Source organism: Papio anubis, chromosome 6, assembly GCF_008728515.1.
Source record: "Papio anubis isolate 15944 chromosome 6, Panubis1.0, whole genome shotgun sequence".
Taxonomy (NCBI): domain Eukaryota; kingdom Metazoa; phylum Chordata; class Mammalia; order Primates; family Cercopithecidae; genus Papio; species Papio anubis.
In genome coordinates this window covers 131,436,417-131,698,434 of record NC_044981.1, presented here as the reverse complement: position 1 = coordinate 131,698,434, position 262,018 = coordinate 131,436,417, and the positions used below count along the sequence as shown (strand labels likewise).

The following is a 262,018-nucleotide window of genomic DNA, read 5'->3' as shown; positions in this document are numbered from 1 at the left end:
GTTTTTCCTGCACTCACTCTCCTGCTGCCTTGTGAAGAAGGTACCTGCTTCCCCTTCTGCCATGATCGTAAATTTCCTGAAGTTTCCCCAGCCATGGGGAACTGTGAGTCAATGAGACTTCTTTCCTTCATAAATTACCCAGTCTCAGGTATTATTTTTATAGCTGTGTGAGAACGGACTAATACAGAGTCTAAAAATCAAGATGTGAGTTCTGACTTGAGATGGTGTCTGCCATCTAAAGGATGCTTGGTGAGTTTTAGTAACTTTTGGTCTTGTTCTCTGTGAACCTGGATGATTTACTGACTGTCTCTGAGCTTCATCTATGACATGTGAGAAGAAAAATACTTTCTGAGTTGATATGGATATCAAACCATGTTTCAGAAAATGCTCACTAACCTATGACACATTATATAATTTCAAATTATTGTGACAAAATAAGAATCCAAAAATATAAGAAAAGTGTCTGCAAATGACAATACAAATTAAAAGGTCGGTCAATTAACTTTGGCCCCTGTCCTCTCCATGCCCACTACTAGATTTAAGAGAGAGAGGGTCCTTACTCTTGACTCGATAAACACAGAGCTTGGGGTCTATGCTGGAGGCCAGCCTCTTTCATTCAGGTCAATATGTCACTTCAGCAGGAACCAGGAACCCCCAGTTAATTCCAAATGAGGATTCTGATTGAGCTGGAAAGTGCACTGGAGCTTTTTAAAACAGTTGCCCAAAGATTTTATTTTTCTAAAAATGTGCTTCATTAGAAGTAATGATTTATCATGTCAATCATATATTACAAATTACTTTGCCCAATGATATAAGAAAAACACATAGCTTTTTCTAAGCAAGCTTATTTGATCAGAGGTTAAGAGAACTGCCCAGCTCTGCCTGTTTTATACTAGAAGGTAAAGACCTAGGGGGAAAGCCCACTTAAATAGGTATTAATTATTGCAAATCTCTGAAAAAAAAAGCACTTGGTTTTAACCATTATTAATACATTTTAGCATATGTTTTTCATAAAGGGGCCATTGTTTTGTTTTAGATGCAATTTAAGACTTTGTTTTATTTCTTTTTATCTTGAGTTTGAGGGCAATATTTTGGCTGGTCTGTAAAGGTTTTTATCCCAACTACTCAATATGCTATGGTAGGGTGAAAGCAGCCACGAACAATATGTAAATGAATGGGCATGGCTGTATTCCAAAGAATCTTTACTTACAAAACAAATGTCCAGTCTGCAGATTCTAGTCTTCTGACTCCCATTCTATACCAATAAGTAAAGATCACAGGAGCCCCTTACATTTACACAGAAGTGTAAGCAGTACACAATAGTCCTGTCTCAGAGCTATGCCAAGTCTCTAGCTCTCAGTCTTAATCTAGCCCTTAGGAACTTTGATAGTCTTGTCATCCTGTAGGGCTTCACACTGGCCCACTACATTAGTGACATAATGATGACTGGAACAAGTGAGAGGAATTTACATTCTTTATGCTTCTTAAGATGTGTGATAGAAGGCAGAAAATATTCTCCCAACAAACCTCAGGGCCTGCCAACTTGGTAAAGTGTCTAGGAATCTAATGGTTTGAGACGTGTCAAGATATCTCACGGAAAAACTAAATTTCTGCAACTTGCATCCCCTATCATTAAGAACAACCCCAAACTCATGCTATATACAGTCTCAAAAAATTACCTGACGACCTTGAGGGTAATAAGTCATATATGATTTGTTGGTGCTCAGCACTATTTCTATTTCCTTTCATACTCTCTGCTTCATGTCAAGGACTGATGAATAAGAACTGTATTTTCATAGTCCCTGCAAACCAAATACAGTTTTGATTCTGCCCATAAGGTGTACTTGTGCTTACAAGGCAGGAGAGAGAATCCATTCCTCTTTCTTCAGTTGTATTGGTGGACATGTGGACTTAAGAAGATGTAACTTTTTTTTTTTTTTTTTGAGGCAGGGTCTCATTCCACCACCCAGACTGGAGTGCAGTGGGACGACCATAGCTCACTGTGGCCTCGACCTCCTAACCTCAAGTGATCCTACCACCTCAAGCCTCTCAAATTGCTGGGATTACAGATGTTAGCCACTGCACCCTGCTCGAAGTTGTGAATTTTTGCAGCAACTTCTGTATTCCCCTGTATCGTTCACACCAGGACTTCAGGGCAATGATGACTATTGATTTCGGTCTCTTATATCTTCCTGACTTCTGCACAAAAGCAAGAGGTTTCAGATTCTTTGAACTTCAGTGAATGTGAAAGCTGGTGGCAACTACACCGACTTTCATTCCTTATGCTCTTGCAAAAATTTGTAAGTACAGTACGTATATCTAATTTTCTGTAAATTAAAGACCTTTATCTTTAAATATTTAAATTGACTTCCATTTTTCTGGTTGAGACTTGACTGCTTGCAAGAATGAGAAAATTCAGTTTTGCATTTTCTATAATATTTAATATTTCTTGATGAAATGCAACAGGATAAATGGCTAGATTTTTTTAATACCATATTCTAATCATTTTATTTGTCATAAAGCCCTTCATGACATCATTATATTTATTATAATGGCACAGATCATTCCTGTTTGTGTCTAAACCTCAAGCAAACTAGTCCTCCTAAAGGATTAGTACAGGGTATTAGCACTCACTACCATCTGGCTGTCTGTTACAAAGATATAAACAAGATATTAGTTGAGATAAACAATTCTTGTTGTTTTAATATCATACACAATTTGATTCTATGTCCTGGGGCCACTTGGGCATCATCTTTCAGTAAATAACCTCATGAGTTTAGATAATAGTAAAATGTTGTAAAATAATTAGAAAGTGATATATTTTGAATATTTATTACATTTTAAAAATTAACAGCTTATTGAGATACAATTCACATACCATACAAATCATCCATTTAAAGTATACAATTCAACAGTTTTTAGAATATTTATAGAGTTTTGTAGCCATCACCACAACCTAATTTTAGAACATTTTCATCATTCCAAAGATACAACCCTGTAACTCTTAGCAGTCACACCCCTCTCCCAGCCCTAGGCAAATACCTCTCTACTTTCTGTACCTATGGATTTGCTATACTGGACATTTCTAATTTCCCCACACCCTTGCCAGCATTTTTTATTGTCTGTCTTTTAAAATTATAGCCAACCTAGTGCTTGTGAAGTGGTATCTCATTATGGCTTTGATTTGCAGTTCCCCAAAAGCTAACGATGCTGAGCATCTTTTCTGGTGCTTATTGGCCATTTGTATATCTTCTTGGTGAAATGCCTATTCAAATCCTTTATCTCCTTTTGTTTGGATTTGTTTGTTTGTTTTGAGACTGAGTCTCACTCTGTCATCCATGCTAGAGTGCAGTGGTATGATCTTGACTCACTGCAACCTCTTCCACTCAGGTTCAAGTGATTCTTCTGCCTCAGCCCCCTGAGCACCTGGGACTACAAGTGCACACCATCAAGCTGAGCTAATTTTTGTATTTTTAGTAGAGGCAGGGTTTCACCATGCAGGGTGGTCTCGAACTTCTGATGTCAGGTTATCTGCCTGCCTCAGCCTCCCAAAATGTAGGGAATATAGGCATGAACCACTGTACCCAAAATCCTTTATCTGTTTTGTAATTGAATTTTGTGTTAATATTGAATTATAGGAGCTTTTAATATACATCCTGGATACACGTTTCTATCAGATATAAGAGGGGACTTCAAAAAGTTCGTGGAAAAATGGAATTAAAAGACAAAAATTATAAATGTAAACTTTATTTCTCAACATCAGCTCCATCAAAGTCAAGACACTTTTGGAAGCCAAAATACCAGCCACTTATTTAGTCCATCTCTAAATAATTGAGATTCCTGGGAATTTAACTATGTCAATGTAGTCTTTTTTACATTATTAACTGAAGAAAAATGGATGCCTTTTAAAGGTTGTTTTTTATTTTGCTCTGTTTAGTTATAGAGACAGAGTCTTACTCTGTTACCTAGGCTGGACTGCAGTGGTACAACCTTAGCTCTCTGTAATCTCAACCTGCTGGGCTCAAACAATCCTCTTACCTCAGCCTCCAGAGTAGCTGGGACTATAGGTGTATGCCACAATGCCTAGCTAATTTTAATTTGTTTTGTTTTTGTTCTTTGTTTTTTGTTTTTTGGAGATGGAGTCTTACTCCATTGCTTAGACTGGAGTGCAGTGGTGCGATCTGGGCCCACTGCAACCTCCACCTCCTGGGTTCAAGCAATTCTCCTGCCTCAGCCTCCAGAGTAGCTGGGATTACAGCTGCCCAATACCAGGTCCTGCTAATTTTTTTTTTTTTTTTTTTTTTGTATTTTTAGTAGAGATGGGGTTTCAGCATGTTGACCAGGCTGGTCTTGCACTCCTGACCTCAAGTGATCCACCCATCTCGGCCTCCTAAAGTGCTGGGATTATAGGTGTGAGCCACTGCATTCAGCCAACAGTTTTATTTGTGAAGTTTAGACTGGATAACAACAACATAAAGACATGTAACTAATAAAAGCCAACAGGAGATTGTCCAGGTGTGGTGGCTCACTCCTGTAATCCCAGCACTTTGGGAGGCTGAGATGGGCAGATCACTTGAGGTCACCGGTTTGAGACCAGCCTGGACAATATGGTGAAACCCCACCTCTTACAAAAAACAAACAAACAAACAAACAAATAGCCAGGCATGGTGGCAGGCACCCGTAATCCCAGCTACTCAGGAGGCTGAGGCAAGAGAATCGCTTGAACCTCGGAGGCAGAGATTGCAGTGAGCTGAGATCATGCCACTGCACTCCAGCCTGGGTGACAGAGGGAGGCTCCATCTCAAAAAAAAAAAAAAAATTGTTTTTGTAGCTATGGGTTCTCGCCATGTTGCCCAAGTTGGTCTCAAGCTCCTGGCCTCAAACAATGCTTCCACTTGGGCTTCCAAAGCACTGGGATTATACGCATGAGCCACTGTGCCCTCAACTTTAATTTTTCAATCAGGAGTGTGTAAGCTGAACCAATTGAGATGCCTATGGTATTGATATTGTTTCTGCTGTTATTTGTCAATCCTTTTCAGTTGGGGCAAGAGCAAGATTAATTTTTTTCCTTGAAAATGGATGTGATGGCCTCCCACTGTAGGCTTTTTCTTTAATATTGTCTCATCCCTTCTTAAACCAAGTTATCCATTTGTAAACCACTGATTTATTTGAGAAATTGTTCTCGTTAACCTTTTGTAAATCATTAATGATTTCACCATTCTCTCACCAAAACTTCACAATAAATTTGATGTTTATTCTTGCTTTAATTTTAGCAGAAGTCATATTGCTCTGATAGAAATTCTTTTCAAACTGATGTCTTAGCCTTCTTACTGTCCCAGTGTAGATTCTCTTCAGATATTTTATAACAAGTTAGTATGACTTTATTTTGGTGCAAAAACAACTTGAAATTTGTGCATAATTTTTTCATAATATGCATTTTCCATGAACTTTTTGAACCTTTGTATGATTTGCAAATATTTTCTTCCATTATGTCGGCTGTACTTTCACTTTCTTGATAGTGTCCTTTGAAGGATGAAACTTTTAAATTTTGATTTATGTATTTATTTTTGTTTTAGTTATATTTTTTTGAGATGAAGTTTCGCTTTTGTTGCCCAGGCTGGAGTGCAACGGCGCAATCTTGGCTAACTACAATCTCCACCTCCTGGGTTCAAGCGATTCTCCTGCCTCAGCCTCCTGAGTAGCTGGGATTACAGGCATGCACCACCATGCCCGGATAATTTTTTGTATTTTTAGTAGAGACAGGGTTTCTCCATGTTGGTCAGGCTGGTCTTGAACTCAAGACCTCAAGTAATCTGCCCGCCTTGGCCTCCCAAAGTGCTAGGATTACAGGCATGAGCCACCATGCCCGGTCTATTTATTTTTTCTTTTGTGGTTTGCACTTTTGATGTCATGATTTTAAAAATCATTGCCTAATCCAAAGCAGAGAGATTGACTCCTATATTTTCTTCCAAGAGCTTTATAGTTACCATTGTTTTAAATATAATTTATTTAATCATGTCTCCATAATTTTAATTTGTAATAATAGCTGGACTTAATAACCAGCACTCAAGATTCCTGAAAGTTTAAAAGTTGACTCTTGCAATCTGGTATAAGCCAGCTCTAGCACACCACTGAAGGTGGATGGTGCTGGGTGGGCCTGGTAGAAAGACAGACTAAACCTCTGACACTGGGACTGATAGGGATGAGAAAGAAGCTGCTAGTCACTCACCCATGAAGGCAGAGTTGTCCAGTGGAATCTAACCCCAATCTGAAAACTGATCTTCCTAAAAGAAACTAAAAAACTAATCTAAGGCTAATCCCATGTGGAATCTTAGGTGTGTTTCCAGAAACTGTAGTTAAGACACACCAATTTGAATGGGATTCCTGAGGACTAACTCAGAAGACACATTGAGGTGTTGAGGTAGTGGTGGTGGCAGCATTAGATTAATACGCTGTAGAAGTCCCCAAGAATTTAGGTAACAGGGAACTAGATTCTAGCCTCAGAGAAAGAGCACTGGTAGGAAATTAATGTGGTAGTGTGCCCAAGTCATTAGATTGAGCTTAGAGCAAGGTCTTGTACTGTCACTGGAGAGATCGCCAGTTTTTGCAGAGTATGAAAGCAAAGCCACATGATACTAACTATTCTGAACTAGACCCACATACTGATGAGGAACATTGAAACTTCAAGGAGACACCAAGAATACCAGATGACAGAGTCAGCAGGAATGAAAGATTGAAGGATATCTAGTTCTGATGGAATAGCATTTGAGATACTCTGAATGACCCCACTCCCAATACCTTCTCTCCTACTGGCCCCCTGAAAAAACTTCGAAGTACTGAATACACTGTATAAATAATACCTTAAATGCTTTTATATAGGCGGCAAAAATGTAAGGAATCTATGGAAACAACAACAAAGAAAAAAAGAAAAGAAAAGACTCCCAAAAGGTAAATGATTTCTGAGGCACGTTTTCACCCTGAGGGTCAACCTAAGGGACCTTGAATTTACATTTTGGAAAATGGTGTGCAGAGAATAACAGATCGGCCTATGGTGAGGAATCTAATAGGTGATCCCTGCATAGAGCTAAGTTTCTAATGGCAACACTCTCAGTATACAAGTGAGCAAGAAATAAGTCTATCTAAAGAAGAAGACATTGAAAACTTGCCTCTCTCAACCTTTGCCCTGGGAGAACAGGAAAAAAAAGTCCTCTGAGAATTCATAAACTCTACCAACCGCTTATGTGGGTCTAAACCCAGATTCAAGCTGGTGATGCATAGCGTTGCAAAATTTAGTAAATAAAAATAGAGCATTCCTAGTTAAATTTCAGATAAACAATGAATAATTTTTGGTATAAGTATGTACCAAATATTGCACAAAAAATTACTTCTTATTTATTTGAAATGTAAACGTAACTGGGAGTCCTGTATTCTATTTGGCAACCCTACCAATGTAGTATGAAACAACAAGTAAGGAATTTAAGTTGTTCCAGGTTAATAGTGCCCCCTGGTGACACAAATAAAACGATATTCTTTTTGGAGGAATGCAACTTCAAACCAGGCTTCAAAGAATTTCCTCAGATAAAGGTCCAATACAAGCTCACACACAAAAAAATCACAAAACATATAAGAAATAAGGGTAATGTAAGTATGAACCACAAAGAAAGCCAGAAAGATTATTATAATAAAATATGCAAATATTGCAGATATTCGAATGATCAAATATAGACTAGAAAATAATGTGGTTAGTATGTTTAAAAAAGTAAGAAACCTGAAAACATGAACAATAGACTAGAAAAAAATTCAAGTAGATTTGAAAAAGAACCAAATGGATGGCCTAGGAATGAAAAATATAATACTTGAAGTTCAAAACTCAAAAGCTGGAGAAATAGCATATTAGACAAAGCTGAAGAAAGGATTAGTGAACTGGAAGAAACATTTAATGGACTTGTTTAAAATTATGCTCAGAGAAGCAAAGAGATGGAAAATAGAGTAGTCTCTCTTTATCTGAAGGGAATATGTTCTAAGACCCCCCAGTGGAAGCCTGAAACTGCAAATAGTACTAAATCTTACATATATAAGACTGTTTTTTCCTATACATATGTACCTATGGTAAAGTTTAATTTATAAATTGGGCACAGTAAGAGATTAACACAAATAACTAAAAGTAAAACAGAACAAGTATAACAATATACTGTAATAAAAATTATGTGAATGTGGTCTTTCCCTCTCTTTCAAAATATCTCCTTTTTTTTTTTTTTTTTTTGAGACAGAATCTCACTCTGTTGCCCAGACTGGAGTACAGGGGTGCAATCTTGGCTCACTGCAACTTCTGCCTCTAGGGTTCAAGTGATTCTCATGCCTCAGCCTCCCAAGTAGCTGGGATTATAAGCATGTGCCACAATACCTGGCTAATTTTTGTGTTTTTAGTAGAGAAAAGATTTCACTATGTTGGCCAGGCTGCTCTCGAACTCCTGACCTCAAGTGATGCGTCTGCCTCAACTCCCAAAGTGCTGGGATTACAGGTGTGAGCCATCACACCTGGCCTCTTTCAAAATATTAAGATATTTTGTACTGTTCTGTGAGTAACTGAACATGGAAAGTGAAACTACGGAGAAGGGGGAACTACTGTATAGAAAGTCTAAAGGGAATTGAGGACAAAGTCAGACTTCCTAACATAATTAGAGTTCTAGAAGAAGGAAAGAAAAAGATGGGGAAATAGACAATAACAAAATAGAAAATGAATGCTTTTTCTAAATTTTTGAGAGATACCAATTTTCAGAATCAGGAAGCCCAATGTTTTCAAGCAGGATAAGTAAAATAAATTCATGCTTAGATCGCTAAAACTATAAAGCTCCAAAGATAAAGAGATGATTTTTAAGAATTGTCAGAGAGAAGAGATATTATAATAGCATATAGTTCAGGGCAGTAATCAAAGCTAGAATTTTTGAAGGTCCTTGTGTTATCTGGGGAGCGGGTAAAGCTATTAACTTTAGATTTTCTTAAGTATCCCTCTTAATTATTTAGGATAACTCCTTTAAAACAATCAACATAGAGAATATCACTTCCAAATTAGAAGAGGAGAAAAAATGGAATGGAGAGGTTGCAGAAGGACTCAATCAATCCAAAATAAGTCAAATAAGTTGGAGAGGGGTCGACAAACAAGAGCCCAGTAATTGTGGAGAGTATACCAGAGGCCAGGGTGAAGGGATATAAAGTGCTAAGCCCTCCAGACAGTGGAATGAAGCCAATGATGCATTTCTTCCTTTTGTCAGATTACATCAAAGTCTTGGGGACAAATACTTTGAGATTCAACCCTGTGATCTATGAAAGTCACATTTCCACAGAGAAAATGAGGCAAATGTTGATTAAGAAAAAAAGAGTAGGCTGGGCATGGTGGCTTATACCTGTAATCCCAGCACTTTGGGAGGCCGAGACAGGCAGATCACCTGAGATCAGGAGTTCGAGACCAGCCTGGGCAACATGGCAAAACCCTGTCTCTACTAAAAATATAAAAAATTAGCTAGGTATGGTGGCACACACCTGTAGTCCCAGCTACTCTGGAGGCAGAGACACAGGAATCCCTTGAACCCAGGAGGCAGAGGTTGCAGTGAGCCGAAATTGTGCCAATGCACTCCAGCTTGGGCAACAGAGTGAGACTCTGTCTCAAAAAAAAAAAAAAAAAAAAAAAAGGTATAGTTTCTTGAAGGCTTTGGTCAGGAAATTGCTAGAAAATCAATTAATTTTTTTTAACTATCTGGAAATTTCCTGCATTTGCCACTTCACTTTTTTAGCATAGATGGAATGAGGCCTCGGTGTGTGAGCATGGATCAGTCAGTTCATCACGTATTTTGGAAAAAAAATAAAATCTGTCCTATGTGCTAAGCAAAGTGTTAGACTCCCTTAAAGTGCTAACTATCTAGTAAGAGAATCATTTATAATGAAAGCTAAAATATTTTAACCACCTCAAAAGAGGTAAAAATAAAGCAGAGGAAGTTTTCAGAGTAGAAAGTATCCTTATTTGGTTGGAAAGATCAGATGAAGGGGACATATGAGATGGTCATAAAGTGAAGGATTGAAACTTTCCCTTCAGGTGATAGAGAGGGCGTCTTAGGTGAAGTATCATAAACTAGAATATAGTTGTTGGACACCGTTTTCAAAGATAGTTAGGGAACAACAAATTATTAATTTGATCCATTTGAAAGATGTTAGAGAATAATTAACAACAACAACAAAAAAGTGTATAGAAATGAATTGTGGCAGGCCTCAGATCCACAGCTGAAGAGCTCATACTTAATTTTATAGGAAACTGTAATAGTATGGGAGGCCTGCCTCTAAAGCTTTTCACAGATAGCAATCTGGCTTTCAAAGTCATAACCTTAACCACTTCACCATGCTGCCCCTTGAAGAAATGAAGCCTATTTAAAAGACACAGTGAGTTTTTGGCAATTTATTAGGCATTTGATAAATATTTGACCAATAGAAAAATGTCAGTATTGCTGATGATTTAGGAAAGACCAAGTAAATAATAAACCCAGTGTAGTAAGGGCTTTGGGGAAGCAGATGCTTTTTATGCTGCCTATTATTCTTTTTTAAAAAAAAAACAAAAAAACAAAAAAAAAACCATAAAAGTTTCAGGGCACTGATGGGGTCTACCTGGTAAGTGGAGGGCCTGAGGAAGCCTGTGGCTTCAATCATGTACGGTAACTGGGTGGCTGAGCACCAATCTGGGTTGTGTGGAAATAGGGGAGAGGTATGCTGGGCCACATCCCAGCCTAACACGTGTAAGATTCCTTTTAGGAACTAACCTCATTAGCTATAAGGGTCATGAAGAGGCAGCAAAGCCTGGTGCGAAGAACTCAGCCTTCACTCGTTCACATACACCATCACACTTTTATTCAAATAAGTTTATGGCTTTTTTACTTTTTTTTTTTTTTTTTGAGACAGTGTCTTACTCTGTCACCAGGCTGGAGAGCAGTGGCATGATCTCAGCTCACTGCAACCTCCATCTCCCAGGTTCAACGATTCTCCTGCCTCAGCCTCCTGAGTAGCTGGGATTACAAGCATGTGCCACCATACCAGGTGAATTTTTGTATTTTTAATACAGACAGGGTTTCACCATGTTGACCAGGATGGTCTCCATCTCTTGACCTCGTGATCCGCCCACCTTGGCCTCCCAAAGTGCTGGGATTACAGGCGTGAGCCACCGTGCCTGGCCAGCTTTTTTGCTTTTAAAAGTTAAATCCATTCTAATCACCCAAGTAATGCATGGATTCATTCTCGTTTTGAGAAATTAGATTGTTATAAAGATAGTCTCATTCAACTACCAACCACTCCCCATTCCAACCCTTCCCCTCTTAATGGCTGTTTTGTTTGTTGTACTTGCATTTAGACTCCGTTTTAATACTTTTACATACATATATGAACTCATTGGAAATATTGTGTGTTTAATGCAAATGATATATTGAATTGTTTAGCAATTTGTTTTCTTTGCTTAATGAGGTTTTTGAGATCTGTGCATGTTAGTTACTGTAGATCAATCCATCCTCTGTAATTGCTGTATAGATTGTCATCACATGACTACCGTATTTTACTTAGGCAAAAAAAAAAAAAAAAAAAACAAAAACAAACAACCCCCCCCCAAAACCCCATAAAATGGAACATTCCTTCTAATTTGATAAATTTACGTTTGGTATATGTATCAAGAAAATGATACAAATGAAAGGGAAAAAATCCAAGAATATTTGTGAGTGGATTCTACTGCAAATGATCAAGATTTGGGGACTGGTTAAACAAATGATTGCATATTAATACAATAAAGCATTATAATATAATACAAATTATTCTATATATAAAATACCTATTTGAGATAGATATTTGAAAGATACTAATTATAAGTGACACAGCAGTATTATATATTGTTTATATATATAAATTATATCTATAAAATTTACTGTTACTCTGAAGTGATAAAGAATCGAAAATCGAGGACCTGAACGATTTCTTTTCTTCCCTCTTTCTTTCCTCTTTTTCTTTCTTTTCTTCTTCTTTCTTCTTCTTCTTTGAAAACGAAGTCCTCACCTGTCACTTCATTGAGTGGTTCGACCTGAATTCACCGCAGTCCTCCATCTCCCCATTCAGGTGATTCTTCCACCCCAGCCCTCTTAGCTGACTACAGGCGCACACCCACCACTTCTGGCTGACTCTTTTGCACTTTTTGTAGGGATTGGATTTGTCATGTTGCCCAGGTTGGTCTCGAACTCCTGAGCTCAAGGGATCCACTTGCCTTGGCCCCACAAAGTGCTAGGATTACAGGCATGAGTCACCATGCCTGCCTGGTAGCTAATACTTTATAGTAAAGGGATTTTTGCAGTTTGGTTGACTATAATTATTTTGTCTTTCACTATATTACTAGATCAATAGACAATGAAGATACTTGCCATTTGAAACCACACAATATTTAGGCAAGGAGCTTTTAGGTGGACTGTGTATTCAAATAGATGACCATCTGTAAGGAAATATGTTACTGTATAAGGGAGAATACACTCTAATTTCCTCCCACTCTGATTCTATTTCTCTCTAGTACTCTTAAATTTTTTCTATTTTTTCCACTTCTTAAATCTTCTAATTCTTACAATATTCAAAGAAAACCTCATAGTATAATTGTCAATTATACTCTAATTGGAATGCAAATAAGATTAGCATTGCCAGTGTAAGCCTGTGTGATGCCTGTTTTAAATATCAATTGCACAACTAAAAAACGAGGAATACTTATGCCAAATAAGCAATGAGATGACTAAATTGAATAAGATGTAAAATCTGCTAGGCCGGATATTAATATCCTATTACTATAATCTATGTTAATATCTTCCTGAAAAAACAATTATAACACACATTTAGAAGGAACAATGAGAAGTTTGAACATAAACTGCATCAATACTTTCTGGCACATTAGGAGGATAATGAAACCAACAAATAGTAATATACAGCCCTGATGACCCAGAAAGTGAAATTTGATACAGCTCTTAACATTTTCCTTTTAGTATTCAGAAAATCTTCCTAGGGAATAACAACAACAAATCATCAATGGAGAATGGTCTATGTATAATGTATAATGATGGTTTATATGATGTATATGATACCAAAAATAGCCAGCAAAACACAGTTTCGAGCTAAGAAATCTTGTGAAATAAACTATCAAAGAAGAAACTAATCCCTAGCACTAATCAAATTCAGGAAGCCTAATTAGAACTGTTAAGCCTAATCTGCCAATCTGGCATTTGCTCAAAATGTAGTCAGGAGTACTAACTACTTCAGTGTATAAAAATAGAGATTATCTCAAAATCCACAATATAAGACATCATTATCTTCTGAGTAAATAATACAGACTAGTATATACCTCATAATAAGTAAATGATCCCGTTTATTTTAACTGAAGAAAAAGAATCAATGTTCTTGATGTAAATGTCCTCAACAGTGTTTATTTCTTATTCTTGGCCAGAAAAGAAGAAATGTATTAAGTATGTAATAATTCAGGCAGCTGATGAAATGTACAAAAAAATTCAGATTCTTATCACAAAGATAGTGAAAGTCTTCCATCTGCAGCCCTCTAATTTTCTAACTTTATATACCCTCTCTCGGTGACTTCATCCACATCCATAGTTTTAATGATCACTTGTACACCTATAACTTCCAAGTGGCCAAGAATCCTTCCTCAATGTCTTCCTCTCCTCCCAGCAAATGACTTTACTTACTTCCATCAACCAAATTGACATCTTTAGAAAGTAGCTCCCTTAATCATGACCCGCCCACATACTTACCAGGACCCATCTTTCCTTAACTTGCTTCCGTCCTGTGTGAGATCAGTGCCTTCATTTGGACCGACTCTATACCTCTCACCCACATTATTCAGGTGTTTTTTTTTTTGAGACAGAATCTTGCTTCATCACCCAGGCTGGTGTATAGTGGTGCGATCTCAGCTCACTGCAACCTCCACTTCCTGAGTTCAAGCAATTCTCCTGCCTCAGCCTCCCAAGCAGCTGGGACTACAGGTGCATGCTACCATGATGACTGATGGGGTTTTTAGTAGAGATGGGGTTTCACCATGTTGGTCAGGCTGGTCTCAAACTCCCGACCTCAAGTGATCCACCTGCCTCAGCCTCCCAAAGTGCTGGGATTATAGGTGTGAGCCACTGAGCCCAGCCAGTTTTTTTTCCTTTACTGTCTCTCTCTTTACTGGTTCCTTTTGGGCATTTAAATAGAATTTAGCTCAATGTCACTCCTACCCCTGAAGATCCAGTTAAAGGGACTCAAATTCTGATGGCATGTGAAAGTCTAGCCCCTCCCTAAGATTTCTGCAAATTCTTAGGGGTTTATAATCACAGGATTCTTTCAGCCTCTAGGCATGGCCGTCCTTGTGTGCTCTGTGTTCCTCAGTCATCTCCTTGGTTTCCAGAACAAAATCATTCACAACTAAGAGTGGTGAACTTAATTATTGACTTTATTGAAGGTGTCTGAGATCCAGGGAAGGATCCCACTCTCCAGCACACACTGTCCGCGATCTTGCTCACTCAGCTCTCACTCCTCTCTCCATTCACCCACTTTTCATCCTTTTTTTTCTAGGCTTGTCTGGGAAGACCCAATTCACTGTGCTTCTAATGTGCTGGTGTCAGCCAACTCTTTCTCTTTCTCCACATTATCAATTGCTGAGTTTCACTAACTATTGTCTTGCAAATTCTTAACTCTATCACTTTTATTTTATTTCTAGGCCAACACTGTTGTTTAGATTTCTGTTCCTTATACTTGGATTATTGTAGTATTGCAGTGAATTAACTGGACTTGGGGCTTTGATTCTCGATCCCCTCCAATAAATCCTGCACAGACCTGAAAGATGTGTCTTTCCAGAGTTATCCTTCATCATGTCAGTTGCAAGGTCAGAGTTCTTTAACAAATCCCAATTCTGATGTAATAAAGTCCCATTTGCTTAGCCTGGCATTTAAGACTTTCTATAATCTGGTCCCAAACTAATTTTCCAGCCTTGTCTCTCAGTCCTCTGTCACTCGAACCAGCCAAACTGGTAGACCCACTCTCTTTAGCATCTACCTGCACAGTCCTGTCTTCACAACCCTGGAATATGTTGTGTCCTTAATCCACTCATTTTCAAATCTGGTCTTAAATATTACCTCCCCTTCCTGGCTCTCTATCTGAGAGATTTCCTGGGATATGGGGCTTTCAGTGCTAAAACTGAACAGTCCTGGGCAAACCGGGACAGTTGGTCACTCTACCTGTGATATATGTGGCTAAAGTCCTGTGGGAGAAAAGGGAGGCAGTGCTTTCTTGTGGTTGCCTGTTGTGGAAATTCACAATGTTTGTGGCAGAATTGGCTACAGAAAACTCCAGTGAGGGAAAAGGAAGGTGAATGAGAACACTTGTTCTACCTAATAATAGGCCCAGGCTGAGCCCTTCAAATAAACTTGCTCCTTTCTTACCTCCTTCCCTCCTTCTCTCCCTCCCTCCTTCCCTCCTTCCCTCTTTCCCTCCCTCCTTCCCTCTCTCCCTCCTTCCCTCCCTCTCTCCCTCCTTCCCTCCTTCCCTCTCTTTTTTTCTCTTTCTTTCTTTTCTTTTTCTTTTTCTTTTTCTTTTCTTTTCTTTTCTTTTTCTTTCAAATTAAGAAGAGCAAGGATGAATAAAAAGGTGCATTCCAAGTAAAGGAGTTTTTAATAAGGATCTAAGTGGGTGGGAAACGTACAGATCTTAGGAGTGAGAGGAAAATCTACACAGGTAAACAACATTTTCCTTTCACTGTTACTTTGGAATTAATCAGAATCAGAGCTGGTCACTATTAGGAAAAATAAATGAACACCAAAAGTTAAGGCCAAACTTTCTGGAGGATTTTCACACCAAGTTGAGATTCAACATGAGTTATAAAGGTTTGGTACAACAACAGCAGATTAAGCAGTCAGGGAATTGTGTTAGAGATTTATAACATGCACATGTTATATTGTTTGAGAACATTAAGATCTGTTATAGAAGAAAAATGAAATGAATGAACTAAGATGTGTTACACAGAGATAAGTGGTTAGTAAGTAAAGTATGTATGTATGTGTTAAATGTAGATGCATGTTAAAAGGGACGGAATGACCAAGAAATGCCTAATAATCATGAGTCATTGCATATATAGGAGGACCCTGTGGCCAGATGTACTTGTCCTTGCATCTTTCCAATAGAGCAAGTGGCTTAGGCTGCCTTCAATATATGGAACCCTTTGTTCAAACCTCAATTCTGGTCCTTGTAACCGCACCACGAGCAGGGAAGGCTAATGAAGCAGCAGAGGGAGACAAAATGCATGAATATGGAGTTCCTCAGGATTCAGGTAGTGCGGCCCATTCATGCCATGAGCATCCAATCCTAAGTATATTAATGTACACTGCTTGTTTCCCCCACTTCTCACTATGTGTTTTAAGTTGATTTAATAAACTGTTGATGTGAACAGTTTAATTTAGTCTTGAAGTTTTCATTTCCATGATCTCTGTGATAGCCTGTCTGGCAGTAAACTTGGAGGCTATGTGGCATTAGGATTAATTTCCTATATGACATGATTTTAGAAAAATGTTCTGTCCGCCATAAGGTGTCCTCTCTTCAACTAGCATTGTGTTATTAAATAAGTAGTCACTTTAATAAATAAGTTGTATTTCTGAACAAATTTGAAGCTTTAGATCATTTATAATAATTTATCTTGGTCAACACATTTATGGCTTATTTTTGGTTGCTCAGATTATTTACATGTGACAATACTCTAATTGAATGTGCTGGCTGTCTTTTCTTTCTTGCTTACTTTTTTCTTTTTATTGGAAATAGGCAGGGTACCAAGAATTACTAATTACAATATTCCTGCATTTCATGGGTAATGCTTGAGGAATGAATTAGTGATGCAAATGCTGAGTCAATATCCACAACTGTAACAAGTTTATGATGCTAGAAGTAAATGTCCACAGGTACTATTAGATTTATGAGCAGGCAAAACAACAGCCACAAGGCCTTCAAGCCTCCAAAATCTCCATCCTTGGCTTCCATTAGAGTTGGCTCTTTAAGATTAGGTTCAATCTCTAGAAAGTTCATTAAATAACTAACTCAATAAACATTTATGTAGAAACTCTTGTATACTACACTCTGGAAGAAGACTATAAAATCTCTGCCCTCATGCGAGAAGTGGGGGAAAGAAGCAGCATATATTAATATACTCAGAAATAAACGGTCGTGGCGTGAATGGGCCGCACTACCTGAATCCTAGGGAACTCCATATTTATGCGTCTTGTCTCCCTCTGTTGCTCCATTAGCCTTTCCTGCTCATGGTGTGGTTACAAGGACCAGAAATGAGGTTTGAACAAAGATAAATCAGAGCAATTTAATGGCTAAGTGGCTGCCTATATATGTATATCAGGTGTGCAGAGTGTTTTCCTGCCATTACTGTTGCCAAAATAATTCATTGGGACTTAGTACATGAGCATAGTTTAGTTTGTGAGAATGACTGATCAAGAATATGACCTCAGAAAAAGAGACAGGGAAGGTAGATTTGTGTGGAGAACAGACCTGGAAGTTCTTCTGTTTTGTTTTGTTTTGTTTTGTTTTTTGTTTTTTGAGACAGAGTCTAGCTCCATCTCCGAAGCTGGAGTGCAGTGGCACAATCTCAGCTCACTGTAACTTCTGCCTCCTGGATTCAAGCGATTTTCCTGCCTTAGCCTCCTGAGTAGCTGGGATTACAGGCATATGCTACCATGACCGGTTAATATTTTGTATTTTTAGTAGAGATATTGGCCAGGCTTGTCTCTAACTCCTGACCTCAAGTGATCTGCCCACCTTGGCCTCCCAAAGTGCTGGCATTACAGGCGTAAGCCACTGCATCTGCTCCCAGACCTTGAAGTTGATCATAGATTGTATGTCATGATGGCACTTGGACATTTGGTTTCTTTAGAGAAAAAATAAAGTTCCTATCTCATGAGATACAACCAAATAAGTTCCAGATTCATTAAGCAATTAAATATTAAAGAAATAAAGAAGTAGAAACCACTATAAACAATCTGTAGAGGAAAGGAAACATTTAAATGAAAGGGAATGAAAGGAAAACATTTAAATCATTAAAGCAAAGAAATAAAACAACTAAGGAAAATTAATACATAAGACTGTATAACAATTTTCAAATTCTGCACATTATAAACTTCTATATATGAATTAAAATACAGATAACAAATTAGGGGAAATGTTTTCAGTATATGTGACAAAATACTTAAAGTAATAGATTTTCATTCTACCAGAAAGACATGCACACATATATATTCATTGCAGCACTATTCACAATAGCAAAGACATAGAATCACCCTAAATGTCCGTTAACAGTAGACTGCATAAAGAAAATATAGTACATACACACCATGGAATACTATGCAATCATAAAAATGAATGAAATCATGTCCTGTGCAGGAATACGGATGGAGCTGGAGGCCATTATCCTTAGCAAACTAACACAGGGACAGAAAACCAAATACTGCATGTTCTCACTTATAAGTGGGAGCTAAATAATGAGGACAAGTGGACACAAAGAAGGGAACAACTGCAACAGACACTAGGGTATTAATTTGTTTTATGACAGCAAAAAAGAACCAGGTTGCCCAATGCTTTAGCGAAGGTTCAGCCTCTTCAGCAGCATGATTCATGAGGGCATGGATCCTCTGGTCCACACTTCCCTCTCCCTCGGTATGTTCTGCCCATTCATCCCTGACTATTAGTACACAGCCCTTTTCTCCCCAGAGGACAATATACACTGGCACACTGCCAAAACAACTGGGTTGAAGGGTTTAGTTTTAAGCTACCACACTGTTCCTGTACCACAACTCCACCACTGAGATTTTGAAAAGCCTGAGCCAATTATTTTCTAGAATGTCACACATTCTGGATTGGTCTGATTCTTTCCTCATCATGTTATTTTACTTGTTCCTCTAGCTCCTGTATTTCTGGAAATCTGAAAATTATATTTAAAGCCTTAGCAGCTTCAGGTGAAACATCTATGGCAAGACTACCTTGCCGTGATGCTACAGCTTTCACAGGAGCTTTCACAGGTTGTCTACTGACCACGATAAAGGTGGTGACAACCAGGTTTATTTACATGGAGTAAAAATACGTTCTCGCCTGAGCAATTACCAGGTATTTTGTGGGGGGTAGTTTTTTGGCAACTTATAAATATCTCGGTCCACATTAACCTTTCATGTAATGGTTTTAGAATATATTGATGATCTTCGCATCAATCAGTTATCAGTTGTGGTGGCAAAATGGTAATTTTACAATTATTTTGTTTCCTATATTTATTATTAAATATTCTTCTGTGCAAAGCAGCTTTCCCATACTACTACTTCTAAAAAGTCATGGTAAATGTTTCTTTCCCTTTAATTTTTAGAGTAAGGAGACTAAGAAATTGTGTACTTGTCACCTCTAATGGTGGCCTACTAGTTTTTCTTCCTCATTTTTTGAATATCATTATGGGTGTATAGATTTTGTACTCAAGTATGTTATTATAATCAGTTGTTATCCTTCTACGATGTCAGATTATCTCCCATTTGCTCAAAGAAAGATGTTTCCAGCTCGTTCTTGTGTTTTTGATAGTCCCCATTTGTCTTTGCTTTTTGGCACAAGAAGATGTCCAAGGTTCACCTTGTACTTCTCTTTCTCCCTGTTATTTCTAAAAGTTCTGTGAAAAATTCCTTTTTCAGACTTGGGTAATTCAAATGTTCCTCCACATGGGAGGTGTTGGTAAGACTCTATATTCATAATACTGGTGGTGAAACATATGTGGCATTTGGGCTGATACCTCTGCTGAGGTAAGATAATTAACTTCCATGTATCTCTTGGAACACACCGCAGGGGCAGAAAAATCTTTCTCCTGTCCATTTAGTTCAGTAGGTTGGACTGTGTGAATTAAATTGGCAAAAGACAAATTAAGAGGAGAAAAGGATTACTGCACACGCACATAGATGCTTCACAGGAAAGAACTAAAAGCCCAAAGAGACAGTTAGAACTGGGGGCTTCTATATCACTTTAACGATGATAAAGTGTGAAGAGGCTAGACAAAGGAAAAGGGGGCTTAGCCTATTTGTGGTATGGGAAGGTTACTAGAAAATGTATGGGTTTGTTATTCAGGTAAGACTCATTCTCCTCTTTCTGATATGGGTGAGTGGTAAAGCTTTTTTGTTTCTTTGTTTGAGACAGGATCTGGCTCTATTGTTCATGCTGGAGTACAGTGGCATCATCTCAGCTCACTGCAACCTCCACCTCCTGGGCTCAAGCAATTCTCCCACCTCAGCCTCTGGAGTAGCTGGGATTACAGATGTGGGTCACCACGTCTGGTTAATTTTTGTATTTTTGGTAGAGACGGGGTTTTGCTATGTTGCCCAGGGTGGTTTCAAACTCCTGCACTCAAGTGATCCACTAGCCTCGACCTCCCACAGTCTTGGGATTACAGGCATGAGCCACCTGGCCTGGCCCTGTAAAGCTTTAAAAATAAAAATTTATGTCACCTTTACAAAGGGAAATTTATGTCCTGCTTTTCAGCAGAAAGGGGGAGGTCAGAGATGTTCCTGAGTATTTAGTTTCTGAACTCTTTTCAGTTCAAGATTAATCCTTATGCTGAAGTGGCATATTTGGGGTGGCATATCCTCATCCTCTTCACTATGAATGTGGACCACATTTTTGCAGCTTTTATTTCTGCAGTTACTTATGTTTCTTTCTCTGCTATTGCGTCCGGAATTGGTGGGTTCTTGGTCTCGCTGACTTCAAGAATGAAGCTGCAGACCCTCACAGTGAGTGTTAACAGTTCTTAAAGATGGCGGGTCCGGAGTTTGTTCCTTCAGATGTTCAGATGTGTCCAGAGTTTCTTCCTTCTGGTGGGTTTGTGGTCTCGCTGACTTCAGGGTTGAAGCTGCAGACCTTCATGGTGAGTGTTACAGTTCTTAAAGGGGGCGCATCTGCAGTCGTTCATTCCTTCCAGAGGGTTCATGGTCTCGCTGGCTTCAGGAGTGAAGCTGCAGACCTTCACGGTGCGTGTTAACAGTTCTTAAAGATGGCGTGTCCGGAGTTTGTTCCTTCAGATGTTCAGATGTGTCCAGAGTTTCTTCCTTCTGGTGGGTTCTTGGTCTCACCGGCTTCAGGAGTGAAGCTGCAGACCCTCACATGAGGTGAATGTTCCTGCTCATAAAGACCGCAGGAACCCGAGTGAGCAGTAACAAGATTTATTGCAAAGAGCAAAAGAACAAAGGTTCGGCAGAATGTAAGGGGACCTGAGCAGGTTGCTCTGCTGGTTGGGGCATCCGGCTTTTATTCCCTTATCTTGCCCCACCCACATCCTGCTGACATTTTACAGAGTGCTGATTGGTGCGTTTAAAAATCCCTGGGCTAGATACAGAGTGCTGATTGGTGCATTTACAATCCTTTAGCTGGACGCGAAAGTTCTCCAAGTCCTCACTAGATTAGCTAGACACAGAGCACTGATTGGTGCGTTTACAGATCTTGAGCTAGACACAGAGTGCTGATTGGTGCGTTTATAATCCTTTAATTAGACATATGCCTGCATTCCTCAGCCCTTCTGCAGTTGATGGGACTGCACCCCAGAAGCAAGGGTGGCACCCATAGGGGAGTCTTGGGCCGTGTGGTAGGGGCTCAGGCATGACGGGCTGCAGGCCCTGAGCCCTGCCCTGTGGGGAGGTGGCTGAGGCCTGGCGAGAATTAGAGTGTGGCGTGGGGGGACTGGCAATGCTGGGGGACCCTGCACACCTTAGGCAGCTGCTGGCCCGGGTGCTAAGCCCCTCAATGCCCGGGGTCGGCAGCCAGCCGGCTGCTCTGAGTGCGGGATCCTGGAGTCTACCCTGCCCGGAACTCACGCGGGCCCATGAACGCAGCACGCAGCCCTGGTTCCCGCCTGCGCCTGTCCCTCCACACCTCCCCACAAGCAGAGGGAGTTGGCTCAGGCCTTGGCCAGCCCAGAGAGGGGCTCCCACAGTGCAGTGGTGGCCTGAAGGGCTCCTCAAGTGCCGCCAGGGTGGACCCCGAGGCCAAGAAGGTGCCCAGAGCACGAGGGCTGCTAGCACGTTGTCACCTCTCACTATTACATGATCAGCTCCATAAGTAAAAGACCTGTCTTACCTGCACATTCTCAGCACAGAGCCCAGGCATTAAATAAATATTAGGGGAACTGGTTGTACTTTTCTACCAGCCCATAAATGGGCATCAGATTCTCAACGTGTTAAAATTATTTGAAAATCAGAGTAACTAGTTTGCTGACTTCTAGTGTGCAGCCTTTACGCCAGCTGTTGTGGCTGTGTAGGAGTCTTTTCTTCCATCCCTATTCTAGGATGCATTCAACATAAGCGAAGTGTTATTACTCACGAAAAGTGCTAATATGTGGACGGATGCACCTAATGTTTTTGTCCCCTGGTTTCTTTGCACTAAAACCAATATCAATAGCATTCTGTTTCAAGTGAAAGGTTTTTATTTTTTTTAAAACTAAGTAAATTGCTTTTTCTCCCAATTTACTCACAGCAGTACCTTACACTACAAAAACCAGCAACTGGTTTCCTCTTAATGTCTAAACATAACATCATTGTTAAAAATTAGAGACTTTGTCACAATTTGTATTTTTTAAAGGTAAGGTAAATAAAGTATCTTATTATACAGAATTACAAGGTCTCATTCTTGTACATTTCGCTATTCCCAAATATTCTGCAATCAGAACCCTGATTGCAAAACTAAGTACATGGGTTTTCAAAAGACACCGGGCCAGAGAATTCTTTCATCCTAGTCCCAATCTCGCCCCTGAAAGCGTGGGACAGGAAAGGCTGCGCCACGGGATATAAATGAGGGCTTATAAGGCCGTCGGAGGCCGCGGGGCTCGGGAGGCAGGCAGGACCCAGCGTTGCATTGCAGAGTCGAGACGACCTGGGCTGCCGTGACGCCCCAGTCGCCGGCCTTAGTTTCCCCCGCCCTGCCCGAGCGCGGCCGCGCCTCTCGCTCGAATCCGGGTACCGCCGGCGACTCGGGTCGGTCCCTTCCGGTTGGTTCCGGCGTCTGGCCTGACATGCCGGCGCTGCGGCTGCTGCTGCTGCTGCTGCGGGGGCTGCGGCTTGGGAAGCTCCGCGCTTCCGCAGGCCTGGCCTCCGCTGCCCGGGCCCACGCCGCCTGTTGCTGGACCCCGCCCCGGCCCAGCGCACTACCCTCGGGCCCCGGGCCCCGCCCTGGCCTCAACCTCTCCTCCAGCCCCTGTTTGCGGCCCGCCACCACCGCTGCCGCCAGCCCACACGCGCCGCCCGCATGCGCCGCGACCATGGAGCGCGCCGAAGCGGGTGAGACCTGGCTGTCCAGCGGGCCGGGGCGGGGGCGACAGGAGCCGCGGGGGCTTGGACCCGCTCTGCGCTCGACCTCTGGGAGGGCCTGACCCGCGCCGGCCCTGCTCCGAGTCTCCCTCCTTCCAGAAAGGACTCAGGGTAGCACCGAGGAGCCCGGTGCAACCGAGTGTACATCGGTGTTGCCTGTAGCGAACCGTTTTAATCCACGCATTGTGGGTCCGACAGGAGGCGGGGGTATGAGCCCATCCCCGAGTTTCACTTTTCTTTTTCCCTTTCTCATCCTGTGACCCTTTGCACAAACTTAATGCCAATACACATTGCTTTCGACGGTGTCGATGTGGGTAAATGTAAACAAAACCTAGTAAAATCTCGATTGTATCTTATATCACAAATATTAAGCACCTGAACCACCATACTGTCTCATTTAGGATTTTCTGCCAGGTTTGGACATGACCAATTTTAAAACTGGCGCCAAGTCTATACTAGCGCCCGGGATGAAATTCCAGTTTGGGTCAGCGTTTGTTGTGAATTGAACTTTGTGAGTGGAGCATGTTAGGGGTTGGACTTTCAGTAAAAGGGACCGCAAACCAATTAGAGAAAAGGTGCTCCTCTGCAAGATTTTCATAGGATAAACTCATACAAGAGTATAAAAAGCATAAAAACGTTAACGTGTGCTATATAAATAGCAGTTAACTCATGTAAATATGTTTACAATTGTTAAGTGAATGGAGTGATGACAGTGAGTTTTTGCAATTAGGAAACGCATGGGAATGGAAATTGTTAAGGAGAAAAGAGCCATACTCCAGTTCCTTAAGTGCCGTGGCCTTGCAATTCAGGATCCTGTTAGCATATCTGTATATTTTCCATACTCATATAAAGTTTAAGATGTTTGTGGAGGTTACTTCCTCCTTTCATCCATTTTCGGACATTATTAACTTATTTTGTCCATTTCTCCCCAATAATTTGGATTGTACTATTGTTCCCTTTTTATGAGGAGGAAAGGAAAGCCTGGAGGTCAGGTAACTTGTTGATTTCTACGCAGCAGTCAACATTTACTAACGTGTAAGATGTTAATACTATTTTTAGTAGCTAAGCCAGGACTAGAATGGATGCCTTTGGCCCTTTCTAGTTGTTCTTAGGAATAAACTTATTTATTTGTTTTTTTATTTAGAGACAGGGTCTTGCTCTGTTGCTCAGGTTGAAGTGCACTGGCGCGATCATGGCTCACTGCAGCCTGGATCTGCTGGAATCATGCCAACTTCCTGTTTCAGCCTCCCCAAGTAGCGGGGACTGCAAGGTCCGTGCCAACATGCCTGACTAATTTTTGTATTTTTTTTTTTTTTTTTTTTTGTAGAGACGGGATCTTGCCATGTCACCCAGGCTTGAACTCCTGGGCGCAAGCAGTCCTCTCAGAGTGCTAGGATTACAGGTGTGAGGCAACTTGCTCAGCTGGGATAAATTTACTATTTACCTAGTTGAGTGATGAGAGACTTACTTAGCAGAATTGAGTAGTCATTTATTATCCAGGTAGGAAACTTGCATTTTGTGTGACAGTGGGCGACTGTCCATACCCTTTTTACACTCTCTTTTTTTTTTGAGACAGAGCCTTGCTCTGTCGCTCAGGCTGGAGTGCAGTGGCACAATCTCGGCTCACTGCAACCTGCGCCTCCCGGGTTCAAGCAATTCCTCTGCCTCAGCCTCCTGAGTAGCTGGGACTATAGGTGTGTGCCACCACGCCTGGCTAATTTTTTTGTATTTTTAGTAGAGATGGGGTTTCACCGCGTTAGCCATGGTGGTCTGTATCTCCTGACCTCATGATCTGCCTGCCTTGGCCTCCTGAAGTGCTGGGATTACAGGCGTGAGCCACCTTGCCCGGCCCTGTTGGCCTATTTTTGATGAAGTCATTTGCTTCACCTATATTTTAATATTAGCATATATTTAAAGGTATGGTTTTATAATGTACTTAAAATGTATGTATTGTTTTTCTTAGAAAGGTAATATTCAATTTTGAAACGTTTGAATAGCAGAAATGAGAAACATATGAATGTATTCAGCATAGTTGTCAGCATTTACAAGCAGTTTATACTGTTTAGCCTTGGCCACATAGGTGGAAGAAACTTACCTTGAGTCTCAAATGAGACTTTGGACTTTTGAGTTAATGCTGGAATGAGTTGACCTTGGTGGACTATTGGGAAGAGATGATTATATTTTGCAGTGAGATTTAGGTGGCCAGGGGCAGAATGATAATAGTTTTTATGTTTGTCTCCTCCAAATCCCATGTTGAGATGTAATCCGCAATGTTGGAGGTGGGGCTTGGTGGGAGGTGTTTGGGTCATGGGGGCAGATCTCTCATGAATGCCTTGGTGCTCTCTCTGTGGTAATGAGTTCATGTGAGATCTGGTTGCTTAAAAGAGGCTAGCATCTCTGCCTCTCTGTTTTGCTCTTTTTCTTGACATGTGACACGTTGGCTTCCCTTTGCCTTGCACCACGATCTTAAGCTTCTGGAGGCCCCCACTAAAGCAGATGCTGGCACTGTGCTTTGTGTGCAGCCTGCAGAACTAGGATCCAAATAAACCTCTTTTGTTTAGAAATTACCCAGCCTCAGGTATTCCTTTATAGCAATGCGAATGGACTAATACAACAGGGGTGTGGGTGTGTGAACAATAGTAGAGATTAATCAAATTGCAATAAAATTTTATGTTTTCTGGCATGTATGTTAACTATGGCCTATCATCATAGCTATGTTGTAAGCCATATTCTTAATGGAATATGTTTTACAGATATTATATCTCAAAATAGAGTATTACGAGACAGTGAATTAAAGGACTTCTTTAATATCTTGAGTGGTAAATTAATCTTTAGTAAATATCTAGAGTAAAAATTATATTAGTATTCCAGGATCTGTTCAATCTTATTAGTTCAGACAGCATTTGTGTCTGTCAATAAAGGCATGGATTATAATGGCACTGGGGAGACTACCATCTGATAAATGTAGCAATTAACTTTATCAATTTAAACATACACCTTCTTTCTCTTACCTCCACCCAAGGTATAAGATTGTTCTACCCATAGCAAGAAAACAAAACGAAAAAAAGACTAAATAGGAAATATGGCTTTAAAGTTAGTACATGACCATGGGAGAGGAGTTAGGGAAACTGTAAGATCATTTGCTTCTTAATAATTGAATTTTCAGAAAAGCATTACTTAGAACCATGTACTTTAAACTAAATTTCCAGTGTTAAATGTCAAGATGGAGAGAAACAACTTGAAAGTCTTTATTGAAGAAAAAATTATAGGCCAGAACTTGTACAAATAAGAGCATATAAGTGATATTGCTAAAAATAAGAATGAGAATGACTGACAAAACCTTGTTGGTTGTTTTACAAGGTATGTGAAAAAATTGGCCGGGAGCGGTGGCTCAAGCCTGTAATCCCAGCACTTTGGGAGGCCGAGACGGGTGGATCACGAGGTCAGGAGATCGAGACCATCCTGGCTAACACAGTGAAACCCCGTCTCTACTAAAAAATACAAAAAACTAGCCGGGCGTGGTGGCGGGTGCCTGTAGTCCCAGCTACTTGGGAGGCTGAGGCAGGAGAATGGCGTGAACCCGGAAGGCGGAGCTTGCAGTGAGCTGAGATCCGGCCATTGCACTCCAGCCTGGGTGGCAGAGCGAGACTCCGTCTCAAAAAAAAAAAAAAAAAAAAAAAAAAAAAAAGGTATGTGAAAAAATATGTAGTTTTACAGTTAAAATATAGCTATAAAAGATCTTGAGGATTACTGATTGACTCGGTTTTCATCTAATCATACGTTGAATACTGTGTTTTAAAAAATGATTAAAGCTTTATAAGTGTGTACAAAAATATATAATGTGGTATAAATGTTTATAACTATGATATATTTGAACACAAGTGGTACTTTCTTAACAGCTGTTAATTTATATTGAATTCAGTTAGCTGAGTTATTTTCATTTAGGATATAAGTTTAAAAAATAACAAGTTAAATAATCCTTTTTTTCTGTTTGTGAAATGTTAAAGGAGAAATTAATTCCAATGAGTGTGAAAATGAATCAAGAAAAAAGAAAATGTCGGAGGAATTTGAAGCCAATATTATGGATTCTCTGGTAGACATGCCATTTGCTACTGTAGATATTCAGGATGACTGTAGAAGTAAGTACTTTATTAAGTAAACATGTATTTAAAAGCAATGAGTAGTAAATTTAGTTGTATATATGTTATATATTTTTTTCTTTGTAAGTTATTTCACTTTTAGTACTTATGTTTTTGAGTTTTAATTTTGATTTCATTTCATTTATTTATTCTAGTTTTTTGAGACACAGTCTCACTCTGTCATCCAGGCTGGAGTGCAATGGTGTGATCACAGTTCACGGCAGTCTTGACCTCCTAGTCTCAAGCAATCTTCCCACCTCAAACTTCCTGGTGGGAGGTAGCTGGGACCACAGCCATGTGTGCCACCATGACTGGCTACTTTTTTTTTTTTTTGTAGAGATAGGGTCTTGCCATGTTGCCCAGACTGGTCTCAAAGTCCTGGGCTCAAGCCATCCTCCTGCCTTGGCCTCCAAAAGTGCTGGAATTACAGATGTGAATGATTGTGTCTGGCCAAGTTTTGTTTTGTTTTTATTTAATAGTTTTTAAATAGATATTATTATAATCTTATATATTATAGTATATTATATATATTACCCTATATATAATATTATAATATAGATAATATATCTATTGGTATAATAATATATTATTATATTCATGTATAATAATAATCTGTGATAAAATAATCACAGATAATATTGATATGTCTCACAAAATGTTGAGCCAGCTCATTCTTTAGTTTATAAGCTACTTCTGGAAATAATGGGCTAGATAATGCCCTTGATTATTGTGGAGCCACTGTTGATTTCCGCAGTACCCATTTATCTAACACATGTTTACTAGCTGTTTGGTATCCTCTAAGCACTTTGCTAGGCATTGGGAGGGTCCATCAGTGAACGAGATGGGAATTATCACTGCCCCAACGGAGCTCAACAGGCTAATATTGAGAATAGGTCAACTTTTAATTAAATATTCATGTATTGGATTGATTCAGTCCTTGAGAGTTTCATTCACAAACTTTAGAGCAACAGTGCTTACTTGATTGAAATACTGCTGGAATTACATAAATATCCAAATATATGTTTTGGCCAGATGCGGTGGCTCATGCCTATATTTTTAACACTTTGGGAGGCTGAGATGGGAGGATCACTTGAGGCCAGGAGTTTGAGACCAGCTTGGTCAACATAGCGAGACCCCCATCTTTATTTTAGTAAAATAAATAAATTTTTAAAAAATCTGTTTTATGTCATTGTAAAAACAATACTGTCCATGATGTTTGGGTTTACCTCCACTGAAAATGTTAAAGATTTGACTATTGTCCAGGTTACTTGTGGGGAGGAAAATAAGGAAAAGCATCAATATATTCAAATATTTATTGACTACATACTCTGTGCCATTCAGCTGTTTGCAGTCTTACATAAAGCCTTGCCGTGGTTTGATATGCTTTCTTCATGACTAGGGGTCTGTGGCATAAGAAATCATCTGCTTTAGTCTCTTCATTTTGAGAAAAGAAAACTGACTTAGAGCAGTTAAGTAAATTAAATTCACACAGTGGGAAAGAACTAGTTACAGAATCTGGTTTCTGATTTATTAGTCATTTCTTTGATGGACATTTGTAGCCAGGCGTTGTGTTGGACATTGGGAATGTTAAAACACATGACAGTCTTGAACGTCCAAAAGCTCCCAGCTTCTTTGGGGAGCCAGTCTGTTGACAGATATCATCTTGTAAGATGAATGCCGTACAGGCTGCTCTGGAAGTGCGTGGCGTGAGGATGTGTGCAGGGAGGCGTCTAACCTGGGTGTGCGAGGAGAGGGTGTTAAGGAAGCCTTCCTAGGTGTTTGTCGAGAGTAGAGGCTTGGAGGATGCGTATGAACTATCCAGGGCTCTTGAAATTATCTGACCATCAGAATTTTCTACAGAGCGATGTAAAAGCACAGATTCTTCTTTTTCACCCTTTGCCTCCTACCAGGGAATCTTTTTGTTTAAAATTTTTTTTAAACATCTCAGGTGATTCTGATGCTTAGCCAGTCTCAGAAAACACACTACTCTTTATCACACTGTCTTCTGGAGGCAGTGAACCTGACTTGTATTTTGGGGAGGGGTGATACTTAAAACATATTAAGTCTCTGGTATTTTATTAAGCAATCTTTCCCATTCCATAATCCAAGGGGAAAAGGAATTGGGAAGAGGTGTTTCCTATCTTTTCCTTTGCAACTGCCCTGTAGAGAAGAACCATGTTTGTGAGTTTGACAGCTGTTGGGGAAATCTTCACTGAAGAATTTACATACCTGTTAAGTGGAAGATACTCTTAGAAAAAAGTGGGAATAGTGGCCAGGCACGGTGGCTTATGCCTGTAATCCCAGCACTTTGGGAGACCGAGGCAGGCGGATCACAAGGTTAGGAGATTGAGACCATCCTGGCTAACATGGTGAAACCTCGTCTCTACTAAAAATACAAAAAATTAGCCGGGTGTGGTGGCGGGCATCTGTAGTCCTAGCTACTTGGGAGACTGAGGCAGGAGAATGGCATGAACGCAGGAGGCGGAGCTTGCAGTGAGCTGAGATCGAGCCACTGGGCTCCAGTCTGGGCGACAGAGCGAGACTCCATCTCAAAAAAAAAAAAAAAAAGTGAGAATAGCAAGGATTTAATGTTTTCCTCTTAATTTCCTACTTGTTGAGCAAATAAAATGAATATATTTTAAAAATTCAATCACTTCTTTCTGATTTCACTACTTTCTCTAATTTGGATGTAAATAAAGAAGACTTATCATGAATAACCATGCCCTGTGTGCCCACCATGGACCTTACTCACCTGCACTTCTCCCTCTGAGCCTTGTTCCAGTCTCTGAATCACTCCCATTGGAGTGTATAAGTTAGATTTGAACAAGAGATGAGTCTGTTCATTCTTCCAGCTATAGGCACTTCTGATTTATACATATCTTACATATATCTAGTGTATATGAACACATAGCTTCTACTAGCGACAGAAAGCAAGATACTTCCAGAATCCCAGAGAGCAAATAGTATTTCTGTAGCCACCATATTCTTGTGTCTCTACTGGTAAGAAGATTAATAGCCATTGGGACGAGAAAGAAGGAAGGGGCTGGATGTGTTTGTGGCATGCATTTCATTCCTGCTCTGAAAGCAACAGCTGTTTCTTCAGAGGATGTGCATTGGAAGGATGGCCAGTTCTTCATTATGAACAGGGTCTTTTCTCTCTAGGATATGGTGTATTTTTTACCAAAGAAATGATGTTATCTATGTATATTAGGGGCTTAGGCCAGTCCACAAAAGTCTACTTTTAACTAATATATATGCTTTTTGATAATTCAGGCTTTATGAGTTAAAAGTCTTTGTGGATTAGTCTAGACTCCAAACCACCATGTATTATATTACTTTTGTGGGAAGATGGATTTAAAATTCCAGGCTCCAGCTTATACATGGGCAGTGTGGTACAAAGGGAAAAACAGAAAACTTGTGTTTTAAATTTTGGTTACTTCATTGTCTACTTGGACCTTTGACACTTAAAGTGTGGATAAAAATTTCCTCCTGTTTATCTCATAGTGTTGCTTTATGGCTAAAAAGAGATAATGTATGCAAGAAAGAAGTTAAAAATGTAAAATAATGAATAAATGTTATTTATAAAACCTTTGAAACATACCACTTAGTTATCTGGGGACAATTTACTCTCTCATTTTTATGATAGCATTTACTAAAACACTAAGGAACAAATAGTAAAATTCTTTGCAAACCAGAAACTACTAACTAGTTTTTCTTAAGTGTGATTTTTATAGAAATGTACAAAAACTGAGAGTTTTATTGCCAACCCTTAAACCATAAGAAAGATATAATAATAGTGTTTGTGCCCGAAACACAATATAATTAGTTTGTGGCTTGAATGGACTGAATTTGGCTTTCTTGTACATTTGGTAATCAGTCTACTCATTTCCTCCACGGTAGATGGCAACCTCAAAATTCTCAGGCTGCTGGTTGTTGCCTGTGGTTCCTTCAGTTTTCTTTGGCGTGTGGAAATTGCGAGTTAACTGCCAAGAAATTCTTGCTAATAGACACCCTGGCAGAGCAATGAGGAAAGTAGCGCTAACAAAAACATCATGGGAAGGGGAATCCTTGGGAGTAGGAAAACTCCCCCCTGAAATGGTTAGTGTCTCGATTGTCAGCTGCATTGCCTTCAGTGTGAGTGTGGTATCTTGATTAGGCAGCATGTGGTCTGGTTGGGTGAGATGGGTCTTTACGTGTTTCGGTTAGTTTTGTTTTTAAGAACAGACTTTTATTAGGGTTATAGTTTAGAATATTATAACAAAAATTAGAAGATAACATGCATTAGAACTAAATATGAGAATGTAAAAGTATATTAGAAGTAAAATATCCAAAGTGTTTGTACAATGGAAATCTTTTAGAAATGATGGGGAGGCTGGGTGCCATGGCTCACATCTGTAATCCCAGCACTTTGGAAGGCCGAGTTGGTGGATCTCTTGAGGGCAGGAGTTTGAAGCCATCCTGGCCAACATGGTGAAACCCCGTCTCTACTAAAAATACAAAAATTAGCCAGGCATGGTGGCACATACCTGTAATCCCAGCTATTAGGGAGGCCGAGGCAGGAGAATTGCTTGAATCCGGGAGGCAGAGGCTGCAGTGAGCCGAGATTGTGCCACTGCATTCCAGCCTGGGCAACACAGCCAGATTCTGTCTCAAGAAACAAAACAAAAAAGGAAATGATGAGGAGACAGTACAACCTCCATAGGGTGGACATGTTTTAGTAGAAAATCCAGCTTAGTGCGTGGTTGACTTGGATGGGGTCTTTGCCGTTTACACGGGAAATGTTGTGGGTCAGTTGATTATAAACCCAGTAAACCATCCAGAAAAACATTTGGGTTGCTGCTGTTCTGCATCTGAAAGTAGAATGGAGAGTCATTCTGCTGTTGGGAATAGCTTAGTGTGCTTCCCACAGTGTGACTTTGTGGAGAGTTTTAGTTTAATTGATTCTAGTCTCTTAAGGGAATCACAGTTCTTAACTATCAAGCCACATTTATTGAATTTATTTAGGGATGGGATCTCATTATGTTGCCTAGGCTAGTCTCAAACTCCTCGGCTCCAGTGATCCCCCCACCTCAGTCTCTTGAGTAGCTGGGATAATAGGTATGCACCACTATGCCTGGTCTCAAGCCACATTTAAATCAAGTCTTTTGATTTTCTTTTTTTGTGTGTGTCGTGTCTTCCCTAAATGTGGAATTCAGTTCTCCTTATATTAAAATGCTTGTAATTCTTATTTTATGCCACGCAGAATTCTACTCTGTAATTGGAGATTTTGAAGATATGGGAAATCGTAATTTTGCTACTTATTAATCCTAACAAGTTATTATATTTAAAAAATACTTAGATTTTAAACATCTTAAAATATAAATTGAAACTTACCTTCACCTAAAATTTTTTTTGTAGAAAAATGCTATATCAAATAAAGATTGAATCTTTGTACCTGATATAATAGGTGGTTACCCTCAGGGTGGTTACCCTGAGTCAATTAAAAAAAATAAAAGATAAATAGTTTTCTGTGTCCTCTATAATTAATTGGGGAAGCATATACTACATATTCCAAATGTTATTATGAGAGAGCTTAAGGCAAATATCTGCCCCAAACAACATACATTGTTGATATCTTTTCTTTTGTTAAAAAATAAGAAAATGAATAAAAATTGGAACAAGCCCAATCACTAAATTAATTCAACACATATTTATTGAGTGTGTTATGTACTAGGTACTGTTATTGGTGCTGAACTGAGGATGTAGTTAGTTCAGCTAGTGTGTACTTTTTCCAGGCTCAAGTTCATTCATTATCGATGACATTGGCATAATAATGGTAGCTGTCTCACAGGATTGTTGGAAAGATTCAATTCCTCAATACATGTTAAGTCCTTAAAATGTAACTAGCCTCAGTACATTTTCATTAATTTAGTTTCACCAGATTTTTTCTTGCATATGTTTGCTAAATTAAATATTTATTAAAAATTTCCCTTTAAGAGCAATATTTTATCATAATAATATCGAGCACCTCTAGCACATTGCTAAATGCTTATATTTTCTTACATAATCCTCATAGAAACTTTTTTTGTTTTTTTGAGACATAGTCCTTCTCTGTCACCCAGGCTGGAGTGCAGTGGTACGATCGTTCTCAGCTCATTGCAACCTCCGCCTCCTGGGTTCAAGGGGTTCTCCTGCCTCAGCCTCCCGAGTAGCTGGGATTACAGACGCCCGCCACCACACCCGGCAATTTTTTTGTATTTTTAGCAGAGACAGGGTTTCATCATGTTAGTTAGGCTGGTCTCAAACTCCTGGACTCAAGTGATCCACCTGCCTCATCCTCTCAAAGTGCTGGAATTACAAGTGTGAGCCACTGCACCCAGCACATAAAACTTAAAGAGGGAGAAGGTAATATTATTTTTTTTTAGAAAGTTTTAGTAATTTGCCAAAGATTATTGAGATACTAAAGGGGAATAATTCTATTAAATATACGGGTGGGCGTGGTGGCTCATGCCTGTAATCCCAGCACTTTGGGAGGCTGAGGCGGGTGGATCACCTGAGGTCAGGAGTTTGAGACCAGCCTGGCCAACATGGTGAAATCCCATCTCTACCAAAAATACAAAAAATTAGCTGGGTATGGTGACGTGTCCCTGTAATCCTAGCTACTTGGGAGGCTGAGGCAGGAGAATCGCTTGAACCCGGGAGGTGGAGGTTGCAGTGAGCTGAGATTGTGCCATTGCACTCCAGCCTGGGCAACAAGAGTGAAACTCAGTCTCAAAAAAAATATTCTATGAAATATAGAAGATAGTATTCTAAGTCATATAGCTAAGGAATTTTAGGACTGGTTACTTTGAAGATTTTAGCTGCCTAAATAACAAGAAAAAATAAAATATCAAAACAAATCTAATTAATTCTCAACTGTTTAGCTAAGAGTAAGTGTGAAAACAGTGAACCCACAATAACAGATGGATGACTTAATTTTCCTCATCATTCATTTCTTTATAGTTTTTGAGGGAATAAATAGAACTTGAGAAAAAATTAGATAATTTACATAAAATGACATGTGGTGCTTCAGTTAAAAAAACAAATACACATATCAGAGAGTTACAGGCTTTGTCAGCAAGACCAGATTCATTACAACACATTAAAATGGCTACTGAAATCATTATGAAAATTAACAAGTGGAATAAATTAAATTTATAAGATGGGTTTATGAGCTGTACTCCAACTGATGACTTTTTTGCTAACCAATGAAGTTACTCTAAATAATCCAGTTGAAAGGTCCTGGGCGTGTGGCCAAATTTTTCTACATTTTGTTCTATGGCCATTGATTTTTGAAATTCTAATTGGTAAACTAGATGATTACATAAATATTTTGTTCCTTATATTTTCATATGAAACTAAAAGTAAAGAATAATATCCAGTTGTATTTTAGAACCTACATTATGATTTCAAAGTGGTAAATAAAATGGAGTTTAGTAATGAAAAGCACACGGATTTTATACTTTGGCCATATATAAATAAATTTTACAGATAAAATCAGAGATGTTATGCAAACAAGAGAGAAGAGATATTGGGGCCGGGCATGGTGGCTCACACCTGTAATCTCAGCACTTTGGGAGGCTGAGGAGGGCAGATCACTTGAGGTCAGGAGTTCAAGACCAGCCTAGCCAACATGTGAAACCCTGTGTCTACTAAAAATACAAAGGTTAGCCGGGCACGGCGGTGCATGCTTGTAGTTCCAGCTAGTCAGGAGGCCGAAGCATGAGAATCGCTTGAACCTGGGAGGTGGAGGTTGCAATGAGCTGAGATCGCACCACTTGCACTGTAGCCTGGGCAGCAAGGTGAGACTCCATCTCAAAAAAAAGAGAGAGAGAGATTGGGCTCAGTGTGTATCAAGTGTCTGATAAATCAGCAGGGCTCACAGAATTAAGAAAAGTGTATTACAAGGGTCAGTAAAACTGTACTATAGCAATAAATACAGGATTCCTTTTTTCCCCCATCTGTTATTTGGTATTTTAAAACTACACACAGTCTGTGATGCCTAACAAGAAAATTTTAGATTATCCAGTTCAAAGGGAAGTTAAATAGTTATTGGTAAAATTATAGAAAACTAAATAAATTTAGACAAACCATGTCCTACTTAATTTTTACCTGAAAGTATTCTGGGTTGTGGTTTTACACTATGTCATTCTCCTGATACCAGAATGGTTAGAGTTGTTATATGTTATAACCATTACCTTGAGAGATTATGATTTTTTTTCCTTCAAAATGGATTTATAGGATGTTTGAAATGGCAAAAATAAGTTGCTACAGACAAGAAGACAGTTTAGTGTTAAATAGATAAGGTAGAAAACATCATAAAATGCTGGAAGTTCAGTGGTCTTTTAAATATTGTGTTAATTCTGTCCCCCTCTTTAGTATTGTTCATATTGGAGTGTGAGTAAAATACAGAAAAAAATGATTATATGTTTTATCTTCACAGTAAGGAATGTACTATACATGGCCACTCAATAAACAGTGTATGCAAAAAATGGAAATAAAAATTTCATAAAACAATACTTATACTTACTGTGAGCAATATACTATCTATATGACTACATCCCATTCCATTCCATTCCATTCTTTAAAAAGTGCTCTTTATTGGCTGGATGTGGTGGCTCACACCTGTAATCTCAGCACTTTGGGAGGCTGAGAAGGGTGGATTACCTGAGGTCAGGAGTTCGAGACCAGCCTAGCCCATAGGGTGAAAACCTGTCTCTCCTATAGTCCCAGCTACTCGCGAGGCTGAGGCAGGAGAATGGTGTAAACCCGGGAGGCCGAGCTTGCAGTGAGCTGAGATCTGGCCACTGCACTCCAGCCTGGGCGACAGAGCGAGACTCCGTCTCAGAAAAAAAATAGCTGGTCATGGTGGTGGGTGCCTGTAATCCCAGTTACTCGGGAGGCTGAGGCAGGAGAATCGCTTGAACTCAGGAGGCAGAGGTTGCAGTGAACAGAGATTGCTCCATTGTACTCCAGCCTGGGCAATAAGAGCAAAACCCTGCCTCAAAAAAAAAAAAAAGAAAAAAATTAGTGTTCTTTATTATCTTCTAAGTTGATTCGATAACCCACTTGCAATTGATGCTTGCAATTTAGGTTGATGCTTGCAATTTAGGAAAAATAACCTAGACGGTATGTTTCTGATTCTCAGTCTTGAATCTATTATTTAATATCACCATGAATTGTCCTAATTAGTACAAGTGTTAACAGTTAGTACCTTTACCACAAATCACAGAAGGCTAGAACTGGAAGAGACACCTGAGAGAGATTGTCTAAATGTTCCTTCCTGCCCCTATTTTTTTTTTTTTTTTAATGTTGCATTGTAGAAACTTTCAAACATATATTAGAGAAAATAGGACAAGCCTCATGTATTCATTACCTCTTCCTTACTGGATTATTTTGAGGTAGATCCCAGACATATTACTTTATCTGTAAATACTTTAGTATGTTTCTTTAAAAGGTAAAGAATCTTAAAAAAAAATTCAAAATATTCTTACTATACCAAAAAAAATGGTAATTCCTACTGTCATCAAATAACCAATCTCTGATTATGTCATAATTTAAAAAAATCTGGATTATTTGAATTAGTTACCAAAATCTATGCACTATATTTAATTGATACATCTCTTGAGTCTCTTTTCATGTATACATCTCCTTTTTTCCTTTGGGTATGTGTATGCGTGCGTGTATTGTTGAAGAAATCAGGTTGTGTAGAAGTTTTGATATTCTGGTCATTTAACATTTTTCTCTGTCTCTTATACTTCTAGTAAACTGGTAGTTAGATCAAGAGGCTTAATGAAGTTTGTGACATTTGCAAGAATGCTCCAAAGATAGAATTTTTTGTTTCTTTTTGAGAGACAGGGCCTCACCCTGTCATCCACACTGGAGTACAGTGACATGATCATAGCTCACAGTAACCTCGAACTCCTGGGCTCAAGTGATTCTCCCACCTCAAGTAGCTGGGACTACAGGTGCATACCACAATGCCTGGTTAATTTCTAAATTTTTTGTAGAGATGGGGTCTTGCTGTGTTTCCCAGGCTGGTTTTAAATTCCTTGCCTTTAGTGGTCCTCCCACCTAGGCCTCTGAAAGTGCTAAGATTACAGGCATGAGCCACTGTGCCTGGCCAAAGATAAGATTTTGAATTTCCTATAATGTGACATCAGTAGGCAAATAATGTTTGCTTGTCTTGCCTTTTTGTGATGTTAAGATTGATCAGTGGCTTCAGGTCTTATTACTCTAAAGTATCTATTGTTAAAGTTCCCCATCAACCTTCCATCTAATGGATCATCCATTGATAGTCATTGGGTTGATCTGTTACTTTGTTAAGCATTTTGAAATGGTGATATTCTAACTCTATCTTTTTGCATTAATTAGCTTGAAATTTCTATAAAGAACTTTATCTTAACTAGCTATTTAATTTCCTAAATGACTATTTGGTTATAAGGAAAGATGGAATAAATGCTTGACATTTTTCCGTTATCATCAGATATTTAGAATCATGGTTCTCTAGACTCCTCTAAAGGTGACCTGTGAGTTTTTGGCTTTAATTTTTTTAGTATCATTAAGAATGGATGGATTTAAGTATATTTGATGTATTTAATGCCACTGAAGTTTATTCTATTTGGTGCCCACATTGTCCCATCTTTGGCCAATGGGAAGACATTTAAATTGACTTTAGAGATCTTCTCATATGATCCCAGGAGTCTTTTGAATTTCCAGAACTCTCATACATTGTATGCTCCAGACCTGGAATCAGCTCTTTTTCCAAGGATTGGTAATATTTTTAAGTTCTCAGATAAACCCATTAAGTAACTTAATTAAAAGATGCTTGTTGGAAATCTGGTCTTAAGGTCATTGGCCTTTTCACTATCCAGTGCTGCCTCTATAGATTGAAACACACAGTACTAGTCATCTTCTCAACTGTGCTGTTCCCCCTTCTATCTTTTGTAGAGTATTTTTTTCCCAGCGCGGGTGGATAGCTGCCAGATTCACCATCCCAGCATCCTGTGTTGCGTGGGGTTAGCCCTGTGCGGTGATTTGGACAATGAAACACAAGGGACAGACACTAGGAACTTATTTAGAATTGATTTGTAATTTTACCTTAAAAAAGGGGGTCTTGCTTTTGAAATTTATTTATTTTTTAAAATTAATTTATTTTTTTTGAGGCAGAGTCTTGCTCTGTCGCCCAGGCTGGAGTGCTGGGGAGTGCAGTGGCACGATCTGGGCTCACTGCAAGCTCCACCTCCCAGGTTCACGCCATTCTCCTGCCTCAGCCTCCCGAGTAGCTGGGACTACAAGTGCCTGCCACCACGCCCGGCTAAATTTTTGTATTTTTTAGTAGAGACAGGGTTTCACTGTGTTAGCCAGGATGGTCTCGATCTCCTGACCTCGTGATCTGCCCGCCTCAACCTCCCAGAGTGCTGGGATTACAGGCGTCAGCCTCTGCGCCCAGCCTGAAATTTATTTTTCAACATTATATTTAGTTAAAAAAACTGTTTAGGGATGGGTGTGGTTGCTCATGCCTGTAATCCCAGCATGTTAGGAGGCCAAGGTGGGAGGATTGCTTGAGTCCAGTAGTTCAAGACCAGCCTGGGCAACATAGTGAGACCCCCACCTCTATAAAAAATGAAAAATTAATGAGCTGTGGTGGTACATACCTGTAGTCCAAGCTGCTTGGAGAGGCTGAGGTGGGAGGATCACTTGAGCCCCAGAAGTTCAAGGTTACAGTGAGCTATAATTGCATCACTACACTCCAGCCTGGGTGACAGAGTGAGATCCTGTCTCAAAACAAAACAAAAAAACAACAAAAGAAGAACTGTTCAGGACAGCTCTTCATTTTCCATACTCATAGAAGGTGCAAGTGGTCTGGATAAATAAAAACAATGGAGAGTTTATAAATCGTCTGTTTCTTTTTGGAGTTTCCTAAATGTTCTTTAGCAGATACAGATTCATCTTCCTAATTATGTTTAGTTCTGAGTATTATCTAATACTTATAATAGCTAATAATAGTGTTTAGTTTGTACCAGGAAGTGGTCTAAACGTTTTTATGTATTAACTCACTCAATTCTCAAAAAGATCCTATGAAGTAGCTATTATTATTATTCTAAAATTACACAGGGAAGCTGAGTAAAGAGAGTTTGTGTGCTCGTCTAAAATCACACAGTCACACAGCTAGTATGTGGGAGAGCCAGGATTCTAACCCAGGTGCTCTGGTTCCAACTATATTAAAATTGGCTTTCATTTTCAGAGTACTAATTTATTAACAGTAGGTGGTGGTGGGCTAGAAATGTATTTAGAAGTGGATTTAAAATATATGTGTTCTTCATTAGCGTATTTTGTAGCTTCTGTTTAAAATTAGTGTATTCATATTACCACAGTTAGATATAGGACTTTTTTTTCGATGTATAAAATTGCAGGCAACCCAACGATATATTGATTTGATTTACCATATTAAAACTCTTATGTATGAAATAAAACCCAATGGCATTATGAATGAGACAATTCACATAATTCTTGCAACACAGATAAAAATGCTACAAACTAATTTCTTAGTAATAAAATCTATAAAGTTCTGGCAAGCTTATATGTGTAAAAGAAGCTGATAATAATTTATATTTTAAATGTGTATCCTCTAACCATGAAGAGCCATCATTAGCCAGCCACATTAATCATTAGACATATCGTTGAGAGATATAGTGATGAAATAGATGCACAAACACACCAGATAATTTTGCCTTAATTCATAATGATATGGTCAGATATATTGCCCAGGCCACCTTGCTCTTGGTTTACCCCATTTTTAGGTCTTACAAATATATGTTGTGGAAAGAAAACACATCTATTCCTACACATCCTTAGCTTTTTAATTTTAAACATGCTGTACTATTTTTCTTAGAAATTAGCATTAAAATACTCTTTGAGACATTAACTTAAAATTGTTTACTATTAATACCTCAAAGATAAACAGAATAAGAACAATTATTTTTGCTCAGTGGTTTTATGTGTAATATTAACTAGTTGTGCAGAACTTCAGTAGAGAAGCAGTTTGATACAGTAGCAAAGTTTTTCTGCTTTTCTGTTTTATCATGCGTAAAATAAGGAATTTAGTTAAAGCAGAGTTGCATATGCACACAGGCATTGGGCTGTGGGTTGAGCCCAGACTTCTTTTCACAGTCCTTCTTAAGGGGTTGTGTGCAGGTGGTTACTGTGGTCTGTTAGAGTTGATCCCAAAGATAAAACCAACCGAATAGGATTGAATGTAAGGTAAAGTGGTTCTTCCCTTCCTTTTTCAAAATAACACCTCAGAAAATATATTTGAATTTTCACAAAGTCTCTATGAGGTACTCTATTTTGTTTTGTTTTGTTTTTTTTTTGGAGACAGAGTCTCACTCTGTTGTCCAGGCCGGAGTGCAGTGGTATGGTCTTGGATCACTGCAACCTCTGCCTCCTGGGTTCAAGCGATTCTTGTGCCTCACCCTCCTAAGTAGCTGAGACTACAGGCATGTGCTACCATGCCCAGCTAATTTTTGTATTTTTAGAGATGAGGTTTCACCTTATTGGCCACGCTGGTCTCACACTCCTGACCTCAAGTGATCTTCCCACTTCAGCCTCCCAAAGTGCTGGGATAACAGGCATGAGCCACCATGTCCTGCAGAGGAACTCTATTTTGAGCAATGAACTACTATTCAAGAAGACATGGCTTGGAAGCTTAATTAATGGATTGTAGTTTTGCATGTATATGGAAGCCCTGATAGAATCTGTTAAAAAAAAAAAAAGATGATGGCATTTCACACAGATTTAGTAATTATTTCTGGGAGCATGCTTCATAATTAGAATTGTTAGATGTTGTAAATGAATCTTACAAGAATTACTTTAAAAAGTAGTATTGTAAATGCTTCTCAAATTACCTTTTGTTAAGGATCAGTTTTTAAAAAAAGTTTCCTGTTTGCTGCCAATGGATACTTTTGTAAAATACAATAAAAGTGAATTATTAGAAAATGAAATAAAAGAAAAGACCTACAAAGTAGAAATCAAATTTCAGCAGACCAAATTATTCCGCCCCATTGCTATGGAAGTTTCCAAAGCATTCTCTTAATTTTTGCAACAAATAGTTTATAGCGTGACAGTGGCCACAGACCAAAACTTTGTGTGACAGTGGGGTTGTGCCCTAGAAGTTACATATATACCTGTACGGGATGGTTGAAAAGTGATCTTTCTTAGTGTTATGAACATTGTGGTGCCAGGAGCTGTGCTTCAGATCAGAAGTCAGCTCACTAAGGCCCTCAGGCCAAATCTGGTTAACCACCCTGCTTTGAAAATAAAGCAGGAACACAACCTGTACCCACTCATTTATGTTTTGTCTACAGCAGAGTTGAGTAGTTGATGGCAGAGACTATGTCATCTGCAATGCCTAAACTATTTACTGAGGTCCTTTACAGAAATGTTTGCAAACTCCTGCTTTAGATTTGAAAATGACACTTATGAATGATTGCTACTTATGTATTGCTTTTTTTCTGACTGTATTATCTTTGTTTAAATGTATTAGATGTATTGTTTGACTTTTTTCCTCTAGTCACTGATGAACCTCAAATAAATTTGAAGAGAAGTCAAGAAAATGAATGGATCAAGAGTGATCAAGTAAAGAAGAGGAAAAAAAAGCAAAAAGATTATCAACCCAACTATTTCCTATCCATTCCAATCACCAACAAAGAGGTGCTATTTTTAAAAAAAATTATTTTTACTGTGAAATTTTATTCTAAATTTAAAGTATACTAAATGCTTATGAACCCACTTGCTCTCAGCTTCTAAGAGTCTTTGGTGGCAGGACTGTACAGGCAATATTTCTATTTAAGTAATAGAAATATATTTAAACAACAAGTTTGGAAAATATTATTTATTTTTCTGAGACAGGGTCTTGCTCTGGCACCCAGGCTGGAGTGCAGTGGCACAGTCATAGCTCCCTGCAGCCTTGAACTCCTGGACTCAAGCAATCTTTCCACCTCAGCCTCCAAAAATATTTAGACAATCATATTTAAACAGTAATTTTGCAAAACCCACTGGAAAAAGTGTTGCCAGATGGCATGTCAAGGTCATTTGCAAGTGTTTGTTCATTTTATCTGAGGGACCCTTTGGAAGTAGGGAGCAGTGACCAGTTGAGAAAAGAGGATTCTGAGATCTCTGTTGGGAAAGTAAACTGGGGTTTCTTGCTGCTTAATCTTGTTTATGATAGTGATTATTTCAACATAGTTTCTTTAAAAAATTACTCAGTGTTGTAACAACTTAATATTGCACCATTAAACTTGGTAGAAATCTATTAAAATCTGAAAAATTAATATAATAAATAATAGGAAATGGAACCAGCCCGTTAGCTCCTACTGAGAAACCCCTGAAAGAGAAAACTACTGCATCTCATTACAGCTACTGAAGCAGTGAGGTAGGAATTACAATGCCGCAGGAAAGAACACCTCACTTAGAAGACTGACTGTTTGTACCCCTTGGCCCAACTTAAGAGCCAGATTTGAATTTCTGTTTGTGGGTTATAATCTCTTTGACCAGGCACATTTTCAGGTTGCCTTTCCCCTTGTTTGACTAGAATGTCTCTAGGGAATGCTAGCAAATTGTTAAAAATCAAATCAAAATTAAAATGAAAGAAAGAAATATCAAAAGAAAAAATAAATTATGTTGTATCATTCTAGGAAATATCTAGTCTGTGAGACACAGTTTAGCCGGGGAGAAAATATACATAACAAGAGAAGAGTTACCTAGCCATAGAAGATTTTAGATTTGATGTAGTGAAGAATCATATTCTGATTTTACTGACACATATGTGATTCCTTTCGTTGAGGAATACCTCTTAAAAGTCCTAATGAGAGCCAGGTGTGGTGGCTCATGCCTGTAATCCCAGCACTTTGGGAAGCTGAGGTGGGTGGATCTCTCGAGCCCAGGAGTTTGAGACCAGCCTGGTTAACATGGCAAAACCCTGTCTTTGTTAAAAATACAAAAATTAGCCAGGCATTGTGGCTTGCACCTGTGGTCCTAGCTACTTGGGAGGCTGAGGTGGGAGGATTGCTTGAGTCCAGGAGGCAGAGGTTGCAGTGAGCCAAGACTGCGCCACTGCACTCCAGCCTGGGTGACAGAGCTAGACTGTATCTCAAAAGAAAAAAAAAAAAAAATTAAAAGTCCTAGTAAAATAGTCCTTAAAAGTGTTTAGGCAATACAAAGTTAGTGTAATCAGCAATTATGCATTATATTAAAATACTTGCAAGTTGTTTGGTTTGAAAGTTAGGGTTACGTATACCTATGGGGATTAGAAGAGCTCAGGGAGTGACAGGTACTGCTACTTTCATGAGCAGCCAGACAGAAGCCAGGTCCTAAGGACACTGAATGTCAGACAGTTGAAGTGACTTCCCTATGGACATGTGATTTGTGATTGGAAGAGAATCCAGGTTCTGTATTTTGATTTGACAGAGTCTCTCAGTCTAGATGTTCGATGAACACCTCTGGGTGTCACTTTCCCTAGGCCGCTCATTTTCAGCTTCTCCCTTCACCTGTATTCCTTGCTCCTCGGGGAGACTGAGCAGCATCTCTGCATCACCCCCATGTCTTCTGCCCTGTCTCCCCTCCTAGCTGTGTTATGGCTTCTTACCGCTTCCGGAGAAGACTGCTGGGATGATGTGCTGATGGGATAGGGAACATGGGGAAGGGGATTGAATAGAAGGAGGAGAGAAAAATTCTTTCCTTCCACCACTAACTTCTAGGCTTTGCATCACAAAAGTGAAGGGAGAAAGGGGATGAGAGTCCTGTCCGCAGCTTTGAGTTTTCATCCTTTAACCTGCTGTAGCCTTTGTTTCTGCCTCTCTACCCCTGTAAGGTTGTGTAGATGCTGGAAAGACTGCAGGCTTTGGGTCTGACAGACTTGTTAGTACCAACTGAGTCACAGACTCCGCTGCATGTGTAGGTCAGGTTACCAACATTTTTCAAGTTTCAGTTTGTTCAGGTGTAAAGTGAGGTGGGTGATAATACCTCCTTCAGATGACTGTTTTCTAAACCCAAATCTAGCCATGTCACCAGCCTGCTTATATACTTCAGGATTTTCCCATCGATAGGATAAAGACAACCTCTTTTCCATGTTCTCTGAGGTTTTGTCTGTTCTGTCCTCTCCCCTTCAGCCCTTGCTTTTTCTGCCCGAGCTCTTCTAGCCTTCCTTGGGCTTGCCAGGTTCCCTCGGCCCCAGGGAAAGCCTTCTCTGGCTGGGGTTTTCTCCTTGCTCCTCTTGGTTTTGTTAATGCCAGAATCTCAGCTCAAACCTCTCTACCCATGACCACCTTGTCTAGGTCAACTATCCCTTTCCTTGCCCCATTCCTGTCAGCTAAAGGCTTTCACAGCTTTCTGTGTGTCATTTGTCATCCTTGCAACTTGACACTTGTCTTCCTCGCAAGATTTTTAGTGCATGCCCATACCTAGACTGGTGTTTGTTCAAGAGTAGGTGCACACACATACGCGCACTCTCTCGCTCTCGCTCTTTCTCTCTCTGCTGTTGTTTCATTGCAAATGCGTATTTCTGTCATTCCAAGTTATAACCAGAACACTTAAATATAATAAATGCAATGTAATGGTGGTTTCATAATACAGGTTCAACAGCAGTTTACTGGTTTTGGAGGAGGTAGGGTAACTTATAATAGAGGGAAATGCAGGTTTCAAGTGACCTTGAAACCAAATAATTTAATGTTTCCCTTTCAAGAGACTTATTTGTAGTTAACCACTTAGAAAGCTTACATACAAATATGGGGAAGAGATGTAGGAATCAGGCAAGATTAGGAGTTATATTTTATATCTTCTGCATGAGCACATTTTTGTTTGCAAAGTGTTTAATGTTAATTTTCTTTTTAAATTACTTATGAGCTTTTAAAAGTGGGAAGGCTTGGGAAAAAAGTAGCATTTATAACATTGTTTCAATGGAAGACTGTATTCCAAGTTCCAATTAAGTGACCTGCAAACAAGCTTTTGGAAGCTAGCGTATTCACAATGAGTTGCTCTACTTTTGGCCTCTACATGTTGGCATCTAGTTTTAAAGAAAAAAGTATTCAAAATTCCACTGGTCTTTGATTTAAAACACGTTCTTAGAAGTTTGGAATTCTTTATTAGTGGAAAATCTTGATTTCATATTTTAAGCAAATAGAATTGGAAAATGGATTAGGATGGCTGCATAAAAAATCCTAATTGGAAGTATATGAAAGTATGTGTTTCCATTAACTTTCAATTGCATGTTAGTTTAAAAAGAAAAGAAGAAAACATTCCGATGGGGGTATAGTAAATCCTAAATGTCTCTTAAATGACTAGAATTGTTTAATTAATTCTGGCTAGATTTACCCATATATTGGTTTTATATGCCTTCTTTTGAGAGGTAGTAAGAATCAACATTGAAAAAATCAAGGAACAGTCAGAAGCTGATTGAAATTAGGAGTGTATTAATTTTTTGACATGTTTTAAAAATATACTAATGAAAGAAAAAGGTTTTCTTCAGCAGCTTGCTTGCTTTCTTTCTTTCTTTCTTTCTTTCTTTCTTTCTTTCTTTCTTTCTTTCTTTCTTTCTTTCTTTCTTGTTTTTAAAATATACTAATGGAAGAAAAGGGTTTTCTTCAGAGGTTTATCCCTCCCTCTCTCCCTCCCTCCCTCCCTCTTTCCCTCCCTCCCTCCCTTCCTTCCTTCTTTCCTTCCTTCCTTCCTTTTTTCTTTTCTTTCTTTGTTTCTGTTTTTTTTTTTTTTGAATAGAGATGAGGTCTAACTATGTTGCCCAGGCTGGTCTTAATCTCCTGGGCTCAAGTGATCCTTCCTTCTCAGCTTCCCAAAATGTTGGGATTACAGGTGTGAGCCACCATGCCCAGCCTCTTCAGGGATTTTAAAAGGCATTTTTTACATGTAATTCTGTATTTCATAATTTTGCAATGTGAAAATTACTGGTCTTAGGAAAATATGGACGTTGATTAGTGCATTCAGTTCTTTTCTGGAAAATAATAGTAAAAGTGTTTGATGTCATCATGGGTATGTTAGGCACATACCACTGGTAGATACAGAACATTATTTATTTGAGGATGATTTTTTTTACTTTTACTCCAATTATTGCTATATCGTCAGTTTTTCAAGTTCTTTCTATAGTTGTGGACAAGCAGAAAAAATTAAGAAAAATTAGGTAGCAAATTAGTGTGATAATTCTAATAAATTTTAATGAGGCAATAAATTTGGGAACAATATGTGTATCAATAACAGCTTAGGAAAATTCCAAGAACAATATCAAAAGATGAGGTCAAAGACGTTTTCCCCAGACTGTAACTCTTCTCTCTCATGTAGAGGCATGCAGACTTTAAGACTTTGCCTTTGAACTCATATATGATTTGATTAAATTAGAAAGTTTAAAAGATATGAAAACAGATTTTTTAATTGCATCAGTTTTAGGCATATGGAATATGACAGTGGTGATATTTAGCAGATGAATATCAGCTTTTATTCTCTTAACTCGAATTACTCAATGAATGAAATATTTAAGATTTAAGTAAAGTTTTTATTTTTACAAGTTTCTTTCACTGTCTTATTGGAATTTGACTTTATAGTATTAGGTTTTAAAAATGTGCTTTGTGCAGCACTGCCAATGGCTGGGGATTATGGTGAGAGATAAGCTTTAATGACCTTATAGAATTTTAAATAATGGCTGTAAAAATTAGTTTCCTTTGGCCTTTATGTCATTGGTATTTTTAAAACATGACATATAAAGAAGACTCTAAAGTGTTTTTCTTTTACTTTTAAAGAATGTAATTAAGAATAAAATGCATGAAAAATATAGTTATATCAAGGAATACATAAATCTGGAGAATCAAAGCATTGTTAGAAATATATTGCTTGAAGATTAACCTTAAAATTTTCATAAGTTTGAGGCTAATCATGCATAAGCACTATGTGACTTGAGAAAAATAATAGTCTTTAAAGTATTTTACAGTTTTTACTTATAGTTTTATATGCTACTGGATAAATCAAAGATACTAATGGTCTAAAACTATTTTACCATGTGGGACATTTCACCAGAATGTGGAATATATGGACGAATGGAATTTTGAACATTGCCCTAAATTTACATATAATTAATATTTAACTTAGAATGAAGACTAAGTTAGTATGAAAATGCAAATATTCTACCCACTAGGTGCAAGTAGCAATCCCCTATCCAATTATGACAACCAGAAATGTCTCTAGGTATTGCCAAATGTCCTCTGGGAGGCAAAATTGTGCTGGTAGAAAACCACTGATTCGAATAATATTGGCGCTGTTTTGTACTTTATATATTTGGCAAATGGTGAAGAGCTTCCAAAGTACTTTCATATAGCTTTTCTAATATGATCTTTAATGCAACTCTGTAAGTTTGGCAATGCCAGAATTCAACTTTAAAATAATTGTGGAGTCATGTGGACTTACACTAAAGGCTTTTTTTTGAGGGCAAGTGTGTTCTGCTGCATAGTGTCTTAGTCCATTTTGTGCTACCTGAGACTAGATAATTTATAAAGAGCAGTTTATTTCTCACAATTCTGGCGGCTGGGAAATCCAAGATTGAGGAGCCAGCCAGCATCTGGCAAGAGCCTTCTTGCTGCTCTTGTCCCATGGTGAAAGACGAGAGGGTCAGGGAGAGAGTGAGTGAGCAAGTGAGCAGGCTCAAGAGGGAACTGAACTCATCTTTCTCTTAGAAGCCCACTTCCATAGTAACTGCATTAACCCATTCATGAGAACAGTGCCCCCATGACCCAAACACCTCTCGTTAGGCCCCACCCCACACACTGTGAACTGGGGGGTCTAGTTTCCAGCACATGAACTTTGGAGGACACATTCAAACCATAGCACTGGTTAGACTTTCTGAAAATCCCCTTAAATGTCTTCCCTTGATGTTTCAGTTCTTAAGTCCATGACCACATCTCTGCTTCTCCCCTTTCCCCTTCTCATAAATGGACAGACTCCTTGTACATCTCTTGGTCTTTTTCCATATTCCATTGCTTTCTAGCTACCTCTTCTCCTCACCCCTCCTGGATCTTTTCCTCCAGGTGCCTCTCTCATATTTTTCATATGTAGTTTATTCTTTTCCCAGGTTGTTTTTTGCTTTGGCCGGGGGAGGGGGAGTATTTGGCCTTGAGATTTTTAGTCTGTGTTTCAGTTTATTTTAACAGAGATAATACCAATATCTACCTCATGGGACTGCTGGGAGGCTACACTGAGCTAATATATATGTAAAATATTCACCATGATACCTAGAACCTAGCGAGCACACAGTAAAGGTTAGTTGCTGCTGCTGCTGTTTAAATATGGTTTTTTTATTATCATCACTGCACTGTAGTGAGACAGTGGTGTAGAAGAGATAGACGTTGACCTCAAGAAGTTTATAATTTCATTTTGTCTACATAGAGTAAACTGTGACTCTCTAAGATTTTTGTATACCATTATTTTTGGAACGTTTTATTTATTAGGCTATGAATATTCTTTTATTGGGTGTCACACAAATGACATCTTGTGTTGGAAAATGTTAGGTGTTATTGGGTAACTTCTACTAAGAAAACACCATTTCCTCTGTTGGTCTCTTGCAGATTATAAGGAACAGAGAAATGCTGAGGTTATTTTGGGTGATATGGATTTATTGTAAAGTACATGATGCTAAAGAAAAAGTTATTCATGACACTTGTTAAAGATGGTATGGCAGACCGTATTCCAGAGGGGCCATGGTGACCAGTACAGGGATCACTGCAATGGGGTCTGTCATTTGGGGAGAGAAATTGGACTCAACTCCAACAAGGACAAATGGGGATTTATAACCAAGGAGCAGAATGGAGGTCAGTGAATGGAAAATTACTGAGAGAAAGGATGAGGGGTTTCTGGCTAAACAAACCAGATAAGATTATTGCTGAAGGGAGGCCGTGGTGATAAGATAGCTCAGATATGGAGGGTGGTTAGACACCCAGGGTGGGGGATTTCTTTAAACTGACTTAGCAGCATTCTTGCTCAAACCAGAGTCTGCGAGGACAGAGATAGAAGCTCATGGTTAGGCCTAGTCAAGCAGAAGACTCAGAGGGGCCTGACTAGAGTTTTGGTCAAAGGAGAGAGTCTCTGTCAATGGGAAGTGAGATCCAAGGACAGCATCTCATGATTTGCACAATCACATTCCGCAGATAATGGGAACATTGTTCAGGATAAAACAACTACTTTGGTATCAGAACAGTTTGCTATGCTCATGAATCAGTTTTTTCTTATCTCTGCTTTTTTATGGATTCTGCGTTGACTGTCAGCCCCCACTCTTTCCTTTTTTTCTCTCACTAATTCTGCTGCCTCAGGGCTTCTGTCTTCTGTTCCCTTAGGGTTTCTCTGTGCTTTCTTTTCTCTGTTGTTTCTTTTTCTGGGTTTGCTATTTTGTATTCAAACTACTTTCCAATATACTCACATTTAGAACTTGACTAGAATTGTATCTAACTGGAAGTGGAGGAGGGAAGATGCATCATTCCTCTCCCTGTTTCAGAGGAGCAGGTGCTGAGAGAGGAAGGGAGATGATGGACCAGGTCTGTGGGGATTTCTGGATGCAGATTCTGTTCTTCTAACCTGTGCATTTGGACTTCTTTACAACTCTTCATGGTAATGACCCTCCTCACAGGTCTGGAAAAATGACAGTAGTCATTTCTACTGAAATTATTGCTGTCATAAAATATCTTAAAGGCCATGAGGAATGGGTTCACAGACACATTCACTTGGAGACAAATAATTATTGCTTCCAACAGAAATGGAATGTTGTCTGCTGGCTTGACCTTTCTGTGGCAAGAATAAAGCCTTATTCTTAGGAAAGATCATAGTTATTGAGTCATATTGGGTGTTCCAAGGACAAATTTCTGAAAAGATGCAGAGCCATTGAGAGGTTTTTCCAGTCAGATAGCAATCTGATCTTCATAATAAAGGTGTTGAGTTCAGTACTCTTAAGATAGACAATCATCATGCTTTAAATCTTACACATCCTTTTGAGCTGTCCAAGTCAACTATCTGTTTGAGAACAAGCAGACATTTAAGCATTCATTTGGTTGAAGAATCTTAGTGTTGTTCTAATTTTGGTTGTTGCTTATTTTTCTTCTTGATTTTACATTTTACCATAAAGAGATTTTGCTTACCTAATCACTGGAATTTTTTTTATATGTGTGTATGTGTTATTAGATTATAAAAGGAATTAAGATCGTGCAAAATGCAATAATACAACAAGATGAGCGACTGGCCAAAGCAATGGTCAGCGATGGTTCCTTTCATATTACCCTGCTGGTGATGCAATTATTAAATGAAGATGAAGTAAACATGTGAGTAATATATTTTTCTTAAATATAATTTTCCAAATTATTACTTTAATATGAGTAAGCACAGCAGAACCCAAAGAGACATCCTAAATTTAAAGTAGTGGTCTCTATACAATTTATTCCAGTTAATAGTTAATATACAGAGTAAAGTATATAAATATTCTTTTTAATCTAAACTTTTAAACTCTGTTATGGTTATCAAGTGGTAACCCTTGGTTATGTAATCGTTTTGTCCATGCTCATATTATCAGCACTCTGGACTTGACCATTTAGGTTAAAACTTTAGATACATATTCTGGAATCATGGCACAACCACCTCTTATTATCTGCCTCGCTTTGGGCAAATCATGTACTTTCTAAGTAAATGGAGAAAATAATAGTACCAATACATGCAAGAGCTCTTTGCCTAGGGCCTGGCACATAGTAGGCACTCTATTATTAGCTATGAGAGCTGCCATTTTACTAGGCCACTGGACAATTTCAGTTTCACCTTAGTCATTTTAGAGTCACTGTACTCTACCTACCGCCACCACCCCCATGCCAGGGTTCTGCCATAAAGGTTGAAGACAAGTCATTGATTACTGCTTTCCAATCTGAAAGAAACCTTGTTCTTCCCCCAATTTTCTGGGACACTCTTATCTGTACTTAGATTTTCCTTTCCTCTGTTACCTCCTATATAGCTCACTGTGTTAAGTTCAAGCCTAAGATCTATGGAAAACCAAAGCCAGGATGAATTGCAGGTTGCTTTTGTTATCTACTTCAACAGCTATATCTCCTGAGGGAATGAGGAGCAAGGCTTAAATTAGGAAGGGGTTGAGGAAAAGGTAAAATAAAAAAGGATAAGATGAAACAAATTAATAACTCAAAATATCCAACCCATTATGATTATTGTAGTTATGTCTTTTAAAGAGTAGAACCTCATGTCTTTAGAGGTCAATCTTATGATCTGTCCCGAGCCGATGTACCCAAAGTAGCCTTGAGCATCCTGCGAGGACAGAGAGGAGGGGAGATTTTACTTGCCTGACTTTGATCACTTTGCCAATCAGAAGAAAAAAGCAGTTCTCTGGTGCTCTTGAAAGAAGACAATCCAAAGAAGATGCTATGCAAAATGAAAGGGAGAAGGGAGTCATGCTCTGTGTGTGTTAGAATGGTCAGGATTCTCCAGAGAAACAGCACCAATAGGAGAGTATCTATGTAGAGATCTATCTATATCTGTCTGTGCAGACATGTATATCTTTACGTAGAGAGATTTATTTTAAAGAATTATCTCCCATGATTGAGGGAGAAGTCTGGAATCTGCATGGCAGTCCGGAAGGGGAGTTGATGTCTCAAGACCTTAGTCAGTCTGGGGACAGAATTCCTTCTTGGGGGACTCCAGTCTTTTCTATTAAGGCCCTTTAGCTGATTGGATTGGGTCCACACCCATTCTGGAGGGGCAGAGGTATCAACTTTTAAGTGATGGTGAGGTTCAAGGTGTGACCTCACTTTGGGGCAGCTAGAATGGAATTGATGAGGTTTCTGGGAAAACATTGTTTATGTGAATGATTTATTAAAAGTCTCTAATTTTTAACTTTTTATCCTATACTGTATAATATGTTAGACATCTAGATTGTCCATTTCTTGTCCTGTATTGATTCCTAATTTTCAAAGTCTAATATCAAGTTTTAGTTGTTTAATAGTATACCGATCGATGGATTGGATATGGAATGTGCAGATACTTTAAAAAAAATCATTAATTTCTTGAGGTAGATGTCACCTAAACTCCTTTGTGTCCTTATAGTGTAGAAGAAAGGAATAAAAATATATTAGGCCAAGCCCGGCTGCTGATTTGAAAAGATAGGTGTCCTGTCTTAGTTTGAAATACAACCTTTGGGTCTGAACTCCAGTTTGAGAATTTTGTTTCTTATATGCATTTACTTTTTACTTACTTTACCTTAAAGAAGCCTTTTTGTAAGCCCCTCTTGAAAACATATTCTATTTAAAATAATTCGAATATTAGTGATACTCCCAGTAGACACTGATTCCTTCTTACTGTGTGAATCAGTGGCATCTTATTGGCACAAATGTACTGATTTATACTACTAGAGAACTGGAAAAATGGACTGAATTTAGATAATCTATATTTCTTTAAAGAATAACGACATAGAATTCACTGTCTCTGAAAAGTCTTAACCTTTCTCATGGTCTGCTTTAACATATAGTTTCATTTAAAACAAGTATCTTGAATTCCCCCAACTTATAAATGAGCCAGGAGTAGCTGTTCTGTTATCACATGCTTTAATTCATAGCACACAGTGAAGGAAAATACTGACTTAAAAGTATGTGCACTGTTTGGATGAACATAACTACAGTTAGGTAATAGTGAATTTAAACTGGATTTGGAGGTACAATGAGAAATGTACCATACTTATAGCTATATAATGTTTCAGAGAAATGAGACTGAGTATTGAAGTCATAGATGAAAATCAGTTAAAAACTTTACCTGAAGACTAATTTAGAAATATGAAAGATCAAGAAAAATGCTGATTTTTTCAAACACCTGGCTGAACAAATCACTGATCAAAATAATTTAAACGAATGGCAATCCACTGGAAGGGTGTTTTAAAGCCCTGGATGAATGTGCTTAGTTCTTTTTTAAGGAATTGCTGCCCTCTAGTGAGATTTCATTTTTTTCTCAAAGTACCTATACCAAAATCTCTTCAAGATAGAAGTAATTCTAATTTTCCAAATATCAAAAATCTTGTAATGTCCAATTCAGTAATATAGCAGACATTTGTTTTTATTAAGAAAAGTGTGGCTAGACACAGTGGCTCACACCTGTAATCCCAGCAATTTGGGAGGCCAAGGCGGGAGCATCACTTGAGCCCAGGAGTTTGAGACCAGCTTTCGCAGCACAGGGGAACCTCTCTATAAATAATTTAAAAAAAATAGCGAGGCATGTTGGCATACACCTGTGTATTCCAGCTACTCAGGAGGCTGAGGCAGGAGGATCACCTAAGCCCAGGAGGTCAAGGCTTCAGTCAGCTGTGATCCCACCACTGCACTCCAGCCTGGGTGACAGACAGAGAACCTGTCTGAAAAAAAGAAGAGAGAAAGAGACAGAAAGAGAGAGGGAGAAAGAGAGACAGAGAAAAAAATGAAGAAGAAGAACAAGAAAGAAGAAGAGAGAAGAAGAAAAGATATAGCACTTCCAACACAGAGTGGCCGTATAATTGCATAGGCTAAATAGCTAAAGTATATATGGCAAACTTACAGTTACAATTGGGGAATATAATTAAAGTTGTATTTTATTTGAGTCTAAGTATAGCAAATTATCTAATTATAGAGACTGTTGCATTTTAAGAGATAGTGTGTTTTAACTTTTATTAGAGTGCCTCACAAATAGTATGTACTGTAAAAGTGTTAGTACTTTCATCAAGAATCTAGAACTTGACATCTAATGTAAGGTAATGTAATCTAATGTAATCTCTTGTAGGTACTCGGTTTTTTGGGATATATTTTCAGTAATTTTTTGAGTTGTTCATATTTCACTTAGTTAAACATTTTTTGGTAAACTGTAAAATAGTGTCTACTTTCATGTCTTTAATAGCAATTATAATTAGGTAAAGATTTCTTTACTTCTTCCGTAGTTTTTGTTTAAAACTGTCTATCAGTTTTAATCATAAAGTTTAGATTTAGAAGGTATTTTGAGCCTTAAAATAATTAGTACAAATATCAAAATGAATTCATCTTTCTAAAACTGGTACTTTGTTTCTTATTTGGTTTTGTATATTTTATTACATAATGTGTTACTGAAAAATGTATTATTTCTTACTAGTGGTATTGATGCTCTTTTGGAATTGAAACCATTCATAGAAGAACGCCTCCAAGGAAAACATTTGACTTTGCCCTTTCAAGGGATTGGCACTTTTGGAAATCAGGTTGGATTTGTGAAGCTGGCAGAAGGGGATCATATAAACTCACTTTTGGAGATAGCAGGTAAAACAGCAACACACTCATATGAAATCTTGTCTGTTGGAGAAGCAATATTTTTCAATTTTGTAATAGAGACTTGACATTTTTTAATTTTGAAAGATGATGGACTAGACTCAAGTATTTTTTAGGACTGTCCCAATCATAAGTCTGAAGGATTTCAGTGCTTATCATAACATTTGGCATACAGTAGCTGGCACTTGGTAAGTACTGAATCAATGAATAGGAGTCCCTGGTTGCCTATTCAAAGGCTTGTAGGAGTTGTCATTCCCATTCCAGAGAGCCAGTTGGTGAATCAGCAAGGTTTCCATTTATGCCGCTCCCCTCCACCCACTCCCCTGGAGGGACTACTCTCTGAGCAGAAGGCCCATTGGTGTTAGCAGAAGACCTCACATGTGTTGGAGAACATATTGCTTTGTGCAGCACAATTGAAAGTGTCAGGGAATTGGAAGCAGAAAAAATCATAACCTGGTTGAGTGACTTCAGTTTGATCCAGAGATAGTAGGTTCGGTATTAGCCTACATGCTGTGAGAAATTTTTATTTTCACATCATTTCATGTCGTGTCATCTAATTGCAGGTTCAGTAATCCGTAGTTCATAACATGCTTGCATCATTGGTCCATGCTCTGTGTTTTTTTTCTTTCTATCTATTATTCCTTCTACTGTTTTCTTTCTCTGCCCCCTCTTCCCTCTCTTCTTGCCTCCATCCCTCCTTCTCTTTATGTATCTACCCTTCTCTCTCTATCTATCTCTTAAAAAGCAGTGTAATAATAACCTGGGAATCTACCACCCCAAACAGAAGCTAGTACTTTGGTAGTAATCTAACCATATTGTCCTTTCAGTAATGCATCCTTTCGCCTTCCTCCTATTAAGTTCACTATCATCCTGAAGTCAGTGTTTACTTCCTTTTATTTTCCCAAAGTATTTGCATTTTCATTTTAGTTGGTTTTAACTTAATACAAAGGGCATCGTGTTGTATGTGATCTATTGGGACATCCTTTTCGCTTAATATTACATTGCCTCTTTGCTGTTTAATAATTGCCTATTTTAAAGTGTACGTTTGGCAGGGAGTGAGGATCAGGTTTCATTGCTGGTTTTTCTTTTGTGTTCTTAAGATATTTGTGATAAGTATTTTTGCGAATGTCAATGTTTATATAGGGCTGGATTATCATTCAGATTAATTGTTAGAATGACATTTAGTGTAGTGTCAGTTGTGCTGTCTGGTACATGGTTTAAGTTCACTGAGTTCATTATCCATTCAGATGTATCAGAAGTAGAGCTGTTTAGTTATCTTTTTAGTAGAAGATTTTTACATAACAGCATTTCAATTGGGTTGCAAATGTGAAATTCACTATTGTTATTAGTGACACAGCCACATTTGTTTTAGCTAAGGTTTTTATAAATTTATTACCTCTAAATTTCATTTCTTCTACATAATGTTGGGCCCAAGGAATTATACTTTAGTAGGAATAATTCATTCCTTTAGCATGCAGTTAGCCGGTGCCAGCTAGATACTTGGGATAGAAAACTGAAAAAATAAAAAAATTTAAAAAAAAGATCCTTTTTGTCTAAGGAGCTTATAGCCTTGTGCAGAAACAAACAGGCAAGCAATTGCAGTGCAATATAGTAATAATAATAATTTTTGTAATGAGAGGCAGAGGCACAGAGTATAGTGGGCACACAGGAGAAGGGGGCTGGATTGAGGAAGATTTCATAGGAGAAATAGCATTTGAGTTAACATTTGAAGTGTAAATACAGGTTTTCTGGTTGAACAAATGGGAGGAGTGTATTCTGGGTAGAGGGAACAGCATATGCAAATAAATCAAGTTCTATTTAGGGACCTACAAGTAGTTTAGTGTTACTGAAGTATAAATTGCAAATCTATAGATATCATCAAATGAGATTCATATGCTAAAGGGAGCAGTGAAGATAAAATAAGGGCATGAGGAGAGTGGTGAAAGTTTAGAATGGTGACCAAGGGAAATGGAAGGGGAAAGTTTAATAAGCAGCATGTAATGGGTTGCAGAGCAGTGCAGAAGGTGCATTTGGGATGAGTGCAAAAATTTGTAATGGTACTAATTTGTGATCTTCTCAAGTACTATTCTAGGATTTAGCTATGGGAATGGAGGGGGAAACTGAATTAATCCATACTTGAGCACTTGTATGGTAGGTGTGGTAAAAAGACAAAGGAACAAGACTGTCAAGAGAGTGGCAGAATGTTTGATGTGATCATTATTGGACGTACATTAAGAGAAGGCAGTGAAGTCTGGATGGGACTAATATTTGGAAGGAGAATAGAGTAATAGGACTGAAGAAGAGAGTTAATAGAAGTTCAAGAGTGAGAAAGGAAAATCAGGAGGTGTGATCAGAGAGCAGTATATTGGATTTTATGAATTGAGGAGCTTTCTGGTTAATAGAGAGTATGTAGAAACTTCGCTCGTTGACGTCACAAAGAAAAACAAATGATAGCTAGAAGTTTTAAAATCAAGAGAAAGACAGATTATTAGGTTTCATAGGAGAAACTTATAGCTTCAATGAAGTCCCTAGGTACATGATCATTTATAGTATACAAAAAACTATAAATAATTATTTTTTTAAGAGGCACAATTTTTAATAACAAGAACGGTAGAGACATGTAGGAATGAATCAACTAAAGGATATGCAAGACTTCTATGGAGGAAATATTTTGACTATTCCATCTTTACTAGGTATGTTTATCATAATACTTTTCCCTTTTCCTTTTGTAAAGACAGAGTCTTGCTCTGTCACCCAGGCTGGAGTGCAGTGGTGCAATTGTGACTCACTGCAGCCTTGAGCTCCTAGGCTCAAGTGATCCTCCTACCTCAGCTTCTTGGGTAGTTGGGACTACAAGTGTGCGCCACCATGGCCAGCTAATTTTTTTTTTTTAAGAGTTGGGGTCTCGCTATGTTGCCAAGACTGGTCTTGAACTCTTGGCCTCAAGCAGTTGTCCTGCCTCAGCCTTGTAAAGTGTTGGGATTGCAGGCATGAGCCACTGTGCCCAGCCCCTCCTTTCTTTTTCTGTTTGTTACAAGAGCATCTCCTCTCACTGAGAAATACATTTCTAGACTAAGCCAGACCATCAAAAAAATTGCATAGGTACTTAGACAAAATTGTGTAAAACTTTGTAGAACTGATATTACAGAATTGCTTTTACTGTAATTCTTTCGGCATTATTTGATGATTTTATAAGAAAAAGGTTTATGGAAATTCTCTGTGTTTAAGTATTAAAAATGTTGATTATATCTTGTTAAATAACATGAGTTGATTAGAAAAAATTCTTTTTGGCTGGGCGCGGCAGCTCATGCCAGTAATCCCAGCACTTTGGGAGGCTGAGGTGAGCAGATCACGAGGTCAGGGGTGACCAGTACTCGAGATCAGCCTGGTCAATATGGTGAAACCCCGTCTCCACTAAAAATACAAAAAATTAGCAGGGTGTGATGGCACACCCCTGTAGTCCCAGCTACTCAAGAGGCTGAGGCAGGAGAATCACTTGAACCCAGGAGGCAGAGGTTGCAGTGAGCCAAGATCGTGCCCCTGTACTCCAACCAAGGCGACAGAGTGAGACTCCATCTCAAAAAAAAAAAAAAAGAAAAAATTCTTTTTAATTTTAATATAGGGGCTATTTCTTTTGAACATGTTGTTTTTTACCTAATGAATGTTGAACATTTAACTTGTGTCTTTGGGTTAGAATTAGTTACTTGAAAACTTAGAATCTAATTTCTTGTGTATTTCAATTTAGAATATAGGATTTAGAATTTAGAATTTAGAAAACGTTATTCTTTTTGTGCACTTATCTCATACCTGGCTTCATGTTTTCTTTACAGTTTTAGTTTCCCTTTGTCTCATTTTCTTTATTTTAAATTTACTTACTATAGTGTACACTTCTTTGGACTTATCTTAAGTCCTATTTTTAGGGATAGGGTGAAGCAAAACGTGTAAATAAGCATCCAAACAAATAAGCAGTATTTACAAGTCAAGGAGTACTTAAAATCATTAGTTGGCTAACGAGAAGGCAACTCTAATTGTTTTGAGGGCACATCATTTGGGACCAATGCCCACAGTTAATCTTTTCTTCCTGGGCAAATCATTTGGGACTGATGCCCACAATTAAACTTAATCTTTTCTTCCTGGCTGCTCTGGAAAAAATGCTAGACTTAGAGCTTTTCTTTGGTAATATAAACATCTCTGCACTCAAGAAACATTTCTAATTAGTCATCCATCCATTGTTCTTTTAAATAATTCACTGGGTGCTTGCAACGTTGAGAATTCCATCCATTCTTTGCAAATATTCTCACAAAGGCATTTTCCAATATTGATGAAAGATCCATTGTGTGCTGAGGAATGTGAAGTCTCACCAGCTTTAATATGAATATAAGCCCGAAGATATTGGTTTGTTATTACTGCTCCTGTAATTCTTCTCTTGATTCCAGAGGTATTGGGTACTGTTGATTAAAAATATTTATGTGTTTTCAAAAGTTTCAACAAAGCATTATACCAAATAGAAGCTGGAGGGAGAAAAGCATTCTTTCCCCTCATATAATCGCTGTTATACTTGCTTTTAATCTTTTACGTGTGTATTGTACTGTTGTTTTTGATTATAATTTTTATGCACTTTTATGAGAAACCTAAATATTTGAATATACATGGAAAACTTTATTCACTTACTGAAGCAACATGTATTTATTAATTATTGGGGACGTACTGTGTCAGGCATTGAAGTTTAGATATAGCCTCTATTTACATAGTGTTCAGATATTCAGAATGTTCAGCACATGAAATTCTTGTCAATATTTTGCTTCTTTAGATATATTTTTAAAAGAATGCCTCAGGCTGGGGACAGTGGCTTGTGCCTGTAATCCCAGCTACTCAGCAGACTGAGGTAGGAGGATTACGTGAGCTCAGGGGCTGGAGGTTACAGTGAGGTATGATTGTGCCACTACACTCTAGTCTGGGCAACAGAGGGAGACCCCATCTCAAAAAAAGAATGCCTTAGGATTAGTACTACTTCAATGCAACAGTATCAGTAAACTGATTTAATATTTGTTTTTGCATCATATTTTATAAGCTGTTTGGTCAAATGATATATTCCAACTTTCAGAAGAATATATTCCATTGACCAAAGTTTCTTAAAACTTTGTAATAAATTGTATGTATATGCCTACACAGGAATATTAAAATTTTGTTCATTCAAAATAATGGAGACAGAGCTAGTCTGACTTACTGTAAAGCAGGAAAATTTGTAAAGAAAGTAATTCTAGTTGACCTTTGAACAGCGTGGGGATTGGTGCCCAGAACCCTGCGTAGTCAAAATTCCCCATGTAACTTTTGACTCCCCCAGAAGTTTACTACTAATAGTCTACTGTTGACTGAAAGCCTTATTGATAACATAAACAACTGATTAACACATATTTTATATGTTACATGTATTATTAATATATACTATATTCTTGTGATAAATAATTTAGAGAAAAGAAAATGCTATTAAGAGAATCCTAAGAAAGAGAATACATGTTTGCTGTTCATTAAGTGGAAGTGGATGATCATAAAGGTTTTCACCCTCATCATTTTCACATTGAGTGGACTGAGGAAGAGGAGGAGTGAGTCTTGCTGTCTTAGGGGTGGCAGAGGCACAAGAAGTGGAGGTGGAAGCAGGGAGGCAGGATAGGCAGGCACACACGTGTAACTTCTATTGAAAAATATCCATATATACACCAAGCAGACCTAATGGACATCTACAGAACTCTCCACCCCAAATCAACAGAATATACATTCTTCTCAGCACCACATCGCACTTATTCCAAAATTGACCACATAGTTGGAAGTAAAGCACTCCTCAGCAAATGTACAAGAACAGAAATTATAACAAACTGTCTCTCAGACCATAGTGCAATCAAACTAGAACTCAGGATTAAGAAACTCGTTCAAAACCACTCAACTACATGGAAACGGAACAACTTGCTCCTGAATGGCTACTGAGTACATAACGAAATGAAGGCAGAAATAAAGATGTTCTTTGAAAACAGTGAGAACAAAGATACAACATACCAGAATCTTTGGGACACATTTAAAGCACTGTGTAGAGGGAAATTTATAGCACTAAATGCCCACAAGAGAAAGCAGGAAAGATCTAAAATTGACACCCTAACATCATAATTAAAAGAACTAGAGAACAAGAGCAAACACATTCAAAAGCTAGCAGAAGGCAAGAAATAACTAAGATCAGAGCAGAACTGAAGGAGATAGAGGCACAAAAAAACCCTTCAAAAATCAGTGAATCCAGGAACTGGTTTTTTTGAAAAGATCAACAAAATTGATAGACCGCTAGCAAGACTAATAAAGAAGAAAAGAGAGAAGAATCAAATCGATGCAATAAAAAATGATAAAGGGGATATCACCACTGACCCCACAGAAATACAAACTACCATCAGAGAATACTATAAACACCTCTACACAAATAAACTAGAAAACCTAAAAGAAATGGATAAATTCCTGGACACATACAATCTCCCAAGACTAAACCAGGAAGAAGTTGAATCCCTGAATAGGCCAATAACAGGCTCTGAAATTGAGGCAATAATTAATAGCCTACCAACCAAGAAAAGTCCAGGACCAGACAGATTCACAGCCAAATTCTACCAGAGGTACAACGAGGAGCTGATACCATTCCTTCTGAAACTATTCCAATCAATAGAAAAAGAGGGAATCCTCCTTAACTCATTTTATGAGGCCAACATCATCCTGATACCAAAGCCTGGCAGAGACACAACAACAAAAAAAAGAGAATTTTAGACCAGTATCCCTGATGAACATCGATGCAAAAATCCTCAATAAAATACTGGCAAACTGAATCCAGCAGCACATCAAAAAGCTTATCTACCATAATCAAGTGGGCTTCATCCCTGGGATGCAAGGTTGGTTCCATATACGCGAATCAATAAACGTAATCCAGCATATAAATAGAACCAAAGACAAAAACTACATGATTATCTCAATAAATGCAGAAAAAGCCTTTGAAAAAATTCAACAGCCCTTCATGCTAAAAAGTCTCAATAAACTCGGTATTGATGGAACGTATCTCAAAATAAAAAGAGCTATTTATGACAAACCCACAGCCAATATCATACTGAATGGGGAAAAACTGGAAGCATTCCCCTTGAAAACGGGGACAAGACAGGGATGCCCTCTCTCACCACTCCTATTCAACATATTGTTGGAACTTCTGGCCAGGGCAATCAGGCAAGAGAAAGAAATAAAGGGTATTCAATTAGGAAAAGAGAAAGTCAAATTGTGAACTCCCATTCACAACTGCTTCAAAGAGAATAAAATACCTAGGAATCCAACTTACAAGGGATGTGAAGGACCTCTTCAAGGAGAACTACAAACCACTGCTCAATGAAATAAAAGAGGACACAAACAAATGGAAGAACATTCCATGCTCATGGATAGGAAGAATCAATACCATGAAAATGGCCATATTGCCCAAGGTAATTTGTAGATTCAAAGCCATCCCCATTAAGCTACCAATGACTTTCTTCACAGAATTAGAAAAAAAATACTTTAAAGTTCGTATGGAATCAAAAAAGAGCCCAGATAGCCAGGACAATCCTAAGCCAAAAGAACAAAGCTGGAGACATCATGCTACCTGACTTCAAACTATACTACAAGGCTACAGTAATCAAAACAGCATGGTACTGGTACCAAAACAGAGATATAGACCAATGGAACAGAACAGAGACCTCAGAAATAATACCACACATCTACAACCATCTGATCTTTGACAAACCTGACAAAAACAAGAAATAGGGAAAGGATTCCCTATTTAATAAATGGTGCTGGGAAAACTGGCTAGCCATAAGTAGAAAGTTGAAACTGGATCCCTTCCTTACACCTTATACAAAAATTAATTCAAGATGGATTAGAGACTTAAATGTTAGACCTAAAACCATGAAAACCCTAGAAGAAAACCTAGGCAATACCATTCAGGACATAGGCGTGGGCAAGGACTTCATGCCTAAAACACCAAAAGCAATGGCAACAAAAGCTAACATTGACAAATGGGATCTAATTAAACTAAAGAGTTTCTGCACAGCAAAAGAAACTACTGTGAGAGTGAACAGGCAACCTACAGAATGGGAGAAAATTTTTGCAATCTACCCATCTGACAAAAGGCTAATATCCAGAACCTACAAAGAACTCAAACAAATTTACAAGAAAAAAACAACCCCATCAAAAAGTGGGCAAAGAATATGAACAGACACTTCTCAAAAGAAGACATTTATGCAGCCAACAGACACATGAAAAAATGCTCATCGTCACTAGCCATCAGAGAAATGCAAATCAAAATCATAATGAGATACCATCTTACACCAATTAGAATGGTGATCATTAAAAAGTCAGGAAACAACAGGTGCTGGAGAGGATGTGGAGAAATAGGAACACTTTTACACTGTTGGTGGAACTGTAAACTAGTTCAAGCATTGTGGAAGACAGTGTGTCGATTCCTCAAGGATCTCTAACTAGAAATACCATTTGACCCAGCTATCCCATTACTGGGTATATACCCAAAGGATTATAAACATGCTGCTGTAAAGACACATGCACACATATGTTCATTGCGGCACTATTCACAATAGCAAAGACTTGGAACCAACCCAAATGTCTATCAGTGACAGACTGGATTAAGAAAATGTGGCACATATACACCATGGAATACTATGCAGCCATAAAAAAGGATGAGTTCATGTCCTTTGTAGGGACATGGATGCAGTTGGAAACCATCATTCTCAGCAAACTATCGCAAGAACAGAAAACTAAACACTGCATGTTCTCACTCATAGGTGGGAATTGAACAATGAGAACACTTGGACACAGGAAGGGGAACATCACACACTGGGGCCTATTGTGGGGTAGGAGGAGGGGGGAGGGATAGCATTAGGAGATATATCTAATGTAAATGATGAGATAATGGGTGCAGCACACCAACATGGCACATGTATACATATGTAACCTGCATGTTGTGCACATGTACCCTGGAACATAAAGTATAATAATATTAAAAAAAGAAAAATATCCATATATAAGTGGACCTGCTTAGTTCAAACCTGTGTTGTTCAGAGGTTCAGCTGTAGTCCAATTTACCTAATTTTCATTGAGAGAGTTTTTAGATTTACAAGTTAAAAAAATAAATTCTTAAAGTGTTACATAGTTCTTATGAAAAAAGGAACCAATTTCAGACACTACTCTTTGTACTCGTTACTAAATATTGGCAGGATAAAGAGTCATTTAGAATTTGTAATGTGTAAAATTGAAGAAAATTATTGGACATTTTGAACTAGTAGAGTCTAAATTGATGGGCTTTTACCATTAATGGGGGTCAGGATATGCTACTCCATAATATTTTAAGCTAAAGGAATTGGAGAAAACAGCAGAAGTAGGAAAGTCACCCTCTGCCCTGCTGCCCTTCCCTGAAGCAGGTCGTAGGACCCACATTTGAAATATGCTCTCTCTATGCCTGGAGGAGTGGAACATCCTCCTTTCTGAAGACACTGGGTCACAGAGGAGAAGCTGAGTCAATAGGCCTTGCTAAGTTTCCCCCAGTTTATTACCATTAAATCATAGTTTTTAATTCAGTTGTACTTCTCCACAACTATCCACTTCTTCATCAAACATAGCATAAAAATACACAGGTTTACATGTTTATTTGGGTCATTATTTTCTTATAAAAGGTCCTATGTCACATAAAGCTTCTGTTAAATAAATTGGAATGCTTGTTTCTTGTTAATCTGTCTTTTTTATAGAGTTCTCTGTAACAATGAATATAGGATGGGTGAGAAAAAGATATTTCTTTTTTCCTGTACCATTAAAATTATGCTGTTACTCACAGTTATTTTTGGTACCTGCTGGTGAGCTAAAGAGACCAAGCCCTTCTTTGCATCACATGTACTGTGGGCTTACGGTGGTAGCCACTTGAGGGAGCAGGTAAGGTGTGTGGCATCAGAGGCTGTGTCTCAGCTTCCTAGCTTGACCTTGAGTGATCCTGTTTTTTTTTTTTTTTTTTTTTCCAGAATAAAACAGCACCTTCTTTCCTAGAACTACCCAGTAGCTGATAGAATTAAGAAGATACTGAAAATTTTGCATTTATATGGCATGTTCCCACATTTTATAATGAATGATGAAATTGCACTGAAAAGCTTTTTGCATAGAAATGGATATGTGATTTCATCCATTTTTTCAGCCATATGTAATTTTGTTAAGCTTGTTAGATTGAGAGATTGCTAAAAATTTAGCCCGCTAGAATTATAATAGTTCTTGCAAATCTTTCTTTTTTAAATAGAAAAGTGCCCTTGGTTAGCATGATAAAAGATTCTAAGTACATTTATCTCATACAAGAAAAAATGAAAGGTTTTTAGAAAACCTTTCTTTTGAACATTATGCTTTCTTTTATTTTGACTGTCATTTCCCCCAAATGATGGAGAGACTACATTCTGTGTTTTCTGCTCCTTGTGAAGAATCTGTTCAGTTTCTGGTATCTTTAGGCCCTTCTAGGGTGCTCTATTACTACATGAAGTCTTGGACTTCTAACCACCACAGGCTGGTGGGTTTCCCAGCAGCCCACTAACCCTCCCCCTAATGGCTTGGGCTAGGCTCCCTTCAGAAACATCAAAATAACTTAGCCACACTTCACTTAGAAGACCAGCTTGCCTTCTCAACTAGGATGACTGCTTTCACAGTCCTGCACCATTGAGACCTGCACCATTGAACCTTAGTTTCATACCCTGCCTCTATTTGCGTCTGCCTCCAAGCACACTTCCTCCGTCCTTCCTCTCCTTTCTCACCTCTCTCTTACTCCTTTTTATTCTCACCTCTTTTATTAACTTGATTTTCAATCAAACACTTTCTAAATGGATTGACTTTGTTCCAGGCATTATTCTAATTATCTTATTAAATATTAATTTCGTTCTGACAAATCCATGAGGTAGGGGCTGTCTTAGTTCATTTTGTGTTGCTATAACAGAATACTTGAGGCTGGGTAATTTATGAAGGAAAGACATTTATTGAGCTGACAATTTTGCAGGCTGGGAAGTTCAAGAGCGTAGCACTGCACTGGCTGGTTCCTGGTGAGAACCACATGCTGGGTCAAAACATGGCAGAGAAGTGGAAAAGTGAGTGGGTGCGTGCAAAGAGATCACATGGCGACAGAGGAAGCAAGAGAGAATCTAGGAAGCCTAATTCACTTTTATAAGAGCGTACTCTTTAGTAACTAACCCAGTCCCATGAAAGTGAAAACATCCTCCTAATGTAAGGCATTCATCTATTTATGAGAGATCCACCCCTGTGACCCAAACATCTCCCACAAGGCTCCCTGTCCAGCACTACCATGTTGGGAATCAGATTTCAACATGAGTTTTGGTGGGGACAAACCACATCCAAACCATGGGAAGACCATTGTCATCACTCCTGTTTGTCAGGGAAACTGAGGCACAAAGAAGTTAAGTAATTTGTTAGTGAGTAGGGGAACCAGGACTCAAGCCCAAGCAGTCTGATTCCAGATTCTGTGCTCTTAATCACTATGCTAGTCTGTTACATTGTAAATTAGCAACCGGACTCCCTAAACATTTTCCAGGAATACCTCTTCTTGCCTTAGCTGAAACTCAGCTCTTATCTGATTGAAATCACAGCTTCTTCTAGGTGAAGGCTGCTCATTTCACCCAATCCCACATTCCACAGGACCCAGAGATATCATCTACATTCTCTTTGCTCTCTGTTGCTTTGTCCCTGTTCTATCCTCACACAAAGGCCTTTCCTTATTGGTGGTTCATGTTACCTGGTTTTGTTACCTTTTGCCTCTCTTTTTGCTGTCATCTGAATATTTCCTCTCCTATTTTGAGGATTTTGTTTCATAGCTTACATTGCAATGCTTGCGTCCTTCAGTAGCACGAGCACAATCTGTCCAGCCATGCTGGCACAAAGTGAGCTTTGGAGTCAGTCAGAACCATTTGCGTTCCTGTGCAGTCTGTTACCAGCTGAGTGGTTTTAAGCAATTTACTTCACCTCCCAGTCCTTCCGTTTCTTTATTTGTACAATGGGCATAATAGTAACTGTTCTGAAAATAAAGTGAGATAATCTATACGAAGTGTTTAGCACAGTATTGGGCACATAGACAATGTTAAACAGATGGTAGCTGTTATTATTAATGATAAATACTCCATTCCCACTACTGCCATCACAGCTGTTGCTTTTCTTAAAATCCCTTGACTTCTTTGACGTTAGCATCCTACACCCATACACCACTCTGCCACTCATAAGCATATTTCTGAGACCTTAAACTCAGTTATAGCTATCGCCACAGCTTCCCATTCTAGTTGCCATTTACTTCCTTTCCACTACTACTAATGCTCAGCCAGGCTTGGCCTCTTCCAGAACAGGATGGATGTATTCATTCTCACACTAGACAAGGCCTCAAGGTATGTCACTTTCTTGGTGGCTCTTTCAGTTGTCCTATCTCCTTCTGTTTGACCTGGCTGGGAAACACCAATGGCAGATCCAATCCAGTCATTTGCTTTTTTGCCCCAACACCTGGGCAAAATAAAATCCACCGTCCTTGCTGTAGCCCACAGTACCCTCCATGTTCTGGTGTGCTGCCTGTATCTCCTGCCTTATCATGGTCCTCTCTCCCTGCCCACTGTGCTCCAGTTGAACTTTCTTCTTACAGATACTGGACTCAACCAAGTCTTTTCTGCTATAGATCTTCTGAAAATGCCTGAGTGTTCCTTCTGCTTAGACCTCTTCATTCTTAGGATCTCAAATGTCACCACTTCAGAGTCCCTGCCCACTGTGAGTAGAGTATTTTTATAAGTAAGCGCTCTATCACTGTACCCAGTGGGATGCCCTCATAGAGCTCATCACATGTTGTGATTATGTTTTTGTCTATTTGTGTTTTTTTTTTATTGTTGTTTGTTCGTTTGTTTTGAGATGGAGTCTCGCTCTGTCGCCCGGGCTGGAGTGCAGTTGCGCGATCTTGGCTCACCGCAAACTCTGCCTCCTGGGTTCAAGTGATTCTCCTGTCTCAGCCTCCCTAGTAGCTCGGATTACAGGTGCCTGCCACCACACCCAGCTAAGTTTTGTATTTACAGTAGAGATGGGGTTTCACCATGTTGGCCAGGCTGGTCTCAAACTCGTGACCTCAAGTGATCTGCCTGCCTCAGCCCCTCAAAGTGCTGGGATTACAGGCGTGAGCCACTGTGCCTGGCCCATTATTGTCTATTTGATTGACTATCTTTGTGGCTAGATTAGACTCCACGAGGGCCAGGACCATGACTGTTTTGATCACTAGCGTATACCCAGTACCTCTATAATGTGTGACACATAAAATGCGTTAAGGCTCACATAATCCCAGCACTTTGGGGGCCTGAGGAGGGAGGATTGCTTGAGCTCAGTGGTTTAAGACCAGCCTAGGCAACACAGTGAGACTGTTTCTACGAAAGATAGGAAAAAATTACCTGGGCATGGTGGTGCATGCCTTGATTCCAGCTACTTGGGTAGCTGAGATGGAAGGATTGCTTGAGTCTGGGAGGGCGGGGCTGCAGTGAGCTGTGAATATGCCACCATACTCCAGCCTGGGTGACAGAGAAAGACCCTGTCTCAAATAAATAAATAAATACATAAATAAATAAGGTGTTAATAAGTATTTATCAAAAGAATGACAAAATGAAGAAATCACACAGTCATGTAGGTTGGCTCTCCTGCAAATGTATGTCTTCCACACTCAGAGCCTTGGCTCGGCAGGTCCACTGCTTTGGCTCAGTTTTTTCTCATGTCTACTGTTGCTGCTGCAGCACCCTGTTTGGAGCAACTATAACCTTCTACCCCTCTCTCAGCAGATGGCACTGAGGCTGGGATCTGCTCACTTCAAGTCCCAAGTCCCTCTGCTACTGCATTTGGCTTTTAAATTCTCATACAGTTTTAGGAAAAAAGGTGTCCTTATCTAGTTAAGACTAACCCCTTCAGCTGTGTTCTTGGTTGGCTGGTCTCAACCGGGATCTTGTTATACCAGTTACTTCTTCCCTCTCGGTGTTACTGTATTTTCAACCCTTTGTCTTTATCACCTCCTTTCCCCCAACTTTACTTGCTCAATAACACCTTTCCTATCCTTAAACAAATAAAAAACAAAGCTAGAAAACCCTAAGAATTAGCTACAGAAAAATCTCTTGATTTTGAATCTTCTGATAGCTTCTCCATTGTACCTTTCCTACCCAGAAGCTTTAAAAGAGTTGCCTGTATTCTCTGTACCTTTCCTACCCAGAATCTTTAAAATTTAAAAATCTTCATTGTACCTTTCCTACCCAGAATCTTTAAAAAAGTTGCCTGTGTTCTCTGTCTCTAGTTCATTACTGTCCTTTTCTCGAACCTCCCACCGTCAGTAGGCTATGGCTTACTTCACTACATGCCACATCATGGACCCCTGATAGCTTTGTAATCACTGAATCTAACGGATACTCTAGATTTATTCATACAACCGAGCACTCCCTTCTTTAAATTCTTTTGGTTTCTGAGACACCACTTTCTTTTTTCTTTTTTTTTGTGTGTGTTTTTAATACTTCTCTCAATGTATCTTCTCAGCGTTCTTCACTAGCATCTCTCTTTTTTCTTTAAGCATTTATATTTTTAGATTTATGAACCTGACTCTCTGTTTAACTATGTTTCTTTCTTTTTTTGTTTTTTGAAATGGAGTCTCACTCTGTCGCCCAGGCTGGAGTGCAGTGGCACTATCTCGGCTCACTACAACCTCTGCCTCCCAGATTCAAGTGATTCTCCTGACTCAGCCTCCCGAGTAGCTGGGATTACAGGCACATGCCACCACGCCTGGCTAAGTTTTGTATTTTTAGTAGAGACAGGGTTTCACCATGTTGGCCAGGCTGATATCAAACTCCTGACCTCAGGTGATCTGCCCGCCTCGGCCTCCCAAAGTGCTGGGATTACAGGTGTGAGCCACCGCTCCTGGCCCCATGTTTCTCTTTTTGTGTTTACCATCACAGTCAATCTCCCTACTCTTCCACCAGGAACATAAGAAATTTAGGTGTCATCCTAAATGCCAGCATCAGTTATTTTAGATAGTCATACTCATCAAATGCTGTAAATTTTCTCTCTTAAATATCACTCCCATTTGTTCCCTACTTTCTGTTCCTATTGCTGTGCCTCAGTTCCAGCTCTGTTCATCTTTTACCTATGCTACTGCAGTAGTCTCCTGGTCTACAACCTGCCGCTTTGCTTCCAGACTCTTTTTCTAAAGCACAAAACTAAGCATTTTTATGCTCTCTGCTTAAAAGAATTTATTGAGTTACTGTTGGATCTAGGATAAAATCTGTTCTTCTTCCTGTGTCATTTAAGATTCTGAGCTCCTGGATTCTTGCCTGTCTATTTAGCCTTATTGTGCTGTCCACGCTGCACCCATTGTTTAAGGCACGCTGAACTACTTACAGGTGTCCAGAGGCACTGGGCCATGTCATGTCTTCATGCCTTAGCTGACGCTGCTGCCACCCCATGGAATCCTTCACATTCTTCACATGATCAGACAACAACCACTGATTTTTTTTTTTTTTTTTTTTTAGTTAGTTTTGGCCGGACATGGTGGCTCATGCCTGTAATCCTAGCACTTTGGGAGGCCGAGGCGGGTAGATCACTTGAGGTCAGGAGTTTGAAACCAGCCTGGCCAACATAGTGAAACTCCATCTCTACTAAAAATACAGAAGAATTAGCCAGGCATGGTGGTGGGTACCTGTGATCTCACCTACTCAGGAGGCTGAGGCAGGGGAATCGCATGAACCCAAGAGGCAGCAGTTGTAGCGAGCTGAGATGGCACCACTGCACTCCAGCCTGGGTGACAGAGTAATGAGTCCATCTAAAAATATATATATATATTTTTAACTATAGTAAAATACACATAATATGAAATTTACTATCTTAACTTTTTAAAAATATATAGTTCAGTAGTGTTAAGTATATTCATATTATTGGGCAAGCAAGCTACAGAATCTTTTTAATCTTGCAAAATGGAAACTCCGTACCCATGAAGAACAAATCCTCACTCCCTCCTTCCCATGGCTTCTGGCGACCACCATTCTACTTTCTGTCTCTATGAATTTGACGGTGTAGCTGCCTCATAGAAGTGAAACCATGTAGTATTTATCTTTTTGTGACTGGCTGATTTCACTTAACATAATGTCCTTAAGGTTCATACATGTTGTATTGTGTCAGAACTTTCTTCCTTTTTAATGCTTTGTAATATTCCATGGTATATGTACATACCACATTTTGCTTATCTTGTTATCTGTTGATGGGTTTGTTGATGGACTCTTGGCTATTGTGAATAATACAGCTATGAACACGAGTGTATAAATATCTCTTTAAGACCTTGAGTTCAGATCTTTTGGATATGTAATCAGAAGTGGAATTACTAAATCATATGGTAGTTTTATTTTTAATATTTTGAGGAACTGCCATAATGTTTTCTGCAGCAGCTGGACTATTTTACATTCCCACCAGCAGTGTACAAGGGCTCCAACACTTGTTATTTTCTATTTTTTTGATAATGGCCCTTTTTAAAAAAAATTTAACCCAAATTTTGTATTGATCAAAACAGCTTCATTGTTCTTTATAACAAAGAATTGTTATAAACTTGAATTTATGTAACTAATTAAAACTAACCAAAATAACCAATTTTATATTCGCTTTACATATTGGAATTCAACAAAAAACCTTTTAATTTTGGGGGGAAAAAAGCTGTATTTCAAAATGTTTAAAAAAAGCACCATCATGGAACTCTTAGGATGAAATGGCCTTCTTAATGAAGAGAGGCAGGAGATAAACCATCCAGCAGAGGGCTCTGTGTAAAAACATTTATTTTTACTAATGTTTAGAATACAGGAACTAAAGAAAGGAAAAAAAAAAAAGACAACTCCAAAGCGACAGTGAGTGAGGGCCTGCCCGCGGCCAAGGGGGAAGGCTACTCCGGGGTATCCTGGCATGCACTGTCCCTCCACTACTTAATGTCAGTGCCGCTAAGCAGACAACTTGAGGAATCAGGGTGTGAAGACCTTACCAGCTGCTAGCGAGCGTGCAAGGGAAGAAAGGGATGTCTGTGTGGCTTCCCCATGAGCTGAGAGCCAGGATACACAGGGCAGGTGGCAGAGGCTCCCAGTTCAGTTAAGGGCAGGAGGCTGAATGCCCAGGTCCAGGAAGAACAAAAAGGGGATTTTGGAGGTAGGTTTTTTCGTCATGTTAAAAAAACAGGCACATTACCCATCTCCCTGTAGCCCCTGAGCTGCTGGCCTGGCCCCCTGATCCTTCCCCTCTCCCCACAAAACCAAAAGGAATAAGAAGGGAGACAGAAGATGAGACATTCCAAGGGTGGGGAATGCTTCGGTCACTGGAGCCCGCCCCATGAGAGTGAGCCCGGAGAGCACTGGGAAGCACAAGGTAAAGCTGCTGCTCCCCCTGGGGTGGGGTGGACTGGGACAGGGCAGAGCTGGGAGGGTGACTGAGAACATCCTGACTCCAGCAAAGAACCCTATGTAGCAGGAACAGAGGGCTGCAGAGAGCCACTCTGGAGGAAAGAGGTGAGGCTAAGTGGCACAGGGGCATGAGAAGCTCCTTGTGGCCATGGCCTCAGCTGCTTGCTCCCAGCTGCCTCAGGCAAAGGGGCTCTGGCCTGGCTTGCCTCTGGGGGAAGGGAAAACTCTGGAGACCAGAGTGGAGGCAGCAGAGAGAGAAGTGAGCTGCTCTCCCACTCTTTCTAGGAGGACACTGAACCCTGTGATCGCCATAGCCTAGGCCCAAGGCAAGCAGAGTGAATGCATTTCCTGGAGAGCAGAGAGAAACTGGGCCCACAGGTAGGCCTTGGGGCAGGGTGTTGCTCCTTTCTCCTTGAGGGCCTAGGGCCAGAGGTGGCCAGAGCTGCCACCTCAGCTTGCGGCTGCCAAAGGCAGGCTAGAACAACCCCCCATGATTCTCTGGACTTGTGAAGGAGAGGTGGAAGAAGGGAAAGGTGGGTTTGAAAAATGAAGTGGAGGAGAGAAATAGCCTTAGGTATGTCGAGGAGCAGGGGGGTGGCCATCTCAAGAGGAGTTCTGGTTCTGGTAGATGGCAACTTTCTCCTTCAACAGGTCCAGACACAGGTGGCAACTCCCACTTCCTTCGGGGGCTCAGACATGGATGAGGTGAGACAGTGCAGTTGGTAGCCGTGATCGCAGTCAGCACGGAAGCCCAGCTGGTCATCATTCTCAGCGGTGCCACAGGTGTCGCGACATTCGCACTCGATGCACTGCCAGCAGCATGTCTTCACTGCCGCCGTCGTCATGGGGCTGAAATGGAGGCAAGATGGATGCCCTGAGCAGCCACAGTCAAAACAAGACACCAGCTCCTCGAGTTGTCCCATCTTCTTGTTAATCTTTGAGTTCCCCAGACAGAAGTTACAATAGTTGTTGGGCAAGGCCAATCCATCAGGACCCTTTTTGGGTTTCTGTTCCTCAGACCTCTGGGAAACAGGGGTGGGTGGTTGGGAGTCTTCTTTGTCCTCACCCTCCTCCTCAGCCAAGTGAGAGTGGACATAGTGGTAGCTGAGGCCTGGTTGGTTCTTGTAATGTTTTCCACAAATGTCACAGGCATGGGGCTTGTCCCGGTCCTCCAGGTTGGAAGCATCCAGCTCCTTACAGGCACTGCCCACACCTTTACTCTTGAATTACCCCTTTCCTGGACGCTTGGGAGCATCTTCTTCATAGTCCTCATCATCGAAGTCATCTGGTTCTAGGATTCACTTTCGTGCTTGACTGTTGGTCACAGGAAACTCACCCAGGCTGTCATCATCAACTCGGGGACCTGGGGCACCTCGCTTCTCTAGGGGGTCAGTGTGCAACAGAACCTCTAAACTGCTGCCATCCTGAGAGAGCAGCCCCTCCTTCTTCAGGGTCTGGTCTGTGTCTGGCTTGACAGATGGGAAGGAAAGTTGTGGATCTTCAGGGGGGTGGACTTGCTGCTTTTTCTGCCAGCGCTGGGCAGGGTAAGAGTATGGCTGTCAAGAGGCCAATTGTAGAACCCGGTCACTTTTCCATCCAGATGTAACAATTGCTCTGGGCTACTCCAGTCTGTGAGTCCAAGAAAGGCAGGCGCACGCTGCGCTCAGCACAGAGGTGGGCATTGTAATTGTGGCCCTGCTCCATGGCATCTTTGTAGTACTGCTCCCAAGGAGCTTCACTACACTCACCACCACAGTGCCGTTTTCCCTGCTCCTCTCCCTCCAATAATGGCCATTCTAATAGGTATGAGGTGGTATTTCATTTGTGGTTTTGATTTGTAATTCCTTAATGATTAGTGATGTTGAACATCTTTCCCTGTGCTTTTTGCCATTTGTGTTTCTTCTATGGAGAAATCCTGTTCAAGTCTTTTGCCCATTTTTAAACCAAGTTGTTTGTCTTTTTTTTGTTGATTTGAAGGAGTTCTTTATATTCTGAATATTAACCTCTTATCAGATACATGATTTGCAAATATTTCTCCCATTCCATAGGTGGCCTTTTCATTCTATTATATCCTATGATACATGAAAATTTTAAATTTTTATGTAATCTAGTTTATCTATTTTTACTCTTGTTGCCTGTGCTTTGGTGTCACACTCAAGAAATCATTGCCAAATCTCATGTCTCGAACCTTTCCCTCTATGTTTTTCCTTAAGAGTCTTATAATTTTAACTCTTAATGTTTACATCTTTGATCCATTTCGAGTTAATTTTTGTATCGGGTGTAAGGTAAGGGACTAACTTCACTCTTTTGCATGTGGATATCCAGTTTTCCTAGCACCATTTGTTGAAAGACTGCTGATGTAGTTTAGATGTTATCCCTTCCCAAATTTCATGTTGAAATGTAGTCCCCAATGTTGGAGGTGGGGCCTTGTGGAAGGTAATTGGATTATCGTCCTCTTGGTACTGTCCTCATGCTAGTGAGTGAGTTCTTGTGAGATCTGGTCATTTAAAAGTGTGTGGGACCTTCCCCTCTCTGTCTTACTCCTGTTCCCACCACGTGAGATGCCCGGTCACCCTGTGCCTTCTGTCATGGATTGTAGCTTCCTGAGGCCTCTCCAGAAGGAGATGCTGGCATTATGCTTCCTGTACAGCCTGCAGAACTGTGAGCCAATTAAGTCTCTTTTCTTCTAATTACCCAGTCATAGGTATTTTTTTATAGCAATACAGAAATGGCTTAATACAACTGTCTTTTCTCATTGAATGGTCTTGGCACTGTTGTTGAAACCTTTTGACCACTGTCGTAGTCCTTTCCTGCCGTTACAACAAAATACCTGGACTGGGTAATTTATAAACAACAGAAATTCATTCATCACAGTTCTGGAAACTGGAAGTTCAAGATCAGGTCACCAGCAGATTTAGTGTCTGGAGAGGGCTCTCCGCTTCACAGATGACACCTTGTTGCTGCATCCTCACCTAGTGGAAGGGGAGAACGCTATATCCTCACATGGTGGAGGGGAAACAGGGACAAAGATAAAAGTGGTTTAGGACCCCTGAATCTCTTTTAAGGGCAGTAATCCCATTAATGAAGGCAGACCTCTTGTGACCTCATCGGCTCCCAAAGGCCCCACCTCTTAATACCATTACCTTGGGGATTAGGTCTCAACATAAGAATTTTGGAGGGACACAAACATTCAGACTATAGCAACCATATAAATGAGGGTTTATTTTTGAGCTTTCTATTCTGTTTCATTAGTCTATATATTTGTCTTTATGCATATATCACACTGTCTTGATTACTATAGATTTGTAATAACTTTTGAAATCAGAAGTGTAAAATCTCTGCCTTTGATCTTTATCAAGATCGTTTTGCTATTCAGAGATCCTTGAGGTTCAATATGAATTTTAGGATGGATTTTTAAAATTTCTGCAGAAAATACCATTGGGATTTTGATAGGGTTACATTAAATCATTAGATTGCTTTGAGCAGTATTGGCATTTTAACAATATGTAGTCCTTTGTTTCATTAAAACAGGCAGGATGTCTTTTCATTTATTTGTATTTTCTTTAATTTCTTTTAGCAATGTTTTGTAGTTTTCAGAATATGCATCTTTCACCTCCTTGGTTAAGTTTATTCCTAAGTATTTTATAATTTTTGTATTCCTAATTATTTTATAAATTTATTTATAATGTTGATGCAATTGTTTTCTTAATTTCCTTTCATATCATATCACTGACCTTTCATAGAGACTTATTTCAAGTGTCACTTTTAAAATAAAGGACTTTTCTTTTTCTCCAGAGTAGAAATGATCATTTTATTATCTTCTCCTCTAAATTTCTACTGTAGAAACTATAACAACTTAGCGTAATTGTTTAGAAATCTAACTTTCCCAACCAGAATTGAAAGCTCTTCGAAGGAATCTTTCATCTTTCTGTCCTCAACTCCTGCGACGTTATAGAGATTCAATAAATATATTTTAATAGATAAAGCAATGAAAAAAAAGTGTGATGCACACATAAAAGTCTAATTGAAAGAACATTTAACCTTAGGTAGTCTCTCTTCCCTCATTTACATTCGTGTCTAAATCTCTGCATGATAATTAAACCCAGTTCTGGTGTTCTAGAATCCCCTAAGGATGATGCACCAGCACTCTCCCTGGCAGTTCACTTGGATTTGCTGGTGGTTAGGATAAGAAGGTACCTGAGAGACAATTTATTATGGCCTCGTCACTTTTACTGTCAGGGTAAGTGATGTGTCCAGGAGCACAAGCTAAATTATGGGAGAACTGGGTTGGAGTTAGAAGGCTCAGTCTGGTTCTCTTTCTCAACTGCAGTGGAATGAGTAGAATTCCTCTGGCATCAAGATGTATTTTAAAGATGTGTTTTTAAGAATGACACTTAAAAATTCTACTTGTCAGTTTTACACAGTAATCAACTAGAAATCTCTATCTAAGATGAGGACTATAAAATTTTTAAATTGAAGTTGGTTTCAACATTATGTCAGCCTTTTTATTGAAACATGTAGTTCAAGTGACTTGCTAAGACTATCTGAAATGAAACTGTTTAAGCAGTATGTGGATACAGGAATGCTTTAAATGTTAATAGTAATACTATAGAAACAACAAAAACAGCTTTATGGCTTTTATTTCTTTAAAGTTTTAGGTGATGAGAAGTGATTCTAAAGTTTCATTGAGATTTTTCATATTATATGTGACACAGTTTCAGTGTAACTTACAATAGTAGTAGAAAGTATCTTATAATTGGAAAACATGGAAAACACTCATTGCTTGCTATTGTTTAATTACACATTAGGTTTTTTTTGTTGTTGTTGTTGTTGTTGTTGTTGTTGTTTTTTAAGACCGTGTCTCACTCTGTCACCCAGGCTGGAGTACAGTGGTGCCATCACAGCTCACTGCAGCCTTGACCTCCCAGGGCTTAGGTGATCCTCCCATTTCATCCTCCTGGGTAGCTGGGATTACAGGCATGTGCCATCACACCTAGCTGATTTTGTTTGTTTGTTTGTTTGTTTGTTTGTTTGTAGAGACAGGGTTTCACCATGTTGCCCAGGCTGGTCTCAAATTCCTGGGCTCAGGCAATTCTCCCTCCTTGGCCTCCCAGGGTACCGGGATTATAGGCATGAGCCACCTCACCTGGCCACAAATCAAAAATTGAACATGCTATTTTTGTTACATCCACATATTGAAATAATATATAGAGATACTTGACTTATGGTGCAGTTATATCCTAATAAACCTATTGTAACTTGAAAATTAATTGAATACATTTAACCTACCTGAAAATATAGTTTAGTCTAGCCTACCTTAAATGTGCCCACAACACTTAACATTAACCTACAGCTGGGCAAAATCATCTGGCAACACAACACACTGTAGAGTGTTGGTTGTTACCCTTGTGATCATGTGACTGAGTGGGAGCAGCTGGCTGCTGCTTTCCGGCATCGAGAGAGAATATCATACTGCATATTGCTATCCTGGGAAAAGACCAAAAATCAGAATTTCCAAGTAGAGTTTCTACTGAATGCATGTTGCTTTTGTGCAATTGTAAAATCAAAAAATCATAAATTGAAGCTTTGTAGTTTGAGATTATCTGTATAAGTTTAGTAATATATTGAACTTCATTCCTTTAGCATTCTAGACTATTCTTATTAATAAACTTCTTTGTGATTATTCTCAAATTGGAGATCATGTGATCATAAGCATCCTTAACAATATTAGAAAAAGGGAGAAAATAGCAAAAACTTGGAAAGAAGGGGGAAATATTTATCTTGCAAAAAGGGTATATAAGTAGAAACATGATTTTGTTAAAATTGATCTGTTACAGTTTACTTTGAGACAACTTTTAGCAACTTCTTTGCACTTTAAGATTATTATGTAAATTTATTGCTGCTACATATTTTAAAGAGTTCACCTAAAGAAAATCTCCTATATAAAAAAAAGTAAAGCCTAAAAAACAGATAAAGCTGTATTCGTTAGGGTTACAAATGCATTCTTTCTCTATTAAATTATTTATTTCAGTATTCTTTTATATAGCAAAGTGTCCTTGTATGTAAATATATTTTTAAGCAATTGTTCTTCAGACAATTTTCATCTTCAGTTATAAGTTATATTGTTTAGGAAGCACCCTTACCTGACTTTTTGAAGGATATCTGACGTATGTGCTTTGTGATTTTTGGTTTAGTGCTTGAAGGAATGACTGTGGTACTAGGAGGAAATAAGCAATCTTAATTATTCATAAGCTTCTCTTCCAGGACTTCCAACTTCTGTGTAAGTTGTTAATAGACGAAAAATGACATGTAGGTTTCACATTAGTAAAACCTTTTCTCATTCCAAATATGATATTGCTCTAACCATTACCTAATACTCTAAGCAATAGATGATACTACTGTTAGGAATATAAAATCAGTATTAAGAAGTACTTTTCAAAAAGAAGGCATTTTCTTTTTCCCCACTTCTGTGTACCTATAGACTATATTGAAAAAGCACATTAATAAAAATCAAAAGTTCTTCATGAAAAATATTATTTAAAACAGTATTGTGAATAAATATCATAAGAGACTTCAGACCCAGTGAATAATGAGAGCTGTTGGGTCAAAATCTGAGGTAACTGAAATCAGTAAATTGAAAAATGTTGGCTGGGTGCAGTGGCTCATGACTGTAATCCCAGCACTTTGGTTGGGAAGCTAAGGCGGGCAGATCACTTGAGGCCAGGAGTTCGAGATCAGACTGGCCAACATGACAAAATCCCCATATCTTCTAAAAATACAAAAATTAGCCAGACGTGGTGGTGCATGCCTATAATCCCAGCTACTCAGGTGGCTGAGACACGAGTATTGCTTGAACCTAGGAGGTGGTGGAGGTTGCAGTGAACTGAGATTGTACCACTGCAATACAGCCTGGGTGACGGAGCGAGATTCTGTCTTGAAAAAGAAAAAAAAAAGGAAAAAAAGAGAAAAATGTTGTTTTCTTTAGACTCAATTAAGATTGTTATAGCAAATAAGATAATAAATAAACATTAGGTAGTAAAGAACAGTACAAATGCCCACTATTTTAATTTTCTGTTAACAAAAGTCCATTTCTTATATCCATCAAATTTTTTGATAAATTCAAAAATTCAAATTTGACTTTTTGATGTTGATTGGGAAGTCCGTCTTTTTATTGTGCTGAAATCTGTCCCATGAGACTATAACCTCCCAGGAGACAAAAATAACTTAGAGTCTCTTGTATGCAGACTTCAGCAGTACTGTGCTTGGCACTTACAGGGAGTGCTCAGTAAGTAACTGAATAAATGAATTTGTGCTTCCACACCTTTATGCTATTTGTTTTCTGGGTTGATACAAACATGTTGCTAAACTGCTATTGGAAGCTCTTATATGGGATAATTCTTCAAATATTTGAAGACTTGGAAATTATGCTCTAAACAGTCAAATCTTAGGAACATAGTAAATTAGTCCATCATGACATATGTAAAACCGCAAGACATCGCTAATATCTGACTGTTTTTGACCCATAAAAGTGACAGTTTTGTATGATTCAGACTAATATTTCAACATGAGGTTCTTTTAAAACAGTTGTGAATATGCCCAAATAGGGCCAAAGTTGGGTTATGACAGGGTAGTTGAGCAAAGATAGGTTTTTGTAATTTATATGAACTCTAAGTCGATAAGTTAATTACAGTGATAAAGTGGTAATAGGAATACACTCTCACTGTTTCATAACATGCTTATGCTGGACTTGTCTTTCTTTTTTTGGCTACCCAGCATCTAAATTTTTTATACTCATCTCTCGTGTTAGTTACATTCTTTCATAGACTCCCTTGCTGCTAGGGAAGGAAAATATGATCTTGGTCTGACGCAGACTTTGAATCAGAAGCTAGCAACTTGAAGAAGAAAAGGACCATGTAGAATTCATCCTTGGGATAGGTGTGTCATCAGTGATAGCTACTACCAGTCCAAGGCCAGTGGGAGCATTTTTGGCCCTTTGTGTGCTGTCTGTGGTTTGGCACCTGATGCTCACTGGAAGAGGGGGTGTTGGTACTGGACCTGGGCTCCACCAGAACTTTGGGCATCTCCTATCTCCTTGGCTTCATGGCCTTTCAGCCTAGTCCTCTGGTCCTCGTGGTGTTCTTTTTTTTTTTTGAGACTGGGTCTTACTCTGTCACCTGGCTTAGCCTCCCAAGTAGCTGGGACTACAGGTACACCCCACCACACCTGGCTAATTGTTTGTATTTTTGGTAGAGATGGGGTTTCACCATGTTGTCTGGGCTGGTCTTGAACTCCTGAGCTCAGGCAGTTTACCCACCATGGCCTCCCAAAGTGCTGGGAGTATAGGATTGAGCCACCACACTCGGCCCTCCCGGTGTTCTTATATGAATTCTTTTCCTCCTCAACTCAGCCAAAGTTGCCATCTGTTGTTTGCAACTGAGAACCAGTGTTTTCTAGGCATTTTAATGGTCTATTGCTTAACCTTTTTTATTACCATAGAATAGAGACAAAAAGCTATTTGAGGGCAGTGACTACCAGCACAGGGTTTTTAGAATATGCCCCAAATTTATATACCATGATTGAAATGTCACATTTAGCACATTAATTAGTGTTCAGTAAAAAGTAAAATAATAAATTAAAAAAAGAAAGTAACAGTAAAAGTAAAATAACAGTAAGATTTTTCGAAGAAGTGGTGAGATACTGTTTTGAGTTATTCACTGAGTTTCTCTCCTTGTGTTTCTTGTATCCCTTGTTCTCTGCCTGCCCCCTCCTGGGCAGTGAGTGACACTCATGTTTCAGAAGAGTAGGAATACAGCAGCAAAAGTAGAGGAAAGGCGGGGTTTCAAAAACAAAGCATAATGATAGGTTTTTTCCTGTCCTGGTACTAGAAAAGATACTCTGGGTTGGGTGAAGAAGAGTTAGAGGCCAAGCAAGAGTGTGTGTTCTTGCCCAATCTGTCATCCCATGAGTGAAACAACAGAAATCCACATATGTCTGAAAGCAGGAGTGATCTCTGCTCCATCCCTGAGAAGCCTGCACACAGTCAGCAAAGCCAGAATTCCCTATGCTCCCAGAGTATATTGGAGGTGACAGAAGAGAAGATGGTTTCATGTGCCAGGTGGCCCCATGGTGTTCAGACCTGTTTGGACCCTTTCCACCTTGGTCTAGGACACTCAGCTGTTTCTGTGTGCTCAAGAGGAGCAGGAAGGCAGTAAAGAGCCTCAGGCAGCCCCTGTGAGTTCCGGCTTGCTCTGGTGTGGTATGGCAAGCTATAGGATGAAATCTTGTGTATTTGGGAGGGCACCAAAGTTGCAGAGAATCCTTATGTATGGGAATGAGGGGGAATCCAGTTGCAGAAATCAAGCATAGTGCATGTCTTAGGAAATGCCAAATAGTGACGCAAGTGCTGCCCACCTCTCTTCCCCCAATCTAAAACACTGTGACACTCCATTAGCTACCTTCTTCAACAAAGATACAGTCCCAGGGAGCACTAAGAATTTTCAAAAGGTCTAATTTTTTCCTCCAGGAAGAAATAGATATTCTAGTTGAAATATAGATGAGTAGCCAGGTGTGGTGACGTATGCATGCAGTCCCAGCTACTTGGAGGCTGAGGCAGGAGGATCACTTGAGCCCAGGAGTTGGAGACCAGCATTGGCAACACTGTGAGACCCCATCTTAAAAAACAAACAAATAGGCTGGGCGCGGTGGCTCACACCTGTAATCTCAACACTTTGGGAAGCTGAGGCAGATCGTGAGGTCAAGAGATCAAGACCATCCTGACCAACATGGTGAAACTCTGTCTTTACTAAAAATACAAAAATTAGCTGGGCGTGGTGGTGTGTGCCTGTAATCCTAGCTGCTCGGGAGGCTGAGGAAGAAGAATTGCTTCAACCCAGGAGGCGGAGGTTGCAGTGAGCCAAGATCACACCACTGCACTCCAGTCTGGCAACAGAGTGAGACTCTGTCTCAAAAAAACAAAACAAATTATAGATGACTAAATAAAGTTACCTTCACAGATAAGTTTCATTACCCTAAAACCTTTAAAATTGCCAATCATACTTAGAATAAAATCCAAAGATTTTAGCAGGTCCCTGCCTGCTTCTCTAAATGTATTTCCTGTCACTTCCCCATATCCCCACTCTGCCCTAGTCACCCTGTCTTTTATATTGTGTTTCAGATCTACTCAATATTCTTTCACCTTAGAAGTTGTTCTTCTGCTGCAAGTACTCTTCCCCTAGATACACACATGGTTCTCTTCTCAATTTCACTCAGGTGTCTGCTGAAATGCCATATATTCAGGGCTGGATTCCCAGACCACCTTATATAAAATGGGAACCTTATTTCTTCCACATAACTCTCTATGCTCTTACCTGCTTTTGTTTTCTTTATTTCACTTAACAGAACCTGACTTTCATTTATGTATTAGTTTGTGGCACCCAACAAATATGGAACGCACACAGGGCAGGATGTTTGTCTTGCACACTGCTGTATATTCAGCATCTAGAACAGTACCTGGTATATATTAGGCCCTCAATAAATATTTGCTGAATTAATGAACGATTAAACTTGTGTTTGTCGATTGGAATTCATGTACAATGTATGGTTCTTAAAGTAACTCACCACTTTTAGCGTTTGTTTGAAAATGTTTCATAGAAGGGAGAAAGAAGATTTCAGATTCTTTTTTAAAATTTTTGTGGGTACATAGTAGGTGTATATGTTTATGGGGTACATGAAATACTTTGGTACAGGCCTGCAGTGCATAATAATCACATCAAGGTAAACAGAATATCCATCCTCTCAAGCATTTATCCTTTGTGTTAAAAATAATCCCACAGTGTAAACTAGTATAATCACTATGGAGAACAGTATGGAGGTTCCTTAAAGAACTAAAAGTAGAACTACCATTTGATTCAGCAATCCCACTACCAGGTATGGACCCAAAGGAAAATAAGTCATATGAAAAAGACACTTGCACATGCATATTTATAGCAGCACAATTCACAATTGCAAAAATATGGAACCAGCCTAAATGCCTATCAACCAACGAATGGATAAAGAAAATGTGGTATATTGACACCATGGAATACTACTCAGCCATAAAAAGGAACAAAGCAATGGTATTTGCAACAGCCTGGATGGAGCTGAGACTATTATTCTAAGTGAAGTAACTCAGGAATGGAAAATCAAACATTTTATGTTCTCACTTATAAGTGGGAGCCAAGCTATGAGGAAGCAAAGGCGTAAGAATGATATAATGGACTTGGGGGGAGGGGTGCTAGGAGGGTGAGGGATAAAAGACTATCTATTGAGTACAGTGTGCATTGCTCAAGTGATGAGTGCACTAGAATCTAGGAAATCACCACTAAAGAACTTTTCCATGCAACCAAACACCACCTGTTCCCCCAAAACTAGTGAAATAAAAATAAAAAACCAATCCCATTATACCCTTGTAGTTATTTCAAAATGTGTAATTAAATTATTATTGACTATAGTCACCATTTTGTACTATCAAATACTAGGTCTTATTCTTTCTATTTTTTTTAGTGCCCATTAACCATCCCTACTTCTTTCATATCCCCCTACTACCCTTCCTAGATTCTGGTACCCATCTTTCTATGCTCTATCTCCATGAGTTAAATTGTTTTAATTTTTAGCTTCCACAAGTAAGTGAGAACATGTGAAGCTTGTCTTTCTTTGCCTGGCTTATTTCACTGAATATAATGACCTCCAGGACCACCTGTATTGTTGCAAATGACAGGGTCTCATTCTTTTTTATGGCTGAATAGCACCCCAGTATATATATGTACCACATTTTCTTTATCCATTCATCTGTTGATGGACAGACATTTAGGTTCCTTCTAAATGTTGGCTGTTGTGAACAGTGCTGCAACAAACATGGGAGTGCAGATATCTCTTTGATATGGTGATTTCCTTTCTTTTGAGTATATACCCAGCAGTGGGATTGCTGGATTGTATAGTACCTGTATTATTAGTGTTTTGGGGGACCTTCAAACTGTTCTCCATAGTGGTTGTACTAATTTACATTCCCACCAACAGCATACAAGAGTTCCCCTTTCTCCACTTCCTCGCCAGCATTTGTTATTGCCTGTCTTTTGGGTAAAAGCCATTTTAACTGAGGTGAGATGACATTTCATTGTAGTTTTGATATGCATTTCTCTTATGATCAGTGATGTTGAGCACCTTTTCATATGCCTGTGTGCCATTTGTGTGTCTTTTTTTGAGAAATGTCTATTCAGATCTTTGCTGATTTTTAAATTGAATTATTAGATTTTTTTCCTATATAGTTGTTTGAGCTCCTTATAATTCTGGTTATTAATCACTTGTCAGATGGGTAGTTTGCAAATTTTCTCTCCTTCTGTAGGTTGTCTCTTTGTTGATTGTTTCCTTTGCTATGCAGAAGCTTTTTTTTTTTTTTTTTTTTAATTTGGAAATAGTCTCACTGTGTTGCGCAGGCTGGAATGCAGCAGTGTGATCTCAGCTCACTGCAACCTCCGCCTCCCAGGCTCAAGTGATCCTTCTAGGTAGCTGGGACTACAGGTGCTCACCACCATGCCTGGCTAATTTTTATATCTTTTTGTAGAGACAGGGTCTAGCCATGTTGCCTAGGCTGGTCTCAAACTCCTGAGCTCAAGCAGTTTGCCCACCTTGGCCTCCCAAAGTGCTGGGATTACAGATGTGAGCCACCATGCCCAGCCAGAAGCTTTTAAGTTTGATGTGATGTCATTTATTTATTTTTGCTTCTGTTCCCTGTGCTTCTGAGGCATTACTCAAGAAATCTTTGCCCAGACCAATGTCCTGGAGAGTTTCTCCACTGTTTTCTTGTAGTAGTTTCATAGTTTGAGGTCTAGATTTAAGTCTTTAATCCATTTTGATTTGATTTTTGTATATGGTGAGAGACAGGTGTCTAGTTTCATTCTTCTACATGTGGATATCCAGTTTTCCCAGCACCATTTATTGAAGAAGCTGTCTTTTCCCCATTGTTTGCTCTTGGCACCTTTGTTGAAAATTAATTCACTGTAGATGTATGGATTTGTTTCTGGGTTCTCTATTCCGCTCCATTGATCTGTATGTCTGTCTGTATGCCAGTGCCATGCTGTTTGTTACTCTGTAGTATAATTTGAACTTAAGTAATACGATTCCTCCAGTTTTGTTCTCTTCTCTCAGGATAATTTTGGCTGTTCTGGGTCTTTTGTGGTTCCATGTGAATTTTAGGATTGTTTTTTCTATTTCTGTGAAGAATGTTGTTGGAATTTTGATAGGGATTGCATGGAATCTGTAGATTGCTTTGGGTAGTATGGACATTTTAACAACATTGATTCTTCCAATCCATGGACATGGAATATCTTTCCATTTTTTTGGTGCTGTCTTCAATTTATCCAATCAGTGTTTTATAGATTTCATTGTAGAAATTTTTGCTTCTTTGGTTAATTCCTAGGTGTTTAATTTTTTTTTTTTTTTGTGGCTATTGTAAATAGGATTACTTTTTGGATTTCTTTTTCAGATTGTTCACTATTGTCATATAGAAACGCTACTGATTTTTGTATGTTGATTTTGTATCCTGCAACTTTACTGAATTTTTTTCACCAGTTCTAGTAGTTTTTGGTGGAGTCTTTGGGTTTTTAAAAAATGTAAGATCATATCATCTGCAAACAAGGATAATTTGACTTCTTCTTTTTCAATTTGGATGCCCTTTATTTCTTTTGTCTGATTGCTCTAGCTAGGACTTCTATTATGTCGAATAACAGTGGTGAAAGTGGGTATCCTTGTCGTGTTCCAGATGTTAGAGGAAAGGCTTTCAGTTTTTCCTTATTCAGTATGATATTAGATGTGGATCTATTGTATATAGCTTTTATTATGTTGAAGTATGTTCCTTCTATACACAGTTTTTTGAGTTTTTAAATGAAGGGATGTTGAATTTTATCAGATGCTTTTTCAGAATCAATTGAAATGGTCATATGATTTTTGTCCTTCATTCTGTTGATATGATATATCACATTGATTTATTTGCATATATGGAATCATCCTTGCATCCCTGGAATAAATCTCATTTGGTCATGATAAATGATCTTTTAAATGTGTTGTTGAATTCAGTGATTTTTGCATCAATGTTTACCAGACATATTGGCCTGTAGTTTTCTTTATTTGATGTGTCTTTGTCTGGTTTTGATATTAGGGTAATACTGGCCTTGTAGAATGAGTTTGGAAGTATTCCCTCCTCCTCTATTTTTTGGAGTAGTTTGAGTAGGATTGGTATTAGTTCTATAAATGTTCGGTAGAATTCAGCAGTGAAGACATCAGGTCCCAAGCTTTCATTGCTGGGAGATGTTTTATTATGACGTTTATCTCATTTGTTATTGGTCTGTTCAGGTTTTGGATTTCTTCATGGTTCAGTCTTCATAGATTGTATGCGTCTAGGAATTTATTTGTGTCCTCTAGATTTTCCAATTTATTGGCATATAGTTGCTCATAGCAGCCACTAATGATCCTTTGAATTTCTGTGGTATCAGTTGTAATGTCTCATTTATCAGCTCTTATTTTATATATTTGGGTCTTCTATCTTTAGTCTGGATAAAGGTTTGTCAATTTTGCTTATCTTTTCAAAAAAACAGCTTTTCATTTTGTTGATTTTTTTTGTATTTTGTTTCAGTTTCATTTATTTCTGCTCTGATATTTATTATCTCTTCTAGTAATTTTGGGTTGGATTTGCTCTTGCTTTTTAGTTCTTATGTTAGGGTAAAAGATTGTTTTCCTTCAGCATCTTAAATATATCATGATATTCTCTCCTAGTCTATAACGTTTCCCCTGAAAAATCTGCCGCCAGACATATTGGAGCTCCAGTGTATGTTATTTGCTTCTTTTTTCTTGCTGCTTTTAGGATCCTTTCTTTATTCTTGACCTTTGGGCGTTTGATTATTAAATGCCTTTAGGTAGTCTTCTTTGAATTAAATCTGCGTGGTGTTCTGTAACCTTCTTGTACTTGAATATTGACGTCTTTCTCCAGGTTTGGGAAATTCTCTTATATTATCCCTTTGAATAAACTTTCTACCCCTGCCTCTTTCTCTACTTCTTTTTAAGGTCAATAACTCTGAGATTTGTCCCTTTGAGACTGTTTTCTAGGTCTTGTAGGTGGGCTTCATTATTTTATATTCTTTTTTCTTTTGTCTCCTCTGACTGTGTATTTTCAAACAGCCTGTCTTCAAGCTCACTAATTCTTTCTTCTGCCTGTTTGGCGCTGTTATTAAGAGATTCTAATGCATTCTTCAGCATGTCAGTTGCTTTTGTTTTTTTTTTTGAGACAGAGTCTCACTCTGTTGCCCAGGCTGGAGTGCAATGGTGCGATCTCAGCTCACTGCAACCTCTGCCTCCCAGGTTTAAGTGATTTTCCTCCCTCAGCCTCCTGAGTAACTGAGATTACAGACGTGCCACCATGCCCGGCTAATTTTTGCATTTTTAATAGAGACAGGGTTTCACCATGTTGGCCAGGCTGGTCTCGAACTCCTGACCTTAGGTGATCTGCCTGCCTCGGCCTCCCAAAGTGTTGGGATTACAGGCATGAGACATCGTGCTCAGCCTGCATTTTTCAACTCTAGAATTTCTGCTTGATTCTTTTTAATTATTTCAAAGAGTAATTGTTAAATTTATCTGATAAAATTCTGAGTTCTTCCTACGTTCCGGTCTTCTTGTCTTTAGAATTGGCTTAATAGTATTAGCCCTACTTGTTTTTGGATAAAAAGACCACATGAAAATTTATTTACCGTTGATCTTTGAAAAGTATGAATTTTTCACATACATACCAAATGATTCTATCCTCTTCTTTGTGCATTCTAGTTTGATGCTTGTGAAATCATAGCAATGTTATATTGTTAATGTATAGTGCATTTGTTATTGTGCTTATTTTATGTTTTAATTTTTTTATTCAAAAGTAATATATGCTCATTTTAACAATTCAATCCATATATATGTATTATATTTATAAATCTGGTCTCCTGTGCCTCTATTTAATCTCAACCCACATCCCAAGGTATTCTATACTATTTTTCCATGTTAGTGAAAACATATAGATAATCTATTTTCTTTACTTCTCTCTTTTATATTCCAGAGAATCATGTTATACATGTAATAACCATGTAAGTTCTCTCTTTTTGCTTAATGAATCATGGCCACTTCTCCTGTCCATGTGTGTAATTCTAATTAATTCCTTTTATTGTCTTCATGGTGGCCATATGGTAATTTATCAACCGTTTATTTATTGATGAAGGTTGTTTCCAGTTTGTGCGAATTCAGATAATGCTTTAATAAGTGTCTTTTCATAGAATTTCGTATACTGATGCTTTTATTTCTTTGTATTTTCCTAGAATTGGAATTGCTGGCTCAAAATGCTTGTTTAGCCTAAATTTTAATAGTTGCTACTCAGATTACTTTCCATTGTAGTTGTGGCAGTTTTCATTCTGCAACACCATTATTTATTCATTTATTTTCTCTAAAAACTCCTTTTCTTTCCCCCTTGTTCAGGAACTTCAGTTACAGACATATTAGACAACTTGAAGTTGCCCCACAGCTCACTGATATTCTATTCTCTGTTCTTTTTTCTTTATATTTTCTTTTTCTTAGTGTGTTTTATTTTGGGTTCTATTGCATTGTTTTCAAATTTACCAGTATTTTGCTCTGCCGTGTCTCACCTGTTATTTTCATCCAGTTAATTTTTCTCAGACATTGCAGTTTCCATCTCTATATAAATTTGATTTGGATTTGGATTTAATAGTTTCCGTGTCTCTGCTTGTTGGGGTGATCAGACCCAACACCAGGCTGTGGGGGCTACGAAGTCCAGCGGAGTGAAAGGAAAAGACAAGTTAAGAGAGAAAGTAGGACTGGGGGCCAATGCCAGTATGGAGGACGCGAAGGCCCCGAGTTCTAGGAACCCATGCTATTTATTGGTGATCAAACAAAGAAACAGGTGGTGAGGATGTGGGGGTTGAAAGGAAGCGGTGTATCAAGCAAATGAGTTACAGCTGTGATGGTTTAGCATTTTCTTTGAAACATATGACTACTTCAGATAATGGGAGTGCTAGAAGCAAGGAGCCAGCAAGTCTAGACATATTCCAAAGGCCACGAGGGGTTTTAGACCCTGGACCCCGGATATGTTCCAACACTCTTTTACATTATGTCAGACATGCAAGCCCTGCCTCAGCTTCTCTCCCAACACTCAGCTTTTCTCCCAACATCTACTTGACTTTTTGAACATAAGACATACAGTTACAATAACTATTTTGATGTCCTATCTACTAATTCTAACCTCGATGTCAGTTCTGAGTCACTTTTGATTAATTGATTTATCTTTTCAAAAATGAGGGCCATATTGACCAGTTAGTTTGCACACCTGGTAGTTTTTGATTAGATGCCAGGCATTGTGAAGTTTCTCTTGTTGGGTGCTGAATTGTTTTGTATTTCTATAAATATCCTTGGGCATTGTTCTGGTACACAAAATTAAGTTACCTGGAAATCAGTTTTTTGTTTGTTTGTTTGTTTGTTTTGGGTCTTGTTTCTAAGATTTCCTAGGTGGTACTAGAAGAGTACCAGTCCAGAGTTAATTATTCCCCACTACTGAGGCAAGACTGTTCTTTTTACCTGATGTCTCATGAATCTTGGGGTTTTCCAGACTGGCTAATGGAACAGACAGTATTCCTGGGCTCCGTCTGGGTTTCTCCTCCTCATACAAGGCCTTGGATATAAGCTGGGGCAATCAAAGGGCTCACCTTTTCTTGTTAGAGTACTGGACACTCTCCCCTCTAATCCTTTTGAATGTGTTTTTCCCAGCCTCAGGTAGTTTCCTTGCACACATGCACTGATCAGGACTCAGTCAGATATTCTAGGGGAATGCTTTGAAGAGCTCTGGAATTTTCTTGGTACAGGTCTCTCTTCTCAAGTATTCTGTCCCTTTCAGCTCCTTTCCCTCAACCCAGGGAATGGCTGGACTCTATGTGTTTCACCTCCTTACACAAGACCTTGGACATTCAAGGATATAAGCTGGAACAATCAAAGGGCTTGCCTTGTTTGTTTCCCATTGCTCAGGGCAGGTTTCTGCTACTTCATCTTGGAAGCAGAAGTTTTAGATATTAAGGGTTTCAGATAAGCTAGTCCTTTTTTATACTCAGGGAAACCACTGGAATGCTCAGTGAAAATCAGCACCGTGTCAGCCCAACAGTTGTTGTATTTGTTAGATATCCCTTTCAAATTATTGCTTTTGTGTGCTTTACCACAGGTGTGAAATCACTGGACATTTAACTGTCAAATTGTATTTGTTATACATATTGCAGATTTTTTCTTTCTTTTAAAGAAAATATCTGAAACAGGTGTATAAAGTAATCTTCACCGTAAAATAGTGATTGTTTGAACTGGTATTTTTTTTGCAATTAAAGACAACTGTGAAAAGACTGTAGTAGCATTTCTTTGTTTCTCTTTATTTTCTTCAGAGACTGCAAATAGGACATTTCAAGAAAAAGGCATCCTGGCAGGAGACAGCAGAAGTTTTAAGCCTCATTTGACCTTCATGAAGTTGTCAAAATCACCATGGCTCCGTAAGAATGTGAGTGCATGTTCTTATCGCAAGCCTGTTTTACCAGGCCACGCCAGCCATAAGCATGGTCTGGAGCACAAGTGACATTGCCGCGGTCTCACACTACTCTTGCTTCTGGGATTCCCAGTCAGGTTGGTTCCAATTCCCAGGGATGCTGAGGATGTTCCTGGCCTTCCAAGGAGGCTATTTCAGCTTTGCCTTCCTTTGCCATGATGGCTGTTCTTGCATTCTCTGGCCATCATTTATTTCTACCACTGTTGCCTCATCTGCTTCATTCCCTGAAGAGCCTCGAGGTGGTGCCAGAGTTCAGTTTTGCTGCTATCCTTGCTTGTGGTTATTTGCATCCTGTTGCTCTCAAAGCTTCCTCTGCTGGCCTGTGTACGCTGGTGCTGCTCACCGCAACTGGGTAAGCTTTTTTACCCCTCTTCCTGTCGCTCTTCAAGGTTTCCAAAAGACCATCTTTCAGCGGTTGCCTCAATTAAGGCCTTGGAACCAGGTGTATCGGGGACTGGGCATGAGGGTAACTGAGGGACCTCCTTTCCTGGAGGTACTTAAAAGTACTTCTCCCTAAGGATGGTCAACAGTGGCACAATCCAAGTGACAAGTCTTTTGACTTCCCCTGTCTCAGGGTGACTTACTGCCTTTATAGGCCACTCCTTCTTCCCTCAGAAGTCAGAGCAACTTTTGACTTCTGTCTAGGTTCATGAGCATTTCTCCTAAAATCCTAAGGCCACCCTTCATTTTGTTTCCTATTTCAGCCTAGGGGGTTCCTCATGCAAATTCAGACATCTGATGGCCTGCTCTCATATACCAGAGTTTTGGAGATGGGCATGCAGATTAATATCCGCTCCCTGCTCTCCATGACCCTTTGCTGCAGTTAAGACTGATTTGCAGCTCTAGCAATGAAGGCCATTAGTAGTAAGTAGAATTTTTTTTTTTCTAAATTTGTCACATTTTGTATTTAATGTCTCTGTCCTCAGAAAAGTCTTTTGGGTCCTTTAAATCATGGGTTTGGGTGACTCACCATCCTGTAGTTAGGAGTTTTCTACAGACTATTGCTGAAAATCTGAAAAAGATATTTTGCATGTTTTTTTGATTACATTGCCACAAATTTAGTAGTATCCATATTAGGTATCATTCCAGAGTATATGAGGTAAAAATAATTGGTGTAAATGATAGATTTTGAAATCTGGGATGATAACAATTTACAAAACTTGTAGACTGACAGTTTGATTCTTTACTGGTTATCTTTCTTGTTTTGCTTTCAAATGGATTGTCCTCTTCCAAGTGGTTTCAAACTTAATCACAGAATGACAATCAGTGGTGAAGGTAATATCTCCATTTCAAAATGTTTCTTTATCTTTATAATATTAACTTTGAAATGAGAGCACCCAAGGACATTTATTCAAAAAATGCTTAACTATAGATGTCAACATTTCAAACTGCATTTAAATGATTTATTGGCAGTTAATTTCTCAGAATCAATCTTACCCTATAGAAAAGTGATATGAAACTTGGAATGGTTGTGATGTGACTGAGATCACAGTCTTATCAGTTACAGAGCCCTGTCTCTGTACCTGAGAAACCCATCCCATCTCATTCTGTCTCACATTCTTCCCTCCCACTGGCCAGCTCCAGTTCATATAGAGTCATTTCTATGTGTAAGGAGCTCCCTGTTCCAAATCATATTAATTAAGTAAATACATATTGAGTGCCTACTATGTGCCAGACACTGGGTGCTGGGCACAGAATGGTGATCAAAATAGAAACAGTCACTGCTTGCATGGTACATAAAATCTAAGGTTGCATTTTATTTAGATCAGAATGCTTAATATTTAGAAAATAAATTGTGATCTTATCATTTTCAGGAAGTCAAATAATAATTTTTTATTTTAATTTATGGAATGAGTCTATTCCCATCACTATTATAATGGTCAGTGTTCCTGAAAGTTTAAGGAAGTAGATCTTAGATATGGGGATTCTCAAGTCAGCGGGGGTACTTGTTGAAGTTTCAGATTTCCACCCTCTACCCTTAGATTTAGAGATAGACCTAGGACCTAAGCTTTTGATATTCAGTAAATGCCACATATGGTTCTGATACAGATGATCTGCAGAGGAATATACTTGAGACCTGCAGGCTTAAATTAATACCCAACAGTTTCTTGTGCAGCATATCTACTGTAAAGGTTAAAACCAGTGTGAAAAGCTGGCATATATACAAAAGGATTTCATTTATTTACTTTATTATAATTCGTGGTTTGGTATGTAGATTGTTTGAAAATATATGGTTCCTTAGTCTCATTCTTAACGTTTTTACATTTCCAGCTATCTATTTTCCTCTCTCGGCACTAATTTTCTTCTAGATTTTTGTTCTGAATCCATCCATTGATCTAATGATCACAAGCAAGTGACCATTAAATAAAGATGACCGTGGAATGTATTGCTGGCTTTCCATGTTATTTAGATTGATAGTGAAATAAAAGAAGGGAGTGGCAAAATAGTTTTTTTTTTTTTTTTTTTCTCCACTTGCATGTTAGGAGATTGGACTCATTTGACGTATGTTATTTTTTATTTAAAATGTTACTTTAATTATAAAATTATTAGCTGAATATATGCGTACTGTAAACAATTAAAATACATACAGACCTATAGAGTGAAAGGTACAGTTTCTCCCTCATTACCATCCTGCAACCCACTGCCTTCCAACAGAATGTCTCTCTCTCTAGGTAACCACTGCCAGTAGATCCTTCCAGACCTTTTTCTATGCACTGCAAATACATATGGACATACATACACGCGTATAGTTTCTTTAAAACAGAAATAAAACTCTCAATATTATTTTGATTTATCATAATTTAAACATTCTTCCCTTGATGAATAATTAGGTTGATTTCCGTTTCTTTGGTACCACAAACAATGCTGTTATGAACTTCCTTGTTCGCTTTTCTTTGAGTGGATATGCCAGTATTTCAAAGAACCAATTCTTTGAAGTGAAATTCAAAGGGCAAAGGGTATTGGACATTATAAACTTTCAGAAACACCTCAAATTGCCTTGTCAAGCAGTAGTGGCAGTTTATACTCCCAACCATGGTGTATGAGAAGAGCATGTGTTAGGATAAACTTGTGGTAGAAAGACTATCAGAGGTCATATAAAATTGATATGGCCCTTTGAGCTATGAATTATGCAACTGACATTAAAAAAATGTTAAAAATCTCTTTTTATTTAAGATGTCCTACCTGCTGATATTATTCTAAAGAAATAATTTAAAAAGTGAAGTTCTTTATGCATAAAGATGTTTACTGAAATTTTATCAATAATAGGGAAATAATAGAAATAACTCCCACAGCAATAGGGAAAGGTTTAAGTCAATTATGGTAAATCGTATAAATGATATAAGTAGCTATTGAAGTAAATATAAGGATTCTATAACAGCATGCAAAGGTAAATAAAATACTATACTGTTTATGTAGTATATAAAATCTATACTGTAGAATGTATGGTATAATTAAAATTGTATAAAATGGTTTTCTTGGGTTTGCCTTGCCAACACCTTAATGTGTTTCAATGCATTTTAGAGGTAAAAAGTGGCTTCCCACAACTGCTCTCTTAGCCCATGATTTTTCTGGTAGGTAAGTGAATAGAACTGACCTTAATATCACTCAGAATATAGTTAGTCTCCCTTGACATGCTAAGGATTCCCATTTTGGTTTGCTGGGGTTCTGAGGAATGGTGGGACCTTGTGAGTAGAGTGTAATAAGAAGTGGTGATGAGCAAAGTTAGGTGCCCCATGGCAATGCAGGAGTGTGGGGTAGCCACCGGATTCAGGAAACCTGAAGATTTTCCATTGTCATAGGAGTGTTCCTTCAGTTTCTGGTATGCAGGGGTGGTGTATAGTGAGACTGTCTGGAAAAGAGCTAAATGATACCTCCTGTTAAGGTGCTCTGTTTTAAAGACTGATTCCAGGTGGTGTCCTCCTTATATTTCAATTTGACCTGCTAGAGGGTAGTCTGGAAATGATTTTGTGTATGATACTGATGCACTCCTAAAGTACTGGTGCTACTGTTGTCAGGGTAGACGTGATGATTGTTGGTAAAAAGGGGTGTGCTGTGTAGAGGAATGCTCCGGATTATTATAGGAAAATTCTGAGATAATAAGATAACAGGTCCATTCATTATTGTTTATAGGAGGTGTAATGCGATATTCTATAGTGATAACCCAATTGAGATTTTTTTAAATCATCTGTCATTGTCATTTAAAAAATAACCTGAAAAGCTATTATCCATGTCAACTTAAAAAATTAGATTTAAGTCAGAGCTATAATCAGTCTGTTTATGAAGGTAAAACATCTCATTGACATTAAAGATGTGGACAGATGGCTGGTGCAGGGGATGAGTGTTCACCCCCTGGGAGGTCGTACAGATCTAGTGTGAGGATTTCCCAGTGGTGTTAAGTGTTTGGTGCAGAAGTCCCTGGACTTCCGGGGTCCTGTCCTCTGGTAGGCACCTATTGGCAGGTAATTGCATGTAGTAGCAGTAACCAAAAGCCCAGTGGGGATCTAAACATTCAATATATTGTGTTCAAAATTTTGAAAATACAGAAACTCTCTCTCAAATGTCCTGATGTGAAACTTCTTCTGTGACAGCATGGTATTCTGGTTCCCAAGTTAGAGAGCTGAGTTGAGGCTAAGGACAGATTCTGTGAAACATAAGGCTTTTCTTGGCGATTATATATCTTTCTAACACCAGAAGACATTTAGTCAATGTGTCAGCTTTGCATATTTTTAGTTTCATGAAATTGTAGTGGATATGTTGCATAATATCAAAAGAAATCATTATCATTGTATTTTGTAATTTTTTCATTGAATGAAGCCTCAGAAAATCGTATTAAATTACTGTCTCTGAAATAGTAACTAAAGTTCAGGTTATTTGTAGTTTTTTTCAGAATTTAGTTGACATAGCCAGTCTACTAACTTGTTCAGCTTCGTGCTTTTTATAGTGTATCTTTTTGGACTTATTTTTCTTATTGAATGAACTTGAGTTTCAGTGATTTCAATGTTGCAAATCTTGGTTGGTTAGAAATATGTGCTAACACTTGGTGGCAGAAGAAGACAGGTTTCAAATCAAACAAACATCTTAATGCAGATCTCAAAAAATAAATGTGATAGCATCCTCAAAAAATAAATGTGATCTCCTAATGTATAGGTCAGTTGTTTTTAATCACAAATTATTTTCTGGGCTTCTTAGATACCTTCCCTGATTTATAACTCTTTCAAATTACTACTGTAGCTCTTAAACTGACAAAGATATGTGTTATGAACATGACACCTCTTTGCAGCTGTGTTTTTTGTTTTTTGTTTTTTACAGAGTCAGAAAATGAGAGTACTTTAGAATGAAAAAAATGATCTTTGAAAATTGTTAGTGACTTTCACTTAGACTGGTTTGTTTTGAGGGCAGAATTCAATATGCAAAAAGTAAGGGCTGAAGGGTGATCATTGGACCTGATGAAGATGATGTTGAGGGGAGTGGAGAAGAGGATATAGGACAGTTATTGGTAGGAATGGAAACAGAGAGCATATGGATGAAAATTTTGTTCTGATGCTACCATTAAGAGGAGATTCCAGTTCCTGAATTGTTTGGTGATTGAATATACGGAACCAAAATTGTAATGAAAAGTTTCTATATTAGGTTGGCTGAACTCAGCCTTATTCTGCATCCTTCCCTAACTGTGAGCCCTGATGTCATCTTTGTTCACTCAGTACCGTTATTTACTTCTATATCTATCTATCTATCTATCTATCTATCTATCTATCTATCTATCTATCGCTGCATATTTTTTCAGGATTTTAACTGGGCCTGGTATAATTTGACTGCCACTCACTTTTGGGGGTCTGCATGACAGTGAGCTTTTATAAACCATTTTAAAACTCAGGAGCATGAAGACTATTCCTTCTTAAAGGAATCCCTGTAGTAAATTTAAAGGAGCATGAGCTTTCCTGTTTTAGCCCTGTTATTTAGTCCTGGAAGAATCACCTAACCTCTCTCGATCTCTATTGACTTGTACAAGAAGGACTCTTGACACCTGTGCTATCCTGAAATGTCTATAAGATAAACACTTTGACCAAATTGGTTAATTTGGCTTCACACAGATATATATATTTCTAACCTCATATTGGCTTTCTTGTCTGCGTGGAAGGAGAAAGACAGAGAGAAGAAAGGTCTTCAAGTACCGATAGGAAGATAGTGGCAATTTAGATCCGAGTCTTTCCACTTGTCCTCCTAGAAGCCAGATGGAGCAACAAGGACAATGGGAAAAACACTCTACACATCTCTTTTTTTTCTAAAGAACTGGGATCTCACTTGGTTACCCAGGCCTAGAGTTCATGGCATGATCATAGCTCATCACAGCCTCCAAATCCTGGGCTCAAATGATCCTCCTGCCTCAGCCTCCTGAGTAGCTGGGACTACAGGTGTGCACACCATGCCTGGCTAATTAAAAAAAATTTTTTTTTTTTTCTAGAAACGGGGCGTTGCTATGTTGCCCAGGCTGGTCTTGAACTCCTGGCCTTAAACAATCCTCACACCTTGGCCTCCCAAAGTGTTGGGATTACTGGGATTACCGATGTGAGCCACTGCACCCAGCCACATACTACATCTTTAGTGAAACTGAGAGGTAGAGAAATCCTGTCAATACCAAATTATGTGTAAGGGCTGGTGGTAGAGGCCCTCCTGACCTGGGAGACAGACTAGGCAAGCTTTCACAGGGCTCTACATTTTAAAGAATCCTCCTTCATTCTAACAAATAAGAGGCACAGAGAAGCCCGAAGACTACCCTGCCACTTCCTTCCTTCATCCCTCAAAGAGGGCATTTGTAGATGCCCTGGATATTCAGTGAACCTTGATTATTCCAGACAAAACTTTAAAAATATCTTTGGTGCAAGATAAATCAGATTGGTTCTGTAAACTATTTTTGAATCTCCCTGTGTCAAATGGCTTAATTACTCACAGTTTTTAGTTGTTTTTGAGTACTTTTCATATTTCCAAGTGCATTAAACAGCAAATCTCTTTGTTTTAATGGCTTTTTAACACCAAAAATTCAGTGAATTCTCAGGAGATAGAATTGTAATTTCTTCTGAGATACTCTAGATTACATTAGTCAACCCTGTCATCTACTGTGTGTTAAAGAGCACTATTTATAACAAGTGCTTTCACTTGTGTTTCTAATGTCTTTTTCAACTTTATGCTGTTGTATTGTCTTTCTGTACATTGAAAAAAAAACAAGTTTACAATTGTTTAACAGTTGGAAATGATGTTTACAAAGGTAAACCTGCTTAACATTCATTTGGAATCTTTCAGTACTTTATATGTCTTTAAAAATTGAGAAAGAGTAAACAGAATGCTAAATTATTTTATGGGAAATTCTAGAAATTGACTGAAGTCAGGATTACAAATGATTCCTGGTTGCTCTTGATTCTGTTAGAGATTTTGACAACTTTGAAAACCCTAGAAGAAATGACTGGTGAACCTAATGTTAAATCTTCAAAGTGGAATGGAGATTTGAAGCAAGTATCTTCAATAGCATTTTCCGAGGTTTTTCTTTCTGAACATTTCTCAGGGTTTTATGTGAGGCAGGGCGGGATCTGTGATCCAATGAATGTTAGCAATAATGGGTTAAGTAAAGTTAATCTAACTCTTTATGTCAGAACTTCTTAGGTTGTCTGAAATGCAAATGCTTATTGTGAATCTCAAGAGCTTACAACAACAGAGATTCTTTTTTTTTTTTTTTGCCCATGTTCATGGATCCTCTGGCTCTGCTCCACACTGTCTTTACTCAGTACCATGACTGGGCAGCCTCCATCTAGGACTTTTCTGCTCTTCTGGCAGAAGGAAAGAGAGTTGGTGAACATGCTGATTCTTAAAGCTTTTGCTAAGAAGTGACACACGTAATTTCTGATCATATTTTATTGGACAAAGCAAGTCACATGGTCCCTTCTGAGTGTAACATAGCAGGACATATAATTATATAATTTGCTTCCAGGAAGGGACACCACAGGAGGGGCAGAAAATATTTTGAACGGTCATATAGTTCACTCAGTGTTGTTTCCCAACCAAATGCATTTGACCAGCAAGTCCTTTTTCCACAGACTGTTTTGTAGCCCTAGTATTTGGCAGAATAGGTTTAGGAAATGCTGATTTGATAAATCTGGCTTAAGTGATTTTTTTTTTTTTTGTCGTTAAACACATAGATTCTGTGTACACATTTATTTTCTAGCAGTTGCATCTACAGATAAGCTTCTGTTTTTTATTTTATTTTATTTAATTAATTAATTAATTTATTTATTTATTTTTTTGGAGACGAGTCTTGCTCTGACTCCCAGGCTGGAGTGCAGTGGCGCGATCTCGGCTCTGGGGTTTACAACATTCTCCTGGGTTCACAACATTCTCCTGCCTCAGCTTCCCAAGTAGCAGGGACTACAGGAGCCCACCACCATGCCCGGCTAATTTTTTTGTGTTTTTAATAGAGATGGGGTTTCATAGTGTTAGTCAGGATGGTCTGGATCTCCTGACCTCGTGATCTGCCCATCTCGGCCTCCCAAAGTGCTGGGATTACAAGTGTGAGCCAGTGCGCCCAGCCCGATAAACTTCTGATTTAAGTATAATTGAAGAAACAGAGTTTTAGAACTTGTATTAAAAGATGCAGTATCGGAGTATTCAAGTTAATTAAAATTGCATGTGTTTGCCTTAATTATATTAAATATAAAAATTCTATCTCAAAGATTACCATTAGTTATGGGAAAAATGTTTTTCTCAACGAGTCATTTTTAGACATTTTGAAACTGGTAATTAATTTCATTTTCTTAGTCAAGGACAAAGTGGAACATCATGAAAATATAAGAAACTGGGCAAACCCCACAGTGGATTGATTATGAGTAAAGAAAAATAGAATATATGGTCAAGAAAACCTAAGATTTTATTCCAAAATTGTGTTGATGCAGAACTATTTACCTTGTTTAGTAAGTGACAATAGCTAATTACTGACCCACTCAAATGATCACATAAAAGCAAACCAGCTGGAATTATTTGGATGGCAAGAAGATTTTCTGTCACTGGAAAGATTGGCCAACCAGCTCTTATTAAAATAATTAACTGCATAGTGAAAGAAGGTAAAGCTATATTTTTCTTGAGAGACTCAGATATGAGAGGGAATTAAGGTTGCAATCCAAAACCATAACTAGTTTATATCGGAATTATACTTCCATTTCTACAAATGAGCTGGTTTATTTTGACCATCAGAATCTTACTCTCTCAAGGAAAGATACCTTAAAAATAGAATAATACTAGTTCTTCAAATTACTAAACCAATTCAGTTCTCTTTCAGTTGGTTACTCTAGTAAATTAAAAAGGCAAAAAGGTTATTGGCCTGTTTGCCAGGGCCAAGCCTCACTTTATCTTAGTTGAGGACCTAACAACACTTACTCCATGTATCATCTTAGGGACTAGCTACCCTTGACTACAGGAATTCCAGTTTGGTTCCTACAGGAGGTGTTCTGTCTCTAAACCCTACTGATGGCAATATATTTAACTATTGGCCAGGTTTGTGACACCATTTTGGAGATCCATCTTTAAGGCCTTTTAGTGCAGCTGTATCTTTATACTGTCCCAAAGCTGAAGACCAGAGTATGAAACTACCTCTCTTCCTTCCTTGGCTATTGCCTTCCCCACAGCTGGATCTGATTATAATAATTTGATGTGTAACTTTATTTAGAACAGAACATTTCTTTCACAGTATTTTCTGGTTTGGTCTGGCCATTCATTACTTGGGAGAATGTTCCATGTGACTCCCTGTAGTGATCCTGCACCTTTGGCAACAGCCCCTCCCTAATCTCATACATCCCATGTATCGTGACTTGGCCCCCTTGGATCCCACCTTGCTCTTCACCCTCCCTGACCTACCCTGACAATCAGAAAATGGTAAACTGTGTGCTCTTAGACTACCAGCCCAAATATCTCTCAAATTTAATTTACCAGGGAGTGGTCACCTAGGAATAAGCTGAATGGATAGGGAAATCACATCAAACATACTTCTCAACAGGTGGTAACTTCTCCATCACACATATATTCCTATTGGCAGGTACCTAAGATGTACAAAGTATGTGTACAAAGTGGGTATGTGGTGGACATGGAAAGGATAGTGTCGTTTGGCTTGTTTAGCTTTCTGGGGTCTGTGTGTGCAATGGTAGCACCTAGTGGGTATAGCAAAAGGGGAATATGCCAGTATATATAATTTTTTGCATTCTATTATCTTAAGATACCAATTCCTTGTCTTTTTTCAATTTTTTCTTTTCCTACTACACTCACTGCTTTTTAAATTAGTCTTGAAGTGCTTCTCAAAAATTGGAAAATATTCTTTTTAATTTTTGAAATGTCTAAAAGAAAAGGCTGTGTGGAAATTACTGACTGGTCTGATGCCTATTTTAACTGTACTTTTAAAAAGCAAATCTAATGTTTATAGATACAGGTAGACTCTGAGTGCATTAGAAAATTTATGTAATCCCTGTAATTCTATGCAGATGTTCCTCAATTTATGATAGGGTTACATTCTGATAAACCCATCATAAGTTGAACACATTATAAGTTAAAAATGCATTTAATACATTTACCTTATCAAACCTGATAGCCTAGCCTAGCCTACCTAAATGTGCTCAGAACACTTATGTTAGCCTACAATTGGACAAAATCATCTAACACAAAACCCATTTTATAGTAAAGTGTTGCATATCTCATGCAATTTATTGAATATTGCACTGAAAGTGAAAAAACAATGGTTGTATTAGTACTAGAAGTATGGGTTCTACCGGCATGTTGCTTTCACATGTCGTGAAGTTGAAATAAGGTATGTTGAATCATTCTAAGTCAGGGACAATCTGTATTTTAAAGTAAACAAGGAGAAATTTCACAATTAAATGTTTAAGTTTGAAATGTGGGCAAGGTTCCAGTTGAATGTTATATAAAAAATTATTTTACATAGCCATGTGTGTCATACTTAGAAAGTCTTTGTTTACATTTCTTGCTCTATCTGGAGAGAAACATTCATTTTTGGTTTAAGGGCTACACATGATTCTTGGGTTATATGTTTAATGACTGTTTCATATTCAGCTATTGTTATTTTCCTATTAGACTCCCTTATATCTGTTATGATGTCCAGGGAATAGTTCCAAACCAAATAAAGTGGAAGGCTTGTATCATTGAGCACCTTTCTTCCTTGTTCCATTTCCTAATCTATAGGAGTGTCAATGTAGATCACAATGCCACTCTTTCTTTCCCATTTCTTCACCCAGTTCTTGTAATATTCAGTTGTTGGAGCCCTTCCGCTGTTAGACAGGGGCATCTTTCCTAAGTAGTATTCAGGGAATACTTCTGGGTAGTTAGGCAGAGTAAGAGGCTGAGTTAGGTTAAGTAAGGTGTCCTATTGAGAATGATGTTGGGGGTTAGAATGAGGGGGAGAAAAGTGAGAAGGAAGAATGTTGATGGGAAAAGGGTCCAGGAAATTGAGTAGTTCATAAGAAAGTTAGAAAAGTAGAAAGTACTAGGTACATGGAGCAGGAGGATCTGGGAAAATGCTTTAGGTCTTTCTTGTTTAAAGGTACAAGACTACAATTAGTGATGTCTGTGGATGCACTTAAAATATTTTGAGAGTGTGCAGTCTCTTCTACACTGTCTAGGGACAGTATTTAACTCTCATTTGAATGGTGCTTGAGGTACAGTTAGGCCTGAAGTTCTATCTGTTGATAACATGGAGGTGAGTGGTTCCATGCTTTTGACATCTAAGCTGTAAAAGCACAACACCTTCTATCATGATGTAAGTATGTTGCAACACACAGGCCAGTGTTATGGGGCAAGTTAAAGTTAGGATTTTTCTGTGAACTTATTTCTGAATGATTTTCTACCAAACAGCCCCACTCTCCTGCTTCACTGTTGAGGTCCTGAGAAATTTTTATACCAGTGGCTTACTGGCATTAATTACTTAATGTTAGAAAGTATATATTAGAAGGAAAAAGCTATTGCATTGAAACAAGGAAACATAATAGATTAAGTTGTAAGTGTATGTGGGAGATTTTGTTTTATTTTTGATATATAGAAATAAATGGTGAAGTTGGTAAATTCAGGAGAACATGTACCAAAGAGCAAAACATTAGGAAAACAGATGATAGGAAGGAGGAGGAAGCTGTAGCTTGTTTACATTCGAGTGATCACAAGACTGTTCTAAGCCAAGAACACAGCTGGAGTTTGATGAAAGGGAGTTGAATGCTCAGCTGAGACTGAGCATATAGGAATCGTTCTTGGATGCCTCATTTTTTGAGCCCCTTCTTTGTTTCATTATACTGAGAAAAGCCACATGCAAGTATAACAAACAGTTATGTGGCCAAACAGCATATGGTCTCTCCTGCCGGAAATGAGAAGGAGGAGGACTTGAGAAGAAAGAATTGAGGTTGGCTAAGTAGACAAAGAATGAGCTTACATGGAAACAGACTGTGTTGTAAATAAAAGCATTGCAGCGTTCCAGGACTGCGCTGGTTGTACTGAGCCTGCAACCTTGAGAACTTTTTGGGTGCCAATGACCTGTTGTTCTCTCTCTGGTTAACATGGCCTTAGTCAGTATAAATGAACCAAATGTTTGTGGACCAAAGCCATGTTTCTTCCTCTGGTCTGGTTGATGCCAGCACCTCCTGGAATGACACGTTAGGACCAGGAGGCAATACAGCATTTTCTCTTGGTGGCTTTTGTGACGTGACTTCTGTTATTAGGAATCGTGTTATCTTCCCTCTGTGTCTGCTTTCCTAGCCACTTGATGCCACCGAGGAGCATCCAGTGCTTCTTAAAGTCTTAGGACAGGTAAAAGGAGGTGTCAACAGTAGATTTAAAACGTATGACTCTAGCAGCTGTGTTTTTACTTACTACTTACTGAAAGGTGTAATACTGTAAATGTTAGTTAAAATACTAAGTTTCTGCTTTTTCTTTCCATAAAGCCTGAACATTAAACCAGGCTGGAATACTAAAAGGAAGTTTATAAATACAGGAGTGGGGAGATGGCTTGCCTAAAAAAAATCGAATAGATGCTTTAGCATAAAACAAAATTAAGAATTGAGAAGTATTATATATGGACATAAATAGCTGGTCCAGAAAACTCAGACCATCTGTGCCAGTATTTTACCTGATTATTTGGAATATCAACAGTATAAGAAGCATTCTTTTTACAGGCTGGATTATTTAGATAATTTTTTCTATATATAAGTAGCATCTATGAATTCTTTCTTATTAATTTACTATGACCTATACATATCACTTGATTTATTAATATTCATGCACTATATTAAGGGCAGGTATTTTAGAATGCTAGAGATTCCCAAAGTAATTTTGACATTGGTTTTGTAAATATGATCATGTATATGATTATATCTTAAGAATGATTAATATTCTTAGAATTTTAATATTTTAAAGTAAATAATGGAGGGCTTGAAATTATTATTCTGCTCTTCTTTTCAATATATTATATTCTCTATTTATTCTGAATCTATATCTAAGCTCTCTCTCTTACTAGCTGTGTCTTTTGGTAAGTGATCTCATTTCTCTGTGATTTAGTTTTCTTATCTGTGGATAATAGGTGGTTATTAAATGAGTTCAGAAAAGTTCTTAGAACAGTGCCTGTACATAGTAAATGCTTTGTATTTTCTATTACTATAATACAGATGATAGCAGGCATCATTTTTTTTTTCAGATTGGGCCACAATAATTGGGCCACATAAAGTACTGTTGACTTTTCCATTTTTCATCACTCCTTACATTTCCTTCTGTAAACTAACTGACAGGCAGTAGGTGGGGTGTCAGGGCCTCAGCAAGACAGGAAACAGGCACATTCGACCAGGGGACCAAAGCAGAGCCCAGCCACATAGACTGGCCCAGTATGGCCAGAGGAGAAGATGGGAAGGCTGCAAGGCCATTCTCACCCTGGGTACTGGACACGATCTAAAATCACCATGCTATTCCAGAGCCCATTGGTTGGTGCAGTGAAGCTCCTCATCTCTTTCCCTCCCTATCAAGAACAGGCTGGGGTGGAACTGAGCCTCCTCCTGACTCAGAGGAGCTGAAGGAAAGCTGCCGCTGAGGGAAGGCTGCAGCTGGCAAGAAGGTAACCAAGTGTTCTGTATCAGGAGGATGGTGAAAATGAAAATACTGCAAATAACAGCAAAAATTGGAGTTATGCAAAGAGGTGAAGGAATCATGAAGAACTTTAAGATTTGCCAGGGATAAGCCCCATGCCGATATATAATGTTTTCATAACTGTGAATTGCCAGTATGTACATTTTCATTGGGGCAGTGATCACTAAAAGTGATTTCAGTTTCTTAACCAATATAACATTAAACAAATGTAACTTTTTGCCACTTACAAAAATAAGCGTAAGAGATTACGATTCTTCTTTAACCAGCCAGTGCCCAAAGTGGAGTGGAATATCACATTCTTAATTTTGTTGTCAAGTCATTATCACAGGAAATATATATGTCTTTTATAGCTACTCGTATGACAGCAATAAACTATTGGAAAACATAGCAGAGATCCAGGAATGCCAAGCTTATTATCAGTAGGACAAATAATTTCTTTGTCTTATAGGAAGCCTGTTTATATTTTCATCATGGAAGTTGTGATTGTTATAACAAGTGACAATAAGAAGTTATCTTCTATTACACAAAAGTTTCAACCTTCTTAATATTAATTTCCATTATTCTGATGACAAAAAGTTTGTCATAGAAATTAAAGATGAATAAATGTATCTTATTTTTTAGAATCTTAAATGATTTTCACTTTGAAATTAACAAATGTGAATTTCCATATTTTTGTGACCATCTGTCTACTTCCTGTATTAAAAATAGAGTCAGAGGCATAGTAATATAAGTCTGAGCCCTCTTTGGTACGTATTAAATTGTGCACATCATTTAGCTAAATGTAAATGATATGGTGAATGCCTCCTGAGTAAATAATTTCCATTACTTACCAAATTGAGCCATCAGATGATTCTAAAAATATTCATCATGCTTTTGGTGGCATTTTCTCTGGAGTGGACTGTTTGAGTGCCAAGTTACAACCAAGAACGAAATTCCTGTTTCACGGTACATTGTATCAGAGGTTATCAAGTGTCTTTGAACATCTGATAATTTTTCCTAAACTGTGACTGAAACTAGGCTAAAGAAAAGTTAAAACTTCAGTCATTTCTAATGATTAATTAAGATAGTCTTGAAAATGTTTTTCTGTTTGACGTTTCTTGTCACTAATTTATTGTTTCAAAGTCTGGTATTCCATACTTAACATCCTATTTTCTCTTCTAATGTTATGTTGCATAATTGAAATGTCACTTATACTGGGTACAATTATAAATATGAAGCCCTTAAAAATATGCCTTGTCCCTGTTAGGTTCAAGGCAAATATAACCTTCTAAGTACTAGACCATCTCCAATCATATTCAAAATTCCAGGGTTGCAACACCCGTAGCATGATTTGTTAAAGATACCTCACATATTTTTCTTCTACATGTGAAATAATCCAAACTCTTAGCCTTTATAGGTCAAATTTAACAATTTTCATGATACCTTTTGAACCCTCCTAACATTTTATACCTCCATTGATAGTTAAGTAATAGTGCCTTGGGTCTAGCCTATGACGAAGGGTCTGGCCTATGATGAAGGGAAGCAGAAAATAATTTGGGGGGTCCACAGCTTGAAAATAACGCCACCACCCAGCCTTTTTAGCTTTAAAATACAATCTGGGAGGATAATGCTTCTGAAACTATTTTGCCATCCCAGTGGATTCATTCAGAAAACAGGGCCCTTCTTAGTCTTACCCTAAATGATCCACTTTTGAGGTCCCATTTATTTTCTCAGAATCATAGTCTTCCTTTTTTTTTTTTAGTATGAAAGAAAACACCACCTGCTGCAGCTGGATGGTGAAATCAATTCAGATAAATTTTATCAGAAAAGAAATATATTGCCAAACAAAAAATTTCTCCAGAGAATGAAGATCATGTTGAAATTGTAATATATAGCAGACAATGCAGAGGCTTAGCTATTTCTAGGTTGTTTATTACTGAAGATTTCAGGGCATATAATTTCAGTGCCTCTCATGCCTTTTTGAACCATAGCTCTCTCTGTAAATTATGAGTTAAGCAATTAATTCTGTTTCACTTGCTAGTAAAAATTAAGTCCTAAAGACTCATGTTGGAAATCATCTGTGAAAAATTCTTACAAAACAGTTGGCATTTACTTTTTGCTGAAATTAAATTAATAAGCCTAGAAGATGAGAGTCAATCTCATGTTTTATTTCTTTAAAAAAATGACATTTTATAAAATGGAAGTGAAGATTATAGCAATAGTGGCTAGTGAGTGCTGGCATTGGTTTCTTGAAAATTGAAGGTTCTTATTTGTCTGCTGTGTTATTGCCAGTCTTCTCTCCAGTCTAAAGGAATGACTGTCTCCAACCTCCACACCCCCGCCACCCACACACACATACAAGCATTTAGAAGACAAGCATGGTTGGTCATTTTCCATTTACTCAGAATGTTTTTTATTCTTGAAATCTTATCTTAAATGAAATTATTACATAAAGTTCACTAATGATAATGGCTGTGTGTATGTGTGTTTTTATATATAATTTATTATATTTCATTGTTTTAAGCACTTTTATAAATTAACTTACTTAGTCCACATAACCCTTTGAGGTAAGGGGGAGAGATTAGGAGTCCAGTTTTAGACATTGAGCAAAAACATATATCAATAGGAATATGTTTAATATGATATTAGAAATTAAGATCAACTTAAATGTCCAACAGTAAATAATTGGATGAATAAATTATGAGCATTTCATGCAATGAAGTACTATGGAGAAAAATATTTGGCACATCTGTATATTATTTATTGACATGGTATATTTACTGACAATATAAAGCTGGTTATCAAATAGTACTCAGGGAACAACCACATTCTATAGAAGAGAAAAAATGTACTTTGTATTTGCATAGGAAAAACTAAACACATAAACTATAGCAGTAGCAGTTTGTAGTGATTTAATTTTTTTGCTTTTATAATTTTTTTCATCAATTTTCTAATTAAGTTTTTGTCATTGAAAAGAGAAAATATATTATTCTAGTTACCTTAATCTTATGGACTGTATTTTGGGACTCTGAGGCCGAGTTGCAGGGCCATTGTATAGTATAGCAAAGGCAGATATATTCTTTCCCATCTTTGGGGGAACTACAGAGGTACCAAGGACATCCCACTGTAATTTTTCAACAACCAACTGTTTCTGCTAAGAAAATACACTGAAAGTAAGGAGGAGCAGATAGAGAAGAACTTGTAAGATCCACTGACCTCCCTGTTCCAATTCAAGTAATCTTTAATTGTCTTTCAGATGATTCTTACATAAGGAATTTAAAAATTACATCCATCTAATTAGAACAGTTTTCCACTATAAAATGTTAAGATCCACCTTACTTTTTAAAGATTTATAGTATTTTTTTTCCTACCTTACTTTTAAAAAATTTATCCATTTTGCTGGGCACGGTGGCTCACGTCTGTAATCCCAGCACTTTGGGAGGCCGAGGCGGGCGGATCACAAGGTCCGGAGATCAAGACCATCCTGGCTAACACAGTGAAACCTCGTCTCTACTAAAAATACAAAAAATTAGCTGGGTGTGGTGACACACGCCTGTAGTCGCAGCTACTCAGGAGGCTGAGGGAGGAGCATCGCTTGAACCCAGGAGGCGGAGGTTGCAGTGAGCCGAGATCGCGTCACTGCACACCAGCATGGGTGACAGAGTGACTGCATTTAAAAAAAAAAACTATCCATTTCTCCATTTTTGTTGTCGATGATTAGTCTTTCCTTGGTATCTCAAAATTTTAACTCAGTATACTTTATTATTTCTGGAGCTTAAAATGTATGAAGTTCTGAAAACTGCCAAATTTAAACCTAACACTCTTTATTGATGGTTTTTAAATACAACTCGTTCTAGGCAGGGAGACTTGAAAAACAACTTTACAACAATTTTATTCTTGTACATGCATTTTCAAGTGCCAATAGGCAGTGGTGTACTTTATTCTAAGATGTAATAATCAGGTTCTAGGAAAGTGATGTAATTATGAACTGGTTGCCTAGGTGAAATGATTGATTGACTTATTTGTTTTTTCATTTCAAGGGAGTGAAAAAAATAGATCCTGATTTATATGAAAAGTTTATCAGTCACAGATTTGGAGAAGAAATATTATATCGCATAGATCTTTGTTCCATGCTGAAGAAAAAACAAAGTAATGGTTATTATCACTGTGAATCTTCCATTGTGATTGGTGAGTGTCATTTAAAAATTATTTATTATCTTTATTTTTAATTTTTTTGGCATCACTTTTATCTTGGCAAATATTTAAACTTAGTTGTATATGTTTTCTCAATGATATACTTTCCTAAATATTGTGTTTTGACAATGATACACTGAAAATTTTCTAGAGCATTTTTACTATTTATATTGATCAGTTAAGAATTTGCTACCCATAGTTTTTATACTTCTGGCTTTAAATATAATTATAATGAAGTCTGGAAATACTGATTTAGAAATCATTTCAATTTAATTTTATTTCATGAACATGAAGAAAGCATTTTCTCCAGGGAAGGCCTCCATGGCCTTCCACACCAGGCATTTTTGTATTTGCAGCTTGTAATTAGGAAGAGAATGACCTCAGCCAGAAAGTTTCACCTTGAGAAGAGAAAATGTAGGTGACCTGTAAAAATTGAAAACTTAAATTTCTTCCCTAAGAAAGATGTTTTGAGAGGAAGCAAAGATTTATATGTAAATGCATCTGTTAGATGGCATGAGATGAGACAGACTCATATAAAACTGCGTTTCCAGGTGGAAAGTGTGTACACTTATGGAGATCTTTCATCCAGAATAGAGCTATTCTCCACTTTTTGCAATGTGAATGTATTTCAAAAGAGCCAGCTCTGTTGTGATTCAGATTTACTGTTTCAAACCAGACACTATTCTTTTAAAATTATGAACTTCAAGACAACCTGATTTATATACTTTTAAAGTAACATGAAAATACTCAAAGAAGACAAATACAGGCATACCTTGTTGTATTGTGTTTTGCTTTATTGTGCTTCACAGATATTGCCTTAAAAAGACAGTTTATTTATTTATTTTTAACAAATTGAAGGTTTGTAGCAACCCCGTATCGCTTGTCTTTCTGGGCCATTTTTTCTAACAGCATGTGCTCTTTTTGTGTCAATTACATTTTGGTAATTCTCACAATATTTTAGACTTCATTATTATTATATCTATTATGGTGATCAGTGATCTTTAATGTTATTATCATTATTGTTTTGGGGTGCCACATATGAATTATATTCATATAAGATAGCAAACCAAATTGATAAATGTGTGTGTTCTGACTGCTCCACCAAACAGCCATTCCCCTATGAAGAGTCGTACGTCTCTTACCTTAAATCAAAAGCTAGAAATGATACATTGGAAGGACATGCAAGAAAAAAAAAAAAGCTAGAAATGATTAAGCCTAGTGAGGAAGGCATGTCGAAGGCTGAAATAATCCAAAAGCTAGGCTTCTTGTACCAGTTAGCCAAGTTGTGAATGCCAAGGAAATTAAAAGTGCTATTCCAGTGAACACACAGATCAAAAGAAAGTGAATTAGCCTTATTGCTGATAAATGGAAAAAGTTTTAGTGGTCTAGATAGAAGATCAAACCAACCACAACATTCCCTTAAGCCAAAGCCTGATCCAATGCAAGGCCCCACCTCTCTTCAATTCTGTGAAAGGTGAGAAAGGTGAGCAAGGTGCAGAAGAAAAGTTGGAAACCAGCAGAGACTGGTTCATGAGGTTTAAGGAGAGAAGCTGTCTCCATAACATAAAAGTGCATGGTGAAGCAGCAAGTGCTGATACAGAAGCTGCAGCCAGTTATCCAGAAGATCTAGCTAAGGTCATTGATGAAGGTGGCTGCTCAAAACCACAGATTTTCAACGTAGACAAAATAGCCTTCTGTTGGAAGAAGATGGCATCTACGATTTTCATAGCTACAGAAGAGAAGTCAATGTCTGACTTCAAAGTTTTTCAAAGAACAGGCCGACTTTCTTGTGAGGGGTTAATGCAGCTGGTAACTTTTAAGTTGAAGCCAGTGCTCATTGTCCATTCCAAAAATCTTAGGGACCTTAAGAATTATTCTAAATTCACTCTGTCTGTACTTTATATAAATGGAACAACAGAGCCTGGATGACAGCACATCTGTTAATAGCATGGGTTACTGAATATTTTAACTACTGCTCAGAAAAAAAAAAAGATTCTTTTCAAGTGATTACTGCTCATTGACAGTGCACCTTGTCTCCGAAGAACTCTGATGGAAATGTACAAGGAGTTTAGTGTTATTTTCATGCCTGCTAACACAGTGTCCATTCTACAGCTTGTGGATCAAGGAGTAATTTAGACTTTCAAGGCTTATTATTTAAGAAATATTTTTGTAAGGATATAGCTGCCATGAATAGTGATTATTCTGATAGATATGAGGAAAGCAAATTGAAAACCTTCTGGAAAAGATTCGCCATTCTAGATGTCATTAAGAACACTATGATTCATAGGAGGAAGTCAAAATAGCAACATTAACAGGAGTTAGGAAGAAGTTGATTCCATCTCTCATGGATGACTTTGAGAAGAGGTTCAAGACTTCATTGGAGGAAGTAACTGCAGATGTGATAGAAATAGCAAGAGAATGGCCAGGCACGGGGGCTCACGCCCAGCACTTTGTAATTCCAGCACTTTGGGAGGCCAAGGCAGGCGGATCACAGGTCAGGAGATCGAGACCATCCTGGCTAACACGGTGAAACCCCATCTCTACTAAAACTGCAAAAAATATTAGCCAGACGTGGTGGCAGGCGCCTGTAGTCCCAGCTACTTGGGAGGCTGAAGCAGGAGAATGATGTGAACCTGGGAGGCAGAGCTTGCAGTGAGCCGAGATTGCCACCACTGCACTCCAACCTGGGTGACAGGGTGAGACTCTGTCTCAAAAACAGAAATAGCAAGAGAACTAAAATTAGGAGCGAAGCCTGAAGATGGGATTGAATTGCTGTAATCTCATGATAAAACTTTAGTGGATGATGAGTTGCTTCTTATGAATGAACAAAATAAGTGGTTTCTTGAGATGGAATCTACCTTGGTAAAGATCCTTGAACATTGTTGAAATGACAACAAAGGATTTAGAATACTACATTAACTTAATTGATAAAACAGTGGCTTTGAAGGGTTTGAGAGAATCAGCTCCAGTTTTGAAGAAGTTTTACCATGGGTAAAATGTTATCAAACAGCATTCCATGCTACAGAGAACTATTTCATGAAAGGAAGAGTCGATTGATGCAGCAAACTTCATTATTGTCTTATTTTAAGAAATTGCCACAACCACTCCAGCCTCCAGCAAGTACTACCCTGATTAGTCAGCAGCCATCAACATCAAGAGACAAGACCCTCCACTAGCAAAAAGATTATGACTTGCTTAATGCTCTGATGATTGTTAACATTTTTGGCAATAAAGTATATTTAAAGTAAAATGTGTACATTTTTTAGGTATAATATTGCACATTTAATAGACTGCAGTATAATGAAACATAATTTTATATGTACTAGGAAACCAAAAAATTCATGTGACTTGCATTATTGCAATGTTTGCTTTATTGCAGTAGTCTGGAACTAACCCATAACACCTCTGAGATATGTCTGTATATGTAGCTAAATATTGCAAGGTCTTTAACCAAGGTAATTTATCTCCACATCAGCTGGAAGAATACCTATGGATGTGTACACCCTGAAAGAATCTTAATACTGATGTTTATTAAAGCATTTAAAAACTGTTCAAGAGACACAATTTTACTTCCAAATTTTCATTAGAGATCTTCAGAGGTCCTCATTTTACCTTTCAAAGACTTCAGCTATTTTAAACAGAAGATATTCAGTATGTCGTTTGAATTTTATATTCTGAAACATCTCAAGTCTATTTTAAGGAGAATTTTCATGTTTTCAGAATCTCTGTAAGAGAGCTGTCTTCCATCCAAGTTTTGATGAGGACCAAACATTTCTGTTTAGGTTCATTGTAAATGGAAAATTTAGATACTTCTTGTGTAGGACAGATTTTGGCTGGCTTCCCCTATCTTCTCTGCCAACCTTATAAGGCCTCTTATAAGGCCAACCTTATAAGAGATGCAGTGCCTCATTACCTCTCTCACTCCTGTTTAAAAAAAAAAAAAAAAAGGAATATGTTGATATTGCTGAAAATATTGCAGGACTGGCATTATGAAGCTTACATCATAGATTACCTAAATTGCCACTGGACAGTTCTGTTCAGCCTACCACCCCACATCACTATGTTCAAGCCACTGAGATTTTGCTTTCATTGCTCTTTTTCAGTTGATAGTCTTTAAATTTCCCCTTAGGTGAGGTAGTTTCTCCAGATCTTTCCATCAAGCTTCTTTATTGCTGTTACACTTTCTAATTCAAAACAATTTTGCCTTTTTCAAACCCTGCCAATCTTGTATCCCCATGCCAATCACTTCACATTGTTTTAAAAAATGATTTTTGCTTATTACAAATGCTTTTGTGGGTCACATTTGGCAATGACAATATAAATTTCAAAATCATATGTGCCTCTAAAGTGATAATTTATTGTTATAATTAACCAAGTTTAATGTACACTAGAATTCATTTGCTTATAAATAATTATCGATTTTGTCAATCTTACCTATATTTTATAACAATATTAGATTTGGGATACTTTGTTTTATTTCTCAATCAGATTTAATTGGCTTACCTTGGTTTAGCTTCCCTTTGATTTGATCCTAGCTCAAATTTAATGTCAATTTCTTGAGGCTTGAGCCAACATTTTATAGTATACATTAAGAAGTGGGACAGATTTCTGATCTTTTTTTTTTTTTTTTTTTTTTTTTTTGAGACGGAGTCTCGCTCTGTCGCCCAGGCTGGAGTGCTGTGGCCGGATCTCAGCTCACTGCAAGCTCTGCCTCCCGGGTTCACGCCATTCTCCTGCCTCAGCCTCCCGAGTAGCTGGGACTACAGGCGCCCGCCACCTCGCCCGGCTAGTTTTTTGTATTTTTTAGCAGAGACAGGTTTCACCGTGTTAGCCAGGATGGTCTCGATCTCCTGACCTCGTGATCCGCCCGTCTCGGCCTCCCAAAGTGCTGGGATTACAGGCTTGAGCCACCGCACCCGGCCCAGATTTCTGATCTTAAGATACTATTCAGAGTTCTAGGATAGAAGTTGGGCCTCAGGGACCCTGAGAACTTCCTGATATTGTTCATAAAACTTTGTACGTAGGTACATGTGTGAATTTTTCTGGGGAGATAATTTAGCCCTCATTAGATTTGCATATTTCCTATCTTTGTTAATGGTACATTCTTGGAGAGTGCTAGATTACAAGTTACTGATTTTCTCTTTAACCATCTCTGTTTATACCATTTAAGACATCTTATAAAAAAAATCAGTGAGTATATATGCTGCATTTGTAAGGTTTCCAGTTGATTCACTTTTTTTTTTTTTTTTTTTGAGACAGAGTCTTGCTCTGTCACCCAAGGCTGGAATGAAGTGGCTCAATTTCGACTCACCACAACCTCCACCTCCTGGGTTTAGGTGATTCTCCTGCTTCAGCCTCCTGAGTAGCTGGGACTACAGGTGCACACCACCATGCTTGGCTAATTTTTTTTAATATTTTTAATAGAGACAGGGTTTTGCTTTGTTGGCCAGGCAGGTATCAAACTCCTGACCTCAGGTGATCCACCCACTTCAGCCTCCCAAAGTGCAGAGATTACAGGCGTGAACCACTGTGCCCAGCCTCCAGTTGATTCACTTTCATATTTTCCTGTTCTATTCTTTGCTTCATGGATATTATTTCTTCTGTCATGTCTTTGAGGATTTCAATATAGGCATTTTTTAAAGTTCTTTTCATATTTAAAAAGTTCTGTGATTCCTTGGGAGTGAATTCTTGTATTTGGTCTTCTGTGACCCTCAATTTCCTCTAGGGCTTTTTAAGTTTTTTTTGGAGCTCATCTTATTGTGCTTGTTTTCCCCTTAGAAGCCCATGTGGATTTTGTGGTTGTCTCAGCCCTGGTCCCACAGGATACGTTGCTTTGAACTGAGTTAGGAACTGGTAAACACAAATCATCCTTATCCATAAGGAGTTGGGATTCCTTCTTCTGAATTCTGTTACCAATATATGAGTTGAGAGTAAAGATACTAGCCTTTTGTTTGCCGTATTGGCTTCAGATATTTTCCAAGTATTATGTTGCTTTTAATTTTGGACAAGGAATTTTTTATATTAAGTGTTAAGTTTTATCAAATTATAGGTGAAAATTTCTTCTGTGATTTATATCATGACCATTATGAAATTATCTTCAAACCAAAGATTTGATGTGTATTCATTCATGTTTTCTTTTAGTTTTTTTTTGTTTTTGTTTTTCCATTTAGGCTTTTAATTTACCTGATATGATCATTAATATAAGTTCTCATACACACAGGAGAAACTCATAAATCCAGTTCTATTTTATGCATTTTAAATTTTATCCATTAATTTATTCATTTTTAGTGCACATGAAGTAGAGATTTAGTTTTAGAAATTATTTTCTTGCCAGGTGCGGTGGCTCACGCCTGTAATCTCAGCACTTTGGGAGGCCGAGGCGGGCGGATCACGAGGTCAGGAGACTGAGACCATCCTGGCAAACATGGTGAAACCCCGTTTCTACTAAAAATACAAAAAATTAGCCGGGTGTGGTGGCGGGCACCTGTAGGCCCAGCTACTTGGGAGGCTGAGGCAGGAGAATGGCGTGAACCAGGGAGGCGGAGCTTGCAGTGAGCCAAGATCACGCCACTGCACTCCAGCTTGGGCAACAGAGCAAGACTCGATCTCAAAAAATAAATAAATAAATAAATAAATAAGAAATTATTTTCTAGGATTTCTTTTACACCCCATCAATCTTTTTCTTTGTGTCTCAGAAATCACAGATTAGCAGCCCTACATGTACTTGATTGGAACAGGGGTTTTTGTTCTTTTTTTATAATTTGAATTACTTGCTGATACTAGTGTGATCTTACATTAAATCTGGATTTCTACTTTCTTCTGAACAATCAGAAGAGGTGCCCACATTACCACATTGGTCTCACATTCTTGCATGGCACTACAATTTCCTGGATGGAGTAATAGGCATTGTGACCTTGAGCATAGCTATCTTTTATTATCCTGTTTACCCTGTTGTTCTTGTACAAATCTGTTTACCTTTACACTGCCTACTTGACTCCTGAGGGCATCTGAGTTTGTACCTCTTGCCAGCTGTTGCCTACTTTACGTTTCTATGGTGAACATTTTCCTCTTTATCTTCTGCCATTGTATACCTTTATGTGGAGTATTAGGAGAATTTGGTAGGATATGGTGGCAACATTCATATTTTCAGATATAAGAAAAGGTACGTTTTAGTTGTTTCATGCTGAAAGCTTTGGGTGATATCATACCTACTTGTCAAACCACACTGCACTAATCAGTTAAAATTCAAATAATTAATAAAAAAGTGAAAACCCTACTTCTTTTTGGTAAAAACCAGGAACGAAATATGGTTCAGGAATGAAATATTTTAGGATTATGAAAGCTGTTCTCTGTGAGCTACTTACTCGAGTTGGGTGAATTAATTTTTCTCAGGCAGCTATGTTCCATTTATATTTCCCTTGGGAATGTAATTGACTAAATGACACCTTTTGTAAGATTGATGAGCAATTTAGTGCTTGCAAAGACTAGTTTACTTTCAGCTGTCAGACATATCTTACAGGAGGCAGTGGGGAATTTGGAAGGGTCTAGAATTTTTTGTTTGTTTGTTTGCAGTCCAGTGTATTTATAACTTCTACAAGCAGAGGTAGAAACAGAATTATTTTCTGGGAACACTGTTTCTTTACTTAATTATTATTATTCAACATTAATGAATGTTATTGAACATGTACAATGTGCCTACTTCTCTCTTTGGTATCATGTGATACAGAGAAGTATAAGACATAGTCCTTAAGAGTGATACAGAATCACCGGACAGCAAAGACTATGTCTGAGAAATGGAGGAGGAATAGAGGAATAGGACTTGTCTATAACAATAATGGGATTTGATAGGACACAGTGGAAGCTTATAATTTTACTGTTTAGTAGGAGAGTAGGGGGATAGGGGAGTAGCAGAATTCAGCTGAATGGGATGAGATTGAGGAGCAGAGCGATAGTTAATAGAGAAAGGAGACTTTCTGGAGCAATTGACTTCATTGCTTTAATGGCAAAGACCACAATTACTTTTGCACCAACCTGATACAATGAAAGAGAAGCAATGGATTGGGAGGCAGGGTGGAGGCATTAATAGTGATAGACAACATTTTGATTGAATCTATGGTTGAGTTAGCTGAGGAAGCTGCAGAGTGGGAGGTTGCTAGGTTTGCGGGTATGAGGAGTTGGTGAGCGGATGGACATAGCTACATGCACTGAGGCAGTGAATGTGTAATACTGAGTAGATAAATGTGAGATAAAAAGAGAATGATGTTGTGCTCGCTTCAGCAACACATACACTAAAAAAAAAGAGATGATGTTTAATACTCTACATAACAACACAGGAATGAGTCCTAAAGATAAGACCTTTAATTAATTTGAGACTGTAGCATAAGAGGCCGGGAGGAGGATGGGGTTGGGCATAAACTAAATGGAAGAAGCAAAGATCTCCATTGACATGGTGATAGACCAGGAAAGAGTTCTAGATAAGTCAGTGCCATATAGCTGTAGTTTAGTCAGGACGTATCCAATTCTAAATAGGCCAGAACAACAGGATATCATGCTCAGACTTTATGGGCTGAACACTAAGGATAATTCTGAGTGAGTAGAGTCAATGAATTTATTCTTCAGATGTCCTTGCTTTTTGAGAATTACCCTTAAGACACTCAGACAGCCTAGATCAGTCTTTTTTTTTTTTTTTTATTTTTATTTTTTTTTGAGACGGAGTCTCGCTCTGTCACCCAGGCTGGAGTGCAGTGGCCGGATCTCAGCTCACTGCAAGCTCCGCCTCCCGGGTTCACGCCATTCTCCTGCCTCAGCCTCCCGAGTAGCTGGGACTACAGGCGCCTGCGACCTCGCCCGGCTAAGTTTTTGTATTTTTAGTAGAGACGAGGTTTCACTGTGTTAGCCAGGATGGTCTCGATCTCCTGACCTCGTGATCCGCCCATCTCGGCCTCCCAAAGTGCTGGGATTACAGGCTTGAGCCACCGCGCCCGGCCAGATCAGTCTTAAAAGGCTTGTTGGTCTTAAAAGGCTTGTCATGGTTCACCCAGGCATTTCTAGTAGTCATATGAGGGCAGTAGTTCAGCCAAAAAGAAAAGACCTTTTGCCTTGCTTCTGAGGTTGGAGTCCCTTTTGACTGAGGAGACCCTCAACTCTGACTCTGACGTCTTTATCTTCAGTGCTCCTTTACCCTTAGGGGCCAGGGCAGAGATGAGTTGCCCACATCTGGATGGATGTTGCCCAGTTTTAGTATGTAGGCATGGGGATCTCCTTTATGGAAGATAGTAACCATTGTTTGATGCTGCAGGAAGGCATAAGAGGAGAAGGAAATTAATTTTTTCATTGGGTGAAAGGCATATCTAAGAAAAAAAGGTTTTGAGCTTTCTAGAATCCTTAAACCTGGACCTTTGATAAATAATAAAATTTGAAAATATTGAATTTGAAAATGTGTGTATTGCTTAAATGCCATATGCTCACTTAGTGGAGAGGGGCATTGGCAGTAGATATGTGCATGAATGCCTTCCTTTTTTTTAATTTGCTTTTTGCAGTAGGAAAATGTGCCTCATTGTGCTTATCTTATACATGATTTAGTATTCTAATCATTTACAAGGCTATACTTTTGTTGGGTTTTACTTTATTTTTTATTTTTATTTTTTGTAGAGACGTGGTCTCCCTATGTCCAGGCTGGTCTTAAACTCCTGGGCTCAAGTGGTCCTCTTGCCTCGGCCTCCCAAAGTGCTGGGATTACAGGTGTGAGCCACCGTGCCCGGCCTGGGTTTTAAATTCTTTTAAAATATGCTTTAGATTCACCCGTTCTTAGAATTTGGTCCATGGGTCTGGTGGTCCTTTAGATACTTTTAGGGGGTCAGCGAGGACAAAACTATTTTTGTAAAAATAATAAGACATTATTTGTCTTTTCCACTGGGTTAACATTTACATGCAAAAGCAATGGTGAGTAAAACTGTGTATGACCAGTATAAATCTCGACAGTTGCAACTAGAAAAAAAATTTTTAAAGGCAGTTTCTTATAAGAATGTTCTTGCTGAGTAGTAAAAATTGCTAATTGTGTTTAATCTCAAGTTCTAAGTATATATATTTCTAATATTCTGTGTAACAAAAATGGGAGGTATGCATGAGGCACTTTTGGTGCATATTGAAGTAGGCTGACCCAAAGAAACGTGTTTATATGATTGTTTAAGCTGTGAGCTAAAGTAGCCACTTTCGTCCATGGAACACCATTTTTTCTTGAAGAATGATTGAAGGACAAACTATTGTTTTCATACTTGGGTGTTGACAGGCATTTTCTTGCAAATAAACAAGTAAACTTGTCACAGCGAGTACAACAACTAACATTATTTACTGCTACTCATAAAATTCAAGCTTTCAAGCAAAAATAGAAATTTTGGAAAACTCGCATATATTATCAGTTGCTTGACAAAGCACACAGTAGGTTAATGAACTTCATTTTCCCAGTTTTTTGTTTTTGGAGATGGAGTCTCGTTGTGTTGCCCAGGCTGGAGTGCAGTGGTGCAATCTTGGCTCACTGCAACCTCCACCTCCTAGGTTCAAGTGATTCTCCTGCCTCAGCCTCCCAAGTAGCTGGGATTATAGGCGCCTACCACAGTACCTGGCTAATTTTTGTATTTTTAGCAGAGACAGGGTTTCACCACCTTGGCCAGGCTGTTCTTGAATTCCTGACCTCAAGTCATCCACCCGCCTTGGCCTCCCAAAGTGCTGAGCTCCCAAAGGGCTGAGCCACCATGCCTGACCTCCCAGTTTGTTTTTATCTATCACATTCTCTATGAGGTATAACTTATATGCAAAACCTGCACATACTTAAAAGTATACAACTAGATGAGTTTTTACATATATCCATAGCCTGCGAAATCATTATTGCCTTCAAGATGCTGAACTTTCCATTACTCCCCAAAGTTTCCTTATGTCCTTTGCCAAGCCATGCTTAAAGACTATTCTAAGGAGATGGGGGTGATATTAATTAATGTGTTTTTAATGTTGCTGCAAAGGACATGGTTTTGTTCTTTTTTATGTCTGTGTAGTATTCCATGATGTGTATGTATCCCATTTTCTTAATCCAGTTCACCATTGATGTGTACCTAGGTTGATTCCATGTCTTTGCTATTGTGAATAGCAAGCACAGTGATGAACATACGAGTGCATGTGTCTTGTAGGTAGAACAATTTATTTTCCTTTGGGTATATACCCAGTAATGGAATTTCTGGGTTGAATGGTAGCTCTGTTTTAAATTCTTTGAGAAATCTCCAAACTGCTTTCCACAGTGGCAAAACTAATTCACATTCTCACCAAAAGTATGTAAGTGTTCCCTTTTCTCTGCAGCCTTAGCAGCATCTGTTGTTTTTTTGACTTTTTATTAATAGATATTCTGACTGGTACAAGATGATATCTCGTTGCAGTTTTGATTTGCATTTCTCTGATGATCACCAACATGGAGCATTTTTTCATGTATTTGTTGGTCACTTGTATGTCTTCTTTTGAGAAGTATCTGTTCATGTCCTTTGCCCATTTTTTAATGGGTTTTTTTCTTTTACATGTTGATTTAAATTCCTTACAATTTCTGGAAATTAGACCTTTGTTGGATACATAGTTTGCAAATATTTTCTCCTATTCTGTAGGTTGTCTGTTTACTCTGTTGATAGTTTTTGTTGTGCAGAAGCCATTTAATTAGGTCCCCACTGGTCAGTTTTTGTTTTTGTTGCAATCGCATTTGGGGACTTAGCCAAAAATTCTTTGCCAAGGCCAATGTCGAGAAGGGTATTTCCTAGGTTTTCTTCTAGGATTTTTATGGCATACATGTTACTACAAAGTCATGCATGGAGAAAGATCCATTGAAAATTCAAGATAGATCAATAGATCTGAATGTAGAGTATAAAAAGTTCTTTGGTATGTTTTAAGATTCTACATTGCAACTAAACTTGAAGAAACTATAACTTACCATGTTTTGGTATCGTATCAAAGCATATCCACAATTATCTTAATTTAGTAAATGTTTATGAATATAACCCACACAAACTAAACCTCTAGGTGGGTGGGTAGGGGTGTTGCCAGTCATTCTGAAGAGTATAAAGGAGTCCTGAGGTCAAAAACGTTAAAAGAAACCTCTGCTTTAGTTCGTGGGTCCAAGGAAACCATGAAAAAATGTAATCTGTAGATAGCTAACTTAATTTTGATCAATATTTTCAACACTTTCTTTGAATAAATTAATTTTGATGGCTATTAGGCTGTCTCCATGTCAAATATGAATTGGTTTGATAACTCTAATTTTTTCTCCTCCTTAATTTCCATTTGAGCATTATGTGGCAAAAATGTAACAAGTATAAAACCACCCCAGACAGACAGGAGCATATCTATGTGAAATGATTCATTTAAAAATCATTATCATGTGAAATAGATATGATGTAATACAGAAATGTCTCTTGCATGATAGGTAGGACCAAAACATTTGCCCTTTTTTTTTCTTCTTTCTTTACACAGGCTAACAGCGATGTGATTAAGAAAATTTTATCTCTACTTAGACCAATTAAGATGAATTTATTTCAAGCATTTTAGAAGAGGGAACAGTGAAAAAACTTTATTGGCCGGGCATGGTGGCTCAAGCCTGTAATCCCAGCACTTTGGGAGGCCGAGACGGGCGGATCACGAGGTCAGGAGATCGAGACCATCCTGGCTAACACGGTGAAACCCCGTCTCTACTAAAAAATACAAAAAACTAGCCGGGGGAGGTGGCAGGCGCCTGTAGTCCCAGCTACTCGGGAGGCTGAGGCAGGAGAATGGCGTGAACCCGGGAGGCGGAGCTTGCAGTGAGCTGAGATCCGGCCACTGCACTCCAGCCTGGGCGACAGAGCCAGACTCCGTCTCAAAAAAAAAGAAAAAACTGTTTATTATCTGAGAGAACTGTACACTTTTTTTTTCACTTGAAAACTTAGCAGTTAGAAATTTTCTCTGTTAAAATTATGGAGTAATTTATTTAATAAGAGCTGACTACAAGGTATTTCCTTATTTTATGACATACAAATTGCGTGACCATATGATTTATCATCTAAATGGTATACTTGTAAGTATAAAAGGGGATCTGTTACTTACTAGGCTGGGATAAAAGAGGAAAACCAAGACTATCCTGGCTTAACTGGGACTTAGGTCACCCTACCTAAAAAAGTATAATGTTCTTGAAAAAGTGGAACCTTTGACATGCTATTTTAATTCCAATCTTGTTTTTGTATCCTGTGTTCCTTTTATATGTTTCTTTGATGAAACATGCCTTCTAAAAACAAAATGTTTAAAATTTGTTGTTATATGCCCCTAATAAAAATGAAAAGCAACTAATAATTGGAACTCTTAGCTTACTTCTTTACATCTGCCAAAGTTAGACGAAGCTTTGGGATAAATAACTGAGAAAATTAATCTTAGTGATGGCTCACTGTATTTTAACCGGTATATCAGCTATTAATCTGGATACTAACACAAAGTGGCAGCTGTGGCTCAGGCTATTTTGAAAATCCAACCATCTATTGGTTTCAAACCTTATGATTTATATTAGACATCTTAGGAACCCTGCATATTAAAGGGGCAGTGCTAAGTGGTAAATTTAACTATCTGGAAAATTAAGCATCACTACCAAAATGATGCAGTAGTAAGGTATTTCATGAGTTATTTGTGGAGGCTTCAGTTGGAAGTTTATTCTAAAAAATATGAAGGTAAATACTGATTTCCAAATAAACAGGAAAAATAAAACCATTTGAATGAAAAAAACCAGTTGAATAAAACCATTTGAATGAAATGAAATTTGACCAGACCAGTGCAGAGTCTGGTCAAACAAAGCCATTAACATAATAATGAATTATTAGTTGCCAAAAGTTATGGCTACCTAGTCCATGACATTGCCTCATTGCCTCTGAACATATTTTTCACCACATTAATCAGTGTTTATTAATGTTTTAAAAGTGCTTACCACAGTGCTTGACATACAGTGTTATGAAATCACTAGTGACCGGGCGGTGGCTCACACCTGTAATCCCAGCACCTTGGGAGGTCGAGGTCAGGAGTTAAGAACCAGCCTGGTCAACATGACGAAACCCTATACTAAAGATATGAAAAAAATTAGCCAGGCAATTCCAGCTACTTGGGAGCCTGAGGCAGAAGAATCACTTGAACCTGGGAGGCAGAGGTTGCATGAGCTGAGATTACCCCACTGCACTCCAGTTTGAGGGACAAAGCGAGACTGTCTCAAAAAAAGAAAAAAGAAAATGTTACTTATTCATACTGATAGCAGTGCTAGTCATATAGAATACTTATTGCAGTGGTATTCTTTCCTAACATCAGAACATCAGTTTTCTAGTTATTAAAGATTTGCATTATTCCTAATGCTTTCCTTAAATTGGCATGTGATCAACACTGGTGCATTTCAAAAGTAAAGATGCTTATATATGTGTGTGTGTGTGTGTATATATATATAACTTATGTATACAATATAAAATACAATATAAATAAAATATTTATGTATAAAAATATATAAAAAATATTTAAATTGTATTTTATTAAATATAAATTTATTTTGTATTGTATATAAATAAAATAAATATTGTATAAAAATTTTATACAATATAAAATATTGTATACATGGCCGGGCGCGGTGGCTCAAGCCTGTAATCCCAGCACTTTGGGAGGCCGAGACGGGCGGATCACGAGGTCAGGAGATCGAGACCATCCTGGCTAACACGGTGAAACCCCGTCTCTACTAAAAAGTACAAAAAAAAAACTAGCCGGGCGAGGTGGCGAGTGCCTGTAGTCCCAGCTACTCGGGAGGCTGAGGCAGGAGAATGGCGTGAACCCGGGAGGTGGAGCTTGCAGTGAGCTGAGATCCGGCCACAGCACTCCAGCCTGGGCGACAGAGCCAGACTCCATCTCAAAAAAAAAAAAAAAAAAAAAAAATTGTATACATAAGTTATATATATAAATACATAGGTGAAGATAAAAACTTGGTTTAATTTTTTTGACTAGAAAAACAAAGTTGGCAAATCTATATAATATAGTGTTATTTTTAAAAACTTGCTAATGTGGTGAAATCACAATAGGCAAACTTATAAAACTCATTAAATTCTTCTCCGTTTCAGTGACACATAGAGCCATTGGAGAGGATGTAGAATAGTAGAAAGAGACAGAGAAAGAGTTCAAACTACAGAGGAAAACGTAGCGACCAGAAGTTCCTACAATCAGACAGACCTTGTTCTAATGGTCACTGCCACTTCCCAGTTTTTAGTTGCGCAACTTTTTGCACATTTTTAATGACTCGAAACCCACTTACCACTTCTATAAAATGGGGATAATAATAGTTGTTAGTTCATGAGGACTGAATGAGATCATGCATGCAAATCTCTTAGCGTCATGCCTAGACATACTCAATGTTCATTAACTGATGCCTATTATTATTGTTGTAGAATTGCTACAAATTGTATATAGAATTCTTAAGCCCAGGACAAACAAGGCTCAAGAGTGACTTATGGTAGGGTTAGTCTAAGAAAAATAAAATGTCCATTTCGCCTTAATCTTACTAGGAGTACACTATTCTAGGCATTAGGAAAAACCTTGAACTCTAAAGGATTGTTAAGACACTAGAACAAGGGGTTAAGGGATTTGTAAAATATCTTTACTGACTATCTTTTTTTTTTTTTTTTGAGACGGAGTCTCGCTCTGTAGCCCAGGCTGGAGTGCAGTGGCCGGATCTCAGCTCACTGCAAGCTCCGCCTCCTGGGTTCACGCCATTCTCCGGCCTCAGCCTCCCGAGTAGCTGGGACCACAGGCGCCCGCCACCTCGCCCGGCTATTTTTTGTATTTCTTAGTAGAGACGGGGTTTCACCGTGTTAGCCAGGATGGTCTCGATCTCCTGACCTCGTGATCCGCCCATCTCGGCCTCCCAAAGGACTATCTTTTAAGATGGAAGAGATTGTATCATTTATGAGGTTATCTAATCTGGAGGTCTGAATTGCCTCATGAAGTTTCTTCTATCATTTGAAACCTCTATTTTGCATTAAATTATATTTTAGTTTTTGTCACAGCTAGACCCTGATTACTATTGGATATCTGATTAATTGGAAGAGAGGTAACACAGTTATCAATCTCCAGCCCTGTTTTAAAATCCAATTCAGTTGCATCCTTTATTGTTATATAGTTACTCTTAAAATATGAATGGGGGTAGTGAAATATGATTAGTGAGTGAACAGGTCTTGGTTGTCACACTAGCAGAGTGAATTTAGGATTCATTGATACTGCCTGAGTTACCAATTCATTCACAGCTCCCTGCTGGCATTTGAAGCATTGCTGACCACTGTGCACATAAAGGCTTCTCCTTTACTTTAAAACTTTTTCAGTTCAATTTTGGTTATTATAATTTATTTGTGCAATTTATTGAACAGATATCTATTGAGAGTACCAAGTGCCAAGCATTATGATGTGTACAGAAGATCAAAGATGGTAGGCAAACACAGCCATGCTCTCGGAGTTTACTTTCTAGTGGGAAGGCATGCAAACAAACAATTACAATTTAAAGTGATAATGACCATAATGAAGTTAATGGGAACCAAGTGAGGGTGCTTTTAATGCTGCCAGGGATTGTCAGGGCAGGCTGCACAGAAGAGGAAAGTTTTGAACTGAAAATGAGAATGTTCAGTGTGGAGGGGGGCAAATGAAAGAGATTTTCCAGGCTGAGAAAGCAGCATAAGCGACCCAGTGGAGTCTGTGCAGGGACGTGTAAGTAATTCACTCTGCACATGAATTACTTGTCTTTAAGTAGTTCAGATCTTATTTTGTAGGGAATGGACGCCATCAACATTTTTGGAGCTGGACATGACATGATTAGATTTGTGCTTAAGAAAAGACACTCTGCTGGTAAAGTATAAGCATGATGGTTGAGAGGGAGCCGGAAACGGATCAGTAAGACCAATAAGTAGGCAGGAGTGGTAGTCTAGTCAGGTCATGATAATTGCCTGCACTTGGCATTTGCAGTGGATGGAGAAGGAGAAGGAGGGGGTGTGTATCGCAGATCTTGGTAGGCAGGAGAATCAATATTTTAAGGTTTTGGATAGATTTTGAAAAACAGAAGAGAACCCTAGGTTGGCTCCCAGATTTGGGGTTTAGACAGCTAGGTAGACAATAGTGCCCTACACCAGTTGGTGGTACAGGATAAAAGAGCCTTCTTTGGTGACAAGAAGATAATGAGTTCAATTTTGGGCATATGAAAGCAGTTGTGGCCCAACCAAGGGGCTTGTTGAGGAGAGAGGTCCAGGACATAGATTATATATATATATATATATGTATATGACGGTTATAGGATTCAGTGGCATTAGGTTAGTAGTTCAAGCTATGGGTATGAATGAAATAGTTGAAGGTTACTTGGGAAACCTAGAACTTCAGATTTGCTTTGCAGCTGGTTACCTGAGATATGTATTGTACAGAAAGGATGGAGACCTTAAACAAGAGGCTATGATAGAGATAAAAGGTTTTGGAAATTATTTCCATACATATGACAAATTTGTTAATTGTTTCTTGTTGGTCTGTGGAACATCAGTAGCCTAAAATGTCTCTGTATGATTCAAGATTGCATCTTCTACAGAGAAACTTGTTCTGGTAGAAATGAAGATAATGAGGACTAAAGAAACACAGAGTATATTTTATTTCCCTTTATGAAGTTTAAATTCTGTCTTTTTTCATTAACCCACAGAGATCCTTTGATATTGTATCTGACTGTAATATGTTTTATATAAAATGCCTAAGGGACTAAGTGTGAGCAACTGAGAAAACAACAGTTTGTCAATTCATGAATTGTGGTTCTATTTGATCTTCTGTTGACTGGAGTAATGATTCAGGTGAGTATTTTGTCTCGATTCTGGCTATGAGTAAAGGAAGCTGCAATTGACCATCACAGTTTTATATTTGGTACCAGAGAACCATAGCTGCCAAATATATGTTCATTGCCAACAACTTGGATCATGATCAGTGGAAGCTTTTACCTAAGCAGTCAGTGTTAGTATAATAAGATTTAGAGAAAGGCAGTTTCATAGTTTTGCTACTTGTTCTCCAGCCATGTATTTTAGCAATTACAATTTTGTTTATTAGTGTGGCATACATTAATATGTATGTGATAGATTTTTTTTTTATTAGCATGACACTCTTTTTCAGTGATTTACTTTTTAGGCTTTTCCCCCCCTTTTTTGCTGTATAAAATTACTTATAGACCCTTTTAATCACTTTCTTAATATTAATTGACCAAAAAGCAGATACACATTTTTATTAAAAGGTAAACACAGAGCACTAGCAGACACTAGTAGTTTGCCTATTCTGAGCGCATTTTCTTCGTTTTGGCTGGGATACAGTGGGCCTCAAGCCACGTGGGCCTGACTTTTGCTCTGAGGGTGATTAGCTCCATTCTTCTTCCTAGTGATTAGCGAAGGAAGTGGTGTGTGACCCAATTTCAATATATGTGAGAAGTCTGCTGGGGACCTCAGCAGTTTTCTTATACTTAATCTACTGACTAGTATTTGTATTATGGGACATGGCTGCTTTCTAAGTTAAGTGCCTTTAATCTGTTAATTCTCTAGACCTTTCAGAGGAGAAACCAACATCTTTCACGAGAAGAAAAGAAACGTATTTCAGAAACGCCAGTAGCACCCAATGAGTTGATAAAAAAAGATTTAGAGGGAAGGGACTACTATTTTTTAGCTGTCAAGTGTTAGGTGTACTTTGCTACCATCTTAGCCATGTTGGACACTGGGTGACTGTAAGTACACATGCTGAGCGTGGGACACTAGGAGGATGAGCCGTGATGATCTTGTCAAGTGACTGAATTAACCACTTCTAGAGTGACACTACCATAGCTTATAGGACTATAGGAGATAATAACATTTATTTTTAAGCCAGATGAATCAAGAATTTTTGGTATTTGCAGCTGAGTGCATCCTAACAGATACACATTTCAGTTGTGGATTAAGAAATGTATGAACAGAAAATAGATTCAGTGGGATATTTAAACGACAGTTCTGACAGTTACCACATGTTGTTAAAAGGATCCATAAACAGACTAATCAGAATGAATACTGACAGGGCCTATCGGAGGCATGTCAACCGGGGCTGTGGTGGACCATGACAGATTTTGAGACCTGCCAAGAGCAGCCTTGATTTAACAGCATTTTATCTGGTATAAATAAATTTTCTTTTATTTCGAGGATTCACTTTCATTCTTCCTTATCCCTTTAAGTGTTATTAGAGGAAAAAAAGCTTTAATAATAATATATTGAGTTATTAAAGTCCTTTTATTTGAAGCTTGACATACCATGAAATGTGACTGACTGTTGTCTTGCCCAAGGTCAAACAGTGGGCCACTTTCAGAGCTAAATATAGATTGAGAGCATTCCACATAAAGAATAATTAGGACCTGTGAAAAACCTCCGGTGACTTAGAAATTGTAGAACCAAATTTTCTGTTGTTTATATTGTTAAACTACAAGTAAAATCTTCTCATTGGGCCCTGTTGGTGTTTCTGAAATATGTTTCTTTTCTTCTTGTGAAGGATGTTGGTTTCTCCTCTGAAAGGTCTAGGACATTAAAAGATTAAAAGCACTTGACTAAGAAAGCAGCCATGTCTGATAATACAAATACTGGTCAGTAGATTATTCTTTTCTTTTCTTTTTTTTTTTTTCAAATAAGGTTTTAACATCCAAACATTTAACTTGTTTTTGAGAAAGTAACTCATGTTAGTTTTTGTGATTTCATTAATGCTTGAAAAAAGGTCAGACAGTAAAAAGCAGGGCTAAACAGTATATGTCTAGAATAAATGACTGTTACTGACTTTTGTTCTCCTGTTACTGACCTTTGTTCTCCTGTTACTGTTTTGAGTTAATAAAACCGTCCAATGTGATTTGACACAACGGGAATGCTGGGCTCCTTCCAGCTCCACTAGGGCCATGACTTCAGAGGGGGGGCTCGTACCCTCCTTGGGCCCTGGCTCTCTCACCTATTCTGGCGGCACCCCTTTACATAAGAGTTAACTTTACCACAGGAGCTATGTGATGATCATATTAGCTCGTAGTATGTGTTCAATAAACAGTGGCTGGAATTAAACTGGTAGCAGAGTATGCTGTAAATGTGAGGTGTCCAGATACCTGCTGGGACTTGTCAGCCCTTCTTTTAGCCTCTTACATCCAGTGCTCTACTGCTGTATGTCCTCTAAACAGGGAGATAAAATTTCCTCCGTATTTCTCGGGGAAAAGGCTTTGACTATACATGCCGTTAAATGTTGGGCCACACACATAGAAAATAACTGACTGAATAGTAACCATGGAGTAGGCATTTGAAAATTGGCACTAAGCAGAAACGCATCAGCAGAGATTTTAGAATGACTCGTGGATTGGTGAAGAAAAAGGAATTCTTTGGTAGCTCTTGGTATCTACTTGTTTCTTCCCCTTTCCTAAATGTACATATGCTGTATATGGCACCTTATGCTTTTCTGTCTTCTGTTTTATAGAAAAAAAATTCTCTTTCCAATTGCTATACATGTTAAAATTGTATAGCATATGGCAGTTTCAAATACAAATACCTCTAGCTTTTAGTTTTAGAGAAAAACAAAAGCACCGTAAAGAGAAGTAAAAAGTCTATTGAAAATATGACTAAAGTAGGAATAATGGTTTAACAAAAAAGATTCTTGGCTTCCAGATTTCACAGTTAAGGCCGATTCTTTTTGCAGGTAATTAAGAACAGGACTTAACCAGTGAGATTTATAGATAAAGTTTTTCAGTTATGGTTTAATTATGTTGTTTCAGAATCTTTCTCTTTGGTTACAAAATGACTGCAAAGGTGCAGCAGAGGCTAAGCAATAAAGGAGCATCTTTTGGGTCTGGGTGATAGATGTATGCCTATCATGAATTGATTATTGAGAGCTGAATTTTTTTTTTTTTTTTTTTTTTTTTTTTTGAGATGAAGTCTTACACTGTCGCCCAGGCTGGAGTGCAGTAGTGAAATCTCTAGTCACTGCAACCTCCACCTCCCAGGTTCATATGATTCTCCTGCCTCAGCCTCCCAAGTAGCTGGGATTACAGGTGCCCACCACCAGGCCCAGATACTTTTTTTTTTGTATTTTTAGTAGAGACGGGGTTTCACTACAAGAACACAGAGAAACAAAATGTAATATTGGGTATGACCATCCAATTTTCTTCAGGCCCAGAATAATTGTTTGTCTTTTTGGTACCCAATGGCAACATAAAAATTGGAGTATATTCCAAAACATCCCAATTTCCAGGAGTTATGTTTCCATGAATTGTCAAGCACTTCTTGAGCTTACATACATTTTCACTGGAACTATGACATTTCTTGGCATAACAGTTTCCATGAGTGGGCTACCTGCTGTGTAATGAAATCTTCCTGAATTGTCTCTTTTGTACTTAAAAGTATATCTTGTCTCCTAAGGCTTGGTTCCAAAATTTGGAAGGATAAAGTGGTTTTTCTCTTTCTTTACACTTCATCATTTAATGTCCTCTTTTCTCTTCTCTCTTTTGAATAAAAGATATTTACTATTTTTTTCTTTCTCATGTGTCTCTAAAAGTTGTCAGACTCAAATTTCCTTTAATTAATGAGTTGGAAGCCTCAGAAGAATTGGCAATTTGTACAGTTTTGGTAAGAATTGGTAATTTGTACAGTTTGTAGAGTCAAAATCTTACAGCAAGATTTGCTTTTTATTTTGACTCCAAATATATATATATGTTCAGTTATAGGTAGAAAAAGATGCTAACTAACAGAGAATAGAGCTTTTGGTCACAGTTAAGAATTATCTTTTTCCATTAGAGACAATAATCAGAGTGGACAGTTCTAAGTACATGGACAAGAGGCAGCTGCCACCCACCCCATACTTTTTATAGTTTCATTCCTGCCATTTTAAACAATTATAATAAAAAACCCAAAATATGATAGCAGATATAAGCAACTGTCCTAACCATGATTTGTCCGTAGCCAGGCCTGGGAGAAAAGAAAGCATGGAAAGGTTATGGTTTTAATTTTGTGAACATAGTATCATATCAGATATTTTTCCTCATCGAGGTTAACCTTCTTTTTTAAATCTTATAGTAGACCTCCATATACTGCTGAGAAGAGTGCTAATTCCCTAATAAATGGTCGTCAGTATTGCCAGTGATTATGTTTGTGAATGGTCCAAGTTGCTATTTTTCCTGGAAGATGAACGTGTTCAGGGGCCATTCTGCTATTTCTGTGCTCTCAATTGAGTCATTTTTCCAAGATGTTGCAGGCAACAGTGCTAGGCTCCAGCCCCGAAAAGGGTCTGTCTTTAGGTCCTTTGTTTTAAAATAGGATTATATTACTCTAGCAGCATTAATAAAGGGATGTGATGGCAAAACATGAGGAACCAAGGCAAGATTTTGAACATACTACCATAGAGCTTGGTTAAGTAACATTTTTTCTGCATAATATTTTGAAATTGTGGTATGCTGTTTCATATCGTATATAGCTGAGTCTACACACAAATTGTGTTGAATAATCCAGAACTCTGGATCAGTGGCTTAGGGTTTGTAGAGACAGGCAGATTGGTTTCAGATCCCCTTATTGTCACATACTCTCCGAAAGATTTCACACAAGTTACTTTGCTGAGCTCACTTTTTTCACCTGTAAAATGGGGATAGTAAATACCACCGTCCTCAGAGAGCTGTCTTAGAGATTAAATGAATGAGTAAACTCAAGTGCCTGGTGTTAAGTGTCCAATAAATGTTAGGTTTTCAAATTCTTGTCTTGAATTTCTCCATTGTTTTCTATCTTTCATTATGATTAATTCACTTAATGCTTATGAAAAAAGTAGCTTTCCTTCATTCGTGATAAATACTGTTAAATACTGTTTGTTAATATCTTGATAAATACTGTTAGTTAATGACACATTTCATATATATATATATATATATTTTCCCCCTGCCTTGAGATGGAGTATTGCTCTGTCACCCAGGCTGCAGTACAGTGGCGTGATCTCAGCTCACTGCAACCTCCACCTCCCAGGTTCAAGTGATTCTTCTGCCTCAGCCTCCCGAGTAGCTGGGACTACAGGAGTGCACCACCATGCCTGGTTAATTTTTGTATTTTTAATAGAGGCAGGGTTTCACTATGTTAGACAGGCTGGTCTTGAACTCCTGACCTTGTGACCCACCCACCTCGTCCTCCCAAAGTGCTGGGATGATAGGTGTGAGCCACCGCGCCTAGCCATATTTCATTTTATTTTTTTATAGAGTCAGGGTTGCACTTAGTCACCCCTCCACTCAGGCTGGAGTACAGTGGTATGATCATAGCTCACTATAACCTTGAACTCCTGGGCTCAAGCAATCCTCCTCCCTCAGCCTTCTGAGTAGCTAGGACTAAGGCATGCGCCACTATGCCCAGCTAATTTTTAAAATTTTTTTGTAGAGATGGGGTCTCACTGTGTTACCCAGGCTGGTCTTGCACTCCTGGCCTCAAGTGCTTCTCTTGCCTTGGCCTCCCAACGTGCTGGCATTATAGGTATGAGCCATGGTGCCTGTACCTGTTCTTAATTGCACATTTTCAGAAGCAGTGCCAACAGGGAATAATTAATAATAAAGTTAAGTTGGTAGGATTTATTGCACGAACATTGACCTCCTGGGCTCTGGTTTGAGTAGAGGACCTTTTTGTTTGGAGACCAGATATGTAAGTATTAACTCAAGATGGCTGCTAGTAGGGCATAAAATTGGAAGTGGAGGAGGCAAGATTGCTACCTGGTGCTAGAAAGACTGAGGTGCATATAAATACAGCCGTTAGACAATTTGTTCTCTTCTTCCCCTCCCCCTCAAATACTATTTTGCAACGCAAATTAAAAGCTTTATAATGAACTTACCTGATTTACAGATAAAGATATCAAAACTCCGACAAGGAGACATGAGTTTCATAACTGTTAATACCTGACATCTGGGATTCAAACCCATGGTTTCCTGACTCTAAAGGTTTTATCACTATACCGATGCTGGTGATTGGGAAATGCCAGGAGTTACTTTCCTCAATGAAGAACGTTCCCTGCAAATACATCTTCATTGAACACAAAAAGTAATGTTTAGGATAATTGTTCACTGGTTGTTAGGCTATTTCCTTTGTTATTTTGATCACAAAATCATATAATGCTAGTACTATAGAGGATCCTAATATTCCTACTGCCTTATTTCTGGATGAAGAAACAGAGATCCAGAGAAGACCAAGGGTTTGTCTGGAGTTTCCTAGCTGGCTAGTGGCAGTGGTAAGGCTGGGAAGAACCTCATTCTGTGTCACCTCTCCAGTGTTCAATCTTTGCTCTAGGTTCTGATGTTACCATTTTTAGGATTACAGGCCATTGATTTGCTTTGTAGTCTTAATAAGGTTTATATTATTGCTTTTAGGACTATTTTACATTTATATACAAAATCATTTTATATTTTAAAACATACATCTATATTCACTCATGTGTTGGTGAATTTGGAGGAATAATGGAAGAGTTTAAAGTTGTTGTTTATAAGTCACTAAGCTGTGAAGAAACAACTGGTTATAAAAGTGGAATTTCACTTAAAATTGTAATGTTCATTGTATGATAGAATGGAGTGTCCTCTTTAAATCAAGGTAAAATAAGCATATTTACATTTTAAATAGTCTGAAAAAGCGAAAGCAATTTAAAGGCATAAATCTCTGAACGTTAATTTTAATTATGTGGGTAGACCTGCCAGTTTAATTTAATCAGTCAGATCTTTGCTTTTTATTCCATAGATCTTCACAGTATTTCTAATTTGGAAGTCAAAGTGCATATTAATGTACCTGTGACATATAGAAACAACTGTGTTCCTTGATGACACTCTCAAATACTCTTTGATATTTGCATCAAAATTATCAAAATTCTATCTTTCAGAAAAAAAAAGCATTGAAAACAGATACTAGTGTTTGTCGACATCTTCACTGTTTTTTTTCTAAAATGTAACAAATATAATTTGTAAAAGTGACAATTTTCATTTTTCCACGCTGCAGGCTCTTTTTGTTTGGATGAGTATGAAAGTAGGTGGACTATGTTCAGAACCACTTGAGGTGTTTAGCATCATCATGTTCCCTCTCCTTCTAATCCATGGGAAATAGGTGTGCCTAACTAGTAAAATAGAGGAGCAAGAAAGAATTGGGGTGGAATTTCTGACACTATGGGCAATTTTTCTTTCCTAGAGTGTCATAAACTAAGGCTATTATCTCTGTAAGATAACAGATTTTGAACATTATATGAAATCTGTTATTTCATGGAATAAAGTTCAAAATCTAGCCTGTCTTAAAATTAGTTGTTTTCCTGCCCCTGAATTTGCTCAATCACCTTGTGGCTTCATTCAGAAAGATGCCCTAGTCTTTTATGTTTTTGTCAGTGATGCATCTATATTTGAGTAATTTTGTAGGCTGTTGACATATTTGATGGTATAATTTCAAAATTCATAGTATTGATTACTGCTTTAGTAGGGGAATAAGGCAGTATCTCAGAAAGCAGGAATTTAAAAGATATGCCGTACCGTACAGATAACAGTCGATCGCCTCTTTTCCCACACTTAGCCTATCATTTCTATTGTTCATGCAGTTTGCTAGGTAGTTAATGGTACTTCATACAAGTTGTGGTTCCAGTGTTCTGCTCTCTTGGGTTTTCTATTCATAAACAACAATCTCTTGTGGATAAAAGAAAGCTCTTCCTCTTTAAGTAGCAGACAGAAAATATGGTTTTTTTTTTTTTTCGGGTTTGAATTTTCATGTGTAATTACTGCAGTTGTCTGTAGGAGAAAGGACTCATTGTGGTTTTTCTCGGCTATCATTCTTAAAGACATGCAGATAGCCAGACAGCACACATGGCACTGACCTACGGCCGGGGACTCACAGTTTTGAGAGAATTAGGGAGTGTATAGCCACTTCCCTCTCTGAATGCCAGTCCCAGAGCAGTTGCATTAGGCTGGAGGACTGGAGGTGGAGCCTTTTTTGCTCACGGCAGCAAGTTCCCTTCTCCTTTCTCTCCCCCTGCGGCGTGTGCGTTGGCTTTTCAAGCTGCCTGTGCTGCTCTGTGGAGTGAAAAAGGCAGGGTGTGCTCGCAGTCTGTGCTATAAACTGCAGTTTCTATTTGGGGTCCTCACGGAGAAGAACACCAGGAAAGACAGACAGGACCAGTGCCATGGGCCAGCTTTGCTGCTTTCCTTTCTCAAGAGATGAAGGAAAAATCAGTAAGTGGGATTTGTACTGTGCAGAATCCTAAATGCTTTACTATTTTGTGCGGTTGTCTTCTAGGGGTAGTTTTGCTCTTTTTTTAATAGGAAAGATAGCAGACTAATCAGCTATGATTTTTAATGTGTGTTTCTTAAAGGGACTGGTAGGTGTGTAGTTACAAATTAACTGTAAAAGTACTGCAACTTAGTAGATGGGCTGTGTTAAAAATACAAAATACTGAAAACTCATTTCTGATTCTCCTCTGTTGGTATTCTCCCAGCTCATTTTTATCACACTACGTTAGAGTCAGAGTTGAGTTTTGAGTTTCTTTAAATCGCTGCATTCAATTTGATATACTGTACAAGCCAGACTTCATTTTTCTTATCTGAAACTGGCGTATTTTCAGAGCAATGCTCAACGGTAACAGATAGAGAGGTAAAGCCTGTTCTAAAATGACACATATTAGACACTTGCAGATATTTTCATGTGTCCCCTGCTTTGTTCTTCCTGGAAGGGATTCAAGTGTGCCTATGAGACCACTCTAAACAAGTGATGCCGCTTTGCTTCTAGCAGAAACCCCATTGAACCTGCCTACATGAATGTTGAATTCCACAGCTGCTTATGCCCAGAGAAGAGAACTTAAAGTGGTGACATTTGCATTGAATTTTGTTCTTCACTGGCTTATGTGTATTCACTTACATTTTAGCTTTGTTAAATGGAATACTGGCATTTTTATTAGTATGCCGAATAGAGTTTGCCTTACCCTAGTTGCCCCAAAATAGGGAATTTTTACTTCCTTTTCAATATAATGTTTCCAGTCATACTTGCTAAATTTTCAGCCACATTTGTGTCATATCAGTGCTTGATTCTAATTTAAATAGGTCCATAGAATTTCATAATATCTGGTTCAGATGCTGAAAGATCTACATCTGGTTTATATTTCCTGCTGCTTGTTCTTCAGGAAACTAGCCAGGGACTGTTTAAAAAAATAATACATATGCTATACCTGTTCACTTGGGAAATAAGACGGTTTTTACAGTAACTCTTTGGGGAATCCTTTGGAATAAACACTGAAGTCTCCAAACACTGGAAACTGTGGAACATTTGATTGTTAACAAGGAGCCAATAAACTGTGCTCTAAATTTTACTTGTGAAAGGATACTGTACAGTATGTGACAGTCCTGCTCTTACAACTTGAGATGACCTTATAACAAAATCATTCACTTCTAACAAAGAGCATTGGCATTCATTTGGCAGCCCAAGACTTCTCAGGTTGTCAGAATGATTTATTTGTAGTTCCTGAAGATTTGGGTTGGTTGAATTTTTTCTTGGGGAACGCTTCTCTCTGAAAAACCTCGGCATGGGCCGATGCAGGGATAGTGAATTCTTTCCCCACCCTCTTCACTTTCTATCCCACTGCTCAGGATTTTCCCTTGGAGTGCCTGCTCTCCTGTTCTGGTTCTCTTCTTTCCCTGTCTGTAAACATCTTTTGGCTCCATCTGAAGAAGTGAAGTTTCAACTCCAGAAGGAATTTGTTCTTTTCTGTCTTCATTATCAGGGACTATTGGAGAACAGTCTTCTGTTTTACATACGGTGCTTCCTAATATTGATGGACAGGAAGTAATATATACTGCTTTTGGGGTTTACCGTCTCAAGTTCCAAACTTTAAGAAAAAATGAAGATAAAACACCATATCTGAAGTGAAGCCTGAGTCTGGAGGTGCAAATTATGGTTAGAAGAAATGCATTTGCATCCCCACCCCCATTCACTCCTGATGGCCCCCTAGGTCCTCTCCATTTTCTCCCCATTATTCTTTCTTCTGTCTGATTTCGTGGTTACTTCACTGTTTTTCTCCTCCTAATCTGCTTCACACTCCATTCACACACCCCATGCACAAACATATGCACATTGTAGAGCTGTTTCCTGATGCAGTGTTTAATTTCTTTGCTACAGGATGGTCTAAAGAGAGGCTTCTGTGCCAGGCACTGCTATCCTTCTGGTAATATGTACCTAACAGTACTTATAAAGGGGACATTTAAAAAGTGGCAGAGAATTTATTGCTCAGCATGCCTCAAGGAGCGTATAAATTAGCACAAACTGTGGGTATCCAGTCTGTAAGTTGTGCTGCTAATGTGAAAGAATCCATAATAGACATTTGGGAGGGTCCAGCTTTTTCCTAATCTTGCTGCTGGATTGTACAGTAACCTCCTGGGTCTTGTTTATCTTTGTGTCATCACCTAATAGCCTTGTTAGCCTACTCAGAGCAACATACTACTTGAGCACATACTAAAAGCAAAGCACAAAAATGTGAATACCCACTCCTTCTAATTCTGTAACAGGCGGTGGCCCTAGAATGTTCTTCCTTGAAGGGAGCCCAAATTATGGATAATTTGATAAGTTTTTGGTGAAAGTTTAAATGTGTGGGTGTTATTCTCAAAACACAGGTGAGTTGGAAAGCTCGTCCTCTGCAGTCCTACAGAGATACAGCAAGGACATACCCAGTTGGTCAAGTGGTAAGATTGAAGTGACCCCTCCCCTCTCCTGCTGCTATTTTATCCTGCTTTTGCCCTTTGGTGGTGGTGATAGATAGAAATAATTCTAATTTAATTGATTTATTAGTGCTACCATTTTAGTGTATTGATAGCAAGTGATGATTTTTTAAAATGAACTAGTCATGTGCCTAAGCTGTAGAAAGTTAACTATATGCATACCCAGAAATATTTTATGCAGTTTTAACTGATATCTAATACATATTTATGGGGCACATGCAATATTTTGGTACATGCATACAATGTGTAAGGATCAAATCAGGGCAATTAGGTTATCCATCACCTCAAACATTTATCATTTCCTCGTGGCAGGAATATTTCAACTCCTTTCTTCCAGCTATTTTGGAATGTACAATAAATTGTTTTTAACTATAGTCACATTACTGTGCTGTCAAACATTAGAACCGATTCCTTCCATCTGTGTTTGTACCCATTCATCTCTCATCATCTTTCTCCCCGACAACTTCCCAGCCCCGGTAACCATCATTCTACTCTATCTCCATGAGATCCACTTTTTTTTTTTGCTCCAATGTAGGAGTGAGAACATACAATATTTGTCTTTATGTGCCTGGCTTATTTCACTTCCCATAATGACCTACGTTTCCATCCATGTTGCTGAAAGTGACAGGATTTTATTCTTTTTTATGGCTGAATCGTATTCCATAGTATATATACCACATGATTTCATCATCCGTTCATCCATTGATGGAAAGTTAGGTTGATTCCGTATTTGGCTCTAGTGAATAATGCTGCAGCAAACATCAGGGTGCAGGTATTCCTTTGATACACTGATTTCCTTTTCTGTGGATAGATACCCAGTAGTGGGATTGCGAGAAATTTTGCCAATGGGTTGAATAGTCAAATACAGCAGAGCTTGTCATGACTTATTTATTAATTAGTGCAGCACAAAACAACTTTTTGTTTAAATCTTGGAAGTTAAACATTTTTCCAAACTGCATACTTTTTTTTTCACCACAGTAAGTAGAATACACTGTCAATAAATTCATATTTCTTGGAAGATTAGAACCTTTCTTTTTTTATATAGGAACATTCTTAACATTAAAAAATTGCAGTAAATATTTTAGGATTAACAAATACTATAGATGTTTTCCAGTATAGTTTTTGCTGACTAGAACTTGATTTCTTTGAATTACCTAATTTCTCATATTGAGCTGCCTGAAAGGAATGTCCATCATGAACAGAAATGTCATTGCAGATAACCCACAGGGATCAATATTGCAGAGTCATATGGACCTCTGTGGGTTATATATCTCCTTAAGCAAACCTCACAAGAAAGCTGAATAACTATGTATATACTTCTGTAACTAATTAGAAAACATTCTATTTTCTCTTTTCCTGTTGCAGATTTTCCCATTTTGAAGTACATTGCTTTTATATAGAGTTAAGTAGCTGAATGGCTAAAGATGAACTGACCTACTTCATGAGTTAGTCAGTCTCTTGTCACTGAAATCACTCAAGGATAGGATGGGGATATCATAAGGACATCACCTTCTAGGGGTGTTGTAAAGGGAGAATGGACTTGGTAATGAATGAATGCATTGACAACTCAGTTTCTTTCTAACCCTGATATTCTGTGATGACTGAAAATGAAATATTAGAGTAAGTATGTGTTTTAATAAGACACATTTTAATTTTATACATGAAATATGTGTCAGTATAGTCTTTTGTGAGGGATGAATTACTGGGACCATTTATAGTACTCATTTTATAAATATGAGTCAAATGTTGAGATAATTTCTGATGATATTACTTTAATCCATAAATTGAGGTATGCAGTGTGGATTTAATGTCTGGCGAATACTTATATATAACCACAATTACCATAAAGGTGATCAAATTTTACACAAGGAAATCTATACTTAGATTTTCCAATTACCTAGAAGTCATCCTAGAAATCCTTCAGCCTCATACTTTGCTCTTCTCATTTGCATCTAAGATATGCTGACTTCATGGTTACCTTTCATATGTCTGCTCTATCTTATCACATGGATTTCAAACACCTCGTATTCAGGGTATGTATTGTACATCTCTCTTAGTAGCACCAGACCCTAACATAGTATCTTACCCAGAGGAGGCATGTTCTAAATGCTTGTCGATGAAGGGAATGATACACATTTCTTGTGAGTGTGAGAGAGCTTCAGTGTCAATCAGTCTATCAGAGGGTAGAATATGGAATAACTCTGGTTAATGTTGGAATCCATGAAGAGCTTTGGTTACTGAACGTACCAGAGAAACATTTTAACAGGCTCACACTGACTTTACATTCTGGGCCCCAGGGAATGTGGATAGGGAGCCTCCCATCAAAGGACAGTGACACTTTATTTTTCTTCCTTGCCAGTAAAAATGTGTTTGCCCACAGGGGACACAGTATAACTCCAGGTCTGCCACTGCCTGTTGAAAACATACGGCCCATTGCTTGGCATGCAGTTCTTACTGTAGACCGAGCACAGGCCTGGGAGAACAGAGAACTGGGTGAGAAACCCAGCTCTGCTCTTACATCTTGTCTGAGCAAGCTGCTAACATCTCAGGGCTTCAGTTCCTCAGATTTAAGAAGTGGGGGTTGAACTACTCTTCTTTTGAAAGTTTAATTTATTTTTTCCCATTTGCCCCTTAGAGCTAAGAGTCTAGGGAATAAAAGAATGAGTGATAGAGATGTGATGCAATTGTTTTTCTTCCTCCTCCTCTATATCTTCCTCTTTGACTTCCCCTCTTTCTCTTTCTCCTCTTCTTAATTTATTTAATGCTTACTGTGTGCCAAGTACTAGGCTAGAATTATGTTCAAGACTGCTTATTAAATGCAACTGGTAGAAAATAGATGCTCCCCTGTCTCATTTAAGAGGGCAAGTTGCTGAAAGCCAGAAGTGTGGGGGATTTCTCAGTTACAGTCCTCCGGGGTGCCATGGGGCTGAGAGCTGGTAGAAGGCTGGGATCCCAGGCAGCTCGGTATCTGCTGTCCGCTTTCTGAAGCAGTGAAGCCAGAGGTGTTGTGTGTAACCTGAGACTACATTTTGCATAAGATTTCTGTGGGTAATATTGTGGTGGAGCAGGAATGGTGTGCAAGGTAAAACAAACATTTAACCATAGTCACTAAAGATTCGATTTTCCCTTTATTAAATAATTTGTAATTTGTAATCAGGAAGCTTAGGTTTCTAACATCAAGTAAAGGAACATTAGAGCAAATGCTAGTAGTTACTATTCATATCTCACCTTCCTGATTCCTTCTATTAATTCACAGGCTATGTGGTAACTGTATTCCTTCTTGTTATTCTGACATTTTTAGAGTTTGCAGGATTCTACCATCAAATGTTGAATAATTTTTATGAGGAATAGCAAGGTCGTAGACTTGTTCCCAGCCCCCAGTGGAGCCATTGACTGCCATGAGCTGTATCCAGAAGCCCTGTCCTTCAGCATTGTGACGTGGTCTGTCCTGTGTCGTCTTCCTGGGGGGCCATGAAAGAAGAAGCGGGACTCTGATATACCAAAAGCTTTTGGCTAATAAAAGAAAGCTTCATATCTGTTGCTCCTTCCTGGAGCATTATTATTATTTTAAGAGATGGCCCAGGCAGGTCTCAAACTCCTGGCCTCAAGCGATCCTCCCACCTCGGCCTCCCAGAGTATTGGGATTATAGGTGTGAGCCACTGCACCCAGCCATGGATTTGCATTTTAATAAGACCAAATTATCCCAAGTGCTCTTGGGAAATATTTATAGTAAAATAATGAAATAAAAAATAAAATAAAATAAATAAGCAGTGATGATGACTTAGCCCAACTCAAAAGAGTTTCAGAATTCTCAATTTCTATATTGTAGAAAAATAGAGGCCCTATTTTTTGAGAAATGTCTGTTCATATCCTTTGCCCACTTTTTGATGGGGTTGTTTGTTTTTTTCTTGTAAATTTGTTTGAGTTCTTTGTAGGTTCTGGATATTAGCCCTTTGTCAGATGAGTAGATTGCAAAAATTTTCTCCCATTCTGTAGGTTGCCTGTTCACTCTGATGGTAGTTTCTTTTGCTGTGCAGAAGTGCAAATCAAAACCACAATGAGATACCATCTCACACCAGTTAGAATGGCGATCATTAAAAAGTCAGGAAACAACAGGTGCTGGAGAGGATGTGGAGAAATAGGAACACTTTTACACTGTTGGTGGGATTGCAAACTAGTTCAACCATTATGGAAAACAGTATGGCGATTCCTCAAGGATCTAGAACTAGATGTACCATATGACCCAGCCATCCCATTACTGGGTATATACCCAAAGGATTATAAATCATGCTGCTATAAAGACACATGCACACGTATGTTTATTGCGGCACTATTCACAATAGCAAAGACTTGGAATCAACCCAAATGTCCATCAGTGACAGACTGGATTAAGAAAATGTGGCACATACACACCATGGAATACTAGGCAGCCATAAAATAGGATGAGTTTGCGTCCTTTGTAGGGACATGGATGCAGCTGGAAACCATCATTCTTAGCAAACTATCACAAGAACAGAAAACCAAACACCACATGTTCTCACTCATAGGTGGGAACTGAACAATGAGATCACTTGGACTCAGGAAGGGGAACATCACACACCGGGGCCTATCATGGGGAGGGGGGAGGGGGGAGGGATTGCATTGGGAGTTATACCTGATGTAAATGACGAGTTGATGGGTGCAGCACACCAACATGGCACAAGTATACATATGTAACAAACCTGCACGTTGTGCACATGTACCCTAGAACTTAAAGTATAATAATAAAAAATAATAATAATAAAAAAAATAAAAAAATAAAAGAAAAATAGAGGCCCTAGAAACAAAATGGCTCAGTTTGCACTTTTGGTTCTGACATTTACCGTTTAACTTCTCTAAGCTTTTTTCTGTACCTTTGTCTTAAACAGTATCTACTTATTGTGAAAATTAAATAAGCTAATGCCTATAAAATTCCTGACAGTGTGCTTGGCATATAATAGACTCAGTAAATATAAATTTCTCTGTAGCAAATAGTGTGTTAATTGCATAGCTGCAGTCAGAAGTCAGCTTGAGCTTGGGCAACGTGGCGAAAATTAACTGGGTTTGATGATGTGCACCTGTAGTCCCAGCCACTCGGGAGGCTGAAATGCCATGATTGCACCACTGCACTCCAGCCTGGGTGACAAAGTGAGACAGACCTTGTCTCCAAAAAAAAAAAAAAAAAGTCAGCTTGGCAGAACTATACTTTTATTTCTACCTTATGCAGTAGAGATAAAAAGGCACTTAGAATGTCAGACCTTGAATTGTCGAGTAGACTTGTGGCATTGATCTGGCATTGATCCTCATTTCCTATGGGGAACTCTTTCCCCCTCTTCTTGGGGTCTTGTCCATCATGAAGCCTTACTTCCTGCACCAGGAGAGACATGTGGTCCCAGCAAAGTCAACCATGATCTTCCTTGAGATTTGATAGAGAGCCTGTGTTCCTTTTGGGTTGTGAGCAGAAAGGCTGCCATCCTAAGATCACAGTACTTGGTACTGTAGAGCAAGTACAGTGAGGAAGAGTCATTCTGAGAATGGAGCCAGCACAGAGGGAAGTAAGCCTAGGGAAGGAAGAGTCCTGATGAGTGTTTGAGTCTCTGAGTTCAGCCATGCCCAAGACCTTCTCCACTACATGAAGCAATAAATCCTCTCCTTTTTCTTTGTTTATACTTGCTTGATTTAGGGGACACTCAGTGTGTATAAGTAGAAATAAAACCATAGTTATGCCAAGCTGACTTCTAAGGTGACTGTGGTTACACAATTAATACACTTTTTTGTTGCAGGGAAATTATATTTACTGAGTTTATTAGATGCCAAGTCCCAGTGTATATTCCGAAACAAATATTACCAAACCTAGTGAAGAAGCCAGAGCTCTCTGACTTATTCTTCATGTTCCATTTTAGTTGCAATGATATGTAGCCTTAAGTCAGAGCTGCTGTTAAAGAGTAGCAGGTTCACTTCAATGAACGTTGTTGAGCCCATCGTTCAGAAAACTCTGAGCCAGGTGTTCTGGAAGGTACAATGATGAGTAGCACATGCTTCCTACTACTGGATTCTTTCTTTAAAATGTTACATGGCCTTGTAAAAAGAAATCTGTGAGATCTCAAAGTTTATTGTGCCTTGAACATAAAAAGCCAAGATAAAGGATATTGATTGATGCTTTCAGTCTAACAAGCAAAGCCATGTCTCTTACGTGCCCAGGAAGTTCCACAGCTAAGTCACTGAGAGTGAGTTAATTACTACCAAAATTGGAAATTACCTTAAGCTCCTATCACAGGCAGGATTTACAACTTGACACGAACATACAGTTCCTACAGCAAACATCTTAGCAAATAAAATCTTCTGTGACTGACGTTCATAATGTGAGTTACAAGTTAACAGAACTTGAAACTATTAAAATAAATCTTTCATAGACAAAAGGGGAACTGTATGATGAAAATATAAAGAATAAGTGTAGCTTTAACTTAAATTATATGCTAACTAGAATATAAATGTTAATTTTGTTAAAGTCTAAATCAAAGATATTTGCGGCTTACAATTTTCTGCATTTAGATACTTTCCCCCAAAACTTATGAATTTAATCAAGAATATTAATAAGCCTATTATGTATATATGTAGTGCCAGGGAGAAAGTGATATATGAACAAGATGCTTGGCGTGGATTGACTTAGGATCTCATATTCCCAAGGGAGTCAGAGCTCACCTAGTTACCTAGTTTGTAATGCTGATGGGAGAGGGAAGAAGGAATCTGGTGGAAAGGGTGATTCACTCTTAATGACCTGGCTCAGATCCCCTCCCCCGCCTCTTTTCTGACTTTGAGGTCAGATAGTTGTTGTTGGCATTTTCCTTGTGAATTACATCAGGCTTCAGTTTGATGTCTCATATCTGACTGTTTAAGCGAAAATATAATTCACACTTTCTAAGCATTTTAAATGTTCAGCTAAAGTTAGCTGTGATATGCAGCCTTTTTAGGATTTGATTGATAGCTGATAAACTGGAAAGCAGACGACTTGTTAATCTCAGACTTTCTATCTAGGGCTATTGTAGTCAGACCTTGTTTAGAGTACTGGCCAGCTGGAGGGTGTCCTGAGGGAGACCAGGATGGTGAGGAGCCTGGAAACCACATCACAAGAGGAAAGCTGAAGGACTCAGGCAGCTTAGCTGGGAGGAGAGAAGGCAGAAGAATTAGTGGTCTTAAAACATTTAGAGGGCTCTTTAATGTGGAAGCAAAAGAAGAGTTGTTTTGCATGGCTCTAGGGGAACAGAATTAGGACAGTGGGTGTTAGTTTAACACATTTTCATTTGGTGGTCTTAGAAGCCAGTGGTAAAGATACATTAAGCCCAGTAGTATTCGAATTATGTTTGCAATAAATCTTGTTTTAAACAATGAAAATACTGAAATGGGATCGTAAAATAGAGAAGTTATCATAATCAAATTTTGTATTAATAATTCATAATAAATTGCATGAGAGAAGATTTTTAAGGCAGAATTTTCAAACTATTTTAAGTCACCAAACAATTTAAATGGAAGACCAAAATTTTTTTTTAAATTTAATTTTAAGTTCTGGGATACCTGTGCAGGGTGTGCAGGTTTGTTACGTAGGTAAATGTGTGCCGTGGTGGTTTGCTCCACCCATCAACCCATCACCCAGGTATTAAGCCTTGCATGCATTAGCTATTTATCCGGATACTCTCTCGCCCCTCATCCCCCCAATAGGCCCTGGTGTGTGCTATTCCCCTCCCTATGTCCATGTGCTCTCATTGTTCAGCTCCTACTTGTAAGTGAGAACATGTGGTGTTTGGTTTTTTTTTCTGTTCCTGTGTTAGTTTGCTGAGGATAGTGGCTTCCATATCCATCCATGTCCCTGCAAAGGCCATGATCTTGTTCCTTTCTAAGGCTGCATAGTATTCCATGGTGTATATGTACCACATTTTCTTTAGTCTATCATTGATGGGCATTTGGGTTGATTCTATGTCTTTGCTATTGTGAATAGTGCTGCAATAAACATACGTGTGCATGTATCATTATAATAGAATGATTTATATTTTACTGGGCATATACCCAGTAATGGGATTGCTGGATCAAATGGTATTTCTGGTTCTGGGTCTTTGAGGAATCTCCACACTGTCTCCCAGAGTGGTTGAACTAATTTACATTTCCACCAACAGTGTAAAAGTGTTCCTATTCCTCCAAGCCTCACCAGCATCTGTTATTTCTTGACATTTTAATAATCGCCATCCTAACTGGTATTAGATGGTATCTCACTGTGGTTTTGATTTGCGTTTCTCTAATGATCAGTGATGCTGAGCTGTTTTTCATATGTTTGTTGGCTGCACAAATGTCTTCTTTTGTTCATGTCTTTTGTCCACTTTTTAATGGGACTGTTTGTTTCTTTCTTGTAAATTTGTTTAAGTTCTTTGTAGATTCTGGATATTAGCCCTTGGTCAGATGGATAGATTGCAAAAATTTCCTCCCATTCTTTAGATTGTCTGTTCATTATGATGATAGTTTATTTTGCTGTGCAGAAGCTTTTTAGTTGAATTAGATTCCACTTGTTAATTTTTACTTAGAACACCAAAATTTTAATGAAAAAATATCTACCTTTTTATTTTCCTTAATTTATAGTCATTATTAAATGAATATTTTAATGGCCCAGTGTGGTGGCTCCCGACTGTAATCACAGCACTTTGGGAGGCCAAGGCGGGCAGATCACCTGAGGTTGGGAGTTCGAGACCAGCCTGACCAACATGGAGAAACCCCTTCTCTACTAAACATACAAAGTTAGCCAGGCCTGGTGGCACATGCCTGTAATCGCAGCTATTCAGCAGACTGAGGCAGGAGAATCGCTTGAACCCAGGAGGTGGAGGTTGCAGTGAGCCGAGATTGCACCATTGCACTGCAGCCTGGGCAACAACAGTGAAACTCTGTCTCAAAAAAAAAAAAAAAAAAGATTATTTCAAATTAATGACTTTAAGACCAACAAATATGCTTTAAGATAGAAGTATAACATACAAGTTTGGGCTCAAATACATTGTTGTAACACTTATACACCACATAAAATACCAATTATTGAACTAATGGTGGTAACAGCTGGCGGTTGGTACCAATGAATCCTAGAGGTAGTAAACTAAGGTGTAATGTCTATTGTATTATTGTCTTTATAAAATTTTTATGAAACTATTTTGTCCAAATTTAAGTTTATTTTAAATTAATTTTCTCTAAAATTAGTTCGATAAATTTAACATAAAAATTCATTGAGATGCTGTTATATACCCAGTACTGTCTGTACTTAACCTACTCAACCTCCAGTGTAAAATCAGATTTACAGATTTTACAGAGCCTAAAAATATATAGTAAAACTGTTAAATTTGAATATTAAAAGACATAAATTGTTTTATGGAGAATCAAGTTCATGAAATATGCATGTTTTCCTGAAAAACTTCAAGCTCATAGCTATTCCTTTGTACTCTGCCTCTGTTGTTCATGTCTTAGTCCTCTGTAAATAAAACATTGTGGGGGGAAATAAAGAAGTAGTTTGTATCATTTGGAATCTAACCAAGAAAATAGAAACTACACCAGTTGTTTTAACGAGAGAATTTGATGTAGGGAATTAGTTAAGGAAGTTTTGGAGGAATAAAGGGAGGAAAGGCAATACTGAGGGAAAAGATAGTAACTTTTAGGCTGGGTTAACTTATGTGAAGGACCCCCACGTAGCCGAGACTCAGACCTTTGAGGAGAGGTTACTGTCTGCAAGAAGGTGCCCCAAGAACACAGAATAGGGACCGTCAAAGCTGGGCCTCTGGCTTTTGAGGAAGGGATATTGGCCAACTTTGCTGTTGTCTCTCAGGGAATGCAGTGAGGCTGATACCAGGAGTGAGGGAAAAGATGAAAACTAGAGCCATCTGCTATTGGAACCAGTTGTTGGGGCAACCCTGATGAGAATAATAAATAGCAAAGGGCAAGATCCTGTTCCCTTTGCGCAGCTGTCCAATTTCTCTCTGGCTCCCCCTCTTGACAGAACTTAGCAGATCCAGCTGGCAAAGGAGAAGTAAGTGAGCTGAGTCCCAGCTCCGTTATCATAAACCTGAGTAAGGAAGGGTGGGCTTGGAGCTGAGAGGCAGTGGTTTAATAACCGGCACATCGTTGTTGGCTACATTTTGGCAATATCTTTTTTCCCCATTGTTCCAAGGTAAGCATTTTGTTTATGCCAATGTTCTTATTTCTTTTGGGACAAAAACCAGTAACCATATTTTAAGATGATGTATTTTTCACAATAAAATTCCATAATTTTTTACAAAGTATGTAAATATATGACCACTTCAAAAGAAATAATTTTTAAAGAAAGATATATTACAATAATTCAAGTTGTTAATAAGATGTTTCCAAGGAAAACTCTCACCTAGATCAATTCAACAAACTTAAAAAGAACAAATCATTTAAAAACTAATCTTTCAATAGTTTTGAACATTCTTTAAAAATAATTTCTTCTTTCTAAGTTTGTTAACCACATGTTCTGCAATGTTATAGTATTTTTATATTTTTCTAAGCCAGATCTCTCAATCCATATTAATGATGTCCAGTGTCAATCTATGATATAGGGAGAGGTTAGCAAATTAGGTTGGAGTTAAACCTGCAGCCAGGTGGAGATTCGCATTTGAGAATAATAAGCTGTGTTCTCACGGCTTCAGGTTTAAAGGGGATCAAAGGCTCAGATGTCAGGAGGCCAAAGCAGTGGCTGGAATATTCTGAAGTCTGAGGAATTCTTAGACAAATCTGAGAACTAGTCAGCAGACACAGAAAAGGGTAGTAGAGCCAAAGCAGTGAGAAGATAGATGCCCGGAAGTGGCATACATCAAGGCACATCTGTTCTAGTTTTTATTCGAAGGGGAATTTTAATGGCTCACCTATGCAAACAACATGAAAGGGGTAGAGATCAGCCTTGAGACCAACTTATGGACACCACCTCTCCGTCTCTTCTTTCAGCTTCTGTTCTCAGCCTCTTAGGTTCCCTTGCTGGTAGGGCTCTGGCTTCCAGAAGCTTCTGTGTCCTCACTCTCTCCGACTTTACTCAGTGATGGGGATATGACTTCCAGCATTTCTGGAGAACACTGTTACTGCTTGACATTCAAGGAGAATGAGTTTCCCTCTCCTCATTCCCTTACATGAAATCTGAGTAAAGGTACAGGTTGTAAACTGCACAACCTGTGAGGCAGTATACACATTGAAGACATTGTAATTTGTGTGTTATGGTGTAAAGTGCCTTTCTATAGAAACAAAAGCTGCTGTTGTGAAAATTCTCCAGAAGATGGAAATGAAGTGTCTTAAGGAAGGGTCACTTCTTAAAAGATCCATGCAGAGCATCATATGGACCTGTGGTAGCTCTGGATCAACAGCCCTACTGGAGCCGGAGAGAATGTGAGAGGAGCAGTTACCCAAGGGGACAGGTGCAGTAGATACTCTTAGAAGGGTGGAGGGTAGGTAAGGAAGGGATTTGGGGCAGACTGTTGTAAAGTGGATGTGGCCTAGAGCCCTGGAGTGGGGCGGCAATGGAGTAGCCACTCTGATCTAAGCTACTGTGGTGTGTGCTTTGGGCTCTTGGCAATGAGAACCACCGTTCATCCCATTTCACTCTGAATTTTGAGAAGCTCAGAACCCAAAACTTGGCTGTGGGGATTTGCACCTCATGATTTGTATTTCCCCCTGTTCTTTACTTGCTATTATAATTTATGTTTCCTTTGGGTCCTGATTTTTACTCAGAGTGTATCTTTGGCTCTATTTTTTATGCCATTAATTATATCCAATCTTTTGGGGATTTAATCAAAAAGGAATGACTGGATGGAAAGCAGCCCTGTGACTGAAAGTATGTATTGATTGTATGAGGAAGGTGAGAGCAAAGCTGAGACCGTGGATGATTGTGGCGTTTACCACAAGTGCTTAACACGTGTTCTCAGGTAGATAGTACTTGGAAAGTTGCATATAAACTCAGCTTGATTGGTGCATCTAGAAACAAAACCATATGTATCACACTATTTCTGCTGTGGTCTGTTTTTATGTCTGCTGGAAGCCTTTTGCAAGCATAACTAGGAGTAGCTCTTCTCTTTGCCTATCATGTAATATCATTTAGTAGCAAAAGAACATAAATGTTAGCTGTATAGAACAGTGCATAAAATTATTGTTTACAGTTATTTCAACATTGTATCAATAAATATATTGTATGAAGTGGGTAAGTTTCCCATATTATGTTTGCTTACAGAGATGTTTATCAGGAAGATCATAAATAAATAGTCTTATAACCTTCTAACTTGAAAGAGAGTCACAGTGTCTCTTTCATTTAAATCAAAATGGTGATAATAATAGCTATGTTAGGCCATTTTTGTGTTGCCATCAAGGAATACCTGAGACTGAGTAATTTATAAAGAAAAGAGTTTTCATTGGCTCACAGTTCCGCACTGTGAACAGGAAACATGGTGCTAGCATCTGCTTCTGGTGAGGGCCTCAGGAAGCTTTTACTCATGGTGGAAGGTGAAGTGGGAGCAGGCACATCATATGGCAAGAGCAGGAGCAAGAGAGAGACTGGGGAGAAGTGCCACATTCTTAAACAACCAAATCTCACATGAACTTAGGGTGTGAACTCACTCATTATCATGAGGACAGCACAAGGCCATTTATGAGAGATCTGCCTCATGACCCAAATACCCCTATCAGGCCCCACCTTCAACACTGGGGGCTATATTCCAATATGAGGTTTGGAGGGGACCAACATCTAAGCCATATTAATAGGTCATTTTATTGATTGCTATACTATAGGCCATGCATGATGCTAAGTGCTTTGTGTTATTTTCTTTCTTTTTCTTTCTTTCTTTCTCTTTCTTTTCTTTTCTTTTCTTTTCTTTTCTTTTCTTTTCTTTTCTTTTCTTTTCTTTCTGACAGAGTCTTGCTCTGTTGCCCAGGATGGAATGCAGTGGCACAATTTTGGCTCGCTGCAACTTCTGCCCCCCGGGTTCAAGCGATTCTCATGCCTCAGCCTCCTGAGTAACTGGGATTACAGGCATGTGCCAACACACCCAGCTAATTTTTGTATTTTTAGTAGAGATGGGGTTTCGCCATGTTGGCCAGCCTGATCTCAAACTCCTGACCTCAGGTGATCTGCCTGCCTCGGCTCCCCAAAGTGCTGGGATTTCAGGCAGCTTTGTATTATTTTCTTGCTTAATTTTCACAGCAGCCCTGTGGTATAGAACTGTTTTCCCTGGCTTACAAAATAAAGTGGGCCATAGAGGGGCTGAGCAACTTTCACAGGGATACCGAGCAGGGAGTTGGGGAGCTAGGATTCCAGCCCAGGTAATCCTGACCCTATAACTCAAGAGAAAGCACTATAAATAGTTTCTGATTAGCAGTCTCATTTTAGAACAAAAAAATTACAGAAGGTATCATAGAAATACAGTTCCATTTGTCAGATGCAGAACAGCATTATGGTTTATAATGGCGAAAGTGTGATGTTTTGGAGCCACGTAGGTCTACATTTCACTTTGTCAGTTTTTAGTTTTGTAGACTTGGGCGAGTCTTGTGGCTTCTCTGACTCTTGTTTGTCAAGGAGTGACAATAGAAAGCTTTTTTCAGTGTGTGGGAGAAAAACCCAGGCACATAGTAGATGCGTAGTATGACGTAGGTTCATTATTACTAAAAGGATCCATACATATAATTGTCACAAGTAAGTAAAGAAATAATACGTGTTGGAAAATACAAGTGTGCAGAGTTTGGGGGCTTAATGGGCAGGGCACTAGGTCTTGGAAGCAGCTGGTGGTGAAAGAACACAGCCTCTCACCTCCAGAGATCCTGGGAAGAGACCCTCAGCAGCCACAGTGGGGCCAACTCTGGCTTACTCTTCTGGAAGGAACAGTGGGACATTGTAGAGGACAAGACTGGGATTGTCTCTGACCTCCTCCTTCTAATCATCATGTAACTTCCTTACTTTCCCTACAGAAATTAATCTTGCCTTTATGGTGGCCTGTAGGGGAAGTCCAGCATGCTAGTGACTGTTCTTACTCCACCCTGGTACACCTGCGCTTGTTCCCCACAGAGAGCTGAAATTCCTTTGCCTGGGAGCAGTTCGTGCACATGTGGAGATCAAGAGCTTGAGAAGCAGTGTCAACTGATGGGTCAAATTAATTTATATTTACATGTCATCAGTGTACTATTACTCAACAAGTTTCAATGCTAGTTTCACTTCCTACAGTAAGAATTTACATATTCAAAGAAGTTTAATGAACAGTAGACATCACCAAAGAGAACTTTAAAACAATTTAGTTTTTGTCTGAATACTTTTTGGAGCCTCTTGTAAATTGATAATCGTAGGCCACTGAGAAAAGAAATATCCTAAATTACTTTCTTCAGTCATTCCTCGTGAAGCTAAAGCAATAAATTTATGAAGTCACCAAGCTTCAGGGTTTTGTTTTTTTTTAAACAGTGTGCTCTGTCTCTCTGTTCATTTTTATGATATTTCTAGAAAGATTGGCCAAAGATGACCCTTTCTCTTGATTTTGTTTTAATGATTAATCAACTTCAAGTTCTCTTTAGCATCACACTCTCTCTATTTGACCCATTATTATTACTTTTATAATTCCTGATACACTTGATTGACAGATTGATTAGTATTCACAAGCAAGATGTACTGACCAAATATTTCTGTGTACCTGGAGTTTCATGTTCAGACTTCAAAGCGAAACAGTGGCAGTTAAACCTATTTTATGTTTGTTAGCTGAATAATTAGATAGAAAAATTCACAGAGTAAACCATATTCTACACACTCATCTAAAAAGCGTTTGGTTTAGGATTAGTCAGCTGAGTTAAAGATTGCAGAGCTAATTTTGAATAATTTTAAAAAATATTATGAAAAAATATTTTAATATAATGTTTTCACCCTGTGATGTTTAAAGTATTTGTGGTGCTCTTGGTCACTTTGTAGTTTTGTTTACATTTTAGGCCCGCTCGCTAAGCATAATGACTGGATATTGGCACTAAAGATAAAATGAAGCAGCATCACTAGTCAATGACATATCTTATGTTTTCCCATGAAATAATAGGAATGTTCTGAGACCGAAGCTTGCATTTTATAACATGAGCAGTTTTCTGAAAGTCGAATTTTCTTTAACATTATACTTCACAGGTTGAAATAAGCAACCTTGAAGACAAGCCTTAAGAATTTATATACGTCTCAGAATCTGGAAGTGCAATTTGATCATAGTAGGTGCTTGAGAAATAGTTGATATGTAGACTCCTTAGTGTGTCCCCCTGAAGCCTTCAGATTCACTCCCTTTCATATATTTCCAGCCTCATCATTCTCCTCTCACCCACCTCATCAGTTACTTACCAGAGCAAGTGCGGCTGCTATAAAACAAGCCAAGCTGGTCTTAACTCTCTCTTGTGGCATTTCTTCCCTGGCCCACCTGAGAGATATTCATTCTATCTGATCCAGCTCAAACATCACCTCCTGCATGACACTTTTTGAAATATTTTCCCCTAGATGGAATTCACCACTGTCTTACTTTGTGTACCCTTCTATATCATACATCTTTCCTTGAGAGCATTCATGATCTCTTATTTATTTAATATGTTTCTACCTGTACTGAATTGCAGGTTTCCTGAAGGCAGGGCCCATGTCAGATTCATTTCTGTATTTATAGCACGATGCTTATCACAGAAGAGGATGCTCAGTGAATACTTTGGGAAAGATGAAAGCATAGGAAGGAAGGAAGGGAAGAAGGGAGAAAGGGAGGGAGAACTTGTATTTATTTGAAGGAAGGGAGGGAGGAAGGAAGTAATTGTATTGCATTAATCAGTACCATTATTTAGTATTGGACATTTCAAGCTGAGAATGAAATCTTCTCAATTTTCTGTTTTCTAATTGACCAATCATTAAATTATGTGCTGTTTCTCACATAATATTTCTCTCTTGTATACTTTCATTTTCCCAGGATGAGAGCACTGTGAAGTATATCTGCCTGGGGGTAGGTGTCTTGGATGAACTAAGCTTCCTAATTCCTAGTGAGGGAATTATCAGTTTCCATCACTACTACTATGTGATCATAGGCAATTTATACAAGTCTCATTGTTCCTACCTGCAAATGGGAAGAATGACACTTAATTTACCTCTTAAGGTTTCTGTGATAACCAAATGAAATAATGTTTCTGAAAACACTTTGGAAAGTATGAAGTGTTACCTGAACAAGTGGAAAAAAGTGTTCCTGTTACTGCTGTTAGTGAGTTGGCATCATGGGAATTTTCTCAGCCTGCGAAACCTTCTGATTTTGGTGGGTCCTTACTGCTTAAAAAAGAGGTAAAGTGATATCTGCAACTTATGATTTATTTTACTAGATTACATTAATGGCAACATTTATTCTGCCAACCTACATTGGTGAACGTTGCCTTCAGAACAGGAAAGTGACCTTATTTCTGCTCAAATCAATTCCTAGCCTAGGATAATCAGCCTATAAAGAAAAGTCTGTATTCTCATGAGCAGGTGTGTTGGCCAAATAGTTAAAAATTAATTTCAGTTAGTCATGCTTCTAAGTTTTATTTAATGCTCTCTTAAAATACATGGTAAGAAATTACATGAATGTAATAATATTTAGATTCTAAGGAGTCCTTCATTTTCTGATTTCCTTGTTTTTCTACAAAAGCATGATTATTTGAAAATTTATGCTTTTGACATGTTTGAAACTATATTTATTTCTTCTCTGTCATAAGTATAATTTTTCAATGATAGCCATACTTCTGCTGACACTCCTGTGGACCAGGAATTGTGTTTGGAATGCGTACTACTTTTTTTTTTGGAAACAGAGTCTCACTCACTCTTTCCCCCAAGCTGGAGTGTAGTGGCCTGATCTCGGCCCACTTCAACCTTCGCCTCCTGGGTTCAAGCAATTCTCCTGCTTCAGCTTCCCTAGTAGCTGGGATTACAGGCATGTGCCACCATGCCTGGCTAATTTTTGTATTTTTAGTGGAGACAAGGTTTCACCATGTTGGCCAGGCTGGTCTCGAACTCCTGACTTCAGGTGATCCACCAAGTGCTGGGATTATAGGCGTGAGCCACTGTGCCCGGTCTGGAATGCATACTACTTTTATCACTACTCAGAACTGCACTTCTCAATCAGTTTTGCACAAAATGACTTGGAGTGGTCTTGAGCAACCAGTCAGGGATCTTGAGGCATCCCCACATTCCAACCTGAACAAATATAGGAACCAAAATTCAGGGAGGAAACCACCATGGTTACCATACAGTAGAAAACAATTTATGATGTGGAATAGCAAATGGGAACCTACAAACAAGACAAGGCAAACCCAGTCAGCAAAATAAACTGCCATGAGCATCGTGCCCCTCTGAAAGAGATTTAAACAACAGAGTAAGGGTGATCACATGTCAGTCAGAATATTGGGTACCAACTTAGTTTGTACTCTCTGAGCAGATTGGAGCAGATTATACCTGTCTGATATACTGAAGGGGAGAATTAAAACAATTTATTTGAGTCGTATTTATGCCCAGAAACGACCCCAGTCTATTTCAGTGGAAATTATTTTTCCTATTTTGGTATGAAGCACACAGAAAAATATGATTCAGAAGGAAAGCAACTGAGAATCTGAGGCCTGCAGCTGTGAGAGATTACAGATATTACAGTTGAGATGTGTCAAAACAGGGGCTGAGAAAGCCATCATCATTACCAGCCACATGCTAATTGCAGAGTGACAGGGCACTAGTCCATTCATCCAGTTCACAGGTTGATCCCAATAGAGGCTGAACTTTTCCCTCATCAGAGAGAATACATTGTTCCTAATAATGTTTTTTCATTGAGGTATAATTTACATACAGTAATATTCACTGTGTATAAGTCTGTCAGTTGTAATCAGCACAGAGTCATAGCACCACAGTCTAGACTGTGAACAGTTCCATCACTCTCCAAAATTCTCTCATGCCCTTTTATAGTCAATACTTCCTGTTACAGCTACCCCTGGAAACCGCTGGTTTGTCTGCAGTTAGTTTTTCCTTTTCCAGAATGTCATATAAATGAAATCATATAGCATGTAACCCTTTGAATCTAGTTTATTTCACACAACATGTTTTAGATTCATCTGTATTGTTGCCTGTATCAGTATTTCATTACTTTGTACTGAGTACTAATGCATTGCATGGATTTACCACAGCTTATTGATTCATTCCCCAGTTGAAGAGTATTTGAGTTGTTTCTAGTCTGGGATAATTATGAATAAAGCTACTACAAACATTCATGTATAGGTGTTTATGTGAGTATGTGCTTTCATTTTCTTTGATTTCAAGTCTAGCTAGAAATAGATTAATTGTTTGCATTGTAAGAATATGGTCAACTTTTTATAAGAAGTTTCTAAACTGTTTTTACCAAGTGGCTATTACCATTTTTGCATTCCCACCAGCAATAGGAGTTCCAGTTGCTTCACATCTTCACCAACACTTAGTATTGTCTATCTTTTTAATTGGCAGTCATGTTGTCAGGTGAGTAGTAGTGTCTCATTGTGACTTTAGTTTGTATTTCCCTGATGACTAAAAATGTTGAGTGTCTTTTTACATGTTTATCAACCATCTGTATATCTTATTTTGTGAAAAAAACTTGTCAGTTCCTTTGGCCATTTTTGTATTTGGTTGCTTTTCTTCCTATTAAGTAGTAAGAGTTCTTTTTGTTTTCTTGCTATAAGTTCCTTAATAGATAAATTTTGCAAATATTTTCTCCCAGGCTGTGGGTTGCCTTTTGTTTTCTAACAGGGTCCTGAAAAGAGCAAAGGTTTTACATTTTGATGAAGTTCAATTTACCTCTTTTTTAAAAGTTTGTGCTTTTGTTGTCCTGTTTAATAAATCTTTGCCAAATCCAAGGTCACTAAGAAGTTCTTCTGTGTTTTCTTCTAGACAGCTTATACTTATAAAGCTCTCATATTAGGTCTGTGATTCATTTTAATTTTTATATTGGTGTGAGATAAGGGTTGAGGTTTTTTATTTTGCATACGGATATATAATTATTCTAGTACCATTCCTTGCAAAGATTATTCTTTTTTAATTGCCTTGGCTCCTTTGTTGAAAATTAATTGGCCATACGTGTGTGAGTCTCGTTGTGGATTTTTGTTTTGTTTTATTATCTATATGTCTATACTTATGCCAATACCACACTGTCTCTATTTCTGTAGCTTCAAAGTAAGTCTTGAAATCAGGAAGTGTAAGTCTTCTAATTGTGTTCTTCTTGTTAAAAACTTTTTGGCTTTTCGAGTTCCTTAACATTTTCATAAAATTTTATTTTTTAAAGAGATGGAATCTTGCTCTGTTGCCCAGGCTGGAGTGCAGTGGTGCCATCATAGTTCACTGCAGCCTTGGTTTTTTGTTTGTTTGTTTGTTTTTTTACCAAATACTATTCATTATTTACAAAATACATGATGATCATAAGAGAACATTTTACAAATTACAAATGGGAAAAGTAGAGACACATGAGTCAAATGACAGGATAACCGTTCATATGGAGTCTGTTTAGAATAAAGTTCTCTTTTAAAGTCAGACAAGGCCACGAATAGGTACATAGATGTGTAAAAAATGCTAGTTACTTTGAAATACACCTCTACCAAAAAGTAGAAAAGCATTGTTGTATGTCTAATGTGTCCTAAACTAAATTACATATAGTTCCAGTGTTGCCACAGTGCAACCATTGCTTTTAGTCAGGGATCTGTGAGCGACTTGATTCCTGTCACTGAAAGAGCAAAGCCCCAGGACTGGTGAACTTCCCTGCCTTCCATAAGGCTTTGTTCAGTGACTTTGGAATGTGGTATCAAAAATCCCATTCACTTCTGCCACAGGTTCCCTCAGAACAGACACTATAGCCTCATCACTGGCGTTCAGATTCCACACAAAGAATTTATTCAACAATTCGCCATCTTTTAGCTCAGAAATATTTTGGCTAAGTTCAGAAATATTTTGGCTCAAGCGATCCTCCTGCCTCAGCCTTCCAAGTAACTGGGACTACAGGCGCATGCCACCATGCCTGGCTGATTTTTTAATTTTTTGTAGAGGTGGGGTCTTGCTATGTTGCCCAGGTTGATCTGGAACTTTTGGCCTCAAGTGATCCTCCCGCCTTGGCCTTCCAAAGTTCTGGGATTACAGGTGTGAGCCCCTGCACCCAGCCTCATGTAAATTTAAAGTCAACTTAGCAATTTTTATTTTAAAAAGCCTTGTTGGGTTTAATAGATACTGATTTGGATCTATAGAGCAACTGGGGGAGCACTGACATCTTTTGATTCATGACTATAGTTTATTTCTCTATTTAGGTTTTAATTTCTCTCAGGAAGTTTTATAGTTGTCAGTATGCAGGTGTTGCATACATTTTATTGAATGACTCTAAGTAATCTTTTATGCTATTAAAATCACTTTTTAAATTTCAATTTTCAGTTATTTGTGGATAGTATAGGAAATACAGTTTTTTAAATACAGTGGTTGTATCCTGTGGCCTTGCTAAACACATTTTTGTAGAATCCTTAGATTTACGGATAGATGAAGATGTAATTTGCAAATGAAGACAATTTTACTACTTCTTTTTTGATGAAGAGGTTTTTATTCTTTTCCTTGCCTACTTCTACTGGCTAGGACTTTCAATATAATGCTGAGCAGCAGTGGTGAGAGCAGACATTTTTATCTTGTTCCTGATTTTAGGGGGAAATAATTCAGACTTTTGCCAGTAAGTCTGAAGTTAGCTGACCAGTAAAGTATGCAGTTAGCTGGTGGTTTTCATAGGGGCCCTTTTGGCCTAAGGATATTTCTTTCTGTTTCTAGTTTGCTAAGAGTGTTTATCATGAGTGAGTATGAATTTTGTTAAATTTCTTTGAATTTTGTTAAATTCCTTTTCTGAATGTATTTAAATGATCGTATTTGCTTATTTAGTTTTTGGTATAGAAATTATATAGACCAGTTTTCAAATGTTAATTTATTCTTGCATTTCTAGAATAAACCTCTCTTAGTTTGTGTCTTATCGTTTTTATATATTGCTATACTGATTTGGTAAAATTTTCTTAAGGATTTTTGTGTCTCTGTGAAGAATATTGGTTTGTAATTTTATCTTTTCACTCTGTCTGGTGTAGGTAATTGGGTGTTCCCTATTCTATTTTCTGGAAGAGTATGGATTGGTAAAATTTCTTCCTAAATATTTGGTAGAATTTACTAATAATGAAGCCATCTGGGCTACTTTGTTGAAAGATTTTTAACTATACTCTCAATTGTTAAATTAAGTAGAGAGCTATTCAAGTTACCTATTTCTTCTTGAATGCAGTTGGATAGTTTGTGTCTTTTAAGGAATTTGCCCATTTCATCTAGTTTGTTGCATCTCTTCACATACAATTGTTTATATTTCCTGATTATCCTCTTAATGTTTGTATAATTGATAGTGATGTTTCCACCCCCACTCCTGATATTGGCAATATACATCTTGTATTTTTTTGTTCCTGATCAGTCTGGATACAGCTTTATCAATTTTATAGATTTTTTTCCAAAGGATTAGCCTTTGGTTTCACTGATGTTCTCTACTGTTTATCTGTTTTCTATTTCATTCTGCTACTATTTTTATTGTTTCCTTCTTTCTGCTTACTTTGGGATTAACTGGATCCTCTCTTCCTATGTTCTTAATGTGGTAGCTTTGATAACTGACTTGAGACCTTTTCTTATTTTCTAATATAAGCACTTAGTGGTACAAAGTACAGCTTTAGCTGCATTCCACAAATTTGGTATGTTTTGTTTTAATTTACATTCAGTTAAATATTTTCTAATTCCTCTTTTGGTTTCATCTTTGATTCATGGATTATTTAGAAATATTGTTTAAATATAAATAACTAAAGGATTCTCAGGGTATCTTTCTGTTACTGATTTCTTATTTGAATCCATTGTGGATGAAAAACATGCATTGGATGAGTTCAGTGTTTTTAACTATTGAGTCTTGTTTTATGGCTTAGAATGTGATCTCTCTTGGCAAACGTTTTCTATACACTAAAAAGAAAGGGTGTTCTGCTGGGTGGAGGGTTCTATAATTTTCAGCTAGGTGGATTTGGTTAGTACTGTAGTTCATGTCTTCTGTATTTTCACAGAATTTCTGTTTTATCAACTCTTGAGAATGGTCTCGAAATCTCAAACTGTAATTGTGTATCATCTATCAACCTTTTAGTTCTATCAGTTTTTGCTTCAGGTGCTTTGATGCTCTTGTTATGAGACATATATGCATTTAGGATTTTTACACCCTCTTGAAGAATTGATTCCCTCATTATTATGTAATATCTCTTCCAGGTACTACTTTTTCTGAAATCTGCTTTGCCTGATATTGATTCTTTAGCTTTCTTTCCATTAGCATTAGTGTGGCATATCTTTTTCTGTATTAGTAACTTTAACCTTCCTGTCTCTTCATATTTGAATTGGATTTTTTTTGGTAGACATCATAGTTGATTATGATTTTTTAATCCAAATCAACAATCTCTGACTGTTCATTGGTGTGTCTAGGCCATTTTATGTTTTATACGATTATCAATATGAGTGAGTTTAAATCTCCCACCTTGCTAGTTGTTTTCTACTTGTCTCATCTGTTCTTTGCTGCTTTTTCTCCTCTTTTACTGCCTTATTTTTTTTTTTTTTTTTTTTTTGAGACGGAGTCTCGCTCTGCCGCCCAGGCTGGAGTGCAGTGGCCGGATCTCAGCTCACTGCAAGCTCCGCCTCCCGGGTTCACGCCATTCTCCTGCTTCAGCCTCCCGAGTAGCTGGGACTACAGGCGCCCGCCATCTCGCCCGGCTAGTTTTTTGTATTTTTTAGTAGAGACGGGGTTTCACCGTGTTCGCCAGGATGGTCTTGATCTCCTGACCTCGTGATCCACCCGTCTCGGCCTCCCAAAGTGCTGGGATTACAGGCTTGAGCCACCACGCCCGGCCTACTGCCTTATTTTTTATTAAGGAGTTTTATTACTCCATTTTATCTCCATTATTGGCTTATTTACTGTGCCTCTTTTTTTACTTTAGTGGTTACTGTAGGGTTTTAAAATACACATCTGCCTTCAAATAATATTATGCCACTTCATGTTTAACAGAAGAACCTTACAGTTATTTGCATTTTCCCCCTCCCAATCTTTGTGTGCTATTGTTGCCATAAGTTTTATTTCTACATATTTTATAATACCCACTTAAAACAGTTCTTTCTCTTTTAAAGAAATTAAAAATGAGAAAAAGTCTTTTATTTTTACTTACATATGTACAGTTTTTAGTTCTCTCTTTGTCTCTGAGTAGATCTAAATTTCTGCCTAGTATCATTTTCCTTCTGCCTCAGGTTTTTTTCTTTGACATTTCTTCTAGTGCTGGTCAGCTGATGATGAACTCATTTAGCATTTGTATGTCTGAAAAAGTCATCCTTCACCCTCATTTTTGAAAGATAATGTTTTTGGGTAAAGAATTCTTTGTTGCCTTTTCTTTTTCTTTTGGTACTTTAAAATGTTGCACTGTTGTCTTCTGCATTGTTTCTGATGAGTAAGTCTGCTGTCATTCTTGTCTTCATTTCTCTGTATATGATGCTTCTTTTTTCTTTGGCTGTTTTAAGATTTTCTTTTAATACTGTTTTTCAGAAATTTGATCATGATATTCCTTGGTGTGATTTTCTTCACATTTCTTGTACTTCATATTTCTTCTCAAGAATCACATTTCTTGGGATTCTTTGAGCTTCTCGATATGTAGTATCAAGAAACTCAAAGGGTATGTAATTTTTGTGGAATTTCAAACATTTTTGGCCATTATTTCTGCATTCATTTTCTGCACTCCCCCTGTCTTTCCTTATCTTCCTTCCCTAATTAAAATGGTGCCATGGTTTAGTATTCCTATTTAACTCTTGTTGTAATATGTACTTCACTTTCCTACTGCATCTACCATGGTTCACATCCTCATTGTTTCTCTTTCTGTCTGTTGCAAAACCTCCCTCTATTGTTTTTAGAGATGTGGTCTCACTATGTTGCCCAGACTGGACTTAAACTATTGGGCTCAAGCAAGCCTCCTGCGTAGCTGGGACTACAGGTGCATGCCACCGCACCCAGCTCTCTGCCCCTATATGTGCCCCTCTTCAGTCCATAGCATGGTACATAGGTCCCTTTATCCCTACCTGTTTTCTAGCTTTCTTTCCCCCGAAGCCATCCTCACCTCACCCATGACTCTCTGAACTCTTTGTCGTGGCAATATGGAATACTTCCAGTACTCCAATGCATCATGCTTTCTCATGCTTCTGTGCACATACTTATGCCCTTCTTATGTCTGGAAACCTCCCTACCCCTCCATCATCCCTGCCTCCATGCCTGGAAACTCTTATTCATTGACCTGAAATGCCTTTCCTTTAAAACTTACCTTTTTATCCCATCCCAACTTCACTAGACCTTGAGTGTATTCTGTTATAGCACTTCACCTATAGTTTTGCAATCATTATTGCAATTATCTAGGTCATCCTCCTAGACTGACTTGTGTGTGGTCAGAGACTGTATCTTATTCATTTTTACATACTTAATAGCGGTACATAATAGATGCTTACTAAAGTGTTCCTTGAACAAACAAATAATTGGCATTTTGCAGGTATTGGGCATATTATTTTTAAAATAAGTTCAACTCAGATTTAATCATAACCTACATTTTGAGAGCCTAGCCTGCTATGTTTCAGGCACCATTTTAGGTACTTCTCATACATTATATTTAATCCTTATAACATCAATGCAATGTATATATTGTCATCCCCATGATACCCCAACTTTAGTTTAGAGAGGTCACGGACAAGGTTGTGCAGATAGAAAACGCCAAAATTTGATTTCAAACTTGAAGGTATATTTTGCTTTTCTCTCCTTGCAAACAACATTAGGAGTTCTGTCATATCACCATCAGTATTTTCTAAGATTTCCAGTAAGAAATGACAGCTATCTGAAGAAATTGTATAGGTAGCAATGAGAATCATACTATAGAGTCAGAGAACTGATGTCACAGACTGACAGAGAAAAGTCTCTAAGGGGCTGTTCTGGGATATCAGGAAAGGGTAAGCAGGAGGGTTCTTAGGTAGGCTGCATGGCCTACAAACGTCCATCACATGTCTGCCGCCATCTTTGATGTGACCATATGAGGAGCCATGTGGAGGGCACAAGTCATAGGGATCATCCTGAACCATGTGGTTTGGGGATTCCTACAAGGATGTGTGGATCAAGGGACTGGCTTCAGACAGCATCTTGGGGAACAGCGGAAAGAAATGAAGACTCTGAAAGTGCCAGCACCTGCTGTGTTTACAAAAGGCCTGAAGGGTTCATAACATTTGTCGTTATGACACTTTGGCTGAGACTGGAATCACCACCCCAGCCCACTCGGACTGGAAGCCAAATGCCTGTTGAGACTTTATCTCCCCTTTGTTTCTTCTCCCAAGGCCACTCTTGATTTTCAATTTAGCTGCATTCCACCCCTACCATCCCCAGTGTAAAAATGATGAGGGTGGGGTTGGGTGGAGGGACATACAGTGTAGTGGTCTCTAAAACCCCTGTGGGGATGTCCTTTTGTACATACAGCAACATCATTTTTATATTTATTCTGTGCTACTGAATCTAGAATACACCTTACAAAGGCATGGTTCCTTCCCTTTTGAAATTTATATTATAGAAAAGGTTTTAAAATACAGTTTTAGTGTTTTAATTATAAAATTTTCTGGTGTGTATATGTTGGGGGTGAGTGTTGGTTTTTGGCGAGAGGAGGGAGGTGTATTTGCAGGAACTCTGTTTCCTGGGGTACTGCAGCTAATACTTTTGGCAAATAAGGGTTCCAGGACAGTGTCAGTTGAAATGTACAGTTGAGGATGATTCCTGATCTGTCCTTCCTCACATCACTTGCAGGTAGTGTGCAAGGCAGCTGAGTGTGCCATCCTAACTTTTTGAATAGCCTACAGATCTATATTTAGTGCTTCTTTTTAGTTAGATGGACCAATGAAAAGGTAAGCTCAGTTAAAAAAAAAAAATCCACTTCTAACCCTTATGCATTGGGAACAGGAAGTTCCAGTGAAGGGGAGGATGTTTAGGAAGCCTTCGTTCAGATACCAAATGAAGTTTTTGATAGTTAGGATGTGAGCAAGTGAGAGCTTTTAATGTTTTCATGTTTAGTGTTTGAATGTTATTATTTTAACATGGTTGCACTCTATCTTGTATTGTAATGAACATTTTTCTTTGTTCCCTTTTCCAAAAAATTAGCCTGATTTGTTCTTTCAGGACAAATGGGCCCCTAGATATTGGCAGTGGGTAGGGTGTGGTGATGGTTTCTGGAGCCCTTCCTGTGATGTCAGTTAAGCTGTGTTGGGTCAACTCACACATAAGACCAGCTGAAGCACATTAATGTTGACCTTCAGTTTTCTCAGTAGGTGTAAAATATTTTTGCTACCACAAAGGAGTTATTTATTTTCTTTTCAGTAACCACAGATATAAATTCCATCCCTGTATTGATTTGGTATCAGAGATCTCGGGTTAATATAAACAAAATGGAATCATAGGTACAAACCCTGGGTGAATGATGCCACAACTCCTACAGAAAGTGGAATTGCTTACTTGAAGTTGATTGAAAAGTTTCTTAAGTCTGTATTTTTAGGGCCAGTGCTGTGTTTGGTGTGCTTAAAAGAGTTTTCTTGACCTTTCTTTTATATTTTTACTATTCTCCTAAGAAAATGATCAAGGATATTCTGGGGGATTTCTAGAGTAACAGTGTCAAAGACAAAGGCTATTAATCTGTCATTTTATTAGATAGGATATTAAGTAACCTTGTAGTCCAAAAAGGAATATTCCTATCAAGAGTGTGTTGCTTACATTGGCAATATTTTTTATATGTACTTCTGTTGGAATATCAAAAGACAATTTGTATATGTTACACTAGCATGTTGAACTGCCATTGTTGAAGGAGCTACAGTTAAAATGAGTGTAGCCATTTATCTGAGAACTCAGAGAGACAGACACTTGTCAGGTAGTTGGCAGAAGAAAAATACAGCATAATTCTAATCTTAAGATCCGTGTTTTTAATTAATATGAATTAAGTCTGCTAAAAGTGGGAACACAAATGAGATCTCACAGGAATGAAAATGTCTGTTTTTTGAATTGCTGCATTATTGCGGGGCTCTGTGATAAGCCTTCCTGTAGACTCACCCCTGGGCTAATGGTCATAGTCTGAGGATACTTTATGGAAATCATAAAGGGAGGCCAGAGTCCAGGACAGTTGTAGAAGATTGGCTTGTAAATTTATTGTTCTGATTGGTTGGTTAGTTAGTTAGTTATTATAGGTAGCTAATATTTGTCCCATAGGTCAGATATTTTGTCTTACTGACCAGGTTCATCAAGTGAAGTGGAGGTAGATTTTTCACATGGATATTTAAATGATTCCAGAGTTCTCTGCTCATGTTTTAAATTTAGTATTAAATTTAAATTTCTGGTCATTCGCGTGCTGTCCTTATAGGAAGATAGAAGCATTTCTAAATGTTGCTATTGCTTTCAAGGACTTCAATCATCAATTCACTTGACTAACAAAATGTATTGAGCTCTTACTGTGATGAGTAATTCGTGTCCTATGTTAGCAGAGGGAGAGATAACTGAGAAGCCGAGGATATAATTTCTATACTCAAGACGGTCTTTAGCAGAGCAGATACTGAATCAGTAATGTTGAATAAGTACATTAATAAATAATTCTCATAATTTGTAAAGAAATTAAGAAACAAACCCAGTAGGATGTTGTTTTGCTCACTGCTTTGTATCCTTATAGATCTTCAGTACACAATTGTTCAATGAATGACCAAAAGGCCATGTACTGTACATGCAGTGAGAGTTATTAGAGTCCAGTGGAGGCTCATCAGTTACAGCTAGGATAGTGTATTAATCCATTCTTGCATTGCTATAAAGAAATACCTGAAACTGGGTAATTTATAAAGAAAAGAGGTTTAGTTGGCTCATGGTTCCACAGGCTGTACAGGAAGCATGGCTGGGGAGGCCTCAGGAAACTTACAATCATGACAGAAGGTGAAGGGGAAGCAGGCATATCTTACATGGCCACAGCAGGAGGAAGAAAAGAGGGCGATCTCTTTTCAAACAACCGGATCTCATGAGCACTCACTCACTATCATGAGAACAGCAAGGGGGAAACACACCTCTGTGATCGTTACCTCCCACCAGGTCCTTCCCCCAGCATTGGGGATTACAGTTCCGCGGGAGATTGGGTGGGGACACAAATTCAAACTATATTAGCTAACCAGGAAAGGCTTCATGGAGTAGATGGGATTCTAATTGCTGAAAGAGAGGGAGGGTCGTCTCGAAATTGGAAATGGTGTGGAAGCCTCTGAGGAGATGTTGGAAGCTGACAGTGGAGGTGTGCAGTGGTGGGCCATCAGGCTGGAAAGGCAAATTTTGGAAAGGCTTGACAGACAGACATTTCCCTGTAAAGAGTGAAAGAGATGTTTTAGAAATAATAATCTAGAGGTTTTATACCAGGCGCATTGAAGATGGGAGAAATCATGAAGCACAATTGACAAAGCTTGGTAATTAAGGGGGTTAATGAGGGAAAGGAAGGCATCAAAGATGGCTACAATCTTGTTTTGAGCTTGACTGCCTCGAATAATAGTAACAGCATAAACGAAAATAAGATGTCAGAAGGGAAAATTCACTTTTTTTTCTTCTTTTTTGAGATGGAGTCTCACTGTGTCGCCAGGCTGTAGTGTAGTCACGCGATCTTGGCTCCCTGCAACCTCTGCCTCCTGGGTTCAAGTGGTTCTCCTGCCTCAGCGTCCTGAGTAGCTGGGACTACAGGTGCATGCTGCCACGCCCAGCTAATTTTTATATTTTTAGTAGAGACGGGGTTTCACCATGTTGGCCAGGATGGTCTCAATTTCTTGACCTCGTGATCCACCTGCCTCAGCCTCCCAAAGTGTTGGGATTACAGTCATGAGCCACCGTGCCTGGCCAAAATTAGCTTTTTGTAGGAAGATTCTTGTGTTTAAGATAATAGGAGGCCAGACTTGGTGGCTCACGCCTGTAATCCCAGCACTTTGGGAGGCCAAGGCGGGCGGATCACGAGGTCAGGAGATCGAGACCATCCTGGCTAACATGGTGAAACTCCGTCTCTACTAAAAGTGCAAAAAATTAGCCGGTGTGGCGGCAGGCACCTGTAGTCCCAGCTACTTGGGAGGCTGAGGCAGGAGAATGGCGTGAACCCGGGAGGCGGAGCTTGCAGTGAGCGGAGATTGTGCCACTGCACTCCAGCCTGGGCGACAGAGCGAGACTCTGTCTCAAAAAAAAAAAGATAATAGGGACACTTCACTGTGGACTAGTAGAAATCACAGAATCATGAAACATTAGACCCCAAAGGGATTTGGAAGTTGAGCCATTTATTAGACTCATATTCAACCGTCATCTTGCTGATGAGAAAGCTGACTGGATTCAGGAACAGCCCCCAGGGTGCAATGTCTGGCCTTGATACAGAGCACAAGTAGGATGGCAGATGTAGACAGTCATTTACAGTGTAGTGTTTTGGAGGGTACTTAAAAAGTATTCCTTCATTCGCAGTTGGAGTTTTCCCTTTTAAATGGGAAGAGTCATTATAGAAACAGTTCCACATTCATTTGGAGATATTGTCTATAGAGTATAAACACCGTGTTATAAGGTTGAAATAAAATCCCTAAATATTAGGCAATATATTCATTAACTCTGATAAACAAAAAGTCTTAACTTGCCACCCAAAATGACGTTAGCAATGAATTTCTTTTCTTTAATAGTAAATACATTATCTATGAATTTCTTTACTTTAATAGTATTATTTAGCAAGTTATATTTAGTTATTACTGAGTTGACATTTACTCAATTCTAAACATATTTTGCACTGCAGGTGTTCTATCTTGGACTTCTGATCATGGGTCTGGGGTGCCATATTGCTGTATTTGAGGAGAAGGCAGTTGCTAAGGGTTCCCACTATTAGTGTTTCTAGATGGGTCTTATCCCACCCTCTCTTCTGCTTGGGATGTTGCCAGGAATGAAGGGGATGGTTATAAGCACGGTTGGTCTTGATGGGTGTTACGTACAAGTAGGGGGCTCTGAAACAAGGTTGGGGGCCAGTTCTCACCCTTGGCCTACCTGCTTCCGTTCTTCAATCCCTATTATATGTGAGTATGGGAAGTAGTGTCCATCTTCCAGCTCACACCCTTTGTATCTGCCTGTCCCAGACCCAGAGATGGTAGTGCAACACTGACTTTGTCTTCTGGAACCCATGAGTAGTCTTCCAAAACTGAGCTGATTTTAATATGCAAGCATCCTGTGACTTCTTTGCCTCCAACCTTGTTCTTTCCTGGGTCCCCAGCTCGATGGAAGGAGAGTGAGCACTGAATGGTCATTCTCTTCCTTGTCTCCCTTAACTGGGGAAGGAGCCCCTTAGTTCCATTCCACAGTTAAGGGAGACAAGAAAGAGAATGACTGGGAAATGTCTACCATGAGAATAGTTGGAAACCAGCTCTTTTAGAGTAAAACAAAAGATGGAATAATTACACCTGGATCATTACTATCAGGGAAGTAAAATGACCATAAAATATTTACATCTAGTAATGTACCATTATAATCCTAATTTTTCTTTGAAGAATTTCCTATTTCTTAAATTGCAGTGATAGCACTGGAATTAAAAAGAATATTAGTCTTACAAGCGTATTTTAAACCAATTCCTAGTGGTAGTGACTGCCTTTATCTTCATGGCAGCACTGAGCATTTATTAACAACCAACCTATAGGCCAAGCACTTTTAAATTAGTGATCTTAAGTAATGAGATGCTGGGGAAATCTTGACGACGTGATATTTGATATTGGAGAATGAGAAGCAGACATAGGTCTACTTAGTGTGAATTCACATGTCTGAGACTTCACGTGGTGGGGACATGGACGTTAGTAGTAGTAATCAGCCTTGGATGAGAGAACAGAAATTCACATATAAATGGGAAACATCCCACATTGGTAGGTAGAGCTTGTCTAGATTGGGACTAATGAACTACTTTTTAATCTGAAGCCTTCAGGAATAGACAGGCTTCTGCTTCCGCAAATACCCAATGAAAAGCCAACCCACTGTTCTTGAATTTATAGATCCAATTTACACTTGCTCTTTTTAACTAATGGAACTAGCCGGCCCCTGCATGCCAAGTTTCTATGGCAATGTGATCTCAGTGACCTCTCTTCTCTATTGTGGAATGTAGGTGAAAAGAACGGAGGGGAGCCCGATGACGCTGAACTAGTAAGGCTCAGTAAAAGGCTGGTGGAGAACGCGGTGCTCAAGGCTGTCCAGCAGTATCTGGAGGAAACACAGAATAAAAACAAGCCAGGGGAGGGGAGCTCTGTGAAAACTGAAGCAGCTGATCGGAATGGCAATGACAATGAGAACAACAGGAAATGAGGCCAGAACGCAGGCCCCCATGTCTCTGTGCAAAGCCTCCCTCCTCCCCTCTGCTGAGTCTAGGGACTGACTTGCAGCGTGCTGTTTAAGTTTCTCTGGTCCAATCTGTGGCGATTGCCTAATACTTTCATGATCGATGCGTTTGCATTTCTGAAACACAACAGAAGAAAAACGGAGTGCTGGGACTGGCAGAGGAAACTAATTGATGAAAGAAGAATGGCCCAAGTTTTGCTTGCCCTCAGCCATGCACAAGGGAGAGGGAACTTTTGGTTATGCCTCCTGGACACAAATTAAAGGCCGTGAAAGAGGCCTTGCCATCAATGGAATACTGCCATTTATATTGCTTAGCAGGGCATTTGACTACTTTATCTGAGGCCAGAACTCTCACACACAGCTATCAAGTGCTAAGTTTAAAATAATCACTGTTGAAATTGTCATTTGTACAATTAGTCCATAATGTTTCATTTTTGTCCTAAGTGTGCTGTTGCTATGCAGTGATCTTTATTTATAGTAAATTATGTTTCATGTAAATGATATATTTTTGGTGAAATGCAACCTTTTCTATAAAATGTGGGCAACATTTTAAAGTTTTTTTAAATCCTATTTTGATAAGTCAGTATGCCATATTTAATGAAATGTATTATATAATTTTTTTTTCTTAGGCAAGAAACCTGTTGGAATTCGAGACTTAATTAATGAAGCTTTGCATCGAGAAACGATGGGTCTGAAGTCCAAAGTGAAACAGATAAAGGAATTTTTATTAAAGCCTGAGACTCAGGCCAAAATTAGGAGGGAACTTTTTGAAGAAAGACTTATTAACAACAGTAATCCAGCCAATGCCATTGATTTCAGCACAACTTTGACATAAGCTCTACATTGTGATTGTGACAACATAGCTTATGAAATCTTTCCAGCTTATTAAGTAGCTCTTTGGTAAACACCAAAGAAGTTTCTGATAGTGTCTGCACAACAGCAAACCAACATTTGGTGAGGAATTAGCAATTTCTTGCCAAAGAAAACTGATTCTGCCCTATTATTTTTTGAGCTACACTTGTGTTTTAGAATGTCTGTTTCTGTAATATTGAGAGTCATTTTATAGAAATGATTTCTTAATTAGCTATTGTGAGATATTCCTCGGGTCCTTGCAGAAAAAGAAAATACAGACTGTGAACAAATCATTCACAGACAAATAGAATAAAACAGAGCCAACAACAGTATTTTAAGGGTCACTTGCCTCCTGTTGACATGATTGTTGCTACATCAAAAGAAGCATTGTCCAGGTGTGTCTACATCTAGTGTTACTTTTAATGAGAATTTGAATGTTTATTGAACAATAGTACTTGAATGAACATTTATAAATGTAATTATTGCAATCACTGGTTAAGAATGTTTTATATAACCTTATAATATTTTTCACTGATCAAAATGTAGTTTTGCTTTTTCATTTCTTAAGGAATACATGTGTGGGATTTTTATTTTTTACATTTCTGAAGATAAGCTCCAGGTCTTACCGTATCCCGTGTCATCTGAATTTGTTTGCGCTGTTTCTGTTTTGAAGAGCATTCTTGAAAACTTCCCCTGGTGTGATGACTGTTGGTAACAGCTTTTTCTATAGTCATTGCAAAACTGCTGCTACCAATAGATCATGATGGAGGGGGAAATCACTGGAGATCAAATATGTGAAATCACTTCAAATATAAAATCCAGTTTACTCATGGATTTTAGCTATTTTTTCACTGGGTAAATTATACTACATTTATTTACAAATGAGTTTATGCATTTTCATGGCTCTTAATAAACATATTGTTTTCCCTTGTTGCCTTTCCTCATTTCTTTTTTTCACTCTTGAGAGTAGCTGGGTCTATGTTGGTATAACGAAGTCCTAAATAGGAGTTCCGATAGTTTCAGTGTTGCTTCACCTTCATGTTCCTGTCCTTCATGCTAAGATAGCACAGTTGTTAAAGCACCTTTAACTTTACCCTTTAAAATGATATCAAGTCAGTCAGCTTCACAGAGAATTAACAACAGAACCTTAAATTCAAAGAAAATCTAAATAGCATCTTATAAACAGCTAAGAATGTGTCACTGGTGTGACATCCTAGCAAAGATGAAAAGTGGAGATCCATCCAGGTGCAGAATCCTGAGAGCTGTTTGCCATGAAACCCCTTTCAGTGGTAGAGGGCTTGACTGTTTGTAACTGGCTTCTTTAAGTAAATCCTTAAGGTAGAAAGCAAAGATAGTTTTGGCCTTGCCTTGTTTTTCAAACAAGGAAACAGACTCCAAGAGGTGGCATGCCTTATCCAGGGCCCCACTGCTATCAGGGAACTGGACTTGAACTGTCACCCGGGGCTCTATGGCTCTATGTCAATGTCCCCGTGTTATCCTTACCACCCCATAATCTAAGTTAACAGTATTTCTGGAGAGAAGGCACTTCTCAGCATGTATCTACAAATATCCTCTGGGAGCGATTCCCAATCCATCTAGATCATTTGAAAGGCTGAAATAGTATATACATTTTGCAATCTGGGGTATATGTCTTATTGTTACTTTAGTTTAAAATCATGATTTTTGTTAAATACTAAGTCCCAGATTGTGTGCCAGGTGATTTAGGCTCATGATTAAATTTCTTCCCTTCAGTGACCCTATTAGGAAGTAATTAGTACTTTTACAGATTAGGAAACCGGGGCCCTGTGTGGTTAAATAGCCCAAGGTTATAAAGCTAATAAAGGTAAGGCCAAATTTAAACTGCGATCTTTTCTAATTCAAAGTCAACACTTTTTCCAAAATGCAGCGCTTCTTCTCTCCACCAAGTACGATATATTTGACAAATTAAAGAAGTGTAAGAAAAGGAAAGTCACTTTCTTTTGACTATACCAGCTTGCTTGCAGCCCTAAATTTCTCTGAACATATATGAGAGTGATCAGCTGATGTGATGGAACTGAAAAATCACCCAGACACTTAATATAGGGATTAAGGATTCTCATCCTTCTCAATGAAATCTCCGTTTAAGAAGGTCTATGAAGAAAATGGAAGGTATAAAATAAAACAAAATTTGTTTTCCATTTTTAAAAGCGAATAAGACATTAATTTACAGAACTCTAAGTTTGGGATCTGAAATGTTCCAAGTGACTTTATTCCCATTAGTCAGTCACGGAATAATTGCTCTTTGGGTCACATAGGCAGAGTGAGTTGTCCTGAGTCAGTACCGTATGTTATGTAGCCTTGTCTTGTGACAGGGAGGCTGCATGGTTGGCCACAGAATGCTGGCTTGGGCCTTCTAGACTGTGTCTTCTAGACTTGGGTCCACCACTGAAACATGATCTTGACCAAACCAATTCACTTTTCTGAGCCTCACTGCCCAATCTGGAATTGGAAAGAGTTTGGCTGGGTGATTTTCAAGGATCCTAGAACAGTGCTCTTTGTGACCACACCATGATGCTACTCATGCTGACACCATTATCTCAGCTACTGCTGTGTGAGGCCTTGATGGGGCCACGCTATTCCATCTGTTGGCAGGAGGAGCTTAGAGTTCTAGAAGACTTTACACTGTGATTTGTGTTGGTTCTCAGCTTCGGGTAGGGAAGCCCCAGTGGCACATATTCATATTTATCAACAAATGCCAACATTTTTGGGAATCAGTCACTGGAAAAATAATATGTCCTAGATTAATTAGGAATGTCAAAAAGTAGTATTTTCAACAGTAGGACAAAATTCTTGTCAGCTTTGAACTTAGTCCCATTTATAAAATGTTAGATTATTATTGTATTAGTCTACTTCTCAGTGCAGAAGTATTTTTATAGGCCTTTAAGATATACTAGATTTATATTTAATAAATTTTAATTTTTAAGTAAATAATTTTTAATTAAAATTTAATTTGAGACCAAAAAATCTTAATTTTAAGATTAATAATTTTAAGATTCAAATTATTCATTCCAAAACCCCAAATGTGTTACCTTCCAGTCATCCCAACAGCCAGGCACTCCCATAAGGAGGTAATTAAAGCCGTTTGACTTCATTTTCTGGGCATTATTTCAGGCATGTGACCAAACAGATGTGTTTGTTTCTATGCATTCGATCACAGATGCAGAAACCATCTATCACATCATGTAACAAATTAGGAATTTATTTCATTCTACAATCAAGATAGTGATTTATTTCATTATATAATCAAACTATAGATTTTATACTATAAAAACTTTTAGTATCTCCACACATAAATTGATGGATAACCTGTCATCATCCCTTGTTTTCAACACTTTCAAATCTCACCTATAATAATTTTGTCTTTAAACAAATTATAGAGACAACCCTAAATTCCAGTTTTCCCAGGTAGATAGACTTCATATAAAAATACATAAACTTGGTGTACTTTAAAAAACAGTTTCTAGGTCCCTATATGAATTTGATAGCAGCACAGATGCTAATGAGACAAGTCCCTAGATTATTTCATTCACAGTGAAAATGAATATTAAAGTAGTTCACTTAGAGTCAGTGAATTTAAAATTGTGATGTTAACTACAGCACTTCATTTCTGCATCACGGTTTTGAAGATAAAGGCTTATTTATAAGGTAATTTGAGAGCTTCTAAAGAGGAAGGTGCTATTATCATCTCCAAGGTGATATGCTCAAAACTGCTTATTTGAATCCATTAAGTGTAACTGATAAAGTTAGGTGATTTGGGATGATTTTAAAATGTAAACTATAATATTTATTCCTCTGCATATTCCATCATTTAATCATTTATTGGAAGACCATGAAATTCTATTACAGCATCAAAGAAACAATTAAACTAAGAAATTAATTCATTGTTTTCAGTAAATCTATGTTGCTTTCCCTGTAATGGTTCACATTGTTTCTGAAAAGCTACTATTCAATGACACTGACCTATATATTTATGTGTTACATTCTTTGACTGATCTGAGAAAAGTTACACAGTCCTGCTTGCAGTCCTGCCAACTTTTGGTATATGCAGAAGCAGCTCTTGTCCTTAGGTAAACACAGCAAATTGGTACAATGCTTTATTTATTTATTTTTAGAGACAGGGTCTTGCTCTGTCACCCAGGCTGGTGTGCAGCAGTGCAATCAGATTATAACTCACTGCAGCCTCCAACTCCTGAGCTCAAGGGATCCTCCTGCGTCAGTCTCCTGAGTAGCTAGAACTACAGGCACACTACCATGCCCAGTGAATTTTAAAATTTTTTGTAGAAACAGGGTCTTACTGTTGCCCAAGCTGGCCTTGAACTCCTGGCCTCAAGTGATCCTCCCATCTTGACCTCCCAAAGTGTTGAGATTGCAGGCATAAGCCACCATAGCCAGCCTGGTACAATACTTTAAATTATTCCTGATATTTCCTGCCCAAAACCACTTGGGCACAATGTTGCCATGATAATGTCTTTGAACAAAAGACATTGTCTTCACTGATTTTTTTTAGCCAAATATGTTATCTTACCCATAATTTCAAAAAAATCTTTTTTTTTGAAACCACTAATGTGTGATATATGAAGTTGTAGGAGGTGAGAGGACAAAGAAATAAATCTTACAGCTGGACAGGAATTACAGTGCTGAGGAAAGAAATGAAAATGATACTTATGCACGAATCCAAAGAATATCTGATGTGCTAATTGAAGTAGAGAAAATAGAATGAATATGCAACAGTAGGTAGAGACTAATCTTGTCTTTCAAGATTCTGGAAGACAAATTTAGAAGCTGTTTTTCCCAGGTCCATGCTCAAGAAGTGTCTTTAGGGAGAGGTCTGTAACAAGGGCCTTTGATGATTTGGTGGACATTTGTCACACTTGGTGACTGCCCAGTATCTTTTGAACTCCTATCTTCGTGTAGCTTTCTACCTTGTGAGCCTTGCTTCCCCAGGACAGAGACCCCAAGGTGGAGGCCAAGAACTCACCCTTTCAGCCTTCTATGTCACTGGAGTTCAAATATGTGACCTGGGCTCCACAAAGCAACAGGGAAACCCTGCATGGAATCAGTTCATCCTGGCAGGGATGGTGGAGAGATAGCCACCTCAGAAGAAGTAGCGGCAAAGGCCCTACCTAGCTGGGGCGTCCCACATCCCACATATCCCTATCTGTGTAGGAATTACAAGCTGGTAAAAAGTAGCACTAGCTGGATTCTTCCAGAGCAGCTGGCAGTGTAACAAGGCATTGTTCCTACTGCTTAGCCACTCAGCCTAATTTTCTGGACCTTCTAAAGATTCTGTGAGCTACTGAATATCCTTTAATTAGTTCCCTTTCCATTTAAACTAGCCAAAGTTGGTTCTGTTATTTGCAGCTAAAAATCTTGACTAATAAAGGCTCTACTCACTAAATCAGTATTTCAACACAAGGCACAACTGGCATTTTGGATTGGAGATTTCTTCGTAGTGTGGAATGGTTCTGTGCATAGTAAATTACCAATCCAGATCCCCAGACACTAAATGCCAGTAGCAGATTCTTGTTATTGTGACAACAAAATGTACCCACACATTTCTATCAGGGGAACCAGCCCCCAATATTTCAACATAAGTTCTATTTTCCCTAAGTGTCAGCTGGTCTGAGAAATAGAGAGAGAGGGTACAAAGAGAGGAATTTTACAACTGGGCCCCTGGGGGTGACATCACATATTGGTAGGTCTGTGATGTCCCCTGAGCTGCAAAACCAGCAGATTTTTATTAGGGATTTTAAAAGGAGAGGGAGTGTACGAACAGGGAGTAGGTCACGAAGATCCCATGCTTCAAAGGGCAATAAAGATCATAAGGCAAAGGCAAAATTAGAATTACTGATTAGGGTCTATGTCCTGCTGTGCATATATTGTCTTGATAAACACCTTAACAGAAAACAGGGTTCAAGAGCAGAGAACTGGTCTGACCAAAATTTACCAGACTGGAATTTCCCAATCCTAGTAAGCCTGAAGGTACTGCATGAGACCAGGGCGTATTTCAGTCCTTATCTCAACTGCATATGACAGACACTCCCAGAGCGATAGTTTATAGACCTCCCCCAAGGAATGCATTCCTTCCCCAGGGTATTCCTTGCTGGCAAAAGAATTCAGCAATATCTCTCTTACTTGCACATCCATTTATGGGCTCTCTACAAGAAGAAAAATATGGCTGTATTCTGCCCAACCCCACAGGCAGTCAGACCTTATGGATATCTTCCCTCATTCCCTGAAAATCGCTGTTATTCTGTTCTTTTTCAAGATGCACTGATTTAATACTGTTCAAACACACATATTTTATGATCAATTTATACAATAGTGGTCCTGAGGTGACATACATTCTCAGCTTACAAAGATAACGGGATTAAGAGATTAAAGTAAAGACAGGCATATGAAATTATGAGAGTATTGTTAGGGAAGTGATAAATGTCCATGAAATCTTCACAATTTATATTCAGAGATTGCAGTAAAGACAGGTGTAAGAAATTACAAGTATTAATTTTGGGAACTGATAAATGTCCATGAAATCTTCACAATTTATATTCTTCTGCCACAATTTCAGCTGGTCCCTCCGTTCAGGGTCCCTCACTTCCTGCAACACATTTCCCAGTCCCCTTCAGACTGGGGTCACACAACCCCCAGTTGAGGAGTACGCTATTAAATAGTGCTCTCCCAGCAGTGTTAAAGAGTTAGTGCTCCTTCTTGCCTCCACTATTACCAAGAAGTAATTTAGTGTTGAAGAGCACATGCTCATTGGGGCTCTGAACACACATTATCAGGAACTAGGATAGAAAACAGGAAAATGAAACCACCAGCATAGTTTATGTGACATGGATCAAAATACCTAGTTACTGCACTTGGAAAATGGCTGAAAGGATCAGTTGTGATGACAGTTATGATGCCATTGTTGCAAGAATTGTCTTGGTTTATGTGATTCTTTGGGTACACTTAGAGAGTGAAATAGAGAAGATAGCCTCCAAATTTTAAAACAATATGATATGATTAGCATATTATCACTTAATATGTTAACAGGGCTATTTCTTACTCATTTAATTTAAAAAGGAAGTTAAAATATTTTACATTATATGCTTAAGAGGAAAAGTCTATAATAAATATAGAGTAGTCCCCCCTTATTCATGGGGGTTATATTCCAAGACCCCCCGTGGCTGCCTGAACATGGATAGTACCAAACCCTATATATAGTATGTTTTTACCTATATACAGGTAAGTTGATTCTATACTTCTAATATATACCTACAATAAAGTTTAATTTATAAATTAGGCACAGCAAGAGATAAACAACAACAATAATAAAATAGAACAATTATAATACTATACTATAATACAAGTTATGTGAATGTGGTCTCTCTCTCTGAATATATTGTACTGTACTCACTTATTTTCAGAACTTAGTTTGAAGCTGTGTCCCAAAGAGTTAGAGAAACTAATGACTAACAGGCCAGGCATGGTGGCTCATGCCTGTAATCCCAACACTTTGGGAGGCTGAGGCAGGTGGATCACCTGAGGTCACGAGTTTGAGACTAGGTTGGCCAACATGGTGAAACCTCATCTCTACTAAAAATACAAAAATTAGCCAACTATGGTGGCGCTCACCTGTAATCCCAGCTACTGGGGAAGCTGAGGCAGGAGAATTGCTGGAACCCAGGAGGCAGAGACTGCAGTGAGCTGAGATTGCATCACTGCACTCCAGCCTGGGTGACAGAGCAAGACTCCATCTCAAAAAAAAAAAAAAAAAGAAACCAACAACCAACGTCTATCAGAAATCCTTGAGTTTTCATGATGGCAGATAAGAAACAATTTGCTGAAACACTGAAACTTGCTCTGCTTATGAGATAAAAGAACTGGCTGAAATCTGTTTGAACTAAGATAGCAGACTGGCATTTGTGCAGAATGAGTATGCTGAAGTCACAGCCTTAATTCCCACTGCATGTTTCAGTCCTGAGTTTGCACACAGGACCCATGAAATGGCATGAAGAGAGAACTGTGCATGCCCAAGGACTTTCCAGAACTCCCCTTTCCTTCCACCAACCACCTGCTAATTCCAGTATCCACCCCTTAAACCTTTCCTAATAAAACTACTGCCTTAAGGCCAGCACAGGGAGACAGATTTGAGCTTGACTCCTGTCTCTCTGAGAGTCGATTTTCAATATAAAGCTTTTCTTTTCTTGAAAAAATCTGGTGTCAGTATTGACTTATAGCACATCAGGCAAGGAGCCCCATTTGTTCGATAACAGGTTGACATCAGGTAACTGAAACCAAAGGTAAGGAAGGACTACTATATTTTGATATAAGAAATATTACTTATATGTTAGAAATGTAGGAATATTTTAACACGAGAAAAATATTAATTTTCCCTGGGAATCATGATACAAATGTTTTAGATAGAAATGGGAAAGAACTATTCCTTTTGGCTCTACTAACACCTGGAGAAAGGTGACTCCTGATTGACACACAAGGAAATACACAGAGAAGTTCAAGAGAGCATTCAAATCAAAGGAATGAAGTAAGCAGATGAAAGAGAGTGAGCATATCAGATTGAATACAGATGCAGAGATTCGAACTTTGTTTTAGCACAGAAATCACCAGACTTTACTGCATTCAGTAAAGTCTTTTATGCCCATCCTAAATAAATATTATAAATATTATAAATATTATAGAATTATAATATTTATAAATATTATAAATATTATAGAATTATAATATTTATAAATATTATACATATTATAGTTTGTTGTTAAGCATAATGAAAATCAGTCAATACTCTAGACCTAACTGCAGTAAAACAGTGCACAGTTGTCGCTTGATATTTTGGGGGAATTAGTTCCAGGACCTCCCCAGGATACCAAAATATGTGGATGTTCAAGTCCCTGACATAAAATGGTGTAGTATTAGCATAAAACCTATGTTCATCCTCCCAGTATATTTTAAATCACTAGATTACTTATAATACCTAATACAATGTAAAGGCCATAAATGGATATTATATTGTATTGGTCTTCTATTCGTATTAACTTTTTTTGTTTTTTCCCGCCCAGATGTTTTTGATCATTGGTTGGTTGAATCATTCCTGTGGAACTCTTGGATTCCGAGGACCAATGGTAAATAGGGATGTTTATGCCTGAGGTAGATTGGATTATCGTTCCCAATTCTTTATCCCTCTGTGTATCCTTTTCCATGTAGTTTACAGTTAATCTCACCCAAGGCAGAGCACAGTTAACCCTTGAACAACACAGGCTTGAACTGCGAAGTTCCACTTATACACAAATTTTTTTCGACCAAATGCAGATTAAAAAATACAGTCTTCTTGGGATGTGAAACATGAGTACGCAAGGGCCGACTTGTCCTATATCTGGGTTCAGCAGGGCCAACTGTGGGACTTGAGTATGCACAGATTTGGGTATACTCAGATGGTCCTGAAACGAATCCCCCTTGTATACTAAGGGATAACTATGTATTTCTTTGCCCTGTTGATTTTGGGCTTGCCCATGTGACTGACTTTGGCTAATGGGATATTAGTGGACATGAAGCACGTAAAGACTTGAAATACGAAGACATGCGAAATATCTGAAACAGGCCTGCAGCCAGGAGCCAGGCCCTGCCACGTGCATTGTCACTAGCAGACCTGCCCTTGAAGACATGTGAGTGAGAGGGAAATGATGGTTGGTTGTTATGTAGCATTATTGTGGCAAAACTGAGTAGGGCAGGGCCTAAAAGTCAAACTGAAACACAACAACAAATGTGAGCAAAGTTGTACTTAACAATAACAAAAAAAGGCCATAGCATCCATTGAGTACATATAATTTTTTGGTCATAAAAATTTAATATTATGTAATTTAGCTTAGTATTTTTATTTTTAAGTAACATATGCTTATATGCATATAAAATGTTAACAGTGATGAGTTCTGAGTGGTAGGATTACAGGTGAGTTTGCTTCCTAATTTATGCGCTTTAGGATTTTCAAAATGTCACATAATAAATATTGTTATAAATCAAATTGCAAATGCCATTTTAAAAATAAAATGAATATAGCCAGATTAGACAATTCATTGCGTCTCAGCCATAAATAAACACTGCATGAAGATTGCATCACTTAGAAACAGAGTCCACTCATTGCATTTATTATTTCCTATGGGTCAGATACTGGGCTGGGTGCTTAGTATGCGTAAGACCCATCTGTCAGAATGATACATAGCATATTGATATAGATGTATTTACTATTTTCTCTGTAATCTCTGTTTGCCCCATCACTTCTCTAATTTCAAATAAGACGTTGCTTTTGCGAGACACTAACCAAAATGGACCAAAGAGGCTGATTTTCATATATTTTGGCTCTTGAGCTCCCAATGGCCAACTTTTGGTATGATCATCAGTTTTCATTGTAACAAGATGTTGGAATTGGGCTGTTTCCACTGAAGCATTGGCGAGCTAGATACAGAATACCGATGTGTGTGTGAGACAGACCCTTTGCCACAGTTACACGAAAGAGGGAGTGACACCCAGATGCCTCAGTGAGGTCAAGAACACAAGAAAGGGGTAAAAAATTTGTGAGAACGCTGTATTTGGAGCAAGCTGTGCTTTGCACCTTATCTTCTCCATGGTGGGGACTGTCTGCTGAAAACTGCAAAATTCTCAGCTGGAAGGAATCCATCCACATCTGCACTAGGGGACTTGCTCAAACTCTGCCATAGCTTCTGGCAGCCTAAGGCTATGTCCCTAAGATAACTCCTTCCCTCCCCCACCTTGAGTTTCCATAGAGAAAAGGTCAAGGCTGCCAAAAGAATTTACCATTTGTTCTAGCCAACACCTGACCATGGGCCCTTGACGTACCTTTCTTAGCACACTTACTTTTAAAAAGCTTAGAACTGTAAAGCCTTCCTCAGTCCCTTTGAGAAGTATTATATATCTGCTACAACAGAGGAGCGCCTTTGTCAAGGACCTGAAAGTCATTCCTTTGAAATGTAATCATCAGAAACGAAAGGATTTTAGTCTTCCTGTTCCTTTGGGAGGGCAGAAGCCCCAGTTCCATAAATGCCAGTTAGCAGACACAGATGGCCTAACACATTTATTTTGAATTAACTCTCTTTCTGGCTTTTTGTATTTTTCACTGCCCTAACTCCACTGAAGCCCCTGCCTGTTCCCCTCCCTACTTCCTCATTCTCTATTTAAAATGCCCAGGCACTTCTGTGCAAAGTGAAACGGAGCTCAGCTCTTTCCTGAATAAATCCTGTGGAAGGGAAAGGAAACATCTTTTCTTCCCATAATTAGGCTCAAGGCTTAGGCATCTGTAACAAAAGACAGCCTAACAAGAGAAAAGCATACAAATGTATTCAACGTAAGTTTTACATGACATGGGAGTCTTCAGAAATGAAGACCCAAAGAAACAGGGAAACCTTTATATTTTTATGTTAGATTTGATGGCGACATGGGACACTGAGGAAAAATATGATTGGACAAAAAAGGTCTGATGGAATGGTGATTAGCTGGAGGAAACTTAGCAAGGCCTGCTTGTTCAGATTCTTCCTGTGTCCCCATATGTCCCAAGAAGACTGTATTTTTTATCTGCATTTGGATGAAAAAAATTTGTGTATAAGTGGAACTTCGCAGTTCAAGCCTTTGTTGTTCAAGGGTTAACTGTGCTCTGCCTTTGGTGAGATTAACTGTAAATTACATGGAAAAGGCAGTCACATGGAAAAGGATACACAGAGGGATAAAGAATTGGGAACGATAATCCAATCTACCTCAGACAAGGACATTTCTTCTAGGATGGGGAGGATATGTCTCCAACGAGGATCTCATGACCTACTTCAGAGGAAGTTCAGAAGAATTCTTTCATGCCCACTTCAGGGAAGAAGCATGGCAGAAGGTCACAAAGTCCCCTTTACTGCAGTTTTCTCAAATGTCAAAGCACTACCTTTTGGCATAGCATGCCCCAAAGCCCATCACCTGCTTTTCCCACTTTCATCAATGCCAAGCCTTGCTTATCCCTGACACTTCCTCCTCACCTGAAGCTTCATGGACGGAGGCTTTAAGGACCACACGGAGAACCTGGGACGGTATTTCCTCTGGTTGAGGATGCAGAGGACTGATGCTTGAGGGCTGGGAGACAGTCAAGGGGAATGGTGGTGGCTGCACTCCCACCTAGGGATCTAGAGGGAGTGAAAATGTGGCCTCGGGCCTGCGTGGGTGCTACTGCATGGGGCCCTGCCCACAGCCCAGAGTGGACAACTCTCCCTCATGGGGGAGAGGGGAGGCTGGCTTGCAGGGGCACGGCAGAGGCCTGAGAAGGTCTCACCCAGAAGAGTGGGAGGCCTGAGGAGGTACTGCACAGGCCCCTAGGAGCAGAGGCATATCCTCTGGGGTCAAGTGTGTGAAACGAAAATCAAAACTTGGATCCCCAATTCACTCTGCCAAAAGGAAAAACAATTAAGCTGAAAGCTGAGTCATGCAAAAAGTTGTCTTTATAGTTACAGATAAAAGGTTAAATATTTCCACAGGTAGCTACTCTAGGTTCAACTTATCTTATGTAAAGTGCCGATTTACTGAGCATGAGACAGATACTTTTTTTTTTGAGATGGAGTCTCGCTCTGTTGCCCAGGCTAGGATCTTCGCTCACTGCAACCTCCGCCTTCTGGGGTCAAGTGATTCTCCTGCCTTAGCCTCCCCAGTAGCTGCGATTACAGGTGCACGCCACCAGGCCAGGCTAATTTTTGTATTTTTAGTAGAGACGGGGTTTCACCGTGTTGGCCAGGCTAGCCTTGAACTCCTGACCTCAGGTGATCCGCTTGCCTCGGCCTCCCAAAGTGCTGGGATTACAGGTGTGAGCCACTGCCGCAGCCCAACAAGTACATAATTGACTTTTATCCTACCTGCCCCCTTTCCCTTGCAACACGTGGATTGAGTCACATGACCATACCTTCCCTCTTTCCCCTGCAGCCGGCTTTTCTCCTTTAAATACCAAAGCCCTCAAAATCGTCTTTGGACAAAGGCACAGACCTGTCTCCAGGTACCCCTCACGTCTCCTCCCTGCCTTACAGGGAGGGGATTCAGCGTTGGGTTTTGACTGTCAACAGGACTGGACATTTTGATGACCGAAAAAGCAGATGGCATTGATATATATATATATATATACACACACACACATGCACATATATATTACAACAGAGAAAGCCAAAAATCCAAGGAACTGCGAGAATTTTTATCCGGGTGAAGATTATCCTCACAGAATAAAGTTAGGTGAGGAAGACAAAAACAAAGCTGTATTTGGATAATGTCACGAGTCCTGTTTGTTCAACACACTGGTCACAGCAAGACAACTGACTGAATTAGCCTCCCATGGCCTCTGCCCACGCTGGATGAGAACCTCAAACCTAGGAGGGAGGGGAGGAGATGGAGCTTGGCGAGGTGACTCAGGCATGCGGGGAGGGCTGTGTCTCCCATGCCTCCTCTGACTTGCTCTGGGGAGTCGGCTGGAGGTGAAACTAGGACTCTCCACCCTCCTTAAAGTTTGGGAAACCTGAGAGTGGAGAGATCCTTTGCCTCGTTTCTGGTGGAAGTCAGACAGCCAGGTGGGAAGGGCTCCCTGGTAGATCCTCTGATGGCCTGCGCACCATGGGGAATGCGCTCTGGTGTGGAGCCCTGGGAAGTTCCCGCCCTTTGCCGCGGGGAGGAGCCTGGCCTCTCTCTCCTGTTCCGGGGTGTGGTACCTGGGATTCCATCTGCGAGGTGGGATGCGCACTACCAGGGACTCTGGCCTTGCAGAGAGTCCCCGTTTCCCTCTTTTCCTTTTCATCCAATAAACTCTGCCCTTCTCACCCTTCAAATTTCTGCAAGTCTAATTTTTTGTGGTCGTGTGATGAGGACCCCCATCTTTAGTTGAACTAAGGAAAGAGTCCTACAACAGAAGTGCCAGAGAGGTGGCCGGCCTAGGATAGAAGTGACCCTTGCTGCTGTCCTGGAGGTCGGCTGTAAGAGCAGAAAGGTGGGGCTTGTTGGGGCTTGAGAAGGCCGAAGAGAGCCTGTGCCACACTGCCTGCCGAGATTTCTGAGGACCGGGAGTGCCATGAGAGATGATCCCCATCAATCACAGAATAGGCAAAAATCATAGTTCCCAGAAAGAGAGAAAAGATGGACCCAAACCACATATAAAGATGTAGACCTAAGACCAGGCGTGGTGGCTCATGCCTGTAATCCCAGCACTTTGGGAGGCTGAGGGGGGTGGAGTCAGGAGTTCGAGACCAACCTGATTAACATGGTGAAACCCCTTCTCTACTAAAAATACAAAAATTAGCCAGGGGTAGTGGTGGGCGCCTGTAATCCCAGCTACTCGGGAGGCTGAGGCAGGAGAATCGCTTGAACCTGGGAGGCGGAGGTTGCAGTGAGCCAAGATGGCGCCATTGCACTCCAGCCTGGGCAACAGAGTGAGACTCCATCTCAAAAACAATAAAAATAAAAAAGGATATATAGACTTCACTAATGATTAAATAAAACAAGTTAGAGCAATAATGAGGTAGCTTTTTAAAAACCTCTCAGAGAAGTAAAGATTTAAAAGTTTGATAATACATGAGCTTGGTGCAGGTGTGTGAAGCAGGAGCTGTCACATCATTTTGGTAGTGTGGTGGTTGATACTGAGTGTCAATTTGATTGGACTGAAGGGTGCAAAGTATTGTTCCTGTGTGTGTCTGTGATGCTGTTGCCAAAGGAGATTAACATTTGAGTCAGTGGGCTGGGAAAGGCTGACCCACCCTTAATCTGGTGGGCACAATCTAATCAGCTACCAGCAAATACAAGGCAGGTAGAAAAATGTGAAAGGCAAGACTGACCTAGCCTCCCAGCCTATATCTTTCTCCCATGCTGGATGGTTCCTGACCTCGAACATCAGACTCCAAGTACTTCAATTTTGGGACTCGGACTAGCTCTCTTTGCTCCTCAACTTTGCAGACAGTTATCATGTAAGTTAATACTTAATAAACTCCTCGCCTTTTTTTTGAGAAGGAGTCTCGCTTTTGTTGCCCAGGCTGGAGTGCAATAGCACAATCTCGGCTCACTGCAACCTCCACTTCCTGGGTTCAAGCAATTCTCCTGCCTCAGCCTGCCAAGTGGCTGGGATTACAGGCACCTGCCACCATGCCTGGCTAATGTTTTTGTGTTTTTAGTAGAGATGGGGTTTCAAAATGTTGGCCAGGCTGGTCTGGAACTCCTGACTTCAGGTGATCTGCCTGTCTTGGCCTCCCAGAGTGCTAGGATTACAGGCGTAAGCCACTGCACCTGGCCTACACTCCCCTTTACACATTTATATATCCCATTAGTTCTGTCCCTCTGGGGAACACTGACTAACACAGGTAGAAATAGGAATTTATACCATATTTTGGGAGAAGAATTTGATGAAATCTATAATGAAGGTGTTGACTCAGCAATTAATTCCATTTCAAAAAAATTTTCAACAGTTACATTTGCATGTGTTTGCAGAAACATAAGCACAAGGATTTTCGCTGCACCATAGTTTATGATGGCAATAATGACAAAAGAAGAAAACAACTTATACTCAAGCAATAAAGGTTTGATTAATAAACTATGGTACATAGCAATTATGCTGCTGTTAAAAAGAATGATGTAAATATAGTTATTTTGAAATACAAAGATAATAAGCATATAAAGCAAAATGCAAAGCACAAGACCATAGGAATAATATGCTTCTATTCATAAGGGTATTTCAGAAAAGTATATGTGTATAGAGTATGTATATACAGGGAAAGTTCTGGAAGGATACCCAAGAAATCATTGAAGATGCTTCCTCTAGAGAATATAACTGAGGATCTGGAAGAAAAATCAGATTCACTTTTCATTAGCACATGCTGGGAAATGTAAGCAAAGTCTTCACAGAGGAGTCTCAGATCATGGGACTCAGCCAATGTCAGGGCTTAGGGAACTGAAAACAGAGGTTAGAACAGGGAAGCCTTCAAGAAAAGTTCAGTCTCTGATACAGAGGACAAACAGAGTCACCATGATGGACAAAGACAAGATAGCAGAGGATGAAGGACAACTGGGATGAGGTAGCAACACACTGTTTTAAGGATAGAGATGCAATATTAAGCACTAAGAGCCAGTTGTGACAAATGTCCAGAGATCCTTAATGAGAGATCCTAAGACACACCATGAGAAGATTTTTTCTCCCCAGATAGGATTTGGATTTGTGTCCCCACCCAAATCTCATGCAGAATTGTAATCCCCAGTGTTGGAGGAGGGGCCTGATGGGAGGTGATTGCATCCTGAGGGCAAATTTCCCCTCTGCTGTTCTCACGCTACTGAGTGAGTTCTCATGAGATCTGCTTATTTAAAAGTATGTAGCACCTCCCCCTTTACTTTCTTCCCCCTTCTCCAGCCATGGAGGACGTGCCTGCTTCCCCATTGCCTTCCGCCATGATTTCAGGTTTTCTGAGGCCTCCACAACCATGCTTACTGTACAGCCTGCAGAACTGTGAGTCAATTAAACCTCTTTTCTTTTTAAACTATCCAGCCTCAGGTAGTTCTTTATAGCAAGAACTATGGAAGAATGGACTAATACATCCCCCTAAGGTTTATGTTAGGCATCTGTGGTTAGTACAGGATTTACAGGACTTAAGGAAGAGATGGTGCTGGAAACTCCCGTTTCCAGCAAAATAGAAAATGTTCACTCCAGGAAGAGTTTTCAGATGGAGGCGTTAGAATGTTCTGGACATCTGGATCTACAATAAGCTAAAGTGGTAAGTCCTTACTCTCTAATGTTGCCTCTGAGTTTGAAGACAACACTGTATATGGCAATAGTGTGTGTTCAAAAATAAAATACCATTAACAGCTTGAAAATAGCAAAAGGGAAGGAAACCAAAGAGAATGGGGGAAGGTACAGTCTATGAAAGTCTTCTTTAGACTCCATCATCGATACCCAGTTACAAGACAAACTGCTTCTCAAAAGTGAGCAAATAGTAAAATTTTCTTATAATTTCTGGTTATTCTTTTAAAGAAGAAAGAGTGAAGGAAAAATTAAGGGAATTTATGGTGTGAGGCACAGCTTTTTGGCATAGGAGAACAAACATATCTTGTGTTTTATATGCCTTGCTAATTAAGTATTTTAAAATAGTGGCCCAAAAGCTAGAGAAATGAAATGACAATCAAGAGAATTGGAAAAGTGGATTCTTCACATCAAGCATTAATTACTGTAGTTTGAGTTATATTACTTGGTTAAGAAGCTTAGGAAGCTTAGGTGACACTAAAGTAATAATGTTGTAATAATGCTGGAAATAATAGTGCAGTAACAATGCTCTAACGATGCTGAAGTAATAATGCTGTAATGATGCGGATTAGCACTGTGGGTGACATGCTGAATATCAGCGTCATTATAGCAAGGAAAATCTTATTGTTGTATTGGTACAAAATAGGCACTCTAGTTAAGTTTTAAATCAAATCAATTTTTACATTCTCTACACAATTAAAATGCAATTTTGGGGAGTGTACAATTCTGAGTTTTTATACATAAATAGATTCTTGTAACCACCATCATAGACAAGATACAGAACAATTTTAGCTTCCTGAAGAGAACTTTCAACCTGCCCTGGTGTATTTAGACCCTTTCTCCCCCACCCCAACCCCTGGCTACCTCTTATGTGTCCTCTGTTCCTACATTTTTGCCTTTTCTAAAATGTCACATGAGTCAATTCATACAGTACGTGCATATTTGAGGCTGGGTTCTTTTGCTTAGCATAATATATACTTTTTTATTTTTAAAAGAATACTTATCTTTGCTGAATACAAGATAAGGGAAGAGGGCAGGAAAAACTCAGTGACTGAAGAACTTACACAGATTCCATCTTAACATTCTAAAAGAAATGGAGAAATATGTGAGGCACGGCTGCAACACTGTTTTCCTTCATGTAACAAGAGCTTCATCTATTTAAAGCATATGAATTCTGATTTGTCTTTTCTATTTTGAGCATGTTCAAATATATGTCCTCCAGAGGCATGATGGAAGAAAACTCACCTCCCTACAGACTTTCCTGAGTCTTTGCCTATGGAAACACAATTATTCATATTCCACTAAATTTTTTTTTGTTAGTTGGGCACTGAGTTTTTTCTCTGCTAGTGAGGTAATCCTTGGCAGCACACTGCCTCGTTTGCTGGAAAACTGCTGACCTTCCAAACAGGCATAGGTTTATTCAGCACAGGTTTTTGTGCCTGCACAGCATACCTGTGCATGCCACAAAATTGAGTTGCATCTAGAGGAGGTGAGAAGAGGCATGGCTTGTATTTTACTGCCTGAGGGACATTTTCAGCTTCCATCAATGTGTGTCCACTTCCATTATAAGTAATATATTATCTTTGCTGCAGAGTTTTTCTATTTCACGTGCTGGAAGCCATTATTTCGGGAGGAAATTAATATTATACTTTGGAATTCTCATTGAAGTGAACATATTTAGCAGATAGAGGGTTTAATACTTGTTGGGTAAATAAAAGTAACCACTCCCATTTCCAGCTCTCCTACATACACACACACACGCACACACACACACGCATTCACACTCGTGTGTTGTTTGGGGGTTGGGGAGAAGGGGCTTGCAATTTTGGATAGAATAACCAGTTGCAAATTGGATTGCTGTTGCATTTTTAATGGTATGCAGATGTGTCATGGGATGTATAAAATGCACCACTGAACCTAGATAATACCCAAATGAGAACTTGCTTGATTTGTTCAAGTGGTTAATATCAAGTTATTTGAATTGATCCAGTTTGCTAATGGGCTCAATTCTGCACTTCCTTGGGTTTTCTTTAAAATGTGTTACAATTCCAAATAGATTTGTTTTCAGTTTTCATTTTCTATTGCATTTCCTTTGAGGTTGACTGCGTTCTTTATTTGCTCATTAAAAACTTCATGTTTGAAATTATGAAATACTTACGATTAAGAAGCAGACTAGTCCAATAACTAAACAGAGAATTGAAACATATTTATATCATCATTGTTATGCTGAGCATACTAGAAAACTCTCCACTGGGGCTGGGTGCAGTGGTTCATACCTGTAATCCCAGCACTTTGGGAAGCCGAGGCCAGTGGATCATTTGAGGTCAGGAGTTCAAGACCAGCCTGGCCAACATGGTGAAACTCCTTCTCTACTAAAAATATAACATAGTGGAACCCCATCTCTACAAAAACACAAAAATTAGCTGGGTGTGGTGTTGTGCGCCTGTAATGCCAGCTACTTGGGAGGCAGGAGACTCTCTTGAACCCGAGAGATGGAGGTTGTAGTGAGCCGAGACCATGCCACTGCACTCCAGCTTGGGCGACAGAGACTCCATATTAAAAAAAAACAAAAACAAAAACAAAAAAAACCTCTCCAGTGGTTAGTGTTTCACACTTGAGAAAGAATAAAGTACTGTACAAGACTAAAAATAGTAGACCATTATCTATACCTCATTGAGCAAATGAAATTGACTATATTTCTGTTGGCTGGGGGACCCTCTTTTGCAGTAAGAAATGGTACGATGAAAGATCTGTTTTGAATTGTCCACGTTCAGCTGCTGTCCAAATAGCAGTGAAAGCTGCTTCTTTGTGTGTGCTGTTATTACACCTTCAACATAGTCATAATCATTAATTTAATGCAGCTGCCTTTCCCTCAGGTGTCTTGGAAGACTTCAATGACAAGGACTTTTTTTTTTCATTGTATGCCAAGGAGCTCCACCAATATTTGTTTGACTTTTTTTTAGACAGTGTCTTACTCTGTCGCCCAAGCTGGAGTGCAGTGGCACCATCTCGGCTCACTGCACTCTCCACCTCCCAGGTTCAAACAATTCTTGTGCCTCAGCCTCCCGAGTAGCTGGAATTATAGGCAAGCGCCACCATGCCTGGCTAATTTTTTTAATTTTCAGTAGAGATGGGGTTTCACCATGTTGGCCAGGCTGGTCTTACATACCTGACCTCAAGTGATCTGCCCTCCTCGGCCTCCCAAAGTGTTGGGATTACAGGCATAAGCCACTGAGCCCGGCCTCAATCAAGGTTTTTGAAAAAATGTGTATGAATTGAGAACCATAGCTTTTCTAGACCTAAAAGATAATATATTATAGCACTGGAAATGAAGGTTTGGAGAACTGGTATTCTGTAAAAATAAGCCAGTTATTTCCAGGTCATCCCTCCCTATTCCACAGGCAAGAATTTCTGAGAGGCCTCATCCAGCATCTCGTGCCCTAGCTGCCCAGGCATCACCTTCTGAGAGTCGAACACTCACTTCTCTGCTCTGCCACACATGCCCCTTTTGGAAGAATGCTGCCCTGAGCAGGGTAGTATTACTTGCTCCATCCCCAAAGCAGAAAACCACTGAGGTGACAAAATGGTACTGCCATCCCTTCAGTCCTCACTAGGTAGGGCCATGATTGTTCCTCACAGAAATGGAGAGCATTCCCCTCACCTCAGTATTGTGGCATATTTTATCATCTGGACCTCTAAACACATGGCTTAGACTCAAAATGCCATTCGTGAAAAACTACTACAAACTTCCACTTTCGGCCATGATAAGAAAAGCAATGAGCAGCCAGGCCCTGTGGCTCATGCCTGTAATTCCAACACTTTGGGAGGTTGAGGTGGGCAGATCCCCTGAGGTGGGGAGTTTGAGACCAGCCTGACCAACATGGAGAAACTCTGTCTCTACTGAAAATACAAAAAATTAGCCGGGCATGGTGGTGCATTCCTGTAATCCCAGCTACTTGGGAGGCTGCGGCAGGAGAATTGCTTGAACCTGGGAGGCAAAGGTTGCGGTGAGCTGAGATCGCGCCATTGCACTCCAGCCTGGGCAATAAGAGCAAAACTCTGCTTCAAAAAAGAAAAGAGAAGCAGTGACCAGATATCACTGCCCTCTCTTCCATAAAAAACTAGAAAACTGGACAAAATAAATGACACAACTGTTTTCAGACGTTGGGCAGCAGGCAGCATAAGGTGGTGATCCTTGAGAGAAGAGAAAAAGCCCTAAAAGTTGTAGCTTTGAGTCCAAAGGCCAATTCCAGACTGGTAGGGGAGCCCCCAAATCCCTCATGGCATCACTGAGTTGAAGATGGAGATCAAAATTCAGGGAAGCTGAGATGACTGGAAACTATGAGACAGAGTTCTAGAAAAGGGGATGCTAAAGATAAAAAGAGTTCCAGAAATATATATGGGGGTTGTATTGAGTCTTTGTTAAGTGCTAGGCCATCCATGTGCAGAGTGAAACTTCTCAACACAAAGAAAGCCGAGGGTGTCATAAGCAGAAAAATTCCCAGAGCTCACACAAGACAGGGTGATGTCTGAACTCTGGCCATACAACGTGGAGATTCCTGAGACCTCTGAGGTACCCAGCAGAGATTTCAGAGTGATGTTGCCTTAATAATAGATCTGAACTACTATCTCTCTCTCTCTCTCTCTTTTTTTTTTGGGGGGGTAAACAGGGTCTCACTCTATTGCCTATGCTGGAGAAGTGCCATGCCATGATCTCGGCTCACTGCAACCTCCTCTGCCTCCCAGGTCCAAGTGGTTCTCCTGCCTCAGCCTCCCAAATGCCTGGCTAATTTTTTTTGTATGTTTAGTAGAAACGGGGTTTCACCATATTGACTAGACTGATCTTGAACTCCTGACTTCAAGTGATCCACCCACCTCAGCCCCTCAAAGTGCTGGGATTACAGGTGTAAGCCACCATGCCCAGCCCCTGAACTGTCTCTTGAATGAAGGCTACGCTAGAATCATTCTAGCAATGCTTAAAAACAGAACTCAAAGGCATCAAACTGACCTGCTGTCTTTCAAAACAAAGACTGATGCTGTTTTTTAAAAAAGGCAACAAACTCCAGATACTCAACACTGTAATAATATTAAGCTTATCAAAAAGTAGGAAATGTGACCTGTGACCAGAAGAAAAACTACCAAGAGAAATGAACCCCAAAATGTCAGAGATGATGATATTAGTAGACAAAATGGTTAGAACAAGAATTATAGCTATTTAAAGTGTTTAAAGGAAAACAAAAATAATGAGAAGAGATAAGGGAGATGAAAAGGAATTTCCAGAAATGAAAAATCTAATATCTGAAATGAAATTTTCACTGTATAGGATTTACAGCAGATTAGACACCACAGAAGAAAAGATTAGTGAAATTGAAGACATAGCAGTAAAATCTATCCAAAATGAAATAGAAAGAAAAACAATTGGAGACAAAACTAACAGAGCCCTAATGACTTATGGGACTATGTCAAAGAGTCTGACAGACTTAAAATTAGAGTCCAAGAAAGATACTCTGGATGGGTAAGGGACAGAAAATATAATTGGAGAAATAGTTCCTGAAAAATTTCCTAATAGGATGAAAATGTTACATCTCAGAAATGTAAGAAGCTCAACAAATTTCAACAAGGTTAAACATCTACATATCTATACCTTCACACAACCAGGCCCACACCAAAGCATACCCAAATTTCTGAAAACCAGTTACAAAATAAGAGTGACAGTAGACTTCTGGTCAAGCTACACAAGCATCTTTAAAATGCTGAAAAAAATATGTCAATACAAAATTTTATAACCAACAAAAATATTCTTCCAAAATTAAGGCAAAACCAAAAAACCCTTTTCAGAAACAAAACTGAGAAAATTAGTTGCCTGCTGACCTGCATTACAAGAAATGTTAAATAAAATTCTTCAGGTGAAAGGAAAATGATACAAATTCAGACCTATGCAGGGCGTAAAGAACATGTAAAATGGCAAATGCCTGGGTAAACATAAAAGTTATTTTTTTTCCAGTTAAAAGGTAAGTATTACTAAATTGGATTTAAAAAGTAAGGCTCAATTATATGCTGTCTATGAGGAACCTTCTTTAGTTATAAAGACGTGCATTAAAAGTGAAAGGTTGGGAAAATATATACCATGTGGATACTATATTTAGGAAAGCTAGTGTGGCTACTTTGTGACACAACGTAGACTTCAGAAGGAAGGTTGTCATGGATAAGATGGATTATTTTATAATGGAAAAGGGGAAAATTCACCCATTAAATACACATAGTGTATTTAACCTGATTCACTCTGCATAATCCCAATAACAGCTTCAAAGTACATGAAACCAAAATTGACAGAACTGAATAACACTGTCAACCAACTTGACCTAATTGATATTTATAGACCATTTAGCCCAAGAACAATGCAATAAACATTCTGTTCAAATGCATATGAAGTATTCACCAAAACAAACCATATTTTATTTTTTGTTATAAGACCATAAAATAAGTCAATACATTTAAAAGGACTGAAATATTGCAGAGTGTGTTCTCTAAACATAGAGAAAATAAGTTAAAAAGAAGTAAGAGAAAGCTATCTAGAGAATGCCTAAATATTTGGAAATTAAACACAGATTTGCAAGTAATTCATGTAGCAGCAAGGGCAATTATAAATTGTTTGGAAATGAGTGAAAATAAAAATAGAGTATACTGAAATTTGAGACACAGCTCAAGTACTGAATGGAGGGAGACTTATGGCTTTAAATGTTATAGTAGAAAAAAGGCAGGTCTCAAATCAATGATCTAAGCTTCCACCTTAAGAAGCTGAAAAAAGCAAAAGAAATTAAACCCAAAGTATGTAGAAGGAAACAATAAAGATAAGAACAGAAGTCAGTGAAATAGAAAATAGGCACAAAATTGAGAAATTTTGAAAAACAGCAAATACTAATCAAGATAATAGAAAGAAGACAAAAATTACCAATACCAGGAGTGAAAGAGGAGAGATCTTTACAAATCTTACCGATATTAAAAAGCTAATAAAGGAAAATTGAAAAAAAAAGTAAACTTAGATGAAAAGGACAAATTCCTTGAAAGATACACATTAGCAGCACAGACTTAAATAAAAAACAGAAAACTGAATAATACTATACCTATTAATAGAATTAAATCCATAATTTAAAAACCTTCCCACAAGAAAAACTCCTGGCTCCGATAGCTTCACTATTGAATTCTAACAAATATTTAAAGAAGTCATACCAACCTTATGCAAACTCTTCCAGAAAATAGAAGAGAGGAAACATTTTTTCACTTCATTTTACGAAGCCAGCATAAAACTCTAACAGCAAAAGAGAGGATAATCCAAGGAAAAAAAAACCAAACTACAGATTGATATCACTCTGGAACAGTCACAAAAATAAGTAATAAAAACTTAGCAAATTAAAAATTAGCTCTGTGTGTGTGTGTGTGTGTCTCTGTGTGTGTATCAAGTATGAGCAAGTATTTACATAAGATTGAAAGTTTGATTTAATATTTGAGAAATCAATGTAATTTACCACATTATCAAAATAAAGGATAAAACTACATGATCATTTCAAGAGATGTAGAATAAACACTTAACAAAATTCAAGAATATTTCATTTTTTTAAAAAAATTTATTTATTATTATTATTATACTTTAAGTTCTAGGGTACATGTGCATAACGTGCAGGTTTGTTACATATGTATACTTGTGCCATGTTGGTGTGCTGCACCCATCAACTCGTCAGCACCCATCAACTCGTCGTTTACATCAGGTATAACTCCCAATGCAATCCCTCCCCCCTCCCCCCTCCCCATGATAGGCCCCGGTGTGTGATGGATCACTTGGACTTGGGAAGGGAAGAATATTTCATTTTTTAAGTATCTCAATAAATTAGGAAAAGCAGGGAAATTTCTGATAAAAAGAAGTTTGTTTAAAACTTATTATTAATGTCATACTTAATGGTGAAAGACTGAAGGCTTTACCCATAGGATCAAAAATAAGCTAAGAATGTCCATTCTCATAATTTCTATACAATAATGTACTTGTGGGTCTAGCCAGTACAATAAGGCAATAACAAGAAATTCAAGGAATACAAACAAGAAAGGAATAATTAAAACAGCTTCCATTCACAGATGATATAATTGTACACAAAGAAATTCCTATAGACTCTGTTAAAAATTGGTAGAACTAATAAAAACTTAGCAAGGCCATAGGATATCAGGTCAGTATACAGAATTCAATTATATCTTTAATGTATTTGCAATGCCAATTGAATATTAAAATTTTAAATCATCTACAATAGTATCTAAAAACATGAAAAACAGGAAAAAATGTGTAAGATTGGAAGAGTGAACACTATTAAAACATCACGGAGAGAAATTAAAGAAGTCCTAAATCAATGGAGAGATTTATGTTTATGAATTAGAAGATTCAATATTGTTCAGATGTCAGTTCTCCCCAAATTGATCTACGGGTTCAATGCATCCTTTTGGGTAAAATTTGCTCTTACTTTAGGCCAGGGGAGAGTTCTCTTTGAGACGGTTTATACCTATATTTTGCTGAGTTGGAATGTCAGTTTTCCTGGAGTTTATGCAGCATGTAGAACATGATTTTTTTGTACTTGTTCTTCCATTAAATTTCATATCCTGGAAACATGTTTGTCTGGATGGGATGTTTTCTTTGGTAGCAAAGGTGATGATATTTCAAAATTACATTTTGTAAGATCTTCTGGTTTCAAATTACTTTTCCATAGAAACCACTCTAGAAATGAAAAGGGAGTGTGAACTAGTAATAAGTATTTGAGCACAGCCATTTCAGGTTCATCTGGGGTTGCTGTTACAATTAATTGTCAAAATATACCTTTGTTATTCTTTTTCACAAAACAGGTCCAATAACTGGAGTCTCAATTGGCAGTGGTTGAGTTCATGCTGATCTAGGACTTGGGATATTGTCATTGGAAATAAAGTTAACAGCAATTACAGTATCTTTTCTTATTCTTTGTTGCCTTACTTCTCAAAGGGTAGAAAATAGGTCAGAAAAACAGACAAACCCAGGACACCTGTTAGAAATATAGAACCTCAGTCTCCATCCCCCTCATCAATTCAATCAGAATCTGTATTTTAACCTGATTCACTGGTGATTCCTACGCATATTAACATTTTAGAAGGGCAGCACATTTATTCTTCTTTAAAACCACTCCCAGCTAATCTGGGCTGGCAGATTTTTTTCTGGAGTAAGAGCGAATTTGCAGAGAGGTCACCAATAGTATTGTAATCTCACTGGAACAACTTTTCTTCTTAAACTTATCATGTAAAATCACCAAAAGTTTTATTCACTATTTTCCTCTGACAAGATAATCATAAAGAATTAGTCTTAATCAGCATATTATTGATGTGTCACAAGCCTTACATTTTGATATTACTATGTATAGATACCTTTTCTTCAACTTTTATTTTAGATTCAGCAGGTACATGTACAGGTTTGTTACCTTGGTATATTGTGTGATGCTAAGGTTTAGGATATGAATTATCCATTTCATCACCCAAGCACTGAGCACAGTATGTAATAGTTTTTCAACCTTTGTACCCTTTCCTCCCTCCCCTTTGTAGTAGTCCCCAGTTCCTATTGTTGCCATCTTTATGTCCATGAGTACCCAATGTTTAGCTCCTACTTATGTGAGAACATGTAGTATTTAGTTTTCTATTACTGCATTAGTTTGCATAGGTTTTGTTCCTTTTTATGGCTGCATAGTATTCCATGGTGTATATGTACCACATTTTCTTTAGCCAGTCCACCATTGATGGGCACCTAGGTTGATTCCATATCTTTGTTATTGTGAATAGTGCTACAATTAACATGTGAGTGCATGTGTCTTTTTGGTAGAATGATTTGTTTTCTTTCAGACATATACCTGGTAATGGGACTGCTGGGTCAAATGATAGTTCTAGGTTCTTTGAGAAATCTCTTTCCAGAGAAAAACTGCTTTCCACAGTGGCCAAACTAATTTACATTCCCACCAACAGTGTTTAAGCATTCCCTTTTCTCCACAGCCTCACCAGCATCTGTTATTTTTCATTTTATAAAAATAGCCATTCTTACTGGTGTGAAATTTTATCTCAGTGTGGTTTTGATTTGCATTTCTCTGGTGATTAGTGATGTGGAGCATTTGTTCATATGTTTTTTGGTCACTTATACGTCTTCTTTTGAGAAATGTCTGTTCATGTCTTTTGCCCATTTTTTGATAAGATTGTTCGGTTTTTGCTTGTTCAATTATTTAAGTTCCTTATACATTCTGGATATTAAATTTTTGTTGAATGAGTAATTTGTGGATTTTTTCTCCTATTCTGTAAATAGACAACTTACAGAATGGGAGAAAGTGCTTACAGACAACCTACAGAATGGGAGAAAAAATTCACAGACTACTTGTTGATAGTCTCTTTTGCTGTGATGAAGCCCTTTGGTTTAATTAGGTTCCAGTTGACAATATTTACATATGTTGCAATTGCTTTAGAGGACTTACTCATAAATTCTTTCCCAAGGCTGATGTACAGAATAGTGTTTCTTCAGCTTTTTTCTTGAATGCTTATATTTTGAGGTCTTACATTTAAATCTTTAACCCATCTTGAGTTAATTTTTGTATGTGGTGAGAGGTAGGGGGTCCAGTCATTCTTCTGCATATGGCTAGCCAGATATTTCAGCACAATTTATTGACTAAGAAGTCATTTCCCCATCGTGTATTTTTGCTGACTTTGTTGAAGATCAGATTTCTCTAAGAGTGCAGCTTTGTTTCTGGGCTCTCTATTCTGTTCCATTGATCTACATATCTGTTTTTGTACCAGTACCACAGTGTTTTGGTTACTGTAGCCTTATAGTATAATTTGAAATTGGATCATGTGATGTCTCCAGCCTTGTTCTTTTTGTTTATGGTTGCTTTGGCTATTTGGGCTCTTTTTTGGTTCCACATGAATTCTGGAATAGTTTTTTCTAGTTCTGTGAAAAATGATGTTAGTAGCTTGATAGGACGGCTTTGGGCAGTATGGGCCATTTTAACACCATTTGTTCTTCCAATCTATGAGCATGGAATGTTTTTTTCATTTATTTATGTCATCTATGATTTATTTTAGCAGTGTTTTGTACTTCTCCCTGCAGAGATCTTTTACCTCCTTGTATAGATGTATTTCTAGGTTATATAGAGATACTATTACATGTGCTTTGGTGAAGTCTGCACATATAATCTATATATAGATAATGAAAATAATTTTATAATATGCCTTTCAATTTAGAAAAGAATCATTTAAAGTTTTTTTCTGTACATGTTAGGCAGGGATAAACTTTGCCTTGTGGGGCAGTGTTTAGGAGGTGCTCAACAGAGACAATACAGCCCAAGTTGACTATTGAAAGATTACTTGGGGAAGGGTCAAACATGAACAGAAGGTGACCATGTTTTAAGAAACTTCACATATTGTTAACATCCGTTCATGTGGAATAATAAATGTGTGTGTGGAGGGGATGTGTGAGGGGTTTTATAGAATAATGAGATTCATGAAAGTATGGCCATCAAAATGTCAATGGCGCTATGTCATGGTGTTGGGATTCTAGGGGGAAAATGAGCAGAGCTGGAAGCAAACTATTTCTAATTTAGATGCAGACAGATTTATAAAACTCCTTCTTCCCTCCCTCCCTCCCTCCCTACCTCCCTTCCTTCCTTCCTTCCTTCTTTCTTTCTTTTTCTTCCTTTCCCTTCTTTTTTTTTTTAAATTATACTTTAAGTTCTAGGGTACATGTGCACAACGTGCAGGTTTGTTACATACGTATACATGTGCCATGTTGGTGTGCTGCACCCATTAACTCGTCATTTACATTAGGTATATCTCCTAATGCTATCCCTCCCCCCTCCCCCCTCCTTCTTTCTTTTCTTATTTTTATTTTTTATTTTTGAGAAAGACTCTTGGTCCGTCACCCAGGCTGGAGTGCAGTGGCACGATCCAGCTCATTGAAACCTCCACCCCCACTGGTTCAAATGATCCTCCTGCTTTAGTCTCCTGAGGAGCTGGGACTACAGGCTTGTACCACCATGCCTAGCTAGTTTTTATATTTTTTGTAGAGATGGGTTTTCACTATGTTGGCCAGGTTGGTCTTGAATTCCTGGGCTCAAGTGATCCACCTGCCTCGGCCTCCCAAAATGCTGGGATTACAGGCGTGAGCCACCATGCCTGGTCTATAAATCTCTTTCCATTCCTGAATAAAGAACAATTATATACTCTTAAAGCATTCCAAATATGTAATATGTTTTCTTTATTCTCACATCAACCCAATAATATTGAGAACATAAATATTCTTACTCATCTTACAGATGAAGAAACAGAGGCTCACAGGCTAGTGCCTTATTCAAGGCCACCTAAGTAATAAATAAAACTCCAGTGCACACTCTTCCTGAATCTCAACCTTATACATATCATATTGTAAGAGCAATCACTGAATGGTAGTTAACAGACTCTTTGGAAGCTGGCCCTAACAATATCCTGTGGGAAAGTAGAGTATGGTGTAAAATAATACATGTACATGCTTGTTTGAATTTTAAGACTGCTTCACATATATTACAGCAATCCTGTAAAGTAGTTTATTATTAACCATGTTTTACAGAAGAAACTGAGGCTGCGAGAGGTTAGGTGATTGGCCTAAAGGATACAATAACAGTGTGCAGAAACCCTGGCACTCAATATTAGTTTTCTCATGCTTTTTGTCTTTCAACACAGTTGAAGGACTACTCTCAGGTCACATCACCAACATGACCCAATCCTTTGGAACAACTACTCATCCAGAATGAATACATTTCAGTGAGTAGTTTTTCCTTCTTTCTTAGGATTTCCTCTCTTCTATGCCTCACTATTTTCCTGCAGATATCTGGATCCCATGTTCATTTACATCCTAAAGTATTCAAATTGTTTTTTCTTCTCAATTGTTTTGCAAGCTTATTGAAAACTAAACAACATCCCACACATCATTGTGTCCTCCATAGCACCCAACACAATGTCCTGCAAATACAAGTTTTCAAAAGAGGACTAAATGAACGCGTGAGTGAAAGAATGAATGGGTGAATGGAAACTGTGGTAATAAGTCTAAAAGCACACAGAGAGCAGAGTGAAGCAAAACTAGAATTAAGGCTCTTGGCCTCAGACCTGGAGACAAATCAATGCTCCTCAGCTTATCAGCAAAATCTTGAGATAAAAATTTTCAACAAATGGCACTGAAGAGCCAAATTTAGACTTCTTGCCTGGCCCTTGTTTTGTGGATGACACCTGGCTGACTTCATATTTGAAATCCCATTTTCATACAGAATTGAAGTTGGATCAAGTTTTGAATCAAAGCAGCCAAGGGAAAACAAGCAGTGACTGCCAATGTAATGTCTGTGCCAGTGTCCACTCCTAGTGGTCCATCACCCACATAGCATCATTAGGTATGTGCATGTTGGAACCAGCCCTGGGTGGGCAGCTGGGCTCTAGCTTCAACTCAGCCACACAATATCTGTTAGACTGTGCATAATCCAGTTAACATTTTCAGACTTCAGTATTCTCCACAGCTGACCAATAATGTTCATATGGGATATGAGTTGTATTAGATGGCTTCTTGGGATTTCTTAGCTTCGGGTTTTTGATATGATTCTACCATGCATAATCACCATTCTCTTTTCAACTGCACAAAGGCCGTTTTTCTGAGATTCCATGTAAAATTATGATAGTGGGTTTGCAGAGATCGAAGAGTTATGAGCAAAGAGGGTGCTCAAAGAAATTACTGCTAAATAATGACTGTTGCTAACAGTGCTATAACTTAAAATATTTGTTCAAGCAACATATATTGGATGCCTTGGGTATGCTAGGCCTGGGGGTACAGAGTGAACAAAATAGTTGTGTTTGGAAAATTATCATAAGTTAATGATAAGCCCTTTTAGTAGAGGGCTTATTTCAAGGAAGGGCAGCAAGTACAAAACGTAAAACTGGTGAAACTGAAAGAAGCCAAGGTGATTGGAGTGCAGAGACTGAGGAGCTGGGTTGGGTAGGATTTGGCTCAGGGGCCTGACCGCAGCTGAGAGGACAGGCAAGATGCAGTCTCAAAGTGTCCTTTGGGTTTAGCAACATTGTGGAGCTCAAGTGAGGTCCCCTTCAAGGAGCGGTGGTGGTGACAGCCACAGCAGAGTGGGTGGAGAATTGTCCAGGAGATGAGGCCACAGATGTGGTGAGAATGAGCACTGTCTTGAGAAATTTGGTTATGAAAAGAAGAAAAGAGAGGGGAAAAATAGATGGGGAGTGTTTAGGGCTGAGTGTTTGAGACCCTCCAAAATTTATATGCTGATATCCTACCCCCCAGTGTGATGGTATTAGGAGGTGGAGGCTTTGGGAGGTGATTAGGTCAGAGGGTGGAGCCCTCATGAGTGGGATTAGTGCCCTTATAAAAGGACCCCAGAGAGCTCTCTCGCTCTCCTTTCCACAAGCAGACACAGCAATCAGACAACTGTTTACAAACCAAGAATAGGGTCCATCACCACGAACCTGACCCTGCTGGCATCCTTATCTCGGACTTTCAATTTCCAAAACTGTGAGAAATCAATGTTTGCTGTTTAAGCCACCAGTTTATTGTATTTTGTTATAGCAGCCAGAGCTAGGACAGAAATGAAATTGGATGATTTTGTTTTCCCTTTCTTAATGGGAAAAGACAAAATGGAGAGGTTAAACATGTAGAAGAGAGAAGCGATAGAATTCTTGATAGTTGACATATGGGATATGGAGCACAAGTAGATGAACTGGCCTTAGGTGAAGGAGCACACTCTTCTACTGTAAACCCTGGCTGTATTATGCAGGGACAGGAAGGTTAGTGGTATTCTGAGGTTTTCCTAATGTATCTCTAAAGAAATGGGTTCCCTGGATGTCAAAGGGATGGACTGCATGAACAGCCTGTGTGAGTCACAAACCAACCAAGAACTGTGAGATTATGCTAGAGACACTCTGAGTCTGCAGTACTGCAAGGAATGTTGGCAGATATCCATGTGATGCTCTGAGAAGCCTGAATATTTGTTAACATAGTTTTTCTTCTATAGAACGTATAATGTTTCATTCATTATTAGTCTCCATTAGCCTGGAGACTAATACACCTTGAGCAGAGAGCTTGCAGTAGCTCTATGGTAAAAATGCAGCTACTGATTAGGCTAAAACCAACAGGACTATGAAAACTCAGGTAACTTGTAACAGGGGCCTCTAGTCTGGTGATTACGGGTCAGTGTCCTGTGATGATTTGAAGAAGGCATCAAAGGTCTCAGTTTCAAAGATCATCCCTCTACAGTTTTCCCTATTTTTACCCGATGCTCTCTTTTTAACCAGCTACCCTCATTTTCCTTTCCCCAGAGGTGCTCTTTCCTGCCGCATTTGGATACAGGTTCTGGTGGGCCCTGTTTGCCCAGATCCTTGGGTAAGTAAATTTGATGTCAATTGATCTTAATCTCAGATGCCAAGTTTGTGCTAAGATGTAAACGACCCTTCAGTAAATTGAATAATCTTGTTGGGCATTACCATAGTTATAAAATGTTAAGGAAGTAGAGTTTTTTTGTTTTGTTTTGTTTTTTGTTTTTTTAATCAACAGAGAGCCTTTCAAAAGATGTCACAAAGATTAGGAAACATACTCCTTCGTTACGGAGTATATTTCCTATAATGATTCCATTACCAAGACTACACTGGCAGCAAGACTTCCTCTGGCTGGGTGAAGCTAAAGGTCATCTCTGACCAGTCCTCAGAAGCCTTCAAAGATCTTTTAAATGTTTTCTTAATGCTCCTCTCTGGCTCTTTAAATCATGATTGAGGCTTGGATTCTATTAGAGTGAGCAGGGACTCAATATGAAATTCTGCACCAGGCACACAGTTAATATAATTTCTTTTATTTAGAATTCTGCTCTCTGTACAGTCTGGTTATCAATTCTCTTTTTCATGATTTGGCATTTGTGATGGAAAGAACAAATTCAGATGTCCTTCCTCTCTGAGTGATTCACAGTGTGTTTTCCATTTCCATTGACAACCTTCTCAATGTTTTGACAATAACTTCCTCAATAGGACACCAAAATTACATGACTAAATGAAAAGAATTCACAATCACTGAATACGTACCATGTATCATATATTTTAACATATACCTTAGCATAGACCTCAAAGGATTAGTACTAGGACTTGGTACCAAATCTAAGATTTCTTCCATGCTCCAGTAATTATAGAGTGACAATGAAATTCTGGCTTCTGCATATCCCGTCATCATGCTGCTCTCATTATCATAGCACAAGACAGCAGTGGCTTTTCATAGCAACATTATTATAACTACTTTAGACAACAGTCTTCCCAGTTATTTTTCTTATACTCATAGAAGATAAATGGACTGTCTGTAAGCACCATCAAACTACATTTAAATGTAAAGGCTAAAAATATTTTTAAGAATTAGGAAATCCAAGTGAATTCGATTTTTCCTTCTATGCCTTCCCCCCAACTCCAAATTCATTTTTTAAATTGAGGTATGATTTATATTCTAAAAAATCAACCAATTTTAAGGAAATAGTTTGTTTTTATATTTTAACAAAAATGAAAATGTAAGAAGGTAAAACCACTTACTAAGATTTTTTTTTTTGGAGAAGATAAGTGATTCTACCAAAAAGACATGTGCACTCATATGTTCATTGTAGCACTAGTCACAACAGCAAAGGCATGGAATCAACCTAGATTCCTGTCAACAGTGGACCAGATTAAGAAAAAAAAAGTGGGCTGGGTGCAGTGACTCACACCTGTAATCCCAGCACTTTGGGAGGCTGAAGCGGGTGGATCATAAGGTCTGGAGTTCAATACCAGCCTGGCCAAGATGGTGAAACCCCATCTCGTCTAAAAATACAAAAACATTAACCAGGCGTGGTGGTGGGAGCCTGTAATCCCAGCTACGTAGGAGGCTGAGACAGAGAATTGCTTGAACCCGGGAGGTGGAGGTTGCAGTGAGCCCAGATGGCACCACTGCACTCCAGCCTGGGCGATGAAGGAAGACTCCGTCTCAAAATATAAAGGAAAAAAAAAAAGCGATAGCAGTCCTTTGCAGCATCATGGATGCAGGTGGAGACCATTATCCTAATCGAATTTAATGCAGGAACAGAAAACCAAATACTATATGTTCTCACTTATGAGTAGGAGCTAAACATTGGTTACATGTGGACATACAGATGGCAACAATAGACAATGGGGACTACTAGAAGGGAGAAGGAGAAGAGGTACAAGGATTGAAAGCTAACTATTAGGTGCTATGAGCACTACCTGGGTGATGAGATCATTCATACCCCAACCCTCAGCATCCTGCAATATACCCATGTAACAAACCTACACATGTACTCCTGAATCTAAAATAAAAGTTGGTTGGGCGTGGTGGCTCACACCCCTAATCCCAGCACTTTGGGAAGCCGAGATGGGTGGAGCACTTGAGGTCAGGAGTTCAAGACCAGCTTGGTCAACATGGTGAAACCCTGTTTCTACGAAAAAAATCCAAAAAATTAGCTGGATGTGGTGGCATGCATCTGTAGTCCCAGCTACTTGGAAGGTGAAGTGAAAGCTGCAGTGAGCTGATATCGCACCACTGTACTCCAGCCTGGGTGACAGAGTGAGACTCTGTCTCAAAATAAATGAATGAATGAATGAATAAATACAGAAATAAATAAAATAGAAGTTGAAGTTTTTAAAAAAAGTGTATTTTTTAATTACACAAACAAAAATATGGAATGAATTGAGAACGCTATCAATATTTCTCCAATGACATTAAACTCATACCACATTCTCCTTTCAAGAATCAGTTAATTCAATTTTATAGAAAGGAGTCTGGGATAGAGAAAAAGGTTATATATTGCACACCTCATTTTATGAAATAAATATAACCCTAATATCAAATAGACACAGACAAAATGCCATAGAACAGTCTCACTTATATGTATATATGAAAAATTATAAACAAAGGATTCAACAGAATTTAGTAGTATGTAAGATAATGACCTGCCCTATGCAATGGGATTTATTCTGGCAATATAATGGTGTTGAGTCTAATATTATGAAATTCACAAAAAAAAATTACTAAATAAATTAGGAATGGGCTATGTTTATTTCAAAGTAGGTCACATGAGTATCTGAGAGAATCTTCTCATTTTTTGTTTAAAATAAAATAAACAAATTTCTTTGTAAAGTAAAAATGGAAGAAATAGCCCTTAATGTGACAAAGTATATCTCTTTGAAATCAACAACATAGAGCCTATTATTGCTGAAACTCCAAAATATATTAAAATCATAAATATATCAGGCAATCCTTTACCCATATTATTATTTAACAACACTCCAGAATTTCTGGTCAATGCTATAGGACATGAAATTGAATCAATGGAAATACATGTTAGAAAAGACGTCTCAACATTATTACTTTTGGATGACATTATCACACACTTATCAACATCATAATAAATAGACAACTCAAGAGACTCCACAGAAAAATTCTAGGAATTAATTTTAAAGGTCAATGAAATGGCAGGGTACATGATAATCACACCAAAAAAATCAAATGATTTGCCAGAAGTGAGTTTAAATATAAAAGAAACAGAAATAGGACTCACAATTGCAATAATTATTAATATTTAAACTATCCACAAAAAGTCTTAAGTAATAAATGATCAATCATGAGATTCAGAATATTCATAAGATACCCCCAAAGAAGTAGTTTAGGAGAAGTGCAGATTGTTCCAGCAATGAGCTCTAGGAGGGGTGGGATGGTATGGAGCGGATAACATCCTCATCATGAATTTTTTTTTTTTTTTTTAAGACAGAGTCTTACTCTGTTGCCCAAGCTGGAGTGCAGTGGTGATATCTTGGCTCACTGCAACCTCCACCTCCTGGGTTCAAGTGATTCTCCTGCTTCAGCCTCTTGAGTAGCTGTGATTACAGGTGTGTGCCACCACACCCAGCTAATTTTTGTATTCTTTAATAGAGACTGGGTTTCACCAGTTTGGCCAGGCTGGTCTCATACTCCTGACCTCAGGTGATCCACTCGCCTTGGCCTCCTAAAGTGCTGGGATTACAGGCATGAGCCACCATGCCTGGCCCTCAACGTGAATTTGTAAGAGGTACAAAAGTGACTTTGTTCTAGGGATCACTTCAAGAATTTATCAAAGCATTTCAAACTTATAATCATGCTTAAGGATAATTTGGTGAGAGCTGCCTGTAGGACTAATAATCTGTCTCAGATGTATGGTTATCTGATGGTCCAGCTTGATTTATGGACAGATTTAAAATGGAAGGAGCACAGAATTGGCATGGGATCAATGGCTGTGGGGTTTGGGTGATGTGCACATGGGGATTCATTATATTATTTTCTCTACTCCTGTGTGTGTTTGAAATTTTTTGTAACAAAAGATTTAACAAACAGAGCCCAATAACCCTCCCGAAATTATATGCAAAATGTTGTGTGTATGAGCATATGTACATTTTTTGAGGGAGGAGTTCCAAAACACGAATCAGATTCTTAAGTCTATTTTGCTGGAATGAACAATTGGAGTAAATAGGCTGCCTAACCATTAGCCAAGATTCCATTAGGACCATATCTTGCAATAAATGTTTATAATAGAAATTGGGAAATAGAGATTTTAAAGCTATGATCCCTTGCAAAGACTCTGAAGTATAAATGCCAAACCATTCTTGAAATCATTGCAGTAAAATAACTAATGATTGATAACCTAAGACCTTATGGGAAAACAGAGTTGGGAGGATTGAGGATGCAAGTGAAACTGTGAAAGTTATTATAAGAAGTTGTTAACTTGTTAAAAACAATATAATTGGGGCAACACATTAAATAAAGCAAGTGAAAGTGACATATAAACCCATCTTTTAAATTAAGGCCCTTATAGAATTAATTTCCATTTATTATTTCTAGCTCCAGAGAAACATATTCATCGTTTCCCATTGAGCTCCTTTCAAATTCATTTTGCTTTGCTGGCAATAATCTGCATTCTAAAAAGCTCTCCCCGTTTCCTGCCTCCCACTGCCTGGCTTTTCTCATTCTTGGCTCAAATGATCAAGACCTTTTAAATTTTGACACTAGAAGTTGTCAATTTCAACCTCCCAAGCCTACAATGTTCTAGAAACAAATAGAGTGAAATGGCACTTCTTAAGAATGTTTCAATACCCTCTCTTAGAAAAGATCCAGGTCTACGATGATTTTTTTCTCAACTTCCGATATATTATGCATAGTTTCACTAGAAAACTTGAGTTTCTACTCTGTCACCCACTTTGTCTCTTTTCCTTCTGTAAGTAAGTGATTTTTAATTAATAAACAAAAATCCAAAAGTACAGCTATGTGTTGGTGATGATGGCTAATAATCACTCTGTGCCAGGCACTTTTCTATGCACTTTGCATGTACTGACACATACAATTCTCATACCAATGCTAGGAGGTGTGAAAAAGGTATCTGAAATGTAGAAATAGGTAAAAAAAAAAAACGAAAACAAAACTGGGCTTTTTTTCCAGGGCATTGCTGAGCTTGCAGCTTTGATTTTCTATTGCCTGGACTATTTTACTACTCTGTAGAAGCAGAGGTTAACATAGATTTGTGTCAAGATGTAGATAATTTCTATTAGGTCAGTGTGCCAGGTAGGTTTGCGTGTGTGTGCGTGTGTGTGCGCGCGCGCGAATGTGTGTGTATGGTGTGGTGATAATCTTAAAGGCTGTAGTTCATTGCCATCTTGACATTAACCAGTTTTGCTCCCATCCCAACAATCTTATCCTAACATTTGTTTATTAAATTACCTATAAATGCCCAGCTTCCCCAATGCCCTTTGAACCTGTTTTACAGTTTTTTCATTAATTAATGAGTTAAACAAAATCTTCGACACATTTTCTTTTTTTAACCTTTTAAAAAGCATACTCTAGGCCGGGCGCGGTGGCTCAAGCCTGTAATCCCAGCACTTTGGGAGGCCGAGACGGGCGGATCACAAGGTCAGGAGATCGAGACCATCCTGGCTAATACGGTGAAACCCCGTCTCTACTAAATAATACAAAAAAAACTAGCCGGGCTTGGTGGCGGGCGCCTGTAGTCCCAGCTACTGGGGAGGCTGAGGCAGGAGAACGGCGGGAACCCGGGAGGCGGAGCTTGCAGTGAGCTGAGATCTGCCACTGCACCCCAGCCTGGGCGACAGAGCGAGACTCCATCTTTAAAAAAAAAAAAAAGCATACCCTAACACTAGGTATATTACATGATAACCTTTTAGTGGTTGAAATTATTCTATGTTATGAACTACAAACAATTAACTTGTTATTCTTCCATTATAGGATATTAAGTTTGGTTCCAATATTTTTCCTTTTAAGAAAAAAAATGATATATATTCAATATTTTGTGGCTAAACATTTGCATTTGTTTAATTATAACACTACAAGTGGAATTTCTAGGTCAAACTCTTCACAGTTTAAAAATTTTATGTCGACCTTGCTTGGGTATCTTCCAGAAAGTTTGTATCAGTTTATGCTTCAGCTCAATGTAAGGATGTCCACTTTCATTCATCAGATTTCTTTTATTTCCTGATTATTCCCATTAGGAGTGACTCACACAGGTAATAAAAAAGGAGGAATTGATGAAAAAGTATAACTAAAATTTTGAGAAAATGTAACATATTTGGAGATAATTTGTTGCATTACATATGAAGGGGAGATTATATGTTTTGAAAGAAAACTGGGTAGGGCTGACAATATTTAAATTGTTAGGAAATCTAACTAAGGTGGCCGGTTGGCTGTTTAATTCTGCTTTGTGTAAAGATGAGGCAATGGATTATTTCAGATAGCACATTTCCTGTCTCCCTCTCTTCCTTCCTTCTTTTCCAGAAAACTTACCTGGGGTTCCCCAAGACATAAATGAGTAATTAAAGCTGCAAATGTTTATGTCATAAAGCATGACAATATTAATTTCAGTGTGGAAAATATTCACCTATTGTCTTGCACAAATAACCCAGAGAACATCCAATTTTAACTAATGTAACTTTCTTTCTATACATGTATTTTTCTAACAAAAGTTAAAACTTATTTTCTAAAGTTACACAAGAAAAAAAGCTGAGTAAATTGAAAAAGATTTTGGCAAATACATGTTTCGAAAAACATATAACACGGTAATTTCCTTTATTTTATCCATATACAACTTAATTCTATTTACAAGGCATTAATATGTAAATTCCTTAAACTTGTGATTTCTTAAAGTTAACTGAAAACAATACCTATAACATTTCTGATATCTACTAGTTTTACAAACTTTAAGTACTTTATATATATTTGTTTTAATATTTAATGAGGGATGTCAGTAAGTCCAGACATAGTGTGGGTTACTAGAAATCTATTTAAGGCTCAAAGAACTAAGAGGAGGGGTGGGTCAGGGAGGGTGAGGGGCAGATGCAGGGAGGAGGGTCTGCTGCTTCCAGAAACAAGTTAAATGTGTTTTTTTTTTCTTGATACCAAAGAATTTCCAATACAGTGAAAACATTGAAAACTTGTCTTGAACACTTCTCAGTTTTCCATTTAGTTTCAGAGTGGTCTCAAGTTGGGAGGAAAATATATATATATATATATAAGTTGGTATAAATTCATTAATATACTTAAGCTTGAATATGAGCAAACCCATTCAGGGAAATGAAAAAGAAGATTTTGATGGGAAATTAGGCAGCATTGCCCGCAGTGTCTGGGATTCCTGAGGAAGGTAAGAAGCAGGCAGAGAGGAGGAACAGGGTAAGCAGGTACTCACTGAAGATTCCAGGGAGCATTACTCTCATCTCAACAAATCAGACCTGTATTTGGAAAAAACCCACCGTCATTATGCTATTCCAGCAACTATGAGTTATTCTTTCGTGTTTACTGAATTTCCGCTAAAAGCACTTAGTTTTTTTCTATTCCTTAAACATGTTCCAGGTTTTCATAACCGTTAAGGTGAACAATAACAAAAGGGTTACCAAAATCGTTAACCTCAGTACTCAGACATCCTGATGTTGTGGGATATTTACCAGACATTTACTTTAATGAGCCTGACTGCTTCAGCACAGGTGACGGGCATCCTTAAAGAGGCCTTCTTGGAAATTCGCTTAAAAATATCCTCTTTGGCAAAAGCACCAGGCCACAGGTCTGAGATATTAAAGATTTATTTCTAATTGAAGTATTTTAAGACAAAGAGACAAGTCTAGTCAGAAATTAAAATTGAGTTCAGAAGAAGGCTTAAATGGCAAAGAGAGTTTGGGGAATCAGCTTTGTCCCTACTGTAAAACAGAATTTTAGAACGCATGAGTGTAGCATTAATGTGATTAACGAACAGATTAGGTCAGTGAGCAAACATGCATTGGGCTTTGGAAGTAATACCTTCCAGTGGCTTCACACCTTACCTACACAGTCACAGTACAGGTTCCTGACCTGTGGTAAGTAAAGAATGTCACTTTCTCACAGGCCCAGGAGCCCCAGGTTATCTTGGGACCTCAAGAGGAGAGTAATTTACCCAACTAATAAGTATTTGATGGCAACAAACCATGGCTGGGCTTGGCTTTAAAAAAGTCTTATCTGAGATTCCTTTTATGGAACAAAGTTCCATCAAAGCCAATTTAGAAGGGCGGAGCAAGATGGCCGAATAGGAACAGCTCCAGTCGCCAACTCCCAGCGCGAGCGACACAGAAGACCGGTGATTTCTGCATTTTCAACCGAGGTACTGGGTTCATCTCACTTGGGGAGTGCCGGACGATCGGTGCTGGTCAGCTGCTGCAGCCCGGACCCAGCCAGAGTTGAAGCAGGGTGAGGCATTGGCCCCTCACCTGGGAAGCCCAAGGGAAGGGAATCCCTTTCCCAGCCAGGGAACTGGAGACACACACAACACTTGGAAAACCGGGTGCACTCCCACCAATACTGCGCTTTAAGCAAACAAGCACACCAGGAGATCATATCCCACACCTGGCTGGGAGGGTCCCATTGACCCACGGAGCCTCCTCATTGCTGGGGCACACAGCAGTCTGCATCTACCCAAGGCAAGCAGCCAGGCTGGAGGAGGGGCTCGGCCCATTGCTGGGAGGCTTGGCAGGTAAACAAAGCTGCTGGAAGCTCAACTGGGTGGAGCCCACAGCAGCTCAAGGAAACCTGCCTGTCTCCTGTAGACTCCACCTCTGGGGACAGGGCACAGTAAACAATAACAGACTCAGCAGAAAGCTCTGCAGATGCAAACTAATTTTGCCTGACAGCTGAAGAGAGCAGGGATCTCCCAACACGGAGGTTGAGGATCTGAGAAGGGACAGACTGCTCAAGCCCAAGTGGGTCCCTGACCCCTGAGTAGCCTAACTGGGGAGACATCCCCACTAGGGCAGTCTGACACTTACACCTCTCACCAGGTGGCACCCCGAGAGGAAGCTTCCAAAGCAAGAATCAGACAGGTACACTCCGCCAGTCTGTAACATTCCTATCTCTGCAGCCTCTGCTGCTGATGCCCAGGCAAACAGGGTCTGGAGTGGACCTCAAGCACCTCCAACAGACTCCACAGCTGAGGGTCCCACTGTTAGAAGGAAACCATCAAACAGGAAGGACACTTACACCCAAACCCCATCAGCACATCACCATCATCAAAGACCAGAGGCAGATAAACCACAAAGATGGGGAAAAAAGCAGGGCAGAAAAAAGCTGGAAATTGGGAAATAAGAGCCGCGATCTCCCCGCAAAGGAGCCGCAGCTCACATCGCCAGCAACGGATCAAAGCTGGACGGAGAACACTTTGACGATGTGAGAGAACAAGGCTTCAGTCCATCAAATTTCAGAGCCAGCGAGAAATGACGCATCTAAAGAAAGAAAACTAAAAAATCTTGAAAAAAAAGTGGAAGAATTGATGGCTAGAGTAATTAATGGTGAGAAGGTCCTAAACTAAATGAAAGAGATGAAACCATGACACGAAATACGGACAGTCGCACAAGCCAGTAACCCGACCACTGATCAACTGGAAGAAAGAGTATCAGCTTATTGAGGATCAAACGAACTAAATGAAGCGAAGAGAACTAAAAGAAAAAGAAGAAAAAGAAATGAACAAAGCCTGCAAGAAGTATGGGATTATGTAAAAGACCAAATCTACGCCTGATTGGGGTGCCTGAAAGTGAGGGGAAAAATGGAACCGCTGGAAAAACACTCTTCAGGATATCATCCAGGAGAACTTCCCAACCTAGTAGGGCAGGCCAACATTCACATCCAGGAAATACAGAGAACGCCACAAAGATGCTCCTCGAGAAGAGCAACTCAAGACACATAATTGCCACATTCACCAAAGTTGAAATGAAGGAAAAATCTTAAGGGCAGCCAGGAGAGAAAGGTTAAGCTACTCCACAAAGGGAAGCCCATCAGACTCACAGCAGATCTCTCGGCAGAAACTCTACAAGCCAGAAGAGAGTAAGCCAATATTCAACATTCTTAAAGAAAAGAAATTTTTAACCCAGAATTTCATATCCAGCCAAACTAAGTTTCATATAAGCTAAGGAGAAATAAAACTTTACAGATAAGCAACGCTTAGGAGATTTTGTCACCACTAGGCCTGCCTTACAAGAGACCCTGAAGGAAGCATCTAAACATGGAAAGGTCAAACTGCACCAGCCATTCCAAAACATGCCAAAATGTAAAGACCATCGAGGCTAGGAAGAAAACTGCATCAACTAATGAGCAAAATAACCAGTTACTACCTACAATGGCAGGACAAGTTCACACATAACAATCTTAACCTTAAATGTAAATGGACTAAATGCTCCAATTAAAAAGACACAGACTGGCAAAGTGGATAAAGAGTCAAGACCCATCAGTTTGTTGTATTCAGGAGACCCATCTCACACGAGACATACATATAGGCTTAAATAAAGGGATGGAGGAAGATCTACCAAGCAAATGGAGAACAAAAGCAGGGCAACCTGGGTCTCTGATAAAAACAGACTTTTAAACCATCAAAGATCAAAAGAGACAAAGAAGGCCATTACATAATGGTAAAGGGATCAATTCAACAGAAGAGCTAACTATCCTAAATATATATGCACCCTTATAGGAGCAATTCCAGGATTCATAAAGTGTCCTTAGAGACTTACAAAGAGACTTAGACTCCCATACAATAATAATGGGAGACTTCAACACTCCACTGTCAACATTAGACAGATCAACAAGACAGAAAGTTAACAAGGATATCCAGGGACTGAACTCATCTCTGCAGCAAGCAGACCTAATAGACATCTATAGAACTCTCCACCCCAAATCAACAGAATATACATTCTTTCCTCAGCACCACATCAGACTTACTCCAAAATTCTACCAATGAATTGGAAGCAAAGCACTCCTCAGCAAATGTACAAGAACAGAAATTATAACAAACTGTTTCAACACAGTGCAATGTCCAGAACTCAGGATTTAAGAAACTCAATCAAAACCGGCCAATCTACATGAAACTGAACAACCTGCTCCTGAATGACTACTGGGTACATAACTAAATGAAGGCAGAAATAAAGATGTTCTTTTGAAACCAATGAGAACAAAGATACAACATACCAGAATCTCTGGGGACACATTTAAAGCAGTGTGTAGAGGGAAATTTATACACCAAGCCCACAAGAGAAAGCTGGAAAGATCTAAATTGACACCTAACATCTCACTAAAAGAACTAGAGAAGCAAGAGCAAACACATCTCAAAGCTAGCAGAAGGCAAGAAATAACTAAGGACGAGCAGAAACTGAAGGAGATAGAGACATTAGAAAACCCTCCAAAAATCAATGAACTAGGAGTTGGCTTTGAAAAGATCAACAAAATTGACAGACCACTAGCAAGACTAATAAAGAAGAAAAGAGAGAAGAATCAAATAGACACAATTAAAATGATAAAGGGATATCACCAACGACCCCACAGAAATACGAACCACCATCAGAGGAATACTATAAACACCTCTATGCAAATAAATCAGAAAAATCTAGAAGAAATGGGTAATTTCCTGACACTTGGAAAGACTCTCCAAGACTAAACCAGGAAGAAAGTTGAATCCCTGGAATAATCCAATAGTAGGCTCTGAAATTGAGGCAGTAATTACAGTCACCAACCAAAAAGTCCAGACCAGATGGATCTATTGAAGGAATTCTACCAGAGGTACAAGGAGGAGTTGGTACCATTCTTCTAAACCATTCCAACACAGGAAAAAAGAGAGGGAATCCTCCCAACTCATTTTATAGGCCAACACATCATCCTGATACCAAAGCCTGGCAGAGACACAACAAAAAAAAGAGAATTTTAGACCACTATCCCTGATGCAACATCGATGCAAAATCCTCAATAAAATATCATAAAATGGATTCAGCAACACATCAAAAAGCTTGACCACCATGATCAAGTGGGGCTTCATCCCTGGATGCAAGGCTGGCTCAACATAATGCTAAATCAATAAACACAATCCAGCATATAAACAGAACCAAAGACAAGAACCACATGATTATCTCAATAGATGCAGTGCAGCTTTTTGACAAAATTCAACAGCCCTTCATGCTAAAAAACGCCAATAAATCTCGGTATTGATGGAACGCACTCAAAAATAATAAGCATTTTAGACAAACCCACAGCCATCATACTGAATGGGCAAAACTGGTACCCTTTGAAAACTGGCAGACAAAGACAGGATGCCCCTCTCACCACTTATTCAACATAGTGTTGGAAGTTCTGCTAGGGGCAATTAGGCAAGAGAAAGAAATCAAGGGTATCTGTTAGGAAAAGAAGAAATCAAATGTCCTTCTTTGCAGATGACATGATTGTATATTTAGAAAACCCTACTGTCTCAGCCCAAAATCTCCTTGCTGATAAGCAACTTCAGCAAAGTCTCAGGATAAAAATTAATGTGCAAAAACGCGCTACCTGCTACACCAGTAATATATGCAACAGAGCCAAACGTGAATGAACTCCATTCACAATTGCTTCAAAGAGAATAAAATACCTAGGAATCCAATGCATATGGATGTAAAGGACCTCTTCTAGGAGAACTACAAACCACCGTCAGTGAAATAAAAAGAGGACACAAACAAATGGAAGAAACATAACATGCTCATGGATAGGAAGACTTACGATTGAAAATGGCCATAGTGCCCAAGGTAATTGCAGATTCAATGCCATCCCCATCAAGCTACCAATGAGGCTTCTCACAGAATTGGAAAACTGCTTTAAAGTTCATATGGAACCAAAAGAGCCCGCGATCTCCAAGACAATCCTAAAGTCAAAGAACAAAGCTGGAGGCATCACGCCACCTGACTTCAAACTATACCACAAGGCTACAGTCAACAAAACAGCATGGTACTGGTACCAAAACAGAGAAATAGGACCAATGGAACAGAACAGAGTCCTCAGAAATAATACCACACATCTACAGCCATCTGATCTTTGACAAACCTGAGAGAAACAAGAAATGGGGAAAGGATTCCCTATTTAATAAATGGTGCTGGGAAAATTGGCTAGCCATAAGTAGAAAGCTGAAACTGATCCTTTCCTTACTCCTCTTATACCTAAAAATTAATCTCAAGATATTTGTATACTCTAAATGTTAGACCTAATATCATAAAAAATCCTAGAGGAAAACCTAGGTAGCACATTCAGGGACATAGGCATAAGTAAAGAGACTTCACGTCTAAAAACACCAAAAGCAACGCAGCAAAAGCCACAAAATTGACAAATGGGATCTAATTAAACTAAAGAGCTTCTAATAGCAAAAGAAACTACCATCAGAGTGAACAGGCAACTCACAGAATGGGGAGAAAATTTTTTCAATCTACTCATCTGACAAAGGGCTAATATCCAGAACCTACAAAGAATCAAACAAATGCAAAGAAAACAAACAACCCCATCAAAAAAAGTGGGCAAAGCGGGATAAGGAACAGACATTTCTCAAAAGAAGACATTCCATACAGCCAACAGACACATGGAGAAATGCCTACCACGGCCACCAGGAGAAATGCAAATCAAGACCACAATGAGATACCATCTCACACCAGTTAACATACCAAAAGTCAGAAAACAACAGGTGCTGGAGAGGAGGGAGAAATAGGAACACTTTTACACTGTTGGTGGATTAAACTAGTTCAACCATCATGGAAAAACAGTATGGCGATTCCTCAAGGATCTAGAATCAGATGTACCATATGACCCAGCCATATCCCATTTACTGGGTATATACCCAAAGGATTGCAACAGCCGCTATGTTACCACATGCACGATGTTTATTATGCACTATTCACAATAGCAAAGACTTGAATCAACCCAAAATGTCCATCAGTGATGATTGGATTAAGAAAATGTGGGCACATATACACCATGTGGGAATACTATGCAGCCGCAAAAGGATAGAGTTCGCGGTCCTTTGTAGGGACACATGCTGGAAACCATCATTCTTGAAGCAAACCATCACAAGAACAGAAAAACTAAACACCGCAGATGTTCTCACTCATAGGTGGAACTGAACAATGAGATCACTTGGACTCCAGGAAGGGGAACATCACACACCGGGCCTATCATGGGAGGGGGAGGGGGAGGGATTGCATTGGGATTTATACCGATGTAAATGACGAGGGTGATGGGTGCAGCACCAACATGGCGCGCATATGCGCAACAAACCTGCACGTTATGCACATGTACCCGCTAAATCCTAAAGTATAATAATAATGTATACACAATAAAAGCCAATTTAAAAAGCCTTTGTGAAAATAGTTATTCTTGCTACACTTTATACAAATAATCAGGCCAAGTAAAACACCAAAGCTTTTTTTTTGCAAACAAATCGGTCCTATTGTGATTTGTCTTTAGTAAAAATGGGAGACTGGGGAGAGAAAAATTATGTTTCAAGAACTGTAGTACTCCTGTTATTAATTCTAGACTTATCAGTTGTTTTTGAGTTTTCTTCTACAATTTAGACTGAGTCTGCTTATTCTTCTGAATCAACCAGTGATCTCTGGCTGCTGCCCAGAAGAAACAAGAGGGATGGGTAGTGTAAAAATCTGGATCAGTATTCTAATTCTGGGCATGTATTGGAATCAGCTAGCAACTCCATGTCAGTTTGGTGCCAACAGCTGATCAGTTCATGAAACGTCTTCTTATTTAGCTTATTTGGGATAATTTTGCTAATTTTACTTTACCGTTGTGGAATATATTTGCTGTTGTACCCTTTGTGTAGGAATGCAAGATAAGCTTACTCAATGTTTTCTTCAACTGAATACTTATTAATCTTCCAGATATCACCTTTTGTGGAACTCATGAGTTATGAATGGCCCTTACCATACCTACGCTTTCTGACTGAACTTCTCTCTACTCTGAATACAACAGATCCCAATAGTTAGGCAGGACTATCATTGCTCCTATTCAGTCTGAAGAAGTTACAGAAGATAGATCTTCACCCCCCTACAATTCTTAGGATTAAGGATTCCCTTGTAAAAGGGAGAGGGGAAATATGTCAGAGGTGGTTGAACCAGGTGCCTCCATCTTGAATAGGGACTGGGTAAAGTAAGTCTGAGACCTACTAGGCTGCATTCTCAGGAGGTTAGGCATTCTTAGTCACAGGATGAGAAAGGAGAACAGCACAAGATACAGGTCACAAAGACCTTGCTAATAAAACAGTTTGTGATAAAGAAACCGGCCAAAACCCACCAAAACTACAATGGTGAAAGTATGGAAAGTGACCTCTTGTTGTCCTCACTGCTCATTATACGCTAATTATAATGTATTAGCACGCTGAGAGACATTCCCACCAGCACCATGACGGTTTACAGATGCCACGGCAACATCAGGAAGTTACCCTATATGGTCTAAGAACGGCAGGAGGAACCCTCTGTTCCAGGAACTGCCCACCCCTTTCCCAGAAAACTCATGAATAATCCGCCCCTTGTTTAGCATATAATCAAGAAATAACTATAAGTATAATCAGTCGGGCAGCCCATGCTGCTGCTCTGCCTGTGGAGTAGCCATTCTTTCTTGACTTTCCTAATAAACTTACTTTCACTTGAAAAAAGGGAAGTCATACCTTTTACAACAGCTCTAATTGCAAGTACCCTGCATACCTGAATTCTCAAGAAAAACATGTTAACTGAAGACAGGGGGCACAGCATAATGCCCCAGCCTCTCCATCTGATTTCCTTCAGGAAATTCTCTTTCCTTGAAGTTCATTGTTCACAGGAATCTGCTATTTGTGCTTCGGTTCTCCACTCCCACAGACTAGCCCAGTGTTCCAGCCCACCTCTTGGGTATATAGTCTCAGGTGGGCCAGGCAGGCCTGGGAAACCCAGAAAAATTCTGGAACTGACAGTTTGGGGTCTGCTGGGTGTTGCTACTCAAGTGCCTGCCCGAAGCACAACTGTAGAACAGTCATAAGAAGAGAGACTCTGAGGAGACACTGGGCCAACTCAGGCTCCCGGAGGTTTTCTCTGAGTGGGAGGATTCCCCATGGATACCCAAATCTGCTGATGCTCAAGTTCCTGATTTTAAAAATGACACAGTATTTGCCTATAACCTATATGCATCCTTCTTTCTTTAGACTTTAAACAATCTCCAGATTTCTTAAAATACCTAATACAATGTACATGCTACATAAATAGTTGTTGCACTGTATTGTTTAGGGAATAAGGACAGAAAAAAAAAATCTGCACCTATTCAGTACAGATGTAACCTCTCCCCACCCAAGTAATTTTGATCTGTAGTTGGTTGAATCAATGGATATGGAGCCCATGGATACGGAGGGTGACTGTATATACAAGAAGTCTGTACCCTAGGGGTTTTGCAATATAGTTATTTATCCTACGGTTAGTTAGGCCAGGAGAGAGGCGATAGAAGTTGAGATCACTTGTCTCACGGCGTGTTTCTCAGTTTGTTTGCTTCTAGGTCAGACATCAGATTTAACTTTAGTTCTACACAGTTGGTCAGTTACTTAATTTCATGGTTGCTTTACACTATCCTGCCTTCCCAGTCATAGGAAACAACTGCGACAGAAGGAAACTGGAAGCTAAATGGTACCTTTCAGATTGGAGTAGTGGAGAAGAGGACTGTGGCTGGAGGTTGAGGTCAAGAATCCAGAAAAGCGCCTCTGGTCAGTGCTAGCCAGGGGAAGGTGGGAAGGTGCAGCCCCAGGCCACCGCATGTGGAGGCAGTAAAGGATCTTGGGTAATCACCATGAGCTGGAGACAGACCATGGTCTCCAGGCTCTTCCCGGAAAATCTTCTCTTCTTGCTTTTAAGATCTGATGTGACAACTGAAGAAAATACCAAAGATGATTTCTTTTTCTAAAAAACACCTCTTGGGTGTATAGTCTCAGGTGGGTCAGGCAGGCCTGGGAAACCCAGAAAAATTCTGAATCTCACTCTGTCACCTGGCTGGAGTGCAAGTGTGAGAACATAGATCACTGCAGCCTCAATCTCTTGGGCTCAAGTGATTCTCTTGCTTCAGTCTCATGAGTAGCTGAGATCGCAGGCATGTGCCACAACATCTGGTTAAGTTTTATTTTTGTAAAGATGGGGTCTCACTATGTTGCCCAGGCTGGTCTTGAACTTCTGGCCTCAAGTGATCCTCTTGCCTCAGCCTCCTGAAGTGCTGAGATTAAAGGTACAAGCTAGCTTGCAGGCCCAAAGATGATTTCTTTTGCTTGGGAGATTTGATGCAGAGGACATTTAGGGAGCTCTTTAAAAAACTGTAATATTCAAAGATCTGAGACCCATGGCTTCCAAATCATGTTACTTCAGATATTGCAACTTGGGGTTCTGAAATAACAAGGCACAAGATAGGTGTAGCTTTCTAAACAGAAGTACACTGCCTTTCCAGAAGCTCTTATCCAAACCTAATTTGATTTTTCTACATGTTCCCTGTGTTCTTTTCATTTCTCAGAAGCCAATTTCAGAGGTAAATGGTTATCTGTCAAATTCACTAGATTTGTTATAATTGTATAATCCTTCATTGTTTCCCAATTACTTTTCTTCTTGTGCCTCAGATTGCTGAAGGAGCCCATTTACCCCTGACATTAACTTGTTGATCTAAATCCTAGGCATCTCAGCTTACAAATAAATTGACATTTGTAATCTTTTAATGTGATACTGCAAATGTAAGGCTAATATTTATCATGGGGGTAAGTATTTGAAGCACATGGGTTTATTTCCAATTTCCTTTCTTCTCATTACTTCTTGGGCTATTTTATTCTGACAGCTCTCAGATTATTGCATACCATCCAGGGAAACTGTTTGCACATGTGAGTATTTCCTATGATAATTTCTAATCCTGGTCAGAAACATCAGATGATGGAATATGTAGATTTGAGGCCTTGTTTGGCATCAATGTGAATGTGAAGAGCAACTGATATATTTTTTGTACCAATTCAATAAGGACACTAATAAAATTAGCTTTAAAAATGTATATTATTAGCTTAAAACTCCTAATGTTTGAAAAATAGGTGTTAAAATTGGTAGATTGCACAGCTGAATAATACTAACAATAATAATAGTTCTATATCCTAAGAGTTGAAATAAGCTCTCTGCATTTACTCACTGAATCCTTACAACCCATTGTCAGGTGGATACCACAAATAAGAAAACTGAGGTTTAGAGGTTAAGGAATTCATCTAAATCACATAGCTAGAAAGAGACAGATCCAAGGTTTGGACCTAGGTTTCTGATGCCAACGCCTTATGTTCCCAGAAAGTCCTCTTAGCCAGATTTAGCATAATAAACATATAAACATAGTCATACCTTTCCTTGAGATGAAGTAAATCTCATTCTTTAGTTTTCAAAATTTTCTGATTTCCTAATTGAAAATTCTGTCCATGTGAATTACCATATATTATGATGTTTAGCTTCAAAGAAATAGGTTAATACGTGGTGCAGTTACTGAAGTTGATATCCATAATGTTTTAAAGAAGCTCATAAATGTGTCTTTGCAATATATCTAAATTCTAATTTGTGGTTATAAAAACATGATTAAACACTGAAACTACACTTTTGTCTATCCACCATCTAATTATTTTATTCTAATTCCTGGTGCTTGCAGATGGTGTATATCACTTTCTTTGTCATATGCCTGACAGAATCCTGGGTAATTTTATGCCAAGGGTCAGGCATTTTTTAAATATGTCTTTGAAATCAAATCTAGTTCAAAGTCCTTTGAACTCTGATGGCTTAGTCAATGAATGATGCTCCCCAGCCATTTGTAGAAAGATGCCCCTTAGGTAATATGTCTTCTGAATACATTGTCAGCACAAACTAGTGATAATAATATGAACTTCTTACTCCTTTATTTTCACTTTATTGTGTTATTCCATCCTGGATTTCTATATATCTTATTTATGATTAAAACATTAGTTGTGCCATTATTTAACTTGATTTGTCTGCAACCATCTGGATACCGAATGGTCTCATTTCCAATGAATCAGGTTCTAATTAGTTAATGGGAAGGTATCAGATTCCAAATGTATGTTTTTAATCCCGATTTTGATCCAGACATAGAATTTCATGTTTACATTCAGAAGAATAAAATTACTCCAGCCAGTGTTCAATACACAGCATATTTACCATTGTGGTTTCTTTTGCTGCACTGATGTTCTGTGAATTTGTACGTATTTGATTTTGTTTTCAAGTCTTCCACCAAGACCTTTTCTCATACCATTAAATCAAGGAACCATTGAAGAAATTCAAAAGATGACCCTTTGACTTTTCACTTTATTTTATATTATTACACTGCAATAAAGTATATATTTTAAAAAGTAATATAGAAAAGAAAACCCATAGGGAGTATATCAAAATTGAATCTCATCTTCGCAACTTCCTCAAGGCCAGTGTTCAACCGACATTGTTTTCACAATAAAGCAGTTGATTTCATATAACATCTGTCGCTATGGTGACAGTAGGAGAGTGATAGCTGGAAAAGCTAATAGTGCTTTTCTAACTTGCCTCCTGGAATATGTAGCTGATATGGAAGCAACAGCAAGGCGATCAGTAAAGGAAGAGGTCAGTGAACCCATCTGGCGAGGCATTGTCTGTTCTCCAAATCAAGAAGGACTAGGGCCTTTGTCAACCACCCTTCTCAAGAGTAATGCTCATTTCCAGCCTTTCATCTGTTTTAGTGCCTGAATTCCCTGAGAAGAGGTCAGAAGAATAGCAATAAACATTGCTAAAAAGAACATAATGGTAGGAGAAAAAGAGGGATGGAGAGATGAAAGCATAAGCAGCAATGTTACGGCTTCAAATGATCTAAATTAAAGTAATCCCTGTGAGAAAGAAGATTGGGGAGTGGGAATTTTATAAAGGTGTAAGTGGGAGGCAAAGAAGAAGCATGGTAGGCATGGTTTGCTATCAGCCACATAGCAGTGAACACAGTCTGTGGGACTGACAAGTTTAAAAGCCTTAGCTTTTTTGTACAGTCATATACATGCACGTCTGGCTGTATAGGATTATATGGAAGGATGATATAATTGCTGACATGGGTTACCCTGGAGATGATGTGTATGTGGGGAATTGAGGTGGGAAGAGGGCAAATGGGAATCAGGAAAAAATAAGATGAAGCATCTTTTTGATCACATTTATGAATATCTGTAAGATTATCAAAAGGTATGTTAAGAAATTAACTCCCCTTCAGACTTTTGAGCATCTTAACCAGACAATCCCTTGGGACTTGCTGAAATAAGTTTTATCTAGGCATGTCAAGTGAGGGAAAGAAATGAACCAGAAGGTGGTAGACAGCTGTTCTATATGGCCCTAGTCCTCAGTTCTCTACATTTTAGTTATTTATTTTGCAGAAGTGTAGGGAATACTTTTCTTGAAAGTTAGCAAAACCAGAATTATACCCAAGAGTAAGAAACAAAATCATTGAGTTATTTGAAAACCTATAAAAGCCCTCTGTTGAAAAATGTCTTGCTTATAGATGCCTAAAGTTTCATGTATAGTTAGGCAAAGGATGTAAATACGTTTGAACTCACGGCAAACTCCATTCTATTGGTTGTTTCTATCTAGTATGGCATTCTAATTATTTATTGCTCTCTAACAAAACATCTCAAAACTTCATGGCTTAAAACAACAGTAGATATTTTATTGTCCCTCTTGATTTCTGTAGGTCACAATTTCAGAAAGAGCTCAATTGGGCAATTCCGGTTGAAGGTCTTTTACGTAGTTCAGTCATACAGTGGTTTGGTGTAGTGGGGTCTGGAGCAGCTGGGGGCTGGCATCTCTCTCTATATATGTATTTATAGATATATATACACACATATTCATATATACACACATGTATTATTTCTGTAGGGCTAGCCTTCCTTACAGCATAGTGGCCTCAGGGTAATTGAACTGTTTACCTGGCGGCTAAAGACTTCAAGGGCATGTATTTTACCCTTAAGAGTGAGCATTTCAAGTAATAAGGAAAAAGCTGCATTATTTTTCATAACCTAAACTTGAGAGGCCAACAGAGTTGCTTCTGCTATACATGGTTGGTTACAGGTGAGCCTCAAATCTGCCCAGACTCAAGAGGAGGGGAATTAGACTCCAATTCTCAAAGAGAGAGTAGCAAGGTTCTAGAAAGCACCTGGGGTGGGAGGTACAGTTGCGGATGTCTTTGAGAAAAACAGTCTGTTACAGGTGTTTTACTGAGAAGAATTTGAAACCATGCCATGTAGTATGGGGGTGCTGTAATATGCTTGCTAATGTGTGCGCATAGAGATATGTGGCAGGAAGTGTTGAGCAATGGGGCTCATCATGTGTTTTCTTCTCTCTAGGCCTTTTGAAAATGAAGCTGCCCTTGCTAATAATTCCCATATTGATTTCTTCTTTGACAGAACAGATCAAGTCTGCAAAAACAAGACACAAACAAATGAAAAACAAACAAACCCCTGTTACTAAATCCGGGGCAATTTAGAGGATGGAGCATAGGAAGAGATTATACAGAAGTGTATAAAAAAGGGTTCTAGAAAAACAAACACAGGCAAAGGCTGGCTCTGAATGATATTGGAACCTACAGCTGTAAAGGCTACAAAAAGCATATAACTTTTATATTTCCTTGGGATAGAGATTGTAGTGGGAGTAAACTTCTTAACCAAGACAGAAAAAAAAAGCCACAAATAATACAAATTGACAGAATTTTTTACACAGAAATTAAAAGCTTTAGCACAGCAAAAGAAAACACAAAAACAGAAGACAATCAAATAGATCGAGATAAAACATTTGCAATACAAATAACAAAGGATTATATGCAAAGAGTTTCTAGCAAATGTGCAAGCAAATTATAAACAATTCAGTAGAAAAATGAGCCAAGGAAATCAGCAGGCAGGCCACAGAAAAGAGAAAATGTCTGTAGGGGAGAAAAAGTAATATCTTTTTCGCCCATCGCAAGGTTCACAGTTGACATCCCTATAACACAAGACAGATTAACAAGAGACAAGGATAACACATTTATTTAACCAAAGTTTTATGTGATACTGGAGCCTTAGAAATGAAGACCCAAAGACCCAGGGAAGACTGTGTATTCCTATGCTTAGTCTGATGAAAGAAATAGATAGTTGTGGAGATGTGGAGAAAGGTGACTGGACAAAAAGAGATATTATCTAATAAACTGGGCAGTGGGGTGGGGTGGAGGACTTAGCTAGGTCTGTTTGTTCAGATTTTTTCCTGTGTCTCTGTATGATATCCCTTGTCCCCATGGGGCAGGACACCTGTCACATGAAGATCATCAGGGATGAAAGGAGGAAATCAGAGAGTGACCTTCGTAAGTTTTGTAACTTACTTTGTGGGATAGGAATTTTAGTTTCCATGACTTGCTTGAGGGGAGCAAGGGTGGTGGGAGAAAGGAGGGCAGGAAAAGGTGAGAGACCTGCATGCTTCTGCAGCCTCCAATCTCCTTCAGTCAAAATACTTAGCATGCCAAGGCACCTTACTCTGGGGTATGATGTTCTGAGCCCCATCAGGTTCAATAAATATATGAACTTTATTGGTCATCTTAAAAATGCAAATTAAAATAAAAACAACTACCATTTTCAACTATTAGACTCCAAAATTAAAATATTGATTATATGTGTGTGTGTGTGTCTGTGTGTGTGTGTGTGTGTGTGTATATATATATATATATTTGAGATGGAGTCTTGCTCTGTTGCCCAGGCTGGAGTGCAGTGGTTGTGATGTTGGTTCACTGCAATCTCCACCTTCCAGGTTCAAGTGATTCTCATGCCTCAGCCTCCCAAGTAGCTGGGATTACAGACGTGCACCACCATGCCTGGCTAATTTTTGTATTTTTAGAACAGACGGGGTTTCACCATGTTGGCCAGGCTGCTCTTGAACTCCTGCCCTCAAGTGATCCACCCGCCTTGGCCTCCCAAAGTGCTGGGATTACAGGCATGAATCACCACACCTGGCCAAAATATTGCTAATATTGAAGTGGACTAAGCCACTCCAATATATGCTACTTTGGCAAAAGGATTATTTTGAGCTGAAGACAACTGAGAAAAAGCAAAGCAAAGCTCTCTGCCCTTCCCTATTTGCCTAAAAGCAGGATATAAATTTGTCACTGTGTCTTCCTGCCCCTCTCTTCCAGGAAGGACAGAAGCCAATTATCAGAGACAACTCTAAACCTTTATCAGAGCATTAGGGGAATCTACTTAACAAACGACACTAGTCTTTATCTTCCATTTGTTTCCACCATATATTTGCCTTCCCACAACTTGGGGTCCTAGAGACTCAAATTCCTTTTCCTTTGCCTTGTCACTTCTCTAAACATTTTTTGTTCTTCTGTTGGGATGCTACTTAAGCCCAAGTTCTAACCACCCCTTTGAGTTACTCATTGCTGAGCGCACTCATGTGTATGAGTGACGCACATGCTAATAAACTTCTGTTTTACTCTAGTTCACCTGTCTTTTGTCAGTCAGTTCACAGTGCTCCAGCTGGAAAACCTAAAATGTTTCCTCCTTTATAATATCAAGTGCTGGCTTGGATGTGAAGAACTCACACACTTTGTTGCTTTCTTATAAATTGCCATAGATCATGCTAAAGTAATCTGGCATTTTTATGAAAATTAAAAACGGATATACCATGTATATATTTGAGCATATATTTACAGAAAAATAATTTGCATATAAATTTATATGTTAAAGAATGTTTATTGTGGCAATTTTCTTTTGTATAAAAACAAGAAAAAATGGAAGATCTTTCAATAAGATAATAATTGCATTTTTTAAATTATAGAAATTTAGACTATAGAACACCACGTAGTTAAGAAAAATAATGAGGTATATCCCTACATGTTGTCTTAGTCATATACCAACATATAATAAAGTGGAAAAAGTTATAGAGTAATATGTATATATACATGCCTGTGTTTATAACATATGGTAATGTAAGGAAAATGAAAAATATTTGTTCATACGATTATTTAAGTAAATGAAGAAGCACAGATGAATTTATTTGAAATTTTCAGTGGGATTAACAAAGCTTTGTTAACACCCATTTGAGAGTGAAAGGAAAACAACTTTTTTTTTTTTTGGAACGGTCTTGCTCTGTCCCCCAGGCTGGAGTGCAGTGGTGCAATCTCAGCTTACTACAGCCTCCTCCTCCAGGATTGAAGTGATTCTCCTGCCTCAGTCTCTTGAGTAACTGGGATTACTGGCGCCCAAAACTACGCCCGGCTAATTTTTGTATTTTTAGTAGAGACAGGGTTTTGCCATGTTGGCCAGGCTGGTCTTGAACTCCTGACCTTAAGTGATCCACCCGCCTCAGTCTCCCAAAGTTCTAGGATTACAGCCATGAGCCACTGCACCCAGCTGAACAATTTTACTTTATAAACATCTTTATCTTTGGAAATGTTTTGGCTAGCATGTATTATTGGTATCTGATCCAAAAGACTAAAGAAAAGAAACGGCCATTACATGTGTTGGCTGGACCAGTTCTTGGTACAAATGAATATCTGTTGAATGAATAAATGAGTGTCTTGGATCCATTGTCACACTTATGTATGTCTTTGTTTCCTGCATAGAGGGAGATGATATTTCTACAGCTAAATCCATTTTAAAAATCAAGAATGATCCTTTTTGTTCTTTCCCAAGGCAGGTTATTCTAGTACATCAAGTTTCTATTTTGATATTTCAGTCCTATGTAATTTCTATTTTCAAAATAATTCTGGTTAAAAAACAACAGCAAATATAAACGGCTCTACTGGTGCTTTATTTAGCTGGAGGACCAAAAATTTGCAGGCCAGGATTTTCAAGTTGATTCAGTTCCCTGCCCAAATTGATTAGAAAAGTTTCATTACATGCAATTATAGATCTTTATTGCCTTTCATTATAGAATGTTTTCCTTGAGGAATAGTCAATTTTTGAGAAAGACTAATCTTCTGGAGTGATTTAAAAAATTGTGGCATCTCATTCTTTTGAAAATTGAATTTGAACAAAATCCAAGGACTGTTTAAAATTCAGCTTCTACTTTAGAGGACTTCATTTTAAGTCCACCAATACCTATAAAGCATCAAGTAAAATCATCTTTCTACTCATTATTATTATCATCTGATTTCCACAATAGCTCAAATTTTGATAAAAATTTTAATACTTACATGATTATTATCTTTATTTGAACCAGATGAACACTAACTAAACTTATTCCTAAGGGAGGAGAATAGAAGAACCTCCTTCAACTTTACCGCCTCTTTCTCATGCATCCAAAGCTCCTGTTATGAATATTCCTGGATTGTGAGTTTGTTCTATCACACACGGCAAACAGGAGCAGCATCATCTCTGCATATAACATATGAACATCTCTGCATGTAACACAAACCACATGGATGGACCTATGCCTCACCTCGTGGGCTGCTCTGTGATGGCAGAACACCCACTAGACAAAGAAGCTTCCCACCAACTTCTGCTTTTCCTAAAAGCAGAGTGTCATAGACTGGGTACCTGTGTACTATGCCCCTCAGGAAGGGATAATTCACTTCATTCTTTTACCTGCAGATAGGTTGGGAGGGTTATGCAGGTCAGGGGCATATAGCCTACCTGACAGAGGCAGAAAGACCTCAGGTGACTCTGAGAGTGTTTGATAACAGGAAATATGATAAAATGCAAGGGTTTTTGTGTAACTGGGAATTTTTTCAGAGTAGAGGGGTCTCAACCTAGAATGTCTACTCACCTAGTAAAATGAAGAGACTTGCAGTCTTCCTGTGACAGTGACAGGCAACCTCTAGGAGGCACAGAGCCAAAGGCCAGACTAAGGACTGTGTCGCTTCCTCCAGGAAAAGACATTTTTTCAGAGGGATTGGAACTCTGGGGGAAATACTTTGTTTAGAGAGTGAGATAGAGCACAGAAATCCAATTCATACCATCTCAGCATGTAGGATCTAAACTTCGAACATTCGAGGGAGTCTGGAAGTGTTTAAATGCTGGTATTGTCAAAAAATGAGGAATGACGATTCCAGCAAAGAGCAGTCTAAGCAGAAGAGAAGCGGGACACAATGCAGATGCTAGACAAAGAAAGAAAATCCAGACCAGACCTGGAAAAAATATAATTCCTTTCACTCTATCTGGCTAATGATTTTACTAATCTCCAGTGAGGGGAGATTGAAAGTTTATAGAAAAACCACAGGAGATTCAATTTGTAGTTTCAGTATATTAGCATATATATGCTTGCTAAAATTACTTCAGTTGCTTTCTATAATTCTCATTTCCTTTGTGTGGCATTACACATTCTTATCTTCCCTCCTCAAAAGTAGATTAAATGGAGGCTGTCTCAGTCTAGAGGGTTCTGTGGGTACTAAACACATTATAGAGAAATCACAAGATCATGCGGCTTGGTGCTGCAACGGATGACTGACCCCACCCAGCCTGGGTGGATCCTTGGCACTACCCAGGGTTCCTCTCAGATGTGGCCACTATACGGCTCCCAGATCCATTCTTGACCTAGGTACATGGGCCCAGAGAGTATAATTAAGTGATATAGTCAGAGGTGGTTATTACCTAGACAATACTAGCTAGTCAATGGAGGAAATAAGTCATCAAATTCAATTAGAATCACATTTAGAATACCTTCTCTAAGGCAAGGTTTTAAAAACTCACTTTTAATTTAAAAGCCTGACTTGGTGGTGGGTCTGGAGTGGAGCCCCAAAGTCTGCCTGTTATGTAAGAATCCCAGGGTGAATCTGATGTAAGTGGTCCATGGCTCCACTTTGAGAAACTGATTTAAGGAAAAATTGGTTCTTGAGTTAAATGATTTGTTGATTTATTAGACAGTAAACAATTGAGGCTGGGTGTGGTGGTGCACGCGTGTAGTCCCAGTTACTTGAGATGCTGAGGCAGGAGAATCGCTCGAGCTCAGCAGTTTGAGGCTGTGGTGAGTTGTCATTATGCCCACTTCACTCTAGCCTGGGTGATAGAGCCAGAAACTGTCTCAAAAAAAAAAAGTAAACAATTGCAATTTCACAGCAGACATTTCCAGCCTATGTGTGTAGAAATGAGCTGAGATACAGGTGTTGTCAATAGGCAGTTCCTTTGGCCCAGTTGGCCTGGCTCTCTTCGGGCTGCTGTAAGCACTTTCACACTGTGTAGATATTTCCTTCTCAAGGAGATGCCAGATCAGACTGTTACGATTATAGAAAGGGTGAATGGGGACTTTCTTTCATAAGGATTAAAAATAATACTCCGAATTCAGTCTCTCCATAAAACCAAGTAAGTCAATGTAAGTAAAGCTAAAATTGGTAGAAAAGGGCACCATTGCAATGGTTAAAAAAAAAAAAAAAGAGGCTGTGGAAATAGTTGTGAAAAAGTCTGCAAAATGTATGGGTAGAAAGAGAAGCGAAAGGCTTCTGGGCGCAGTGGTAATCTGAAGGCCTCCTTTCTCCTTACGGAAGGGTTCCTGGTGTAGCCACGTGAGTTAACAACTTACAGAAGCCCTCAGCACTAGTGTGTTCTTCTTTCTGAGTATGTACTTAACTATAGGAAACAATTTTTTGTGTGTGTGATTGCAGAAATAAGAAATATGAGTTCTTCCCAAGAGACTGAAAAAGGACCTGAGACAGATGCTTTGTGGAAATTACACTTCTCCTGGAGTTTGCCTGCAATAGAATCTCAGAGATTTATCCCTGAACTCTACGTTTATGGTGACTTCTTTTAAATTGGCTTGTCTCCAAAAGAGAGTAACTCAAAGCTGAGTCTAAAGTTCTTCTACCTCCTTCATGATATCATTACTGATAAGGCCAAATCTTTGATGGCTGTTATAACTCAGACCTGGCTTAGTGAAATCTCGCAGACAACCTAAACCTCAACTGGGATGTTAGTAGTCAATACTTAGTCGAACTTTAGTTCCTCTATTCGCTTTTTGGCGAGGACACTAATAAAACACAAGGAACAAGATGCAGTTAATATAATGCAGGTGGGAGCTGGGGATATGTGGCCATGATACAAAACACAAGAAAACGTCCTGGCTCCTGACCTTGAGGATCTTAATGATCTACTCGAGATATCTCCCTGTCCACCTACTTCACACCTACTGGGAGCAAGCTCATTTCTGGGTACACACAGCAGACTCTTAATAAATATTGCCTGAAAGATAACACTCTATCAGTATGAACTAAGAGTAGAATGAATGTTCATCTTTCTTTTACATTCACCTCATCTCTTTCCATTTGTTTCAAGTCAGTTCTCCTGTTTGGAGAGGCGGTAGCACTCTTGTCTGCAGTGTGCGAGGGTCTGTTGTAGCATAACAATTCCATGCTATTCCTTTGTCTGTTCATGTCAACAGTCTATGTATGGAGCACTTATGTTTAGGTGACTGTGTTAAGCACCTTGGAGGTGGGATGAAGATAAAGAGAGAAAAGCAAGAGTTTCCTTTAGAGGGGAGGACAAGATCTTGGTAAAAGCAAAGCAAAACAGGTTCTATCTCTCAATGTATTTGTGATCACTTTGTAACACTTTTGCTGAGCTCCAGTTTCCTCTCCTGAATAGTGAGAACAATATGTATTTCCATGGTGTCATAAGGGTCAAATGAAATAGAGTTGCAAGATTTAGCAAATAAAAACAGTGTAAATTATATTCCACCCAATATTTTGGATGTACAAAACAGTATTTATTGTTTCTTTGGAATTCAAACTTAACTGACATCATATATTTTATCTGGCATGCCTAGAAATAATGTTATGATAATAGTAGCCATTTTCTGAGTCCATATTTCATGTGTCAGGCACCACTAGGTAGCGAGATTACGTTGGTTATAGTTCTAACAGCAGCTGAAGGCGGTTATTACTAACTCCGTTTTGCATCTAGGATGTGGAAGTTTTCCAAAAACAAATAGCCAGTAAATAGCAGAGGCAAGATTCAAATTCACTTTATCATGCTGCTTCTTCAGGAGATGAAAGCACTCTGAAACTAGAAAATAGCCTAGTGTTTACGGTCTCTCTGTCCATGATCTCTGTCCTGAATACAGCAAAGGGACTGTGGAGAGTTACGGGAATATGGAAGTTAAGAGTTTCCATCAAGTGTAGACAAAAGCCTGTATCTACTTCTCAACTTCCAGGAAATCTGTATGTCTACGGATACCAAGGCAAGGGCCGTAAATGCTCTAAAACAACCCACAGTGTATGATGTGACATGTGGGATTATCTATCCTGAAGTCCACGCCAGAGCAGAGATTTATTGACTAACTGGGCCTTAAAGTAAATCAGTTCTGTAAGCTACTTAATACGTCCCATTTTTGCTGTTAGATGACAAAAGATTCAGCTTAGCCACCTATACTTCTAACCTTTAAAGTAAATTCAGAACTTCATTTATTCCAGCATTTATTTCATTCATTCATCCATCCATGTGTCCATTCAACAAGCACTTATATAGTACTTTCCAGACATTGTTCTAAGCACTTTACAAATATTAACTTACTTAATTCTCATAATCATCCTCTAAGTAGGTATTATTATTACCCCCATTGAAATTTGCAATGGTGACCCCAGATTCCTAAAACCTTGTGATGTCCCAGTGGCCCTCCAGAGACATCCATGTCCTAATCCTTGGGACCTATGGATATATTATATGACATATCAAAGGGATTTTGCAGATGTGATTAAGGTAACCGACCATAAAATTGGGAGTTTATCCTGTATTTTTGAGGTGGACCCAATCTAATCGCACAGCTCTTAAACACAGAGAACGTTCTGTGACTGAAGTCAGGAGAGATGCAGCAGAAGCAGAAGTCAGAGAGATTAGAGGTGTGAGGGGGATGGGATGCACTAATGCTAGTTTGAGGACGGAGGTTACAGCATGATGGGTAGTGTAGGTGGCCTTATGTTGCTGACGAAGGTCACATCTCCAGCCAGTGAAAAGACCAGAACTCAGCCAGCGAGGAAACAAGAATTCAGAACATAATTCTGCCAGCAACCTGCATCAGTTTGGCGGCAATTTCTCCCCCAGAGCCTTCACGTGACAGTCTGGGTCAGCTGATACTTTGATGTCAATCTCTGGGACCCAGGGCAGAGGAATCCATTGAGCTCGTGTGAACTTCTGGCCTAAAGAATCATGGGATAATCCATTTGTATTGTTTTAAACCACTAAATTTGTGGCAATTTTAATAGCAGAAATAGAAAATGAATACAGACTATATCTCTTTAGGGTATTATTTTTTACATCCCAATTTGATAGTCATGTCATCTTCCATTAGCCAGAGTATTTAGTTAAGCAGAATATTTCTTTCTGTAATGATTGCGCTGACCAGGTATACTTTGCACTGTGCAGTTGCAGAGGTTCCGTGCCCAATTCCGGGACTCACTCCCGACATTCTTCATTTACCAGGAAGGGGAATAGGAGACTCTGAAGGATAGAAGAGGGTCAGGCTTTTCAAATATTGATTAGGAAAAGGCAGCAGAGAGAGAAGACTCAAAGCACAGACTCTCAGCCTGAATCTTGGCTTAAACTCCGGCTCTATTGCCTAGTAGCCATGTGGCTTTGGGCAAATCACTTAACATCTCATGCTTTGGCTTATCTTCAAAATGCAGATGATGATAAGAATAGTACCTAGGGTTGCTGTCATGATTAAGTGAGTCAAAGAATGCGGTGTGAGTATTGCAAGGATGATCTAAGTGTTCACTGTTATTATTGTCTCCATCGCAGCAGGGTTTCACAGAGAGATGAAGACAGAAGCACACCAAATAAAGAAAAGTTCAAAAGGGTTGGCAATTGGAGAAATAGAAATGAAAATAATAGTGAGATATCACTGTAAGCCAGTTACATGGGCACAAATGGGGAAGCTAGACGTTGCTGGTGTTGGAGAGGATGAGGGACTTGGGCAGCCCTCGACTCATTGCAGCTGGGAGCCCGATCCAGGCAGTCATTCCGTTGAGCAACCTGATACTACTGAGTCAAGGTGAAGATACATACCCTCTACGTCTTGGTTTGGGTTCTCCCAGAAACAGCTTCTGAGATAAGGATTTAAGTGGAAGTGGCTTATTCAGGAGATGATGCCAGGATATGCTGGTAGGAAGGGAAGGCACTCAATAAGGGCATGTTTTCAAGCAAGTTCCGCTGTGAGTCACTGGAGCTTAACTGGGGACTTCCAGGAGCCAGTGTAGAACAAGAGCCTCCCAATTTTCCCATCCAAGGGGCGAAAGAGCTAGGGTATTTATATACAACGCTCCTCATGCATTGGCTCAGGGTTGCTGAGAACGAGAGGGCAGGTGCTCGCCGTTGGCAGTGAAGGAGGCCTGGCCTGCAGTAAGACAAGGAGACGTAGGTATGGCACCAATAGCATCTACCGCCCACGATGCCCCAGGAAATCCACTCAAGTATAAACCTAAAGAAATGATCATGGCATTTCATCTGGGAGACATGTAAGGATGTTTGCAATGTTATTTGTAATGGCAGGAGTTCTAGGCAGGCTGGGTGACCAACACTAGAAGAGTGAGTAGAATCTATGTGGGGAACGTGCACATGGGGTATCGTGCAGTAGTTAAAAGTAACAGATTGAGTTATACATAGCTACATAATGAAGCTTAAAAATAATCCCAAGTGAGAAAAGAAACAGAATGAGATCTATAACACACACACACACACTCTCTCTCTCTGTCACACACACACTCACACCCACACACTCTCTCTCTGTCACACACACACACCGATGAGAATTTTGTAGCAATGCACTTAACAAAAAAATTCATGTACACTTGTCAGAATGGTTTTTCATAAAGGGGTGGAGGAAAAGCAGTTGGTTATGGTAATAAGATAAAAAGTAATTAATTCACTTACTTTTTTTTAACAACACAAAAGGGGAACCTTGTAGAGATCTTTGATGATAATGTGTCATGAACTGAGTGTGAAGAATTAAACAATCTGCACCTCTCATCCCAGAGAAAAGATGTACACCAGCGATTTCTGATCCTGTCCATTACTCTGATCTAAAGTGCTTGTTTGTTCATTTTCTAGAGTTTTACCTGCTTCTCAGTGATCAATCCATTGCGTGAGGATGGTGGCTACAGAGAGAGAGGAGCGGAGGTTGCAGTCCTGAGTGAGGCCCACTCTGAGGGAAAGGGAGGGAATTCATCCAGGGACTGAAGTCAGGGTCAAGGTGGGGTGGAGGGGAGTGGTTTCCTAGACATTGTGTCCTGGAAAGGACCAGAAAGCCCACCGGGCTAAGGCTAAGCCAAGCCAGCAGAGCAGATGGGGTGATGCCAAGATAAGGAGGGAGCCGGGAAGGTGAACCAGGTTGTGATATTCCCAGGCAGAGGTTAAAATGCTGGTTCTGTGTTCATGAAGCTGAGTGCCCAGGCAAAGTCACCAAGTGCTCAGGTAGATGATGCTTCCAATGCACATTTTTCGTGCTGCTTTTTACCTGCCACTGCCAGATAATGGGAAGGAATTTTTTTCTCCCCTAATGAAGCTGTTAGAAGTATTAATATTTATATAAAATAGTAAATAGAATTTGAACATGCCTATACTAAAGATGGATTGAATTTTATTTTAATATAGTTTACTTACCAACAGCGGACTTGAGTTCCAGATGGGATTAATTAATTTTCCTATCGGTCTCTTTAAATCTTAATTTTTCATCTAAAAAATCTTTTGGCACCAGTCAAAACCAACAACCTTGTCTTTTGTGATGTCCAGCAAGCACAGTGCAAATATTTAACAAATAAGTATTATAGAGTAGATGGTTTTGTGTAGCATGCATGAGAAATTCATCAATTTAAATTTAATTTGTAAAACATAATGAATTCAAGGTACTATTCCCAGTGCAGTTGTGTAGATAAAGATTAAGAAGTCATAGTTTATAAAATTAATCTGTCTTAAGGGTATATTCTTCTATTAGAAGTCACGGGGTGTCTCAGGAACAGCCTACGACGGCAAGAAATTTTCAATAAGATGGATTTTTTTAAAATCACACTTCCAGAAGAAATTTAGAAATAGGGCTTTTTCTCTAAGGCAATACCTAGAAAAAAATGATTTGACCAAGGGCTTAGAAAAATTAGCAGTGTTTGCAATTGGTTACAGAGGTCTTATCTCCTATCACAGCTTGCTTAGCTCTCTTGAATTGTATTTATAAAGCGTTCTGGCTGATCTACTTAGTTAGATGAATGGTAAGATTATTTTTGCCTTTTAGCTATGTGATGCTGAACTCTAATCAATTGAAATGCTTCACGGTGACAGAATGCCTTCTGTTTGCCAATGCAAAAAATCCTAGTAAGGGGCAAATTATAAAATCTCCAAGTAGCACCCAGCTGAAATATTTGTTTGTATTTTCTATAATAGATCTTTCCTTTGAAGCAGCTGCTATTTCAAAGGAGATTGTAGGCATTTGAAAAATCTGGGTCACTCCTCATGCATTCCAGAAAGAAATCTGTGATAGACTAAGGCCTCAGGACCCATCTGTAGCTGTGTGGGAACTGTGTGGGGTTGTAAATAAAGCTGGTGGGGGGCCCAGAACAGTTTTCAGGGCCTGACCACGGAGCCAGGATTTCTAAATACTGAAAACTGGATGGGGAAAAACTGAAAAATAGGGTCTTTAAATTTTTTTTTAGAGACAGGGTCTTCCTCTGTCACCCAGACTGGAGTGCAGTGGTGTGATCGTGGCTCACTGTAACCTTGAATTCCTGGGCTCAAGTGATCCTTCTGCCTCAGCCTCCTGTGCAGCTGGGGCTATAGGCACGCACCACTATGCCAGGCTGATTTATTAAAATGTTTTGTAGAGATGGAGTCTTGCTATGCTGCCCAGGCTGGCCTTAAGCTTCTAGGCTAAGTGATCTTCCTGCCTCAGCCTCCCAAAGTGCTGGAATTCAGGCACGAGTCACTGCACCTGTCGGTTTTCAAAAATTGTCTGTAGAGAGGGGACCTCACTATGTTGTCCAAGCTGGTCTTGAACTCCTGGCCTCAAGTAATCCTCAGCCTTCCAAAGCATTGTGATTACAGACATGAGCCCCTGTGCCCAACCCTGAGAAACACAGTTTTAAGGTAAGTACATAATTAAAATGCTAATCATATTCACATTAGTAATGAGGATTTTAATATTGAGGAAAGGATGACAAAGGAGTTGGGTCACATGGGAGGGTCATTGCATTCAGCAAACAATGTTTTTCCATTCTTAAAGAGTTGCATTAGCCTCTTTTTGGTTAAAAAAGTCACATCCATATTTTTTAGGACAAAAAGTTGCTAATAACACTGACCTCCGATTGATAAGTCATCTGAGCTGTAGGAGGTGGGAGGTTTGCTCCCCTTTTGCGACCTCACCCATGCGCACACACAAACTCAGAGACTCCCTGGGTACTTTTGACTTTCCTCTTTCTGTGTTTCCATGTTTTCGCAGCAGCTTTCCCTCCTTCTGCGAAGGAAAATTTCAGCAGGACACAGTTTGCCGTGCTAGGCACATGGCAGACACTTGATAAACTTCACTAAGATTTCAAGGAAGTGTGGGGAAGATAATTTGTTGGATTTTCTCTAAACAGGAAGGAGAAAGACAAGTGAAAAGAAATGTAAAAAAGAGAGAGAAATCCAAAAAGATGGTGGTAGGCTGGGATTAGGTTAAGCCAAAGTGCCCACAGATACGGGTTGAAAAACATTTTGAAGATCTGCAGTGATTATTCTTCCGCTTAAAGTTATTTATAAAATTGTTTGATAAATTGACTTTTCAGGTGCTCAAAAATGGATCAACCCTGTTGCTTCTAGGAAGATGGAGTAGACATATTTTTCCCTATTCCTCTTGCCAAGTACAACTAAAAGCCCTGGACATTCTACTAATATATAAAACAGGCATAAGACGACTGTGAAAGGCGGGGAAAGGCGGTATACTTATAGGGACCTCTGCACACAAGAAATGATACCGTGGTGAGTTCTTCAGGTTTTCTTTTTGCTTCATCAATTGCAGTCCAGGAGGTGAAGAAGCTGGCACTTTAGAAATGCCTGCAAGGACACATGAAACAGCCCTGATAAAAGCCCACTCTCTCTAGCCAAAGAACCAGGAAAGCAGCAGCCTCACAAAACAGGAAATGTTTACATAGTATCCACTCTACTCCAGCCAAACACCACAGAAAAATCTGTGGTCACACTCCCACCTACACCAGCAAAGGGCTAAGGGGGCACCTCGACTTCTACTCTTGTCAGGCTTTAAAACCCCAAGCCCTTCACCAAGGTGGTGTCCGAGAATGTTGGGTAGGGAACAAGGCTTTCGTTCCCACTGTGTGGTAATGAGACCCTCTCACACTGCAGGATCCCTGAAGGTCATGTGGAAAGCTTAGACTTCTACCGCAGCCCAGCAGTGAAGAGGAGGCCTGGTAGAGAGACAGGACTTCCACCACTGCCTAGCAGAAATGAGGTCCTTCACTTCCTTGGGGGGTCAGTGGAAGCTGTATGGGAAGAAGTAATGAGGCACACCAATCTGCCAGTTACAGAGGATCTGTGGAGGCCTAATGAGGCCTCCACAGAGTTATATAAACAGTATATATGTGTGTATATATCATATATAGGATATATAAGTGTATATATATCATATATAGGATATATAAATGTATATATACTTATATATACTATACTATCTATAAGCATATATAGGATATGTAATATATAAATATAGGATATATATGTATATGTTCTGTCTCTCTATATGTACCATATGTCTTCTAGAACATATATCCTAGAGAAAAAGATTAGAAGGGATTTATTAGGGGAATGGCTCAGTTGATTATGGGGGCTGAGAAGTTGCACGATAGGCCATCTGCAAGCTGGAGAACCAGGGAAGCTGGTAGTGTGGCTTGGTCCAAGTCTGGAGGCCTGAGAACCAGAGAAGCTGATGGTGTGACCTCACTGGGAGGTTGAAGGCCAAGATCCTGGGGTGAAGAGGCACTGATGCAAATCCCAGAGTCCAAACGCCAGAGAACCTGGAGTTCTGACATCCAAGGGCTGGAGAAGCAGAGTATCTCAGCTTTGGAAAAGAGAGCCAGAATTCACCTTTCCTCTGCCTTCTTGTTTCACCTGAGCCCCCAGCTGATTGGATGGTGGCCACCCACATTGAGGGTAAATCTTCTCCACTCAGTCCGTGGACTCACCTGCCAATCTACTCCAGAAACACCCTCACAGACACACCTGGGGGAGCCCAATCATTCTAATCAAATAACATACCACTTGGGTTTCCCTTTCAGCAGAAGAGGGATGAGCTCAATGTCTACTGAAGCATTGAGAATAATGTATGCTTTACCAGCTATATGGGTATCCCTAAATCCAGTCAAATGGATATCCAGAATCAACCATCACAGAGACCAAGGGGGAAACTTAAACTTCTTTCCTTACCAGGCAGTAATGGGGCAGAGCCTTCCCTTGCCTTGCTAGAAGTGCATCAGTGAAATCCGGAAAAGTTCAGATTTCAATTGATAATCACTCATTATACCAAAACCTAGGAAGATCTCAAAGGTAATGAAGAAAGACCATAAATAGATGGTGTATTAGTTTGCTAGAGATGCCATAGCAAAGTATCACAGACTGGGTGGCTTAAACACATTTTTTACTGTTCTAGATGCTGGGAAGTCCAAGATCAAGGTACTGGTAGGTTTTGTTTCTACGGAGGTCTCTCTCCTTGGCTTGCAAGTGACTCTCTCTTGCTGTGCCCTCACATAGGTTTTCTCTGTGAGCGTGCATCCCTGATGTCTCTTTTCTTACAAGGACACCAGTTATATTGGATTAGGATCCTGCCCTATTGGCCTAATTTGAATGTAATTACCTCTTTGAAGGTCCTATCTCCAAATACAGTCACATGGATTAGGTCCCACCCATATGACTTCATTTAATCTTAATTAGTTCTTTAAAGACTCTATCTCCATGTATGGTTACATTTTGAGGTATTGGAGGTTGAGAATTCAATATAAAAGTTTTGAAGTGGGGGACACAATGCAGCCCATAACAGATGTCTACACCAAGATGACAAAAAGTTTAGAGTTATCTGACAAAAATTATACCGCTGTCATCATAAAAAATGATTCAAAGTGCAATTATGAACAAACTTGAAACAAATGAAAAAATTGCAGATCTCTGAAAAGAAATAAAAGTCTCAGCAAGTATATTATACAAGTATAATAAAGAACCAAATTAAAATTTTAAAACAGGAAAATATAATAACTGAAATTTAAAACTCAATGAATAGGTTCAATAGCAGAATGGGGGAGACAGAGGAAAGAATCAGTGAACTAAAGAGAGGACAATAGAAATTACCCAGTCTGATTAACAGAAATAGATGGAAAAAAAACTGAAAGGAGTCTCAGAAACTTGGGAGACTATAATAAAAGATATAACTTTTTTTCCCCCATTGGAGGTAGGAAAGGAGAGGAGAGAGATGGTAAAACTGAAAAAAAAAATAGTCAAAAAATAATGGCTGAAAACTTCCCAGATTTGACAAAAGACATAAATCTACAGCTTCCAGAAGATGAGAAAAGTCCAAGCAGGGTAAACCCTAAGAAATCCATACCATGATATGCCCTAGTCAAACTCCTGAACACTAAATACAAGTAGTAAGTTGTGAATGTGCTCTTCTGTACATTTTGTTTGTAGGAGGGTAGCCATGTAGGGGTTGGAAAATGCATGAACTCTGAGGTCAGGGGGACCTGGTTTTGAACCTGGGATTTGCTGCTTCTAACATATTCATCATAGGGCAAATTACTAACTCCCTTTGAATTTTGATTTTTCATTTGGAAAAAAAATGGAATAATATGCTTCCCCTGCCCCCATGGAACTATGGTGAGAATTAAGTGAGGAAACATATGTAAACTCAGGCAGGATTTCTATGCTGTAGTCTTGAGACCAAAGTCCTTTTTCTCAGGGTAACCTCAGTTTTTGCTCCTTGGCCTTCACCTTATGGGACAAGACCCATTCATATTATGGAGTGTAATCTGTTTCACTCCAGGTCTACCTATTTAAATATTAATCACATCGGAAGGATGCCTTTACAGCAACATCTAGATCAGGGTTTGACAGAACGACTGGGGAACATAGCCTCATCAAGTAGATAGATATAATTAACCATCACATATAGAGAAGTTAATTTTACATTTACAGAGGTTGTATGCTTTCTAAATGTTCAAGATAAATTTATTACATGCAAGTTTTCCAAACTAGGCAACTACCTGGGGGCATAGTAAACTGTCCAAAATTGAGATATTAAAATAAGTGATTCATTCTTGTAAACGGTATGGAATCATGTACTATTATCTTTCAGAAGTTCAACTATATGGCTCTGCTGACCTTAGGTAACTGTCTACTGCCTGACTTACAGTGATGGCGAGGCCTGCAGATGGGGAGGCCTGCATTGCAGCCTGTTGTGTGCCTTGCAAAAATAATTGGTGGACAATTTGTTTTTTCTCATATAAATGCACTGACCACTTAAGTTATGGTAGAGCGAATTTTGATGTCTTCAGGTATGTAGGTAAGCATGTCTAGAGCTTGAGATGCCTGGCAATGAATATTTACATTTACTAAATTTAAGTTATTAATTTATTTATGATTTAATAGCGTTTGTAGATCAGTGCCCTAGGCAGCTCTGGAGCCAACTTGGGCTAGAACTGGCTCTGTTACAACATACGAGGTTGGCAAATCTGGTTAAAGCACAGAGAAGGTGACTATTTCCAGAGGAATTCTTTGTGCATTAGGGAAATTCCAAACCATGCCTGATCCACTTCACACACCCCTAAGCTGGAAGTCCTACACTCCTGGCCTGAGCAAAGGGAAATGCTTTGGAGACAGAAATTTAGAGAGAGGAAGACATTCAGAAGGAGACTCCAAGAAGCAATACTTTATTTTTGCCTTTTAGATCTAGAAAAACCCTTAACAAATATGAATTAGGTAATTTTAATGAAAGTTTGCGGTGACAAAAAATAATGAGAAAATCGAAATCATGAAAGAATATAAAGGAATCAATTTTATATGGAACAGATCAGGGTGTTTTCATAGTCAGTTAATAGAATTGGGAGCTGTTTTAGAGTCACCTAATCCAGGTTCCTTGTTCTGAGCCTAGAGAGGGGCTGTGCTTGACAATTAATCAATTAATTGCTAAACAGTGGCTGAAGCAATACAAAGACCAAGTGTCACGGCTTCCAGCCCAGGGCTTTTTCTACCATATGTCATGTGAAATTTATTCTTTAGTTTTATTCTTTTAGAGAATTACTTGAAGACTCAGCTCTATAAAAATGCAACTTTGCTTCAAATTATAAAACGTTTGGGCCAGGCGCGATGGCTCACGTCTGCAATCCCAGCACTTTGGTAAGTAGAGGCAGGTGGATCACTTGAGGCCAGGAGTTCCAGACCAGCCTGACCAACATGGTGAAACCTGACCTCCACTAAAAATACAAACAAATTAGCTGGGCATGGTGGCGCGTCCTGTACTCCCAGCTACTGGGGAGAGGCAGGGGAATTGCTTGAACCTCGGAGGCGGAGGTTGCAGTGCTCCGCACTCCAGCCTGGGTGACAGAACGAGACTCCATCTCAAAAAACAAAACAAAACAAAATAAAACAAAAACAAATTATAAAACTTTTTAAGTAGGCAAGGAGAATATAAACAGAATAACTCAGATGTGTGCATTTGTGTATCAGTGCTTTTTTTCCAGATGTTTTCATTCTTGCCATGGTTTGAGGCTTCTGTTGGATCCCTAGAGTACATCAGCTGACCTTGAGGATGAAGCCTGTCCCTGAACTCACTCATTCAACAAATATTTATTAAGCACCTACTGTGTGCCAGGTAGCACGCAAGGTACTGGGATTATAGATAATTAAGAGATGATTTTTGCTCCAAAGAGGCTTAGTTTGGTTAGAGAAAAGCACAGGTAATCAAATACATTACAATAGTGATATCGTTGGTGCTATAATAGTGGAATAATATGAACAGAGGGCTCTAGACTCTAAATAAAAAACCTGTGACTTCACGAGTTCAAAAGAATTCCTTGCAGAATTACCATTTGAAACAATCTACAAACCTGAGTAGTAGTTTATCAGGCAAGGTGGCGAGAGACCTTCAAGGCATGAGGAAGTGCACATGGGGTGGTATTCAGTGTATGGCTGGGTCAGAAGACAGGAAGAAGTTGGTAAGGTGGGAAGAGAGGGAAGAGATAGGGCTTGGAGCCAGCTCTGGAAGTTTTCTAGGCTGTTTGCGGAAGAGTGCTTTTCCAAAGGAAGATTTTACAATGAAGGTAAAAATACATGTAATACAATGTTCCATCACAGAAACTTTCAAAAAGAGGGGATGATGTTTGACATAATGAGATTTATTTTTCTGAAAGGTAATGGTGATCTGTGGTTACTTTACCTAGGAATGAGCTAAAATATGCCTCCTACAACATTTGTTGTAGGAATCATAAAGCATATATGAAAGTGCCTGGTAAATTATACAGCAAGATATAGATGTGAAATACTTATTAATGTCTTTTGATAATAAAATAACATAGTGAAACTTTTGTAGGAATGAACATTGAACAGACAGCATGCCTCTGAACACCCATAGCAGTCTGACATTTAATCCTTAAGATATTTCTGCCAGATTTTTCAGGTACATGACAAAGAATATATCATTGATGCCTCCCTTGAAATTGCCTTAACTAAGCTGCACATTAACGTTCTACCCTTGGCTTTCAATTAGGGTCCTTACAACAAACAGCATAGATATGGTTTCTGCATTCACTAGGAAATTCTTTTCAAGAAATTTGGCCATTAAATATCTCAATTCTTTTTCATGAGTAATGTATTTACAATTAATGCCACCTAAGGAAATAAGAGAGGATGCACACAAAGATTTTATATACCAGGAAGTTCAACGGAGTGTTATTTATAATAAGAAAAAATTAAAAATGACCTAAGTGTTAACTTCATTAATAAATTATGGTTTGTCCACATGGTAGAATATTTTGCAACTATCAATAATCGTGATTTCAAAGACTATTTAATGATATAAAAAAGTGTTCACAATATTAAATGAAAAAAATTGTAAGCATACCATTTGTTCCCAATCTGGGGATCCCCCAGAAATAGCAGTTATTTCTCAAAAGACTGAAAAGAATAGATCTAATTATTAATTTTCTCTGTGTGAAATTATTACAAAAGATTTTTATTTTCTTTTTTCTTTCTCAAACCTCAAAAAATTAATGTTACTAATTCTATAATCAGGAAAGATGAATATGTTTTTGAAAACAAATATGTTAAGTAATCTTGTGCTAAGAAATTATGATCCTTGATTATTCTTCTGTGGTTTATGCTTTCATATATTTTATGGGATCTCTGTTCCAACTACTAGTGCCAGTTTGAGAAATTTTACTCTAATAAACTGGAGATTTCTGAATTTCTCAATTCCCTTTTCTCTGGGAGAAATGAAGAATTGCACTACTTTCTTATCACTGTACTGTCAATTGTTTTATTAACAAAATATAATTTTATTTCAAAAACATTTAAATCTGGCCAACTAAAATATTCTAAGTGACATAAAAGCAAATGTGCTGAGGACACAAAAAGAAGACTGAAGTGTTATTTCTGCATATGAAGAGCTTAAGATTTATGTGGGAAGAAGATGAGACAACTGCAGGGACCAATTACAGCAAAAGAATCATAGTGATTTCATAAGATTACATGTGATTTTCTGAGATTAGTCCATCATTTTTATTTGATAGATTTAAAAAAATGAAGCCAAGAGAGAATAAGTGACTTTTCCAATATCACACAAAGAATTAGGAGTAAAGACTCAGGTCTCCTAGTTCCAATGGGCTGTAAAAATGCAGAATAGCATACAAAATCTAAGAGGAAACCAAGGTTAGCCTCCATGAAAGAGTTAGAGGAAGAAGGAATGTGGGGGCTGGTTAGTAATCCCAGGGACCATGCCTCTTCTTCAGCAGGTAATGAGCCTGTGGAGCCCCTTGATCATTGAGACCATCCTCATTGACAGCATCCCACTTACTGTAGTTATGTCTGTGACATTAGGCACAAGATTTACACATGTACATCACTTTTACAGAGATTTTCAATTGGGCTGTGAATTAGTCAGGATACTTTCAGTTGCAAGTGACAGAAACACAACCCAAATCATAACAAAATAAACAAAATTAAAAGTAGGGGCAAAATATCTTGATATATAACTGGGAAGTAGAGGGCCAGCTAGCTGTAATTAACAATGGTGAGTTCAAAGAGCTCTGATGTTCTTTCAGAGATCTGGTTCCATTTTTAAATCTCACCTCATGTCTTAGTCTGTTTTGTGTTGCTATAACAGAATAATACAAACTGCTGGATTTATTTTTTAAAAATTATTTATTACAATTCTGGAGCCTGGTAAGTCCAAAGTCAAGGGGCTTGCATCTGGCAAGGGCCTTCTTGCTGTGTCATCTGATGGTGGAAGGTGGAAGAGCAAGAGAGCATGCACACACACATGTGAAAGAGAAAGAAGAGAAGAGAAAAAGAGAGGGCCAAACTTTTATAACAAATCCATTCTTATGATAATGAGCCCTCTCTTGCAATAATGACATTCATCTATTCATGAGAGCTCTCTGCCCTCACAACCTAATCACCTCTTAAAGGTTTCACCTCTCAAGATGATTGCACTGGGGATTAATTTCCAGTACGTAAACTTTGAGGGGACACATTCAAACCATAGCACTTTGTCTCTGCTTAGCTTCATTCTTTGCGCAGGTGTTTGTTCCCCAGGTACTTGGCCGGATGGCTGCTACAAATGAAAGGCTCACATTCTATCACTTAGGAACCCCTGGAGATGTTTCCCTGGAAAGCTCTTGCAGAAAAGTCCCTGGGAAGCCTTATTCCCCAGGTTGTGCCATGTGCCTGCTCCTGAACCAGTCACTGTTGGAAGGGGATCTGGCTTTTTGGAAATTTAGCTCTAACCACATGAAAATGATTCCCCTTGATAAAGAAGTGTTTTATTAATAGAAGAAGTGTTGAGGAAGGAAGGGGGTCTTATTAGGCGTCCACTATGTGAGGTAGTGCCAGTAACCTAAGTATTAACTATGCAATATAGATGATAAATGCAAAACAAAGAAAGGAATGATAATGGGACTGCGATCAGAGTTTCCAGAGAAGGCGGGTGATGACACATACTAGGGTAATATGAAATCCTGTTAATAATAGACTAAACAAAGTCTAATTGTAAAGTAAATCTCCTTTTAAGAAAACTCACACTCTACTTACAGAGACTAATTTTTTATGACATTTGCTTTTAGTGGTAATTGCAGTGACTAGACCAGTCCAACATGCAGCTATTAGGAATGAAATATTCTTTTCTGAACAAACACTTAGTCTGGAGTCTAAAAGTCAAAGTTGTTACAGCAATATCTCTTTAGATAATAACTACAGAGGCTAATCATTCATACATAGTTAATGGAGATTTTAATTAGGCAGCATAATTTCCGAGAACAAAGGAGAAAAAGAAACACACAAAAGCCAGTAGTTCCTGAATATAAGAGTCAGTTCTCTCATCACCAATGTGGTGGGTACCAAATTTATCACAAAAATAATTCCTCCTGACATTTGCGTCATGTTTTTATGCTGTCATGTACGAACTCAGTTGATCTTTAGACCATTCCCCGAAAGCAGGCATCATTATAATCATCTACATTTTATAGATAAGAACACTGAGGCAAAGACAGGTCACACAGTTAATGAAAGGGCGACTCTAATTCTCCCACTAGTGTTTTTCCATAGAAGAACACATGCTCGGCTGGGCTCAGTGGCTCATGCCTGTAATCCCAGCACTTTTGAGTTGGGCGGATCACCTGAGGTCAGGAGTTTGAGATCAGCCTGGTCAACATGGTGAAACCTCATCTCTACTAAAAATACAAAAATTAGCTGAGTGTAGCACGCCGGTAGTCCTAGCTACTCGGGAGGGTGAGGCAGGACAGTTGCTTGAACCCGGTAGATGGAGGTTGCAGTGAGCCGAGATGGTGCCACTACACTCCACTCTGGCCTGGGGACAGAGCAAGACTCTATCTCAAAATAAATAAATAAGTAAATAAATAAATAAAAATAAAAAGAATCCTGTCTCCACCACCTACGATATAATTTAAGTCTTTTTCACTTTGATTTCCTATCTGTAAAAAGGTGATGATCATACCTAATATAAGTAGAATATTAAAAATTATCTTTCTCCTTAGCTCTTCTTGTGAGTTCTCTCTCCTGTGCTGTGTATGTCCTTAAGTTTAGCCTTGAGGCTGAAGTGAGAGAGAAGGAAGGCACTGTGTCTGTCCTCCTGGCATGGACCTAGTGGAGGAAGTTCATCTGAATAGAAAAGGGAAAGGAACCCCATCTCTACTAAAAATACAAAAATTAGCTCGGTATGGTGGCATGTGCCTGTAATCCCAGCTACTCAGGAGACTGAGGCAGGAGAATCGCTTGAACCTGGGAGATCCTGGAGGTTGCAGTGAGCCAAAATCATGCCACTGCCTCCCAGCCTGGGGGACAGAGTGAGACTCCATCTCCAAAAAAAAAAAAAAATGAAGCAAGGAAGGAAGGAAGGAAGGAAGGAAGGAAAGAGAGAGAGAGAGAGAGACAAAGAAAGAAAGAAGGAAAGAAAGAAAGAAAGAAAGAAAGAAAGAAAGAAAGAAAGAAAGAAAGAAAGAAAGAAAGAGAGAGAGAGAGAAAGGGAAAGGAAAGCACAGCCTGCACCTTCTGGCTTGAGGGGTAAAAATGAAAAACGAAAATGGTAGCAAAGAAAAGGAACAGGGTTCGAGTTTTCTCCTTCAACCTGCTCTGGCATCTATTCAAAGGGAAGGGATGTGGGTGACCCCAGCAACAGAAGGGCTTCTGCTTCTATTTACGCTCAGGCTGTAAAGGAATTCTCTCCTGCAGGCTGGTCCAACCCTTTGCTGGGTAGCCACATCAAAAAAGCTTGGTGCACAGTGCGATTAGCCACCAGAGAGAGAAGGACCCAGTTTATCTCCCTGAGACCCCTTGGTTGTCCATGGCAGGGCGAGGCCTGTCTGGGAATATGGTGATGTCTCAGTAACTGTGCTCCAGGTGGACAGAAAGACCTGGAAGATGCACAGGGGTCAGAGTCCAAGGTTTCGATTTGGAAATTTTAAGTCTAATTGAGGGCTTTTGCCTTTCTTCGTGAGTACACATTGCTGATTTTGTTAATACATTTAGCAACTAGGATTTCCTTTGGCAAATTTATTTTGCAGTCATTATGTCTTCACTCTAAAAGCAAATAATTCCATAATGTCTTTCAGAAGCATCAACTAGTGTGGGATAAATATGAGGTTATAAGTCAGTGAAAAGAAAAGTTCTTTCCAACCAGTTTTAGCGCTTATTTCCTGTGAAATGCTGCAGTTTCTTAAAACAAAACAAAACAAAAAGTAGTCACAGTACTGCCACTTGCTCATGTGGCTCTGCATTTTGCCCTAAGAGCCGTTGTACCCAGGTCCCCGGGGGAATGGTTTGCAGTTAGGCTGACACAGTCACCAATTCAGAGGTCCAAACAATTGCCAGCAGCACTGAACTTGAAACACAATGTGAACATTGACTTACAGACAATATTTACACCTGCATTTCTTTCCAGACTTCACCTTAACAAAATATGATCTCTTCAGCCAGACAGCGTCATTCACAGAAACGAAAAACTCCTCTGGGACACGTTCTCTCCTCTCACATGTTCATGTACGGTGGAGTTTCTCAACGCCAGCGCCCTGACCATTTTGGGCTAGATAATTCTTTGCGGTGGGGAGCTGGTCTGCATGGAAGGGTGTTTAGTAGCAGCCTTGAACTTTACTCACTGGATGCCAGTAGCAACCATCGAAATGGTTCCAGACAGTGCCAGATGTCTCCTTGAGTGGGGCAGGGGGAAGGCAGAATCCCTCCTGGTTGAGAATCAGTGGTGTGCACCCTCATCTGCCTGCTCTTGGTCTACATACAATCTGTCCCAGTTAAGTACTAGGTATTGTTTATGTAAGAGTGATTTATTTTAGGCCAGGCGCGGTGGCTCACGCCTGTAATCCCAGCACTTTGGGAGGCCGAGTTGGGCGGATCACGAGGTCAGGAGATCGAGACCATCCTGGCTAACACAGTGAAACCCTGTCTCTACTAAAAATACAAAAAATTAGCTGGGCATGGTGGCAGATGCCTGTAGTCCCAGCTACTCGGAGGCTGAGGCAGGAGAATGCCATGAACCCGGGAGGCGGAGCTTGGAGTGAGCCGAGATCACACCTCTGCACTCTAGCCTGGGCAACAGAGCAAGACTATCTCAAAAAAAAAAAAAAAGGAAAAAAAAAAAAGCAATAATACCCTTTCAGAAATTGCTAACAACTTTGTAACTGTATGACAACTTGGTGATCAAAAGTCTACCTTAAAAAAAAAGTTGAGGCTGGGCACGGTGGCCCACACACTTTGGGGGGTTGAGGTGGGAGGACTGCTTGAGCCAAAGAGTTTGAGACCAGCCTGGGCAACAAAACAAGACCCCATCTTTACAAAAATAAAATGAAAAAATTAGTTGGGTGTAGTGGTGCATGCCTGTCATCCCAGAGACTCGGAAGGCTGAGGTGGCAGGATCACTTGAACCCAGGAGGTTGGCTGTAGTGAGCCATGACTGTGCCACTGCACTCCAGCCTGGGTGATGGAACCAGATCCCATTTCATAAAAAAAAAAAAAAAAAAAAAAAAAAAAAAAAAAAAAGGGTGGTTCACTGTCTTCCTTTTGGGGGGCCTAGTCCCTTCCCTTTCTTGGCCCAGCCTTAGCCCTAGTCCAGGTTCAGTCAGCAGTTCAGGGGTGCTTGGCTAGTGGGTGGCTGGGGGTGTGGAAGCCTGTGAGAGAGTCAATGGAGAAATAAGGGGGCAAAGTCCTGGCCTCTGGCAAAGTCCATATTTGCTTCATTCTCTGTAGAATTCAGTTAATTATCAGTATAATTACCATGATAATCAAGGCCTTCAAAAACTTCAGTTAACCCTTAGAAACTATCCCATCTGTTTATTCCAGTATGCTAGGCAAAGTCTATCATTTTTAATGTGTGCCATGGCAAGAAAAAGTTTTGGGAGTCATTGAGATACCTATTCAGAAGGACCTCCTTAGTTCTCAGAGAGCTAGGAGTTTAAAATGCAAGCTCCTGGCTGGGTGTGGTGGCTCATGCCTGTAATCTCAGCACTTTGGGAGGCTGAGGCCATTGGATCACCTGAGGTCAGGAGTTCGAGACCAGCCTGACCAATGTGGTGAAACTCAGTCTCTACTAAAAAAAAAAAAAAAATTAGCCAGGTGTGGTGGTGGGTGCCTGTAATCCCAGCTACTTAGGAGGCCGAGGCAGGAGAATTGCTTGAACCTGGAAGGCAGAGGTTGCAGTGGGCCATGATGGAGCCATTGTACTCCAGCCTGGGAGACAAGAGCAAAACTCCATCTCAAAAAATAAAATAAAATAAAATGCAGGTTACTGGCTCTCATGCCAGACCAATTGAATCAGAGACTCATGATTTGGAGACCTGGAAATCTGCATTTTAAGAACTATTGCATTACAGTTTTTTAATATTATGAAAAAAAGTGTTTCTACTTTTCCTTTGCAGTCTAGAGCTCAAAACTGAAAACACTGGAGAGTAACAAGAAAAGAGACTTTCCCTTAGGGGTTTCTCTACATCCAGTTTCTAACGGGTTACTTGCTCACAAGCAGCAGCAGAATTACCGTCTATTTCCTCCCCAGCCTGCTGGAGGGCTCCATTATTTTCCTATTAAAATCCAAAAAGATGGGGACTCTTACCCAGAAATGACATTTTGATTATTTGACTGAATCTTCCCCCAGAATCAATACCCTGGGCTGTATATATCTGCAGCCTTTTAATCTTATTTTTTCTGAAAATCAATGTGCTGGGCTCAACTAGTTAAAAAATGAGAACTGAAACAAACAGCTGGATTCATTTAAGACATTTCCTTTTCATTTCAACCTGAAATAAACTTTTCAGCAGATTGTCTCTGTGGCAGTTGAAGGCCAACATAAATTTCAACAGTGGATTGCTTGCCTTTAAGAAACCAAGACTTCCTGGTGCTTCTGCCAACAAAACCTTCCTTGGGAGTTGGCAGGCGCTCTGCAAAGCACCAGGCTCTGTCAGCGTGCACAGAAGGGGGACGCCTGCTTTCGGAGAAGATGTGACCAATTCAGATATAGCCTGGCAGGGGGACTCTGAGGACATGGCTCACAAGTTGTTACCTGATATCATATCCTGCTACTCACCATGGCCCCCTGCCCAATTCCTCATTGTTCCTCTCCATTGCATACCTCCTACTCGGGCAATAGCAGAGAACTAATTTTTTAAAGGGGGGGGAAAAAAAGGTGGGAACATGCTGTGAAAATCTCTATTGACTGTGCAAAAGCAGTGTTTGTCCTCGTTTCTCAAACCTCAGCTTTTGTTCGGGTTTATAATTTTCTCAGTGGGAACAAAGCTGCCTAGATTACCAAAGAATTTTTGCCCTGAATCCAGTGCAGGTATGCCCGTGACTGTATCTATGGATACCACCCAACGAAGTGAGACAAAAAAGCGCAGATAAGCAGGGTGATCATTGTGCTTGTTAACTTATTCAACAAATATGTATACTGGATATCAGTTGTGGGTGAGACTCTCTGTTGGATGCTGGAGACACAATGGAAAACAAAAGAGACAGGATCTCCACCCTTATTGGGCTTATTGATGTTAATCAGATAATTCCTCAAATAGACACAAAAGCATGACTGTGAGAGGGGCCATGAAGAAGGGATGCAAGAGATTGTGGGAACCGTCGTCAGGGATTTGGCCTGGCCAGGAGGTCAGGGAAGGCCTCCCGAGAAAATGAGGACTATTGAGACCTGCAGGGTAGGAAAAGGAGAAAGGAGTAGGGGGGTAGCATTTGTTTGACAGAGAAAAGTGAGTGTTTCCTTGTGGTGGGGCTTGCATGATGGCACGCCAACCCTTGAGGAACAAGGTGTAGGTGGTTGGGACACGGAGAGCTAATGAGGCTGTGACCAGAAATGAGAGTCAGACCCAAGGTCCAGACCATGCAGGTCCTGGTTTAGCATTAGGTCTTTGTCCTATGAGCAGTGAGCATATATATCATCAACAGGTTTTTGCAGCAATGTGGTAGGAGCAAATTTGTTTTAGATCTTAGAGGAGAGGCCAAATTTACCTGTGCCCTCTCAGAGCTTTTCAACTGAGCCTGCAAATTAAACTGACATAAGACCGATACACAGAAAAGCATACATGTTTATTTAATATAAGTTTTATGTGATATGGGAGTGCTTCATAAGGAAATGAAAACCCAACATGGCAAAACCTAAATGCTTTTATACTAGCTTGAATAAAGTGGTAATTGTGGAATAATAACTAAACTATGTGGAAAGGCTAAAGGAAGATATGAGTGAGTTTAACAAGGTCTGTTTAACAAAATTTCCTCACTTTCAACATCCTGTCCTTGATAAGAATGTTATTCTCCTCCTGGTATAAGAATTGCACATATGGGGGTTTTGGCTCTTGCTTTTGGGAAGAAAAAGGTAGGGTCAGAGCATCCTTCTTGCACCTGCTGCTTTTATTTTTATGTGCCTTTAACTCAAAATATTCCTTATGCCAAAGTGGCATACTTTGAGGTGGCACATTCTATATTCTACCACCCTTCAATCATTCTCTGCTTATGAGCTGAAACCTGGGCTCCATGACTTCCTGGCATACCATTCAATGCAGGTTTGAAAGCAGAAGGTATCCGTGTGAGGAAAATCAGAATATGTCACCCCAAAATATGCTTCTTTGGGATAAAAATTTTTTAAGCTAAAGATAAGAAGCAGCAACATGAGGAAAACACTTTATATACGCCCCCTTTTTTGTCTAAAGACAGGATATAATTCTCCTTTACTGGAGACAACTGTAGACCCTTAGCAGCTCAGAGACAGCACCAGAGGAATCAGTAAACCAACCTTATTGCATTAGTTTTCTCCATCTGTTTACCATCCTACAGTTTCCCACCTTGGAAGACTAAATCCACTTTCCTTCATCCTGTTATTTTTCTACAAATGTATTTTCTTTATTGAAGATGACATATAAGCAGAATTTGAAACCACCGGTTTGAGTTACTTTTCATTGAGGTGTCTCCTGCATAATGTGTTATAATGCATGTTAATAAACTAATAAACTTGTTAATAAACTTGTTTTTTTTTTTTCTTGTTAATGGGTCTTTTGATACAGGGTTCTTTCCCACCTAAGATCTAAGATTGGGAGAGGTAAATTTTAGCTTCTCCTGCACTTGTTAGTGCTTTAGTTAATTACCTATTCTAGACTTGGAGTAACTAGGATAAAAATGTCCTTTAAAAAATAAAAATCAGGCCAGGCAAGGTGGCTCACATCTGTAATCCCAGCACTTTGGGAGGCCGAGGTGGGCAGATCACAAGGTCAGGAGATTGAGATCATCCTGGCTAACACGGTGAAACCCCATCTCTACTAAAAAAAATACAAAAAATTAGCTGGGTGTGGTGGCAAGCACCTGTAGTCCTAGCTACTTGGGAGGCTGAGGCAGGAGAATGGTGTGAACTCGGGAGGCGGAGCTTGCAGTGAGCTGAGATAGTGCCACTGCACTCCAACTTGGGCGACAGAGTGAGACCCCGTCTCAAAAAAAAGAAAATAAATAAAAATAAAAATAAAGAAATAAAAAAAAATCAGAAATATCAATAGCCAATGTGTTGAGTTCTCTCATTGACCTCAGCAGATGAAATGAACTGATGTGTCAACTCATTAAGAAAATTACTTGGATCTTGGTGTAGGTAGGCACATAGTCTACATGCAATGTTAACTAAAGACGGACAGCTAATGAGATTGTTTCCTAGGTTGTTGTTGAAAATAGGGTCGTTGCAGATGTAATTAGTTAAGGATATTGAGATAAATTAATCCTGGATTTAAAGTGGGCCCTAAATCCAAAGACTGATGTTTTTTAAAGAGAAAGGAGAGACAGGACACAGAGAGACACAGACAGAAGAAGGCCATGTGAAGACAGAGGCAGAGGTTGGAATGATGCTGCTGCAAGCAAAGGAATGCTAGAAGGTACCAGAAGCTGAGAAAGGCAGGAAAAGATTCTCCCCTAGAGCCTTTGGAAAGGCCCTGCTGACACCTCGATTTTAGACTTCTGAATTTTTGGACTGAGACAGAATACATTTCTGTGTTTTAAGGCACCAAATTTGTGGTAATTTGTTGTGGCAGCCATGAAAAACGATCAGGGTACAAATGGGCTCCCACCTCCGAGACTACACTATAATTATTGAAATTTTTTAGACCAGCAAGGAAACATTACAAAATAGCTTCATTGGATCAATTTTAAGTTTTTACATAGTTTTATTTTCTAAGTGAAACAAAAGTAAGTTTCTCATGGTTCATGTTGCCTGCCTTAACAGTATTTGAGGGAGCAGTTTTACACATTTGTCATAGATTCAAAAAAAAAAAAAAACACCAAATCCTCTTTATTTTAAACCTAAAGTAATGGACAACTTTTGGTTCAAACTGCACAGGTAACTTAAAATAAATTGCATTGCAGGGGCCAAGTGCGGTGGTTCAAGCCTGTAATCCCAGCACTTTGGGAGGCCGAGGTGGGCAGATCACGAGGTCAGGAGATCGACACCATCCTGGTTAACATGGTGAAAACCCATCTCTACTAAAAATACAAAAAAAAAGTAGCTGGGCAAGGTGGCGGGTGCCTGTAGTCCTAGCTACTCCGGAGGCTGAGGCAGGAAAATGGCGTGAACCCAGGAGGCGGAGGTTGTATCGAATGGAGATCATGCCACTGCACCCCAGCCTGGGCAACAAAGCGAGACTCTCTCTCAAAGAAATAAAATAAATAAATAAATAGCATTAACTGATATGAATGTCTTTTTGAGACCATGTTATATTAATGTAAATCTTGTTAAAGATCAAGCGAACAGACAGATAAAAACAACAGTCACTCTGGCTGCAACAAGGAAAACAGATTGGAAGGAGTCAAGGCTGGAGACAAAAGTCTGTACTGGAAGGGGTTGAGGGTTTTAGCGTGTTTGCAGATGAGGGGAATTCAGGTTCTGGGTGCAGGAAGAAGCCCAGATGGGGGTGGCCTGGGTCCTGAATAGAGTACAGAGTCCATTTGTGATGTGAGCAAGACCCAGAGCCTGGAGGGAGTGAGGCTGCTCCAGGTAAGTGGACCAAGACAAAGAGCATCCCCCGAGGGACCATGGCAGCCTGGATACCAAGGGTCTTCTTTTTTTTTTCTGTTTTAATTTTTAAATTTTGTGGGTACATAGTAGGTGTATATATTTGTGGGGTAGATAGGAAATGTTCATACAGGCATGGACTGTGTAATAATCACACTAGGGTAAATGGGGTATCCATCACCTCAAGCATTTATCTTTTGTGTTGTGAGCAATACAATTATACTCTTTCAAGTATTATTTTTAAATGAACAGTAAATTATTATTGACTGTAGTCATAAAGGGTCTTTTTTAAGGCATTGTTCTCTGGGCTCAGTGCTCCATTTAATTTAGTTTAGAAAAGTAAAATAATTTGAATTTTAATAATAGTGACTTGCATATACCCAACATTATAGAGCCCCATCATACTGGCTATGTAAAGCTTTTTGTGAAGTTTATACTTTGGTGATGAGACTCTAAATGAACTTCTTAGCACAGACATACACATAAAAGGAAGTAATCACTGGTTTAGGCTCAGGGACATTCTCCACTAATGATTCTACCAGTCAGAATTGCTTCTGCTTCCTCCCACTGTTTTTTTTGGCTTCCTTCATTGTGGCTGTGTGTCCTTTCTGCCCTGTTTTGTTGCTCATCGGCTCTTCCTCCAGATGGTCCGTTCCCTAAACGCAAATTGTAGGAGAGCTGATCACTGCCCTCTCAGTCACCTTTGTAGATCCAGAGTTCATCAGTTAACAAGTGAAACCTACATAGATGCTTGCAATCACGTAGTGTATCCCCGGAAGGGGGCACGAGAAACTGATGGCCCCATTGTATCTGGGGAGGAGATCTGACTGGCTGGGGGCCAGGATGAAAAGATGCTTCTCTCACTCTATATGTTTTGAATGCCTTAATTTATTTTATGTGTATGTATTGTTTTTGCTCTAATAAATAAATAAATACTAAGCAAATAGCAGAGATACCATTTCAAGATAGGCATTTATTCCATGCTTCAGCCAGGTGACCCACATTCCTATAACTTTTTCATGGAGTACCATTTCCCAACCATTTTATATACATTTACTCATTTAGTTCTTATAGCAACCACAAGTAGTAAATGCTACTATTATCCTTATTCTACAGGTGATGAAACTGAGGCACAGAAAGATTAAATAACTTGCTGAAGGTTTCAGAGCTATTAAATAGCAGCACCAGGGTGAGATCTCAGACAGTCCGAGTCCAGAGCCTGCACTCTTGGCCACCGTAAACTGCCTCGCCTGTGACTGCTCTGCACGGTTCTGCAGTTGTTCCATAGCTTTCCTTTTTCTTTGATTCCATGCTTAGGAACATCTGGGTAAGTTTGTTGGAGTGGAATCTCCAAGAGTGTGTTTTACCTGAGGGACTAATGGTCCTCTTGAGGAAGAAGGCAAAGGAGGAGAGGGAAGAGTTTGGTTAAATGAATGCCTCAGGTCTGTCTCTCAGATTACCTTCCAGATTGGCCCCTGGGGCATTGTGCCTTAGACATTTGGTGAGCAGGCTGCGATGTATTGCCTGCAAAACTGAAAAGTGCTGCGACAGGGGAAGCACTTGCACCTCTATCAGTTGCAGGAGATGGTGACGGAAGGATAGGAAGATGCGACGCCCAGTGTTGGAGTCTCTCTGCTCAGCACCGGCCCTAATTGCTTTGACTCGGGCATGGTGGGTGTCAGCAGCGAAGCTGATCTGAAGAGCAGAGTTGCAATGTTTCCTATCATCAGTGACAAGACCTGCTCTATTGTGAAGCAGAACAGGCAGAGTCAAATGACAACTGCCATAGCTAAGGGAATTAGCTTAGGAAACGTATATGAAATACTTGTTGAAATTCCTGGAGATACTTGGAAGGAATTTCAGGGAGACTGAGTGACTGCAGGACACGTTGCTGTGGAATCAGAAAGCCGGGCGCAGTGGCTCGTGCCTGTAATCCCAGCAATTTGGGAGGCCAAGGTGGGTGGATCACCTGAGGTAACAAGTTCAAGACCAGCCTGACCAACATGGCAAAACCCCGTCTGTACTAAAAAAAAAAATTAGCTGGGTGTGGTGGCATGCACCTGTAATCCCAGCTACTCAGGAGGTTGAGGAAGGAGAATTGCTTGAACCTGGGAGGTGGAGGTTGCAGTGAGCCGAGATTGCACCACTGCACTCCAGCCTGGGTGACAGAGTAGGACTCCGTCTAAAAAACAAACGAACAAAAAAGCAAAAAACCAAGGAATCATAAAACTACTCTTTGTCTCTGACCTCACTCCTAGGTTGTTGTGGTCTGATTTACTTAGGCTCAAGCATGTATCTAGCTTTTATAGAGCCTGAATATTATACAATTTGGGAGGCCCTCATCAAGGATAAAAAATTATGAACATAAAATTAGGTACAAGGCCTTGGGAGAGGCTCAGGCAAGAGTTACACTAGTTTCAGCACATTCACATCTGCAGAGGTAGGAAGTGTCAATAATACCTGAATGTATACCATATTATGGATTCCTCAACCTGCTTCACTGAGCTGTAGGTTTTGAAAGAGTCTCTTTCTGAGAAAGAAAACAAAATAACATAAAACATAACTTAAGGTAAGAGTCAGAGTTGCAAATGGTGTTCTTTGTCACAAAGCTTCAGTGTGTTGAGCAGTGTGGAAACTATTGCAACTGCCACTTCCAGCAGAAGTGTGTCCCTAACATCATCTTACAATTGAAAGTGCAGGTATCTTCTGCTGTGTAGTGGATTGAAGGTCATGCCAAGAGAAAACCAATTATCAAGTGTGAAATGCACTGATGCTTAATACTTTTTATAGACAAAAAGCAAATTGTTCCAGAAAGGACACATTTGCAATATGAAAAAGCCCTTAAATAACGACTTTCTAATGACTTTCTATGGATGTCGTATACTTTAGTATTCATCTCTTGTTGAAGAGGCCAAAGTTGATGAAACTATCCATTGAGCATTACCTGAGAACTAAAGCCATGAGAATTCTCATTTGGTAACTATAATGACGTAATAACTGGCAGTGATGGGAAATGTTAGGCAATTGTAGATTTAAAAGAATCCTTGGTCAAATTTGTGTAGCCAAAGTGAAGAAGAAAAACTATAACACTGGATTTCAACACTTTTTTCCTACATAATAGTTTCTCAATATTGCTAATAAGTGTCTCACATTTTGATTCCATCCATATTATTAATCTGGAGGCAATTCAAGCTAAGGGAAGTTTCTGCTTAGGTTCTGCTCTCCGGCTTCCTCCAGCCCAGTCTCCGTTCTTGTTGCTTGAGTAATTGTTACTATCCTATTGTTCCACTTAAAATCATTTGGAACTCTCAGTGTGACACACAGGTTTTTCACTTGAGGACCAGCCTCTGCCCCTGGCTCAGCCCCTCTGGAGCTCCTGCCCATCCTTGGTGAACGACCTCCAGCTCCCGGCCCTCCAGCAGTTTGCTCCCTGTAGCTGGGAATGTCCTTTCTCGGTCCCTGGCACACAATTACTCTCATTTTAGGCTCAGCTCCAGTGATGCTGCTTTCTGGGAATTTTTTTCAGAGGAGCGATCATAGTTTTTCTATATCCCTTCTCCCCCATGGGCCTCTGCCCAAAGCACATTGAACTTCTTAGATAATTACTTGTTTATTTGCCAAGCTCTCCCTCTTAGTCTATAAAATCCTAAAAGAGGAGATCTGATACCATGCCTATGTCACATTGTTTTTTCTGTATCATCACTACTTAGTTTGTGCTGGATACATACTGGGCACCTAATAGACATTTGATGAGTCATTAAGTAATGAATTGGAGCAGAACCTTGAGATAAAAAGTATCATCTTGGTTCCCAAATAAGCCTTCCTTCAGTGTCTGTGTAAATGCCACCCTATGTAAAATAACATCCCTCCTCTTGCCCACTGGCACTTCCATAATCTACTTTGTTTTTCTCAATAACATGCTACATATTTTTATATATTTTTTTGATTGTCTCTGTGTCCCTGAGCTCCCCATGAGAACGCAAGCACTACAAAATTTAAAAACAACAACAACGAAAGGACTGCTTGTTAATTTCTATTCCTAGCCCTAAGAACAGTGCCTGGCAGTCAAAACATTTTTATTGAATGAAATTCGTACAGTGATTCTCAGTCATGCATATCCCAAGAAAAAAGAATTAGAGTTACATAGGGGTGAGTTGCCAGATATAGCAAATAAAAAAACTAGTTGCCCAATTAAATTGGAATATCAGTTAAATAATGAATAATTTTTTAGTATAAGTATGGTCCATTGAATATTTAGGATATTTACACTGAAAAATTATTTTCTGTTTATCTAAAATTCAAATTTAGTTGTATGCCCTGCAGTTTATCTGGCAATCCTAATTAGGGAGATTTTTCTTTTTCTTTTTCTTTTTTTGAGACAGAGTTTTGCTCTTGTTGCCCAGGCTGGAGTGCAATGGCACGATCTCAACTCACTGCAACCTCCACCTCCCAGGTTCAAGTGATTCTCCTGCCTCAGTCTCCCAAGTAGCTGAGATTACAGGTGCCCGCCACCACACCCAGCTAATTTTTGTATTTTTAGTAGAAACGGGGTTTCACCATGTTGGCCAGGCTAGTCTTGAACTCCTGACCTCAGATGATCCACACACCTAGGCCTCCCAAAGTGCTGGGATTATAGGTGTGAGGCACCATGCCCAGTTTAGGGGGACCTTTTCCTTTCCTCAGAGATTCTGAAAATTTTTGAATTAACAATCATGCTATATTTTCCCATTCTTGTCAATGAGATTGTTTCATATCCTTCAAATATATTAGGGTGAAAAAATGATTGATCACCCTTACTTAAGCCAGTGTTTTTACTTTATAAATAAGGAAAACATCGGACCAAGACAAAGATGATAGGACAAATCTGGTGTAGTTTAGTGAACTTCCTAATATGCGTCACTGTGTTTCTGGTGCCTGTCACTCTGCGTGGTCAAACTACAGAGTAAAAATTGACCTAATTTCACTGGACAAAGAAAATCAATGACATAAAGAAGTATAGAGTAGAGGAAATGCTAAACGGTTTGATGTGGATTCTAAAAGTGATGGCACCTAGAAAAGGCGAGGCTGCAGGTGAGTCCAGGTGTTGGGGAGGGCTGCGAACATGGAACTGGCTGGATACAGGCAAGTGATGGGGGCCACGTCTGCCTAATGATACAGCATGTGCTTCTCACAGAGAGGCTGCTGGCCTGGACCTCCCTGGAGGGAGCAGAAGGTGTGAGAGTGTAGTAGTGAGTGCTGTACACACATGCGTGTGCTTGTCAGGTAAAGGGATTATGGACTGAGCTAAAAACAGATGAAAGTGTGTGTCAGGTAAAGGAACTATGGACAGAGCTAAAAACAGATGAAACACAGTAAAAAATTATTTCCAGGCTGCAGTAGCCAGAGTTAGTTCTAAAAGTTAGAAGTCTGGTGGGCTCAGATGGTTTTTTCAGCTTTGGGTCTCATAAGGCCTAAATCAAGGAGTGAGACAGATGGGCTCTTATCTGAGCTCTGAGGGAGAACTCACTTTCAGGCTCATTCAGGTTGTTGACCGAATTCAGTTCCACATGAGTGGAGCTGAGGTTTCTGTGTCCTTGCTGGCTGTCTGGGTGAAGGGTGTTGTTTCCAATATCTGCAGGTGGCCTGCATCCCTTGGCTCACCCTCCCCTTTCTCTTTCTTCAAAGCCAGCCATGGTGGGCTGAGTCCTTGCCGTGCTTTCCATCTCCGACTTCCACTTCCGCCTTCTCTCTCCTGGCTCTCCTTCTGCTGAGTGATTGGCGTGCCCCTACCACTCTAATCCAGGATAATCTCTTTCTTTTAGGATCCATAACCTTAATTCCCCCTGCCATGTCTATTTTGCCAGGTAATATAACCTATTCAAAGACATGGTATCAGGGGTGAAGATCATGGGGGCCCCAGTCCTGTTACCACAGTGGACTCTGGCCTTAGAAAATGAGAGTATATAAGTATGCATTTGTATGAAGGAACACTTGAGTGATACAGAATAGATATGTGTGTGTGTGTGTGTGTGTGTGTGTGTGTGGGGTTAGCTGTAGTTGGTGATTGGTATGAGGAAAAGGTTATGAATGGTGACTTCTCAGAGTAAAGCATTTTATAGCATTATGATTTTTGAATCAACTTAAACCAATTACCTGGTTTAAAAAATAAATACTCTCAAAAAATTAAAAACACAATTACTTTATTGTGCAGTTAATTTTATATGTCAATTTGTGCCCCAGGGTGCCCCGATTGAATAGTATTTCTGGCTGAGCTTGTGAGGCTGTTTCCGGATGAGACTGGCATTGGAGTTGGTGGACTCCGTAAAGTAGATTGTCCTTCTCAGTGTGGGTGGCCATCATCCTAACCGGTGAGGGCCTGAGTAGGACAAAAAAGTGGAAGAAGGAGAAATGTGTCCTTTCTTGTCCCCTGTGCCTGCCTGCTCGAGCAGGAACATTGGTCTTCTGCCTTTGACTGGGATTTGTACTCTTGGCTTCCCTGGTTTTCAGGCCTTTGGATTCAGACTAGAATCACATCACCAGCTTTGCTGGGTATCCAGCTTGCAGATGGTGGGACTTCTCAGTCTCCATAATCATGCAAGCTGATTTTGTATTATCTATTTGTCTTTTTTTTCCTTTTTTTTTTTGAGACAGGGTTTTACTCTGTCACCCAGGTTGAAGTGCAGTGGCACTATCTCAGCTCACTGCAGCCTCTGCCTCCCAGGTTCAAGTGCCTCAGCCTCCCAAGAAACTGGGATTACAGGCATGCACCACCACGCCTGGCTAACTTATTTTTGGTAGACATGGGGTTTCACTATGTTGGTCAGGCTGGTCTAGAACTCCCTCAAGTGATCCAGCCATTTCAACCTCCCAAAGTGCTGGGATTACAGGAGTGAGCCACCGTGCCTGGCCTATCTATATCTTATCTATCTATCTATCTATCTATCTATCTATCTATCTATCTATCATCAATCAATTATCTATCAATTATC

The 262,018-nt window shown here is 39.0% G+C and overlaps 1 protein-coding gene and 1 pseudogene across 6 annotated transcripts; one reads left to right on the top strand and one right to left on the bottom strand.

Moving 5' to 3' along the window:
- Positions 1-22,516: 22,516 nt before the first annotated feature.
- Positions 22,517-171,514, top strand: AKAP7 (A-kinase anchoring protein 7). Of its 6 annotated transcripts, none has more exons than XM_017958324.3 (8): positions 22,517-23,378; positions 27,416-27,547; positions 42,138-42,277; positions 50,786-50,922; positions 54,737-54,897; positions 90,911-91,023; positions 109,251-109,398; positions 170,359-171,514. In XM_017958324.3, the coding sequence occupies exons 1-8, from the start codon at positions 23,114-23,116 to the stop codon at positions 170,562-170,564; spliced, it is 1,302 nt and encodes a 433-aa protein (XP_017813813.2). In that variant the 5' UTR covers positions 22,517-23,113; the 3' UTR covers positions 170,565-171,514. The 6 variants fall into 6 exon arrangements, with proteins under 6 accessions (XP_017813813.2, XP_017813814.2, XP_009204346.3 ...); XM_017958325.3 differs by having other exon boundaries at positions 169,500-171,514; XM_009206082.4 differs by lacking the exon at positions 170,359-171,514 and adding an exon at positions 127,145-130,373.
- Positions 73,026-74,170, bottom strand: LOC108585595 (annotated as a pseudogene).
- Positions 171,515-262,018: the final 90,504 nt, after the last annotated feature.

What these genes read in the sequence shown, in the direction of transcription:
- AKAP7 (XM_017958324.3), top strand. Translation starts at nt 23,114, where the DNA reads ATGCCGGCGCTGCGGCTGCTGCTGCTGCTGCTGCGGGGGCTGCGGCTT. An exon ending in TATTCAGGATGACTGTAGAA is followed by an intron (nt 27,548 to 42,137) that starts GTAAGTACTTTA and finishes TTTTTCCTCTAG; the next exon opens with TCACTGATGAACCTCAAATA. An exon ending in CACCATGGCTCCGTAAGAAT is followed by an intron (nt 91,024 to 109,250) that starts GTGAGTGCATGT and finishes TTTCATTTCAAG; the next exon opens with GGAGTGAAAAAAATAGATCC.